Raw genomic sequence first — 288,358 nt, 5'->3', positions numbered from 1 at the left:
TGTGCAATCTTCCCAGACCAGGGCTCAAACTCGTGTCTCCTGCATTGGCAGGCAGATTCTTAACCACTATGCCACCAGGGGAGTCCCAAGGTATATTATTAAAAACAATGATTTGCAGATTGGGACACAAAACCATAACCATATGTTGGTTTACAAGCCACATTTATAATGAAGTAACCAAAAAAGTATACAATGGAATACAAGTAAAAATTCTATCAGGGAGGGGGGAAGATGGCAGAGTAAAAGGACATGCGTTCACTCCCTCTTGCGAGAGCACTGGAATCACACCTAACTGCCAAAGAATCATCAACAGGAAGACACAGGAACTCACCAAAAAAGATACCCCACATCAAAAGACAAAGGAGAAGCCATGATGAGATGGTACGAGGGGCGCAATCACAAAAAAATCAAATCCCATAACTGCTGGGTGGGTAACTCACACACTGGAGAACACTTATACCACAGAAGTACACCCACTGGAGTGAAGATTCTGAGCCCCATGTCAGGTTTCCCAACCTGGGCGTCCAGCAATGGGAGGAGAAATTCCTAGAGAAACAGACTTTGAAGGCTAGCGGGATTTGATTGTAGGACTTTGACAGGACTGGGGGAGACAGAGACTCCACTCTTGGAGGTCACACACAAAGTAGTTTGTGCATCAAGACCCAGGAGAAGGAGCAGTGACCCCATAGGAGACTGAACCAGAGCTACCTGCTAGTGTTGGAGGGTCTCCTGCAGAGGCAGGGGGTGGATGTGGTTCACCATGGGGACAAGGACAGTGGAAGCAGAAGTTCTGTGAAGTACTCCTTGGCATGAGTCCTCCCAGAGTCCACCATTAGCCCCACCAAAGAGCCAGGTAGTCTCCAGTGTTGGGTCACTTCAGGCCAAACAACTATCAGCAGACAAGCGGATTAAAGTTTTACTGAGCTCTGCCCACCAGAGCAAAACACAGCTCTACCACCCACCAGTGCCTCCCACCAGGAAACTTGCACAAACCTCTTAGATAGCTTCATCCACCAGAGGGCAGACAGCAGAGGCAAGAAGAACTACAATTCTGCAGCCGTGGAAGGAAAACCACATTCACAGAAAGATACACAAAATGAAAAGGCAGAGGACTTTTTACCAGAAAAAGGAACAAGATAAAACCCCAGAAAAACAACTAAATGAAGTGGAGATAGGCAACATTCCAGAAAAAGAATTCAGAATAATGATAGTGAAGATGATCCAGGACCTTGGAAAAAGAATAGAGGCAAAGATTGAGAAGATGCAAGAAATGTTTACAAAGACCTAGTAGAATTAAAGAACAAACACCTAGAAAAATTAAAGAACAAACAAACAGAGATGCACAATACAATAACTGAAATGAAATATACACTAGGAAGAATCAATAGCAGAATAACTGAGGCAAAAGAATGGATAAGTGACCTGGAAGACAGAATGGTGGAATTCACTTCTGTGGAACAGAATAAAGAAAAAAGAATGAAAAGAAATGAAGACAGCCTAAGAGACCTCTGTGACAACATTAAACGCAACAACATTCTCATTATAGGGGTCCCAGAAGGAGAAGAGAGAGAGAAAGGACCTGGGAAAATATGTGAAGAGATTATAGTCGAAAAATTCCCTAACTCGGGAAAGGAGATAGCCATCCAAGTCCAGGAAGCACAGAGAGTCCCAGGCAAGATAAACGCAAGGAGAAACAGGCAAGACACATAGTAATCAAATTGACAAAAATTAAAGACAAAGAAAAACTATTGAAAGCAACAAGGGAAAAACAAAAAATAACATACAAGGGAACTCCCATAAGGTTAACAGCTGATTTCTCAGAAGAAACTCTACAAGCCAGAAGGGAGTGGCACCATATATTTAAAGTAATGAAAAGGAAGAACCTACAAACAAGGTTACTCAACCCAGCAAGGATCTCATTCAGATTCGATGGAGAAATCAAAAGCTTTACAGACAAGCAAAAGCTAAGAGAATTCAGCACCACCAAACCAACTCTACAACAAATGCTAAAGGAACTTCTCTAAGTGGGAAACACAAAAGAAGAAAAAGACCTACAAAAAACAAAACCATAACAATTAAGAAAATGGTAATAGGAACATACATATCAATAATTACCTTAAACATGAATGGATTAAATGCTCCAACCAAAAGAAACAGGCTTGCTAAATTAATACAAAAACAAGACCCATCTATATGCTGTCTACAAGAGACCCACTTCAGACCTGGGGACACATAGAGATTGAAAGTGAGGGGATGGAAAAAGATATTCCATGCAAATGGAAATCAAAAGAAAGTTGGAGTAGTAATACTCATATCAGATAAAACAGACTTTAAAATAAAGAATGTTACAAGAGACAAGGAAGGACACTGCATAATGATCAAGGGATCAATCCAAGAAGAAGATATAACAATTATAAATATATATGCACCCAACATAGGAGCACCTCAATACATAAGGCAACTGCTAACAGCTATAAAAGAGGAAATCAACAGTAACACAGTAATAGTGCAGGACTTTAACACCTCTCTTACACCAATGGACAGATCATCCAAACAGAAAATTAATAAGGAAACACAAGCTTTAAATGACACAATAGACCAGAAAGATTTAATTGATATTTATAGAACATTCCATCCAAAAACAGCAGATTGCACTTTCTTCTCAAGTGCACACAGAACATTCTCCAGGGTAGATCATATCTTGGGTCACAAATCAAGCCTCAGTAAATTTATGAAAATTGAAATCATATTAAACATCTTTTCTGACCACAATGCTATGAGATTAGAAATCAATTACAGGGAAAAAAACGTAAAAAACACAAACACGTGGAGGCTAAAAATACATTACTAAATAGCCAAGAGATCACTGAAGAAACCAAAGAGGAAATAAAAAAATACCTAGAAAGAAATTACAAGAAAAACACAATGATCCAAAACCTATGGGATGCAGCATAAGCCGTTATAAGAGGGAAGTTTATAGCAATACAAGCCTACCTCAAGAAACAAGAAAAATCTCAAATAAGCAATGTAACCTTACACCTAAAGAAACTAGAGAAAGAAGAACAAACACAACCGAAAGTTAGTAGAAGGAAAGAAATCATAAAGATCAGAGCAGAAATAAATGAAATAGAAACAAAGAAAACAATAGCAAACATCAATAAAACTAAAAGCTGGTTCTTTGAGAAGATAAACGAAATTGATAAACCATTAAGCAGACTCATCGAGAAAAAGAGAGGACTCAAATTAATAAAATTAGAAATGAAAAAGGAGAAGTTACAACAGACACCACAGAAATACAAAGTATCCGAAGAGACTACTATAAGCAACTCTATGCCAATAAAATGGACAACCTGGAAGAAATGGACAAATTCTTAGAAAGGTATAACCTTCCAAGACTGAACCAGGAAGAAATAGAATATGTGAACAGACAAATCACAAGTAATGAAATTGAAACTGTGATTTAAAATCTTCCAACAAACAAAAGTCCAGGACCAGATGGCTTCACAGGTGAATTCTATCAAACATTTAGAGAATAGCTAACACCCATCCTTCTAAAACTCTTCCAAAAACTTGCAGAGGAAGGAATACTTCCAAATTCATTCTACAAGGCTACCACCACCCTGATACCAAAAGCAGACAGAGATACTACAAAAAAAGAAAATTACAGGCCAATATCACTGATGAACATGGATGCAAAAATCCTCAACAAAATACTAACAAACAGAATCCAACAACACATTAAAAGGATCATACACCATGATCAAGTGGGATTTACCCCAGGGATGCAAGGATTCTTCAATATACACAAATCAATGTGATACACCATATTAACAAACTGAAGAAGAAAAACCATACAATCATCTTAATAGATGCAGAAAAAGCTTTTGACAAAATTCAACACCAATTTATGATATAAACTCTACAGAAAGTGGGCATAGAGGGAACTTACCTCAACATAATAAAGGCCATATATGACAAACCACAGCACACATCATTCTCAGTGGTGAAAAACTGAAAGCATTTCCTCTAAGATCAGGAAGAAGACAAGTACGTCCACTCTCACCACTATTAATCAACATAATTTTGGAAGTCCTGGCCATGGCAATCAGAGAAGAAAAAGAAATAAAAGGAACACAAATTGGAAAAGAAGAAGTAAAACTGTCACTGTTTGCAGATGATGTGATACTATACATAGAGAATCCTAAAGATGCCACCAGAAAACTACTAGGGCTAATCAATGAATTTGGTAAGGTTTGCAGGATACAAAATTAATGCACAGAAATTTCTCGCATTCCTATACACTAGTGATGAAAAATCTGAAAGAGAAATTAAGGGAACACTCCCATTTACTACTGCAAAAAAAAGAATAAAATATCTAGGAAAGGGCTTCCCTGGTGGCGCAGTGGTTGACAGTCCACTTGCCGATGCAGGGGACATGGGTTCGTGCCCTGGTCCGGGAAGATCCCACATTCCACGGAGTGCTGGGCCCGTGAGCCATGGCCGCTGAGTCTGCGCATCTGGAGCCTGTGCTCTGCAATGGGAGAGGCCACAACAGTGAGAGGCCCATGTACCGCAAAAAAAAAAAAAACAAACAAACTAGGAATAAACCTACCTAGGGAGACAAAAGACTTGTATGCAGAAAACTATAAGACTGATGAAAGAAATTAAAGATAATACCAAGAGATGTAGAGATATACTGTGCTCTTGGATTGGAAGAATCAATATTGTGAAAATGATTATACTACCCAAAGCAATCTACCAATTGCTTTCCCTATGAAATTACGAATGGCATTTTTTACAGAACTAGAACAAAAAATCTTAAAAGTTGTATGGAGACAGAAAAGACCCCGAATAGCCAAAGCAGTCTTGAGGGAAAAAAACGGAGCTGGAGGAATAAGACTCCCTGACTTCAGACTATACTACAAAGCTACAGTAATCAAGACAGTATGGTACTGGCACAAAAACAGAAATACAGATCAATGGAACAGGATAGAAAGCTGAGAGATAAACACTCGTACCTATGGTCAACTAATCTATGTCAAAGGAGGCAAGGATATACAGTGGAGAAAAGACAGTCTCTTCAATAAATGATTCTGGGAAAACTAGACAGCTACATTTAAAAGAATGAAATTAGAACACTATCTAACACCATACACAAAAATAAAATGGATTAGAGACCTAAATGTAAGACTGGACACTATAAAACTCTTAGAGGAAAACATAGGAAGAGCACTCTTTGACATAAATCACAGAAAGATCTTTTTTGATCCACCTCCTAGAGTAATGGGAATAAAAACAAAAATAAACAAATGGGACCTAATGAAACTTAAAACCTTTTGCAAAGCAAAGGAAACTACACACAAGACGAAAAGACAACCTTCAGAATGGGAGAATATATTTGCAAACGAATCAACAGACAAAGGATTAAACTCCAAAATATATAAACAGCTCATGCAGCTCAATATTAAAAAACCAAACAAGCCAGTGAAAAAATGGGCAGAAGACCTAAACAGACATTTCTCCAAAGAAGACATACAGATGGCCAAGAAGCACATGAAAAACTGCTCAACATCAGTAATTTTTAGAGAAATGCAAATCAAAACTACAATGAGGTATCACCTCACACCAGTAAGAATTGGCATCATCTACAAAATCTACAAACAACAAATGCTGGAGAGAGTGTGGAGAAAAGGGAACCCTCTTGCACTGTTGGTGGGAATGTAAATTGATATAGCCACTATGGAGAACAGTATGGAGGTCCCTTAAAAAAACTAAAAATAGAATTATCATATGACCCAGCAATCCCACTACTGGGCATATACCAAGAGAAAACCATAATTCAAAAAGACACATGCACCCCAATGTTCATTGCAACACTATTTAAAATAGCTAGGTCATGGAAGCAACCTAAATACCCATTGATAGATGAATAGATAAAGAAGATGTGGTACATATATTCAATGGAATATTACTCAGCCTTAAAAAGGAACGAAATTGGGTCATTTGTAGAGACGTGGATGAATCTAGAGACTGTTAAACAGAGTGAAGTATGTCAGAAAGAGAAAAACAAATACCGCATATTAATGCACATATGTGGAGCCTAGAAAAATGGTACAGACAAACCCGGTTGCAGGGCAGAAATTGAGACACAGATGTAGAGAACAAACGTATGGACACCAAGGGGGGAAAGCGACAGGGGCAGGGGGATGGTGTGCTGAATTGAGAGATTGGGATTGACATATATACACTAATATGTATAAAATGGATAACTAATAAGAACCTGCTGTATAAAAAAATAAATTAAATAAAATTCAAAAATTAAAATAAATTCTATCATGGAAATACCAAAAAAGAAAGCAAGGTAGTAAATTGACATCAACAGGTAAAATTCAATGTGGTCTTGTTACATTGATAAAATTCACAATTTTACAATTATGCATTAAAATATTTGAAATAAAAATTGTTTGCAATCTTAAGAGGAAGTAAATAAAAGGTAATCATTATAGAGATTTAACTCACTCTCAGTATTAACCTATCAATGAGGACTAGCAATAAATAGCACTCTAGAGGATCTGAATACCATACTTAATAAAAATGATTTATGAATTAAAAATCAAAACCTATCCTCTAGAAGCATAGAATATGTGATTATAATCAGCACCCAAGGGATACTGGAAACATACACTATTTACTAGACTAAAAAACAAAATCAAATCCCCAAAAAAACACAGTATGGGGCTTCCATGGTGGCTCAGTGGTTAAGAATCCGTCTGCCAATGCAGGGAACATGGGTTCTAGCCCTGGTCAAGGAAGATCCCACATGCTGCAGAGCAATAAGCACGTGCACCACAACTACTGAGCCCACACGCTACAGCTACTGAAGTCTGTGCATCTAGAGCCTGTGCTCTGCAACAAGAGAAGCCACCGCAATGAGAAACCCATGCATCACAATGAAGAGCAGCTCCCTGCTCGCCACAGCTAGAGAAAGCCCATGTGTATCAACGAAGACCCAACGCAGCCAAAAAAATAAATAAATAAAATAAAGTAACATAAATAAATTAAAAAAAAACACAGTATGTTTGCAGAAGCAGAAAACATCCAGGCCACTTTCTCTGAGCATATTGCAGTAAAAGCTATAGGCGAAAATTAAAAGTTTAAATTAAAAAAATAAAAATTAACTCCTTGGAAAAAAATTTTAAATCACCCTCCTAAATAACATTTAAGGGAAAGAAGAAAGAAAAATCAAACCACAACTGTTTAGAAAATAAAAATATACATCAAAATTTGTGCAATAGGACCAAAACTGTATTCAGAGGAAAATTCATGTCTTTTAAAGTTTTCAAAGTTAGTAAGAAATAATGAAAATACATTAACTAGCATAATTCAAGAAGTTGAGAAAATAGCAATGAGGTAAAACTAGGGAACATAAATAAAAGAAATCAATCAGTTACAGGTATCAACTAATAAATTAGGATACTAAATATACTTTTTATTTATATTTATATTAATTTTTAAAGAAAGATCAAACTTTGCCACTATTGAATAATATTTATCATGACAGTATCATAACTTTTCAGGGATTCTGTCAGGAATGATACAACATAAACTCACCTAGATTATCTGATTATCATACTTGTGACTTTGTTGAAGCCATAGAAACTTTTTATTAAAAAATAAATAAATCATGAACATTTATTAAGCAAACTTTTTAAAAATTATTTATTTATTTATTTTGGGCTGTATTGGGTCTTCATTGCTGCATGCAGGCTTTCTCTAGCTGCAGCGAGCAAGGGCTACTCTTCAATGTGATGCTCCGGATTCTCATTGCTGTGGCTTCTCTTGCAGAGCATGGGCTCTAGGCACATGGGCTTCAGTAGTTGTGGCACTTGGGCCCAGTAGTTGTGGTGTATGGGTTTAGTTGCTCCGCGGCATGTGGGATCTTCCTGGACCAGGGATAGAACCCATGTCCCCTGCATTGGCAGGCAGATTCTTAACCACTGTGCCACTAGGGAAGTCCAACAAACTTAAAAAACAAATTATTTGGAAAGATTGATACAATGGACAAGTGTCTAGCAAGTGTATCATTAGGAGTGATCATATCCAAGATTTTAGGGATTAAAGGGTTTAAAGAACTTTGGGGAATTAGAAAAGAATTCACACATTGAGAGAAGAATTAAGAAAAGTTTGATGGGAATAGCATGTTCAACAAATCACACAAAAGAACAGGGAGGGGTCATTCAATAAATCATATTAGGATAACTGATTAGTAATTGGGGAGGAAGATACTTAATTTCTTCTTTCACATAATTCACCAAAAATCAATTTACAGTATATTATATGCTTTCTCTAAGGCTGATTTTTTTCAGCTTTTTTAACGAAAAGTTGTTTTTTTTTTTTTGTGGTACACGGGCCTCTCACTGTTGTGGCCTCTCCCGTTGTGGGGCACAGGCTCCGGACGCTCAGGCTCAGCGGCCATGGCTCATGGGCCCAGCCGCTCCGCGGCACGTGGGATCTTCCCGGACTGGGGCACGAACCCATGTCCCCTGCATCGGCAGGCGGACTCTCAACCACTGCGCCACCAGGGAAGCCCCTAACGAAAATTTTTAATTGTGGAAAAATACACATAATATAAAATTAACCATCTTTACCATTTTAAAGTGTATAGTTTATTAGTACTAAATACATTCACATTTTTGTGTATCTAATCTCCAAGACTCTTTCATTTTGGAAAACCTATACTCATTTAACATGTCCCCATTCCCTCCTCCCCTCTACCCCTGGCAACCAGCATTCTACTTTTTCTCTTGATGAATTTGATGACTGTAGGTACCTTAAAAAAGTGTAAGTATATGGTATCTGCCTTTTTGTGATTGGATTACTTCACTTAGCATAATATCCTCAAGATTTATGTATGGTGTAGCATGGGCCAGAATTATCTTGATTTTTAAGGCTGAATAATATTCCATTGTATGTATATAACATATTTTCCTTATTCATTCATCCACCCATGGATACTCGAGTTGCTTCTACATTTTGGCGATTACAAACAATGCTGCCATGGGAATTCCCTGGCAGTCCAGTGGTTAGGACTCCATGCTTTCACTGTTGTGGGCCTCGGTTCTATCCCTGGTTGGTGAAATAAGATCCTACAAGCCACTCAGTGCAGCAAAAAAAAAAAAAAAAACCCAGAAAACAAACAAAACAAATAATGCTGCCTTGAACATGGGTGTGATATCTCTTCAAGATCCTGCTTTCAATTCTTTTGGTTATATACCCAGAAGTGGAATTGCTGGATCCCATAGTAATTCTATTTTTAATTTTTGAGGGGAACTGCCATAATATTTTTCATTGTGGCTGCACCATTTTACATTTCCACCAGCAATGCAAAAGGGTTCAAATTTCTCCACATCCTCACCAACACTTGTTATTATCTGTTTATGTTTTTGTTTAAATTATAGCCATCCTAACGGATGTGAAGTAGTACCTCATCATGTTTTGATTTTCATTTCCCTAATGACTAGTGATGTTAAGCATCTTTTCATGTGCTTTAATAGCTGTTTGGAGAAATGTCTATTCAAGTCCTTTGCCCATTTTCAAACAGAATTTTTTGTTGCTGAGTTGTATGAGTTCCCTATATATTCTGGATATTAATCCTTATCAGATATGTGGTTTGCAAACATTTTTCCCATTCTGTGGGTTGCCTTTTCCTTCTGTTGATTGTGTCTTTTGATGCACAAAAATTTTTAACTTTGATGGAGTCCAAATTTTTCTATTTTTTCTTGTGTTGCCTGTGCCTTTGGTGTCATATCCAAGAAAACATTGCTGAATCCAATGTCATGAAGCTTTTCCCCTATGTTTTCTATGAAGAGTTTTATAGTTTTAGCTCTTACATTTAGGTCTTTCATCCATTTTGAGTTGATTTTTGTATATGGTGTGTGGACTTAAAAAATTATTCACAACCTAAAAGTTGAGAGTTTTGTTTAATTCAGTGGGAATTTTTAGGACTTCAAGCCTGGGAGGCAGCATCTCAAGTAACCCTGAGAAAAATACTCCGAGAAGGCTGGGAGGGAGCCAGGTTATATAGACGTTTTGCAACAAAGGGCAAGTAGTCAAGAACATCAAAAGATTATTGTTAATTAAAGAAAACCAGATATCCCAAGTTAAGGAATTTAGCTCTTTTCTATGTATGGGAATATACTCTATGACATAAATCACAGCAAGATCCTTTTTGACCCACCTCCTAGAGAAATGGAAATAAAAACAAAAATAAACAAATGGGACCTAATGAAACTTAAAAGCTTTTGCACATCAAAAGAAACCATAAACAAGACCAAAAGACAACCCTCAGAATGGGAGAAAATATTTGCAAATGAAGCAACTGACAAGGGATTAATCTCCAAGATTTACAAGCAGCTCATGCAGCTCAATAACAAAAAAACAAACAACCCAACACCAAAATGGGCAGAAGACCTAATAGACATTTCTCCAAAGAAGATATACAGATTGCCAACAAACACATGAAAGAATACTCAACATCATTAATCATTAGAGAAATGCAAATCAAAATTACAATGAGATATCATCTCACACCGGTCAGAATGGCCATCATCAAAAAATCTAGAAACAATAAATGCTGGAGAGGTTGTGGAGAAAATGGAACACTCTTGCACTGTTGGTGGGAATGTAAATTGATACAGCCACTATGGAGAACAGTATGGAGTTTCCTTAAAAAACTACAAATAGAACTACCATATGACCCAGCAATCCCACTACTGGGCATATACCCTGAGAGAACCATAATTCAAAAAGAGTCATGTACCAAAATGTTCATTGCAGCTCTATTTACAGTTGCCAGGACATGGAAGTAACCTAAGTGTCCATTAACAGATGAATGGATAAAGAAGATGTGGCACATATATACAATGGAATATTACTCAGCCTTAAAAAGAAACGAAATTGAGCTATTTGTAATGAGGTGGATGGACCTAGAGTCTGTCATACAGAGTGAAGTAAGTCAGAAAGAGAAAAACAAATACCGTATGCTAACACATATATATGGAATCTAAGAAAAAAAAATGGTCATGAAGAACCTAGGGGTAAGACGGGAATAAAGACTCAGACCTACTAGAGAATGGACTTGAGGATATAGGGAGGGGGAAGGGGAAGCTGTGACAAAGTGAGAGTGTAGCATGGACATATATACACTACCAAATGTAAAATAGATAGCTAGTGGGAAGCAGCCGCATAGCACAGGGAGATCAGCTCCGTGGTTTGTGACCACCTAGAAGGGTGGGATGGGAGGGTGGGAAGGAGGGAGACACAAGAAGGAAGAGATATGGGAACTTATGTATATGTATAACTGATTCACTTTGTTATAAAGCAGAAACTAGCAGACCATTGTAAAGCAATTATACTCCAATAACGATGTTAAATAAATAAATAAATAAAAATAAAATTTAATTGTCTTAAAAAAAAACAAAAAAAACACAGGAGTCTGGGCTCACTGAACTCATTCTTTTGATATGCACCTCAGCTATCTGGGACCAATATCCTGAATTTTCACATCCTGAGTTTCCTCAGGGCTCACGTTGGAGGGCTGCAACTACTGATGACTGTGACATCCTTTGATTACTGATACATTAGGAAATATTCCATTTCTCAAGGGTTAGGTAAGGGTCCAACTTCATTTTTCTTTTTTTTTTTTTTGCATTTGTATATCCAGGTTTCCCAACAACCACTTACTGAAAAGACTGTCATTTCCCCCATTGAACAGTCTTGGCACCCTTGTCAAAAATCATTTGACCATATATGGGTGGCTATTGGCACAAGACCTCAGTTTCCTCAGACACTGCAGCTGACTTCCTCCAGGGTGAATGATACAAGGTGACACAGCCAAGCTGTAGAAGCCATCCGCCATCATTTCTGCAATGTCTTATTCATTACACAGGTCACTAACTGCAGCCCCACAACCCCATTCAAGGTGGGAGGGGACTGCACAGGGGCTGGAGGCGGGGATCACTGGGGACCACCTTGGAGACTGAATACCATACCACATAGATAAAAATATGAGCTAACATGACTGTAGTGCTTATTTTGAGCAAGGCAGTGTCCTAACACATTAATACATTTAATTCTCCCTATAGCCCTATTAGGTAAATATTGTTATTTTACATATGAGAAAACTGAGGCACAAAGAAGTTCAGTTAATGGCCCCAGACTCCACAGCTAGCAGGGATGGAGGCAGAACTTGAATTCAGATGACCTGGTGCCAGAGTATTCCTGTCACACAGGATACACCACTGCCTCAGTGGGCATTGAATTGGAGAGCAGTAAAACAATGAGGATTAAATCAAAAGGGTGAGAAAGAAGATAAGGGAAACAAAAATAGTGCAGGGGGGAAAAAAGCAGGGGCTCGGGGAGAGAAAACCAGTGAAAAGAAAGGGAGAAAGTAGATAAGTAAAATGGTGATGGTTCAAAATGGAAATTATAGAAGGCAAGCAGAAAAAGCAGAATAAGACTATAGCTTAAAATTCTGCAAAGAAAGATTAAGAGTTTTGGAAAGAACAATCAAGGGAGAAGCACAAAGCTGAAACGAATGGAAAGGTTTACAAAGCTATCAAACGAACTGAAACAAAACCCATGCATAAAAAGATAATCAGTGAGAAGGTTAAAAAGGATATAGTAGAGGGTACAAAATCTTGCTTGAGGCAGCTGAGAGACTGGAAGAGGGTTTTTAGGACACTTGAAGCTCCTCCCCTGTCCGAAAACAGACAGGAAAGCCTCAGGCACCCTCCGCATCTGCAGCCTCCCTGTCTGTGGCTCGCACGCAGTCCACTAGGCTGGGCCCCTCACTGCCACCTCAGGAGGCTTAAGGCAGAGTTTTCTAGAACATTACTTCTCAAAGTGGGGTCTTTGAACCAGCAATATCTCATCACCAGAGTTTGATTGGAATGCAGAGTCTTATGCCCACTGACTCAGCAATTTACAACTGAGATACAGCAAAAGTTAACATTTTAACAAATTTGCTTCAGATCTACCATTTTTCCTTAATAAAATATTAGAGATATCAATTCCTCTGTTGATGGATATTTAGGTTGCTTCTATGTCCTGGCTATTGTAAATAGTGCTGCAATGAACATTGGGGTGCATGTATCTTTTGGAATTATGGTTTTCTCAGGGTATATGCCCAGGATTGGGATTGCTGGTAGTTCTATTTTGAGTTTTTTAAGGAGCCTCCATACTGTTCTCCATAGTGGCTGTATCAATTTACATTCCCACCAACAGTGTAAGAAGGTTCCCTTTTCTCTGCACCCTCTCCAGTATTTATTGTTTGTAGATTTTTTGATGATGGCCATTTTGACCCATGTGAGGTGGTACCTCACTGTAGTTTTGATCTGCATTTCTCTAATAATTAGTGATGTTGAGCATCTTTTCGTGTGCCTCTTGGCCATCTGTATATCTTCTTTGGAGAAAAGTCTGTTTTGGTCTTCTGCCCATTTTTGGATTGGGTTGTTTGTTTTTTTGATATTGAGCTGTGTGAGCAGTTTGTATATTTTGGAGATTAACCCCTTGTCAGTTGTTTCATTTGCAAATATTTTCTCCCACTCAGAGGGTTGGCAAAGCAGAAATAGAGACACAGACGTAGAGAACAAATGTATGGACACCAAGTGGGGTATGGGGTGGACTGGGAGATTGGGATTGACATATGTATACTACTATTTATGAAGTAGATGGCTGGTGAGTGCCAACTGTATAGCACAGGGAAAAAAATAAAGAGGGTACAGTATGTTTGCAGGACTTAACCTTAAAAATGCATTCCAGGGCTTCCCTGGTGGCGCAGTGGTTGAGAGTCCGCCTGCCGATGGAGGTGACACGGGTTCGTGCCCCGGTCCAGGAAGATCCCACATGCCACAGAGTGGCTAGGCCTATGAGCCATGGCCACTGAGCCTGCGTGTCCGGAGCCTGTGCTCTGCAACGGGAGAGGCCACAACAGTGAGAGGCCCACGTACTGCAAAAAAAAAAAAAAAAAAATGCATTCCAATATATCAATACGTTAGGTGCAGACAAATACTGTTTGATTCCACTTATAGGAGGTACCTAGAATAGTCAAATTCATAGAGTCAGAAAGTACATTGGTAGATTCCAGGGGCCAAAAGGGGGCAGTGGGGGGAGTGGGGAGGTGGAACAGGGAGTTAGTGTTTAAAGGGGACAGAGTTTCAGCTTAGGAAGGTGAAAAATTTGGGAGATGGATGATGGTGAGAGTTGCACAACAACATGAATGTACTTAGTGCCACTGAACTGTACAGTTAAATATAGTTAAAATAGTATGTTTTATATTATGTGACATTTACCACAATAAAAAATATTTTTTAAAAATTAGAGGTATAGTTTCTTCCCACATCCACTCCCTCTCTCCCTTAGTTCTCTTTCCTTCCCTTGAGATAGCTGCTAATATGAAGTTGGTATGTTTTCTTTCCTGAAGTTTATTTACACCTTTATTGTAAATGATAGAATAAACACAGAATTTTGTGTGCATTTCATTTTACATAAATATTATCATACCCTATGTACCTTTCTGCAACTTGCCTCTTTAACTCAGCACTGAGTCTTTTTGTTTTTTTACCCATACCCCCTACTGCGGAAGCACAGACTCTTAACCACTGGACCACCAGGGAAGTCCAGCATTGAGTCTTTTTTTTTTTAATTTAATTTTATTTTTTTATTAGTTTCTGCTTTATAACAAAGTGAATCATTCATACATATACATCTGTTCCCACATGCAGCATTGAATCTTAAATGTTTGTTTGGTTTAACATATAGAGGCTGAGTTCACTCATTTTAATAGCTGTATAGTATTCCTTTGGTTTAATATTGTGAAATGTATTTATTAGTTCTTCTCTTGAGTAACAGTTGGGCTGTTTCCAATTTTTTGCTATTACAAAAAACAAAACCAGAAAAGAAATGCTGAAATGAACATTTGCTTATCTATATGCACACGTGAGAGTTTCACAAATGCAAACACCTAGAAGAGGGTTTTCTGGGTTGCCCCGTATCTATACCTTTATATTTACTGGATATTGCCAAATTTCTTTCCAAAGTGATTGAGCCAACTTACTCCTGCCAACCAAGTGCAAGTTTTTCTACATTCAAACCCTCACCCTCACTTGATTGTGTTGGTGTTTTAGACACTGTGAGCTGGCTAACCAAATACCCTGGTCTAATCCCTTTTGCCTGGAATACCTCTGTTATAGATATTGGAAAACTAAATATATTCCCTTCTCCCTTTCCTCTGGGGAGGCCATGAAACATAGTTCTGTACACTGTATCTCTTATGTTTTATTAAAGAAAAAAGTAAGTAAAATTTGCAAAATATCAACATTTGTTAAGAATTGATTGTAGGCACATAAGTCTTGAGTTATATCATTCCCTGTTTTTTTCTGTTGTGTGAAGCAAAAGTTGACTGGAAGAATTTTAAAGTTTTTCCTTTTCTGGCAAAGAGGATGGGTTCATTAGCTTTGCTCTCTCTTCCCTGATTCTGTCTTTAAAACTGGGTGAAATCCCTGAAGGCACACCAGCTACCTTGAAATCAGGTAGCTGAGCTACTGAACTGATGTCCAGAGTTGCTTACCTCCAGACTTCTTGTTATGTGAGAAAAAGAATCTCCCATTTGTCAGTCACTGCTACAGTCTCCTTCCGTATCTGCAGGAGGAATTGGTTCCAAGATCCCCTTGGATAACAAAATCTGCGGATTTCAAGTCCCTTGTATATAGTGGTGTGGTGCTCACAGCCCTCTGCATCAGCTGGTTCTGCATTCGCAGATTCAACCAATCATTCCATCTGCAGCCAAGTGTCCTTAGGTCTTCTTTTATTTGCAGTCTCATGCATTCCTGATAAATATAGCCAGGCTTGCTAATTTTTGCCAGTCTGTAGGATGTAAATAGCATTTCATCATGTTTTAAGATGCATTTCCCTGCTTATGGAAGAAGTTGAGCTTCTTTCTATATGTTTCATGTGTTTATTGGTCATAGAAATCATCCTTTGCCCATTTTCCTTTTGGGTTGTTTGTCCTTTCCTCATTAATTGTAGGTTTAAAAAAATATTTTGGATACCAATCCTTTCTCAATTATATGCATTACAAATACCATCTTCCAATCTGTAGCTTTTCTTTTATTTCCCCCAGCTTTATTGAGAAATAATTGACATTCATCACTGTATAAGTTTAAAGGGTACAGCATGATGGCTTGATTTACATACATTGTGAAATGATTATCACAATAAGCTCAGCTAGCATCCATCATTGTAGCTTTTCTTTTTCACTTTGTTTATGGCTTTCCATGACATGTGTCTGTAAAAAAGTCTTAAATTTCAATGTAGTGTAATTTGACAGTATTGAATCTTGTTAAGAATTCTTGGGTCTTCCCTGGTGGTCCAGTGGCTAAGACTCCGTGCTCCCAATGTAGGGGGCCCGGGTTCGATCCCTAATCAGGGAACTAGATCCCACATGCCACAGCTAAAAGATCTTGCTTGCTGCAACTAAAGATCCTGTATGCCACAACCTCACAGGCCGCAACGAAGTTCTTGCACGCTGCAGCTCAGACCTGGCTCAGACAAATAAATAAATAGATTAAAAAAAAAAAAAAAGGACTTCCCCAGTGGCCCAGTGGTTAAGAATCCACCTGCCAGTGCAGGGGACATGGATTCGAGCTCTGGTCTGGGAAGATCCCACATGCCGCAGAGCAACTAAGCCCTGGCACCACAACTACTGAACCCGCGTGCCACAACTATTGAAGCCCGCACACCTAGAGCCCATGCTCTGCAACAAGAGAAGCCACTGAAATGAGAAGCCCGTGCACCACAACAAAGAGTAGCCCCCACTCGCCACAAGTAGAGAAAGCCTGCGCGCAGCAACGAAGACCCAATGTAGCCAAAAATAAAAATAAATTTTTAAAAAAAGAATTCTTCCCTATCCAGAAGGCATAAACATACTCTTCCAATATATTCTTCTGAAAGTTTTACTTTTAATATTTAATTTTAATTAATTAAATAATTAATTTTAATATTTAAGCCTTTAACCCACTTGGAATTTATTTTGAGTGTGGAATAAGCTAGGGATCAGGTTGGTGTTTTTTTCTACCTGCATAACCAATTGTCCCAGTCACATTTATTGCAAAGTCCACTCCTTTTCCTGCACATTTGTAACTACATCACTCTTATGTATTATGGTGGGTAAACCCTAATATGATCCCCAATGATCCTGCCTCTCAGTACTCAGGTTCTTATGTAGTCCTCTCCCCTTGAGTGTGAGCTGGACATAGTGACTCATTTTGAAAAAACGGAATACACATCAGTGAGGGTATGTCACTTTTGAGATTAGATTATTATAAGGTGTGGCTTCCATCTTGAGTTTTCTTTCTCCACTCATTCTGGGGGAAGTCAACTGCCATGTTGTGTGAGAAGCCCTCTCTATGGATTGACCCATATAGTGAAGAAGAGGAGCCTCTTGTGTTAATGAGCTTGGAAGTGGATTTTCTTCCCTTCATAAAACTGCAACTCTGGCCAAAAACTTGCCTACAACCACATGAGAGACCCTGAGCCAGAACTACTGTGCCACTCCTGGACTCCTAATCCTGAGAAAGTGCGTGATAAAAAATGTTTGTTGTTTTAAGCTGCTAAAATATGGGATAACTTGTTATACCGCATTACCTAACTGATACACATACCAATTCCATATATGTGAAATTCTTCAGGATTTTCCCTAAAGACAATTATATTATCTGCAGATAATGGCAGGTTTTTTTGTTTGTTTGTTATTTGTTTTCTTTCCAATACTTTCACTTTTCATCTTTTTCTTTTTCAATCTTTCTTTATTGTGAACAAATGTACTGACAGAGGCCATCCTTGTTTCTATCTTTAAAGGTAATACTTCTAACATTTCATCACTGAGCATGAGGTGTTTTGTTTTAGTTTTTTTTGTTTGTTTTGTTTTTGTTTTTTTCAGTAAAATTCTTAACAACAAAAGACAGGTTAAAGTAATTAAGTAATTCTCTTCTGTTTCTAGTGTGCTGAGTGTGGCCCCTTCCATATCTTAGAGCTTCAGGGTGCCTAGGTCCACATTCAAATACCAGAATCAGCCTCTCTCAGCCTGAGGCCTCTACTGATCCCCCCCAAAACTTAAGAAGGCTGCTCTGCCCCAGTGAAGAGAAGCCTAGACTTGCTGTGGAATCACAGCTCCAGGAGCAGTACTCAAGCAATGACTTTCTCTTAGGAATTGGACTTCAAATCCCCTAGCTCCCTCACCCCTCTGGTGGGGTCATTGTGAGGGTCTGCTTTTGCGGAACCCAAAAGAAGACTGTTTTCATAAAATGGTTGTTGAATTTATCATCTGGGATTTTTTTTTTCTGAATCTATTGAGATGATTTTTGTTTCTTGATCTGTAGCTGGGTAAATTATATTGCTATTCTCTACTGGCTAAATGACATCCTTTTCTTCCTGAGATATTTCCTACATTGCTGCATTTTGGATAGCTAGTGGTTTATTTATAATTGTTATATCTGTAAAGTTAAACTGAACTATCAATTTCACTGTCCTTTCTGATTTGGTGTCAGGGTTACACTAGCAGTGGTCAATGACTAACCTCATACAAATTGTTGAATCTTGTTTCTGAGTTTGGGTAAGATGGAGGTTTTCTGTTCCTTGAAGGTGACAAAAGTGCCTACGAGGACATCTAGGCTTGGTGAAGTATTTTTGTGCCTAGAATTTTTTATTTGGATTCAATTTCTTTAATGTATAAATCTATTCAAGTTTTCTATTCCTTGAATAATTTTTGGTAAATGATATTTTTCCAGAATTGTCCACTATATCTCATTTTTCAGATGCATAGTTTAACATACAGAGCTCAGAGTTTTAGGAGAGCTGCTCATCTCTCCTCCCTTGCAGGGCTGGGCAGACACAGAAAGGTGGCAAAGAAAAAAGATATTTTTGTTCATCTCTGAGATGAGCCTCAAAAAGACATGTAGGAGGAGCTGTTAATTTCTCAGACACTCCTAGTTATATTCGTTAAAGACTTTTCATTGTAATTTTTAAAAAACTCACTAACACATTCTGAGTGTGTAGGGGATAGGGTGAACAAGGGCCCATAGGCTAGGCAGAGGCACCAAAGGTGACTTTAGGTGAAGGTGAGCACCAACTGGGCAGAGAGGAGGTTTTCTTGGCAGGATGATAAGGCAAAATGTTTACTTGGCACAGAGGCCACAGCCACATGATGGAGACCTGGAGGACAAATCAAGGAGGTAGAACTTTATCCCATAGTTACCTGGTCTCCCACCTTTTGCCAAATGCACCATTTTGAAGAGAACTGCAGGGTAAGAGAGGAGTGACACAGACTTTTTCTTAGTACTTTTTTTTTTTGGCTGCATTGGGTCTCCGTTGCTGCAGATGGGCTTTCTCTAGTTGTGGCAAGCAGGGGTTACTCTTCGTTGCAGTGCACGGGCCTCTCATTTTGGTGGCCTCTCCTGTTGTGGAGCACAGGCTCCAGGCATGCGGGCTTCAGCAGTTGCGGCACGCGGGCTCCAGAGCTCAGGCTCAGTAGTTGTGGTGCACGGGCCCAGTTGCTCCGTGGCATGTGGGATCTTCCCCGACCGGGGATCGAACCCGTGTCCCCTGCATTAGCAGGTGCATTCTTTTTTTTTTTTTTTTTTTTTTTTTGCTGTACGCAGGCCTCTCACTGTTGTGGCCCCCTCCCGTTGCAGAGCACAGGCTCCAGACGCGCAGGCCCAGCAGCCACGGCCCACGGGCCCAGCCACTCCGCGGCATGCCGGATCCTCCCGGACCGGGGCACAAACCCATGTCCCCTGCATTGGCAGGTGGACTTCCAACCACTGCGCCACCAAGGAAGCCCAGCAGGTGGATTCTTAACCACTGCGCCACCAGGGTAGCCCTACATATGTGTTTCTGTAGAGTTGCAGTCAAGAAGTCCTTCTTAGTACTTTTAAGCCCTATCTTAACATAACTTGGTGGTGAAAGGGAGATAAGGATAAAGAGATAAGGTAGAGGCTGGATCGGTAGAGGTAGCACCCCCAGAGCAGCTAAGTCTTAGGTGTGACCAGGGTGGGAAAAGCCTGTAATCAAGTGGGAGAATTTGACCTGGGTGTTGGGAGGAAAGGGTGTGAATGTAACCTTGGGACAAGAATGCACAAGGGGTTTGGGAAATCCAGTGCTTTGCAGCTGTGTGACCTCGGGCAAGTTACTTAACTCCCAAAGCCTTGGAATACCAGAATAAGGTCTCTGACTTTCAACTGAGTTCCATGCAATTTTAAATTCATGTGGTTTGGCCACAGGGATCTGAGGATCAGTGGAGTGGGTGGAAACTTCAGGGCATATTTCCCAAGGCCGAGTCTTCAACCTTAGTAGCACCCGTATTCTATCTCATTTGTGCACCGGAGATCAGAGCAATAGTGTTGTTTGGGAAACCAAAAGATTCTGTGGTTTAAAAATTAAAATAGTAAAGAGGAACTCATGGATATTCAACAACCACTGGGATTTTTAAAATGATGAAACATAGTGTTCTAGAAAAATAAATGCACAATGATATGCAAAATGGATTAGAGAAGGGAGAAATTAGAACCTTGGTTCTCAAGGAGTGGTCTGTGGAACAGGAACATCAGCATCACCTGAAAGCTTGTAAAAAAGGCAGGATCTTGTGCCCTGACTCAGAAAAACTGAATCAGAATTTACATTGACTTTAGATGATTTAGAAATACTTCAAGCCTCTGTTAATGCAGGCCCAAACCAGGGGCTTCAGATTTAGTGACCTGCTAGGACTGAAACCATGTAACTCAGATTGGGACTTGAACCCACATGCTGGGACTCGAACCCAGCCAAAACCCACATTGGGACTTGAACCCACGGCCTTTTAACTGAGATCACACACCTGCTTTCAGGACTTAATGAAGCTCAGATTATTGATGTCACAGAAAGAATTCAGTGAGAGATAAAGTGATAGGTAAGAAGTGGATTTATTTAGAGAGAAACACATTCCACAGAATGTGGGCCATCTCAGAAGGTGAAAGGTCTTGGGAGAAACACACTCCACAGAAAGAGTGTGGGCCATCTGAGAAGGCAAGAGCGGTCCCAGGGTATGGGGTTGTCAGTTTTTATAGGGGTGGGTAATTTCATAGGCTAATGAGTGGGAGGGGTATTCCAGCTATTTCGGGAAGTTGCGAGGATTTCCAGGAATTGAGGCACCACCCACTTTTTGACCTTTATGGTTGGCCTTGGAACTATCATGGTACCTGTGGGTATATCATTTAGCTTGGTGATGTGTTACAATGAACATATACTGAGCCTCCAGGTGTAGTGGAAGTCGACTTGTCTGCCATCTTGGACTTATTTGGTTCTACTCAGTTTATGTCATGTCCTTGGTCTATGTCATTCTTTCAAAGGTTGTGCCCTGCCCCATTCCCTCTGTTTCAGGACCAGGGAGGTCCAATAAATGAATGAGGAGCCCACTGTGCGAGACTCATGAATGGCAGAGAGACCTCACTCCTCACCCCCACGGGGGAAGGACCCTCAGATCCAGCCTCGAAGATGGTGGTCATACCAAAACAGAGGTATTGCTAGGAATTTTGATTTTTCAAGAGAAGCATGAAATCTAGATTCCAATGTTTAATCTCCTGACTTTTTAATCTTGACAACCAATTTTTTAAATTGTGCCTAATTTTGAGGAAAAAAACTGAAAAGAGAAGAATAAAACAAACTTGTTTTCTTTTAAGCCAGGGTTGGGGGGTGGCAAACCAAGCAGGGTATGAAACAGTGTATATAGTATACTATGTGTCTTGGTTTGGGTTTCCCCCAAGGTAAACTCTGAGACCAGGATTTGAGTGCAAGTAGTTCATTTGGGAAGTGAGCTTGAGGGGAGTGAAGAAGTGAAACAAGGAAGGGGAAGCAGCCTATAATGAGTGGCTTATTCAACAAATTACTGCTATGGGAAACTGGAGTCCAATGCTGCTGAGAAGCTCTTGGAACCAGCGTAGAACTTGCACCCCCAGTTATCCCACCAGAATGATAGGTGGCGAGTTGGCATGTTAAGATACCACTTCCTGAGCTTCTTGGATGGAGTTGTTCCTGGGTAGGAGTAATTCCCCCCTACACACGGCCTGCTGTTAGTACTTAAAATAGTCTTCCCAGCTTCCGTCAAGCCTTCAGGCACAAAACTACACTCTTGGTAAGTGAGTGTGTAGGAGCACACTGAAAAGAGAAGGTCCAAAGGATGCAGCAGAGTACTGACAGCATCTGCTATGCAGCTGTTTGTGTGAGGAAGTTCTTTTTACTTACCTGTGGCCCAAATGTGTATGGATATGAAAATACCAGAAAACAATAAGAATGGTTGCTGCTGGGGAGGATAATTGGAGAGAAGGGAAAGGGATGTCAGGGAGGCTTTCATCATGGATCATTTTACCTTTTGAATTTTTTTTTTTTTTTTGTGGTACACGGGCCTCTCACTGTTCCCCCCCACCCCACCCCCCGCGCTCCAGTTGCGGAGCACAGGCTCTGGACACGCAGGCTCAGCAGCCATGGCTCACGGGCCCAGCCGCTCCTCAGCATGTAGGATCTTCCCAGACCGGGGCACGAACCCGTGTGCCCTGCATCGGCAGGCGGACTCTCAACCACTGCACCACCAGGGAAGCCCCCTATCTTTTGAATTTTGAACCTGGTGAATGTATTACTTATTTTTAATCAGCACAATTAAAGCATAGAGTTTTAAAAGTGTCCTGCAAGAAGAGAAAATAATAAAAATAGATTACAAAATGACTTGCATGTGGCATCTGAATTCAGGATAAAGGAGGTAGCTGGTGGGTGAGGAGAAGTAGAGCACACTTAAAGGAAAGACAGGTGTTCAGAGGGGCTGAAGTGATGGGTGTGTACAGTGACTAGGCAGCTCAGATTTCTGATTCCATGCTACTTTATATATTTTAGCATATTAAATTTTGTGTAGCACTTAACTAAATGGGATTTAAGACTTTTATCTTTACCAGGCCATGCATTCTACTTCTTGGTACAAACAATAGGGTCACCAAACCATGAGATGGGTTTTGAAGGCAGCCAAACACAGTCACCAACATTCTTCCTAAAGTGTGTAAGCGTTGACTGTTATGGATCATCTTTTCCTTTTTTTTTTGGCCACACAGCCTGGCTTGCGGGATCTTAGTTCCCTGACTAGGGATTGAACCTGGGCCCAGCAGTGAAAGAGCTGAGTCCTTACCACTGGACTGCCAGGAGAATCCCAATCATCTCTTCTTTAATATCAAATGGAGTCTCCAGGAGTCCTGTTTAAAAAGTAACTGCCCTCCATGAATAGCCAACACAATGTTGAAAAAGAACAAAGTTGAAGGACTTATACTTGCTGATTTCAAAAATTACTACAAAGCTACAGTAATCAAAACAGTGTGATACTGGCATAAAGATAGATATATAGATCAACAGAATAGAATAGAAACCCCAGAAATAAATCCTCGAGTCTATGGTCAATTGATTTTTGTTACAGATGTCAAGACAATTTAATGGAGAAAGGATAGTGTTTTCAACAGATGGTGTTGAGAAAACTGTATTTCCACATGCAAAAGAATAAAAGTTGGACCCCTACCTTACAACCATATACAAAAAAATTACTCAAGATGGCTCAAAGACCTAAACATGAGAGCTAAAACTATAAAACACTTAGAAGAAAACACAAGGAAAATCTTTATGAAATTGGTGTTTATAGCGGCGTTATTTACAATAGCCAAAAAATGGAAGCAACCCAAGGTGTCTGTTGATGGACATCATGGACAAAATGATATTTTATCAAAAAAAAAAGATTTCCCTACATCATCAATAATGGGACAAAACAACAATGTTTCCAGATGTCATGCACTGAGAAGGATACAACGTCACATTTGTGATTCTTGCCAAAAATGTTTAACCCAAATCTAATCATGAGGGAAATCAGCAAATCCAAATTAAGGAGCATTCTGCAAGATAAGTGACCCAAACTCTTCAAACACATCTACATCATGAAAGACAAAAAAAAAAAAAAAAAAAAGCAAAGAGGAACTTCCCTGGTGCTCCAGTGATTAAGACTCCGCCTACCAATGCAAGGGACACGGGTTTGATCCCTGGTCTGGAAGATCCCACATGCCACAGAGCAACTAAGCCCGTGTGATGCAACTACTAAGCCAATGTGCCACAACTACTGAAGCCCACGTGCTCTAGGGCCTGAGTGCCACAACTACTGAGCCCAAGTGCTGTAACTACTGAAGCCCATGCACCTAGAGCCTGTGCTCCGCAAGAGATGGCACTGCAATGAGAAACCCACGCACTGCAATGAAGAGTAGGCCCTGCTCCCGCAACTAGAGAAAGCCCACACACAGCAACGAAGACCCAGCGCAGCCAAAAAAATAAACAAACAAACAAACAAATAAATAAAAGTAAAGAAACTCCTGCAGATTAAAAGATTAAAGAGGCATGACAGCTAAATGCAACATGGGATCCTTAATTGGATTTAGGACCAAAAAGAAAAATATATACAAAGGACATTACTGGGACAATTAGGGAAATTTTAATATAGACTGAATATTAGAGATCAGTACAATAACAATGTTAAATTTCCTGAGAGTGATATTGTGGTTGTGTAGAATGTTTTTGTTCGTAGGAAATTTATGGTGAAGTGTTTAGAGGTGAAATGCCATGATGTCTGCAGTAACTCCCAAATGTTTCAGCCAGGGGAAAAAATGAGAGAATAGGTACAATTGGAGAATCTAGGTGAAGGATTTATGAGTATTTATTATATCTTTCTTGTGACTTTTCCTGAGGGTTTGAAAATTTCAAAATACAAATTCGTGGATTAAAAACAAAATAAAAATAAAATTTGGGGTTAAAAAGGAGCTGTGCTCATAGGTGCAAACTATTGTGGATTTACAAATGTGCCCAGAGGGCAGGCACCTCACCTCTGGGTTTTCTAGCAGAGGTGAGCAGAAAGGCCAGACTTATCTGCTGCTGCGGTGGAGTCAGCAGGTAGTGAGTCAGAAGCCAAAGATGTGGCACTGAGATGGGCTGTGCCCGTGGAGCGATGGGCAAGGATGTAGAGTCAAGGAAAGAGGTACAAATGTATGATTCCCAGTCCTGATGCTTGGCTGGGCTTCCCTGCTCAAAAACATCTCTGCCACCCCTATTGCAGTGCCTAACAGAGACATTACCTTACTCTCCCAATAAACTCATATTAATTCATTAAACAAGTAGGTGCTGAGCATCTACTCCTGGGGTATAAAAACGGACAAGACTGATGTGGTCCCTCTACCTCACAGAGCCCAGAGTCCAGTCTTGAGGACAGTTGGGGAAATGGTGTGACAAGTGATTTGGAAAGGCCCCATAACCTGAGCTGGTGAGCTGGGCAGCGGAAAAGGCTCCCCAGGGGAAAGTAACCAGCAAGTTGGGGAGTAAGACAAGTTAGCTGAGGGTTACAGGAGATGAGGTTGTTAAAAATGAAGAGAGGGCTTCTCTGGTGGCACAGTGGTTAAGAATCCGCCTGCCAGTGCAGGAGACACAGGTTTGAGCCCTGGTCCAGGAAGATCCCACATGTCGAGGAGCAACTAAGCCTGAGTGCCACAACTACAGAGCCTGTGTTCTAGAGCCCGTGAGCCACAACTACTGAGTCCATGTGCCACAACTACTGAAGCTCACGTGCCTAGAGCCGGTGCTCCGCAACAGGAGAAGGCACGCAATGAGAAGCCTGCACACCGCAACAAATAGTAGCCCTCACTCACCGCAACTAGAGAAAGCCCGTGCACAGCAACAAAGACACAACACAGCCAAAAATAAATAAATAAATAAATTTTTTTAAAAATGAAGAGAGGGCTTCCCTGGTGGCACAGTGGCTGGGAGTCCACCTGCCAAAGCAGGGGACACGAGTTCGTGCCCCGGTCCGGGAAGATACCACATGCCACGGAGTGGCTGGGCCCGTGAGCCATGGCCGCTGAGCCTGCGTGTCTGAAGCCTGTTCTCCGCAATGGGAGAGGCCACAACAGTAAGAGGCCCGTGTAATGCAAAAAAAAAAAGAAGAGAAAGAGAAGTGGGAGGCATCAATTTAAGTGTGCTTTCTTCAAGGGACAGAATTCAGACAGATTTCTTTGAATCCTAGCTCTTCACCTTAAACACTGTGCAGCATTGAGCAAGTTACTGAACCTTTCTGGGCTCTGATATCTCAGAGTGAAAACAGAAAAAATAATGCCTCCCTGCAGTGTGAGGGTGAGAAAAATATGGTGCAAGGAGCACCTGGTATCTGTTAGATACACATAAATATTAATGTGGCACTCTCTTCTCCACCATCTTATGTGCGGTTGAATTTGCTCCTCGCCATGTCTTCTAACGAGACTTTCAGGATGAAGTGATTCCTGGCCAAGAAACAAAAGCAGTATTGTCCCATTCCCCAACGTATTAGAATGAAAACTGATAATAGAACAGTTAAAATTTGGAGAGAAGACATTGGAGCAGAACCAAGCTGGGTCTATAAGCAGCCCCACACATGAGGAGGCAAACATATTTATGCTTTGTCAAAGTCACTTACATCTTACCATATCACCCTGAGAACATCACTATTTGAACAGCTGGATGTATTTTATTGGGAAAATGATTTTTCTCTTTGTGTCAGTGTTTCTACACTAGTGCTTTGGCTTGGTAATAAATATGTAAGACCTTTTGTTGGAAGAAAAAAATGTCAATGTGAACTTCAGTTTCACAATTTTGCCTGAGGCCAGCTCTTTTTTTTAATAATTTTTTTAATTAGTTTCTGCTTTATAACAAAGTGAATCAGTCATACATATACATCTGTTCCCACATCCCTTCCCTCATGCATCTCCCTCCCTCCCACCCTCCCCATCCCACCCCTCCAGGCGGTCACAAAGCACCGAGTTGATCTCCCTGTCTGAGGCCAGCTCTTGCAATACATGTACATGTATGTGAAAAACTCAGATAACCAGTGTCCAGAATATATGAAGAACTTTTTTTTAAACCATGATGAAATGCTATTTATTACCATTTAAAACCTCTTACTAATTGTCTATATAGGCACAAAGCACAAATTTCCATATCTTAAGTTACCAGTTGGTCATTTTATTTATTTATTTAACATCTTTATTGGAGTATAATTGCTTTACAATGTTGTGTTAGTTTCTACTGCGTAACAAAGTGAATCAGCTATATGAATACATATATCCCCATATCCCCTCCCTCTTGTGTCTCCCTTCCACCCTCCCTCTTGTGTCTCCCTCCCACCCTCCCTATCCCCCCCCCAGGTGGTCACAAAGCACCTAGCTGACCTCCCTGTGCCATGCAGCTGCTTCCCACTAGCTCTCTATTTTACACTTGGCAGTGTATATAAGTCAGTGCTACTCTCTCACTTCGTCCCAGCTTACCCCTGCCCACCACATCCTCAAGTTCATTCTCTATATCTACGTCTTTATTCCTGCCCTGCCACTAGGTTCATCAGTTCCTTTTTTTTTATTTTTCAGATTCCATATATATGTGTTAGCACACAGTATTGGTTTTTTTCTTTTTGACTTACTTCACTCTGTATGACAGACTCTAAGTCCATCCACCTCACTACAAATAACTCAATTTAATTTCTTTTTATGCCTGAGTAATATTCCATTGTGTATATATACCACATCTTCTTTATCCATTCATCTGTCGATGGACATTTAGGTAGCTTCCATGTCCTGGCTATGGTAAATAGTGCTGCAATGAACATTGTGGTGCATGACTCTTTTTGAATTATGGTTTTCTCAGGGTATATACCCAGCAGTGGGATTGCTGGTCATATGGTAGTTCTAATTTTAGTTTTTTAAGGAACTTCCATACTGTTCTCCATAATGGCTGTATCAATTTACATTCCCACCAACAGTGCAAGAGGGTTCCCTTTTCTCCACACCCTCTCCAGCATTTATTGTTTGTAGATTTTTGATGATGGCCATTCTGACTGGTGTGAGGTGAAACCTCATTGTAGTTTTTTGTTTTGTTTTGTTTTGTTTTGCAGTATGCGGGCCTCTCACTGCTGTGCCCTCTCCCGCTGCGGAGCATAGGCTCCAGACGCGCAGGCCCAGTGGCCATGGCTCACGGGCCCAGCTGCTCCGTGGCACGTGGGATCCTCCCAGACCGGGGCACGAACCTGCGCCCCCTGCATCACCAGGCAGACTCTCAACCACTGCGCCACCAGGGAAGCGCCTCACTGTAGTTTTGATTTGCATTTCTCTAATGATTAGTGATGTTGACCATCCTTTCATGTATTTGTTGGCAATCTGTATATCTTCTTTGGAGAAATGTCTATTTAGATCTTCTGCCTATTTATGGATTGGGTTGTTTGTTTATTTATTTTTTAATTTTTATTTTATTTATTTAAATAAATAAATAAATAAATTTATTTTTGGCTGCTTTGGGTCTTTGTTGCTGCACGCAGGCTTTCTCTAGTTATGGCGAACAGGGGCTACTCTTTGTTGCAGTCGCGGGCTTCTCATTGTGGTGGCTTCTCTTCTTGTGGAGCATGGGCTGTAGGTGCATGTGCTTCAGTAGTTGTGGCACGCGGACTCAGTGGTTGTGGCCCACGGTCTTAGTTGCTTAGTTGCTCCGCAGCATATGGGATCTTCCTGGAACAGGGCTAGAAGCCGTGGCCCCTACATTGGCAGGTGGATTCTTAGCCATTGGGCCACCAGGGAAGTCCCTGTTTGTTTATTTAATATTGAGCTGTATGAGATGTTTATAATATTTTGGAGATTAATCTTTGTCCGTTGATTCGTTTGCAAATATTTTCTCCCATTCTGAGTTGTATTTTCATCTTGTTTGTAGTTTCCTTTGCTTTGCGAAAGCTTTTAAGTTTCACTAGGTCCCATTTGTTTATTTTTATTTCCATTTCTCTAGGAGGTGGGTCAAAAAGGATCTTGCTGTGATTTATGTCGAAGAGTGTTCTTCCTATGATTTCCTCTAAGAGTTTTATAGTGTCTGGCCTTACATTTAGGTCTTTAATGCATTTTGAGTTTATTTTTGTGTATCGTGTCAGGAAGTGTTCTAATTTCATTCTTTCACAGGTAGCTGTCCATGTTTTCCCAGCACCACTTATTGAAGAGGCTGTCTTTTCTCCATTTTATATTCTTGTCTCCTTTATCTAAGGTAAGGTAACCATATGTGTGTGGGTTTATCTCTGGGCTTTCTATCCTGTTTCATTGATCTATATTTCTGTTTTTGTTCCAGTATCATACTGTCTTGATTACTGTAGCTTTGTAGTGTAGTCTGAAGTCAGGGAGTCTGATTCTTCCACCTCCGTTTTTTGTTCTTAAGATTGCTTTGGCTATTCGGGGTCTCTTGTGTTTCCATACAAATTGTGTGATTTTTCTTTCTAGTTCTGTGAAAAATGCCAATGGTAGTTTGATAGGGATTGCATTGAATCTGTAGATTGCTTTGGGTAGTATTGTCATTTTCACAATGTTGATTCTTCCTGTCCAAGAACATGGTATATCTCTCCATCTGTTTGTATCATCTTTAATTTCTTTCATCAGTGTCTTATAGTTTTCTGCATACAGGTCTTTTGCCTGCTTAGGTAGGTTTATTGCTAGGTATTTTATTCTTTTTGTTGCAGTGGTAACTGTGAGTGTTCCTTCAATTTCTCTTTCAGATTTTTCATCATTAGTGTATAGGAATGCAAGAGATTTCTGTGCATTAATTTTGTATCCTGCTACTTTACCAAATTCATTGATTAGCTCTAGTAGTTTTCTGGTAGCATCCTTAGGATTCTCTATGTATAGTATCATGTCATCTGCAAACAGTGCCGCTTACCTTTTCTGATTTGGATTCCTTTTATTTCTTTTTCTTCTCTGATTGCTGTGGCTAAAACTTCCAAAACTATGTTGAATAATAGTAGTGAGAGTGGGCATTCTTGTCTTGCTCCTGATTTTCGAGGAAATGATTTCAGTTTTTCACCATTGAGAACAATGTTGACTGTGGGCTTGTCATATATGGCCTTTATTATGTTGAGGTAAGTTCCCTCTATGCCTACTTTCTGGAGAGTTTTTATCATAAATGGTGTTGAATTTTGTTGAAAGCTTTTTCTGCATCTATTGAGATGATCATACGTTTTTTATCCTTCAGTTTGTTAATATGGTGTATCACATTGATTAATTTGTGTATATTGAGGAATCCTTGCATTCCTGGGATAAACCCCATTTTATCATGGTGTATGATCCTTTTAATGTGCTGTTGGATTCTGTTTGCTAGTATTTTGTTGAGGATTTTTGCATCTATGTTCATCAGTGATATTGGTCTGTAATTTTCTTTTTTTGTGACATCTTTGTCTGGTTTTGGTATCAGGGTGATGGTGGCCTCATAGAATGAGTTTGGGAGTGTTCCTCCCTCTGTTATATTTTGGAAGAGTTTGAGAAGGATATGTGTTAGCTCTTCTCTAAATGTTTGATAGAATTCACTTGTGAAGCCATCTGGTCCTGGGCTTTTGTTTGTTGGAAATTTTTTGTTTCTTTTTTTTTTTTTTGGCTGTATTGTGCCTTCTTGCTGTTCGTGGGCTTTCTCTAGTTGCGGCGAGTGGGGGCTACTCTTCATTGCAGTGCATGGTCTTCTCATTGTGGTGGCTTCACTTGTTGCAGAGCACAGGCTGTAGGTGCACAGGCTTCAGCAGTTGTGGCTCGTGGGCTCAATAGTTGTGGCTCGCAGTCTCTAGAGCACAGGCTCAGTAGTTATGACACATGGGCTTAGTTGCTCCACAGCATATGGCATCCTCCCAGACCAGGGATCGAACCAGTGTCCCCTGCATTGGCAGGCAGGTTCTTAACCACTGCACTACCAGGGAAGTCCCTGTTGGAAGATTTTTAAAGCACAGTTTCAATTTCAGTGCTTGTGATTGGCCTGTTTATATTTTCTATATCTTCCTGGTTCAGTCTTGGAAGGTTGTGCTTTTCTAAGAATTTGTCCATTTCTTCCAGGTTGTCCACTTTATTGGCATATAGTTGCTTGTAGTAATCCCTCATGATTCTTTGCATTTCTGCAGGGTCAGTTGTTACTTCTCCTTTTTCTTTTCTAATTCTGTTGAGTTGAGTGTTCTCTTTCTTTCTTGATGAGTCTGGCTAGTGGTTTATTGATTTTGTTTATCTTCTCAAAGAAACAGCTTCTAGTTTTATTGATCTTTGCTATTGTTTCTTTCATTTCTTTTTCATTTATTTCTCATCTGATCTTTATGATTTCTTTCCTTCTGCTAACTTTGGGGCTTTTTTTGTTCTTCTTTCTCTAATTGCTTTAAGTGTAAAGTTAGGTTGTTTTTTTTAGATTTTTCTGGTTTTTTGAGGTAGGATTTTATTGCTGTAAACTTCCCTCTTAGAAGTGTTTTTCTGCATCCCATAGGTTTTGGGTCCTCGTGTTTTCATTGTTATTTGTTTCTAGGTATTTTTAAATTTCGTCTTTGATTTCCTCAGTGATCTCTTGGTTATTTAGTAGTGTATTGTTGACCCTTCATGTGTTTGTATTTTTTACAGTTTTTTTTCCTGTAATTGATATCTAGTCTCATAATGATGTGGTTGGAAAAGATACTGATATGATTTCAATTTTCTTAAATTTACCAAGGCTTGATTTGTGACCAAAGATATGATCTATCCTGGAAAATGTTTCATGAGCACTTGAGACAAATTGTGTTTTGTTTTGGATAGAATGTCATATAAATATCAATTAAATCTATGTGGTCTATTGTGCCATTTAAAGCTTGTGTTTCCTTATTTATTTTCATTTTGGATGATGTGTCCATTCGTGAAAGTGGGGTGTTAAAGTCCCCTACTATTATATTTTTTAATTAAAAAAATTATTAGTTGATTTATTTATTTTTGTCTGCATCGGGTCTCCGTTGCTGCATGTGGGCTTTCTCTAGTTGCCGCGAGCAGGGGTTACTCTTTGTTGAGGTGTACGGGTTTCTCACTGTGGCTTTTCTTTGACGTGGACCATGGGTTCTAGGCATGTGGGTTTCAGTAGTGTGGCATGTGGGCTCAGTAGTTGTGGCTCGCGGGCTCTAGAGCGCAGGCTCAGTAGTTGTGACACATGGGCTTAGTTGCTTCACGGTATGTGGGATCTTCCTAGACCAGGGCTCGAACCCATGTCCCCTGCATTGGCAAGCTGATTCTTAACCACTGCACCACCAGGGAAGTCCCCTCCTACTATTACTGTGTTACTGTCAATTTCCCCTTTAATAGCTGCTAGCATTTGCCTTATGTATTGAGGTTCTCCTATGTTGGGTGCATAAATATTTACAATTGTTATATCTTCTTCTTGGATTGATCCCTTGATCATTATGTAGCATCCTTCTTTGTCTCTTGTAATGATCTTTATTTTAGAGTCTATTTTGTCTGATATGAGAATTGCTACTCCAGCTTTCTTTTGATTTCCATTTGCATGGAATATCTTTTTTCATCCCCTCACTTTCAGTCTGTAGTGGGTCTCTTGTAAACAGCATATATACAGGTCTTGTTTTTATATCCATTCAGCCAGTCTGTGTCTTTTGGTTGGAGCATTTATTCCATTTACATTTAAGGTAATTATCTATATGTATGTTCCTACTATCATTTTCTTAATTGTTTTGGGTTTGTTTTTGTAGGTCTTTTCCTTCTCTTGTATTTCCTGCCTTGAGAAGTTCCTTTAGCGTTTGTTGTAAAGCTGGTTTGGTGGTGCTGAATTCTCTTAGCTTTTGCTTGTCTGTAAAGGTTTTAATTTCTCCGTCGAATCTGAATGAGATCCTTGCTGGGCAGAGTAATCTTGGTTGTAGGTTTTTCCCTTTCATCACTTTAAATATGTCCTGCCACTCCCTTCTGGCTTGCAGAGTTTCTGCTGAAAGATCACTATTAATGTTATTGGGATTCCCTTGTATGTTTTTTGTTGCTTTTCCCTTGCTGTTTTTAATATTTTTTCTTTGTATTTAATTTTTGATAGTTTGATTAATATGCGTCTTGGTGTTTCTCCTTGGATTTGTCTTCTATGGGACTCTGCACTTCCTGGACTTGAATGACTATTTCCTTTCCCATGTTAGGGAAGTTTTCAACTATAATCTCTTCAAATATTTTCTCAGTCCCTTTCTTTTTCTCTTCTTCTTCTGGGACCCCTATAATTTGAATGTTGGTGTGTTTAATGTTGTCCCAGAGGTCTCTGAGACCGTCCTCAATTCTTTTCATTCTTTCTTCTTTCTTCTGCTTTATGGTAGTTATTTCCACTATTTTATCTTCCAGGTCACTTATCTGTTCTTCTGCCTCAGTTATTCTGCTATTGATTCCTTCTAGAGAATTTTTCATTTCATTTATTGTGTTGTTCATCATTGTTTGTTTGCTCTTTAGTTCTTCTAGGTCCTTGTTAAACATTTCTTGTATTTTCTCCATTCTATTTCTGAGCTTTTGGATCATCTTTACTATCATTACTCTGAATTCTTTTTCAGGTAGACTGCCTATTTCCTCTTCATTTGTTTGGTCTGGTGGGTTTTTACCTGGCTCCTTCATCAACTGCATATTTCTGTGTCTTCTCAATTTGCTTAACTTACTGTGTTTGGGGTCTACTTTTCACAGGCTGCAGGTTCATAGTTCCCATTGTTTTTAGTGTCTGCCCCCAGTGGATAATGTTGGCTCAGTGGGTTGTGTAGGCTTCCTGGTGGTGGGGACTGGTGTCTGTGTTCTGGTGGGTGAGGCTGGATCTTGTCTTTCTGGTGGGTAGGGTTGATTCATTGTCTATTCAGGTATTCCAGGGATGCAGAGTACCTCAAGTTGATTGTGAGGCTGCTGGGAGAAATTTCCCTTTCTCTTCTTTGTTCGCACAGCTCCTGAGGTTCAGCTTTGGTTTTGGCCCCACTTCTGCATGTAGATTGCCCTTAGGCTTCTGTTCTAGCCCAGACAGGACAGGGTTAAAGCAGCGGCTTCTTAGGTGGCTTTGGCTCACTCAGGCCAGGGGGAGGGAGGGGTACGGAATGCAGGGCTCGCCTGTGGTGGCAGAGGCTAGCATGATGTTGCAACAGCCTGAGGTGCACCATGTGTTCTCCCAGGGAAGTTGTTCCTGGATCATGGGACCCTGGCAGTGGTGGGCTGCACAGGTCCCCAGGAGGGGAGGTGTGGATAGTGATCTCTGCTTACACACAGGCTTCTTGGTGGCTGCAGCAGTAGCCTTAGCATTTCTTGCCCTCCTCTGGTGTCTGAGCTGATAGCCGTGGCTCGTGCCCATCTCTGGAGCTTGTTTAGGCGGTGCTCTGCCTTCTGTGGGCAGACAAGGAAGGAATCCCCTCTCCTCGTGCACCCTGAAAGAATGGTCTTTTGCCTCTTATGCAGTTCCAGACCTTTCCCCAGACTCCCTCCCAGCTAGCTGTGGTGCTCTAGCCCCCTTCAGGTTGAGTTCATGCAGCCAACCCCAGTCCTCTCCCTGGGATCCGACCTCTGAAGCCTGAGCCTCAGTCCCCAGCCCCCATCCACCCTGGCGGGTGAGCAGACAAGCCTCTCAGGCTGGTGAGTGCTGATCAGCACCGATCCTCTGTGCAGGAATCTCTCCACTGTGCCCTCTGCAGCCCTGTTGCTGCGCTCTCCTCTGTGGCTCCAAATCTTCCCCGCCCCCCCATGCCCCCCAACCCAGCCCCCGTCTCCACCAGTGAAGGGGCTTCCTAGTGTGTGGAAACTTTTCCTTCTTCACAGCTCCCTCCCAGAGGTGCATGTCCTGTCCCTATTCTTTTGTCTCTGTTTTTTCTTTTTTCTTTTGCCCTACCCAAGTACGTGAGGGTTTTCTTGCCTTTTGGGAAGTCTGAGGTCTTCTGCCAGCGTTCAGTAGGTGTTCTGTAGGAGTTGTTCCACAAGTAGATGTATTTTTGATGTATTTGTGGAGAGGAAGGTGATCTCTTCTCCACGTCTTACACCTCTGTCATCTTGAAGGTCCCCCCTCCTGTTGGTCATTTTATATTAAAAAAAATACCTTTATTGAGTGTGCAATTTAAAATTGAGTGTATTTTACAGAGTGTGTGCATTCATGAGCACAATCAAGATTTGATCATTTTCATCACTCCGATTAGCAACCATTCTCCATTTCGCTCCAATTCCCCCAGCCCTAGGCTACCACTAATCTACTTCTGTCTTTATGGATTTGCCTATTTTGGACATTTTGTATAAGTGGAATCATACAATATGTGGTCTTTTGTGACTTGCTTCTTTCACTTAGCATGTTTACAATGTTCATCAATATTGTGGAAGAACTCAGAAATTAATAATAAGAGACAAATAATTTTTAAAAACGGGCAAAAGTCTTGAACATTTCCCAAAAGAATATATTTCAATGGCCAATAAGCACATGACAATATGCTGTTCATCACTGTCATCAAGAAAACATAAGTTAAAATTACCTCAAGATACCTCTTTACACATACCAGAATGGTTAAAAATTTTAAAATTGACAATACCTAGTATTAGAGGGTACGGGCAGCAACTGAAACCCTCATACACTTCTGGCAGGAGTGTAAAATGGTTCAATCACTTTAGAAATCTGACTGGCAGTTTCTAGTATAGTAAAATGTACATCTACCCCATAACCAGCAATTCCACTCTTGGTATTTATCCACACGAATGGAAGATATATTTATCTGTAAAACAGCTTGTACATGAGTGTTCATAGTAGTCTTAGTCATAAGAGCCAAAAATTAGAAAAATAATTCCAAATATCCATTAACAGTATCTTCATACTGAAATAGGAGGGAAGAGGGCAGGGCACAACCTTTGAAAGAATGACATAGCCCGAGGACATGACATAGACTGAGTAGAACCAAATAGGTCCAAGATGGCAGACAAGTCGACTTCCACTAGACCTAGAGCCTCAGTATATGCTTATCGAAACACATCGGCAAGCTAAATGACACACCCACAGGTGCCATGACAGTTTCAAGGCCAACCATAAGGATCAAAAAGTGGGCCATCTCAGAAGGCAAAAGCGGCCCCAGGGTATGGGGTTGTCAGTTTTTATAGGGGTGGGTAATTTCATAGGCTAATGAGTGGGAGGAGTATTCCAACTATTTCGAGAAGGGGCAGGGATTTCCAGGAATTGGGCCACCGCCCACTTTTTTCTACATCATAGAAACAGGTAAAAAGTTGGTTGCCAAGGGCTGGGGGATGGGGGTGGGAATTCATGTTTAATGGGTAGAGTTTCAGTTTTGCAAGAAGAAAAGGTCCTAGAGATCTGTTGTATATGTAAATATACTTAACACTGCTGAACTGTACACTTAAAAATGATAAAGATGGTGTTATTTTTTACCACAATTAAAAAAAGTAGTCACAGAATGACTCCCCAAACCACACTGAGAACTGGAATGCCAAAAGCCCTACTGCCCATGCCACAGTCAGGATGTTGCAAGTGAGGAAGCTGCTCCCACATCCAGAATCCTAACCCCTGTGCCATGTTCACACCAGCAAGTCAGACTTCTCTGAGTGTTGCCTCTCCTTCATATGATTCAGCTTTCATCCATAAGCTCACATGAGCATTTTGATGGGTGGAAGTTTTGATGGGTGGGAGTTTTAGCTTTCTCAGTACAGGAAAATATGTTGGAAAACCAATCCCAGTAGCAACTATGACTGTCCATCAACCTCTCCCTAGTCATGTGCCAAAGTCACATTTTCAGGTATTCCCAATTCAAAGGTAAATCCTGAATAGTCTATCTAAGTCAGTGGTTTTCAAACATTATAATTACATGGAGGGTTTGTTAAAACGTTGATTGCTGGGCTGCACCTCCAGAATTTATGAGTTAGAAAGTCTGGGATGGAACCCAAGGAATTGTCTTTTAAAAAAATTCCCAGTTGATGCTGGTGGCTTAAGTATTACCCTTTGAGAACCATCTCTAAGCCACTGTTTCCTAACTTTTTTCACACCCTGCCCCATCTAGATAAACTAATGTTGCTGCTTAGGAGGTGACAGGCTTCAGGTCCACTCAACCTACCTGGGGGCTTTGGGAACCAATATCTTGACCTACGTGTAAACCACTCAAAGCACAAGCATACCTTGCCAGTGATTGCTTCAGGGTGGGCACATAGACACCTTTCTGATCAGCTGAGCTGAGACATGAAGTTCTAATGATGGCCACTGGAAAAGAGTTCCTTGCTCTTAAAAAGCTGCATAGGCAAAATAGTCCCTCTTCTTCAGTTGGGCATTACTGTGAATGCATGCTACACCTGGAACCATGTTGCAACCATGAGGAGAGCTAAGCTGATATGTTAAAGAGATGGGATGGAAAGATGGAAAGAATTTGGGTCCTCGAAGATGTCATTAAGCTACTAATTAAACCTAAACCCATCCTTACCTCTGGGCTTCTTGTTAGCAGAGAGAATACATTTTCCTTACGCACTTATATTCTTTATTCCTTACACATAAATAGGACTCAGCATTCTTTGCTATTTTCAGCCAAAGGTAATCTAATTTATATGCATTTCAAACTGCTTTTGGCTTAGATTTCATGAACACTTTTTCCTGTCATTTGATATTTTTCTACATCATCAAACAAAATGGTTGCATAACACTTGTGTTGAAATGTATTTAACAATCCCTCTTGAGAATTCCCTGGTGGTCCAGTGGTTAGGACTCCACTTTTCCACTGCAGGGGGCATGGGTTTGACCCCTGGTAGGGGAACTAAGATCCCTCATGCTGTGCGGCTCAGCAAAAAAAAAAAAAAAAAAAAAAAAAAAAATCCCTCTTATTAGATATTTAGATTTCCCATTTTTTATTATTACAAATCATGCTATGATAGACATCCATGTCCGTAAGTCTTTGCACACATTCATAATTATTTCCATAGGATAAACTTCTATGGGTAGACTTGTAAGATTAAAAGGTAAGCACTTTTTAAAGTCTTACAATATATATTACTAAGGTTTCCAGAAAGGTTGTACTAATTTAACTCCCACCAAGAGTGTGGGAAAGTTTTCATTTCTTCATATCTTCACCAACACTGGGTATTATACAGTCTCCTGTGCTGGAGGAGCCCCCTCAGGCTCATCTCTGGGGCTTCACTCCTCTCCAACTGCACTCTCTCCTCCTAGATGATCCTATTGGATCCATTGGCTTTATTTATTTTTAAAAATATTTTATTTATTTATTTATTTTATTTGGTCGTGCCAGGTCTTAGTTGTGGCTGGCATGCTCTTAGTTATGGCAGGCGGGCTCCTTAGTTGAGGCTTGCCGGCTCCTTAGTTGAGGCTTGCTGGCTCCTTAGCTGTGGCATGTGATCTCTTACTTGCGGCATGCATGTGGGATCTAGTTCCCTGACCAGGGATCGAACCCAGGCCCCCTGCATTGGGAGCACAGAGTCTTAACCACTGCACCACCAGCGAAGTCCCTCCATTGGCTTTAAATATTACATAGCACTGATGACTCCCAAGTGTGTAACTCCAGCCCAGTCCTCCTCCCTGAACCCATGTAAATGAATCTGGATGAAGCTATCCAATTGTTCCCTCTTGAGATGTCACAGATAGAAGTCTCCCAGACTGTCCTTCATCCCAACCCTCCTCCATTCTTCCCATTTATGGAGTGGCCCCTCACCTACCTGGCTTCCCAAGCTCCAAACCCAAAAGCCTTCCTTGATTTCTCCCTTTCCTTTATGCTCCATATATATAGCCTGCTAACAATCCCTGTCATTTTATCTTCCAAGGATATTTTGAATTGGCCTCCTTATCTCCATTTCTACTGCTCTCACCCCAGGCCAAGCCACCATCTTCCATCTGAACTACTGTAACTCCTCCCTGTTCTGTTTGCTTTACCCTTGACTCCTCCAATACATTATCCACATGGCAACAGAGTGATCATCTTAAAACAGAAATGAGATCATGTTATTCCCCTGCTCGTACCCTCTAATGACTTCCTATTATACTTAGAAACCCTGTTCCATCTGGGCCCCTCATGACCTCTTCCTCAATCTCATTTCATCACATTCTCCCTCCTACCTTCCATGTCCCAGTCACACCAACTGCTTTTCAATTTCTCAAACATGACATGCTCTTTCCTGTCTCAGGACATTTATACTTGCTATTCCTCTTTCTAGAATGGTCTTTTCCCAGCTCTGCATAACTGGCTTCCTTGAGTCTTGGCAATAATGTCCCCTCTTTAGTCCTTCTTTACCACTTTACCTAAGATGACCCCCCAAACTGGATTACAGTCAGCCCCTTTTATTGTTCCTTTTTAGCACTTACCACAGACACAAATATTATTTACTTGCTGGTTGCCATTTCATGTCTTAGAACACAAGTCTACTGGGTGCCAGAAGCCGAGCCAGACATTGGGTATAAAATTATTTCTCTTTTGACCTTCCATACTTACCAGTATCTAGGCTCACTGGGGCAGGTGAGGTGAGTTTTGTCAATGATGTCTAGCCCAGTGCCTGCCAGGTAACATGTGACCAGTGAAGAGTGGCTATACTAACTTATATCAGATGTAAGTGGTGCAGCCAACAATCTGGGCACAAAGGACCCGAATTCCAAGTGACCTTATATAACTGGAGACGTTATCAAAAACAAAGAGAATGAAATTTAATATGGATGGAGTGTAAACATAGCCCATGGAAAGAATGAGTGTGTGATATTATGGCTCAAAACAAATTGTGGGCTCAGTTCTACAGCTAGACTAGGCCTCTTATACTAATAGGTATTTTGTATTTGTAAAGGGCTATGAAAAACATTTGCAGAAAACATGTTCACAGTAATTATATCATTTAATCCTTATACCCACTTAGGTGGTAGATAGAGTAGACAGAATTGTCTTGAGTTTGCATAATAGGTCACCTACGTGTAGCTTGGTTAAATGGTTTCCCCAAGGTCATTCAGCAAGGCAGAGATGGGGCAGGGACCCTGTGCCTTTTCTCTAAGGCTGCAGGAATAGTATGTCACATTTATCCCAGGACTAAATAATATTCCAAATTAAACCTTCACATCCTACAGTATATATACACACACCCCTGTTTCCTAAAGTGCACATTCCTGGAGACAATAACTTGTATCAGTTCACCTTCTTGGGCCTGACCTTTTGCCCCAGAACCCACTCTAGACTGGGGCTTCATTGCCACTTTCTTTTGGAGATAGACCATGTTATTTAAAATGGGGAATACCCAATTTATTGGATATAAATCTGTTAACTGGATTTTTTTCTAAGTCTAGTTGTTACATTTACTTAATAAAGACTTTTTGTAGTATACATACAGAAAAATGCACGTATCACAGTGTGCAGCTTAATGAAATCTCACAAAGTGAATATGCTCATATGCCTAGCACCCAGATCAAAGCAAAGAACGTGGCCAGCTCCTTGGAAGACCCTATGGTCTTCTCTTCAATCATTACCCTCAACAGGGCAACAGCATCCTGAATTCCAACAGCTTGGATTAGTTTTGCTTCTTTTCTACTTTATATAATTACTGATGGAGTTTTATTCTTTTTCCATTTTTTCCCCAAAGACTAAGTATCTCCATGAGGGTCTAGGTTCAAATGACTCCCTTATTGAATAAAGTTCTATTTTATTTTTACCCAGCATTTGAGGCCTTTTGTGTTTTACCTCTAATTTGTGTTTCTCTCTTAGCTTCCAGTTCTCCAGGAACCTAGGAGTTAATCCTGAGTCTTTCTCTCCCTTCACATCTCACCTTCCATCAGTGGCCAGACCCCATTGGTTCAGTCCAACCTCTGAGATCATTAAGTACTTACTGAGCATCTACTGTGTGGCAGGCACTATTTTAGCTGCATGCAGAGTTATATAGATCAAGATCTCTGTCCTGGAGGAACTGACAGTTAGTGAGGGAGGGAAGTGAGACAGAAAAACAAATCATTTCAATATAAGTCCATTCTAAATACTAGGAAGTACCCCAGGCTACACTTACACCAGCTGAGGGGCTCAAGAGAGGTTTCTAGGAGAGGCCAAGGTGAGACTTAAAGGATGAGCAAGAATGATCCAGAAGAAAGAGTAAGATGTCCAAGCAGAAGGAACAGCTAAGCCCCTGAAGGGCTTTTGAGGGGAAAACAGAAACAGACACAACCACACTCCCCCCACCCCCACCCCTAGTGTTTGAAGCAAGCAGGAGGAAAAGGAATCTGAGAAGGAGACAGAAAAAAAATGGTCAGAGATGTAGAAGAACAAGTAGGAAATGCAGCCACAAAGCCAAGGAAAGAGAGCTTTTCATGAGGGAACATAGCACTAGCTATGCCAAACGCCTCCAGAAAGTTCTAGTAACATGTGTACAGAAAAGATGCCTTGGATTGTGCAGTTTGGAGGAAATGGCTAATCTACCTGGGCAGTTTCAGAGGAAAATAGTGACAGAACCAGATTGCCAGAAGGTGAAGAGAGGAGGGATGTCAGGATGAGGAGACAGGAACTGGAGGCAGCTCTTTCCAGAAGCTGAGCTGAGAGGGAGAGAGAGGTACATGAACTGGGAAGGAGGCAGGTTTTAGAAAGGAGTGGTCAGTGCCGGAATGCAGGGCAGGAGGACAGCTGAGGGAGGGAGGCCTCAGAGGGCTCTTTAGTCCAGAGGCTGGGAAGAGGGGCCCCCCAGGGCACATCGGGTTGTGGATAAGAAGAGGGAACACACTGCTCATGAATGGTCTCCTGGGAGGAGGAAGCAAGTAGGGGGTATGGACAGATAGGGAATTTGAGGTTGATGGGGGTGGGGATGGGTAAGAAAGTTCACCTGGGAGGGACTTATAAAGGGTGGTCTTTGTCCTTTTGTATCTGACTTCTTTCACTTAGCCTAATGTCTTCAAGAATCATCCTGGTTGTAGCACATATTAGAATTCCATTCCTTTTTAAGGTCAAAAAATATTCTATGTATAGATATACCATAAGATGGCATCTTCACCACCAGGCTGACCACCAAGAGAGACAGCTGTGGGTACCAGCAGTCAGGTAACAGTGTCCTCAAGGTACAAGGAGAGGCTGGGAGTGCAGGTGAGAAATCTGCAAGGAGTCAGAAGATTAGAGGCTAAGGCTGCCTTGGCAGGAGGGCTGGGCTTGGTGGAGAGAATACCAGCGTCTTTGTGGCTGACAGGGCTGGGCTTCAGCTGCGCTGGGTGTAGGGGTGAGAGGGGCTGAGGAGGGAGGGATCTGAGGTCAGGAGGGGCTGCTGAGCAAAGGGGGACATGGAGGAGGCTGAAGGGGCAGGGGACATGTCTTCTTGAGCTTCCTCAGCCATAAATCCCTGTGCTCTCCAGTGTGTTTGTGTCAGGTAAATTCCCTGAACTTGTATTCTGGGTTAAGGGTGCATGCATTTGAACAGATATTTTAACAGATATATGTGCATTTAAACAGACAGATACCTCTAAATCCTATTCCAGAAAGGGCAGACCAATTTAGACTCCCTCCCACAGATTTTGAGAGGATTCATTTCCCTTTGCCATAACCAACCTTGGATGTCATTAATCTTTGTCAATCTGATAGGTGGAAAATGATGCAATGATGACTAAATTTTTGTTCCTTTTTGGGGAATAGAGGCCCCAGTCCTCAGAGAGGGACTGGGTTGTGTTCTGTAGTGATCAACCACTAAGCACACGTCCCTCCAGGCCTCAGGCTAGCTCTTTCCTGCCTGCTCACCACCTGGATGCTGGTATTCTTGGTTTGCTGACCTCAGTTCCAGACTCCAGAGAGATATTGGAAATAAATATTGTAAAGATAGCCCCGAGCTACAATTACCTCTCAAAAATAAAACAGCCTGGAAATGACAGAAATTTCAATCAAATTATCCAGGTCACAAAATGTTCTTGATAAATTCTGCTGATTTAGTTGAGAGAATGGAGGGGGGGAGGAAAAAACCCTGCTTGTACCAACTCTAATAGGAAAGGAAAATGAATAGGAAATAAAAGGAAATGAATAGGAAAATATTCATGTATTTTTTGAATTCATAGTTAATTGATGATAAAAATAATTATATATAAATATGGATGTATTCAAGCACTAAAAAAGCATTTTAATCCTCACAAAAACCCTGGCAATGTTGAAGTCAGGGTCAGCCTCTGACATCAACTCCAGTCTGCCAGCAGTAAAAAGTAGTACTTTGTACAGCAAAAAAGAAAAGCAGCTGGAGATGACAGAGATGGGTCTTGAATGCTGTCCTGTTTATATTCTGTTTCTTTTTACTCGGTTTTTCTGTAGACCAGGAAGCCCTGAAGAATTTCTAGGAGGGGTTTGAGGTGGTTAGTTCTGTGCTTTGAGATGATTACAAGGATGGCTTTGGGAGATAACTCTTGAGGCCAAGAGGCCAGAGAGAAGCTTTTTCAACAGTCTGAGGAAGAACAAGTGAGGGTTTGGGATGGTGGACACAGAGAAGAGAATTCCAGACACACTTCCCCACTCCAGCTGACCATAGGTGACAGTCAAAGTCAAGCAGTCAAAGTTGATTTCAAAGTTTCTGGTGGCAAAATGAGAAACCCCAGATAGAAGCAAGTTTGTGAGAGGAGGATAACGAGTTCAGCGGTGGAGGTGCCATATTTAAAATTCCTGGGGACTTCCCTGGTGAGAAAACTCCACGGGCCGGGTTAGATCCCTGGTTGGGGAACTAGATCCCGCATGCCACAACTAAGAGTTTGCATGCTGCTACTAAGAAGTCTGCATGCCACAATGAAGGTCCCGCGTGCCTCAACGAAAACCCGGCGCAGCCAAAATAAATAAATAAATAAATAAATAAATAACTATTAAAAAGAAAAATTCTAAAAAAAAAATTCCTGGATAATATCAAGGAGAGGTGATCTGGAGGACAATTGGAAATGTGTGCCTAGAAGTTCAGAAAGATGTCTGTCTGGTCTGGAGAGAGATTTGGGAGTCATGAGGAGATGGCTGATCTTTGGAGAAGGACAGGGCAGGGGAAAAGATGGAGAGAAAGGAGATATTAAGGAAAACAAACATTTTTAGAGGTGAGCATAGGTAACTCTTACATCACTGAGAGGGAAGTGGGGGGGGTAGGAAAAATTGCAAGACCCAGTGGTATTATTGCTAGAGAAGAGTTTTGAGAAAGAGGGAGAAGTCAATGGAATGTTACAGAGCCATCAAGGAAGAAAAGGACTGCAAACAGGCAACTGGATTTGGCAACTCTAAGGTCACTGGTGACATCAAAGAAAGCAGAGAGTGACAGCACCTGAGGAGTGATGGGGAGGACAGGAAGGAAGACAGGCAGGAAGGTGGGAGAGGCCAGGACAGAGGAAGTTTTTTTAGGATAGAGAAAAATCTGTAAGTGAGGGAGAGGGAGACCCTGAGGATGCAACAGTTAGCTCTCCCATTTCTGTGCTCAGGCTTTCTCTAGTTGCGGCGAGCAGGGTCTACTCTTCCTTGCGGTGCTCAGGTTTCTCACTGCGTTGGCTTCTCTTGTTGCAGAGCACAGGCTCTAGGCGTGCAGGCTTCTGTAGTTGTGGCTCGCGGGCTCTAGAGCACAGACTCAGTAGTTGTGGCTCACGGGCTTGGCTGCTCCCTGGCATGTGGGATCTTCCCGGACCAGGGTTCCAACCCGTGTCCCCTGCATTGGCAGGTGGATTCTTAACCACTGCACCACCAGGGAAGTCCCGTTAACTCCCCTTCTTTTATCTGAGATCTCTCATCCCTGGCTGAATAAAACACTTAGTACCTCCTTCTCGGCTCCACACCAACACCCCCACCCCCCTGCCACTCCCTCCCAGCCAAAAAAAAGGTTGGCTGGAAAAGGCTCTCTCTGGTATAGGAGGATGGTAGAGATGTTAGATGGACAGGGCAGTGTGAATTTTTCTCTAGGTGCTGGTCACAGAATTTTTGTCCCTTATTTTCTCCGTCTTCAATGTGGATCAAAACACCTGGTCTTCCAGGGTGTATTGAATTTTACAAGCCAACTCTTGTATTTTAAAAATACAAGTTATTAGAGAAGTAAATAGGATGACATTATTGATTCTCAAAGACTTGGACCACATCTCTCTATTTTTTTTTTTTTTTTTTTTGCGGTACGCGGGCCTCTCACTGCTGTGGCCTCTCCCGTTGCGGAGCACAGGCTCCGGATGCGCAGGCTCAGCGGCCATGGCTCACGGGCCCAGCCGCTCCGCGGCATATGGGATCCTCCCAGACCGGGGCACGAACCCGTATCCCCTGCATCGGCAGGCGGACTCTCAACCACTGCGCCACCAGGGAGGCCCACATCTCTCTATTTTATAAAATTCCCACAGTTGATGGTCACTCCCCCGCCCCCCCATCGATATCTGTGATATCTATAACATCGAGTCCCCCAAACTGTGTAAAACAGGCAGAAAACTCTGATGATAAAATCTGCTCCTCCCCATGTAAGGTCAGACACCGTCCACAGTTCTTTAGCCCTCTCGAGTTGCTTGCGGCACTAGTCGGTTATTACTCGGTTGTAATAGCAACTAGACTGCGGCCTCAAGATGGAAGGTGCTATGAGAGTGCTAATTATTAGGTTTTTGTTTGTTCTTTTGTTTGGCCATGTGTTCAGATACTCTTCAGTAGTGGCTCGCAAAGGGTGAACCCCAGAGAACAGCATTATCATCACCTGGGAACTTGCCAGAAATGCAAAATCTGGAGCCTTACTCCACACCTCTGGCCTCAGAAGCCCTGGGGGGGTGGGGCCCAGCCACGTGCATCTTGAGGCAGTTAAGGTGAAGTTGCGACGCGCTAAGGATTGAGGGCCACGGATTTACCTGAGGCCTTTCCGCTCAGCCGCCCTTACCCAGCGGCATCACCTGGGGGCTTTTTAGAAATGCAGAATCTCGGGCTGCACCCTCACCCACGGAATCGAAACCTGCACTTAAACACGACCCCCAAGGGAGTCTGAGAAGCCTCGGTCTATATTACCGTTTTTGTATAATGTAATGAGGATCTCTTCCCCAGTAAGTTAAAAAACCTGACAGCCTAACTGGAGAAACGGTGAAAGTGCCTTGACATCCAAACCATTGAGCCCAAGGCGCCGCAGATTGCTTATCTTCATTGAGAAATGACAGGGCTCGGTGTCAGGCTGGGTAGAAAGGGGGTACAAGGAGGAGGAGACTCCGGGCGAGCACTCCGTGTTCCAGGTGGGTCCCCAGAAGCAGGTGTGACTGGAAGGCAGGAGAAGGGGGGCGATTTCCACGCAGGGGGGCGGGAAATAAAATGAACGTGGCGGACGCAGAGGACGACGAGGTGGGGGGCGCCTGGGAGGCCAAGCGGCTCGCTTAGCTTGGCAGGCGCTGAAGGGGAGCCCCTCCCTTGGGGGAGGCCAGAGGGCGGGGGTCGGGCACAGAGAGGGAGGTGGGTCCGGGCCGGCGCGGGGGCGGGCGGCTCTGCGGCTCCCCGCCCCTGGCCCGCCCCTCCGCGGCGCCATTTTGCAGGCGGCTGTTGCGGGACCGTAGACTGCGGCGGTTACTGCGGAGCCGAGGCGCGGCGGCAGGACGGGAGCCCGGCGATCTGCAGCCAGGTGAGAGCCGGGCCGCCGCGCCCCCCGCCCGGCCCACAGGCCGCACCTGCCGGGCCTGGCCGCGAGGGGCCCGCCGCGCCCACGAGGCCGGCCAGGCACGGCCCCCGCGCGCTGTCAGCGGCGCGGCCTGCGCCCCCACACCCCGGCCCGTTTCCGGGGTCCCCCGGCCACCCTGACCGCGGGGCCCTGCGATGCCCGGCGACCCGCAGCCCCGCCGGACCCCCGGGCGCTCACCCCTGCCTGCGGCCGGAGCCGCCGTGCGCTCGGGCCCTCAGGCCGCGCCGCGGGGAGGCGAGTGGGGTACCCCCGGGACCCGGTCGCCGCCGCCGCCTCCTCCCCGGCCCTCGGCCCGCGCGGCCTGGGGTCGCTCTCCGGTCGGCCCTCCGCAGGCGGTGCGCGCGGGCATCTCCGTGCCCCCAGTAATGCAGGGCCATCAAGAGGGGCAGCGGAGGGGGGTGCATTTTACATTTTTGCCTTCTTTCTCCCCTACAATGGCTGCGCCGAGTAATTTTAGGAGCTCTCGCTCCGACCCCAGGACCTTTCTGTCTGGCCAGTTCCCCGGGGGTCGCCGTCCGCCTTGTTGCCACCTTGCTGGAAAGAGAAATGGTCATTTTCGAGTGTGACTAGTTTATGGGCGCAGAATTTTCTCCTTCCTGTGACTCTAGATGTCCCTTTGATGGGCAGCTGATAGGGATTCGGCCTGCAGGCTGGGGGTTTTAAGCATGACTGATGGGAAATTCATGATTGTCAATCCAAAGGGTAGGTGAGGGCAACTGCGGGTGGAAGAAAGTCACTTATAAAGGATTTCTGGGTCTGAGGCATTAGCAGTTGCTGACTACTTTTAGTCGTGCAGTGATGGGAGAGAGGAGGGGGAAGATGCTGTCCCTGCTGATATTTGGACGTCTGTGTGCAGAGAAGGCTGGGCAGTGTGAGGACGTGCACAGTCTGATTTGAGCTGTCATTAATTGGCATGTGATCTCCCTCACCCAGTTTCTTCCTCTCTGAAGCCAGAGGTTAGAATCACGGATGGTTGGAACATTTAATTTTTATATTTTTGCATTTGAATGCTGTTGGATTGGGGCCTCGCCCTTCCAAGTTGTCTAGACCTGCCTTTTCACCTTTGCATATGACTTGGCCCACTTGGCCCCTGAAGGTGAGTCTGGTGAGATTTATAAAAAGGGCCTTTTGGCTCAGAAATTCTGAATTCTCTACAGGGTCATGGACTCTATCAGGGTCACTTGTGAACCTATCACTACTGGTCTCTTTTCACTCATCCAAAATTTAATAGCTTTGGGGCACCTGCCTTTTAGAAGCCCAGCAGTGGGTGTGCACAGTGTAAGCCCTCATGACACACCTGTTAGTTAAAAGGGGGTGAGTAGATGTGTCCAGCTGACAACCTGTTTCACCTGGCAGCCTGAACATGAGCTATCTGCTTTCTAGACTATATCGTTGCCAAAATGGTGACCAGCTTCTTTTCTTGAATACCAGGGCATTTCTCTTTCGGTTTCTTTGCTTGGAGTGGGGAGTGATTTTTTTTTTTTTTTAAAGAAACTAGGTGTTTCAATAACTTTTCGTAGTAGTTCCCTCCCGCTCCCAAAGATGGTTGTGTGGCAGTTGTGTTTTCTGACTGTGGCACAGTCAAGCCGAGTTTTAATGTCTGTTAGGATGTTTCAAAAATGCTTATGAAAGTACCTGTGTAGAATATTGGATGGGGTTTTGCTAGGTTTCATGCCACACTGCCTATCTGGTTTGTGTAGCAAAGGCTAGTGGATTTATAATATCATTGCAGAAATGAGTTAGATGTACATCAGCTAATTTGGTGACAAGTGCTGTTAATCCAAATATTATTGACTAAAACCCAATCTTTTGCCTTCAAGTAGCCTAAGGTCTAGTGTGTTGGATACTGGAAATCCTGAGTTGGTTATTGCCACCATCTTCAGTGTCTCCAGAGACAAACCTGGGATCCATTTGGTTACTCATTTCTGGCATCACTGGTGACTTAAGGGTTTTTCCCATTATGGTTAAGGGAATTAAAAGTCAGCAGTCATAATTTGCAATTATATAGTGCTTTGTACTTGTAAATGAAAGCTTTTTAAAAACTTTATTTAATCGTCTTATGCTGTTTTATTTATTTATTTATTTATTTATTTATGGCTGTGTTGGGTCTTAGTTGCTGCGCGTGGGCTTTCTCTAGTTGCGGCGAGCGGGGGCTACTCTTTGTCGCCGTGCTCGTGCTTCTCATTGGGGTGACTTCTCTTGTTTTGGAGCACAGGCTCTAGGCGCGCGGGCTTCAGTAGTTGTGGCTCACAGGCTCTCGAGCGCAGGCTCAGTAGTTGTGGCCCACGGGTTTAGTTGCTCTGCGGCATGTAGGATCTTCCCGGACCAGGTCTCGAACCCATGTCCCCTGAATTAGCAGGCGGATTCTTAACCACTGCACCACCAGGGAAGTCCCTCATGCTATTTTAACTTAAACATTTTGCAGTCCTTCCCTGACCTGTTTCCAGGCCTTGCCTAAAAAACTCCCAACACGCTAGTCTGTTCCCAGTGCCAGGTAACCTCATTAATTCATTTTCATTCCCTGCTGTTTTTCTAGTTATTCTCTCCTCAGAGGGCCTGAGTCTGGGCTTTCTTTCTTTCTTTTGCTGGGGAGCACTCCTGCTTCAGGTTGAGCTGTGAGCTACTACTAAGCGGTTTAAACTGGTCCTTTGTGCTCCTTATGGCACTCTCTTCATTTTCTCCCTGGCTTTGCTATTTCTGGCCTGTTGTTTTGTCACCGGTTCTAGATTGTCGTCTCTCTAAGAATTGAGGTCTGCTTGCAACTTATGCTTTTCACAGGCCTCCCCACATTTAATACATGTATTGACTGCCGACTGTGTGCCAGGTAACGATCTTGGTGCTCTAGATGCTGCATAGAGATTTCTTCCCCACACAGAGCTCACACTCTAGTGTGGAGGCAGACATTGAGACTTTGTGCTCTGAAGAAGAATCTGGCAGGATTGGGGGTATTAAGTGTTGCCGAGCGAGCTGAAATTGTAGGAAATGTAGAACGGGAAGCTCTGAGTCATCTTTGAGTGAAGATGTGAAGGAAGTGAGTCATATGGATATCTGGGGGAAGAGCATTCCCGTGGAGGAAACTGCAGATGCAAAGGCCCTGAGGCAGGAGAAAGAGAGAATGACTGAGGTCAGAAAGACAATGGGAGTTGAATCATTTGAGGCTGCGTGGCACCTAGGAAGGCCTGTAGATTTTACTTTGAGGCGGGGTAGGAGCCATTGGAGAGTTTTGAATAGAGGACGGATAGAGACATGCTGGTTGTTGATGTGTGAGAATAGAATGAAGTCAGGGTGAGTAGGGTAGGGCTGCAGGGCAGGCAGCTAGTACAGGGCTGAAGATGGTGATTGAGTGGAGGTGGGTGCCGGTGGGGTGGTGGTGAGAAGTGTCGGATTGTCAGGTGGGACTGAGGAGATTGCTTATGGACCATCTGTGGGGGGTGAGAGAGAGAGTTGAGGGCAATGGCAGGGTTTCTGGCCTAAGCACCTAGAAGGAAAGTGGCTGCCCCAGGAGCCACATGCTGCATGATATGTTAAGTTGCCGCGCCAACCTGATGCAACTAAATGCAGTGGTAAGGAGAGGGTGGATGTTTTGGGGGAGGTCTTCTTCCATGGAAATGTAACTCTTCTTACCTCAGGCAGGTAAGTCCCTCACCTCAGGTCTAGGTGGCCTCTAAGACCCTCCTTGAAAATTTACCCCAGGAAGGAAAGTTCCATCTACTCGTTTTTTCATAACCATCTCTTGCATTACTTCATTTTTTTTTTGTTGTTGTTGTTATGCAGGCCTAAAATCTATAAAGGTAGCACAAAAAGCAAAAATTCGGATTCATCAAAAATGGCCTCTGACAAGTCCCTACATCTTAGGAAGTGTGGTAGACATGATTTGCATATACACTATATACAGAAATATCTAAGTATTCAAGTGTAATGGGTACAGTAGTGTATACTGCATAGGCTCATGGAGGATCATACTTAGGACTTCAATCAAGTAGTCTCACTGCCTGTGAACTTTTCAGCAACTTAAGAGTGCAGCTCACAGCCTCTTCCTGTTGGCCATGGTCTTGACTCCAGTTTTTCCTTCATCATTGTTTCTCTGTAGCCTTGATGAGTTCTTCAGTTTCCTCCTTCAGTGAGGGGGTCAGGGTTGCACTGGGCCTCATGTTGCCTGGTTGCCACAAACCATGGCTTTTTATGGTCTGTGGTCCAGAAAGCCTTCTTTATTCACGGGTTCTTTCCACAGGTTTTTCCCAAAGCAGCTGATCTTTCAGTCTCCTTGTGTCAGTTGCCCTGGAGCATCTCAGTGAGTGCCTGGTGGAGGTTCACCCATCTGGGTGGCCACCTCTCTCTCATTTATGTGCATGTGACTCTTACTGAGTTGAATCTTCCCATCTTCTAAGTTGAACTCAAGAGCAGTTTAAAACTCTTCTCTCCAGGAGCCTCTGTAAGCAGTAGAGGGGACCCAAGAAAGACTAGACAGTGAGCCCCATGTGATAGGGCCAGTGCAGTAAGGATGGTGCCAGTGGTTATTGGCTATGTGCTGAACACTTGAGGTCACTATTGTTGGTTTCAGCAGCTGGCAGCCAACGTGATTCTGGTCTGCATCTTATCAGTGAAGGAACTGGAGCTTGATAAACTTTTCTAACTTAACTCTTGGGTCTTGAATTCTGCTCTTAATGCTCCGATAAACCTTGGGACCCTCAATGATAGAATGCTATTCCCAAGTCTTGCCTGAAGGTCTGTGTTTCTTAGCTCCTGTTGGCATAGAAGAGGGCAGGGAAACTAGTGTCAGTTGGTCAACAGGTGCTTTGCCTAGCACTTCCTGTGTTTACTAATGGCATTTAATCACAGCAGCCCTATGGTAATAGGTATTACTATTCCCATGTTACATCTGAGGATGCTGAAGTTGGTGGTGGGCAGCTCCTTGCCCAAGGTCATAGTAGCTGAGTCAGAATTTGACCCAGGGCTGGTCTGATTGCCATGCTCCATTGGGTGGGTGTGGGGGAGGGGGAGGTGGGGATGGCATGAGTAAAAGTGGAGAGGCTTGGGAGAGGGGTTGAATGTGTCAGGATGGTTGGAGGGAGGCTGAGGATGAGGTAGGTGGAAAGGGTGTACAGAGCTTAAAGGTCCTTTTGATACTATATTATGGAGCTTGAATTTTGTCTGGAAGACCACCAAGAAATTCCCAGAAGGGGAGTGACTTGTAGAGATGTGCATTGTAGGAAACTCTGGGGCAGTGTGGAGGGTACATGCTGAGGCTGAAGGAGAACAGATTGTCCTCGCTTTCTTCTGCCTCCTCTTATCCATCCTGTTGTTCATTCCAGGCTCAGTGTTTTCTTCTCTGCACCCCAGCTTGGGTCCTTTGTTCCTTCCTTTCCCTCATTTATTCCTGTAGGATCCTCCCACAACCCCCTACCCCAACACATGCACATTTCTTTTATACAGGCTTCCTCTGAGGTGGCTTCGCTTTGTTCAAGTGAAGACATACATGACCCAGCGTTAATTAAACCTGCATTAACTTTGCCATTCTGGACCAAGGCTTCATTACAGAGGTCTTGATGTAATGACTCTGTGGATGGTCTTCTCCCCCGCTTCTGATGAAAAGCACTGCTTGAAATGCTGTTTCTCACAATTCCGCTGTAGTTGGGATTTCAGTCTGCAATTCGGTGTGGCTTTCTTGTCCCCTCTGCAGTGCTGGCTTAAATTCTTTGCTATCTCCAAAGGCGTATCACCTGGTTGGGGGTACAACCTCTTCCTTGTCTAACATGATAGATCTTAAACTTGAGAGTTTCTCATTCAGAAGGTCTGGGATGGGGCCTGGTCTGCATTTCTAACCAGTTCCCAGATGATGAGGATGCTGCTGATTGGGGAACCACCAGCACCTGTTTTTGTAAATCAGGTTTCACTGGGACATAGTCATGCCCATTCAAGAGACCATATGACCTGCAAGCCTAAAATATTTGCTATCTGGCTCTTGTAGAAAGTTTGCTTATCCCTGCTTCATAGTAATACTTATGTGGTCACTGCTGAAAAGTTTGAGTTCAGGACTTCCCTTGTGGTCTAGTGGTTAAGACTCTACACTGCCAATGCAGGGGGCATGGGTTCCATCCCTGGTCGGGGAACTAAGATCCCACATGCTGTGTGGTGCAGCCAAAAGCCAAAAAACTTTGAGTTCATATTTTATTATCAAGAGCTCTTCCTTTTTCTTTCTTTTTAAAAAAAATATTTATTTATTTATTTTGGCTGCGTGAGCTCTTGAGGCACGTGGACTCTTAGTTGCGGCATGCAGATTCCTTAGTTGTGGCACACGAACTCTTAGTTGCTGCATGCATGCAGGATCTAGTTCCCCGACCAGGGATCGAACCCCAGCCCCCTTTGCATTGGGAGTGCGGAGTCTTACCCACTGGACCGCCAGGGAAGTCCCTCAGAAGCTCTTTCTATATTAAGACATTGCTTCACAAATTATTCCACAGAAGTATGGTATGGGGGAATATATGCATATTTTGAAGTGTTAGGGAGTATAAAAAGCATGACACTTTTAAGTCTTTTTATCTAAAATTAATGTAAAGTTTATATTCTATTCCAGAAACATCAGTGCTTGGTTTAACATGAAACACTTTTCCTCCCTAATCTTTGAGTAAAGTTGATGCTGCTAGACGTGTTACATTTGATCCTGCTTTCACTTTGTTTGAGAAATATGCTATTAAGATTTGCATTTTTTAAACAAATGCCAGAGAGGGTGTGGAGAAAAGGGAACCCTCCTACACTGTTGGTGGGAATGTAAGTTGGTGCAGCCACTATGGAAAACAGTATGGAGGTTCCTCAGAAAACTAAAAATAGAATTACTATACGATCCAGCAATCCCATTCCTGGGCATATATCTTGATAAAACTATAATTCAAAAAGATACAGGGACTTCCCTGGTGGTCCAGTGGTTAAGAATCTGCCTTGCAATGCAGGGGACACGGGTTCGATCCCTGGTCAGGGAACTAAGATCCATATACTGCGGGACAGCTATGCCCGCGCTCCACAGCTATGCCCATGCTCCGCAACTACTGAGCCCACGTGCTCTGGAGCCCGTGTGCCACAACTAGAGAGCCCGCGTGCCACAACTAGAGAGCCGGTGTGCCGCAACTAGAGAGCCGGTGTGCCGCAACTACTGAGCCTGCATGTTCTGGAGCCCCTGCACCACAACTAGAAAGAAGCCCATGCACTGCAACAAAAGACCCCACGTGCTGCAGTGAAGATCCCATGTGCTGCAACTAAGACCCAACATGAATAAACAAATAAGTAAAGAAATAATTTTTAAAATTAAAAAAAAAAGATACATGTACTCCTGTGTTCATAGCAGCACTGTTCACAGTAGCAAAGACATGGAAGGAACCTAAATGTCCATCGACAGATGAATGGATAAAGAAGATGTGGTACATATATACAATGGAATACTACTCAGCCGTAAAAAGAACAAAATAATGCCATTTGCATCAACATGGATGCACCTAGAGATTATCATGCTAAGTGAAGTAAGTCAGAAAGAGAAAGACATTTATCACTTGTATGTGGAATCTAAAATATGGCACAAATGAACTTATCTATGAAACAGAAACAGTCTCATAGACATAGAGAACAGACTTATGGTTGCCAAGGGGGAGGAGGGGGTAGAGGAGGAATGGAGTGGGAGTTTGGGGTTAGTAAATGCAAACTATTACATATAGAATGGATAAAAAACTAGGTTCTACTGTACAGCACAGGGAACTATATTCAATATCCTGGGATAAACCGTAATGGAAAAGAATATAAAGAATGTGTATATGTGTATAACTGAGTCACTTTGCTGTACAGCAGAAATTAACACAACATTGTAAATCAACTATACTTCAATAAAAATAAATTTAAAAATATTTGCATTTTTTGGTCATAAGTTGGGAATATATGCTCTGTGCTTTGAATTCAAATCTGTCAGTTGTTTATCTTTCCCATGCCTTCTCTATCCCAAGATTTTATAAATATGCACGTATATTTTCTCTTAGTTCTTTTTTTAATATTCAGCTATAATTAGTATTTGTATTAGAGTATGGTATGAAGTAAGAATTTTTTTTCTCTACATTAATTCCAACACCATTTATTCATTAATTCATTCTTTTTTTATTAACTTGTTAACCATAATCATATGCTGAATCCTTATATCTGTCATGGGACTTATTGTGTTATTCCATTTATCTATGTATTCCTTAGCCATGACCTTGCTATTTTCATCATAATAATCACTTTATAGTAGGCTTTACTATGTAATAGTGCCTACGCTCAATTTTTTTCCCAGTATGTTTCAGTTTAGGGTTTCAAAATAGCTTTTAATGGGCAGTTTCATTGAATGTATGTTAATTTGGGGAGACTTTTCATCTTTATAATATTGAATTGTTCTGTCCATAAACAAATCTTTTGATTCATACAGATCTTTCATAGGTCTCATTTTTAGATTCTTCCTAATGTATGGTCTACAGATCACTTATTGATTGCTCTTTATTTTGAAATACTTGCTATTTAGAATAAGGTGATTTTCCTCCTTCTCCCTTACATATACACTATTTCCTAATTGGTATAAAGCAAGTATACTGCATGCAGTCTATATCTCTTCTAACTGACCTCCTATGTTGTTCAGCTTAGTTAATGCTAGACAAAATCTGTACACTTAACAAAATAAAAAGTTATTTCTTGCTCACATTTTTCTAGGTGGTTCTCCCCTAACTGGTGAGTTGGGGATTTAGACTCCTTCCATCTTATAACACAATTGACTTCAAAATCTGGCCTCTAAGTTTGCCAGACTTTGGCAAATTTTGTGTATGAAAGATTTTTTTTATGGGTCAAGCTTGGAGTTAGTAGTATTTTCTTCCACAGTCTCTTGGCCCTATCCTAGATGAAAGGGAGCTGGGAAACAGAGTCATTTTGTGTGTCAACAAGGAAAATGAAATAGCACTGTGCCTGGTGTACTACCTAACCAAACTCTGTTATTCTTTTCAGTTGATTCTCTTTAGTTTCTTAGATAGGCAGTCATAATAGCTGCAAACCATCATTTTTTTTTTCTTCTTAAATACTTACTTTTCTTAATATAAACTGCAGAGTACTTACAGAACAGGTTTAAATGTGGTAGTGGTCCTTCTTATTTTCAATATTTATTGGAATGCATTATTGTATATAATCTTTAATCATAGTAAAGTGTCCTATTTTCAATGTCTTTTTCACTAAATTACAATATACATAGTGTTTTGAATGAACAAAGTTTGTCACCTTGACGTTGACCCTGGAATTTTATGTACCATAAAAAAAATTCTTGGTAGAGTCTGTCCCTGTTTTTGTGGTAATTCTCCAAATTCAGTTTCCATGCTGATTTAAGGATGACCTCAAATTTCTTGCTGGAAGGAATTATACAAGTTATGTCTTTCCTTCAGGTTCAGATATTCTGTGCTGTTTGCATCTTTTGTGTCAGGGATTCTGACCCTCAGTCTTTGAAAATGTTCTCTCCCTCAGAGAAGTTTTGTGGGTTCTTGTTTCTCATTATTTTTTCATCCCTGTGAAGATAAACAATATACTAGCAATATCTATTTTTCCCTTTCTGTTCTCCTTTTTGTACCTGCTTTTTGACACCCAGTGTAAGCTGGGGCCCTGCATTTCCAGCAGGGATCCTGAACATCCTAGGAGCAGGAGGCTCCTCTGAACCCACGCAGAAGTCCTGGTAGGTAAATGGGGTAGGGAATCTTTTATTACTTCACTAGATCAATAAAAACAGACATGGGGTCCAATTCACTTTTTCTTTTTTTTTTTTAATTAATTTATATTTTGGCTGTGTTAGGTCTTTGCTGCTGCGTGCAGGCTTTCTGTAGTTGTGGAGAGCGGGGGCTACTCTTCGTTGTGGTGCGTGGGCTTCTCATTGTGGTGGCTTCTCTTGTTGCAGAGCCTGGGTTCTAGGTGCGTGGGCTTCAGTAGTTGTGGCACGCGGGCTTGGTAACTGTGGCTCTTGGGCTCTAGAGTGGAGGCTCAGTAGTTGTGGCGCATGGGCTTAGTTGCGCCGCAGCATGTGGGATCTTCCCAGACCAGGCCTTGAACCCGTGTCCCCTGCATTGGCAGGTGGATTCTTAACCATTGTGCCACCAGGGAAGTCCCCAGTTCACTTTTTCTAATGTTTAGTTCATTGCCTAGGGTGATGCTCCACAGTGGTTTCAATTTTCTTTCAATTTGTTTTTGACTCTGAGATCTTGTACTTATTGTTTTGTTTCTTTTTTGGCGGGGTGGGGGCACACCAAGCGGCTTGTGGGATCCTTGTTCGCCGACCAGGCATCGAACCTGAGCCCGCCTGCATTTGAAGCGCAGAGTCTTAACTACTGGACCGCTAAGGAAGTCCCTTGTTTTGTTTCTTGAATAGGTGTCAGTCAACTCCTAAAATATATTTTCTAGACTTTGTTTTGACTGACTCATTTTTCATCAACATATATATGTCTGTGTGTGTGTATCTCAAAAACAAGTGTCACAAAAACATTATATGCTGTGTATTCTGATATTTTCTATTTCTATTTCACTAACTAAAAAAATTAGTTGTGTCACCCAAAGCAATTTTGTGATCTGGTCATGAAATATAAGGCTTGGAAGTAAGGCCTTTGAGTTAGTACGCATAAATAACCTTTTTATTGTATGGTAAAGGAACCATATGAGGTTCTGTGGGAATGACAGGGAAGGGGCACTTGACCGGATAGCCTTAAAAAAAAAGCATTATTGAGATATAATTCACACACCATAAAGTCTACCATTTAAAAGGTATGCTTCAGTTGTTTTTAGATTTGTGTAACTATCACCACTATCTAATTTCAGAACATTTTTTTTCACCCCAAAGAGAAACCCCATACCTATTAGCAGTCATTCCCCTTTCTTCCCTCCCCCTACCAGGCCTTGGCAACCACTAATCTGTACTCTATTTCTGTGAATTTGCCTTATCTGGACATTTCATATAAATGGAATCGTGCAATATGTGGTCTTTTGTGATTGGCTTTTTACTTAGCATAATGCTTTTATGGTTTATCCACCTTGTCGCAAGAATCAGTGCCACATTTTGTTTATCCATTAATGAGTTGATGGACATTTGGGATGTTTCTAGATTTCAGCTATTATGTATAATGCTGCTGTGTACATTCATGTACATGTTTTTGTGTGATCATGTTTTTAATTTTCTTTGGTAAATATCAAGGAGTGGAATTACTGGATTTTATGGTAATTCTGTGTTTAAAATTTTGAGGAACTGCCAAACTTTTGCAAAGTGGGTGCATCAGCAATTTATGATGGTTCCAATTTCTCCACATGCATTATTGTCTGTCTTTGGGTATAGCCATCTCAGTGGGTGTGAAGTGTGTCTTGTGGTTTTTATTTGCATTTTCCTAATGGTGTGGAGCATCTTTTCATGTGCTTGTTGGCCCATTGTATGTCTTCTTTGGAGAAATGTCTATCAAATCCTTTACCCATTTGTAAATTGGGTTGTCTTTTTATTGTTGAGTTGTAAACTTTCTTAATACATTTGACATATGAGTCCCTTATCTGATATATACTTTACAAATAACTTTTACCACTTTATGTGTTTTTACTTTCTTGCTGGTGTCCTTTGAAACTTTGAGTTTTAAATTAAACTTTCTGAAATTTTAATTAAAAACTTCTGGTTTTTAATTTTGTTAAAGTCCCATTTCTCTTCTTTTGTTGCTTGTACTTTTGTTGTCATATCTAAGAAGATTTACCCCTGTGTTTTCTTTGAAGAGTTTTATAGTTTATCTCATAGATTTGGGTCTTTGATCCTGTTTGAATATGGCATGAGGTAGGGGTCCAACTTCATTCCTTTATGTGTGGATTTCCAGTCATCTCAGCAACATTTTTTGAAAAGGCTATTCTTTCCCCCATTGAATTGTCCTGGCACCCTTGTCAAAAATCACCTGACAAATGTTAAAATTTATTTCTGAATTCTCAATTTTATTCTGTTGATTTATATGTTTATCTGTATACTGGTACTATACTGTCTGAATTACCACAGCTTTGTATTAAGTTTTGAAATTGGAAAGCGTGAGTCCTCCATTTTGTTCTTTTTCTAGATTGTTTTGGCTATTCTGTGTCCTTTGCATTTCCATTTGAATTTTAGGATCAGTTTGTCAATTTTTGCCAAAAAGGCAGATGGAATTTTTGATAGTGATTACACTGAATCTGTAGATCAATCTGGGTAGTATTGTCAAGAATTATATATGTATTTTTAAACATCTTTATTGGAGTATAATTGCTTTACAATGGTGTGTTAGTTTCTGCTTTATAACGAAGTGAATCAGTTATACGTATACATATATCCCCATATCTCTTCCCTCTTGCGTCTCCCTCCCTCCCAGCCTCCCTATCCCACCCCTCTAGGTGGTCACAAAGCACCTAGCTGATCTCCCTGTGCTATGCGGCTGCTTCCCACTAGCTATCTATGTTGCGTTCGGTAGTGTATATATGTCCGTGCCCCTCTCTCACTTTGTCCCAGCTTACACTTCCCCTTCCCCATATCCTCAAGTCCATTCTCTAGTAGGTCTGTGTCTCTATTCCCCTCTTGCCCCTAGGTTCTTCATGACCATTTCTTTTTTTTTAGATTCCATATATATGTGTTAGCAAGAATTATATATTTTTAATTGAAAAATTTCTTGAGAATATACGTATCTGCACTAGGATACATTCTGATATTTTCTTCTAGTCTGTTCCATTCTTTTATTTATTTTTTAATTAAAAAAGTTGCTGGCCCCAGCCCACTGCATTGATTTCTCTGCTCACTCTGGTGAGTCATTATCTGATGTTTGAAAAACATGCTTCAAGTCAGTGGTCCTTAACCTTGACAGCAAATTGGAATCAACTAGGGTGCAGTTGATCAGAATACAGCATAAGCATAGAGGTTTTAAAAAATCTCCCAGGTGATTCCGGTGTGCAGCCAGGTTTTGAAAACCCTTGCTATAAATGAACTAAAATGCAGATATTTACCGCTTTTAAAGACTTTGCATAGTTGACTAAACATACTGTGAGATCCTCATGTGTGGAGCATTAGGTCACTTTGGTGAAGAATGTATTAGAGAGGTCTATGCACTTTCTCTTAATTTAGTATGATCACTGATGTTATTCTCCCAAGAAATGATTTTGCTTTTGACTTCCTCCCAGGTATGTGTAGTTGTCCCTAGTCTGTACAGAGAGCAAGGATAGAGTGGAGTCCCTGGAGAGTGTCTGTTATTTCTCAGGAATTTTAGTGTTCTTTTTCTTATCGCTCTAGGAAATGGGGTGATTTGAGAAGAATATGCAGGAAATTCACAGTGATTTTAGGGATTATGGAGAACACAGAAGCTGTTGGTTAGAATCGCTCTTAAAGTATATGAAGCAATTGGTCAGAATTAAGATAAGAATTACTGGAAAAAGATCTGGAAGTGGGACTGGTGTCCTGTCTTAGAGATATTAAGGAATATTAGGATTGTGGTGAAAACTCATACACAAAATAGTTTCGTTTACTCATTGATGATCCTTTTTTTCTGATTTATTTGAAAGTAAAATGTCTGTGTGTATATGCATGCATACATATATGTTTATTTGTGTGTGTTTCAAAATAGAGATCATACAGCGGCTTTTTTTGTTTTTTTGTTTTTTGCTGTGGTGAACATAATACAGTGGTGAACAGCCTTGTACGGAAATCTATATGCATCTTTCTGATTTTTCTTCAGACTACATTTTTGGAGGGGATATCATTTACATTTTTAAGGCTTTGATACATATGTAACATACATGCCAGATACTTCTGCATCCAGGTTAGGGAATTACTGTTATTATTTAAACTTAAAAAAATTTTTTTAAACAATTTGGCTGAAGGATAGAACCATGTTTCTTTTGCTTTTCTTTGATAACTAGTGAGTTTGAACACTTTTTAATGAGGTTTTTTTGCCATTTGTATTTTGTTTGGCTTACTCATTTCTTTCACCAATTTTTCTAGTCTTGTGTTCATCTTTTTCCTGGTGATTTATAGCAGTCCTCTTTTTTTAATTTATTTACTTTATTTATTTTTGGCTGCGTTGGGTCTTCGTTGCTGCGTGTGGGCTTTCTCTAGTTGCAGCGAGTGGGGGCTACTCTTTGTTGCAGTATGCAGGCTTCTCATTACTGTGGCTTCTCTTGTTGCGGAGCATGGGCTCTAGGCACATGGGCTTCAGTAGTTGTGGCTCGTGGGCTCAGTAGTCATGAGCTCTAGAGTGCAGGCTCAGTAGCTGTGGCACAGGAGCTTAGTTGCTCCACGGCATGTGGGATCTTCCTGGACGAGGGCTCGAACCTGTGTCCCCTGCATTGGCAAGTGGATTCTTAACCACTGTGCCACCAGGGAAGCCCAGCAGTTCTTTTCATATCCAGGATATTAGCACTTTAATAAATGCTACAGATATTTTGCCCATTTTGCCTTATAATTTTATTTTATGATGTATTCAAGACATACATTTTTTTTTTTTTTTTTTTTTTTTTTTGCGGTACACAGGCCTCTCACTGTTGTGGCCTCTCCCGTTGCGGAGCACAGGCTCCAGACGCGCAGGCTCAGTGGCCATGGCTCATGGGCCTAGCCGCTCTGCAGCATGTGGGATCTTCCCGGACCGGGGCACGAACCCGTGTCCCCTGCATTTGCAGGTGGACTCTCAACCACTGTGCCACCAGGGAAGCCCAAGACATACATTTTTTATTTGTAGTTCATTTTTCTTGGGGTTTAGTTTTCAAAATAAAAATCTAATCTTTTTTCAAAGGAAATATTTTTCTTAAAGATGAATAATCAGAACATGATTTTGTTTAAAATATTTTTTAGATTTCAAATTTGCTTGTCTGTTAAAATATGCTTGGGATAATCAGCTGAATTAAAAAATAAAATTTGAACTTGAAGATTTTTCAACATCTTGGTCCCAATAAATGGGAACTTTAAGTGGTATGGTCTGAAAGTTGGGTGCTCTTATTCTAAGCAGCCAGAAAGTGAGGCTAGGTGTCATTTATAAACTTTCCACTCAAGTTTTAAATTTCGGTACTTTTGGTGTTTAGTGCTTGTCCCTTTGGGCACATATGATGTCTATTTTGGGTTGATGGAGCTCTTGTGCCTTAATTCCTTACTTTTGCTCCAGTACTATTAAAAAATAAAATTTGAGACTTTTGCATCATACTTTGATAATAGCCTTATGTGACTCTGATGATATCCTTTAGGCTTTTTTCAAAAAACGGGCTTCCCCTTGTATTCCAGGTCTCTAGAAACACTCATCCTAACTCCATTTTAGGGCTAACTCCTCGAGGTTGTGGGCGGGGAACTTAATGTAGCAGCGGCATGGAGTAGGCACGAAGAGCCCTTTGCCATCCTGGCACTGTTTTCCTCTCCGTAGCTTCTCAGGAGAAATGAGTCTGGTCTGGGTTCTGGTTATCTTGCTGCCTCTACTGGGTGTGAGTCTCTGCTGTGGGATTTCTAAACCCTTTGTGTTCATTCTCCCACCCTCCTTTGTTGAGCACCATCTTTGGGCAGAGTGCTGGGTCAGGCACTGGGGCACAGTTCGGGAAAAGCAGCCTGTCTGGGACTCTGGCATGACCATCTCCAGGTCTTCTCTGGTTTTGAGTTCAAAATTTAGACTCCCAGCCTTTTAATCTGATCATTATCTAATTGTGATCACTCCTAGACATTTTGGAAAGGTTTTAAGAGGTTGTTTTTTTTTTTTAATTGAGGTATAGTTGATTTACAGTGTTGTGCCAATCTCCGCTGTACAGCAAAGTGACTCAGTTTTACACATACAGACATTCTTTTTTTATATTATTTTCCATTATGATTTATCCCAGGAGATTGGATATAGTTCTCTGTGCCATACAGGGAACCTTGTTGATTATCCGTTCTAAATGTAATAGTTTGCATTTACCAACCCCAAATTCCCAATCTTTCCCTCTCTCCCTCCCCCTTGACAACCACAAGTCTGATCTCTATGTCTGTGAGTCTGTTTCTGTTTTGTAGGTAGGTTCATTTGTGCCATATTTTAGATTCCACATATAAGTGATATCATATGGTATTTGTCTTTCTCTTTCTGACTTACTTCACTTAGTATGATAATCTCTACTTGCATCCAAGGAGTTTTTGGGTTAGTGTACATAAAACAGGCTTTTCAGCTTGATTGAGCTGGGCAGTGCTCATTCACACACTGAGGCACAGTCTCCTAGGGAAAATGGAACCATTTGTGTTAGCCGAGTTTGAGTTACTATCACCACTGATCGTTGCCATTGGCTTGTGATATTAACTTGGTTATTTTGACAAGAATATAAATCAGGTAGATTGGCAAGACCCCCCATCTTTCTTGAACTAAGTTTTTATTATCCCATTTGTAATATGGGATTAAATAAGTGAAGGAAGGCATCTTACTTTTTTCGAAAGACAGTTGCAACTTAAGCATGTGGGCAAAAATTTTTAGTGACTTTTTTGCATATGTATTTATGAATTTTAAACTTTTTTTCTAATCACAAATATAATACACATTCATAAGTAATGTATAAAACAAAAAGGCATAAAGAAATGACATCACCTGGAATCTGACACCCAGGGAGGATCACTGTTAATGTTTAGGCAAGTGTCTATACTGCCTGGCTTTTCAAATAAGTGTAGTTTTTATATAAAAATGATGTTCTGCCTTTTTTCCCCCCACTTAGTAGCAGTTCATGACTATTTCCCCATGTTGTCAGATAGTGTACTATAGAATGGCTTTGTAGTATTTTATCATAAAGTACTTTACTGTCATAATTTACTTAGACTTGTTCTACAACTAAAGTTAATATAATTATACTCATCTAGTTATTTTCTAGAACAGTGATTTTATTAGATATGCATTTTTTAGAGATGGATGTTACATATATTAAAATGATTTTGAGCAAAAACATCTGGCTGAAAATAATGGTGACTGTTTCTCTGATCTTGGAATGGAAAGGGGCTTTCTAAGCATGAAAGTGATAGAAGAAATTGCAAAAAGATACTAGATTTGACTTAAGAGAAATTAATTTTAAAAATCCTTCATTTCAGGTGGTATAAACAAAATGGAAAAAGCAGTCTTTTGCTCTTTCTGGGGATAATTTTGCAACCCAACAAAGAGTTAATATGCTTAACTTATAAGGAGCTCTTACAGATGAATAAGAAAAAAAACAAACCTATTGAAAAAAATGGGCAAAAGGCACAGTTCATAAGAGAACTGTAGTCATATGGATCAAAGAAATCAGGATTAAAACCAGATGTCATTCTTTGCATGTCATATTTGCAAAAGTTAAAAAAAAAATCTAGGAATGGCAAGTGAGGTTAACATACAGTTTTCTTCTCTTGTGCTTTCTTTGTTAGCTTGTCAGTTTTTCCAGAAGAAATTGGGAAGGTTACCAATTTCCCATTTCTTACCAGGAAGATTAGGAAATAACTGGCCTGTGAATTTGTCTGAGTCTGGCATCTTTCTTTTTTTTTTTTTTCAATAAATTTATTTATTTTTATTGGCTGCGTTGGGTCTTCATTGCTGTGCACGGGCTTTCTCTAGTTGCGGCGAGCGGGGGCTACTCTTTGTAGTGGTGTGCGGGCTTCTCATTGCGGTGGCTTCCCTTTGTTGCCGAGCACAGGCTTTAGGCACGTGGGCTGCAGTAGTTGTGGCATGCAGGCTCAGTAGTTGTGGCACGCAGGCTCTAGAGTGCAGGCCCAGTAGTTGTGGCACACGGTCTCAGTTGCTCTGCGGCATGTGGGATCTTCCCGGACCAGGGCTTGAACCCGTGTCCCCTGCATTGGCAGGTGGATTCCCAACCACTGCGCCACCAGGCAAGTCCCTCGCACCTTTCTTGTGAATAATTCTTTGCTTTCGTACTTTTCTCTATTTGTTTGTTGTTACTTATTCAGGATTTCAAAAAACAGTTTTCCTAAAAAAATTGCTCATTTCATCTAGATTTTCAGGTACATACACATGTGCTTCTTTTATAAGTCCTTTAAAATATACAAACTAAATGTAAAAGCATGAAGAGTATATAGTATTTTTGTGTTTGTCCTTGCTTTCAGAAGATATTCTTTGTTATATTCAGCAAGTATCATTATAATTTTAATTGAAGAGGTTTTGTTTTTGTTTGTTAAATCAGGAGTAGGTGTTTTGTCAGCCTGTTTGGCATCTACTGAATTGATATAATGATTTAGCTGCTCAACGTTTCTGGGCTGTGAATGGTATTGGCCCTGGGGTTATCTCTTTCCTGCTTCTGAAGTGTTAACATCCCTTTTTAAGGAAATGGTAAAATGCAAAAATGACAATTCTATATTATTCCTACCACATTTTTTTGGTGACTTTTTTTTCTCTAGGAAATCAAAGTCTGGAAACCCCAGCATGTAGCACTTTTGCACACCCCAATTAAGAAACAAGAGAGGACTTCCCTGGTGGCTCAGTGGTTAAGAATCTGCCTGCCAATGCAGGGGACACCGGTTCGAGCCCTGGTCTGGGAAGATCCCACATGCTGTGGAGCAACTAAGCCTGTGCACCACAACTACTGAGCCTGCGCTCTAGAGCCTGTGAGCCACAACTACTGAGCCCACGTTCCACAACTACTGAAGCCCATGCGCCTAGAGCCTGTGCTCTGCAACAAAAGAAGCCACCGCAATGAGAAGCCCGCGCACCGCAATGAGGAGTAGCCCCCGCTCACCACAACTAGAGAAAGGCCACTTGCAGCAATGAAGACCCAATGCAGCCAAAAAATAAATAAATTAATTAATTTATTAAAAAAAAAAAAAAAGAAGAGAAGCACTGTGAACAGTTTCCTGTGAGTGCGGAGTGGCCTTTTTTGGGGGAATGTCGGGTGGCACGTCATTGTTCTCCCTCCACGTGACGTTTCCTCTGAAATGCTCTCAAGGGCCTGGGCTATGATGTCAGCCGGGTAGCCTTGTGTGCAAAGGGCAGGTTTTCATGTTTCCAGAATACAGTGGAGCCTATGAAGGGGAGAGGTGTTACAGGGCCACATGACAGAAGTTCAAGGATGCTCACTTGATAACTCAGTCTTGTTTTTGTTGAGTGGCTCCTCCTGCTTAATTCCTTTCTCAAGATTCCTTTCTTCAAAGTATGTTTGCATTTCCTCAATATTACTGAAAGAACCTCTGACCCAATTCTGTGTTTTGGTCTACGCTACGTTCAGTAGCGTAGAAAGTGAGTTTTTCCAAACAGTCATCTTACCAATCAGCTTAAAAAAATACTTTCCAAAAGTAAGTATTCATAGAGTCATAGTACTTTCACTTTCAAAATTTTTTCTGTGATTTGTCTAAATGATATTTTGTTAATTGCAACTTTGCCATCATGGAACCTTTTTTTAAAACAATATTTTTTAGCTTTTTACATGATTTATAAAAGAAGCATGTGCATGTTGGAAAATAATTCTGTCAGAATTGGATAAAGCAAATTTTGAAAGTCATATAGACTCTTACGCCCCCTACACTCAAGGCAGCTTGATGTTTAGCCATCCCAACCCATTCCTGTGTCCACAAATATGTTCTATGTAATTATACTTTTAATAAAAGTCAGATTATACTATACATGTTGTGCAACTTGCATTTTTCAAAGTACAAAGTATATAATTCGTTTCAGTAAAAATAAGATATTCTTTTAAAGCTTTTCTTGTTACTTTTTTCCATGTTCTTTCCACTATTCCTCTTCTTAACTAATCTTCACTGATGGATACCTCCCTTTTGACTCTGTAAATTTTTAATAAACATAACTTAAAATTGATTTATGGTTATGAAGATTTTATTTTGGAAAGTAAATTACCCCCCCCCTTTTTTGGCAGGAGAAAACCATAATTTCTCTATTCATATTCTAATCATTTAAAATGACTAGTATTTTTTGTCCCAAACAGCAAAAGACCAATGTTTAGTTGCTGAAATTAAAAAAAAAAAAAAATACAGGGTCACTGGAGGCTCGTTGAATCCTGGAACGGGTATAACTGATGGCATTTGTGTGCTTATTTACTTAGAGTCATCTGTGAGTGGCAATGCTAAGTTGCCCTAGAACAAACAGTGAAGTTGAAAGATTCACAGCCTAAATATTTTCCAAGGAAGAACTTGTTGGTATCTGGCTAAACTATAGTCATCTCATACGTTTTTCTTTATAATGGAGGGTCAGGCTCATAACTGGTGTTGCACTGACTGTTCCAGAGACGCTGCCTGAGTCAGGCTATGGGTTTTTATTGTGAAATGCATGCATAGGTACAAGCATGTATAAAACACGTTCATTTAATAAACGATAAGATGAATATCTGTCTACCAAGCTTAAAAAAACAGAACGTGACCCAGCTTTTTTGGAAGCACACCCCACCCCCCAACGTATTGATGCATTTTTAAGAAGCTTTAAAAGAAAGTGATTTTTGAGTAATTAAGTCTTCTGTTTTCCCACAAATACAGTACCTGCAGTTTATTCTAGTGGTGGCATTGAAGGCAATGTAGAGTCATAATGAAAGGTGAGGGTTCTGCTGTCACAGTCCTGATGGGCTCTGTCCCCTGTCTTGTCACGTCTCCTATAAGCTCCAGGACCTTGACCAGGAGACCTCACCCCTTCTGGGTTTTCTTACTTATAAAGTGTGGGCCCAGTTTTTCCCAAGGGTTGTTGTGAAGATGGAATTTCACACATACGATATATAGTACAATGCCTGGCACATAGTGAGAACTAAAATCTTTAAAAAGTTTTAAAAAATTGAGGCCCTGTGCTAGGGAATATGGAATTAAAACAATTATCAAGAAAGCCCACTGAGTAACAAAATTGACTTCTTCTGGTGCTCTAAATACTGTCTTTCAAAATATTTTGTGCAAATGGAGAGTTAATTTTTAAGGGACTGAAAAATTTGTAATCCTGCCCAGGGATGCATTAGGGCCTTGGAGATATTCCTTTAGAGGGAAGAAGTAATAGAGCGAGTTCTAGGATTGAGCATGGCCCATTGAAAAGTAGACTGCATAAACCTCCTGCCAGGTTTATTATTACTTTTTATTTTGATTTACCATTTGTTTTTCTCTGGCTAGGTCTTAACTCCACTAACTGGGACTCCACGTGCTGTTTTGAGCTTGGGCTTCGGCAGCACAAGGAAATGTAGCTCAGCAGCTTGTAATGGAAAGAGTAACGACAGGTCTGCATCTGAAACACGATCTTTCTTGTTCTGCATTTTGTGACAGAGTTGTGCTGATGGTACTTTTGTGCTTGACTTTGCCCTTTGCACGCGTCAGCAAAGGTCTAAATGCAATCCTGGGAATAATTGGTAGGTTAATGCTAATGATAAGGTAATACTTTTTAAGGCCAAATTCCACATAAGTAGATTAAACTAGAAAACAAACAGGCATGGTCTTGCCACTTATACTAATTACAAGGTAGGAGGTAAATATTTTCATTTTCATTTACTTGCTTTTGGCTTTTTTTAAATCCACTAACATTTGAGTGCCTGTTGCTGTTGGGGTTCTTGGTCAGGGTAACAGGTGTGAAGCCTGGGGGTAAAGAAATTGAAGACCTGTTCCCTCGCTCTTATTCAGGTATTCAGCAATTTAAGTAGTGAGACTAAGCACAAATACATTACTAAGGAACATTCCTTTTTTTCTCTCCTTTCCTTCTACCATCTCCCTCATCCTATTGATGGGCATTTTGGTTATTTAAAAATTTTTGCTATTATAAATAATAATGTAGTGAAATTTCTTGTACATACTTTGGAGAGACTACCCATAAGTAAATTTCTAGCCGTAAAATTTTGGGGCACAGTGATAAGATTTTCCAGTTTTTAAAATTTTGATAGATATTGGCAAATTGAGGATTGAGAAGCTGCAAGAATTTATATTCCTACTGATAAACATTCTCTCATTTTGTCTTGTCAAGACGAAATTTATTCAGTATGGTGAATGTCAAATACTACATCAATGATATTTTTGTCTGTTGAATTTTAATTTACATACAGTGAAATAAATTCACTAGGTGTACAGTTATAAGAACTTTCAAAAATGCTTAGAGGGAATCATTCCTTTTTAAAACATATTTTTTATTTTCTAATAGAAGCTATGCTTGCTATTTTAAAAAATAAATAAAACTTGGGAAATTACAAAAATTAGGAAGAAGAAAATATCCTTGATCCTCTACTTAATGACATCACTGTGAATATTTTTGTGTATTTCTTTCATTTTTTTTGTTTTCTGTGGGTATTTTTTTTCCTTAAGCCATCATCATTAAATTGTATGTTTTGCATTCTTAAAAGTAATAATGGCTAAAGATAAGGGAGGTGAGGGGAAGGCAGCTGTGTTTGGGGATATCTGCAAAATAAATGGTCTCCCAATCCCAGAGTTTCAGTTACCATTTTTATATTTCAATTCACAAATCTCTTTCTCTGCTCTGTTCTTTCATAGAACTTCTCTCAATTTCTGGTGGTCTTTGTTGGACACTTGTCAGATGTACGTGCCACCACCAGCTCAAATTCAACATGTCCAAACTTCATTCATTACTTGCCTGTCAAATCCATTTACTTATTTCTGAAGGGGGAACATTCTTGTTCTCCCAGAGGTCATCTTTGACACCAAGTCTTAGATTTTTCTTTTTTTTAGAAATCACTCCCACTATCCATCCCTTTTTCTCCTTGTTGTTTCCATCATCCCACTTGCCAAGATCTGTATAGTTGGATTAACGCAGTAGCTTCTTAATCTCCTATCTTGAGTATCCAGCGGTGGACTCTTGCTACTCTTATCACCTGTCCAGAAGCTCATGTGTCCTAAGGTTGTGTTGCATTCACATTGGACTCTGGAGACTCCGAAGACCCTGTGAGGGGTTTCCTTCCTTCATCTCCTGCAGTGTGCCCTGGTTAGCCTGTTTTCATGCCTGCCTCTGGACTGACTCCATGGTGGCCTCCTGCTCAGGACTCTCCATCTTTCAAGGCTGGTGCCAAGTCCCAGTTCCCAAACGTCATTTCTGACAGTTTCAAGCCCTGTTGAATTCCTGCTTTTCTGAGCTCTCATGCACTGTTTGATAATTAGGCAGTGTTTCTTTAATTCACTAGTTGTTCCAGTCTGTCCAGGTATATTGCTTCACATGTACTCCCATTTCCATTTCAGTGATTAGATAGTTGTGGCAGTTCAGGAAGCTAGCCAAACAGTTGGTTTATTCCATTTTCTTTGAGACTATCAGTACAGATGCTAAAATACTGACCTCTTACTAAACTGAGAAAAAGAGAAGGCTTGATAGTACCTTTCATCATTGTTAACAGGAGCATATAGGGACTTCCCTGGTGGGCCAGTGGATAAGACTCCGTGCTCCCAGTGCAGGGGGTCCGAGTTCGATCCGTGGTCAGGGAACTAGATCCCGTATGCTGCAACAAGAACCTGTATGCCACAACTAAAAGAGCCCACACGCGACAACGAAGAGGCCACATGTGACAACAAAGATCCTGTGTGCTGCTACTAAGACCCTGAGCAGCCAAATAAATAAGTAAATAAATATTTTTTTTAAAAAAAGAGCATACAGGTGAGAGTTCACTGCCTGGGCGTTCATAGCTGAGAGCAACAGCTCTGCCCAACCCATGGAGCCTACAGACTGGGTGCTGATTCAGGCGCATTTTAGAAGTTGATTGAACTGCCACAGACATGGAGGGACTTGGATATAAACTGGATCAAAAACTGAGCAGGGAAAGGAAATTTCTATTTTATTGGAGGCTGATTTCTGAGAGGCCTCACTGTGTCTGGTAGTTCTGGTGTTTTTGGTTTACAGATTCTTCATGCCGTTGACGTCAGTGTCCTACTTTCTCGTTACTAAACATGTTATATGAAAATGCTGTGTTGTTTATAGTTTGATCAGTAGCAACAAGAGAAATATTTACCAGAGAAATTGGGTAGTTTTGCAAAACTATATAAACACTGATGATGATTACAGAGCTTGCATAAGAAGGTAAGGAAGGAAGATTGTAATGGTTATATGAAAGAGATTCAAAGCATATTAAAACAACTCTGGCCTTTTCAGTTGGATATATTTTAACATCAACATGTTAGTGTTGGATTAAGACCAACTGTCTATAAATTGTCTAAGTTGTTTGCTGACTTTCTGTTTGGTATGGAAAAACCTCATCAATAAATTTGTCCCATTCCCTCTGATGATAATTTGTTTTAAATACAGGTATTTTGTTTTAGGGTTGCCATGTAAAACCAGAACCTGCAATTTAGTAATTATAAAGTCCTTTTGGATTTGAGTAGTGTTTACCCTTGGATGGACCCTGCGTTTTATTTAGATTTCTTATGCTGGTTCTGAGCTTCTCAAAAAGAGCCTCTGACTCCCCTTTTGGCCTTTAAGCTTGTGCTTGTTACCACGTGGATTTCTGCTTTGACCTTTTTCACATCTGACTCCCTCCCTCCTCCCAGTGCTGTGAGTGAGAAATTAGGTTATGGCACTTGTTCCCCTCCATCATAGTGCAGGCTGCAAAGTTGATTACGTAGGATATGATATAGGGTTTGCTTTGATATTTGGACTAAGATATATGGCCATGCCTTTGTTGTGTATATGTGTATTTGTAAAAAGATGTCAGAACACACTCTTTGAATGGAGTCTGATTGCCATGGTTATCTACTATGAAATAGCATTTACTTTTTTTTCCTGATATCCATTTTCTTAGACTGGTGCTGTCCAATACAATTACAGTGGGAGTTACATATGTAATTTTCTAGTAGCTATGGTGAATAAAGTTAAAAACAGGTAGAATTTATTTTAGTAATACATTTTATAACCTAATGTATAAAAAACATTATTACTTCATGTAATCAATATAAAAATTAATGAGATTTTACTTTTTTTTTCATGGTAACTCTTTGAAGTCTGGTGTGTATTTTACATATCTCAGTTGGACTGACCACGTTTCAAATGCTCAGTAGTCATATGGGGCTGGTGACATTGGGTGGCACAGCTCAAGACCACATTGCTTTATCTACTGAGTTGTCAAGTTGTAAGCTTTTGGATTCTGGGGTATTTCATAATGTAAGCCACTTCAATTTAAGGACTGCCGAATAAAATATACTCATAGTTGAGTGATGTTTCTATCACCCCTTTCTCATTTTTTTCCTGTCAAATGGAGAGGTTTCCTATTGCCTGAAAAATGTTTCTGAACCAATTTCACAATTAGATTGATTGATAGGCAGTATTTCTAGATGTTAATCCATTTATTCCCTCGCTTGAGAAGTAGAAAAAAAATTCTTAACACAGCATTTAAAATTTATATATATATATATATATATATATATATATATATATATATATGTGTGTAATTTTTTTTAAAGTAAGAAGTACAGTACTATTGTTAGATAAAAATGGGCTTTGGAAGAGTTGAAATCAGAGAATAAAAGGATATGAGGAAATACAGGAAAATCAGGAACCTCTGAACCCAGTAGGTTTGCAGCACATTAAGAACGCCTACCTTCTTAACTACACCTTTGGTTCCCTTAGTTACTCAGGTGCTCTCAGCAAATAACAGAAATGAGGAACTTAGGCATTTTGTTACAGGGAGACCCATCTGTCCCCTGCTGTTTGGGGAGCGAGCACATTGACTACATCAGTTGGGTGTGCTTCTTCAGCACTGGTTTTGAGTGCCTTAGCTTCTTTTTTCTAGTTTGTGTTGTGTTCATATTTATTTCAGTATTGACCTTATGCAGTGATTTAAGGTTTAAAAAATTTGAAAGTGATACATATACATTCTAGAAAAATAAGAGGAAAAAAATCAGTTTTAATCCTGTCATTTGGAGAATCTGTTTTTCCTTATGTTTGTGTGTGTGTGTGTGTGCGCATGTGTGTGCTTAAGTGTGTGTGGCTACAACTTTAATAGGATTGTCATGTATGTTTTGTAACCTGCCTTTTCCTCTACTCAGTGACACAGTCAACACATTTCCATGTCAGTGAAATGTTATTACCAATTTTTTAATCCCCATAATATATTATTATAAGAATTAACCCACGATTTAGCCAACCAGTTTTCTATTTTTAGACATTAATAATTTACCTTCCAGTTTTGGATTATTCTAAGTACTATTTAGTGAACATTCTCATTTTGAAAAATTTGAGCCTATTTTAATTATTTTGTTATAATAAATTCTTTAAGAATAGAATTGTTGCGTCAAAGGTTAGGTGTATTTTTATTTTTATTTTTATTTATTTATTTTTATTTATTTATTTTTTTGCGTTACATGGGCCTCTCACTGTTGTGGCCTCTCCCGTTGCGGAGCACAGGCTCCGGACGCACAGGCTCAACAGCCATGGCTCACGGGCCCAGCTGCTCCGCGGCATGTGGGATCTTCCCAGACCGGGGCACGAACCCGTGTCCCCTGCATCGGCAGGCGGACTCTCAACCACTGCGCCACCAGGGAAGCCCTAGGTGTATTTTTAGACTTTCGATTAATGTTGTTAAATGGCCATCTAGAAATGTTAAAGCCAATAATTACTCCCACTAGCAGTATATCCAAAGTGCTTTCCTGCTTAAGGGACATTAAAAATTATTTAGTAATTTTATGATTTGCTGAGTGACTTATAAGTAATACATTTTATTTATGCTCTTTTGGATTTCTCACATTTTTCACAAGAAAGCTTACACATGATTATATTCCCATCAGCGATATAGTGAGAATCACATTAAAATAAAAAAGGAATCTTGATGTGTTAGGAATTCTTACATCCAAGTGGAGTGCTTTTAAGTGTGTGTGGCTAAGGTGTCCTAAATCCAATTCATCAGAGAACCTGCCTTCCTGACCTGGTGGCTCTGGATAAATTTTGGAGTATACCCTTCTCTCTCTGAAATCTTTTATTTTGCTAGTCCAAACTTAGGAACCAGGTAGATTCAGGAAAATGTGGATTCCTCACTGCATGAACTCAAGAAGAGCATAAATTTGGATAAAGAAGGATACTTGGTATGAATTGTGTCATTGTTTCGGAGGGAACAGTGAAGGAAGGTGAGCAGTTTGACTTGGATTTTGAGGGGTCTGTAAGGGATTTACTGAGGAATTGATCATTTAAACAGAGATCTGAAGTATGAATAGGAATTCTCCAGATGTTATAGCATTCCAGGTAGTGAGAATAGCAGGCTGTGTTCTCCAGCCTTGATGCCTGTCAGTTTTGAAGTTCACATCAGTCTGTGATACCATATCCTCTCTTTTCTTTTTGCCATCATCTACCAGCTTCTTGGCCATTTATGTGCCTTGGATGTTGGCTCCTGGCTTGCTATGTTTCTTTCCACTGTGTCTTCTAACATGGTCTCTAAGTTGTTGGCTTATCCAGCCTTCAAACCTCACCCTCCCTTTACATTATCTTTTCCAGGGAGTTTTGCATCCAGTTCACTTCAGCTTTGTTGGGCCTTGTTATCTCCCAGATGATACTTTGGGAACCTTGAGCTTGGAGAATCTCCCCTCTGCACACATCCTGTCCTTCCTAGCTCTCATTTGTTCTCCTCCAGCGGTCCTTCTTCCTTGGGCACTTCGGTGTTCTCTGGCTTCCTCTTGCCTTCCCAACCCTTCTTACCTGCTGTGGACTCCAGGGAGTGTCGTGACTGTCATCTCACCAACACCTTGGTTTTCTCATTCTCTGAACTGGCCCCATAACTTTCCAACCTTCGTCAGTGGCACAGTCCTACTTGTTTAATTTTTCTGTCTTTTTTTGTTAATTGCACTCTGCTGGAGAGAAATCGGATAACAAGGTGACTTTCTCCTTTACGTATTTATAAGTTTTGGGCTCAGCTAGATCCTTGACTTCTTTTTTCCTTTGTCAGTAATTTTACTCATTCCTTTCCCATATCTCATCCTTGGCCTCCTTCTCCACCATGACCTCCACTTTTTAGTTCATTAAGAAAATAAGTCATCAGATAAGTGCTCCCTCAACTTCCTGTCTCATTGAGTATTGAGTAATAGTGACTATCTCTATACATCTCTACCCACTTTATTCCACAGAGGACATGAGGCAGTCACTACAGACAGTCTGTGTGGACCTGTTGTTACAGATTCTGAAAGTTTTCCGCCCAGGATTACAGGAAAACTGCTTATTGCTCCTTATTGGTATACTTAGAACTTCTGATCTTCAGTTTATGGAGAGATGTTTGTGTTTTCACAGAAAATAGGATTTTAGAAGTGACACAGCCCTTGGAGAGGGGTGGATTAAATCACCTCCCAAGGTGACAGAGCTCATTCGTGGCACAGTCTGGGCTGGAATCTCCATTAGTAGCCTTTCCTTATCCAAAATAAAAATACTTTAGTTTTTTTTCCCCCCTTGGAGGGGGGTCGTATTGGAGGTGAAGAGTACATCAGATTTATTTGTACTTAAAAAAGGTAGTGGAGGGCTTCCCTGGTGGCGCAGTGGTTGAGAGTCCGCCTGCCGATGCAGGGGACACGGGTTCATGCCCCGGTCTGGGAAGATCCCACATGCCGCGGAGTGGCTGGGCCCGTGAGCCACCGCCGCTGAGCCTGCGTGTCCGGAGCCTGTGCTCCGCAACAGGAGAGGCCACAACAGTGAGAGGCCCACATACCTCAAAAAAAAAAAAAAAAAGGTAGTGGATATACATGGAACAAAATTCAGAAAGTACATGAAGACAGATATGGAAAGTAAGTCTCCCTTCTGTCTGCTCCCAGTTTCCCTCTCTGGAGGCAACTGCTTTTACCAGTTTTTGCATGTGTTTTGTGTGTACTTCTGGAGTTTCTTGGTTAGAATTTTGTTTTTAATTGGGAAATGTCAAATATAAAGAAATTGAAAGAATGAACCCTCATATGTCAGATACCCAGATCTAATAAGTCTAAACACATTGTCTTTGCTTTAGGGTTTTTTTTTTTAATAAGAAAATAAAACATTTTAACTGTCCTTTTTGTATCTTTTGCTAATATCATCTCCCTCTCTCTCTCCTAGAGGTAAGTTTGCAGTCCACATTTTTACTTTTGTATTATATGTTTCCGTATCCATAAGCCCACATACAATATTGACTGATTTAAAACCCATAATAAAAGATCTCATGTGGTATGTGTTCTGCAGCCTACTTGCTCATTCAGGTATGTTTTCAAGCCATGTTGGTCCAAGTGGCTAGAGTTCACTTGTTTTAACTGCTCTGTTTTATTCCACTGTTTAAACATACCAGAACTTATTTTTATATTCTCCTATTGATGTGTTGGTTGTATACTGTTAAAATGGGGTGGAGTATGCTGAGAAGTGGCAATGCTGAATCATAGGGCACACACATCTTCAACCTGCTGGATGTAACCAAATTGTTCTCCCAAGTATTTGAACCAATTTACGTTTCTGGCAACAGTGGGAAAATTCCTGTTTATCCACAGCCTTTCCAACACTTGGTATTATTAAACTCTTTTATTCCTGCATTATCTGATAGGTGTGAAATGATACCACATTTTAATAGGCATATTCCATGGTTTGTTTATCCATTCACTAGTTAAAGGTGAATGTTGTTTCCAGGTTTGGGCTATTGTAAACCACTGTAAACATTTATGTACAGATTTTTGTTTGAGCCAAAGTTGTCATTTCTCTGGGTAGATACCCAGGAGTATATTGCTGGGTCTTAGAGTAAGTGTATGTTTTAACTTTATAAGAAATGGCCAAACTGTTTTCTAAAGTGGTTTGCCATTGTAACAAACCCATCATGAGTGTATGAGAGTTCCATTTGCTCTGTGTCCTTATTAGCATTTGGTATTATCTTAGCAGTTTCTTTTTGTTTTAGCCATTCTAATAGGAATGTCTTTTTTTTAACCCAAAGAATTAAATTTTAAAATGGATTATATTTTTAAATGATTTAAAATAATTGATATTTGCCTTTCTTGGTCTTACATGTTCTTTTTTTCCCCCTTTAATTCAAAATCAGCATTGTGTTAGGGTAACCAAATAATGATAAAGAGATGGTATAGTGCAGCCTAACATTTGCAGGCTGCTGCTAGAAAGCTTGGTAAATGTATTTTTTTGCTGCTCTCAGCAAAGTTCATATGGTTATGGAATCTTTGATTTACTGGTTGGGCTTTTTTAAAATTTGGTTTTATTTCTGGAAAATGTGTATTAAAACTTTATAGTGAAGAGTTTTGAGTCCCCATTTTAATGACATCATCCACCTACTTATGTAGACTGCCCCCCTCCCAGCTTTGAATAAGATTCAATTTGAGGATGCTTGTTTCATTACTGAAAGCAAACATGCAAAAACCACAGATATGGGCCAACACCCTTATTTTACAGAGCAAGACATCTGAGGCCCACTGGATAATGACTTTCCTGCACTTACACCATCGTGCATGGTCTGCACAACCATGGGCTTCTGGATTTTCAGTGAGTTCTGTTTTCCCACTACCCCTTGTATTTGACTTCAAGATACCAACCAGAACACACTGTAATGTGAATCTTTAGTTTGAAGGATGTAGTCTTCACAGTGGATTTACTTTCAGCATTGAATACACTTACTTTTACTTTTATTGCTGAATTCTGGCATGTGCTGTCAGCACATATTCCGAGTTGTGCTTTGAGATTATGAATGAAAGGCCAGCCTTTAAGTGTCTGCCGGAGAAGCCAACTTAATGTCTTTGATAGTCAAGGGGAACAGTGAATTTATTCACCTCACACAAATGTGTATCCTTTATTATGATCCTTCCATTTGGTTCCTCTGAAGGAAAATAAAATTCAACCAGGTTTGAAATATGTACTGATTTATTTCCTGTTGAAAATTTAGTAACTGGGTTTATTCCAAATGTGTTGTCTTGCCAGATTTTCTTTCTACGTGTGTGGGGTTTTTTTTTTTTTTTGGAGGGGGGTAATAGTTTTGGCTGTTCTATTATACCCAAATATGAAATAGCTTCTTTTTCACATAATGTGGCTCCTTTTTTTTTCTTATAGTTTCACCATTCCTAGAGTATTGATTCATTTACATGGCTCAAGATGTTTCCTTCAGCCAGTGGGAAGAGGGAAAGGAGAGAGTATGTTTACTCCAACTCACATCCCATTGGCCAAAACATAGTCACACGGCCACATCTAGCTGCAAGGGAGGCTGGGAAATGTTGCCTGAATTTAGTTGGTTGTGTGCTCAACTTAAAATCAAGGCTTTTTATTAGTTTAGTTATTAATTGAATGACAGAGGACTCACACCTGGCGGTCTCTGACAATTAAGTAGAGAATTTGCCACGTGAATGAAAACAATACATAGAAATAAGTTGGATATGAAGTTAAAATATTTCAGTTCTGTCTACTTTTCTGTGTGAAATTTTACAAAATATTTTAAAAATAGTTTTATATTTTATAATTTCTTATCTTAATGAAGTGCCATTTAAATATTGTAACACTAGAGGGTGCTGTTAATATATTTGCTTTTAGTGTTTACAGAATTCCTTCCCCACCTCCCCCCAGGTTATCTTATTACAGGATCAGAGTAGTTTCGTCCAGTTGCTAACTCTAAATCTCCTTTGTTCTTTTACTCAGTTTTACAACAGTAGGGACACTGAAATGTCAGTATGTAACATTTATTTGGAAAGGCAGAAATAATAATCACCAAATGTGTAAGGTTTTAAAAAAATAGTTTAAATTTGTTCTTAAAGGGAAAAGATAAATCAGAGATTACATTAATCATATTAGATATTTTCAAATACATAATTATTTCTGAAGAAATAACATTTTTTTCAGTATTTGGCCAAGTTTAGCCTTTTGGTTGTTCTGCCTAATTTTTGGTCCTAAATTTACTAACCTTATATAGGTGCCAAGTATTGAACTACTGCTAATTTTGCCTCCTAATACATTGGGAGGGACAAAATTAAGACTTAAAACTTTTCCACAAAGTAAAAACAATTATAATCCCACTTTACAGAGGTTACCGGTATAAGCAGCTTGGTGCATCACCTTTTGCTTTCTTAGCACACTTGCACGTGCATGTATACAGTACTTTTTTTTTTTTTTTTTGTGGTACGCGGACCTCTCACTGTTGTGGCCTCTCCCGTTGCGGAGCACAGGCTCTGGACACGCAGGCTCAGCAGCCATGGCTCACGGGCCCAGCCTCTCCGTGGCCTGTGGGATCTTCCCGGACCAGAGCACGAACCCGTGTCCCCTGCATCGGCAGGCAGACTCTCACCCGCTGCGCCACCAGGGAAGCTCTGTATATAGTACTTTAAAAGAGGGTCATCATATGAGTTAATGCTAGTGCATAGGATGTTTTTTTCTGTGTTCATTTGTAAATGGCTACCGTTCTGAAGTATCTTATTCTAGTGCCCCCCACACCCCACCAACTCATTTTCTTTGTAGACAGATCCATTACCTGTGAATAATTCTTTTGTCTTCCCTTTTCTATTATTTGAACTTTAAAAATCTTTTTCTTACTGTATTATTTAGAACTTCCAGAACAGTCTTCTGTAATGGAGGCCATCACACTCCCTTCTGTTTTTGGCTTTAATATGCCCTTTCTGGGTTTTTCAGAGTAAGTATCTCATTGGCTTTTGGCATGAGATAGGGATTCTTTTTGAGGACATTTTTCTTCTGTATTGGAATGCATGAAGAATTTCATTCAAAAATTGATTTTGAGTTTTATCAAATGCCTTTTTGGTTTCTGGTTTTCTTTTTGGATCTTAATGGTTTTTCTTCCTTCTGCCTGTTGATATGAGTTGTAATACTAGCTTTTTTCCTTTTCTTGTGTTTTGTCAAGTTTGGAATCAGGGTTATGCTTAGGTTTCTAAAATGATTGACAACCTTTTCATCCTTTTCCAGTGCTTTGGAGCTGTCTAAGTAGCATAAGGAGTAACTTAATGTTTGGAGACGCTTGCCTGGGAAACCACCTGGGCCCAGTGTGTTTTTGAATGGAAAGTCTGTATCTGCCTTGGCCTTAAGAGGCTTAAGAGCCCTCTTGGATGTATTTATCAAATTTATCAGTTCTGTTGCTTATCTCCTAGCTAATTTTTCCTCTTCCTCTCTTTAATTTTTTTTTAAGTTTCTTTAGAGTATTTTGTTGCTTATTCTTTTTTTGTAAGGGTATTTTTAACAGTCTCAATTTCACCTTTGACCTAATGGTTATTTGGGAGAAAGGCTAAAAGTTTTGAAGTTGTTAAACTTTCTTTGTTGATAATTATTTTTTATGTATTTTGACATTATGATCGGGCACTGAGAAGTGTTCCTTTTTTGTGGGGGCTGAAATTTTCATTTGGTATGGTGGTCAGTTTCCACTAATGATCTTTAGCTGTTGAAAATAAAGCTCTACTTTTTATGTCATGAAAAGTTTGATACTTATTATGTTAACCTTATTCATTATATTAGTCAGATTCTCTAATTGATGCAAAATAAAATTAACATGGAGATCAAGCCTGTGCTCATTACCCCTCCACCCTCTTGCCCCCTATCTTCTTGGAGGCAGATAGGTATGTTTATAGTGTCGGTCATTCTTCTGTATTGCTAACCATTATGGATCTTATTTCAGTGAAATAATGTTCAGAACATAAAAATTAACATATGAATTTTATAATACAGCAATGTAAAATGACCCTCTTTTTCCCTTTTTAATACTTTCTGGCATGAATTCCATTGTGTCTGACATTTAAAAATAACGATAAAGCAGCATTAATGTTGCTTTATTTTTGTTTCATTTTTAAGGTCTATCTTAGGCATTTATTTATTAATAAATTTATTTATTTATTTTTGGCTGTGTTGGGTCTTTGTTACTATGCGCAGGCTTTCTCTAGTTGTGGCGAGAGGGGGCCTACTCTTCGTTGCGGTGCGCGGGCTTCTCATTGCGGTACGCAGGCTTCTCATTGAGGTGGCTTCTCTTGTTGTGGAGCACAGGCTCTAGGTGTACAGGCTTCCATAGTTGTGGCACATGGGCTCAGTAGTTGTGCCTCGCAGGCTCTAGAGCGCAGGCTCTGTAGTTTTGGCACACGGGCTTAGTTGCTCCCCGGCATATGGGATCTTCCTGGACGAGGGCTCGAACCTGTGTCCCCTGCATTGGCAGGTGGATTCTTAACCACTGTGCTACCAAGGAAATCCAGGCATTTAGTTTTTGACAAACCTGGGAATATTTTTAATGGAATGAATTTAACTAATTTACAGGTTTAGTTTTAGTCTATAGTCTGTTTCAAATTCTAATAGTAGTTTCTCTAAAAAAAAAAAAAACAACTTCCTTCAGTTGTCATAGCTAAAATCTAATGGTATTTTCCCGTTCCTGTCTGTTTGGGAGAAGGGCTTTCAGCATCTTCTCATTTCCTGCGTTCAGTCTTTAACCTACTCTTGTTCAATCTGCTTTGCTTTTAATTATGTTTTTAACATTGCATAGCATATACTTAGGGAATAATTTGATATATGCAGTCAATTTTATAACTGGGTTTATGTCCTGATCTTGATGGTTTTGGCTGGTATACATTGTTAGCAACCCTGTTTATTAGTGACCACTCTGAATTTTACCTCTTATGTGGCTGGAATATAGCCTCAGGCTTTGCTTTTTTTCTTTCTCAGCCCATGCATATCTGAAATTGCAGTTTTTGGCTTTAACACATGAAGGGCAACTTGTTTGATTATAAAATTCTTGGGGAAACCCTTTTCTCCAGTTCTCTGTAGATCTACACTTTCTATTGACTTCTGGTGTTTAATACTGCCTTGGAAAATCCTGGGGCTAATCTTAAGTATTGCTACTGTTCAAGTAAACCAAACATTTTCTCCATCTCCCTGGGTGTTTCTATGACTTTTTCATCCTGTAGTTAAAATATTTTGCCAGGATATGTTCAAGTTAAGTTTCTTCTCTAATTTTGAATGACTCTGGTGTGCCCATTTCTATACTCAGATTTTTCTTAATCTCAGAATTAGTTGTGTTTTTTTCTATGTCTGTTGTATCTTTAAGTCTGTTTCACTGTTCTTTTTTAAAAAAGTTTTATTGAGATGTAAATCACATACCTTAAAGTTCTCCCATTTAAAATGTACAGTTCAATGGCTTCTAGTAAATCATACTTGTGCCACCATCACCACAATCAAATTTTAGAAATTTTCTTCATCCCATAAAGAAATCCCAAACCTGTTAACGGTCACTCTCCATTCCTGTCCCGCCATTTCTACCCCATCCCCAGGCAACCACTAATCTTTCTGTCTCTATAGATTTGCCTATTCTGGACATTTCGTATAAAATGGAATCCTACAGCATGACTGGCTTCTTTGTTTTTTAAGTCCATTTAATAAGCACTGGATTGTTCATGTCTTGGCTTTGCTCTTTGCTTTTTTCCCTCCATGGTACTCATCTCTGAACTGTTGTTGCCTTTCTGGACTTTTCCTTGTCTAGGAGTTTCTCAAGCTTGTCCTCCACCTTTCAGTTTTCTGCTGTTTTCTGCAGTTTCACTTCTCTTTAATGCTTCTAAGCTAATTTTGTGCTTTTTGTTTCCTCTCAATTCTTCCCCACCCCAGTTGTTGTCTCTTGTTCTTAGTCCATTTTCTTCATATAATTGTCCGATCCTGTTTCCTTTATTGATATACAACTGTCTTTGTTTTTTATTCTTTTCTCCTTTTTTCCAAATTGAAATTTTCTTTTGGTTTCTACAGTAGAACCTTTTTGAAGTTTGAGTCTTCACAGAACATCCTGATTATAGTTCTTGTATTCAGGATACAGAAACTGGAGTATTTTTCCCATAGGCCACACACTGGGTTAGCTCACCTTGGAGCAAGGGACTACCTGGGTATGTTGACCTGATGGGGTTGGGTGTGTCACGTGTGACCTGTGTTCTGGGCACTTGTGGTTGTGAATCTCTTGCCCCTGAACAGTTGAAGTGCTTGCCTTTCAACCATCTCCCCTAGTCAAGTGGCATCTTCCTCTTATGCTCACTGCTGATTTCCTTAAGATTATTCATGAATAAGTAACACTTAGAGCTACTTTTCTCTCCAGGAGTTGTCCTTGTTCTTCTTCTGCCTTTATCTCAGGGATCCCATCTTCCAAGATGCATCTTCTGCCTGGCTGTTTCTCATCTGAGTTTCATGGTTTTCTGTCTGGATTTGGGAAGTGCAGTGGTGTTGGGGAGATGGGGGCAAGTATTTGCCCTCTCACAGCAGAGGTGAGGTGACCATTGCCCAGGTTTTGGTAGGCCCTTGCCTGGAGTCAGGACTGGAAGGGACAAAGTCTGACTGCAGGTGCGGCTTCTTCCTTCTCACTGGTACCAGATTGTCAGTGTATGTCTGCCTTTTTCTGTCTTCATGGCACTTTCACTGTCCAGTGGGGCCTCTGCAGCCGGGAGTGTACACCAGGTGCCACATCCAGCGGGGCTCCAGCAGTTAGCTCTCAATGTTATGGTTATTGTTGGCTCTGCCTGTAATCTAATGAAGAAATCATACCTTAATATCTTTTTTTTTTTTTGCTGTACGCGGGCCTCTCACCGCTGTGGCTTCTCCCGCTGCGGAGCACAGGCTCCAGACGTTCAGGCTCAGCGGCCATGGCTCACCGGCCCAGCTGCTCCGCGGCATATGGGATCCTCCCCGACCAGAGCACGAACCAGTGTCCCCTGCATCTGCAGGCGGACTCCCCAGACCAATTTTTTTTTTTTTTTTTGCGGTACGCGGGCCTCTCACTGTTGTGGCCTCTCCCGTTGCGGAGCGCAAGCTCCGGACGTGCAGGCTCAGCGGCGGTGGCTCACGGGCCCAGCCACTCCGCGGCATGTGGGATCTTCCCGGACTGGGGCACGAACCCGTGTCCCCTGCATCGGCAGGCGGACTCTCAACCACTGCGCCACCAGGGAAGCCCCCCAGATCTATTTTTAATCTCTGAAAGTCTTTGAGCTTTGAAAATAGTTGTCTTTGGGCCCCTGATTGGGGAAATGAAAAATTACCAGGGAGTAAAATTAATCTCCCTTTTCACTGAGCTGAAAGCAGTGTGGGTGGACCTGTACATCTGAACGGAAGGATTTGGAAAGATAGGTTTTAATTTTCCTTATTTCTGTGGGTTTGAGAAATGTAATCCCAGCAGCTGCTTGGTTTCCACAATAGAATATCCAGCCTGCCGCATAGAAACCTGCTACAGATTGATGGTAAACAAACCATACTAGAGGCCTGCAGTAACCGTTTGTAACCAGGGGGTGGCTATTGTGTAGTACAAAGCAGATAGCATTTCTGACTAGGTGGTGGTGTTATACAATTTTGGTGAGCCTGTGTAGGTTATAAAAGCCAAAATTCCTTCAGCACCTGAAGAGTCTCATGCTGGGCATCAGAAGGATCCCAGCCTCACACAGATCCCAGCACAGAATTGGTGGGTAGGGCACTGAATATAAAATATTGTGGGGGATATGGTAAGATTTTGCTCTTCAGGTAAGACCATTTCTTGGTACAAAAGCTTTGCTTTGGGGAATTAGTGTCTGGATCTGTATGTGCCTATATCTGTGCATCTGGGTTCATGGGTGTCTGTTTCCATGCACATGCATCTGTGACTATGTGTGCTCCTGTCTATGAGACTGTGTCTGGTTTTTGTTTTTTTTTCCTGCGAATATATGGCTGTGTGTGTATGTCTGTGTAGGTGGGTGAGGAGCCTATGGCTCAGGTTTCCTGAGCTGGGTTACCAGAAAATCTCCACAGTCTTTCTTGGTGCTGTCAGACATTATTTGAATATTAATAACATTAAGATTTATGCAGCTCTTAGAAGGCGATGCCCTTCATTAAATATGTGAGAGTGCAGCTGATTTGCAGCAATTAAAATGTTAGATTCAGTGTTTTTCAGGTGCTCATTTACCTTATTTTCTGAGTGAGGTCCAGTCCTGGGACTTCCAAGACCCTCTGTGCTCTCTTATGTTTTCTTTTATACAGAATTTTAGGGGTTTGAGGAAAAGTAAGTACACAGGCAACAAGGAACATAGATTAAACAAACCTCAGAGAGAGCTGGAGCCTCTTTTATAGCTGAATACACCTATTTTTACTCCTTTTAAGGTTTTGGGGTTGTAGAAATGTCAAGGTTTGACACCAAAAAAAGCAATACATCTGTGCCATAGGATTCTAATTAATTGTAGTCTCTGTATTGAATGGATGTGGGTTTTTTTTTTAATGTATTAGGAGGAACATGCTCCTCTGCAGAAAAAAAATATATATATATAACATACTCACAGGCATGGGATGTTTATTAAAGGTCTGGAAAAAGGCTCCCATTTAATGAAGGTCAGGGAAAATTTATTTCAATCACTGTGTACTTGGTTTTAGTCTAGAGAAGAATTATAGTGTCCCAGCCCCAGGTAATTGCAGTGCAGTGTAGTCAAACCCACTATTTAGCCATCAGTTAATCCATCAGGGTAGGTGAGATTTCAGAGTGCCCCTTTCCTTATCTTGGGAGAGTCTGTAGAGAGGAGGAGACAGAACTCTTAGTAAACTGGAATAGGGGGCAGGAGGGCTTGGAGGGGAGAAAAAAAATATTGCAGAAGAGATTTGCAAATAAGATTTCTTCCTGACTATAGGAAGAGAGCAGGTGGTTGAGAGAACTAAGTAACCGTGCCAAAGTCCAGCAAAACAGAGCAGGTATAATGGGTAGTCAGGAAATTAAGGAAAGGTGGGGCTTGACCTCTCTGTGCAGGTGAGAGAAGGAAATTTGGTTTTGGCAGCTGGGGCACAGGAAAGGTGAGAACATTCCAAAGAGGAATGGTGTGATCTGAAGGGTAGTTCAGGGAGAGAGCTGATTAGTCCATTTAAGCTTGAGGCATGAAAATGCTTCTCCCAGCACATAGGCAGTGCCTTCTCTTCTCCAGCGGTGGTAGCAGTGGCAACAGTAACTAGAGGTGACAGATGAGTCATCTGTGTGCTAGAAAGGGAGGATGAAGCAGGAGCTGGGGTGGTACTGAGGTGGCACAGGGTTAGCAGGGCAGAGCCATCCCCTGGAGGTTACTTAAGCACCCAAGTCTGTTGTTGTACTGGAAAGGTGGGGGGAGACATCAAATGACAAAGGTTACTTGGAGGAGTGGAAGAGGAGAAAAGTGTCTTTCTTTTTATTCCCTGACAGTAACTGGCTTTCCTCAGCTTCCTCCAAAATGACCTTCAGACATAACATCTCAGGCCTTTTCTGACTGTTCATCTTTAGAGCCTTGTTCTGTTAGTCAGTCTGTAAGGGAATAGGAGCAGTTTTCATGCTCTCAGTGATTGCTTTGTCTGTCACTTGCCCTTGGCTTTTGTCCAAGGGTATATCACCTTCTCTGTGCCTCAGTTTTAAACTGTGGGGATAGTAACAACCCCTCCTAGAATTTTTATACAGTTAAGTGATATCATGTTTGTATCTTGGATATAATAGCTAGTCAATTTTGCACATGTTTTATCTTGTCATTAAAATTCCATATAAAATTAGCTTTTCAGTGGCCCCTGTACATTAAAAATAGTATTAATACATTAAAAATAGTGTTTCCATAAAAATACATCATTTGTACAAAAAGTGATATGTTAAATCACACAGTGGAAATAAATGCAATAAAATCCATCTTGATTCTGCTTGAGTTTTCTCAAATATCTGTTTATATTTTAATTCTAGCCCAGAGACTATACCTTTTGCTCCACTACCTCTCCCTCACCCTCTCTCTTATCCCAGCCACACGGTTTCCTTGAGTGAAACTGGAGGGCAGGGATTAGGTTTTGTTTTGGTTGTATGGCTAACTGGCCCATGGAAGAATTCTCTTTTCTTCATATATTTGAATGCCTTTTATGTGATGAACACTGTGTCCCTGCCCCATCCCTGCCTGGTTGGGAAGCTGGACCAACAAGCTGTGTGCTACTGAAACATGGAAGTAGAGGGACAGCTAACCCAAGAATGCTTCCTATAGGAGACTTTTTTTTTTTTTTTTTGTGGTACGCGGGCCTCTCACCGCCGCAGTCTCTCCCTCTGTGGAGCACAGGCTCCGGACTCGCAGGCCCAGCGGCCATGGCTCACGGGCCCAGCCGCTCCCCGGCACGTGGGATCCTCTCGGACCGGGGCACGAACCCGTGTCCCCTGCATCGGCAGGTGGACACTCAACCACTGCGCCACCAGGAAAGCCCAGGAGGAGACTTTTTGAGCTAAGACCTGGGAACTCTGCAGGTCAACATGGTTCATATGGATAGTACCTGGGGCAGGAGAGGCACAGTGAGGATGATGAGTGTTAAGGTCTTGTCATAATTTTGAATAAAATTTGGGTAAGAGATTTCTGTTGGATGGTACTAGCCACAGCATCTGATACCTACGACCTACAACATTAGGTCAGAAAAACAGAGATCACTGGTGACTTTGTATTTTAAAGCCACCAAACTAACAAAACATCAGCTGCTTTGACCTTTTACTGTAAACTTGACTCCATCTTTCCCCTAATTGAGCAGTCAATGAGTCATTGTTTTCTCCTCTAGATAGCACCACCACCAATGTTCATGGCTCAGGCTGTGTTTAAACTGACATCAGCAAAACAACCTGTCTTGGGCTGTATCTAAGCTTCTTTAGGATTTAGAGTCTATTTGGGACTAGAGCTTATTCTGTACCAAGGGTTTCCCAGGCCAAGTCTCTGGAAGAGACTGAAGGTGTCTTCTGCAGGCAGAACATATTCTTTAACATCTTCCATCATTTTATCAGTTAGGTATGTCATCTTATGCTCCAAAACTATTTGCTTTCAATTAGGAATGATCTTCCCTGCTCACCTCACCCCACGGATGTTCCAGGAACATTTGCCGTGTCTATCCAGTGGCTCTGCATCCTCTCTGGCCCACTGTTGAGGACCCTGACTATATTTTTAGGTGATTCCTAAGTATTTGAGCAGCATTCATCCTGGGGCCCTTTCCCTTCCACTTTGCCTGTAGGATTGTGCCATGGGCGCCTCATAGGCCCAGGGGCTCCTGAGGTTCTCAGCAGGTGGTTTCTGAGATAAAACCTGACAACCAACCCTGATTCCCCTTCAGAAATCCGGTTTTATCTAACTTTTTAAAAGTCCCTTCTTCTTAAGGGAACAAATTGACAAACCAAGACAATGACAGAAGCTTACACAGCTCATTGGGGTGCAACAGAGCCTGTCTTGATTGCAGTCACTGAGGTGGTTTGGTTTAGGGCTCTGATAGATTTTAAAGAAAGGCCACTCTGAGGCCATGATTCTGGGTGCTCTCTCCATCCTTGTGGCAAGGGGATGTTATGATATTTTGTTAATCAGTGTCATCATCTTGTACCACTTTGGCACATTATTTCTGTAAAAGTTCAGCAAATAACCTGATTTAAATTGGGCGCTTGAAATACGCCTTTTGTGTCACTGGGCAGAACTTTAGTTTATATCAGTGACTTTTAGGCTCTTTTTGACTGACCCACAGTTTTTACCTTGAAACTCTGGGTTACCCTTACCTTGTGAGATGTGCTCTGAATTTTCTTTATTCTGATAAATTTCATTGTTCTGCAAATTCTGGTTGAGATCCAGTTGGTTTCATGGCCCACTAGTGGGTGGTGACTTGCAGTTTGAAGAATAAGAGCAAGGGTTCTAAGAGTGTTTTGGAAAAGGCTGTAGTATGATTTTCCCCCCCCCCAGTTACACCATAACTGTAATCACAAGGTCAAATGATAACCACTTCTTACAGGTTCATTTCATTACTGTTTAAATGGAATAATGATAGCTAGCCAGGGTCAATGTCAGAATTCTGAACCCCCTAAAGCAAGACTGTATGTTAGGCAATGATTTAAGTCATTATATTTATAGGAAGTTTGATCACGTACAAGTTGAGGATATTTGTTCCAGTAATCTTTCTTTTGGCTTGAATTAAAAGCATTTAGGTCAAATGTTAACACTTAACAGAATTTAATGGAGCAGCCACAGTTCAACTGTAATCCCCTAATGATCGGATTTAAGCAGAGAGCTACAAATTGACTTTTAAAATGTGCTTTATCATTGAACCTGGCCAGCTCTGAAAGTTCTTGTTTGTATCTTGGGAAGAACCAGACTACCACTTGGCAAGTTGAGGTTTTGAGTTTCCTTATCCCAGAGTTTTCTTTCGTGGTCATATACTCTCACCTGTCTAGATAGATTTCTGCAAGTGGGGAAAATAGCTTTATCCCACCCCAGGTTGCCCATCCAGAGGTGTTGACCTGAGGACCACTAGCGTCAGAACATTTGTGCATTTGTTAAAAATGTAAGTCCCAGATTTCGATGCAGGTCTGTGGAATCAGAATTTGGGGGAGGAGACATTTTTTAAAGCTGGTGGGATTATGGGAGTTAAAAATTTTTTTCTTCAAAAATCAACTTTACTGAGCCATAGTTTACATACAGTAAATAAATATACATACAAATGGAGCCACCAGAATCATAGCTAAGTTATGGAACATTTCTGTCACTCCATAGGTTCCTTACTCTGCCTCTGGAGTCCCTCCTTCCCATCTTTGCTGTTGTAGGTCACCACTAACTGTTTCCTGCCACCGAAGATTAGTTTTGTCTATAGGGATTCAGGCAGCATGTCTTGTGTCTGGCTTCTTTCACTCAACGTTGTGTCTGTGCAATTTCTCCATGTTATTAGGTGTATCAGTAGTTGCTTCCTTTTAATTGCTTAGTATCCCTTTGTATGGACCCACCATGTTTTGTTTATCCATTTGCCTGTTGATGGATGTTTCTGTGTCTTGAGTTTGGGACTGTTATAATAAAAACAGCTTTGAATATTTTTCTGCCACTATATGTGTGGAAGAAATCTGCATGTTGAATAAGATTCCCAGTTAAGTCTTAGGTACATGAACCATTGATTCTTATTCTCTCTATTCCTTTTTAAATTTTTTAATTTACTTGGTTGTGCTGGGTCTTAGTTGTGGCTCACGGGCTCCTTAGTTGTGGCATGCATGTGGGATCTAGTTCCCTGACCAGGGATTGAACCCAGGTCCCCTACATTGGGAGCACGGAGTCTTAACCACTGTGCCACCAGGGAAGTCCTTCTCTATTCTTTTTTTTCTTATTCTTTATCATTTTGGAGAACTGTAGGTTTTTGTATCCAGATCAAATGATGGATTTGCTTTGCAGTTATATTTTCAATGTAGTATTCATTCAGTGCCGTCTATTTGGGGTAAATGTGGATCTCATCAGCATTTGTTGAGTTCTGTTTTGTGAACTGGAATATAAAGATGAAGTGTACACAGGGGGATTCTATCCTTCAGAGGACTCTTAGTGATTAATTCATTCAGCCATAGAGTGTTTTGTATGTTGTGTACTAGGGACTACTAGGTGCTGATGCTGGGAAGACACGTTTTCTTAGCATTTGGTTGTGCTTCCAAGAAACACAAAAGATGTTGGTATTATATTCCAGGAGCAGTTTGGCCTTTAAATCCACTGTCTGGGTAGTACCATCATACTTTCAAGTCAGGTGGCCATGGTAAGCCACAGTTGAAAGAGTTGACGCTGACAGGGGAAAAATGGTCAGATAAAAAAATTCAATGCAAAAGAAATGATCACTGGGGCTTCCCTGGTGGTGCAGAGGTTAAGAATCCGCCTGCCAATGCAGGGGACACGGGTTCGATCCCTGGTCCGGGAAGATCCCGCATGCCGCAGAGCAGCTAAGCCCATGTGCCACAACTATGGAGCCTGCGGCGCTCTGGAGCCCGCGAGCCACAACTGCTGAAGCCCGTGTGCCACAACTGCTGAGGCCTGTGTGCCTAGAGCCCGTGCTCTGCAATGGGAGAGGCCACTACAATGGGAGGCCTGCACATCACAACAAAGAGTAGCCCCTGCTCTTAGCAGCTAGAGAAAACCCGCGTGCAGCAGCAAAGACCCAATGCAGCCAAAAATTAAATAAGTGAATAAATAAATAAGTTTATTTTAAAAAAAGAGAAAGAAATGATCTCTGGCTGAATAGCTGATGAAATAAACACTGATTAAGAATTGTTATTCTGCATTTGTGCATGATTGTCGGTGGCTAGAGAGCTGGTGGCTCAATCTTTAGGGAACTGAAAGATTTGTTAAAGATCTGAATATTTTCCTTTTCTATTTGCTCATAGCAGAATTTCCCAAATTGCTATTTTCCCACCCTGTGAGGCTTACATTTATTGAGGTTGATTTATTATTTTTTGAATCTTCAGTGATTTCTTCCTTGCTCTAAGGTAGGGAGTTTTAACTCTGGCTGCAGGAGAGTTTTATAAAATCTAAATGCTCAGGCTATACAGTCCAATTCAGTAGACTTTCTGGGTGGGTAGAGAGTATTTTTAAAGTTCTTAGGTGGTTCCAACGTAGAGTCAAAGTTGAGGATCACTTCTTGGGGCAGCCTTGGCTATTGATACGCCTCTTTCATTGTTAGTTCCCTCCTTGCTAAGTATAATTTACAAAGCCTTGGCTTTTCTCCATTCTCTGACAACAAAAATTACTTTACAACTTTAAACATGAGAAGTTTACTCCACACCACTTTGCAATTATAGAGTTGTGTCCTGATCTCTCAACAGAAAGGACTGAATGGCTTTGTATCCCCTTGTTAAGGGGAACTGATCACTTGTCTGGATTTGATCTGGGTGCTGATGTGGCTCTTGGGGGAGAAAGAGCATAGCGTTCATTGTTGGGTAAATAACTTCAGGAAAAATAGAGGAATAAAAGGAAAAGGATAAGTCCTTTGCTGTCCCACCAGTCAACATTTTGGTTAACATTTTGGTGTGTATATGTGTGTGGCACACTTATCCATACACAGTGGGTTATTGCTGTACATAGTCCTTTTTTCATTGTATAAATTTCCTTTAATTCTTTTCACTGCATTATTTTAGAAAATTGATATCTTTTATTATTATTATTTATTATTACTGAGATCTACCCTCTTAACAAACTTTTTTTTTTTTTTTTTTTTTTGCGGTACGCAGGCCTCTCACTGTTGGGGCCTCTCCCGTTGCGGAGCACAGGCTCCGGATGCGCAGGCTCAGCAGCCACGGCTCACGGGCCCAGCTGCTCCGCAGCATGTGGGATCTTCCCGGACCGGGGCACGAACCCGTGTCCTGAACCCGTGTCCCCTGCATCGGCAGGCGGACTCTCAGCCACTGTGCCACCAGGGAAGCCCTTAACAAACTTTTAAGTGAACAATACAGTATTATTAACTATAGGCATGATGTTGTACAGCAGATCTCTAGAACTTACTCATCTTGCTTAATAAACTTTATACCTGCTGAAAAGCAACTCCCCACTTCCCCCTCCCTGCCAGCCTCTGGCAACCACCATTCTACTTTCTGCTTCTATGAGTGACTGTTCCAGATACCTCACATAAGTGGAATCATGTCGTGTTTGTCCTTCTGTGACTGGCTTATTTCCTTTAGTATAATATTATACTTTAGAAAAAAAAACACCTGTTTCCTTATATAACATAGGGCAAACATTTTCCCACGTCAATAAATATTTCTGTGCCATCTTTTTTTAAAAATTATTTATTTATTTATTTATTTATTTATTTATTTATTTTTGGCTGCGCCGGGTCTTTGTTGCTGTACGTGGGCTTTCTCTTATTGCTGCGAGTGGGGGCTACTCTTTGTTACGGTGCACGGGCTTCTCCTTCTGGTGGCTTCTCTTGTTGTGGAGCACGGGCTCTAGGGTGCGCCGGCTCAGTACTTGTGGCTCACGGGCTTAGTTGCTCCACGGCACGTGGGACCTTCCCGGACCAGGGCTCAAACCCGTGTCCCCTGCATTGGCAGGCGGATTCTTAATCACTGCACCACCAGGGAAATCCGTGTGCCATCTTTTTAATGGCTGCAATGGCATTCCTTTGTATGAACATACCGTAGTTTTACCATTCAATTCCCTAGTGTTGGATATTAGATTTTTCTTCATTTTTGGTCTTATTAACAATGTTAACATGCACAATTTTGTAGCTAAATCTTTATATGTCCTAATTATTACCTTAAAATACATTCCTAGAAGTAGCATTTCCTCAGGACATATTAGAAGTGAATATGAATATTTATAATTCTTGATACATATAACCAAATTACCTTCTTATTAGCAAATTTATATTTCATTAGGAGTGTTCGTCTATTTCTCTAACACTGTACAATAAGGGTATTATAAGTAACTGATGTAGGTTAAAAAAAGTATACCTCATTTTAATGTACTTTTGATTTTAAACAAGGATCAAACATTTATTTTTCTATTTGTTTTTGTGGGAGACTGAGGATTAGAAGCTCATATGTCTTGCCCATTTTTATAGTAAGGATTTTTGTTTTCTGTTTATTGGTTTGCAAGAGCTCTTCAGATAGTAAAGATATCAACACATTATCTTACCTGTATTATATTTTGCCTTTTGATTTTGTTGGATTTTTGTCCATAGAGAAATCTAAAAAAATTTATATTGTAAAAATCTATCAGCCTCCATCTCTTTTTCATCTTTAATGATATACTAAAAAAGGAGTCCCCTACCCTAACATTATATAGTCATTTAGTGGCTTTATTACTTTTCTGGATTTTATTAATAGTGAACCAGTTGTCTTGGCATGTTGTATTGAAAAATCCATACTTTGTTTTAAGATTTAAATGCTTCCCACATCATATATTTGTCACTTTGTGGGTTTTCTGTTGTGTGACCTATTTGTCTCTTTTTATACCTAAGTTGAACTCCTCTGTTTACTACAACTTTAGGGTCCCTTTCTGATAGAACATGTTCTTCCTATTCTTTTTTCAAATATTTGTAGCTACTTTTGCTTATTCTTCCACAGGAATTTTAGCAAGCCCCCTTTTCTCCCCCTTTAAGGTATTAATTGATTTTTATTAAATTTATATACTTTATGTTTGTAGGAGAATGTATACCCTTATAGTAGCTCTCTTGTCCAAGAATATTGTCTGTTTTTCTGGTTATTTTATGGCCCTTAATAATAGTTTATAGCTTTATTTGTAAAGGTCATGCTCATTTTTGTTAAATTTATTCAGTATTTAATGCTGTTATTACCATTCTAAACAGGATTCCTTCATCCTCTTACCTTTGGAGTAAGCAGACTTTTCTGTAAATATCTTAGGTTTCGTGGGCCAGATGGCCTCTGTCATACGTTCTTCTTCCTTGGTGTTGTTCACAACCTTTTAAAAATGTAAAAATCATTCATAGCTGGGGACCACACCAAACCAGGCCAGGCAATGGTTTGCTAACTTCTGATCTAGATGCTTATTGCTGGCAACTGGGAAATGTTAGAATCAGTCAGCACTGAAGGAGCCTTGCTCATGTGTTTGTGTCTAGCCATCTATGCAAAGATTCTCTACAGTTTTCATATCTCTTAATATGGCTATGATTCACTCTTTTCCTTCCAAATATTTCCCCTCATCTTTCTCTGTCAGTTGAATGATAGCAGTGATGTCGACAACCTGGCTTGTCCTTGACATTAATGTATCTGTTGTATCACAGATAAGTTTGATATTGGCTGTTACTTTCCTTTTCCAAGATTAAGAAAGAGTATTAAGCAAGAATGGCTGTTACATTATATGAAGTACCCTTATTATTATATTTTTAAGCATCATTTATTCGTTCTACATATTTTGGGGAGCCTTTAATACAGGTGCCAAGTTAGGCACTGGGGATAATGCCTCTTGTTCTGCACCTGTCTGGCTGAGCAGGTAGACATTATCTTGTTGTATCATAACCATCTTTATGGTTCCCAGACGCCATGATGAGGTGTGGTGATCAGAGGCAGAACTGATGGGAGTTACCCCAAGGGAAAGAGGCGAGATGAACGGTGCCTATTTTGGAGGGACAGCATGTGCAACGGCCTGAGGGCTAGAGGAGAACCCAACACCTTCAAGGAACTGAAAGATGGAAACTACAGCACAGCGAGGGCAAATTTCACCATAGGCTTCACAGTGGACCTGCAGCCTTGTTAAGGAATTTGGGTGTCATTCTCTGGCTAATTAGGATACCATCAAAGGGTATGGTAGTTTCTGTAGCATGGCCGTGCCCGCTGCAGTAGAGCTATCAAGATGGAACAAGAAAATGAGACGAGGCTGTTGTGCTGTTGAGATGATGGCTCATGCTATGGAGTGGCCAGAAGTGCGCAGATTCGGGGGTTCCTGGTCTGAGGGGAGCAGGCTTTAGCCCTGGAGAAGGAGCTTGGCCATTTCTGCCCCTCGGACCTCCCTCAGAAATCACAAGGAGGACAGAAAGTATCCTGAAGACAATGTTTAAGGCCAGCTGGCCTGGACCTTATTCACTCAGGGAGGTTGGCTGTAAACTGAGGATAGTTTTATGTCTTGTTTGTACAGACATTGTTAGGACAGGAATACTGATTTAAGTTTGAATCCTGCTGCTGCACTGCTTATAGCTGTGTCTTTGGCAAGTTACTTAACTTATGTGAAGCTCAGTTTCCACTTTTGTGGAGTTAGTGTGCCTATCAAGTAATACTATGCTTACTAGGGAGAAATAATTGCCATTTATATAATGAGATGTAAGAGATGTGTCTGGCATACATAGGTGCTTAGCTGGAAAACTGCTGTCGTTATTATTGTTTTCGTTATTTATGAATCTGATCTTTTATCCCCCAGCGCCTCCTTCCCCCTTGTCATGTGGTCAGGGGCAAGATAGCAGTGGCTTTGCTTATTCTCTTTCTTTTGCAAGGAGTAGGAAGTGGCGTCACTGGGCACTGTGGGAGGACACACTTTCCCTGGTGTCAGGTTCCCTGGGAGATTTTGCCTTTTGTTTTACCACAAATTCTAACACAGACCCTAAACTCCACCTTTTTAAATCTTTTGCTGTGTTTGCCTTTGGGCCTTGGCATTTTCCCACACAAAAGTTCAGGTCTGTGCATAAAACACTCTGATCTCAGGTTGATGCGTGATTTCTGGCCTTCAGGCTGTCTTCATCAGTCTTGAGTACTTGGCTGTTGAATACTCTGTCATTTTGGACCTTAAAAGGATACGTTTTTGTTTTCAGCGTTCACTATCTTCTCCCTTTCTTCCTCTTCTTCTTCCCTCCATTTGTCCACCCTTCCCAGGCTTTGCAGCCCTCTGCCCCAAAGCCTTTCTCAAAACTTCCTGCCCTGTACTTTCTTTGGCCCCAAAACCTTTCATGCTCATTTGGGTCTGTATCTTCAGGAGTCTCTGAAGGCTGCTGTTCGGTAAGAGACAGGCAAAGGGAGTGGATGGGCCCCCTCAGTATAGCTTGTGAGGGTCGGTTAAACATTTGGTAGGGAAATGGAGTACAGAGTACTTGATGAAAAGTGGTCTTGTCAGGATGGAATTGGTCCCCCTCTGTTCCTGGTGATGGGGAGCAGTGGGGAGGGTTGGCTACTGCAATAGATGTACACATCTGAAACAAACATGAAGATAAAATTAACCTAGTAGAATAACTGTAGTCTACATTAAAGTCCTGTCATTTTCCCTAAAGTTAACGTGGGTCTGCTGGCATCCTAATGGCAGTGGGGCTGGATGTATAGCAAAGACCTTATTGGTCCCTCTGAATGTGACTGTAAGGCAAGTGGTCTTGTAAAGATCTAACAATTTCACCATCCTCTTTGCTTTTCCTGTCTTCTGGAAAACATAAGCTCTTGGTCAAGGTAAAAATGTCAGGGCTACTTCAGGCAGATTTTATATTTAGGTATGTTTGCTGTCACACTGTATCTTTTTTTTTTTTCAGATCTTGGGAAGCTGATGGATGGCAGTGGCTAAATCACAATGTAGAAGATTGATGGATTTGATTCCATAAAAATAAAAACAGTTTTAAAAGATAATTCACAAAATTCATGAGTAGACAGAAAGCTGGGATAAGATATTTGCATCAAATATAACAAAAAATTGCTGTCTGTCATGTGTATGTTTAGCAGCACTCCTGGCCTCCACTTACTAGACACTAGCAGCTCTCCCCCGAGTTGTGACGACCAAAAATGCCTCCAGACATTGCCAAATGTCCCCTGGAGGAAAAAAATCACTCCTCGTTGAGAGCTGCTACTTTAAAGAGACATGTATATAATGTGAACAAGAATGCAAAATGTGCATGAACATTTAAACCAAAAGAGCCACCTCAAAAAATTTTGGTGTGTGCACCTAGCTCGATTCTATAGAGGCAACTTGATATTCTGGCAACTATTTCTTTTACTTTTTCCTTTTTGCCCTCTAACTATTGAATTTTCAAATTTTGTTAATTCTTTCTCTTTTTTTATTTGTTTCTATCTCAGTTTTTCCCCTGGCTCATCTAAAGTATTCGTTGAATGAAGTGTCCATAAGAGAATTCCTTGAACAGAAGTTTTCCTACTTGTCTTTCCAAACTTCTTGTAGGTTTGCCTTCACATTTGCAGGACAGCTTGTCTGGGTTATTCATTCCTTGTGGGAAATTAATTGGTGCTAAGGTCTAACATTGTTCTAATCTGAGTGCCAGTGAACGTTTTCTGTCCCTTCTCACCTGTACATGCTTGTGGTATTTTTTTCTTTATCTTAGGGAATTCCCTGGCAGTCCCGTGGCTAAGACTGTGCGCGTTCACTGCCAAGGGTGCAGGTTAAATTCCTGGTCAGGGAACTAAGATCCCGCAAGCTGTGCTGCATGCCCCCCCCCCCAAAAAAAAGTAGAAACACCTAGGCATGTTTGATTGTACGTGTGCCAATCCTGGAAGGGATCTTTTGTGCCCTCTCTCTTTTTTTAAAATAAATAAATTTATTTATTTATTTTTGGCTGTGTTGGGTCTTTGTTGCTGCGTGCGGGGGCTACTCCTCGCTGCGGTGCGCGGGCTTCTCATTGTGGTGGTTTCTCCCATTGGGAGCATGGGCTCTAGGTGCATGGGCCTCAGCAGCTGTGGCATGCGGGCTTCAGTAGTTGTGGCTCATGGACTCCAGAGCGCAGGCTCGGTAGCTGTGGCTCATGGGTTTAGTTGCTCCGTGGCATGTGGGATCTTCCCGGACCAGGACTTGAACCTGTGTCCCAGGCATTGGCAGGCGGACTCCCAACCACTGCATCACCAGGGAAGTCCCTGTGCCCTCTCTTTTTTTAAGCCAAATTCTCCAAATGCTTTTTAATCTTTTGGTGGATCTCTTTTATTGTTCAAGTCATACTTCTGTTGTTTGAAATTGAGTTTTTAATATTTTCTGCTTCAGTGAAACTTAGCTGCGTGGGATTGTTTCAGTAGCTTCCTGCCTTTGACTTTTACTTGGATTTTCTCATAGTTTGGAGTGTTGTCCAGATTCTCTAAGATTCTCCGAGCATGTCAGATCCACCTTGGGTCTTGATTCTCCTCCCCCTTTCTTATCTCTTGCCACTTTACTTCCCCAACCCCCTTTTTGGGGGTTGGATTACTTTTTTAGGTTTATGTTGTCATTTGATTTGATATTGAATGTTTCGGTTCTGTTTTTTGTATGGCATTCTAGCCCATTGAAGCTCACCTTGCCACCTTCCTGGAATTCTGTATGGCCATTTAATCCTAGGTTGGTTTTGTCTCCTCTTTTTTGTGCTTTTCAGTGTCTTCCCAGCCTTTAATTGGGCACCTGTAGGAAATTCAGAATTATTTTAATATCCATACAATCGTAGTAAATTGGCTATAACTGAACTGTCTAGTATGATTGCCACCAGCCACAAGTGGCTATTTAAACTTAAATTTGATACAGTTTAAAGGTTCAGTTTCTCTATTGCACTAGTCACATTTCAAGTGCTCAGTAACCAGTGACTAGTGATGATTGTATTGGACAAGGCAGATGTAGAACATTTCCATCATTGCAGAAAGTTTTATTGGATAGTGCTGGGCTATAAGATAGATACCATAGTGCATGTCCAAAAAATCCCTCTGCTATTTTTTCTCCCTAGTATTCTAATATTTTTGGTGGTTCAGTTTGGTGGTCCCCCCCACTCCAAAAGGTGATTCAGAACCTGAGTGACTATAAATGATGGTGGATGGGGACTTGAAAAGTGTAATAAGTTTTTTTGGTGTTTGGATATAATTTGTACTTCGACTTTTCCCATGCAGGAAACACAGTGTCCATGTGTCCTGTGCTGTTTGTGTGCTTGATGTGATTTGGCTGCTTTCTCTTTTTCTAGGTGTGCTGAGAGATGGCACTTGTGGGGCTCATCTCTGCCTGAGAATCAGCACTGGAAGAGCTGACTCTGATCCTGGGCTCCTTGTGTGAACAGGCCTTAACTTCCAGCCACTTCAGTCCAAAGGCCAAGCTACGTGTTTTCTCTTAATGATGGGTATTGGTAAGAACACTACATCCAAATCCATGGAGGCTGGAAGTTCAACTGAAGGCAAATATGAAGATGAAGCGAAGCACCCGGCTTTCTTTACTCTTCCGGTAACAGCATTTCCTATCTTCCTTTCTTCTTAAGTCACTCTAAAGTAGTTTCTGCTTGACTAGGATTAGCTTTTTTTTTTTTTTTTTAACCCAAAGAAAGTTTAGTATTAGTTTCCTTTTTTGTTTTGTTTTGTTTTGTTTTATATAGCAGGTTCTTATTAGTCATCAGTTTTATACACATCAGTATATACATGTCAATCCCAATCGACCAATTCAGCACATCATCCCCACCCCACCGCAGCTTTCCCCCCTTGGTGTACATACGTTTGTTCTCTACATTTGTGTCTCAACTTCTGCCCTGCAAACTGGCTCATCTGTACCATTTTTCTGGGTTCCACATACCTGTGTTAATATACGATATTTGTTTTTCTCTTTCTGACTTACTTCACTCTGTATGACAGTCTCTAGATCCATCCACGTCTCAACAAATGACTCAATTTCGTTCCTTTTTATGGCTGAGTAATATTCCATTGTATATATGTACCACAACTTCTTTATCCATTCGTCTGTCCATGGGCATTTAGGTTGCTTCCATGACCTGGCTATTGTAGATAGTGCTGCAATGAACATTTGGGTGCATGTGTCTTTTTGAATTATGGTTTTCCCTGGGTATATGCCCAGGAGTGGGATTGCTGGATCATATGCTAATTCTATTTTTAGTTTTTTAAGGAACCTCCATACTGTTCTCCATAGTGGCTGTATCAATTTACATTCCCACCAACAGTGCAAGAGTGTTCCCTTTGCTCCACACCCTCTCCAGCATTTGTTGTCTGTAGATTTTCTGATGATGCCAATTCTGACTGGTGTGAGGTGATACCTCATTGTAGTTTTGATTTGCATTTCTCTAATAATTAGTGATGTTGAGCAGCTTTTCATGTGCTTCTTGGCTATCTGTATGTCTTCTTGGGAGAAATGTCTATTTAGGTCTTCTGGCCATTTTTGGATTGGGTTGTTTGTTTCTTTAATATTGAGCTGCATGAGCTGTTTATATATTTTGGAGATTAATCCTTTGTCTGTTGATTCATTTGCAAATATTTTCTCCCATTCTGAGGCTTGTCTTTTTGTCTTGTTTGTGGTTTCCTTTGCTTTGCAAAAGCTTTTAAGTTTCATTAGGTCCCATTTGTTATTTTTGTTTTTATTTCCATTACTCTAGGAGGTGGATCATAAAAGATCTTGCTGTGATTTATGTCAAAGAGTGTTCTTCCTATGTTTTCCTCTAAGAGTTTTATAGTGTCCGGTCTTACATTTAGGTCTTGAATCCATTTTGAGTTTATTTTTGTGTATGGTGTTAGAGAGTGTTCTAATTTCATTCTTTGACATGTAGCTGTCCAGTTTCCCAGCACCACTTATTGAAGAGACTGTCTTTTCTCCATTGTTTATCTTTGCCTCCTTTGTCATAGATTCGTTGACCATAGGTGCGTGGGTTTATCTCTGGGCTTTCTATCTTGTTCCATTGATCTGTGTTTCTGTTTTTGTGCCAGTACCATATTGTCTTGATTACTGTAGCTTTGTAGTATAGTCTGAAGTCAGGGAGTCTGATTCCTCCAGCTCCGTTTTTTTCCCTCAAGACTGCTTTGGCTATTCAGGCTCTTTTTTGCCTCCATACAAAATTTAAGGTTATTTGTTCTAGTTCTGAAAAAATGCCACTGGTAATTTGATAGGGATTGCATTGAATCTGTAGATTGCTTTGGGTAGTATAGTCATTTTCACAATATTGATTCTTCCAATCCAAGAACATGGTGTATCTCTCCATCTGTTGGTATTATCTTTAATTTCTTTCATCAGTGTCTTATAGTTTTCTGCATGCAGGTCTTTTGTCTCCCTAGGTAGGTTTATTCCTAGGTATTTTATTCTTCTTGTTGCAATGGTAAATGTGAGTGTTTCCTCAATTTCTCTTTCAGATTTTTCAAAATTAGTGTATAGGAATGCAAGAGATTTCTGTGCATTAATTTTGTATCCTGCAACTTTACCAAATTCATTGATTAGCTCTAGTAGTTTTCTGGCGGCATTTTTAGGATTCTCTATATATAGTATCATGTCATCTGCAAACAGTGACAGTTTTACTTCTTCTTTTCCAGTTTGTATTCCTTTTATTTCTTTTTCTTCTCTGATTGCCGTGGCTGGGACTTCCAAAACTATGTTGAATAATAGTGGTGAGAGTGGACATCCTTGTCTCCTTCCTGATCTTAGAGGAAATGCTTTCAGTTTTTCACCATTGAGAATGATGTTTGCCATGGGTTTTTCATATATGGCCTTTATTATGTTGAGGTAGGTTCCCTCTATGCCCACTTTCTGGAGAGTTTTTATCATAAATGGTGTTGAATTTTGTCAAAAGATTTTTCTGCCTCTATTGAGATGATCTTATGGTTTTTATTCTTCAATTTGTTAATATGGTGTATCACATTGATAGACTTGTGTATATTGAAGTATCCTTGCATTCCTGGGATAAATCCCACTTGATCATGGTGTATGATCCTTTTAATGTGTTGTTGAATTCTGTTTACTAGTATTTTGTTGAGGATTTTTGCATCTATGTTCATCAGTGATATTAGTCTGTAATTTTTTTTGTAGTATCTTTGTCTGGTTTGGGTATCAGGGTGATGGTGGCCTCATAGAATGAGTTCGTGAGTGTTCCTTCCTCTGCAGTTTTTTGGAAGAGTTTTAGAAGGATGGGTGTTAGCTCTTCTCTAAATGTTTGGTAGAATTCACCTCTGAAGCCATCTGGTCCTGGAATTTTTTTGTTGGAAGATTTTTAATCACAGTTTCAATTTCATTACTTGTGATTGGTCTGTTCATATTTTCTATTTCTTCCTGGTTCAGTCTTGGAAGGTTATACCTTTCTAAGAATTTGTCCATTTCTTCCAGGGTGTCCATTTTATTGGCATAGAGTTGGTTGTAGTCGTCTCTTATTATGCTTTGTATTTCTGCGGTGTCTGTTGTAACTTCTCCTTTTTCATTTCTAATTTTATTGATTTGAGTCTTCTCCCTCTTTTTCTTGATGAGCTTGGCTAATGGTTTATCAATTTTGTTGATCTTCTCAAAGAACCAGCTTTTAGTTTTATTGATGTTTGCTATTGTTTTCTCTGTTTCTATTTCATTTATTTCTGCTCTGATCTTTATGATTTCTTTCCTTCTGCTAACTTTGGATTTTGTTTGTTCTTCTTTCTCTAGTTCATTTAGGTGTAAGGTTAGATTGTTTATTTGAGATTTTTCTTGTTTCTTGAGGTAGGCTTGTATAGCTATAAACTTCCCTGTTAGAACTGCTTTTGGTGCATCCCATAGGTTTTGGATCATCATGTTTTTATTGTCATTTGTTTCTAGGTATTTTTTGATTTCCTCTTTGATTTCTTCAGTGATCTCTTGGTTATTTAATAACGTATTGTTTAGCCTCCATGTGTTTGTGCTTTTTATGTTTTTTTCCCTGTAATTGATTTCTAATCTCATAGTGTTGTGTTCAGAAAAGATGCTTGATATGATTTCAATTTTCTTAAATTTACTGAGGCTTGATTTGTGACCCAGGATGTGATGTATCCTGGAGAATGTTCCATGCGCACTTGAGAAGAAAGTGTAATCTGCTGTTTTTGGATGGAATGTCCTATAAATATTAATTAAATCTATCTGGTCTTTTGTGTCATTTAAAGCTGGTGTTTCCTTATTAATTTTCTGTTTGGATGATCTGTCCATTGGTGGAAGTGAGGTGTTAAAGTTCCCCACTATTACTGTGTTACTGTTGATTTCCTCTTTTATAGCTGTTAGCAGTTGCCTTATGTGTTGAGGTGCTGCTATGTTGGGTGCATATAAATTTATAATTGTTGTATCTTCTCCTTGGATTGACCCCTTGATCATTATATAGTGACCTTCCTTGTCTCTTGTAAAATTCTTTATTTTAAAGTCTGTTTTATCTGATATGAGTATTGCTACTCCAGCTTTCTTTTGCTTTCCATTTGCATTGAATATCTTTTTCCATCGCCTCACTTTCAGTCTGTAAGCGTCCCTAGGTCTGAAGTGGGTCTTTTGTAGACAGCATATAGATGGGTCTTGTTTTTGTATCCATTCAGCAAGCCTGTTTCTTTTGGTTGGAGCATTTAATCACGTTTATGATAATTATCAATATGTATGTTCCTATGACCATTTTCTTAATTGTTTTGGGTTTGTTTTTGTAGGTGCTTTTCTTCTCTTGTGTTTCCCACTTAGAGAAGTTCCTTTAGCATTTGTTGTAGAGCTGGTTTGGTGGTGCTGAATTCTCTTAGCTTTTGCTTGTCTGTAAAGCTTTTGATTTCTCCATCGAATCTGAATGAGATCCTTGCCGGGTAGAGTAATCTTGGTTGTAGGTTCTTCCCTTTCATCACTTTAAGTATATCATGCCACTCCCTTCTGGCTTGTAGAGTTTGTGCTGAGAAATCAGCTGTTAACCTTATGGGAGTTCCCTTGTATGTTATTTGTCATTTTTCCCTTGCTGCTTTTTTTTTTTTTTTTTCTTTTTGGCGGTATGCGGGCCTCTCACTGTTGTGGCCTCTCCCGTTGCGGAGCACAGGCTCCGGATGCGCAGGCCCAGCGGCCATGGCTCACGGGCCCAGCCGCTCCGCGGCATATGGGATCCTCCCAGACCGGGGCACGAACCCGTATCCCCTGCATCGGCAGGCGGACTCTCAACCACTGCGCCACCAGGGAGGCCCTTCCCTTGCTGCTTTTAATAATTTTTCTTTGTCTTTAATTTTTGCCAATTTGATTACTATGTGTCTCGGTGTGTTTCTCCTTGGGTTTATCCTGTATGGGACTCGCTGAGCTTCCTGGACTTGGGTGGCTATTTCCTTTCCCATGTCAGGGAAGTTTTCGTCTATAATCTCTTCAGATATTTTCTCTGGTCCTTTCTCTCTCTCTTCTCCTTCTGGGACCCTTACAATGTGAATATTGTTGCATTTAATGTTGTCCCAGAGCTCTCTTAGGCTGTCTTTATTTCTTTTCATTCTTTTTTCTTTATTCTGTTCTGCAGCAGTGAATTCCTCCATTCTGTCTTCCAGGTCACTTATCCGTTCTTCTGCCTCAGTTATTCTGCCCTTTATTCCTTCTAGTGTAGTTTTCATTTCAGTTATTGTATGTTCATCTCTGTGTGTTTGTTCTTTAGTTCTTCTAGGTCTTTGTTAAATATTTCTTGCATCTTCTCAATCTTTTCCTCCATTCTTTTTCCAAGGTCCTGGATCATCTTCACTATCATTATTCTGAATTCTTTTTCTGGAAGGTTGCCTATCTCCACTTCATTTAGTTGTTTTTCTGGGGTTTTATCTTGTTCCTTCATCTGGTACATAGCCCTCTGCCTTTTCATGTTGTCTATCTTTCTGTGAATGTGGTTTTTGTTCCACAGGCTGCAGGATGGTAGTTCTTCTTGCTTCTGCTCTCTGCCCTCTGGTGGATGAGGCTATCTAAGAAGTTTGTGTAAGTTTCCTGGTGGGAGGGACTGGTGGTGGGTAGAGCTGACTGTTGCTCTGGTGGGCAGAGCTCAGTCTAGGATTAGCTTTAATACTCCTGTTTTCAGCGAAGGTTAAGGCATTTGAAAACCAAATGCGTGTCACGGGAGAGAGGCTTTGGGAACCCTGTTGGCTGACAGTGGTTTTGGCTCTGCCTAGAGTCACCTGATGGGATTAACTCAAAGAAGGAAGCATGCCTTGCTGTGAATATTGTAAAACTGGCCCAGTGCTTACTGTGTACTGGAGGATGTTGAAGGCTTAATTTTATCTCCACAAATGTGTTTTTGTGGAATAACCTGTGACCCAACTTCAGACTTGTATTTCAGGGTCGAAGAATGAATGAATGACATTCATTATTTGGAACCCAAGTGTCCATGACTTGTATTATGGCAGTAGCATCCAAGATAGAGGTATTTTACCTGGACAAGTTATATCAGTCAGAGAAGGTTGATTACACACATTCATTATATTCAGTGCTAATATTTTTTCAGATGTAGGATTATGACTTGATGTGTATAAAGTTACCTAAAGTGTTGGTTTAAAAAAGAAAAAAGCTCTTTAGAGGGAACTTGCTTCAGGTGTTTTTCCCTTAATATAGGAAATTAGGTTAATGTCAAGAATACCATTCTAGGATTCCTTAAAACATGGTCCTAGAATTTGCCTCACTGAAGCATTACCCAGTAAGAAAGATGTAAACATGGCATCTTTAAGTACATTGGTTGCCCTGATTTACAGTTATATTTTGAATTTTACTCTGAATTCAGAGAGATGTTCCACTGATTTTACAACTGGTGTTACTTGTTTTCCTTCTTTCTGTAAAGTGAAATTTTGAAACTAGATTTTCTGTTATACTGAAGACTTAAGGTCGACACAGATTATCTAGAGGAAGAGATAAGTCAGGTTTCCAAGTTTAAATTAGAGCATCTTTGAAAAGTGAAAAGGAAAGTTCATGTCTGAGTATTGACTTGTCTCTCCTGCAGCATTTGCCCAGCAGACCATTCACCCTCACCCTTCTCCACTTGAGAGACAAAAACTTGAGTACACCTTAGCCACCCACTTGCCTTGTCATTATGGCCTAGAGTTTTAGGCTTATTTTAGCATTCAGATTGTGATATTGCACAGTTAGCAGTTAAATTCACCAACATATGTTATCAGTTTTCATGTTCACTGTTGTTTCTTGTAGCACTCTTCTTCCCTCTTTGTTCACTTTTCTTTTAAACTACACCAAGGGACTGTGAATGGTCACTGCCTTTGTCTTTGCACATCTGAAAATAACTGTATTTTGCACTCAATTCTTGAATGGACTTCTATTAATTATACACTAGAGCCTCCCATTCTGTCTCCATTTCTCTTTAACTGCTTTCTCATGGTTTTTATATCTTTTTCTAGTGCTTCCTTTGGGCTGGATTCCCTAGTGTTATTTTACAATTTATTAATTCTTTGTGTACAGTCATGTGTTTATGTTGAAGTTTTATTGCAGTGATTATTTTCTTATTTCTAAAATTACTATTTGGTTTATATCTGCCTATTTTTGTTCTAAATTTCTTGTATGTATGTATTTGTTTTAAAATGTTTGTACATTTAAATTATTGAGGACCCTAATGTACTAACGTATTTTTCCAATTGTTCTACTTTCATCTGGTGTGAAATCCTTGTTTCTTTTGATTTTCTTCTCTCTCTCTGCCACTCCCCGCTTTTTTCTCTATAGTTTTGCCTTTTCCTTTCCTGGATCCAGTCCAGAACCTGGTCTTACGGTGGAGGTCTTCCTGTCTTCCCCCAGTGGTACAGACCATAACATGAAGGAGTGAGGAGACCCACTGGCCCCTGAGCACTGAACCTGGTTCTGGTCCTCCCCTTGTGTGGAGACCCTTAAGTCCCTGTTTTCCCATGGGAGCTGCCTGACTGAGGTCCTCCAGGCTCAGAGTCTCGTGGGTCCCAGTGTCCGCCCATTCATTGCTTTATGTTTCTTGTATTCTAAAAGGCTTGTCTGTTTTTAGCCTTGGGGCTTTCTCAACTCCATTGTTATTTAGGGGTGGGGTTGGGAAGGAGTATTCCTCAAAGCATTAATTTCCAGATCCATCTTCACGAGGATTATAAGTACATGGGAGCTGGGAATGTGGATATAATATGTAGTTAGACATAAATATAATGTGAATATAAAGTTAATTTAACACTAGAGCAGTTTCATATAGGGATATTATGGAATTTTTACTCTAGTCTTGGGCTATAAAAGTAGGCATTAAAAAGGGAGAAGAAAAAGAGGAGTAATAGAGTTGGAATCATGGGATTGAGCTAGTGGGAGGAGAACGAAATATCAAGGGGATAAGCTGTTAAGGTCAGCACATGAATCATCAGGATGATTTAGAACAGAGATGCCAAGAAGTGTGTTAACGTGGGCTCCCTCGAGCTTATGAGAAAATGGAAGGTGAAATAAAAGAAGGAAAACAGATGAAAACAAAAGCCTATCCAAAAATTTTTATAAAGAAGTAGTTCATTTGTTGGAATTTGGGTTTGTAGAAAGTTTTGTTAGAAAGTATTTTCTAATACAATAAAAAGAGGAACAGTAGTGCCTATATTTAATCACTAGTGAAATTGTTACCCTAAGAAAACTTAGAAAATAAGATAGAAGACCATTTTGAATGATTTGCTTGTTGATAAGACAGAGGTAGGAGGCTAGGTTAGAGCTGGTCCCTTTTCGCTGCCCAACTGGTAGAATTATTTTGGTTGCTGCCTCTCTGCTCTTAGGAAGTGTGTCTGTCTCTTGTTGTTCCTCATTCAGGGACCACAGGTCTACACACTAATTTCATAGACTCTGATAGCCTTAGAGGTGAAAGTGGCTTTAGAACTTTCCAAGTGGTTCTTTGGGAAGGTGAGATGTAGGGATTTGCCCAAAGCATCTAGCTCACATGATGTGTTAATTAAGTAAAGTTTATATCAGTTGGATCACATAGGCTCTTGTCCCCAAGGAGTTCACAGCCAGTGAGCAAGGCAGGAGCTGCACATTAGCAGCACTAACAGCAGGTACAGGGCATTGATCTTCTGAGTTTCACAGATGTTCTTGGGGACGGTCTTCGAAATAAAGAGTTGGGAGTGGTGGTGATTTAACTGCTGTAGCTGATGCGCCAGTGGGACAGTGGTGAAAAATGAGGCTCAGTCTTGTTTCTTCCAGCTACTTGTCCATGTGAGCATCTGACTGACTTCATGGTTCTGGTTGTGTTTTTGTTTTCTTTTCCCTATAATGTGGCCCCTCAGTGCATTTGAGAAATGGTATTTTGGATTATAGGGTTGGTCCTCCTAAGAGAATCTCTAGGGTAGTTTCAAATGTAGGTGATTTTTTGGCTGACTTTAAAACACATCTCCCATGGAAAATATGATTGCATTAGACAAAGAGAGGTGTGGGTAAGAGGCAGGAGGTGTTGAGGTGGGGAGAGGACCCTGGCTGTGTTGGGCCCTGGACGCAGGGGCAGCTGAAATGGACCTTGAAGTGAAAGGAGGCAATGTTGGAACATGTTGGGATAGTGCAGAGGAAGGGATCAGCCTGAGCCAAGTCAGGGATAGAAGAGGAAAGGTGTGGAGGAATGGTGTTAGAACTATTAGGCTGGAAGCCTAGATTCCAGGTGGTTCCTGAATGATTTGCTAAGAGGTTTGGAAGTTTCTAGTCTATCAATAAAAAGCTCTCCAAGAGTTTTGACCAGGGGAATAACCCAAAAGGTTGTGCTTTAGAACAAACTGGAGTAGGGCACGATTAGACGAAGAAAGAAAAGTGTTGTTTTAGTCACCTCTGGCTGCTATAACAATTTACCATAGACTGGGTGACTTAAGCCACAAACATTTATTTCTCACAGTTTTGGAGTCAGGGAAGAACAAGATCAAGGTACCAGCAGATTTGATTCTTGGTGAGGGCTCTCTTCTTGGCTTGTAGATAGCTGCCTTCTCACTGGATCCTGACAAGGCTGAGAGAAGAAGCTCTGGTGTCTCTTTTCCCTCTTATCAGAATACTAAGTCTATTATGAGGGTTCTACCCTTATGATCTTATTACCTTCCAAAGGCCCTTCCTTCTAATCATGTTGGGAGTTAAGGCTTCAACATATGAATCTGGGCAGGGGGACAAAATATTCAGTCCATAACAGGTATCTGTTGCAATAATCATTTAGCAAGTATTTATTGAACACATTCTGTATAAGAGTTGGCCCATATCTATGCATAAAACCTTACAACTTACTCTTTTCCCTCAAGTAGTGAGTGAGCCAGAGCAGTGAGTAGACAATTCCAGCACAGTAGAGTGAGCACTGCAGTAGGCATTCCTATAGCGTGCAACAGGAGCCCACTGGAAGGCCTCCAGACTCTTTTTGGGATGACTCATTGGGGTGAGGACAGGTTAGGACAGGGAGAGTCAGGGAGGCCTGAGAGATAGCAAAGTCTTAGGCATGGGTAAGTGCAGTAGGAGTGGAGGTGAGGCTGACAGAAGAGATGCCAAGGAGATTTTGAGGGCTGAGAGTTAAGGGTGATATTAAGATTTATATAAAGGAAACTGGTTGTGTGATGGTACCCTTGCAGAAAATAAGGAGTCCAGGGAAAATCATAGGTTTGAAGGATGGGGAAGATGGAAGATAATGGGTTTCATTTGAGAAATTGTGGATTTGAAATGGTGATGAAACTCCTAGATCCTCTAGGAATTGGGGGTGTGGAACCTGGAGCAGAGAGAGAGCAGGAATGCAATAATAATAATAATAATAATAATAATAATAATAATAAATTTTAAAAAAGACTTGGGGCTAAGATGGCTGGTGGCTGAATCTGAAGAGGTAGATATTGCTGCCAGGGAGAGAGCTGAAATAGGAAGAAAGGAGAGTTGAGGACCTCACTGCTGGAGATGCCCACATGTGGGTGTCTCAAAGCATTGACACCAGGGCATCACTGCCTGCTAGGGCCTTACTTCTTCCTGGCTTTCCAAAACATAAACACTGAAGAGTGACCAATAGGGCAGCTCTGTATTCGTTTTTTTCTCTAGATCTGTGCTGCCCCTAGGTTTTCTAGCTCTTGTGCTACCAGCTACTAGCCACATCTGGCTGTTTAAATGTAAGTTAATTAAAATTAAATAAAATCTAAAATCCAGTTCCTCAGTTGCACTAGTCAGCTTTTCTAAAAACTTGCTGGTAAGGGCCTTCCTAGACTCTAAAATGCAGGCTCTTATTTCCTTGTTTGCTTTGGAGTCTGAAGCTGGGCCTCAGGTTGGCTGTTAAGATATTTAGAGACTGGTGTGCTGGAGTGCAGGGACGTGGGGCAGTGGGAACCAAAGCTGGCTGTTCCTCAGAACCAGGTTTGGGGAAGGTCTCTCGAGTGGGTTGCTGGTGGGGTGTGTGTTCAGGGTCTCACTTGGGCAGCCTGTGTTAGATAACTGCTTCCTCAAATGTTACAAGTTCTGATTTTTAAAAAACTCCTATGGGAGGAAATCACAATGTCTTTAAACAAAATAAAAGAAAGACCCCATGAAAATAAAGAGAAAAAGAATAAGTCCATAAATAGAGGAAGAATAATGAATAGATCACATTAAGAACAAGAGACATGCAAAGCCCCAAGGTGGATAGAAATTAGATCATATGATCAATGTTGATATTAAATAGAAGGATAGCAAAAGATCTTCTCCTTATCCCATGGGAATCTTGTTAGGCAAGTTTGTGTGCTTTTAAAGGCAGCTAGGAAATGTGTAAGGGGTGAACGCAGCCTGGCAAGAAATTAGAACCAGAAAAACAAAGAGTCTCGAAGAACTGCCATACCCTAAGGACACCAGCCGGGGAAGCACAGCCAGGACAAAGTCATGTGCTGCCTCTGCAGTCCTCCTGTGTTGGTAGCTCCTGTATCTTCTGAACCTGGAAGGGCATCCAGGGAAAACCAAGTAAATAGCTTAAACTTACTGTTGGCAAAGGCCCACCTATAATACAGTCTGATGTTTCCACCACCCAGTTCTGGGCTGGGCGAAGTGCGTAGGGTGTCTTAAGTTTTTATTTTCTCTCCTTCTAATAGGCTCTGTGAGAATATTTGAGTCTCCTCTCTTGGGTGCCAAGAGTGGATCATTCAGTCTGGAGATATTATGGACAGAGGAGTAACTTTATTAGGTTCAGTTTTATCAAAGAATGGGAGAAATACTCATCAGTGTTCATACAAATCCACTATTTGTTTCAGATTTCCCTAGTGTATTTTCTTCAGAGCCATATAATGTTAGGAACCCATAATGCCCCCAACATGGTGGGTACCACACAAACCTGGTAATAAGCTACTTACAGCCCAGTTGGGGTGTGAAGTAATAGAAAATATATAAGTTGGTCTTTGCCCCTGGTTCCTGGCACAGAACCCCTGTGTAATTTCTGAACTCCTGAACTCCTTGTAATTTCCTAAGTGAAAAGAACACTAGGAGCATCATGTTCTAACAAGATGACTCTGTGTGGGCTTCTGGATGGTGACTGGTCACCAAAAAGACCAAACCATGATTTGAAGCTTGGCATTTTCAGCCTCATATCTCATCCTCTAGAGAGGGAGAGGGGCTAGAAATGGAGTTAATGATTGATCATGCCTACTTGAGGAAGCCTCCACACAAGCCAATAGTAGAGGGTTTGGAGAACTCCTAGGTTGGTGAAAACATTCACACCAGGAGGGTGATGCACCACAGCTCCACAGGGACAGAAGCTCCTGTGCTCAGGCCCCTCCTAGACCTCACTCTCTGTATCTCTTCATCTGGCTGTTCATCTGTATCCTTTATTATATCCTTTAATAAACTGGTAAAACATAAGTGTTTCCCTGAGTTCTGTGAGCTCTAGAAAATTAATCAAACCTGGGGAGGGGGTTGTGGGAACCTCCAATTTGTAGACAAATTGGACAGAAGTTGTGGGTAAGGCTGGGGTTACTACTTGAGATTGGTATCAGAAGTAGCAGGGGCACTAGTCATGTGGGACTGAGCCCTTAACCTGTGGGCTCTGACACTCCATCTAGGTAGACAGTATCAGAGTTGAGTTAAATTGTATTGGGTTGGCCAAAAGGTTCATTCGTTTTTTTCCATAAGATGGCTCTAGTAGCACTTAGTTGTCTTTAACTTCATTCCAAACTATTTTGTTAGATTATGTTGTGACAGCTGTCATATCAGCGTGCATTTAAAAAAAGACATCAAAATTGGTGAATTTTTGTGTAGCCATTTTAATATTGAAGATGGAAGAAAAAAAGCAACATTTTTGGCATATTATGCTTTATTATTTCAAGGAAGGTAAAAACTCAACAGAAATGAAAAAAAAAAGGATTTTTGCAGTGTATGGAGGAGGTGCTGTGACTGATCGAATGTGTCAAAAGTAGGTTGTGCAGTTTCATGCTGGAGATTTCTTGCTAGATGATACTCCATGATTGGGTAGATTAGTTGAAGTTGATAGTGATCAAATCGAGATATTAATTGAGAAGAGTCAATGTTATATACCACACGGGAGATAGCCGACATACTCAAAATATCCAAATCAAGTGCTGAAAATCATTTGCACCAGCTTGGCTATGTGAATTGCTTTGATGTGTGGGTTCCACGTAAGTTAAGTGGAAAAAACCTTCTTGACCATATTTCTGCATGCAATTCTCTACTGAAACGTAATGAAAACGTTCCGTTTTAAAAACAAATTGTGGGGCTTCCCTGGTAGTGCAGTGGTTGAGAGTCTGCCTGCCGATGCAGGGGACGCGGGTTCGTTCCCCGGTCCGGGAGGATCCCACATGCCGCGGAGCGGCTGGGCCCGTGAGCCATGGCTTCTGAGCCTGAGCGTCTGGAGCCTGTGCTCCGCAATGGGAGAGGCCACAACGGTGAGAGGCCCGCGTACCGCAAAAAAAAAAAATAAATAAATAAAATAAAATAAAATAAAAACAAATTGTGATGGGCAATGAAAAGTGGATATTGTACAGTAATGTGGAATGGAAGAGATCGTGGGGCAAGCGAAATGAACCACCACCAACCACACCAGAGGCCAGTCTTCATCCAAAGAAGGTGATGTGTATATGGTGGGATTGGAAGGGAGTCCACTATTATGAGCTCCTTCCGGAAAACCAAACAATTAATTCCAACAAGTGCTGTTCCCAATTAAACCAACTGAAAGCAGCACTCGACAAAAAGCGTCCGGAATTAGTCAACAGAAAATGCATAATCTTCCATCAGGATAACGCAAGACTGCATGTTTCTTTGACAACCAGGCAAAAACTATTACAGCTTGGCTGGAAAGTTCTGATTCATCCACCATATTCACCAGACATTGCACCTTTGGATTTCCATTTATTTAGATCTTTACAAAATTCTCTTAATGGAAAAAATTTCAATTCCCTGGAAGACTGTAAAAGGCACCTGGAACAGTACTTTGCTCAAAAAGATAAAAAGTTTTGGGAGAATGGAATTATGAAGTTGCCTGAAAAGTGGCAGAAGGTAGTGGGGCAAAAGTTTGAATACATTGTTTAATAAAGTTCTTAGTGAAAATGAAAGATGTATCTTTCATTTTTACTTAAAAACCAAAAGCACTTTTTGGCCAACCCAATAGAACACCTAGCTGGTGTCACTGAGAATTGCTTGCTGTGGAGAAAAATCCCTACACATTTGGTAGCAGGAGTGTCAGAAGTGAAGTATTCTGTGTGAGTAGTAAAGGAGATACACAGGAAAGAAAGATGCAGGAGGTAGACCAAACTGGGTTTTTCTAATATAGCAGGAGGTATGGCAGGTTGACAAACAAACCATAGTGTTAGGGTTTGAATTCAGTAAGGGTGCTGTGAGCGTGCCCACGAGGGACCCCTGCCCAGCCACAGAGGAGATGACATCAGAGTCCTGAAAATGTCTGGGTGTAGCAGGTCCAGGGGAGGGTGAACGCGGGCCTTTTGGCTGGGGGAACAGTGGAACCATGCCCACTCTGGGCACAAGTTCAGTGTAAACAGTACAGCGGAGTTGGGTTGGGCAATGGGGGTGCTCATGAACGGTTGTAGCAAAATCAGTTGCATTCAAGTTTTAGGGTAGAGAATTCCTGCTGTGGGCGCTGGAAGTGGAAGGGTCTGGAGATTGGAAGGAGAGTTAGGGTATTAGAGCAGTTCAAGTGGGAACTGATCGTGACCTGATCTGGGAGAGTAGGAAGGAAAGGAATTCTTTCCTTCCCAGACGCTCCATGTGAGGCTCTGGGAACACGGGTTCCTACTGCCGTGAAATTGATCTCCTGGTGGTGGTGAGAGGAGACAAAAAATAAACAACTAAGCAGAAGGATCATGTAGTGGCTGGTGACAAATTCTGTGAAGAAAATAAATCAAGGGAGGGGGATAGTGAGGAATAGAACATAAAGTCAGATAAGGGTGATTCAGGACTTGCAGACTATTGATTAATTTATCCCTTAAAAAATGCACTCAGTATTTCCCTCAGGTTCAGGGGTCTAGGGAACAGCAGTGAATTAAACAGCAAAAAACCCTGACCTCACAGAGCTTTCCTTCTGGCAGGGGAGACAGGTAATGTACACAAAAAATAAGTCAAATGTGTAGGTGTTAGATATTGATAAGTACCAAGGAAAAAATAAAACCAGGAAGAGGGATAGAAACTGCTAGGGGTGGTGTGTTGAACTTTCAGGTGGCCAGGAAAGGCTGCACTAGAAGATGGCATTTGAGTAAAGGCCTGAAGGAGTTGAGGGAAGCCCGTCATGGTCGTGTGAGCAGCAAGTGCAAAGGCACTGAGGCAAGAGGCACTTGGTATATCTGAGGAACCCTGAGTAGGTGGTGCTGCTGGACAGAGGGTAGGGCGGGGTCCACAGACTGTGTAGGCCTCATTGGCCCTGGTAAAGATTTTGGCTTTTCTTGAGCTAGATGAAAAGCTGTTGGTGGCCTTTGAGCGGAGGTGTGACATGCTCTGCCTAGTTTTAAAGGATCCCTGTGGCTGCTGAATGGGCAGCCAACTGAAGGAGGGGAGCAGAGGAGCATTCAGGAGGTGACTGCCATAGAGCAGGTGAGCTGACAAGGCTCCAGCCAGGGTGCCAGCGGTGTGGGGGTGGTGACCAGTGGTCAGGCACTGGAGGAGAGCTGACCTGGATGCTGCTGGACTAGACGACGGTAGGGGCAAGAGAGAGAAGGCAAGGATGGTTTCAGGTTTCCCCTGAGCATCTTGGAGATGAACTGGCCAAGTACTGACATGGAGCAAGGCAGAGGGAGTTGTCATGAGTTTGGTGTTGGCCGTGGAGACACTGGATAGAAAGCTGGTAAGGGAAGCAGTGTGGGCTGGAGCTATTCACTGGAGGTTAGCAGTGTGGAGCTGGTATTTAAAGCCAAGGAATTAGATGGCATCTCCTGGGGGTAGATGCCCCTAAGAGAGAAAGAGGGTCTGAGGGCCCTGCACTGAGGAGATGCAGTGTTTGGAGGTATGGAGGCTGAGGAGGGCCAGCAAGAGGGACAGGTAAGGAGTGGTGGCTGAGGTGGGAGGGAGACCTCAAGAGAGGTCATTGTTTGAGCAGGAGAATGGCATCCTTCTTGCGTGTGTTTGCAGTCAGTGAGGAAAGCGCTGTGAAAGCCAGGTGGATGAGCAGTAAGGATGGATTACTCGATTTAGCCAGGTGAGCACCAAAGAGGACAGTGAGGGCTTGCAGTGATGTGCCATGGTCCCTAGGTAGGGTGAGGAGGGAATTAAGACTGATGCAGGGGCTCTGGGGCTCAAGATGTTGAAAAGGCATTTGGGTAAAGGGTTTGGCAGTCCCGCTGAGGTCAAGAAACTGGGAATTGGGGTCCTTGGGGGCATCTAAGAGGAAAGATAGGTGGATGAGGAAAAGGCAGCTTTGAAAGGTGCTGAAGAGGTAGATGTGACCAGATTTGGTGCTGGGTTGGATGTGGGTACAACAGGAAGTCGGGAATGACCTGAAGGGGTTGGGGTAGGGCACCTAGGTGTATGGTGGCACCCATCCGTGAAAAAAGAGACACACAAACAGAACACAGGGTACTTTTTTTGTTTGTTTTTAAGTTGTTTTGGGGAAGTAATGAACTGATAGAGCAGAATCTTTAATTCTGTATTCTTTCATGATGCTTTGTATTCATTTACAGTCAGGAAAGTCGTGATTCCTTTGCATCTGAGATCTTTTCCCTTTTGTCTTCTAGCAGCCAGGAAGCAGGTCTTCCTTCTTTTGCTGAGAATGACCATCTGAAATCAGATCTGAACATGATTTATATTGACATCTTCTAGCACAGAAAACAGCTTTCTGATTCATACTTAGGAAGAGGATTGTAAAGAGATCTCTCTCTCTCTCTCTCTCTCTCTCTCACACACACACACACACACACACGCACGCACGCACGCACACGCACACACGCACACACACACACAGGCATTATAACATTTGGGTTTGCTGGGCAGTCCTGGTTTATGCGTGTTGTCCATACTTCTTGTTACAGTTCCCCTTTATGCTCACAAGAGTCCTGGTTTGGCTGATATATGGTCAGCTTAATTACAAACAAATGTAAGCATATGAATAGCTGAAAACATTTTTGGCTCTTGAGAAACTTTTCAAAAAGTCATATGTTTTATTAGACATACACAAAAAAGCCCTTCTCTGATTATAAAAGTAATCCATGCTCACATTAGGAAATTTAGAAAATACAGTAAAGTATTTAGAAGATAAAGGTTATTTTTGCATTGGATGGTTATGGAATTGATCAGAAAACAATTGGTTCCCCTCCCTCCCCCATTTTGTATTACTACAGATGGGTTTTCTTCTTCCTGTAAATTTACACGTGTGCCAGATTGGAAGGAAGTCAGAGAAAGAGGCCTGGTCCAGGCATAAGAAAGTATATGAAGAACCACTAACCCAGGAGGGAGAGGTTTGGGTGGCACCAAGGTGGGGGAAGGGTGGCCAACAGCTTTATAAAGAAGAGGTGAGACGTCCTCCTGGAAGAGATCTGAGACCCCAGGGCAGTGGCCTGATGGGTGTGCTATAGGGGGTGGTGAGCAGCTCAGAGCTGTGCCCACGTAAGGATGCAGCCAGGGAGACAGATGGTCCTCTCCTTCCTTTCCTTTTTCCTGTCAGGTCTCTCTACTTCCTCTCCTTTCCTTCCCTCTCCTTTCTTCCCTTTCTTTCCCTTCACTTCTCTTGTCTTTTCTTCTTGTAAGAGAAGTGACTTTGGCAGACATGGGGAGGGGTGGGTGAAGAAACCATATAATGGTGTTAGTTCAGAAACATGCAGGACAGGGAGAGACCAAAGAAAGAGGCAGACTCTCCAGATTGGTAGGTGGCAGGTTTAACAAGCAAGGGAACTTACAGGCAAGGCTTGTCTTGGGTGGCCTCAAGAGGAGTAGATCTCCACACCTCCCCTCCAGAATCTTAAAGTTTATACAGAGGCCTCAACAGGGTTCAGTCATGTATCCCATCCAGATGGCCCCTGTTGGATGTGCTCTCTCAAAGCTGTGTCCTTGGAACAGCTCGCACTCTGGGAAGTGGGCAGAATGTACATTCCAAGGACGGGGGTGGGGAGCCTCCAGTTGCCGAGGTCCAGCTCTAGGGTCAACTGGTGGTCACGTCCTCTTGATGACCTCATCTTTGATTCCCCTGGGCCCCTGACTCTGCGATGGCAGATTTGAACATGCTCATTCTCAGCAGTGAAAAGAAGGCACAAGATTTTTTTTTGGTGTAAATAGTCCTTTTAAAAAGAGTGAATAAGGAAGCCTGGAACATGTCCTTGTTCATATGACTTTAATACCAGGTGCTGTGGAGTTCCTTCTTGTACATTTCCTAAATAGAGAGTTCAGAGTTGTTAGATCTTAAAATTGAAAGTTTTAGTTGGATGATAATAATAGTTGTTTTGGAAAAGTTTCTCTTAATAATTAGAAATTGGAATTGAGATTGTGTCGTTCTAAGAAGAGGATGAAAAGAGAGTGTATTTCCTGGAGCCTGCCCAGAGAATTGGTTTAATTCCCCTCTTTCTGTAAGATAAGAGCTTGAATCTACTGCATAATGGCCATGATTTAGGGGAGGGAATGTTGATAGGTCAAAGTTTAACAGCCAAAATGAGCAGGCTTTTCTATTTAAAAATGTATGTGTGGGAAAATTTTTTTGTTTTAGAAAGGGGATATGCCAATATATGCTTTAAAATAAAAATACTGAAAATATAGGATGCAAATGAAGGCTTTATGTATGTTAAGAGATTCTTTTCCTTACCTCTTCCTTCCTTCTAGAGTTTTTGATATTTTAAAAACTAAATTTTCTGCTCTGGTTTTGAGTTTCAGATAGTTTCTTATATTGCAGCTTTTCATTTGAATGGAGTTTTGGTGGTTTTAAATGAAATGAGAGATGTTAGTAATACAAAATGCCCCTCTAATAATTGGGACACCTACAGTTTGGCATGAACTATCTTAAAGTAAGAGTTGCTGCCGTCACCTCCTAGAGCAGGTTTACAAAGTTGATTGGCATTGTGGCTGATTATCTCTTACTTGTGTTGTGTGAGGCCAGATCCATAGAATTTGGGCCTTGAAGGACATCTTGTCCCATCTGCTCTTATTCAATGCTTGCTTTGTGCTCCAAGCTATACCAGACGTGAGGAGAATGCAACAGACATAGTAGCCTAAGCTTCCTGTCTTCCCTGCGCTGTAAGGCCACCATCAGCACCATCCCTGCTGCCACTGCTTGCTTTGGGTCCTCATTATTTCTTGCCAGGATCACCAGGACAGCCTCCCTGCCTCCTAGTCTGTTTCCTTTCCCACCCCTCATTGTCATTCCTGCCTGTCTTTTGCATTTCCTAGACTAGTTAAGAGTTCTTTTTCTTCTGGGTGTTTACACCTGCTGAACACCCCCAGCTTTGAATTCTCCATTCCTTCATTACCTGTATTCACCCAAGCTAGGTAGGCAGTCTCCTGAGCTTTAATGATAACAGGTAAGATATTTCAGATTGATTTCTTTACCACAATCTAAGCCCAAAATTCTGTTGGAGAAAAAGCTTATTTCCTGTTAGGATTTAATAAAGTAGTTGAGGAGGAAAATAGGCTGTGGGAAGTTGCATGGTAGTAATTACCTGGTCATTCCCCCTCCCCCTTTTACATTTTACATGTTTTAAAGTATCTGTATTTCTCCCCAGGCTTGTTGTCACAATGAAATGGAAGTAGTAAGAAAACCAACGTGTTCTTTCACTGTACCTTTTTTCTAGCTTGTATATGTTTATTTTCTGTCAGTTTTGTTATTTGTATAACTTAATTCATTTAGAAAAGAAATATGTTCACTGCAGAAAATTTAGAAAACATAAAACAGTGTGATGAGGAAGAAACCAAATCAGTTAAAGTCCCATCAGCCAGAAAAACAACATGCTAATATTTTGGTGTATTTCTTTCCAGAGACTTGAAACAAATATTTGGGTATTCTATAAAATTCCCTCTCTCTCTCTCTCTCTCTCTCTCTCTCTCACTCACTCTCTGTCTCTCTCTCTCTCTCACACACACACACACACACAAACGCACAAACACACACAGATACAATCTGCTTTATAAAACCCTTTAACTTCATATTATATCCTGGCTTATCAGTGTCATTGAAATACATAATTTGTAGTGGTGACATGATAGCAAATCGTGGACCTAACTTATAACTTCATTGGGACCTTGGGTTGTTTCTAATTCTTTGCTGTTAGAAATGACAGACTAGTGTATGTTAACCTTATTGTAGCAGTTTATACTCTTAGCAGCTATGTGAGAGAACCCCACCCACCCCCCTACCCCACCACTGTGCACACAGGCCAATGCTAGATGTTAGATTTAAAAATCAACAAGTCGATAAGTGAAATCTAATTGCTTTAGTTTTGAATTTTAATGAGATGGAAAACTTTTCTTCCATGTTCCTGGCCATTTATATTTTTTGTGAATGTCTCTCTTCTTCACCTCTCCCCTTTTATCTCTGTTGAGCTGTAGTGATGATCCGAAATACCTCAGCTGTCAGAGTGGCACACAAGGCTATTAGAAGTTACAGTTGCAGAGAAAATTCCTAGATCACATAGCAGTTTGAGGGAGAACCTGTAGCACTGCTGGCCAGAGCTGTGCCTGCCGTCAACCAATAGCCCCAGGGTAGGAGGGGGAGATCACATTTGGTTCCATCTATGGAGCAGCAGCTTGGTGTGTGGAAAGATGTGGCTTTGGGGCCTTAACTGTAGTAAGTCTCAGTTTACCCCTTGATACCCGTGAGAAACCGTGCGTTCACTCATCCTTGAAGCCACAGCCACCTGGGACGTTTGAAAAGTAAATGAGATTACACATAGCAGCATCAGATCACATACACAGTATGCAGTGAATACATGTTTGTTCCACTCCCCTTCTCCACTTCTGCTGTGCCTCTTAAACCACAGAACCCAGGCAGATGGGAGGATCAGAAGGGAGACTCAAGCCATTGACTGTTTTACAAACGTTAACTGGCTTTGGGAAACAATCCTTCTCTGATAGCCTTCTTCAAAGGCCTGCACAAGTATGTGGACCATGGAAGGGTGGGCACCTGCAGAGTGATTATCTAGATATTATTTAAAGCCTCGGCCAGAATCCTGAAGGAAAGAGCTTGAGGTCTGGAGTAAGGTCTGCGTTGCAAATGTGACTGAGACCCCGAGGGAATTACTTAAATTCTCTAGGTATCAGTTTCCTAAAATGGGAATGCAAATAGCATCTCAGAGTTGTCTCAGAGTTTTCACAGGGATAAAATGAGAAAATATATGAAAACTTATTAACATGGTACCTGGCATTTGTGAAATGTGCAATAAATAAGAGAATAAGGAGAAACTAGTGGTTAGTTTAGCTAAAATGACAAAATACTTTGACAGAGTCTTTCCACCAAAACATTGGAAGTTGCACTAAGATGGGGGAGAATCTTTTTTGCCCCATTCCATCTCCTTTTGAAGGCTCATCCTTGTGGCCATATTCTAGAAACCAGGAAAGAAAGAGATCCAGATGGAAGGAGTCCTGCTCTCATGTTGGAACCAGTGGTGAGGGTCAGGAAAAGGTTCCACATTAATACATGGTTGTGAAGCAGGGTGTGTAATTCTCCTGTCATCGTGTGTGTATGCGCAAATGGGCTGGTACTTTTGCAGACCGTCTGTAACCAGCTTTAAACTGTGCTTAATAAGGTGCCCTGGATCTCTTTCCCAGAAAGTTCAAGTGGATTTGCCCCGTCCTCGTTAACAACAACATGGTGTTTATCTTAGAAGATGTACCATAATTTTAATTGGTCCTGAAAGGAAGTTCTAGTTTTAAATTAGTATTTATTTTTTATTTTTATTTGTTTATTTATTTATTTATTTATTTTTGGGGTACGCGGGCCTCTCACTGCTGTGGCCTCTCCCGTTGCAGAGCACAGGCTCCGGACGCACAGGCTCAGCGGCCATGGCCCACGGGCCCAGCCGCTCCGCGGCATGTGGGATCCTCCTGGACCAGGGCATGGACCCGTGTCCCCTGCATCGGCAGGCGGACTCCCAACCACTGCGCCACCAGGGAAGCCCCTAGTATTTATTTTTTAAACATTAGGTGATTTATTTATATAATTCAGAATTTAAGAGTTCAAAGGGTATTGAGTGAAAAGCCCCTTGCTTGGTCTTGCATGCACCAATTCTCCCTACACACTACCTTTCAAGAAATAGTTTGTGAATATGTAAGCAAATCTCCTTTTACACACGTGTGTGCATCTAAATATGTCTATAGCTCTGCTCTTGCTTTAGCCACTTATATGTCATGGATGATGTTCTGTATGTACCTACGTCAGAATATAAAGCACATCCTCATTCTTTTGGTAACTCCAGAGCATTCTGTGGTATGGATGTATCGTAATTTATTTAACTATTTCTAGATAGACATCTAGATTGTTTCTAATATTTTGTTATTACAATTTGCACTGCAGTGAATAACCATGCGTATGACAGTTCACTCAGATGTAATAGAAGGATAACTTTCTAAGAGTGGGATTGTTGAGGCCGAGGGTGTGTGCCTTGGTAATTTGAGGGGTACAACTAAGTGACCTCTGTTGAGGTCATTTCATCTCCATTTGCAGGGTGAGTGCCTGTTTTCCTTCAGGCTTGCCAGTGGAACGTGGGTCAGACTGGGCCTTTGGCCAGTTTAATAGATGAAAAAGTTTAGTTTTAATTTGCATCTCATGAGTGAGGTTGAACATCTTTTCAAATACTCAGGAGCCATTTATATTTCCTTATTTTCCTGTTGGAATGTTCACCTTTTTCTTGCTGGTTTGTAGCCCTTACATATTTGCATGTCAGAGAATTTAGCTTTGTTATCTATAAAGTGTTAGCTCCTGGAAAGAATGGAAGACAATGGCCCCCTTTTGGGTGGTGTGCCGTAACCTGCTGGGTGCCCTTGGGATTTTTACTGGAGTCAGTTTGATGATGGGGGGTGGGGGGCGTCCAAGGGACATACCTCGTTAAGCTCTTGCAAACATTGCCTTGAAGATATCTGGTGAAGTGCCCAGCCCAGTGCTCGGCATGAATTTGTGCCCAGCAACATTAGCTTTCACCGTCACTGCGGCTGTGAGATGTGTGTGGGAGCAGGAGGAGCACAGACAACGTTCGCAGTACGAGCCAGTGATGGCACATCAACCCATCCAGCCCTTTCGGGTAGGGGCTGGCTTTAGAGAGAGGTGAGGTACCTTCTACTCCTCTTGAAGGACAAGTCATGCTGGGGGGGCAGGTGGGACACACCTGGAACCCTGAGGGATTCTCTGGCTGCTGTGGCCCCAGGAGCTTTCTGGAGAAGGCTGAAGAAATTCAGAGCTGCCCAAAGAAGACCTGGGCTGGGCTGGGCAGTGCAAGGGAAGGAGGCTGTGCTTGTAGGGTTGGCTGGGCTTTTGGCTGCAGTATTGGTTGCTTCTGATGGTTTTGCTTGCACGTAGCCACTGGGTGTGTCACAGGGAGCTGCTGTATTTGGAGAAGCAATGGAAATAAGATTAGGGGCTTTGCTGCCTCTGCCAACTTTAGGGTCAGTATCATTAAATTAGATTTACCAGCTAGATCTTTTGGGGTGTCATAACCTAAGATTGACAAGCTCCAGAGGTTTAGCATATGTTGTATTATACTCACTTTGATTTATTTTTCATGGCAGTTAATCTTGAAGTTTCAAATAATTTGAAGGTAGGTGGGAGATTTTTATGTTCATTAAAAGGAGGCTTGGGTTAAAGGCTGTGAAGCAGTAGTCTTGATATCATCCTTATTTAAAACACATTTTAATTGTAGTATAGATACACGTATCAGAGGAAATAATGGTGTGTGTAGGGGGGTAAGAATAAGGTGTGTTACCTCCATACCACATTGCTTGCGGGATCTTAGTTTCCCAACCAGAGATCGAACCCAAGGCCCGGGCAGTGAGACCGTCGAGTCTTAACCACTGCACCGCCAGGGAATTCCCACCTTTTTATTAAAAGAATAGAAAGCAGTTAATTTGGGGACCTTTATTACCTCTCTGAAAGTGATTGTTTTAGTAGAAAATGGCTCACTTGACTACCAGACACATGACAGTCAGTGGTGGGTAAATTTCACCAGATCTGCAATAGGTGATAAATTGAGCTCTGAACGTTCTGATCAGAGGTACTGGGTTTCCCTGGTACCTGCATCCTTTACCTTCTGTATGAGTAACACAGGCTCATCCAGCTGTCAGTTTAAATTGGCATTGCTGTCATAATGATGCTCAGTGTGGGACTCCTGTCACTCCTGCTTCCTATACAATTTGACCGTCTCAGGATTACTGTTCAGAAACAAATACTTTAACGTTATTGTCTTAGTGGAAATAAAACACATAAGCAAGAAAGACATATTTACTGAGCAGTAGACACATACCCCCACCAAAGGCAGCATAGCCTTTTTTTTGTTGGAGACAAAACCAACTGGACAAATTTAGGCAGAGAGAACCTGCTTTCCTAAACTGATTGAGTGATTGTATAATATTAATTTAGGTGAAAAAAATTTAAAGCCACAAGTTTGATTTCAAATAGTTCTGGGGGGAGAAAGGACATGGTTCCTGAAAAATTTTTAAATAGTCTGCTGATATATATATATTTTAAAGAAAAACATGATCAGTTCCCTGAGATGAAAGATACCAAGATTTCCCTCTGTTATCTGTGATGCTATTAATAACACAAAAGAAAATCCATTTTTATTAAGTTTAAAAAGCTTTCCAAGACATGTTTTATTTCCCAGTTGAAATAATATTTAGAGGTTCAAAAGTATGGAGCTTTCATAATATCAGCAACATTTTAATCTCTTTCTCTTAAAAAAAAAAAACTCTGTGTTTCCTGAAGAACTGATTTGATTTTTAAAATTAAATTCCATGTTTTTAAGAAAATGGACCATTAGAGTGGCTAATTTAATACGCCAAAGGGAAAATATTAGTGAAACAACTAGTGTTTTACTTTCAGTGATGTTTAGTCACTCCCTGCACATAGACACAGGAGACACAGCAGGTCAGTGGTCCCTTTCTTCTATAGCCTTGGCCTCCCTCTGGTGCTGAATTCCCCTTTCCCTTGAGTGAAAACCTGTTTCATCTCCCATTTGCTCCAGAACCTCCTACCTTCTAGGTTTGTTGTCATCCTCAGTTGGAGCGCTGTTGGAGCAGGGGCCTGGGAAGAAGGGGCGCATTTTCCTCTCATAGGGGTGAGGATGGCTTGGAGAGAGGCAGTGGCTCAGCTCTGGAACATGAGACTTCCAGGATGGAAGGTGGGCTCTGAGGTCCCCAGGGATGGCTTTACTTGTGGAAATATGTTAGAAATCGTAGGTCAATAATATTTACAGTTGAATAAACTTCCCACACTGGCCTGGGAAAGTAAGCTTCTTTATGGGATGATTTCTATGGATCAAACATATTTTGAATTGACTTACAAACTTCTGTTGTACCAGTTTGTCACTCTGTCTCTCCCTACACAAATCTCTTTGGGACCAGCACCTCCATCCACCGGCCACCTGGGTCAGTGAACTGGACAGCAGCCCAGATGCTTTACCCCTCTGCCCCCAAAATCCAGTCCAGGCCTGGGATGTTGCCCGTCGTACTGTGGTGGTGCCTCCGCCTGCACTCGCCCTGCAGAGCTGCGGTGCTGTGGTGCTACGGCTCCTGTCTGGGCAGTCCCCAGGCAGTATTAAGGCCATGTCCTAGCTCTCTCTTGAACCAGACTACCTTTCCCAGAGCACTGTTAAATCCTTGGCTCAGGCCACTGTCCCTTCTTGTCCGGCAGTTGCCTCATAAAGGGTCTGCCTGCCTCTGTTCCCGTCATCATCCCCTTTACTTCACCCCACCCTTCCACTCTCCCGCTGCAGTCAGCATGTCATCCAAAGCCAGATGTGGCACACTGGATCATAAGTCAGGGGAGGAGTGAGAGTTGCTAACTCCTGCCAGAATCTACTCTTTGGTGACACATATACAGATTAAAAAAAATATATTGAGGTGAAATTCACACAACAAAATTAATAGTTTAAAAGGGAACAATTCAGTGACATTTAACACAATCACAGTATTGTGCAACCATCACCTCTGCCTAGTTCCAAAACATTTTCATCACCCCAAAAGAAAACCCCATACCCATGAAGCAGTTTTGTTCTCTGCGGCAACCATTGATGAATGTAGATGGTTAGTTTTAGCTGGGATAGGACTTTAAATCAGACCTGGGTTTTTCGGATGACTAAGTAACTAAATGTTGTTTTAAGACGGTTCATCCTGAGTGTGTGTACCTCTTGGCTTCTAAGTGGGTTGAGTGCTGCTGTGATATGACTTGGAGCATGGTTGTGATAGTGGGTTAGAGTTTTATGTTGTAGACTTGAACTTGGCTAGGAGCATGTATCCTGCTGGCAGCTAGTTCTATAGGCAAACAAATGCCACAAACTCAGTCGGCTGTGTAAAAAGCTATAGCATGACTTAGAGAGAGTTTTAAAAGCGACTCTTTATTTGAAATAAAAATATTTTATCCTGTAAGAATTATGTACTAGTTAATTGAGATTTTTGGAATACTTTAAAACTAGCCTTAGACTTGGGTTATATAATCTATATGACCTTGAATAAGAAATTAAAATGTTCTTTGGCCTGATTTCCTCAAGTGCAAAAATAGGTGGATTGAAATCTCTCTGGACTGCCTTAGTTAGTCCAAACCATGCTGCTTGAATCTTTAGTCTTTTTAATTTCTTCCCTGTTACAAAAATAAATTGTCCTCATTAGAGAAAATTATCAAAATATATAAAGGGAGAAAGAGGGTGAAAATGGCCCCACTGATTAAAGACAGTCACTGTTACTGTTTTGGTGTACTGGTGTATGTCTTTTTTTTTTTTTTTTTTTTAATATCTATCTATCTAATCTGCGCCAAGTCTTAGTTGCAGCACTCTGGATCTTAGTTGTGGCATGCGAACTCCTAGTTGTGGCATGCATGCAGAATCTAGTTCCCTGACCAGGGGTCGAACACAGGCCCACTGCATTGGGAGCACGGAGTCTTACCCATTGGACCACCATGGAAGTCCCTGGTGTACATCTTTTTATTAGCCATTTTAAAAAGCAGTATCAACTAACACACAAATATACTGATTATAAAAGATCCACATGCTAAAGAAGGGTTGGGAATGAAAAATGAAAGCTGCCAATCATTACTCCTTGCACCTAGGGCAACCTTCATAGTAGTTTGTGACTTTTCTGGATCCTTAACCAAACATTTGGACAGGTAGAGAGGATATTAAATTTTGATTTTATTTAGCATAGTTGGGATAATTCTAGGCTTACTGTTTTGTGGCTTTTTAAAAAAAACAGTATTTCTTGGACTTGTTTCCTTGTCAGTACATCAGTTTTATTCTTAAAAAAAATTTTTTTTTATTAAATGGGTCAATCTACATAAAGTGCCCATGTTTAAAAAAATTTATTTATTTTTGGCTGTGTTGTGTCTTCGTTGCTGCACGCAGGCTTTCTCTAGTTGAGGAGAGTGGGGGCTGCTCTTCATTGCGGCGCCCGAGCTTCTCATTGTGGTGACTTCTCTTGTTGCGGAGCACGGGCTCTAGGCTCACGGGCTTCAGTAGTTGTGGCTCACGGGCTTAGTTGCTCCGCAACATGTGAGGGATTGAACCCGTGTCCCCTGCATTGGCAGGAGGATTCTTAACCACTGCGCCACCAGGGAAGCCCAGTTTTATTCTTTTAAATGGCTGAATATTGGGAATTCCCTGGTGGTCCAGTGGGTAGGAGTCGGCACTTTCATTGCCATGGGTCCAGATTTGATCCCTGGTCGGGGAACCTGCAAGCCATGTGGCAGGGCCAAAAAATTAAAAACTTAAAAAAAAAAAAGGCTGAATATTATTCTTGAAACGGATATATGATAATTTATCGACGTCTCTCTTTTTGATAAACATTTAAGGTTTTCTGAGTGTTCAGCATTGTAAATAATGCTGCAGTCATCAACCTTGACCATAGATATTGCATAGATATTTCTGGAGGATAAGTTTCCGTGAGTGTAATTGCTGGCTCCAAGAAAATGCCTGTTTCGAATCCCAGTGCTAAGTTCCCCACCACAAAGGTCATTCCACCAAGAACATAATCTCCCTACACCCTGGTCAACACCAGATTCTTAAAATTTCCCCCTAATTTATGTTAAAAAATGAAATTATATTTTGTCACTTCTATAATTTTACGTAAGGTTGAACAGCTTTTTGTGTGTCTCATTGAATATTTTAATTTTTTTTTTCCCTGTGGATCATAGACTCCTATCCTTTGGGTTATTTGTATTACGGATTTGCAGGTGTTCTTTTTGAATTACTAATACCGATCATTGTTATGTGTTGCACCGTGTTTTCTCTTACACCATCACTCATCTTTTACTTCTCCTTAGTGTATTTTATAACACCAGAATTTAAACTTTTTGTGTGGTTTTTCTTTTTTTTCCTCTGTATTTAAAAAATGTAGTTGTGTTGTTATTCATACATATAATTACATTCAGTATTATTTTTTTCAAGATAGATTCTTAAAAATGGAATCATTAGGCTAAAGACTAAAAATATTTTAAGGTTCTTGCAGTCAGCCAGGACCTAAGGAGACTGTGCTCTATCTCACCAAGGGTAGGCATAAAGAGGGGTCGTGACCTGCTGGGTGCCCAGGTGTTTTCTTTTGATTCTCAGGATAACTTCTAGTCCATACCTTTAGGGCCCAGAAACTCAACTTTGTTGGCGTAGACAGCCCCTGCCCATCCACATCCCTCCAATGCCACAAGGAAAGGCACACACCAGTGGGCTAGTTTATTTAACTGCAGTGAGAAATATAAGTTAGTAAGTTAGGGTAACAGCAGTGCGTGAATTGCTCTAACTGGCACATTTCTTCCCTGTAGGAACATGGAAGTAAGTTGTTATCAGGCGTTACCTGGGAAGGGATCTTAACCAAGGCAGCTCAGAATGCCTCTCACCCGCTCAGAAACTGCAGCTTTGTCCTCTCAGCCAAGCCTCCCTTGTCCATGGAGGCTGTTGAGGGTCCTACTCCTTGTAGTTCCTTTGGGTGTTGCATTTCTGGTCTCCTTCAACTGACCCCCATTCATGCAGCCTCTCTCTGTAGGACACATGGTACATCTCTCCATCAAAAACACGTGTGATCACTGGTGCAGCGCGCATTTGTCAGGAGTTTCATTTAAGAAAACTTAAAACTTGGCTAATCTGATAAGTGAAAATGCAGTTTTTTTCTTTGGGGGAAAATGTTTTCATACAACAGAGTGTACAGGGTGAAAACAACCTCTAAATGAAGTGTTTCCCTTCAGGTGGTGATCAATGGAGGTGCCACGTCCAGCGGTGAACAGGACAATGAAGACACCGAGCTCATGGCAATATACACGACAGAAAATGGCATCGCAGAAAAGGTACCCCTTGCATCAGCCCCAGCCACTCACCCACCACTGCTGTCCCAGATCCCCTACAAGAAAGCGGATATCCATCTGGAGTTTTGTCTCTACCCTCCTGAGTGTGTGTGTGTGTGTGTGTGTGTGTTCTCTTTACAATGGAAATAGAAGGAGTGATGAGGAATAGAAGTTACTAATTTTTAATTGTTTTAATGGCAACATTAAAGTGAAAACCATGTAGAGGTCTTTATCTAGATATTTTTAAAACCTCAGCCAGGATGCCAGAGGGAAGTGTTAGGTCTGGGTGCTAATATGACTCAGACCCTGAGGGGGTCTAAAGCTTTCTGGGCATTAGTTGCCTCATCTCTAAAATGGGTATAAAAATATTAGCATCTGTCTTAAAATTGTTGTGAGTATTAAATGAAGTAATATATATAAAGTTATTAGCATTGTGCCTGGTACATACCGTGTGTACAGTAAATAGGAGACACCAGTAGATAGGTTATGTAGACTGTGAAAGTGCCTTGGACAAAGATCTTTGAAAATCACTCTGAAGTGGGAGAATCTTTTTTCCCACCTCATCCCCTCTGCTTGACAGGTCAGTCTATGTGACCGTAGAATGTGTGACCATGTTCATAGAGGCCAGGAGAGAGCTGCCTGGAGAGGGTCCACATGCCTTGATTTCTTTTTCTCTTTGTATCTTCCACTGTGCCTAACACATATGAAAAGTATGATAACATGGCATTTCCAGACTGCATTGCAGCCCTAAGACTTCTCAATTTCATTTGAGTTTCACTTGACAGACTTTTAAAACAGATTTTATTTTTACTATCATCAACTTATATAATGATGCATTATATTCTAGAACCACTGTACTGCACTGTAAACAGTGTATACTGTGTATTCTAGTAACAGACCACTAGAAGTTGATATATACAATTATAATACCCAGCTTGGGTATTAGTGCAGTAAGTTTACAGTGTAATCATGAAAATGATAAAGAACAAAAGAAATTATATTGAAATTCTTAAATAATCAGATTTTTGTGTTTGTGATTTCTTTCTTTTTCTCTTTCTCCCTTTTTCTTTTTCTTTCTTTTCCAGTTTTGGAGATGGAAATTTCATTTTTGGCTATCTTGACCAATATGGCTGTTATTTGGTCAAGCTATTCTAAGTTTTGTGGAAGCTAGATTCATGCTGATATGTTGAAATTCCTGCAGTGTTGGTTTCCAAGTTGCTCCTCAGAGCACAGATTGGAGCAGCCATGGTTGTGGCTGTGGTCTGCAGCAGAGACTCATTCCACAGAGCAGGATCTGGGAGGGGCCCACTGCCTGTCTGGCTTGGGTCTCAACATCCAAGAGGCACATCTTATAGCAAAGTGCTTCTGTTTTTACAGACTTGTTGGGCTGCATCCAATCCTCAGTTATTTGGGCCTTAATCAGAGAGTCACCAGAATTTCTAGGCTGTAGGCTGTCATGAGTTTGGATGTTCATTATCCAGGAGTTGATGGCTGTCTTTTAATATACGATATTTGTTTTTCTCTTTCTGACTTACTTCACTCTGTATGACAGTCTCTAGGTCCATCCATGTCTCTACAAATGACCCAATTTCATTCCTTTTTATGGCTGAGTAATATTCCTTTGTATATATGTAGTTTATACTGTGATGGCTGTCTTTTGAAATGAATAGTAGGGAGCATTAATTCTTCAGGTTTTTAAACATCTGTAGCTGTACCTTTCACTGATCTGTTGGCAGGAAAAATGTCTAGTACACTAAAGTTAGCACATTTCTGCTAGACATTTATTGTTTGGGTGAACATTTTTTTCATCATCTAAACTTTTATAGGTGTGTATTTCCTTGAATACTAGTGAAATAGAATATCTTCCTATTTTACTGGTCTTTTTTTTCCTTTTCTTATGAAATGATAAGGATAATGAGAGTTATCGTGTGTTGAATAGTGCTAAGGATCCAGACCCTTGGCTGAATGCTTTAAGCAACCTGTCACATTTAGTCCTCATAGCAACCCTGTTAGAAAGGTGCTGTCACTATCCCTGTTTTAAAGGTGAAGAAAATGAAATGTTTAGGTCCTTTGCTGTCTTAAATTTGTGTAAAGAAAACTTCACACCAGAGGATGCTGCCCTCTGGGATCTTGCTTTTCAGATGGCATTGAAAGGCTCTCTAACACCTGACTGTGAAATAAGAATGGACCATTCAAGAAGAGACAAGAGAACTGAGAGCCAAGAGAGCCTGTCCTTTGCGTTCCCCATATTCACAGGGTTTCTTAATTCATTGTAATGTATTCACTTATTTTATTAAAAACTTGACTTTTCTGATGTCCATTAAAACTCTTGAAGTTCTTATGATAAATGCTGGCTAGTATGGTATTAGGTATAAGATACTCATCTTGGAATTTGCTTAAAGGGATTTTTTTTCCTGAAAGGATGAGAAGGGTAATGCCTCAAATCATCAATCATGAGTCCATAGGATGGACCTCAGTATCATTGGGACTCTTAGATTAGGGATGTTGAAGGACTTGAACTTCATAATGAGGGTATTTTTTGAGCATACTTGTTTAACATAAACAGTTCAAAATTGTATTAAACAGTTTAAAATGTGCTGTCTCCATTCTTGGTCTACCCCACATAACTGGCAGCTGGCAGTCTGGTGTGTATATTCCACATTCTTTTCCACTCACGCCTACACACATATCCGAGAGTGTTGTACCATGGACAGTGAGCTACTGCTAGTCCCCACCCCACCTACATAATGTATACCTCACCAGGTTAGTAAATGTATATGGAATTTTTTTATTTTTTAAATTAATTTTAATATCTTGAATAGATAATCTCATGGTTTTAAAAATCATTCTCTCTATATACACCTATTATTTCTGAACTGTTTGAAAGTAAGTTACAGACATAATGCTCCTTTATTCCTAAATAACTTCAGTGTATATTTCCTAAAAACAAAAACATTAGGATATTCACATTGATACAATTATTATTATCATTAGTTGATTTCATTAATTTCAATTTTAAAATGAAGCTTAATAATTTTCATTTGAATTTCCTCAGTTCCAGTAATGTCCCTTACAACTAAATAATAAGGAGTTAAATAGATAAAGCTTAGTTCCAGGATCCAAATCAATATCACTTACTGCATCTAATTGTTAATGTGTATCTTTTAATTAATTAATTTATTTATTTATTTATTTATTTTTGGCTGCGTTGGGTCTTCGTTGCTGCATGCAGTCTTTCTCTAGTTGTGGTGAGCAGGGGCTACTCTTTGTTGTGGTGTGCGGGCTTCTCATTGCAGTGGTTTCTCTTGCGGAGCACGGGCTCTTAGGTGCACGGGCTTCAGTAGTTGTGGCATGTGGGCTCAGTAGTTGTGGCATGCAGGCTCAGTAGTTGTGGTGCACGGGGTTAGCTGCTCCGTGGCATGTGGGATCTTCCTGGACCAGGGCTCGAACCTGTGTCCCCTGCATTGGCAGGCGGATTCTTAACCACTGCACCACCAGAGAAGTCCCATTAATGTGTATATTTAGTCTCCTTTGATCTGGAACAGTTCCATAGTGTTGTTTGTCTTTCATTACCTTGACATTTCTGAATAGTATGGGCCAATTTACTTTGTAGTATGTCTCTCAATTTGGTTGTCATAGTATAATTTTATCTTGTATTTTTCATTAGTGAGGTTGCATCTCTTTTTCACATGCTTAAGAGCCACTTGTATATCCTTTTCTGTGTACTTTCTTTCATATCTTTTATGCAGTTTTAAGTGTTGGTTCTTGGTCTTTTTACTGATTTCTAGGAGAGCATTGCCCTTTTTGATAGGAGTTACAGATGTCACCATTTTGCTTATGATTTTTGCCATGTAGAGCTGATAAAAAATTATGTAGTTAAATTAGTCAATCTTTTATGGATTCTGGATTTTGAGCCATGGTTAGAAAGGCCTTTTTTTATTTTAAATTTAGAAGAGAATTCTCTTCTTGTTTTCTGCTAGTACTTTCATGGTTATTTATGTTTAATAAATACTTGATCTATTTGGAATTACTCTGAAGATATGGCTCCAGCTTTGTTTCCCAGATGGCTACCCAGTACCCCGACCCCATTTATTGAATAATCTCATCTTTTCCTCAACTGATACGAAATATTTTTGGCATATACCAAATCCCCAATGTAATTAGGCCTATTTCAGGGCTTTATTTTCTGTTTAGATGTTCTGTCTATTCAGGCACCAGTACCATATTTTTATTGTAGGCTAATGGTGTTTTATATCTTTTAGGGCTAGTTTCTCCATGTTGCTCTTTTTTAGAATTTTTCTAATCATATTTATGAGCTGTAGAATCAGCTTGTCTAATCACCCTCATCATCCCCCAACAACCCCAAAAATACCTATTGGTGTTTTTATTGGGATTGCATAGATTTAGTAATTCGCTTAGAGAAAATTGGCCTCTATATGATGCTTAGTCTTTATGTTTAAGACTGATAAGTCTTTCTGTTTGTTCTGTTCTTCTTTTGTATCTTTTAGGAGGGGTTTTGAAGTTTTCTTCATTTATGTCTTTCATATTTTGCAAGTTTATTGATAGTTAGTTTATCTTTCTAATGTCTTTTGGTAATCAAACTTGTTTGTCCATTATATCTACAAACCTTGTAACTGTTGATGACTGTGTATTGGTTTTATATTCCATTACTTTACTGAATATCTTGTTTTCATTTGATTACTCAGATTTTCTAAGTATACATTCATGTCATTTGCAAATAGTGATAAGTTTACCTTGCCTTATCTAATTTTTATTCTTGTAATTTTACTTTCTTATCTAGGATAAGAAAACGAACTTTCTTTACTAGACGTATCTAGCATTGGCTAGTACCTTCAGTAAAAGTAATGGGGGTGATAGTGGACATCCTTGACTTCGGTAGTTATAGTTTCTCTATTATGATAGTGGTTTTGGCCTAAATAGATACATTTCACTCTGTGAAGGAAATCTCCTTATTCTTAATCTATTGAATCTTTCAAAATCAAGTGTAACTTTTGAATTTTGAGCAGATGCTTTCTGTGTGTTATAGAGATGATCATTTGATTTTCCTCCTAATATCTCTCAATATGATCTATTGAGAGATAGTTCAACAACAACTGAGGCTGTCAGTGTTGAACCATCAATGCATTCTTGATGTGTATGATCACAATATATTATTATTTTTTAATGTGTTGCTGGATTTTGTTAATAAATATTTCTTTAGGATTTGAGCATTAATATTCATGAGTGGGGTTGATCTGAAGTTTTTTTTGGGGAGGGTAGTGTCATCTTTGGGAGTTTTTTTTTTTTTTTTTTTGCGGTACGCGGGCCTCTCACTGTTGTGGCCTCTCCCACTGCGGAGCACAGGCTCCGGACGCGCAGGCTCAGCGGCCCTGGCTCATGGGCCCAGCCGCTCCGCGGCATGTGGGATCCCCCCGGACCGGGGCACGAACCCGTGTCCCCTGCATCGGCAGGCGGACTCTCAACCATTGCGCCACCAGGGAAGCCCTGGGAGGTTTAGATATTGGTATTATATTTACTTCACAAAAGATTTTGGGGAGGGACTTCCCTGGCAGTCCAGTGGTTAACACTTTGCACTTCCACTGCAGGGGGCGCGGGTTCAATCCCTGGTCAGGGTAGTAAGATCCCACATGCCACACGGCTTGGCAAAAAAAAAAAAAAAAAAAGATTTTGGGGAGTGTTCTTTTCCTTAAAAAAACATGGGAATTTGTGTCTGTTTATGAAACATAAATATTACATGTAATATGTTGAGTGTGTGTGTATTTAAAAGTTTGTTAGCATTCCCTATAAAATCGTCTGAGTCTAGTATTTTTTTTGACATACCTTTGAGAATTTCTATTTCTTCTTTAGGAATCAGTCAGTTTGGGACTTATGTTATTCTGGAGTCAGTTTTGGTAAAGTATTTTTTTCTAAATATCTGACTCATTCTAATTTTCAAGTTATATACATAGAACTGAGCAAAATGGATTTTTATGTTTTTTAATTCCTTCTGTGATTATTTCCACTTTTTTTCTGATATTTTATGCTTGTCCTTTCTCCTTCCACATTGCTCCATTTTTATTTCCCTGGATTAGCTAGTTGGCTTTTTTTTTAATTTAAAAGAACTAAATTTTAGATTTACTTAGTGCAAATGCTTTTCTGTTTTCTAATGTATACGTTTTTTATTCCTTTATTGGTTTTCCTGTTATTTTCTATTATTTTTTGAGGTATATGCTTAGTTTGTCTTTTTGTTTTAAGTGCAAAGACTATGAATTTTCCACTAAGCACTGCTTTAGCTATATCCAGTGGATTTTCATATTTAATTCTAATAAATTTTCTATTTTCTAAATAGTTTGCTATTTTAGATCGTATTTCTTCCCCTTTGCCCTTTAAGGGGGCATTTAAAAGTTTCCAGAGAGAGGAGGGTCTTTCTTTTTTTTTTTTTTTTTGGCTGAGTCGAGTCTTCGTTGCAGCATGTGGGATCTTTTGTTGTGGCATGCAGGCTCCTCATGGCAGTGCGCAGGCTTCTCTCTAGTTGTGACGTGCAGGCTCCAGAGCGCGTGGGCTCAGTAGTTGCGGCATATGGGCTTAGTTGCCCTGTGGCATGTGGGATCTTAGTTCCTGCACCAGGGTTGAACTGGCATCCCCTGCATTGCAAGGCCGATTCTTAACCACTGGACCATCAGGGAAGTCCCTGGAGGAGGGTTTTTGATTGTCTGTTTTTTTAATTTCCAGTTTTATTGTATTGTGATCAGAAAATGTTATTTGTATTATTTTTTGGAATGTATTGAAATGTTCCTTATGGTTGAATTTTTGCAAATATTTTTTGTGAATTTTTGTGTTCTAGATAATTGAAGAGAGTTAAATATTTAGGTTATATTTTATTAGTTATTACATCTTTTCTTTTGCCTGCCATTTGGTCTGCCAAAAATTGAGAGATTAATTTCCCATTATTGGTATTTTTTAGATTTCTCATATTATTTCTGAGATATTTTGCTTTATAATTATTGACTCTCTTATTTGTACATAGATATTTATAACATGTTTATGGTGAATTGTACCTTTTATCATTTAAAACATACTCATATTTGTCTTGGTTATTGCTCTTTAGCTAGAATACTACCTTGTTTGAAGATAATTAAGACTTTATTTGCATTTTTCTTTAGCTTTGCTCATTCTTAGGTGTATCTCTTATATACAGCATAGAATTGAGTTTTGCTTTGAGAAGGTCTTCAAATCTTGTTCTTTCAGTAGTTGAGTTTAGCCTATTTACATTTAGTGATAATGACAAGTATCTATTTTATTTGTTTTATTTGTGTGTAGTTGTGATATTTAAAAACTTCTGTACTTTATTCTAGTGGGCACCTATGTAATCATAATTATAGAACAATATACTTAACCCTTTATTTCATGGTCTTCTAGTTTCCTACCATGAACAGTAACAAAATTAGTGTTTTTCCTTCCTTCCTTTTGCTCCTTCTCTCCTCTACTATCTGATTTTGGTCAGAAATACTCCTTTTGTCCATCATTATAATTGATTTGTTAGCTTCAAGTATCATCCTTTGACTTCCAGCTATATTAGATGACAATTAATTTACTCTACTGCTTGCCTTTTTCCTTTTCACTCTCACATTTTGTTAATTATAATGACTATCTTTTTGGTGCATGTGACAGTTATATATTCTGGCAATCTAATCCCTATTTTTAGTTTTATTTTTTTTTGGAATTTTTGAATTTTATTTTATTTATTTTTTGTACAGCAGGTTCTTATTAGTTCATTTTATACATCTAATCCCTATTTTTAGTTTTATTTCTACAGTTAATTTGAGACAACCCTTCTGCTGGTTTCCCTAATAATTGCTGGGTTGACCCAAGTTCATCCTCTAGGCCCTTGATATTCAAAGTGTCGTCCATGCACCAACATCGTTGACATCATTACCTACATGTTAGAAATGTAGAATCTCTGCCCCAACCAAGACCTACTGAATCAGAATTTGCATTTTCATACAATTCATATGTGATTTGATATGTTCACTGAAGTTAGAGAAGTAACACTATAATAGTAGTTTCCAAGAGAAGAGCTGGATCATGGGAATAGCTTTGGATGAGAATTTATCTATAGCATTTAGCCTTGAAGGAGAGTTCGGCTGGATGTAAAATCCTTGGGACATTGTTTGGATCCTGACTCAAATAAATCAGCTGTAACAAAGTTTTGATGCAATATGAAAAGATTTTTAAAAGCATTGGGTATTAGGTGATATGAAGAAATTGTTAATTTGATTAGTATGTAATGGTATTTTGCTTCGTTTTAAAAGTCTTTATCTGCTGAAGAGACATACATATGTGTTTATGGGCAAATTTATGTATTTTGAGGATTCAGTTTAAAATAATCCATCCCCTTACCCCAGTAAAGTTGGAATGGTATGGGGAGTAGATTGAACAAGAACACAGGGCTAATAAATCTTGAAGCTGGAGCTGGGGATAGATATAGGGCAGACATTTCATTTTCCTTCTACCTTTGTATATGTTTGAAAAATTCTATAATACAAAGTTAAGAAAATAATTGAATCATATCTTATAGTTTGCTGTTTTCCCATTTTCTGATGTTGAATGTGGCTATGAAGAACTCAGGCTGGTTTTTTTTTTTTAAGTCAGTATCTTGATCTTTTTGCCTGTCCTATGGATTCTTTATTTATCTTTGATAATCAGTAACTTTAATGACTATCATATGATAATAATCATATCATAAGTTTTGATGCTGACCTACGTCAGTTTTTCCTGGCACTTTCAATATTCAGCTTCAAGGCTCCTGTTACTTCAGGAATGTTGTCTTGAATTATATCTTTATTTTTTGTTCCAGTCTCTTCTTTTGGTTTCCTTATTTGGGGGCTCCAATTATGCATATTTTGGATCTCCTTTGTCTGCCTTCTTTATCACTTCTCTCTAATCTTTTTTTCTCTTACATTTTTTTCATGTTGTCTCTTCCCTCTTGTGCTCCTACCACTTTCATTTTTCTATTTTTCCCCCTTCTGTCCAGATTCTTTCAACTCACGTTTTATTTCCCTTTGTTCTTAAATTTTTTTAATACAGTTGTTTTATTGAGTTTTCAAAATATCTGAATCCTTTTTCACTAATTTATTGAGTACTTAGTGCATCTTTCTAATTTGTAGGCATATCCTTTAGTTCTTGGAAATTTTCTTATTTCTTTGATTCCTATATTCTGTTTTTTTCCATAAAAATTGTTATTATTTCTTGTCTTTTTTTTTTTTAAACAACCTTTTTATTATGCTCAAAGATTTGGGATGGGGCATCACGAGGCTGGTTGCTTCTGTCATGCTGGCATGACTTTTTTTCCTCCCCCTCCCCTAAATATTTATTTATTTTTATTTATTTATTTTATTTTTGGCCTCATCAGGTCTTAGTTGCGGCATGTAGGATCTTTCGTTGTGGCACATGGACTCTTCATTGCAGTGTGCGGGCTTCTCTCCAGTTGTGGTGTGTGGGTTTTCTCTCTCTAGTTGTGGTACACAGGCTCCAGAGTGCATGGGCTCTGTAGTTGTGGCGTGCAGGCTCCAGAGTGCATGGGCTCTGTAGTTGTGGTATGCGGGCTTGGTTGCCCTGCTGCATGTGGGATCTTAGTTCCCCGACTAGGGATTGAACCCACGTTCCCTGCATTGGAAGGCAGATTCTTTACCACTGGACCACCGGGGAAGTCCCCGTATTTGTCTTTTTGTTATTTTGAGCACATATATTTGACTTTCAACCCTTTTGTTGTATTTTGTTTTCCTATTTTGTCTTTAGTTTCTAAGATCTCTTTTCCTTTTTTTTTTTTTGTTTTTATTTGCTGATTAAAGCTTTTAAAATGGCAATGTTCTTCTCCCAGGTTCAAAATATTTTTATTTTTGTGAAGACACAGGTTTCCTCCCCCCCACCCCCAATATGTTTTCTTTCTACTACATGGACCCTATTTCCTCTGTTTATTTGGCTCTTAGTTTTGGAGGAATGTGAGGCAATAAAAAATATGACTGGGTCATTGTGTGTAGATGAAGTTTGTCTACTGGTGGGCCTTTCCACTGAATAGGGAAAGCTGTCTTGTCACTGTAGGGTCTATAGATGGCAGTGTCTTGTCTCTGAGGCTGATCATTTCCTCTAGAAAGAAATCCTCTAGTCTCCTCCTGTGGGTATATAACCTGGCTTCTGGCATTTGGAAGCAGATGAGGATCCCGCTGTTCATGCTTGCATTTAACCCCACGTAGCATTCTTCAGTCTGAGGTGTTTCTGATTTGTATTCTTCAAACAATACATTTTTGTGTCTTGTAGGATGAAGATAGCAGTAGGCAACAGGGTGTCTGGTCGGTTTGCAGAGTTAAATCCCATCTTCTTTCCATCCCTACTCTGTCTTGTGCCTCCAAGCATAGAACCTTTCTGGGCTTCTGTTGGTCAACTAACTTGCTTCTTTATACCTTCCCTCTCCAGGCACCAATGTTTTAGGTTCCTTTCCTCTCCTAAATGGGTCACAGCTCATACAAATGCTTTGCATATTCCAAAATATGTTATTCTCATTTCTCTTTCTACTGTTTTCTTTGTCCTTGTAGATTTGTGTCATATTTATTCTTTCTCAGTGTTTTACTAGAACTCAAAAACTGATTATTGAAAAGACCAGTGACATTGATCTTTGGTGGACCTGATTAAGGTAGAAGGTGAGAAAGCACTAATGCATATTAGCAATGTGAAAGGAAATATAAGAAATGCGTATAAGAGAATATTAACTACAACTTTATGATAATCAGTTTGAAACCCTATAGCAGGGTTGGCAAGCTACATCCTGCAAACCAAATCTGGCCCAACACTTGTTTCTGTAAATAAAGTTTTATTGGAACACAGCTATAACTCATTTGTTTACATATTGTCTAATGTTCTTTTGCACTATAATAGCAGAGTTGAGTATTTGTGACAGAACCATATGGCCCACAAGGCCTAAAATATTTACTACATAGCCCTTTATTGAAAGAGTTTGCTGACTCCTGCTGTAGAGGAAATTATTTCCTAGAGAAAAAGACTACAAGTGACTTAAAAGTGCTAGACTAGATAAATAGCCATAGGAGAGATTGGAAAGGTTATTAACGATCTTTTAAGAAGTCTCCAACAAGAGAACTGAATTCTGAGTTCACTAATCTTTGAAGAACAGGTAATTTCCTTTTTCTTTAGATTATCTTAGACCATAGAATAATATGGAAAAGCCTATTCAAGATGACATCATCAAATTATTAATGTAGTCATCTTTTAAAGAAACCTTGCTGTTGGAGCTTTTTGTTTTGCAGTTTTAAGAGAGTTCATATTGTTCATGCAGTGATAACAGAATGTGGTACCATGGTCCACAGTGACCAAACACACTCCTTCTGTCTCTGGGAAGGGTGGTGCAGCATTTTTCTGACAGGGTTCACTGATCCCCTTGACCACACAATTCCCTACTTTTTCTTAATACCATTTGTGGACATTTTACATTAGTTCCATTTCTGAGTTGTAGAACCACCCTCATTACTAAGAAAAATTGTGTGTGTACAGTATATATATATGTTTGTATACACATCTTAATCTTAGCCTTCAAGGCCTGAAAGAGGACAGATGCAGTCTTTTCATTTCTGTTCATCTGTTTTATAGTTAAAACTAGTCATTTTGGAATCATTAGAATAATAATGCATATAACATTATTGTAACAGATTGTATTAATCTAGTAATTGTAGTGTTACTATACTCTGTTTTCAGACATTTCTTTTTGTTACTTTGAGAGCAGTAACATTCCTCACCTGTAGGTAATATGATAGTGTTGAATTGTCCTTTTTATAGTGAGTCCAGTATCCGTAGTTGCATCATATCAGCAAATGGTCAGCTTAGTTTAGGGATTTCCAAGACTGATTCGGGAGTCCCAAATCAGGTTCAGTGATTTGCTAGGAGGACTCAGAATTCAGAAAAGCTATTACACTCCTGGTTACAACTTATTTGAGAGAAAGGGTTCAGATTAAGATCAATGGAAAAAAACATGTAGGGCAAGGTCTAGGAGACACAGAGCAAGCTTTCGGTTGTCCTCTTCCTCGTGGAGTCATGTGAGCAGTGCTTAATTTCCCCTGAAACAAAGTGTGACAACACTGAAGGAGTGTTGCCAGACCCTCTGGAGTCAAACTGATACCATGTGGCCCAAGACCCCATCATCAGTTGCATTGTTAGCATAATCTATGAAGGGCAGCTCAAGGCTTCATTCAGGTAAACAGATACACTCTTAAGAGACAGGATATTCCAAGAGCACAGAGGTTATCTTCCAGGTGGCAGGCAAGGGCCAAACTTCTCTTTGAAATGTGCAGGGTTTGGCCAACCCAGACCTGTTGAGTTAATCCTTTACTGTACATCACCACATATCAAGTTCTTCACCATGTGTACTTTCTCTACCACCGCTACAAACAGATTTTAAGCGACACATATAATATGTTTAAACCCATTTAGTAATGCAGATCTGCCAGTATCCATTGTTTGAATGGAAGAAAAAGTTCTTTCCGAAAGGTCATATTCAATTCACATTTGGATTAGATAAGATGTCAATTTACATCAGATATTTACCTTTAGGCTTTAGAAGGTAAGGCTGAATTGTGTCACTTCTTTCGTTCAAGAGTATTTGGCCCCCAAATCCCTGTGCATGAAAAATGGAGTGATAAACATAAGGAGTCAGCATCTTTCTGTGGATCAAATCCATTGGACAGAGGGTACAAATTGGGCTAGATGTGGCCAAGGATCAGAATGTTATCATCTTTATCTTTTTTGTGACACATCTTTTAATTTTATTTCCTCTTAGGCACTTTATGTTATTAAAAAAAATGCACATCTTGGATTCCAAGAAATGGTTTGTAGGGTTTTAGAAACTAGAGCAGTATTGAGGGTATATGGGGGAACCCCCGAGTTTTCAGTTTGGCTCAGATACTGGATGAGTTCAGAAGTGATGCTGAAGCTGAAGCTGACTGGAAATGTCTAGACTATAACCTAGTGTCTGGTCTTTGTAAAGATTCTGGCTTATAAAGGATGCAAGGCTTAACATTTTAAAAAATCTTTAGTAATGGTGAGGGGAAAAGAAAAGAAAAAAAGTCCCCTAAAGTATAAATACATTTTTAGTCTGTTTTTTTTTAAACAAAATTTGAATCATCATATCTCTATACCTTTGCTCTCTTCACTCACCGTTATGTCTGAGCAGCAGTGTTTTTAAAAGAAGGGTGTTTAGGTACAGAAGTCTTTTTCCTTGCAGGGATGGAATGGGGTAGGAGGGACAGATTAGTGCTCTCTGTTGGAAAGTGGTTAGCGTTTTGTAACATTGCTTCATTAGGGTTACCACCCAAGGACAGCTCATGCCAAGGATTACTTTGTGGTCTCAACCTTGGGAGCATCCCTCTCCATGCAGTGGGTGCCCAGTCTTGGGGAGAAGCTCTGAGCAAGTTGGGTGCTCTTGGGTGTGAGTTGATGGAAGGAATGCTGAAGCCCCAAATCCTGAGGGCAGATTGTCCCACCAAGTGAGTGTGCTTGACACTGTGTCAGAGGTGACCAAGGCTTAATTTTACAGGAGAGCAACAGACACTTTATAAAGTTGTTTTTCAGTAACAGTAGCCTGTGCTGAGTTAACTTTAGTCCTTGCTTTCATTAAACAACTTGTTTTCTCCCTCTCGTTCACAGAGCTCTCTTGCTGAGACCTTGGATAGCACGGGCAGTCTTGACCCCCAGAGATCGGACATGATTTACACCATAGAAGATGTTCCTCCCTGGTACCTGTGCATATTTCTGGGGTTGCAGGTAACATGATTCCTTTGGAATATAACCACCAGCAGATGCTTGAATTGTCTGTCTGGATTATTTAAAATTCAATTTTTATTTTTTATTTATTGACAACTTTAATATAAATTACTCTTTTAAGAATGATGAATGGGAATTGTTAACATGAACTTCATAACAGTGAAAGGAAGAAAACAGGAGGAGTAGGTTAATCATGGAATGAAAGAAGGAAAATGTTCAGGGAATAAGCAAGAGAAATGACATGGAAGTAAGGAAAAAAGATCATAGATGTGTGGAAAGGGGAGAATAGAGGGAAGATAAAGGTAGAAGTGGGCTTCCCTGGTGGCGCAGTGGTTGAGAGTCCGCCTACCGATGCAGGGGACACGGGTTTGTGCCCCGGTCCGGGAAGATCCCATGTGCCGCGGAGCGACTGGGCCAGTGGGCCATGGCCGCTGAGCCTGCACGTCTGGAGCCTGTGCTCCACAACGGGAGAGGCCACAGCAGTGAGAGGCCCGCGTACCGCAAAAAAAAAAAAGAAGGTAAAAGAATAGAGAAAAGAAGGGCTAGTGTTCATCTCTTATTCCTAGTTAACCAACCACAGTCACCGTCAGTTCTGCCATGAAATATGGGTGACACTGAGAAGAGCTGTGTTGGTCAGGGCATAAATGTGGAGGCTTCAATCTTATTTTTAAAGGAAGGCAGACTTCGCCTTGGTGGTGTCTGCTTTGTCTGCTGCAATATCCAGTGGGAGCAGAGCAGGGAAGCTGCCGGGGAGGGGTGGGGGGATGGGGCAAGAGGTGACACAAGCTGATGCAGGACTCCTGAATCTTTGATACCCACTCCCCCACCACCACCACTCCCTTTTCCCACTTACGATTGAAGTGGGGCTTTAGGAGAAAGGGGATGACATGGGAAGGCTCTTTGTCCAGACACATACCCCTGGACTGTGTTTGCCTTGGTTTTGAGGTTTCACTTTCCATTCTTTAAGTTTGAATGATCAGTTCATGCTGAGAAAATCAGTCCCGTTATCCAGAGAGGTTTATTCACTTGGAGGTGAGCTGTACCTGCTGAGAGCTGATGCTTTGGTCCAGTTTCCAGGCCCCTTCCCTTACATATCAAAGCACTTGGTAACCTGGACAGAAAGGCATCTAATAAAGAAGACATAACCAAAGGAGCTGACTGGTCCTGGCAAATAATTTCCCTAGGGCTGAGTATCTGGAATCAGATTCAAGAAACTTGTTTTTTGAAATGTTTATATTATAGATGTTTCTAGAAGTAGTCTTCCCTGATCAGATAGGATTGGGAAACCCTGTGTGCATCATGCCCTTCTTGACAGTGCACAGCACTCTTAAACTTGTGAGCAGCTCTGGGAAGTCCTGAATGAGAATGTTCTCTTCCCCTCACCAGACACCTATTAGTGTTACACAGTTGGGCTTTATGGGCTGCAGGCAGCACATTTTGGCAAACATAAGCAGAGATGGGGAACTATTTGGAAGAAATGTAGGAAGTTTGCAGAACAGAAGTAGGAACTGAACAGGCAGGCATCTGGGAGGAAGGGAAGTGAGCAGTGAGGGCTGGAATGTCCTGCCAGGGCCACAAGGAATGGGGGAGGGGCCCTAAAGGAAGAGTGGTATGGGCTCTTTCTGGAGGATTCCCACAGCTACTGTGTGACCCTAGCCCTTCCCTGATTGCTGTTAAACAATGCCAGACCATAGAATAAGATGGAAAACGCCTTGTGCAATGAAGCTTGCAACTTTAATCTTGAAGCTTGTAACTTTAATCCCCAGACCTAAAAGAATTAAAAAAAAAAAATGGACGAGTTATCTCAAGAACATAGATGTAAAATTCTACATAAAATATTGGCATATCAAATCCCAGAAGAAAAATCTAGCATGACTAACTAGAATGGTTCAGTGCCACACGGTTCATGTTAACAGATTAGAGGAGAAAGATCTATGGTTTTAGCAATTGATGCTGAAAAGCATTTTGTTTTGTTTTTTGTTTTTTGTTTTTTTGCGGTACTCGGGCCTCTCACTGTTGTGGCCTCTCCCATTGCGGAGCACAGGCTCCGGACGTGCAAGCTCAGCAGCCATGGCTCACAGCGGCCTAGCCGCTCCACGGCATGTGGGATCTTCCCGGACCAGAGCACGAACCCGTGTCCCCTGCATCGGCAGGTGGACTCTCAACCACTGCACCACCAGGGAAGCCCTGAAAAGCATTTTAAAAAAGCAAATATTCCCAGTAAGAATTATATAAATAAAACACTACCAGCGTTTGTATTGAGTACTTCCTTTGTGCTGGTCTGGATTCATGCAAGTAATAATTAATAATACAAGTTAGTGATAAGACAAGAAAATGTAATGGAAAGGAGAATGCAAAAAACAGAGATGATTTGGCATATGATAAGAGTGTGTACCTAAAAAAACAAATTCTTCATGTGTGTAACTTTCTAAAAACAACAGGGGGGTGGGCAAAGTTAGGGTAAAATCAGAAAAAATACAAAGAAGGGTTTATTCTTTTCCCCTCTGTCTCCCTGTCACCCGTAGCATTACCTGACGTGCTTCAGCGGCACCATCGCAGTGCCCTTTCTACTGGCCGATGCCATGTGTGTGGGATATGACCAGTGGGCCACCAGCCAGCTCATCGGGACCATTTTCTTCTGCGTGGGAATCACAACTTTGCTGCAGACAACTTTTGGATGCAGGTGAGATTGGGGCACTAAATTGGGGATGCTGAAGCACCCATGAGGCATTAAGCACTGCCATTCACCTAGGGCTGCTTGGAAGGACTGACTGGAGTATAGGGAGGTGTGTCCTATGGCATTTGCCCTGCCTCCCCCCAACGCTACTGTGTTTCTTCTCTAGGTGGGTGGCACCGCTTCCCACCTAGTTGTGCAGGCTGGAAACAGACTCACTCTCAGCTCCTTCCATCCCACCAGCTGGCAGGGCAAGTTTTCTCTCCAGTACCCCCTCCCTGCCCCCATTCCTGAAGTTCAGGCCTAGACTGTTCTACTAGGTTCCTAGTTGGTTTCCCTGCCTCCAGGGCTACTCTCCTCTGCCCTGCTCTGTGTGCCATTCCAGTGCCGTCTTTCAGTGTTTGCATCTTCCTGGGTGTTACCAGGCTACAGCCCTACTCCCTGTTTAAAAAAACAGATGTGCCCACCCTGTAGACTTCTCCCTTGTTCTCTGTCCCACCACCCTTCCAGCCATGTCCCTGTGCCCTGCAGTCCCCTTCCCTGCACTCACCCAGGGGTGAGTTCCTCCCCAAGCCCACCCTGCTGTCTTGCCATCCTGTGCTTGTGCTTCGCTGCAGCCTTCCAGTCCTGGATTACCCCTCTCCTCTCTGTGAAGCATCCCTGACTTCCCAAAGCCTCCTTTCTCTCTGAATTCCCGCACATGCACCTTGTGTATGTTCTTCTAATGTGGCTCTTATTCCACTTTGTCCTTTTTTGTTTGTGTCTTTTCTTGCTGATTCGTGTTTCCTTCCTTGATGCCAGAACTGCACTTTGCATCCCCAGTCCCCAGCTTAAATGGGTATGGAGCTGGCATAGGTAGGAAAAGAGCTGTCCTGTCTTACCTCCTCCTGCAGGCTTGCTTTGTCCCCTCCTGTCCCCTTCTTCCACCCTCTTCACATGCAGCCTTTTCCTTTACCCTAGGGTGCTGCTCAAGGGGTGGAGCCTGTGGGGACAGGACTGTCCTCAGGGGAAGGACAGCAGAGTAAACGTGTGAGTTCTGTCTCTCACTCCATTACAGACAGTCTGCCTTCCCTGCTAGGGAAATGGGAGCAAAGGCAGAGGGAAAAGAAGGCAGCTTGGGAATCATGGACTGTATTCCAGTGAGTCAGAATCCTCAGGGTGACCTTTACTTGAGGGGGGGTGGAGCAGGAGAATATGGGAAGAACAGTGTTAGGGCATCCTGGTTGGCGGCATAAGCAATGTCCTCAGGAGGGATACGGCAGTTCCCTAGAAGTTCTGCTGATGGAAGGAAGGCTGTGAGGGCTGGCTAGCTCTTGGGGTTCTCAAAACCCCAGCCCCTGCAGGACTGCCTGCAGCCACCATGCTGAGCAGATCCCTTACCTCAGAAGGGAGGGTCTTCTTAGGGGACCCCTGAGGGAAAGTCAGGGTGTTATTGACCTCTTAGGGGAAGGAGATGTGTTCAGGCATTCCAAAGAGGACTTGATTCATTTTCTTAGAGCCCAGGTAGTTAAATTTGGCTGGCAGCATCTTTCATTCTTTTGATACAGCATTCAAGGTTCTGTATTTCAAAGCCAGAAAGGATTAGAAAGCTTTTATTGACCAACTCAAGTGTACACAGGACACTGGTTCTCTGGGGAAATATTCTTTTTCTAAACATCTAGCTCATCAGGGAACTTGTAGCACAAACCATCTGGAAATTTGGGCAGTGCCTCTAGTTGAGAATTGTTGGTTGACTTGAAGAAGGAATGAAAGACGTGTTTACTGTGGTACAGCAGGTACCAGGTGCAGCTCTGCCTTGGTCTCATATCAGGGAGGCTAATCCTGACTGACAGTTGAGCCTGGCTGTGCTGGGCACAGTTGCCTAATGGTGACATAGTAGGGAGAGTTTGGGGTAACTTTTGGTGTGTGCTTTCAGTTATGGGAGGGCACCCGTTCAGGACCCTCTTGCCCATCGTTGGGGCACAAGAGACCTAAACAGAGCAGCCTGGGTCAGTGCAGTTTACCCCCTCCCCTCCCCCTGAAGGAGCACAGTGGAAGGAGGGGAAGGTGGGGAAAGAGGAGTCAGTTAACTTTTGCTCTATTCCCTTCTTCGTGCTACAGCACCTTTTTCTTACCTGGGATCCTTGCCTCCAGCTCCCATCTAGTAGGGAAACAGTGAGAAGGCACTCAGCACCGTGGTTTCCAGCTCCACAAAGCCTCAAGCTGTTGTTGATACATTCTTTTTAGTTTTATCCAGCATATATTTGAGGGCCTGCTGTGTGAAGGTGAACCCAGGTGATGAGGTGGGTGAGAGGCATTTCCTTCCCTGCCTGGTTGGTCACCACCTCTGGGGTTTGTTTGCTGTATCTGTTTATTCATGTGTCCCATCTCCCCCATCCTCTGCATCTCCCTGTCCTTCACCCTTTTCTGTTAAAACTCTTAACTCCTCTTTACCCATCTTCCCTTCCTTCCACGGTGCCCAAAGAGGCAGGGCTACCCCTTCTAGCTGAATCACCTCTCACACCCTTGCCCCTGGGTTTCCTGTGGGTTTCGTAAAAGAAGAGCAGAGATCTCAAGAGTGGCCAAATATCCCACTCCTCTAGTATTTCCAGCAGACCAAAGTTGGCACTCAGACCTCAGTAGAGTGGGGACCCACCTCTGGTACTTAGACGCCCAGTACTTACTCAGGACGGGGGCAGGGTTGAGCATCCCTGGGCCTATTCCAGGGGACCCACCAAAGCCAGAGCAGCAACATTGCCAGTGTTGGTTAAAATCAAGTCGTTGAATATTGTAATGATAAACTGTAATCCCATGGGCAGTCAGAATCTACAGTTTCCAGTAAAGCATTAGCTTATGCCACATGGCAAATGATGGTTTCTTCCCCATTCGCACACGGGGGAGTGAAATGAGTGAGTATGAGAAGTTAGAGGGACCTATGCAGCGTTATGACTCTGGACAGAAGACCTCTCCAGCTCCCAGTTTCCTTTTGTGAAAATGACAGGAGGCTCTTCCTAAGGTGTCCTGTGGATGACACTTGCCATCACTGTGTTTTTGTAGATTATTACAAGCTCTTCCTAAAATACATTTGGGAAGTTACAGAGTATGGATAATGTGAAAAGCCTTTTTAATTCTGCTGCTTGCTAACATAGACCCTCATCGTGGACTGTGAATTATCATCTTAACAGACTTGTGCATTTACTTCCTGATCACAACAGGATCAAACAAACAGATAAAGCAGTTGGGGCAGAGGAAATATCAAGGTGGGACACTGGGAAAGAAAGGCTGATGTGCCAAGAGTGGGGTTTATTCCCAGTATCACAGCCATAGGATTGCAGATGCCCTGTACGTGTTTGTTGGTGTTTGTTTGCAGTTCACACTCATTTCCTTAGGCAGAGAGCTGCAGAAGGAAAATCATGTTCAGCTTTCATGATTTCTAGGACAGATTTTCAGACTTTTCCAACTCTCAGTGGTTTGCCATGTGTGTCTGAGTTCTGTCCGTTTCTTTGTGTGTTTGCCTAACACCTGTTGAGCACCCAGTACCTCTTTGCACTGGATGTAGTGGGTACATGGGACCTAGAGACCAGCCATGGTCCATGCCTCTGAGGGGTGGGGCCTGTATTGTGAAGAAGCTAAGACCATGATTGCAGGTCTAGAACAGAGGAAGGAAGTATAAGCATTCCCATCCTCTGGGCTGTGGCCAGGTCATCCCTGCTCCGTGTTTCACATGGGCACTCTGGTGAAGAGTGGCATGCTGTTCCTGGAAAGTTGTTTCATTCCATAAAAATAACCAAAATTGATATGGAAAAAGTGAGGGTGAAACAGATGCGTGCCTTTGCAAACCTGAACACAAGCTCAGAATGCCGGCTTTAAGATGCTGTGTTGTAAATACTCCTTTGGGGGGGCATATTTTCCATGGGCTGAGCTGGCTGAGGACACAGAAAATGTGTCTGATGCAACGTGTGCTGCAGACCCTCCTTCCTTCACTACACATCTCCCCTGGCATGAAGATGCTTTCCTTTCCTCCAGAGATCATGACTTGTTTTGAAATGGAGGTCATATGTCTCTGCCCCAGTTGTGTGACTTCTGTGGCTTTAGTGCTTCCCGAGGCCTCCACCTGTTGGGGGTGGGCAGTTTCTGTGACAGCTGCTTCTTCCATCACCTTCGTCCCATCCAGCCTTTTCCTTCTTCCTTCTTTCCTTTGACTTTTATCCCCTGCAATTTGCTTTCAACGAGGTCTTTATTGTCGAGTGCCCTTGGTTGAGGTTTCAGACTGCTGAAATCAAACCTCATTCTGGTTGATTTCAATCCAACCTACCCCTTGGGCTCTTTCCAGGAATTAGTAAAAAGCCTTTAAAATTCCAAGAGCAGGGGCAGGGTTCAGAGTCCCCTAACTCAGATGTTAGCCAGCCAGCAGCAGCTATGCCTCCCTGGCTTTGGGGAGGATTCAGTTCATGCATAACCTAGGCTGCCATTGTCTTTTCCATCAGAGACCAAGCCTTGATAGCAGCTCTGAGCTTCCCAGAGCCCTTGTCCTCGGGTGTTATGCATAGCTGGGGGTGAAGGAGGGCCCTCTGGGATGGACCCTGCCCCCTTGCACGCCATGCTGACCTCCAGCTTTCCCTGAGGTGTGCAGGTGCTGTGTTTGGGGACCACATCCAGCCTTTTGTTCCAGGTGCCTCTTGGAGGCCTTTCTCTCAGCTCTCCAGCAAAAGAAAAAATTGCAGGTGGAGTGGCTCCTTTCTTGAGAGCCTCTCCTGGCCATAACAGGCCTGCTGTAGACACACAGAATATTCCTTTGCTGAGAAAAGGTAGGGTTTTGGCTAAGAGAGTCATTGTAGCTGGTGCAGCAGCCTGGTCTCTAACAGAGTTGTCTGCCCTGAGGAGAGAGCTACCCTGTCTTCCATCTCCTTTGGTTCTGGGGCCTGTACAATATAGGGGGCGGCTCCAGGATACTTTAAGGTCTCAAGTCTGAGGCTTTGAACTCTTAACTGTTGATAAAATTTAGAAGAATGGAGAGATGCAGTGCTTGGATTGGGGTAGGGGAGACTGGGATTTTCCCCCACATTCTTTTCCTGTATATGTGTGTGGGGGTGTATGTGCAGTTTTTTGAATTACTTGAGAATTTCAGGCAGCATGATGATGGCTCACCCCCAGATACTCTCCTAGGAATGAGGGTCTCCTGTGTAACCATTTACCACACCTGAGAAAGCTGAGTTATATCATCTAATATGCAGACTATATTTAATTTCCCTAATTGTCCCTAAAATATCTTTTACGGCTATTCCCTCCACCTCTCCGAACCAGGATCCAATCAAGTTCGTGTGGTGCATTTGTTTGTTGTGTTTCTTTGGTCTAGTAATAAACAGTCCCTACATTTTTCTTCCACATCATCCTCTTCTTAAAGAGTCCAGGCCAATTGTCTCGTTGAGCATCCCGTGGTCTGAATATGTCCGATTGTGTCCTTGTGGTGATATTTGATGTGTTCCACAATCCCCCTATTTGTTGTAAACTGGGAGATGGGGCCAAAGGCATAGTTGATTCAGGGTGAACATTAAAATTACTGTGTAGATGATAGTGAGCCTGTCATGTTAAGCAGGCTCTTAATAGCAAGTTGTAGGTTTTTCCTGCCCCCATGTAAAAAAAAAATTACTGTTTATTTAACTTAAAGAATTATAGGTAGTACATTAAAAACATGGGGGCCAGTGAGAACCTGGAGGTAGTGACCTTGGAGGAAGGTTTGCCCTCACCAGCTGTGTCGAGGGGCTCTGGCTTCAGAGGTGGCGTCACTCCCATTCTACTGTTTACCAGCTGTGTGGCTTTGGGCAAGTTACCTAGTCTCAAAGTCCCCTTTGCTCCTCCATAAAATGCTAATAATAATAAAATTGTTAGTGAGCATCAAATAAGATAATGCCTGGCACTCGCCCACACTTGCCTGTTGGTGCTCATTATTTTAGTGGACCCACTGGAAGGGTGGGTGTAGGTGAGGCAGATGGGGGTGCAGTGGGCAAGGCTGGTGTGCCAAATGGAGCAGCTTGTCCTTGATGACATGGCAGGGGTTGGGTGTGCTCCTTGGCCACACGGCCATAGGTGAACTCCTTCAACTCTAGCTTTTCTGGGTGGTCTCCCCCTTCAGTGAACATGCTGTTTCTCTGTTTGCTAATATTTCTGATGCTCCAGGAGACTAGGAGACTGACTAAGTCCTCTTAGTATACGTGGGGTTAATGAATTCAGTTCCCCACAATCTTTTTTCTTTGGCTGTCACATCTCACTTGCCCCGTATGTCCCCACTTGTTCTAAAATGCTCATCTTCTTCCTCATGGCCCACTGATTCTCCCCTTTATCATTCCTTTTCAGGCAGGTGACTGCCTGGCAAAAGCTGTACAGGGGTAGAGCAGCACTACACAGGAGCAGAGGATAGAGCTTCTTGTCAAATACCCAGAGGGAAACTCTTCTTTTTTTTTAAATTTTGTGTTGTTTGTAACTATTTGACCTCACTCTAGTATTCTAAGGACCAGGTTATCATCCTCCCCCATTTCTCCTCCCAGAAAGACACTTTATAGACATAATTTTTTAAGTCATATCTATTGAGGGGTAATTGACATACAGTAAAAAATTTCCCTTTTTCACTTGCATAGTTAGATGAGTTTTTACCCATGTGTACAGTCACTTAATCACCACCACAACCAACAGAATTGCCACACCCCAAAGAATTCCCTTATGCTTCTCTGTGACTGGCTAGATCTTTAAGTAATAAAACAAACTTTTGACCTGAAATGGTTGATACTGTCATGCTTGAAAAGGTTATCAAAATTGTACCCAGCCAACCCTCCTAAATTCCTGTGCTCTGTCTGGACGAAGCCTTCTGCTGGGAGGTGGGAGAGGAACCAGTCGGCTGCTTCCTACTGAGGTTCCCAAGGAGTGTGTCTAATTGGAAGTGTTGACTGAGATAGTTCATATAATTTTGATAGTTACATATAAGACCAGAATATCATGGACTTGAAGATAAAGGTTAGATTTGCCTTTAGTTAAGAGTTTTCTTTGAATCAACTCAAAATGGATTAGAGATCCAAACATAAGAAACACGATACTATATAACCATTAGAATAAAACAAGGGCGAATTCCTTTATAACTAGAAGTTGGGAAAAACTTTTAAACTAGGACTCAAACTCCAGAAACAATAAAAGGATGATAAATTTGATGACATTAAATGTTTTAAAATTTTTAAGCTTTGCATTGTAAAAATACACCATAAACAAACAAAAATGACAAACTGGAGAAAATATTCATAATATAGATAAGTTCTAATATCTCTAATATAGAAAGAACTCTGAAAAATCAAAATTAAAAATTACCAAAAATGGTATAGAAAAAAAGGACAGAAGACACGAATAGCTCTATAAAAAGCTATATAATGGCCCTTCACCATAAGAAAGGATCAAATTGACTTTATAATAAGAGAAATACAAACTAAAGCTACCCTGAGATATCATTTGTCTCCTTTGTCAGATTGACAAAAAATGATTTTAACAAGCCACTCTGATGGCAAAGCTGTGGGAGAACAGGCATTGTTACACATTGCTGTCAGGAGTGAAAATAATTCAGTCCCTGTGAAGAGGAATGTTACGAATCTAGAGTACATATGCATTTATCATTTGATCCAGCAACCTACTTCTAGAAATTTACCCTGGAGATATACTCCCACAAATGCAAAATAAATACAAAAAGTTTTTTTTTATTGCTGTGTAATTTGTAATGGGAAAATAGTTAACACAACTTAAATGCCCATCTGTAGGAGACTATCATACATCACACAATGAATTACTATGCAACCCTGAGAAAGAATAAGAAAGATTTCCATGAACTGGTGTACAGTAAGTTCCAGGATATATTGAAAAAACAAGTTGCAAAAGAGTGTGTATATGTTTGAAGAAACAAGAATAAGTTAGAAATTAATAAAAATGGTTAATGATCGATAAGTCAGATTTGGGGGTTGGAGGGGATAGGAGTGACATTTTCCTGGTATATCTCTATATGGTTTGATTTTTTTTAACCGTAAAATGTTCAACATATCCAAAACATAAAATCTAAAAGGATGAAGAAGCACAAACCCTAAAATTGAATACAAACAGAAACAAGTGAACCTAACTTTATGTCAAATTGCTGGCCACATGGAGAAAAGAATTAATTCACAGACTTTAGAACATAGTACTTTGCACACTCTGAATGGGATATATTCTAAGAAAAAAAAAATACAGAGAAATCTTAAACTTAGTAGTCTTGGGGCTTCCCTGGTGGCGCAGTGGTTGAGAGTCCGCCTGCCGATGCAGGGGACACAGGTTCGTGCCCCGGTCCGGGGGGATCCCACATGCCGCGGAGCAGCTAGACCCATGAGCCATGGCCGCTGGGCCTGTGCGTCCGGAGCCTGTGCTCCACAACGGGAGAGGCCACAACAGTGAGAGGCCTGCGTATCGCAAAAGAAAAAGAAAAAAAAACCCAAAAAACTTAGTAGTCTTGTTAGTAGTGACATTGGTATAATTCTGGAACTGTGCTGCTTTGGGCAAGTTCGAGACAATTTAATTACTAAAAGGAATAGTCATGGAAGTATATTATTAAACTGAATAAAAAATGAATCCATGTGTCTATGGTGATATTCAAAAAAAAGAGGGAGATAAAAATTGGACAAAAAGGGAGCCAAGAACAATTCCTAGAGGAAGTGGTATTTTCTCTGTGCCTTCAATGTTGAATAGAAATGGAGCATTAGAAATGAATTGATGACATAAGAGATGAGCAAAACCTCAGAGGCAAGATCGTAGACCGCTTGCCTGGAGTGCAGGCGTGTAAAGTGGCCGGTGAGAGACTAGACTGGGGAATGGGTTCAGGTCACCTGGACACCGAGGAGGAAATGAGGCACCTCCAGCAGGGTTTTGAACACAGTAAGAACTTGTCTGGTGCTGGTTAGGTTCTTTTGCTGTCCTGGGGCTAGAGCCTGACGTGGGAATGTGTCACTACAAAGGTGACTGTGTGCTCAGGGATTTTTTCTTAATGACATCCAGCAACACTATTAACTTTAAAAACTTCCATCTGCAAAAATCCATTTTGGGGGTATCTTCACATATTTAAGATACACTTTCCCTGTAGTTAAGGTTGGCAAAATTTCTTCCATAGAGTGATAAGCAGTGAATGTTTTAGGCTCTGTGTTCTCTGTTTTAACTATTCATCTCTACCATTGAAGCATAAAAGCAGGCACAGACAACTCGTGAATGAGTGAGGGTGGCTGTGTCCCAGTGAAACTCTACTCAATGAAAACAGGTAGTTTGCCAGATTTATTTCACTGGCCGGTTTGCTAACCTCTTATGTAAAGAAAAGCACAGTTTAATTTGTTTCCTTTCCAGTCATAAGTAGAGAATAAAATAGCAGACAGTCCTGTCTGCTTGCAGAGCCCAGGAATCTGAGGTTTAGGTGATTGTGTGAGTGAAGAGCCCCAGGAATTGACCGGCTTCATGCTGGGGAAGTGCCTGAAAAGCCACTTTATCAGACGAGAATATCAAGTGCTTTATCATCTTCAGATCTCTTTTTTGGAAAATAGGCTTTGTTGCTTTTGATTTAGGGGAGCTCTTGTTTAATGAAATAGTGTGCTCTCGCTGCAACTTTCCCTAAGAATATTTCAGTCAAGCCACTGATTTATGCTGCCAGTTATGGAGACCACACTTCACTGCTGGGATACTTACTGTAAGGCTGCTGCTTGTCTTTCATCCAGAACTGCTTGTGGCAGGCAGTGTGCATAGCTGCAGAGTGAACACATAAGCTGGCATGTGCATCTTTTACCAGGTCATCTTGGGAGACTTTGTCTGGGGCAGCACATGTGAGAATTTTCTGTTAGCACCCACTTTCAAAGGAACCCAGGGGCCTGGTTGTGTGAAAGTGAGTGGGCTCCTTTGCAGCAGTGCTCTCAAGGCCTTTGGTCATGGTGAAAGCCATAAAATGCACGCCCTGAAAGGTGCCCAGGCAACAGTCAGGTTCAAACTGAGGCTCATGTCACCGGGAATGGAGCCCAGAGCCAGTCTTCACTTTCCCACATCTAGTGAGTCACCAATGCAGGGTTGATTGCAGTGGTCCTAAGGATGAGATTTCTAAATGCAATCCATATTACATTGCTTGAAATATGAAATGATAGTAAAACAGATGCTATTTGGACCATTTGAAGTAGCATCCATTCCCGATTAGATGCTGACCTCCCTTTACCCTTTCAGTACATTTCTGAAAAATCGTGCTTAAGGAATTTGTGTAAATCAAGCAGCGTTTTCCCTTTGCTATACATTCCCACTTCAGGGGACCTTCACTTCCACTTTGATGGTACTATGCGCCAGGCCCCTCCAACAGGTAATTATTAATGGATGGTTGTGGAGGGCATGCCCATGGGAGTGGCCACTAGCATTGCATCTGGTTTGTACTGTGCAGCCTGCCTCTGTGTCTTAAAGCCAGCATCTCTCAATTGATTTCATTGCAGGATTAAAATGGCCAGGAGAACAATAGAATCTTAACCCTCATATAGCTCAGAATAGTGTGTACCAGCTCTGGACTTGTAAAGCGGCTACGTGTCCTTCAGCCAGAGCCACTGTTTCTCAGTCCAGTTACTGTATCACTCAGGGCAGAGTATGCTGTCAGCTCAGAGGAGAGCATGCTGGGTTCCTATCCTGCTGGCCAGGACACTGATTCAAGGCTGCTTAGGAGTATTTAAGAATGATCTGGACGTCTAGGAGTTCCTAACCCTGCTAACCAAAGGCTAGTTTCATATTTTACCCCCAAAGTAATGTTAAAGATAGTGATTGAGTTCCCATGTTAGCCCATTATACATCTCTAATAATAAATGACAAAATCTTTTGAATTTGAGTAGTACCAGTGCTCATAAAGTCAATATGAAGTATCTAAAATGTGACTGAATGATGGCATCTGAGGATCTCTGCATTTAGTTTGACGTTGGAGGCAGGAAATTTAAGAGTCTGCAAGCTTCCTGGGTCCTTTAAAAATAAGGGTTCGAGCATTTTTGAGTATTTTTTATGATTAAGCAGAATATTATATCTACTGTTGATTTGTAACTTACAGTTTTCCTTTTCCTCAATAGATAGATAGCTCACATGATTTTAATGCTTATCCTCAGTGATTTAGGGCAGTTTTTGACTTACAAAATGGAACGACAGGGGGAGATAGATTTCTTCCATGATAACCAATAAGAATTTGAAAAGGAGGAGGAAGAAGAGGAGGAGGATGGTAAAATAGAAGATGTACACTGATGTTTAGTAAGGAGCTCACAAGCTCAGCAGGACAGAGACATCCAAATGCCCGCATCCCCCACCCCCAAGGGGAAAGGTGGTGATGGCAGGGGCTGGTGTTGGGGTGCTGCCACTGACCACAGAGCTCCCCCGGGGCCCACCCTGGGGCAGCAGGCGGGGAGGACGGAGAAGCCAGCATCCCTGGCTGTGTGGCCGAGGACATCTTTGCAGACTGGGGCTCTTTCTTCCAGGTGTGCTGCATTTACTCATGTGCTGTTTGTCTATGGAAAAGACTGTTAAGCTGACAAATAGTGAACTACCTCGGTAGTTCCTGATGCCGTGATCATGGTTTTGGTCTCGTTTCTTTTAGGTTACCCCTGTTTCAGGCCAGTGCTTTTGCATTTCTGGCCCCTGCTCGAGCCATCCTGTCTTTAGATAAATGGAAATGTAACACCACAGGTAATTGCAGTTATTTCCACATATGTCATTGGGGTCCTTTAACGCAGGTGATAGAAGGGAGGCCTGGGCGTGCTGCCCCCAGCAGTGTTAAATCCTTTCTGGAATCAGGCACAGAACACACAACCAACAAACAGCTTAGAACGTTCCAATCTGTGGATCGTGTTTCTGTCTCTCTCTATCCACTTGTTCATCCCTAACCCCAAAGCAAGTAAGGACCAGAAAAGGACCTCATTTCTCTGTGCTAATGAAATTGATAAATATGGGGAAAGAATAGAAAAATATGTGTGCTATTTTTCTGCCTCTTTCTTTCAGTGGATTTTTTGAACCACCAGTTAAACACTCTCTTTGCTGCAATAGCATCCCTTCTCTGAAACATCTCTGCTTTTTAAGGATCTGACTGCTTTGGTTTTCTGCAAATGACTTTCATTCCCCCTCCCATCCTCCTCATAGTGATTGCAAAGATCCTTAAATAACCCAGTAAGGTCAGGAAGAGATCAGATAGGGGATTTGAGGAAATCACATAGACCTGTTGTACTCTCAAAACATTGTTAAATTTTTAGGTTCTAGGAGCAAAGTTTTCTAGCCCTCCTTTCCTTCCTTGCTCCTAGGAGTTACTTTGTGACCACTGATTTGATTTTGGAACAGGAAAAGGGCCTCTGTTTTATCTAGGTTTTTAAAACCTCAATCAGGCAACCTTGCTATTGGGCATGTCAAAGAGCTGCTTGCAAAGGTTGGTCTTTGTATTAGGCTGGGACTAGCAATGTATATCACTAGTTCAGTCAGCTTTTGAGAAGCTGGGAGCTCTTGTTGATGAATAAATTTGGTTAAATTAGCAATGGGGGAATCCACCTTTCAGTATGATATGCCATAGTGTTGTAACTTGAATTTTAGGGATGAGTATTTATACAAATATACTTAGAACAGGGAGGAAATTCTTCTTAAAAAGAGTGAAATGAATATGTCCCGTGAAACATCAGTGTCACTCCAAGAAAAATTTTGTCTCTGTTTTTGTTTTTAAGATGTTTCGGTTGCCAATGGAACAACGGAGCTGTTACATACAGAACACATCTGGTATCCTCGGATACGCGAGGTAAAAGATAAACATTGTCTGCTTATGGCTTCTTTGTGTTTCTACTCATTTTCGGTGTTGGTCGTGACCAATAAATTGCAGTTGCTCTTTTTCTGTTTCAGGTACTGACATGTACATTTCTGTTGTTAAAGTAAATTTAGATGGCATCACTGTAAAATAAAGCATGCAGAAATGCTTTGTGCGACCAGACAGTATTGTTCCTTACCCTCTTTTCCATCCTCCTTTCTCCTCCTCTCCTCCTGTGTACCCACAGACCTGTCCGCTTACACCCTCCAGCATAACAGCTCCCTTTGGAAGGAGCCACAGAGTCGATAGGTTGCAAAACTATTTATTCTGGCCTCAGTGTTTGCCTGTATTGGTGGAAGGAATTAAAGACACTTGTCTGCTTCATTGCACTTGAATAGAACAGGGAGCAGGAGTCCTTAGATATGAAGAACAGCTGACAGTTTATCCAGATTTTCCAAAACCTATAAGATCATTCACCATTAGTTCAGAATTAACACAGATATGGCCATTCTGCACAGTAGAAACATTCCTTTAGAATTTTTGTCAATAGCACTATCTTCTGAATGTCCTACGGGACTCATTTTTTAAAGTCAAGAATCTTTGTACTGCATTGTTCCTCTGAGGCTGGTTATGAATGTTGTGTCTTAAATGAGAATCATAAATTATGTCTGTCTCAATCAGTGGAATAGGCAAGCTGACTTTGTGTCCAGTGCCCATTTCTGTAATACTCTTACATTAGTCAGGTTATACTTAAGTTTGCTAGATCTCAGTAACCCTCACTGGTTTCTTTTGGGGTTTGCCAGGAATTTTCCAGCTATGTTATGCCTGTTATATAATAACTTAGTGCCTTACAGAATTATCAGTTGTCGTTGCAGGTGACATTTAGAGTGTGTGATGTATAAGCAGCTTGCTCTTATGTCTGTGTCCTCTCTTGCTCCAGATCCAGGGAGCCATCATCATGTCCTCATTGATAGAAGTGGTTATCGGCCTCCTAGGCCTGCCTGGGGCTCTGCTGAAATACATCGGGCCCCTGACCATCACACCCACGGTGGCCCTCATTGGCCTCTCTGGTTTCCAGGCGGCAGGAGAGAGAGCAGGGAAGCACTGGGGCATCGCCATGCTGTAAGTGTTCCAAGACCACTCAAAAGTGAACAGTAGAAATCTCCCCTCTTACCAACACTGAGGGACAGCCTCTTTGAATGTTTTGAACATTTATATGAACTTTAGGAGACACTTAAATTAAGATTAGTCTGGTAGTTTAAACTTTATTTGCTTCATGCCAGGGAATTATTGAAGTAACATGCAGCCAAGGTATTCCAAAGACAGATTTGGCAGTGATGTGTAGAGGGAGGGTTGTAAGGTTTTAAACTTTGGGATGGGAGTAAGATGGTGACACCATTAGCTCTTGACTTTTGAGGTCATGCCAAGTCTCATACACATGAGTTGGAATACCAAGAAGCTGAATCCTTTAGATGAGACTCAAAAATACTTCCAGACTGGCAGGAGACAGAGATGCTGCAGGAGGTGTGTTGGCATCAAAGGTGATGTGGCTCCTCAGTCAGATAGCTCTGCACACCTGTCAGGAAGCTGTTACTCCTTCCAGAGTCCTGCTAGTCAGTGCCAGTCCTTTTGCACAGTACTTGAAGTTGATTAAAGAAGTCACATACCCCTTTTTAAGTAATGTCAGTAAAGACATCCAGGACTTTATAAGATTGATTATTAGAGCCACAGAATTCTATATACCACAGATAGAACCCACATTCTCTGTGTGTGTCTGTAGAACATATGTAAGAGTTGACCATATCATAGGGAAATGGTTCCAAGACTCTAGAATTTTACCGATCAGTAAAATTGCTTTAAAAATTTAATAACAACACAAGAAAATAGAAATACAATACAGTTGTTTTTGTTTTGCTTTGTAAAATGTTCCGTAATTATTAAAAAACAAGCAGTACTTGTTGAGCCTGTGCATCAGTGTTACATACCACTGGTTGTATATATTATAAATTAAGGTAGGTACCAGTGTTATCCCTGTTTAACAGCTACAGAAATTGAGGGACAAAGATGCAGAATTAGTTGCCTAGGGTCACACAGCTAGTAAGTGGCCACGATGGTTTTCAAAACCCAAATAGTCTGACTAGAACTTAACCCATAACACTTAATTCTCCCTCTCTGTGTTAGAACATGGTTTACAAATAAAGTGAATCCTTTCATAATTGTAATCCATGTATCATTATAAATTAAGGTATAGGAAAATATCCAGTGTTGCTCTTAATTTTCTCATTTCACCAAAGGTTGTCAATATTTCCATACCAGGATGGGTGAGTAGAAGGCATGTAAGAATGTTCACTCAGTGAAATGCAGTAAGTTCCAAAAAGGAGAAATTGTATTTACCGTCAGGCAGTAAACTTTAGGAACCAATAATAAAACAGTGAACAAAACCCCCAAACGACTTACAAGCAAAAGAACACCATTGTAAAGGCTCTTGGTGCTGCAGCCAGGAGTCAGTGCTGTGCCTCTGAGGTGGGAGAGCCAACTTCAGGACACTGGTCCACAAGAGACCTCCCAGCTCCACATAATATCAAACGGCGAAAATCTCCCAGAGATCTCCATCTCAACACCGACACCCAGCTTCTCTCAAAGACCAGCAAGCTACAGTGCTGTACACCCTATGCCAAACAACTAGCAAGACAGGAACACAACCCCACCCATTAGCAGAGAGGCTGCCTAAAATCATAAGTCCACAGACACCCCAAAACACACCACCAGACGTGGATCTGCCCACCAGAAAGACAAGATCCAGCCTCATCCACCAGAATACAGGCACTAGTCCCCTCCACCAGGAAGCCTACACAACCCACTGAACCAAGCTTAGCCACTGGGGACAGACACCAAAAACAACGGGAACTACGAACCTGCAGCCTGCAAAAAGGAGACCCCAAACACAGTAAGATAAGCAAAATGAGAAGACAGAAAAACACACAGCAGGAGAAGGAGCAAGATAAAAACCCACCAGACCTAACAAATGAAGAGGAAATAGGCAGTCTGCCTGAAAAAGAATTCAGAATAATGATAGTAAAGATGATCCAAAATCTTGGAAATAGAATAGAGAAAATGCAAAAAACATTTAACAAGGACCTAGAAGAACTAAAGATGAAACAGGCAACGATGAACAACACATTAAATGAATTTAAAAATACTCTAGGGGCTTCCCTGGTGGCGCAGTGGTTGGGAGTCTGCCTGCCGAAGCAGGCGACACGGGTTCGTGTCCCGGTCCGGGAGGATCCCACGTGCCGCGGAGCAGCTGGGCCCGTGGGCCATGGCTGCTGAGCCTACGCATCCAGAGCCTGCACGTCCGGAGCCTGTGCTCCGCGACATGAGAGGCCACAACACTGAGAGGCCTGCGTACTGCAAAAAAAAAAAAAAAAAACTCTAGATGGGATCAATAGCAGAATAACTGAGGCAGAAGAACGGATAAGTGACATGGAAGATAAAATACTGGAAATAACTACTGGTGAGCAGAATAAAGAGAAAAGAATGAAAAGAACTGAGGACAGTCTCAGAGACCTCTAGGACAACATTAAATGCACCAACATTCGAATTATAGGGGTTCCAGAAGAAGAAGAGAAAAAGAAAGGGACTGAGAAGATATTTGAAGAGATTATAGTTGAAAACTTCCCTAATATGGGAAAGGAAATAGTTAATCAAGTCCAGGAGGCACAGAGAGTTCCATTCACAATAAATCCAAGAAGAAATATGCCAAGACACATATTAATCAAACTATCAAAAATTAAATACAAAGAAAACATTAAAAGCAGCAAGGGAAAAACAACAAATAACATACAAGGGAATCCCCATAAGGTAAACAGCTGAGCTTTCAGCAGAAACTCTGCAAGCCAGAAGGGACTGGCAGGACATACTTAAAGTGACGAAGGAGAAAAACCTGCAACCAAGATTACTCTACCCAGCAAGGATCTCATTCAGATTTGATGGAGAAATTAAAGCCTTTACAGACAAGCAAAAGCTGAGAGAGTTCAGCACCACCAAACCAGCTTTACAACAAATGCTAAAGCAACTTCTCTAGGCAAGAAACACAACAGAAGGAAAAGACCTACAATAACGAACCCAAACCAATTAAGAAAATGGGAATAGGAACATACATATCGATAATTACCTTAAATGTAAATGGACTAAATGCTCCCACCAAAAGACACAGATTGGCTGAATGGATACAAAAACAAGACCCATATATATGCTGTCTACAAGAGACCCACTTCAGACCTAGAGACACATACAGACTGAAAGAAAGGGGATGGAAAAAGATATTCCATGCAAATGGAAGTCAAAAGAAAGCTGGAGTAGCAATTCTCATATCAGACAAAATAGACTTGAAAATAAAGACTATTAGAAGAGACAAAGAAGGACACTACATAATGATCAAGGGATCGATCCAAGAAGAAGATATAACAATTGTAAATATTTATGTACCCAACATAGGAGCACCTCAATACATAAGGCAAATACTAACAGCCATAAAAGGGGAAATCGACAGTAACACGTTCTTAGTAGGGGACTTTAACACCCCACTTTCACCAATGGACAGATCATCCAAAATGAAAATAAATAAGGAAACACAAGCTTCAATGATACATTAAACAAGATGGACTTAATTGATATTTATAGGACATTCCATCCAAAAACAACAGAATACACATTTTTCTCAAGTGCTCATGGAACATTCTCCAGGATAGATCATATCTTGGGTCACAAATCAAGCCTTGGTAAATTTAAGAAAATTGAAATTGTATCAGGTATCTTTTCTGACCACAACGCTATGAGACTAGATATCAATTACAGGAAAAGATCTGTAAAAAATACAAACACATGGAGGCTAAACAATACACTACTTAATAACAAAGTGATCACTGAAGAAATCAAAGAGGAAATCAAAAAATACCTAGAAACAAATGACAATGGAGACATGACGACCCAAAACCTATGTGATGCAGCAAAAGCAGTTCTAAGAGGGAAGTTTATAGGAATACAATCCCACCTTAAGAAACAGGAAACATCTCGCATAAACAGCCTGACCTTGCTCCTAAAGCAATTAGAGAAAGAAGAACAAAAAAACCCAAAGTTAGCAGAAGGAAAGAAATCATAAAAATCAGATCAGAAATAAATGAAAAAGAAATGAAACGATAGCAAAGATCAATAAAACTAAAAGCTGGTTCTTTGAGAAGATAAACAAAATTGATAAACCATTAGCCAGACTCATCAAGAAAAAAAGGGAGAAGACTCAAATCAATAGAATTAGACATGAAAAAGGAGAAGTAACAACTGACACTGCAGAAATACAAAAGATCATGAGAGATTACTACAAGCAACTCTATGCCAATAAAATGGACAACCTGGAAGAAATGGACAAATTCTTAGAAATGCACAACGTGCCAAGACTGAATCAGGAAGAAATAGAAAATATGAACAGATCAATCACAAGCACTGAAATTGAAACTGTGATAAAAAATCTTCCAACAAACAAAAGCCCAGGACCAGATGGCTTCACAGGCGAATTCTATCAAGCATTTAGAGAAGAGCTAACACCTATCCTTCTCAAACTCTTCCAAAATATAGCAGAGGGAGGAACACTCCCAAACTCATTCTACGAGGCCACCATCACCTTGATACCAAAACCAGACAAGGATGTCACAAAGAAAGAAAACTACAGGCCAATATCACTGATGAACATAGATGTTTTGATCCTCAACAAAATACTAGCAAACAGAATCCAACAGCACATTAAAAGGATCATACACCATGATCAAGCGGGGTTTATTCCAGGAATGCAAGGATTCTTCAATATACGCAAATCAATCAACGTGATACCCATATTAACAAATTGAAGAAGAAAAGCCATATGATCATCTCAATAGATGCAGAGAAAGCTTTCGACAAAATTCAACACCCATTTATGATAAAAAAAAAAAAACCTGCAGAAAGTAGGCATAGAGAGAACTTTCCTCAACATAATAAAGGCCATATATGACAAACCCACAGCCAACATCATCCTCAATGGTGGAAAACTGAAAGCATTTCCACTAAGATGAGGAACAAGACAAGGTTGCCCACTCTCACCACTCTTATTCAACATAGTTTTGCAAGTTTTAGCCACAGCAATCAGAGAAGAAAAGGAAATAAAAGGCATCCAAATTGGAAAAGAAGAAGTAAAGCTGTCACTGTTTGCAGATGACATGATACTGTACATAGAGAATCCTAAAGATGATACCAGAAAACTACTATAGCTTATCAATGAATTTGGTAAAGTAGCAGGATACAAAATTAAAGCAAAGAAATCTCTGGCATTCCTATATACTAATGATGAAAAATCTGAAAGTGAAATCAAGAAAACACTCCCATTTACCATTGCAACAGAAAGAATAAAATATCTAGGAATAAACCTACCTAAGGAGGCAAAAGACCTGTATGCAGAAAATTATAAGACACTGATGAAAGAAATTAAAGATGATACAAATAGATGGAGAGATATACCATGTTCTTGGATTGGAAGAATCAACATTGTGAAAATGACTCTACTACCCAAAGCAATCTACAGATTCAATGCAATCCCTATCAAACTACCAATGGCATTTTTCACAGAACTAGAACAGAAAATTTCACAATTTGTATGGAAACACAAAAGACCCCGAATAGGGCTTCCCTGGTGGCGCAGTGGTTGAGAGTCTGCCTGCTAATGCAGGGGACACGGGTTCGAGCCCTGGGCTGGGAGGATCCCACATGCCGCGGAGCGGCTAGGCCCGTGGGCCACAACGACTGAGCCTGCGCGTCTGGAGCCTGTGCTCCGCGACAAGAGAGGCCGCGACGGTAAGAGGCCCGCGCACTGCGATGAAGAGTGGCCCCCGCTTGCCGCAACTAGAGAAAGCCCTAGCACAGAAACGAAGACCCAACACAGCAAAAATAAATAAATTAATTAATTTATAAAAAAAAAAAAGAAAAAGACCCCGAATAGCCAAAGGAATCTTGAGAAAGAAAAACGGAGCTGGAGGAATCAGGCTCCCTGACTTCAGACGATACTACAAAGCTACAGTAGTCAAGCCAGTATGGTACTGGCACAAAAACAGAAAGATAGATCAATGGAACAGGATAGAAAGCCCAGACATAAACCCACGCACATATGGTCACCTTATCTTTGATAAAGGAGGCAGGAATGTACAGTGGAGAAAGCACAGCCTCTTCAATAAGTGGTGCTGGGAAAACTGGACAGGGACATGTAAAAGTATGAGATTAGATCACTCCCTAACACCATATACAAAAATAAGCTCAAAATGGATTAAAGACCTAAATGTAAGGCCAGACACTATCAAACTCTTAGAGGAAAACATAGAACACTCTATGACATAAATCACAGCAAGATCCTTTTTGACCCACCTCCTAGAGAAATGGAAATAAAAACAAAGATAAACAAATGGGACCTAATGAAACTTCAAAGCTTTTGCACAGCAAAGGAAACCATAAACAAGACCAAAAGACAACCCTCAGAATGGGAGAAAATATTTGCAAATGAAGCAACTGAGAAAGGATTAATCTCCAAAATTTACAAGCAGCTCAATAACAAAAAACAAACAACCCAATCCAAAAATGGGCAGAAGACCTAAATAGACATTTCTCCAAAGAAGATATACAGACTGCCAACAAACACATGAAAGAATGCTCAACATCATTAATCATTAGAGAAATGCAAATCAAAACTACAATGAGATATCATCTCACACCAGTCAGAATGGCCATCATCAAAAAATCTACAAACAATAAATGCTGGAGAGGGTGTGGAGCAAAGAGAACACTCTTGCACTGCTGGTGGGAATGTGAATTGGTACAGCCACTATGGAGAACAGTATGGAGGTTCCTTAAAAAACTACAAATAGAACTACCATATGACCCAGCAATCCCACTACTAGGCATATACCCTGAGAAAACCATAATTCAAAAAGAGTCATGTACCAAAATGTTCATTGCAGCTCTATTTACAATAGCCCAGAGATGGAAACAACCTAAGTGTCCATGATCAGATGAATGGATAAAGAAGATGTGGCACATATATACAATGGAATATTACTCAGCCATAAAAAGAAATGAAATTGAGCTATTTGTAATGAGGTGGATAGACCTAGAGTCTGTCATACAGAGTGAAGCAAGTCAGAAAGAGAAAGACAAATGCCGTATGCTATCACATATATATGGAATTTAAGAAAAAAAAATGTCATGAAGAACCTAGGGGTAAAACAGGAATAAAGACACAGACCTACTAGAGAATGGACTTGAGGATATGGGGAGGGGGAAGGGTAAGCTGTGACAAAGCGAGAGAGAGCCTTGGACATGTATACACTACCAAACGTAAAATAGATAGCTAGTGGGAAGCAGCCGCATAGCACAGGGAGGTCAGCTCCCTGCTTTGTGACCGCCTGGAGGGGTGGGATGGGGAGGGTGGGAGGGAGGGAGGGAGACGCAAGAGGGAAGGGATATGGGAAGGGGTGTGTATGTATAACTGATTCACTTTGTTATAAAGCAGAAGCTGATATACCATTGTGAAGCAATTATACACCAATAAAGTTGTAAAAAAAAACACCATTGTAAATAACTCAGAGAGGAACTCAAAACTTCACAAGTGCTGACAATTTAGCAAATGATGACGATGACAGCACTGGTCACACAGAGCAGTCATTGTTCTCCAGATAAGTCTAATAAAAATAAAGTACATGAAGAGCTTATCTCCAGAAACTAGAAAAACGTGATAAAAAATGAACACAGTGAAAGCAGGGAAAGAATTAGTAAAGATACAAAAAACATGAAACAAATAGAAGTGATACATCCCAAAGGTGGTTCTTTGGAGAATGGCAAACATATACTATAGATAGGCTTCTGGCAGGGCTAATTAAGGTGAGAAAGGAATGCACGCACAAAGAGAGGGATAAAACTGCAGCTCCAGGGAGGATGTGTTGAATCTGTGTTCCTGCCCCGAAACTTAAAAAAATAATAATAATAAAATAGGTGGTTTCCCAGCTGTTTCATTTGATAAATAATCAAAGTTGACTCCTTCTCCCCCTGACATCTGGATGTTAGGGCTCCTCAGAACTTGGTCCTGGGCCTCCTCCTGTCCACATGCTCTTCCCCTAGGACATCTCATCCAGTCCGTGGCATCAACAGACATGCATTATGCTGGTGGCTTCCACAGGAACCTGAGCCCAGGCCTCTGAACTCAGACTTAGAGATCGAACTCCTGACTTGCCCTCTCCATTTGCTGTTACACAAGACATTTCAAACTTCAAAGGAAGAAAGCTCCAAACTTTTCATTCCCACCTTGCCCCCAAACCAGTCCCTTCTGTCGTCCTCTCAATGGCACAGCCACACACCCAGGTGCTTAAGCCAGAAGCCCTGCAGTCATCCTTCTTTCTTCACTTTTCCTCATTCCCCACGTACAGCCCATCATTCTGTCCTACCTCCAGAATAAACAAATCCCCAGTCTATCCTCTGGACTGTCATTGCCACCACTCCCAGCCATCACTTCCAAACTGGTCTCCAGCTCCTTTTTTGTTCCCTTCCTGTCCATTCTCAGTCCTGTAAAATGCTTGGCCATTATCTCTTCAAGGCCTCCTCTTCTGTCTCCTCTTTCTGCTGGAATTCTAGAAGCTTTTAGGTCTTGTCATCAGGATGTCTGAAACCTCACATGCTGCCCCTTGGTGGTCTGTTTACATCTCGGGCTTGGCACTCTGAGCCTCTTCTCTTTGGAATCTCAGGTGTTCATGGAAAATGATCTTGAATTACTTCAAAGATGCCCTCCTCCCCTCCATCCCTGCTTGTCTCTCTCTTTCTGGAACTTCTAGAATGTTGGTCCTCCCAAAGTCATCCTCTTAACTTTCCTCTCCTGTCTTCCATTTCTTCGTCTTTTTTCTCTATTCATAGGAATTTTCCTCAGCTTTATGACTCCTTCCATCGAGGTTTTTATTTCTGCTCTCCTGTTTTTTAGTTTCCAGAGCTCTTCTTTTGTGCTTGGGATATCAGCTGTATGAGGGCAGGGCCTTAGCTCTATGCTAGTCACCATGGCACCGCCAGCACCTGGTTCACCATCTGTCCCAGGGCAGGCATTCAGTGAGAACATTGTGAATAAGTGAAGTGGGAGGGTCTGGAGGTATGAACACACCCTTGACCATGGGAAGAAAAGTCAAAGATGTTGTGGAAGGACTTTCATTCCTAAAGGATGTGCTCCATTGGTTAGGCGGTGAGTGTATTACATCTTCAAGGAACAGAGAATTCCTGCACTGTTTAAACTGTTCCTGGAGCTTTGAGAAAGAAGGGAAACTTCACAGTTCTATCCTAATGGCAAATCCTGACAGAGCTAATGCAAAAGGGAGATCCTGGACCAACTTCTTCCTTCCTGGGGTTGTGTAAAACCCTGAGCAAATATATTCAGGTAGTAGCATCTAAAGCTCAGCATTTTTGTCTACTGTAAGGCTCCGTACAATCTCTAAGATGCGAATGTATAGAAAACTTTCAGAAAAGAGCCTTAGTATACAGCTCTGCACATACTTAATTTTTGAAGTGCTACATCTATAAACATAATCTGAAAAGAATGTTCCTTGGAACATGGTTTGGGAAAACGCCACTCTAGATAGTATAATAAAAGGGCAATGTATTTATCATTTCAGGAACTCAAGGATGATTAAATATTAGAAAATTTATTAATAAAATTCATTATAGGTCTCTGGTGGGTTTTATTATTAAAAATCATGGTGACAAATTTTTAAAAATTGATCAAGTTCAACCTATGTCCCTACTGCAAACTGTTAGCAGTGATAAATAAGATTTTTAAATGCCCCATACATTAATGGTGAAAGACTTAAATTAGGCCTGCCTATTGAAATCAGAAACTGAGATAAGCATGTTTATTATCAGTATCATTTAGAGTTGTTCTGGATGTGTAGCCAATGCATAAGACAAGAAAATAAAATAATATGGATCAATACAGAGAAAGTCAGGGAGAAGGGAATGATGACTTGCCCTTAACAATAATTAAAACACATTCCAGAATTTAATAACAATACTGTGACCTGAGACAGGGTGGACATTGGTAGAGCAGAATAGGAAGGCTAGAAACATAACCAATAAAAACACTAATATTTAATATATGATGGCAGGTCATATTCGAAATCAGTGAGGAATGGGAGAACTGTGTAGTAAGATAATTATTTGGAAAAAAAGCTAGATTTCTGGTTTATATCAGAAATACATTTCAATTACATATAGAAAATAAAACCATGAAAATGCTACAAGGAAACCTACATAAGTGTTTAATCATAAAAAACAGGTTAGATAAAGCAGATATGGAAAGAGAAAGATTGATTTTACTGCTGATGAATTTAAAACTCACATCAAAAACTAATGAAACTAAATTTTAAATTAATCTGGGGAAATATTTATAACAAACACCACATGAAAGGCTGATGTTCCCAATTCATAGAGTTTCACCAATTAATTTAAAGGAGAGAGAGTCCTGGTGGAGTAATGAATGAAGGGTATGGTACGAACAACCACTTAACAGAAAAAAAGAAATACAAATAAACCAATTAGTGTTTACAAAGGGTTGCCCTCCCTGGTTATTAAATTGCATATTCACATGGAACGCTTTAGCAGTGGGGGTATTGGTGGTGGGTCAACATGGGCTCCTGAGTCAGCCAATAGATGTGGCATTTAGAGACAGACTCTCAGGGAAGAGGAAATGTGGTGAACCAGTACCTGCCGTTTCTAACACGATGCATTAAGTCCCGTGTTTATCCTGAGAATATTTATTTTCTGTTTACTTTTCTTGTGGATAACTTAGAACCTATTCAAAAGTAGAATAGTGTAATAAGTTGCCATGTACCATCACCAAATGTTCAAGAAAAGTCTCATTTTGTCTGTACCCCCAAATTCATTGAAATTCTAGGATTTTGAGGTTTAATAATAATTAAACAGAGACATGTAAAGTAAAGTAATGGCCCCTCCCACACACCCCCATCCCTCTAAAAAATCTTCTCATGAATAACTAACAAAAATGTAGTATTTATCCTTCCATATTTTATATATTATTGATGCAGAAATACAAACATGTACATATATACAGCTTTACCATTACTTTATAATTTGTTTTTCATCCCAATAATTTGTCGGGGTCACCTTTCCAAGACAATGTGTTTAGGTCTTTTTCATTTTTTGTACAACTGCACAATGTTAAGTAGTATGAAATAGTCTATATTAAACCATTCCCCAGTTGATACTCAAGCACGTTGTTTAAAATATTTGCTGTTGCAAACAATGCTGAAATACCTATTCTCATGTATAAAGAATGAACATTAAAATAAATGATGATACAGTTTTGTAAATTGATGAAATTAGTAGGGATTTAAAAGTATAAGACCCTGTGTTGCAGTGAGTAGCAAATGGACACTTTTTAAAAAAATTTATTTCATTGAAGTATAGTTGATTTACAATGTTGTGTTAATTTCTACTGTACAGCAAAGTGATTGAGTTATACGTATATATACACATTCTTTTTCATCATGGTTTATCACAGGGTATTGAATATTGTTCCCTGTGCTATACAGTAGGACCTTGTTTTTTTATTTTTTTGTTTCTTTGTTTGGTTTTGGTGTTTTTTTTGGCTGCACCACGCGGCATACAGAATCTTAGTTTCCCAACCAGGGGTCAAACCCGTGCCCCCTGCAGTGGAAGCATGAAGTCTTAACCATTGGACCACCAGGGAAGTCCCAGGATCTTCTTGTTTATCCATTCTATATACAATAGTTTGCATCTGCTAATGCAAACTCCCAAACTCCCAGTCCATCCCTCCCCTCCCCGCTCCCCCTTCGCAACCGCAAGTCTATTTTCTATGTCTGTGAGTCTGTTCTATTTTATAGATAAATTCATTTGTGTCATATTTTAGATTCCACATATAAGTGATATCATATGGTATTTGTCTTTCTCCTTCTGACTTACTTCACTTAGTATGATAATCTCTAGGTCCATCCATGTTGCTGCGTATGGCATTATTTCATTCTTTTTTATGGCTAAGTAGTATTCCATTGCATATATATACCACATCTTTTTTTTTTAAGTGTAGGTGGTTTTTTTAAATTGAAGTATAGTTGATTTACAATATCGTGTTAGTTTCTGTACCACATCTTCTTAATCCATTTATCTATCTATGAATATTTAAGTTATTTCCATGTCTTGGCTATTGTAAATAGTGCTGCAGTGAACATTGGGGTGCATGTATCTTTTTGAATTAGTTTTCTCCAGATATATCCCCAAGAGTGGGATTGCAGGATCATATGGCAACTCTGTTTTTAGTTTTTTGAGGAACCTCCATAGTGGCTGCACCAATTTGCATTCCCACCAGCAGTGCAGGAGGGCTCCCTTTTCTCCACACCCTCTCCAGCATTCGTTTTGTATAGACCTTATAATGATGGCCATTCTTTTTTTTAAATAATTAATTAATTAATTAATTAATTATTTTTGTCTGCATTGGGTCTTCGTTGCTACGCGTGGGCTTTCTCTAGTTGTGGTGAGCAGGGGCTTCTCTTGTTGCGGAGCATGGGCTCTAGGCGCTCAGACTTCAGTAGTTGCAGCACACGGACTCAGTAGTTGTGGCACATGGGCTTAGTTGTTCCATGGCATGTGGGACCTTCCCAGACCAGGGCTCAAACCCATGTCCCCTGCATTGGCAGGCAGATTCTTAACCACTGCGAATGATGGCCATTCTGACCGGTGTGAGGTGACACCTCATCGTAGTTTTGATTTGTAGTTTTGATTTGCATTTCTCTAATAATTAGTGATGTTGAGCATCTTTTCATGTGCCTGTTGGCCATCTGTGTGTCTTCTTTGGAGAAATGTCTATTTAGGTCTTCTGCCCATTTTTTGATTGGGTTGTTTGGTTTTTTGTTATTGAGTTGTATGAGCTGTTTGTATATTTTGGAAATTAAACCCTTGTTGGTCACATCAGCAGATAGACATTGGTCTCTGTGTGGGATTGTAAATTCACCCATCCTTTCTGTATGTATTTAACAGTTTGTATCAAACACTTTTTTTTTTTTTTTGCGGTACGCGAGCCTCTCACTGTCATGGCCTCTCCCGTTGCGGAGCACAGGCTCTGGACGCGCAGGCTCAGCGGCCATGGCTCATGGGCCCAGCCACTCCTCGGCATGCGGGATCTTCCCAGACCAGGGCTCGAACCCGTGTCCCCTGCATCAGCAGGCAGACTCTCAACCACTGCGCCGCCAGGGAAGCCCTCAAACACTTTTTAATAAGGTGTTCACTGTTTGACAGATCTGTTCTAGTCCTAGGAACTTGTTATAAGGAGACATTCAGACTGGTGCCAGGGAAGGATGATTCATTGCAGTTGTTTCTGTTGCTCCCAATGTCGTACCTTAGGGGACATGTTTAAACAAGACGTGGTACATCCACTAGATGGAATACTAAGCAGCCACTAAGGTGCTGATGCAGGTTGCCATCTCTTGAGGTCAGGGCGTTAACTGAGGCTGCAAGCTAGTTGGGAAGCAGCATGTAAAGTATGATTCGAGTTTGGGCCAAATGATGACCTGTTTGTGCTCTAGAGGCAAGGATGACATCAGCTAGTCCTGTCTCCCTCTCTAATCCCAGTGCCTGGGACCCGATGACATGCTCTAAAACAGGGGTCCCCAACCCCCAGGCCGCAGACCGGTACTGGTCTGCAGTCTGTTAAGTACCGGGCCACACAGCAGGAGGTAAGTGGCGGGCGAGTGAGCGAAGCTTCACCTGCCGCTCCCCATTGCTCACATTACCACCTGAACCATCTACCTCCCACCCCACCCCCGTCTGTGGAAAAATTGTCTTCCACAAAACTGGTCCCCGGTGCCAAAAAGGTTGGGGACTGCTGCTCTAAAAAGCCCTGGGAATTGATAGACCAGAATGCTGCATGCTTATCGCCCAATGTGAGATGATGAGCAGTCTTCAAGATTTTGTCTCTTTTTGCTTATCTGCCTTTTATAATTTGTCTACATCTTAGTATGCATTGCTTGCATAATATAGGTAAGTTTAAAAGAAAGGTAGACAAACAAGCAAAATGTAACATGAGATGGAAGACACCTGATGTGGTGGACAGGAACCCTGGCCTGAGGATCCGGGCTCAGATCCTGTCCCTTATGTACTAGGCCAAGTCTTACGAACTCAGACACATCACCCACCACTGAGCCTCTGCTTCTGCCTCTCTGCAGTGGGGCTGCCTGCCCTACCTGTCCCACAGGTGTATTTGAGGATAAAAATAGAAGAGTAATGTTCACCTGCCCAGTTCATTTACTCAATTTCAGTTGCCATATTTGAGCCTGAGATCTGGGTGACCTTCCTTGGATTCTGTTATGTGTTTCCTTTCCATTTTTAAACGTGCTTTGAAAAGTGAACACCATAATGCAGGTGTAACTGTCAGGTGGGATGTTGCCTGCAATAATGATAACAGTAATAATAGATACCAGGCTTTTTTGGATCTTAGTATATACTTTGGAAGAAAACCAATAACTTTTTTAAGACATGAAAATTTTACGTTGGTCTAAGTTTAAAATACACCTGTTTTAGTAGCCCTCATTATCATATTGGTTTTTGTTAAACTTCACCTTCCTGGGGGAGTTGGAATAACTTGGGCACCATTTATGTTTTCATCCTTGAACTGGTACTGGTCTGATGACTTTGTGGTGGTACCAGGTCAGCAAAGTGCCTGCATAGGTGGGGAGATGGTAGAGTGGCGGCCGACTGCAGTCAACACCTCAGGTGGAATGTGACCATGAAGCTGCAGTTGACCAGCTCTTAATGAAACTGATAATTCCATCTCAGCAATTAGAATTGTGCCGAGGAACAATTAATTAAGCTTAACTTTCACTGAGAATCAACTCTTCCTGCCAACTCTACCTCAGGTTGTAAGGGAAAGAATGAGTCCCTATGGGTGATGAGACATATTGTTGTACGCCTTCATCATTTCAGCAGTGGGAAGCCATCCCACACCTGCCACACATGGGGCACCAGATGGATGAGGTTGTGTTGGGTCCTGCTGCAAGGGGCGGTCACCAGCCGACCTGCCTCCTGCAGCATTCAGTGTACCTGGGTCAAGAGTGTGGGACTCGGTAGAGAGAAACTTTTGAGTCAACCCAGGCATCCCTGCCCTCACAAACAGTGTGGCAAGGTAGTTCAGAACCCAGGCTGTAGAGCTTGACCTCTGGCCCACATAGCTGCATGATCTTGGACTGCTGGCTTTGTTTCTCTGTAAAGTGGATGGTTATAGAAGCCGCTGTAGAAGGCTAGGATGATGGGCAGGAAGACCTATGTGTAATGTCTGACACAGAAACCTCTCAGGAATATTATTATTAATATTGAATTCTACTGTATATAGCTTTCTTAAATATTGAAGTTTTACTTTTTTCTTTTTAAAAGTAATTTATGTTCCTTACAAGTAAATCAGAAAATACAGAAAAGTGGGGAAAAAAAGGTCACAAATCACATTGCCACCTGAAGCCAATCCTTGTGAGCATTGTGAATCCTGTCCTTCTTACCTGTTTGTATGCACGCATGTGTGTGTACATGCATTCTTGTGTGGTAGCTGCTTTTTAGTTAATTTATAGTTGTAATTATACTGTGCAGTATGTTGTATCTGGCATCTTGTCTTGTTCCCTTACATGGTGTGAGATTTTCCTATCAGTGTGTACATTCTTTGGGTTTTCTTATCCTATTAAGGAATATTTAGTGAAAGCATTTACATGGCAATTTCATTTCCATATCTAGAAATGTTAAGATCCAAAAATCATTTCCAAAAAATATGATTTCCCAAATAATAGAGGACTAGCAGCTTTTAGAGAAATGAGTTGAGCACATGTGGTCAATTTTGCCATTGAAGCTTTGAGTATTATTTTTAACACAGACATAACAGCCTTTAACCTAGATCATTTTCTTTCTCTCCTCAGGACAATTTTCCTAGTATTACTGTTTTCTCAATATGCCAGAAATGTTAAATTTCCTCTCCCAATTTACAAATCCAAGAAAGGATGGACTGCATACAAGTTACAGCTTTTCAAAATGTTCCCTGTGAGTAGTCACCTTTTTTTTTTTTTTTTTTGGCAATATTGCCTTTGGTTCATATGTAAAATGTTTATATGAGAAGAGGGGTTTTAAGCAGGTCGTCCTGGGGGGACCATGTCTGTGTGATGATATCAGGGTACTAATGACCACCCAAATCACCACAGACCTAAAATTTAAAAGCAGTGGAAGTTTCCAATGCTGGAGCCCTTTTAGCAGTATGTGAGAGGACATTGATTGTCCTTGGAATTGAGGGAGGTCTGACTCCATGTGGCCTTTTCAGGCCCATTGTCCATTATTCTTATTTTACTAGCCAGATTCGGGCTAAATAACTTTACTGCATAAAATTGCTCTCTCTAAATGTGATTCCATTCAAGGAATAGGTTCTAAGCAGATCCCTTATGTGTTTTTTCTGCAAAGTACTGATGATGATGGGCTCTCGGGGGTATGATATTCCGACTGCAGGAAGGCGTCTTTTGCCAACAACCATCACTTCTGTTGGCCTGACAGAGCTTTTTCCTTTGACCACTTCAGATCATCCTGGCCATCCTTGTGTCCTGGCTGCTCTGCTTCATCTTCACAGTAACAGATGTCTTCCCTCCTGATAGCATGAAGTACGGCTTCTATGCTCGAACTGATGCCAGGCAGGGTGTGCTTCTGGTAGCCCCGTGGTTTAAGGTCCCATACCCATGTAAGTATTCTGGTGGCCAAGAGGGGTCAGGAGCCCACAAGGGCCCAACCTAGAGGAGTTGGAAGTTGTCAGGAGGCTCTGCAACACGGAAGGCCTTCTTTGTCCCAGAGCATGCCCTGAAAGTCTTACCATTCTGACCCTTAGAGGATTAGACAGCAGAAAAGGGAGACAGGAGGCTTTGTCCCCAGAGGGCCATAATTAACACACAGAGACTAACCAGCTCCCTTCTCAGGTATACTGGTTGTTTCTTTTGGTTCCACTAGGGCAAAATCCCAGACATAAAGGGGTCTCTTGCCAGATTTGAGCTCTGGTGGCCAGGATTTGAGGGCAGCTGCTTAGAAAGGCAAGTACAGAGCTGCACAGTACCCAAGCCACTGAAATGAACAGACTTGAGTGGGAGGGGCCTGAAGATTAGCAGACGGCTCAAGCATGATGGACTTTGTATAATCTTTTAATGGGTAGCTATAATTTTTTTTTAATTTGGTCACAGCTGTCAGGTAAACTAATATTCATTCACAAATGGATGGATGATGGATCTTAAGTTATAATTTCAGTGTTGGGTAACTCTTGGCCAGGTGGCAGGGATGTACAATCCCCATCTGTGAGGTATCACTTGGATTCATGTGTAGCATTTTCTAGACCCTAGCCCCGAAAGTGATTGGTGTGAACCCAGTGATGATCACATGCTTGTTGTTGTATTGTGAAGAGTCTGTTCCTGGCATTTAAGGTTTTTATTAGAATGGAAACCTGAACTTAGTTGGGTTGTACCAATTTATGCCCCTGTCCAGCAGTCACATTTTCATATTTTATGACAAGGAGGAAAAACCAAGGATATTAAGACTGGGTTAGAGATAACTGTTCTAAGGATTTCCCTGGAGGTCCAGTGGCTGGGACTCTTGTGCTTCCACTGCAGGGGGCACGGGTTCAGTTCCTGGTCAGGGAACTAAGATCCCACGTAGCGCGACATGGCCGAAAAAAAAGAAAAGATAACTGTTCTAAGCATGTTAAATGATAAGGATGCTGGCAGTTGTTCCTTCTGGTCTTGACACATTTACAAACACTGTAAAAAGCTTAGTCTTTCTAAATTCTCGTCAGATTATATGGTATAAGTATGTATTTATGTATACACAAATTCGTCCCCCCTATTCCCCCCCAGTACATGGTTCATAAACATACATGTAATTTGAGATAAAGTGAGTTTAAAAGTCGATTGGTGAGGGAGTCAGGAGGAGGCATGGGTGGGCAGGTAGGAGGAAGCCCCCACGGCACATGTGGGGTGGTCCTCGTTGCCTGTGCATGCGGCTCCCAAGATGAGCACAAATAGAAACACAGAGTGGGGGTGTCCAGGAGAAGCAGCTGTGCATGTGTTGAGAGACCAGAGAGATTTTGCTCAGGTACCATGGGGCCCATGCATAAGGAGGCATAACTAAGTTGGACAGGGCCTTAATGTCATGACTGCAGAGAGTGCTGTCTGGCTCCTCTTGACAACAGCCCTTGACTGCCACCAGCTTCTCTATTGCCAGAGCTCCCCGAGATAAAGAGCTACTTCCAGAGCCAGAGGATGTAGTCTTATGTACTCTCTAATGATTTGGCTTAATCCAGAGACAAGTTTTCATATATCTAGAGCAGTGGTTCTTAGTCTTTAATATGCTAAGAATTACCTGGATTGGTTGTTAAAATACAGATTTCTGGTCCAAAATGTCAACAGTGCTGAGTTGAGAAACCCTGCTATAAAGTAACAAAATAAATTAAAGCTTCTAGATAAGAGGAAAGATGAAATAACAGACTTAAATAGAAGGCTGGAAGCCAGCAGGTTTAAAATTTAAATAAATAAATAATCTGAAGGAAAAGGGATCAAAAATTAAGATTACAAATTTTAAATGTTGAAGTAAATGGAATAAAGATTTTAAAAATAAGGACTTCAGGCAAAGCGGAAAAAATAAGAAAGCAGTAAAAAAGTAAAAAGACAGAAAATAAAAGGCAATTTCTGAAAAATAATAAATGGCAAAATAAAACAAGAATCCAACCCCCAAAATCAAGATACTAAAATGAAACCACAGTGCTACATCAGCAAAGGTAACCATATAAAAGGTTATTTAGAAAACACAAAATGTTGCTTGATAAAGAAATCATCTGCATGTGAAGAATCCATTCCAAACCAATCCAGAGATGAGATGTTGACCAAGCCGGTTGCTGGTGGGTCTGCATCTTGAACCCCTGACCACAGGCTGCCTCTGCACCCCCTGGTCAGCTCCCACAGGGTAAAGTGAGCTCCAGGCAGGAAAAATTCTGTCTACACACCTACTCCAGGCATATTCTGCACATCTGACTTTATGTGTCATCTTTTTCTTCGCAAACTTGTGGTTGCTCCCATTACCTATGAGACAGAGGCAAACCCCTCCAGGGGGCTGGTCAAGGCCTTCCAAACCTCCCTGCCCCGTGCTGCACACCCCGCTCTGCTGAGCACTAGCCTATTCCTGCCCGGCTGTGTCCATCCACTGATGCTCAGGCTGCTGCCTACCCAGAACGCCCTCTCCACCTGTCTCCTGCTCTCCAGGCCCTTCTTGGATAGGGACTGTGCTAATTCCTCACTTCCTAACTGGTACTCATTGTGACCTGGTTTGGGTTGCCTTCATTTGAAGTCTAATCATTGCACTGGTTCCAAGATGTTTTAGTGTTCTGATCCCTCAGTACACTGTTGGCCCCTGCACAAGAGAACATTTTATACATGTCTTTTTTCACTGTCCTTTCTATTTAGTAGCTCTGTTATAACTAACGGTTCAGGGAAAGAAGGTCTAGGTACTTTACAAAGAAGTCTATTCGTTCTAACAGTGAAGGTTCCTCATGCTATTTTTATTAAATAAGGTCAATGGTTTTCGGTATCCAAATAGATATACTTTTAAAGAAAAAAAAAAAACCCGTACTAAAAATTAAATCTGGATAGGATACTCAAAATGAAGCTACCTGGGGACTTTGCTTTGCTTTCTCAAAAGAAACTCTTTAATTTTCCGTAACATGGTTTACTTAAAAAAAACAAAAGTGCTGGAATTATACTAGAGAAGGGTTGTCTATACTTTGTGCCATGCTTTACTGTTGGGATTTAAATTTAGCTGGTGATTTTTCATTTGACGCCACCCCCTGGGCAGGAGCACTATTTTGTATCATGCTTTGCACAGCAGGGCTAAAAATCCTCTTCATACAAATTCCTATGCCAACAAAGCAGGCTGTGTTGAACTGTAATTTAACAGACACTGAGTGTGGCTTTGAAGCAGGAAGAGTAGCACCCACCTCTTCCAGCCAAACAATTTCTTCTTTTAAGTAAAGCAGACCAATCCTGGTTATGGCTGTCTTCATCCAACTCAGAAACTATTCCCAGGCATCTAGTGCACTGATGACTTAGGTGTAAAAATAAACAAATAGTTTCCATGAGCTTCAAAAATCTGAGTGGATCTTGTAGAGTCCTCTAACATACTGAATGACTCAGTGTCCTGAAAACTTTTGCCTGCCTCTCTAAGGAAGTTCATGAGACTTTCATGCTTGTTTTCCTTCCTTAGTTCAATGGGGACTGCCCACCATCTCTGCGGCTGGTGTCATCGGCATGCTCAGTGCGGTCGTTGCCAGTATTATCGAGTCTATCGGGGACTACTACGCCTGTGCAAGGCTGTCCTGTGCCCCACCGCCCCCCATCCATGCAATAAACAGGTGCGTTCCTGAGAAAAAACGAGCTCTTCATCGGGCCCAGCGCCTCATACTTTGCTCATTGGTTTGGATAACCAAGAGTTTCAACATGAAGTAGCCAAGCACCAGGGCTCTTTATTGGCTGTTTGTTTTGGTTAAGTCACTGCCCCCATTTTGCCCTGATTTTCCTCATCCATAATATGGAGCAGAATTCCCACCCTTCTTCCTCATGGTAACAATTGTGTAAGACATTCTCTGTGAGATCACTGCAGACCTTAAACTCGCCAAAACAAGTACCAGATACCGCCACTGTTCTTTGCTTGGTTTGGGTCATGGATGTATTGCCCCCTTTGATTTCTTGTTTTCCCAGCAGTTCTAGTCACAGTTACAATTCATATAGAGAGAGACAAGAGCAGGAATAAATCAAGTCTGTAGAATCTAGAGGTTTATGAGCTGTGGAGTTTATATTCTCAGCACATCTGGTCTTTAGTTTCTGGATGCTGGGGGCAAATTGGGCCCTATGGAAGCTGCAGAGAAGAGAAAACAGCCCAGATCATTCCGCCTTGCCCAGCCAGCTGCCGCCCTTCCAGAAGGGATTGTGTGTGATGAGATCCAAAGGGCTGGTGTCTTAGCATCTCTTGCATTGGTTCTGTTGGGGTTTAGAGTCCTGGTTTTTCTGTTTTTCTCTAATGGAGTTATTGCATATGAGTAAATTATTTATATACTGATTCTTTTAAAAGTTCTAATGTTTACAAAATTACAAAGCATTTCCTTTCTGATAAAACTATATTAGTAATAGGAAAGGAATCAAATCAATGGATGACCCATGTTTGTCTTAGATTCCAACAAATGACTTTATATTTCTGGCTAAAATCTTTTAATTTGGAATAATTTTTAAACATCTGTGTCTGATGTGTGGTTCAGAGATGTGCTTCTCAAAGTTGAATGAGCATGGAGAATCCTGTTAAAATGCAGGTCTTCAGATCTGGGGTGGGGCCTGAGAGTCTGCATTGCTAACCCCTCCTGGGGAGTGTGGAGGCTACAGGTCTGTGGACCCTGCCTTTGGGTCACAACCATTTAGAGTGTATTTCAGCGTATTTCTCCCATGGAATGAATGTTTTTCTTTCCCCCATTCCTTTACGTTTTAGGGGCATTTTCGTGGAGGGTCTCTCCTGTGTTCTCGATGGCATATTTGGTACTGGGAATGGCTCTACTTCATCCAGTCCCAACATTGGAGTTTTGGGAATTACTAAGGTACAAATATTTTTCTAATTAAATGGTTGGGCCTCTAAATGTTGATCCATTTCATTGATTGGTCTGGCCACTGTGAGTTCCAAAAGGATGGCCTCCAATTCCGAGATCATCTTCTTCCCCATCTCTTATTTTTTCATTGATGGGTTTTGGAATGCTGATAGAGGTCTCTTTCGCCTTGACTGACCTGGGTAGGCAGGCACTCCGGTGCTATTCCTTCATACATTCCACAAATTTTTATTAAGCACCGACCATTTGCCAGGCTACTGTTCTAGGCACTTGGGATACATCAGTGAATAAAAAAGAGAAATATCCCCATCATCTGTGGAGTTTAGATTCTAGCAGAGGAAGACAAGCAATAAATAGTAAGCATAAGTATGACAGAAATATGGGGCAGGGTGGGGGATCAGGAGGGTAAGTGTTAAATCGGGTAGTCAGGCTAAGCCTCGTTGAGAAGATGACTTTGAGCAAAGACCTGATGGAGCTGAGGGAGGGAACTGTGCAGGTACCTGGGGAGGGGCATTCATTCCAGTAGTGCAACCACCAGTGCAAAGCCGCTGCAGATCAGCAAGGAGGCCAGTGGGGCAGGAAGCAGAGAGGGAAGTGGGAGTGGGCCTGGTAAGAGCAGATAAGGTTCTTGGGGTAGCTGAGGGCCAGGTCCTGCAGCCCTACAGGCTGCCAGGGGCTGAGTGGAAGTGGGGGCCGCAGGGTGTGACTCCATCTGATTTTTTTTTTTTAAAGAATCACTATGGTTGCTATGATGAAAGTAGAACATGGTGGGCGGGAGAGAGGGTAGAAGCAGGAGACCAGTTAGGAGATGGCACTAGTTCTAGATGAGAAATTATATTACTCATTACAAATAAATCAGTCTTACAGTAACACAGTTTTCAAACTGCAGCAGCATCATTCTTCTCTTTCAGATGAAATTGGTTGTGGAGTTAGTGGCAGAACAAGCCACAGCGAGTCACTCAGGTTGAAGCAGTGCCTGGGTCTGAAGTCCTCCCCACTTGTCTCTCCTCCCCACCCCACTCCAAGCACAGACACCACAATCCAGCTTCAGTAAAAAGGAGGCTACTTCTTGGCCTTTCAAATTTACTAGCAAATAAATTTTATATCCCAGTTGCTTTGGGCCAAAGCTTGCTGTTTGCCCAGGGTGTTGAGGAATGCAGCTCGGCCCTGGCCATTGTATGTTGCGCAGCTAGACACCGTTAGAACTGGTTCACCATCTAGGGTGGCCTGCATGAATCAGAGGTCTTCCTCCTGAACTTGAGAACTTGGGGGTGGGCTGGAGCCTTCTAGAACTGTTTGACCTCTTTACAATTAGAAATCCTCCTCCATCCCTCTGCAAGATTATATAACCAGATAAAAAGAAACCAAATACTTAGTTTGATTAATTGTAACTGCAAATCCAAGTGAAAGGGAGCAGGGCATGCATTGTGCAAGCCTGACATGCTGGTTGGTTTCCTGTAAGTTGGCCAGGCCATCACAGAGCTCAGCCTCAGGTGTGCTGGTGGCCCCACCTGCTGCCTGTTGTTCCTGGCACATGACATGTGAGGGCTGCCTGATGGGCACTTCCTCCAGGATGCCTGGGTCCTATTGCTGCCCATGGTGAGAGCAGATGCTGAGCACACAGAGCTAAGGGAAGGGTCAAATGGGCACCAAATGGGGCATAAGCCACTCTTTAGCCAGTTTGCTGCCATGAACCTGTAGACATATAACTAATCCAAAATAACAGAGTAGTAAAATTATCATAGATGGAGGGACTCTTGGGGAAACAGTTTAACAAGCCAGCTCCCTTTCTGCACCTTTTTAAAACACATCATCACATAATTTAACCAAGGTCACTGTAGGGAGTAAGTAGTGCTGTCATTAAGGTTTCTTCTAAAACTTGACTGAGACAGTTTGGGGAATAATTATCTTTATTATAATTTCGATGGTGCTAGCTTATTCTGAAAAGGCACCCTGCCCGCATTTTTTAATTGAGCCAATTGATCTTACCTCTGAATCCCTTTGGACCCACTTACCCTAGGCAAAGGCCTTATCCATTTGAGAGCAATATCAGCCCTGGAATTGGTTTCCATTGCCCTGACTCACAGGGGGGTATAATTGAGCCATCTACACAGATGCCTTGGGGTGGGGAAGTAGGACTTGCACCAGAAACTTCTCTGTGGCCTGAGCCATGTGGCTGATGGAAGATTCCTGCCCAGGAAAAGGGAAGCACAAGGTTATAGGCAGTATTCTGCCTCTTGTCCAGCTGAAGGACTTGGGACAGTCATTTTTCTGATTAGAACTCAGATCTGAAATCGGACAATTCTAGATCTAGATCTGTGTTGTCTAATATGGTAGTCAGTAGCCACATGTGGCTGGTGGCCACAGGAAAGCACAGATACAGAATGTTTCCATCACTGTATGAAATTCTTCCAGACACCACTGTCTGGACCACTGTATCAGACTTCCAGAACAAATAGAAAGAGGGTGATCTGTGGCTCTTCCGGAGACTCTACCTCCATTTCCTGGCAACTCCACTGTTCGCTATCCTTTATCCAGTTATGGTGTTCCATGTACAGACATGGACATTCTAACTATTTGATGAGAGTTGAGGCTGCCTACACCATTGTGTGTTCTGAAGTTCTGAGGGTTGGATGGGTTGGATTCCATGTGCAGGACTTCTCTGCTGAGTGTGTTCCAGTGTCTGTCCCACAGAGAAGGGCAGCATGACATGGTAGGGAGGTGGCTGCTTTGGATCCAGCCCTGGCTCCATCACATTCTACTAAAGTGACCACGGGCAAGTTACATCACCTCTCTGAGTTTCTATACCCTTGTCTATAAAGATAGCTTGCAAGGTTTTGGAATTAATAACTTGATGTAAAGCACTTAACATGTGGTTAAATAAGCAAAATAGAGATACTGTTATATGATATTTAGCCCTAAGTTTATTTCTAGGAAGAGTAAACACCATCTTCCTTGGCTGAACTATCTCTTTGATGGTATCCAGAGGGAGGTCATTTCTCCTCTGCAGCATACCACCCTGTTGAACACTTTGGAAGGTCAGAAATGCAGTGTCGATTTTTCAGTGGCCCTAGGCAAAGCAACAGTTCAGGAAGGAGATCAGAAGGGAGTCTGGGAGGTGATTCCAGGGAGTGGAGAAAGGAGATGTGAAGGCTCCATGTAAGCACCAGCAGGGCAGGGATTTTAGGGCTGTGTCTCTGGTGTTTGGAACAGAAATGTATAATAGGCACTCAGTTAATGTTTGTTGAACAGAAGAATGGCTAACTTGCTGCTTTTTTTGGACAGCATCTAAGGCAGATCAGCCTTCCTTGCATGGTTTTCATAAAAGATTTATTGTTTCAGGCATCCCTAGGGCCAGCTCAGCCCTCCCGCCTGCACACCTAACAGGGCTGACCCTGCTGGGAGGTGGATCCCTCTGTCTGGTTGCTCTTTCTCTTACTCATGCCTCAAGACCATCTCCAGGGAACCCTCCCCAACTTTTCAGAGTTTTCTCTTCCCACTGGAGTCCCACGCAACATAACAATTGCAGCAGTACAATTATTTGATCATAAGCTTGTGTCTTATCTTTGTATCCATCACTGCCCCCCATCCCAGTTTCCCAAGTGCTGGTCACATAGTAGGTCCTTGAAAATGCTGAAAAACAAGCTATTTGTAAATGAAAGCCTTCCTAATCATGTATTACAGCCAAGCATAAGTCATTTTTGCTCCGTTTGCCAGTGTGCATGACCTTTTCACTGCTCCCCTGCATATAGTGGTGGTATAATGGGAGGAACTGTAAATTGGAGTAATGGACGCTAGGCTCCAGTGTCAGCTGTGACTGATTCTAGCTGGATAGCTCAGTAAAAGATTCAATTCTTATTCTGAACTTGACCCTTGGGCACATTGAGAAGCTGTCGGAAGGTCCATCCCAGCATCATCCAGGAGAACAGTGCAGTAGTGGAAATGTTCTGTACCCTGCACTATCCCCTGTGGGAGCCCCCAGCCACACATGCCTACTGAGCATTTGAAATGTGGCTAGTACAACTGATGGACTGACTTTTACATTTCATTTCATTTCATTTTAGTTACTTAAAATTTAAGTAGCCATCTTCTATTCACTGTAAATCATACATAAAGCCCTGTGGACACTATTCCATTTCTGGAACCTCTTTTATCCAGTTTATGTCCTCAGGATGATTTCCTGGGAGAGGCAGCACAGAGTAGGGGCCAACAGTGCAGGATTCTTGAGCCCAGTGCTAGCTCCATCTCTCACTACCTGGGTGACAGTGGACTAGATGAACGCTTCTAGAAGGCAGAGATCAAGCTTAACCAATAAAGTTGGGACCACATGGGAAGTGCTTTACATGGTGCTGCAGAAGTCCAGAGTTGGGGGAGCCAAGCCTTGGAATCAAAGAAGGCTTTGCAGAAGAGGTAGCATTGGGGTAGTATTTTGAAGGATGTGTCTGAGAACTGGCCAGAAGGGGGATGAGAACCCGAAGACTTAGGCAGGGGACTGACCTCCCAAATCACGATGTTAAAGAGGTCACTCCATCATAGTGGAGAGGACAGGTGAGCAGAGGAAAGGCCAGAGGCAGCAAGTTCAGGTGGGAGGCTGTCAAATAACCTAATGCTTCCCAGGTGCTGTTCAGACATGCATCTCATTTAATCCTCAAAGCAGAAGCACACGGTTCATTGTTACAGAGATGAGGATCCTGCCACCCAGAGAGGCTAATGCCTGTCTCATAGTTAGAGGTGGAGCAGAGACAGGAGCCAGGCAGCTCCTGCACTCTTTGGTCTCCAGGCCGTGCCACCTCTAATGAGTAATACACCAGGAGGAAAAGTAGTTCCAGAAATGTTTGGGGGTTTTGTCTGATTTGCCAGAACCCAGAAGAGAAGCAGGGGCCAAGTGTAGTTTTTGCATTTGAGACACTAGAAGATCATCCTGGCCAGTGACTGTGGGCATTAGAAACCCAGGACCAGAGCGCAGGAGCAGGTGCACACTGAGGTGACATTGCCCAGGGCTCGGAGATGCAAAGGCTGAGCCCCAGGATCCCCGTAGTAAAGGAGAGCAGAACAGTCAGCTTCTGGCAAGAACCGGATGGGATGGGAACAAGGAAAGGTGGTGGTAATCTTTTTACTCTAGCTGTGTTTATAGTAATATTTATGTGTTTAGAGTATTGAAATCAATCCTTATTGTGAAATGAGACTGAACCCTCTTAACTAAAAGTTTTAAGAGTAATCCAGATTTTGTCTGTGGGTTTTGTCACATTTTCCCACGGGGCCTGAGTAGTTGTGTGTGCTGCTGGAGGGCCTCGAGGTGAATGCCTGTCTCTGCCCTCTGTGTGTCCCACAGGTTGGCAGTCGTCGGGTGATACAGTACGGTGCAGCACTCATGCTGGCATTGGGCATGATTGGAAAGTTCAGTGCCCTCTTCGCCTCGCTCCCGGATCCTGTGCTTGGCGCCCTCTTCTGTACTCTCTTTGGTAAAATTCCATTTCCTTGATAGCCGGCTTCCTTCTCAGGCTCCTTTTCTTTCTTCACATTTGCTAAGGAATCCCTTCAGTGAGATTGAAGGTAACGATAAATTTCTTTTTTAAAATACAAAAGGATATACCTTAAAAACATATAAACACATATCACTTTCTGAGTTGAATTGATGTTAAAGGTAGAATAATTGAGCTAGGAAAAATCAAATTAAATTTTATTCCCTCTAGTTGCCATTTCTAATTGATTTAAACTCAAACTATCTTCCCCTCTGGGCCATTTAAAACTGACCATTTTTGGGCTTCCCTGGTGGCACAGTGGTTGAGAGTCCTCCTGCCGATGTAGGGAACATGGGTTCGTGCCCCGGTCCGGGAGGATCCCACATGCCGCGGAGCAGCTGGGCCCGTGAGCCATGGCCGCTGGGCATGCACGTCCGGAGCCTGTGCTCCACAACAGGGGAGGCCACAACAGTGAGAGGCCCGCGTACTGCAAAAAAAAAAAAAAAAAAAAAACTGACCATTTTTACGATGGGACTCTATTTGATCTCTGTGCCATTCAGCTGTAGTAATCAGGGACTTGATATTTGGGTGCATTTCCCAATGTAATTTAAATTGTTTGAATCAAGTTTTTGAGGGAGAACCAATGTCCTTAGTTTTCTGCCTGGTCTAAAAAAATCATAGTGTGATGTTTATGCCCCTTATTTAAGCCCAAATAGTGCCTAGGTCGAGGGTCATTTGGATCAGAGACCCAGGTGGTCACATTTGGGTCCCTGTCCTGTCACTACGCAGGTCTACCAACCTGTTTCTGATGGGACCGAGAAAGGACATTGTAGGGAGTCTGTCTTCGACAGTTTATCTGTCATCCATGCCATAGGTGAGATAATGGAACTTGTGATCTCATGTTTTTCTCTCTAGGAATGATCACAGCTGTTGGACTCTCTAACCTGCAGTTCATTGATTTAAATTCTTCCCGGAACCTCTTTGTGCTTGGATTTTCAATCTTCTTTGGGCTTGTCCTTCCAAGTTACCTCAGACAGAACCCTCTCGTCACAGGTAGGGAAAACAGGCCTTGAATCTTGTGGGGAAGTTGGAACCACAGCCAGCAGTTCACAAACAGCTCATCACCAGTTGGAGAGAACTTTGGAACTTCAGGAATCATTTTGATGAATGTTCATCTATGTTTTTCATTTAAATCCCACTTGGCTAAAGCTTATCTGGAAGCCCTTTGCACTCCTAACCACCTGTTTTCCATAGCAGGTGAACCATTTTACATTCCCACCAGGTATGTGGGACACAGTGATTTCTATTTCTCCATATTCTCACCAAACACATGTTATTTTTCTGTTGGGGAGCATTATATTTTTAAATACAGAAAGTGTGTGAACTTCTGTCTTAATATATCTCATTCATGTGATAACATCTTTAGAAATAAAGTTGCTCCTAATTAAAAGAAGCTAAGCACTAATTAGTAACCCAGAATTCTGAAGCCCTTCGTTTGATTGCTGACCCCACAAATATTTTTGTCTTGTTATTCACTTTGTAAAATTTTCAGCCTTACAATAGCCATCTTTTATATTGATTTTTTTTTAATCTGCAAACAACACCCCCCTCCACCCCCAAAGTCTTCATAGTTCATTACAGGTTGAACTTCACTCTATTAGATTTATCATCTGTGAACCATTGTTAGGAATTTTCCTTATGGAGATAACTTTTGATTATTGTTGAAAGCATTCATAGTAGTTTAACATGTTACTGGCAAAAATTTATCTACACATGCATAGCAGAAATTTACACTTTCATGCACTGTATTGACGGACTGGCAATTAGTGTCCACCCCAGTGTTCCTTTCTAAGTCAAGGGCAGGCCTATTCTGGCTGGCAGTGACCAGTTGCTATGTCATTTTCAGGGATAACAGGAATCGATCAAGTGTTGAATGTTCTTCTCACAACTGCTATGTTTGTAGGAGGCTGTGTGGCTTTTATTTTGGATAACACCATCCCAGGTATGTGGTATATATCAAACATGCTTATTACATATGTGACTTACTTTTTTTTGCCAAATAAATATGGGAAGCAGGAAGAGTGAATCAGTTCAAAGCAATCACTGGTTAAAACTGTCTTTTCTAAAGTGGTTAAGAGGACACTTCCAGCCACCTTTCATGAATCACTTTTTTGCTAATAAACTTAGTTTTTTTTCTTTCCTTCTTGCTGAATTACATTTAAGGAAAAGCAGATGAGCTCCTTGCATATGGTGAAGTGGCAGCGGGATGCCTTAAGCATGCTCCAGCTGCCTGCCCCTCTGCTCAACCTTGCCTGGAGCTCTGCAGTTTGGCTTTCGTTGACTTGTTCACACGCTCCTGAGCCAGCTGCTACCAGTGGGCAGCACTTCTTCTCCTTGTGGAGCCTGTCCTTTAAATGAGTCATTGCAGAGGCAGGCCACTGCCAGGACCAGTGCCTGAGAGATGTATGGAGGCAGCTCTCTCCAACACCCATAGCCCTTGTTTCACAGCTGGTGCATTCTATGCCAAGTGCTGGGTGATGGACTAGGATGTGATGTCAGCCCTGCCCTGTGGCCTTCCCAGCTTCCTAGAGGAGGCTGCTTTGTATCGTTGTAAAGGAGGCTGCCATGGATGCACTGGTAGATTCATCTGCTGTCAAGGAAGGATGATGTTTATTCTTGAGCTTGAAGGTTTTATTGAGATTTTGCCCGTAACCTACCTCCAAAAAGCCTCAATCAAGAAGAGGTTACTAGGGGCATGAGGGGTGAACACATCTGGCAGAAGGAATCACACACATGAATAGGTGGAAGGTGTTAGATTTGTGGGAGGCCAGTAACATCCTCTTTCTCTCCTAAGTCAGCACTAAGTGAGAGAGAGACAAAGGAGTCAGGCAGATGGAAACTAAAGTCAGTTTTATTACTGAAATGCCCATGGGAGGGCATAGCGTATGTGTGAGAGGTTCCTAAGCCCTGCACCATAGAGTCAAGCTCAACACCCAGGCTCAGGCAGAGAAGTACATTGTTAGGGCTCCCATGTAGCTAAAAGCAGGTGCCAGTGCTCCTCTCTGCACTGGAAAGATTTTTGTAAAGGAGTCCAGGAGCTGCTGAACCCTGTAGGTCCAGATCTTTCTCCCTGACTCATCTGTCAGGGTACAGAATTGCCAGGAGTGTTATGCCAGTGGCAGTTCATCCTCACAGGAGCACAACAAGTGGGGAATATGTGACAAATGCACCACCCCCCACCCACTGAAATGGAGCAAAACAGTATGAAAAGTGATATGTCTGGATGAGTGGTGGGTGGGTGTGCAGTGACCAAGTGGTGAAGGCATTGTGATATGTAATAATGACTCTGGGCCCCATTTTGCAAGATCAGATCGGCGTTTTAGAGAGAAGTGGTTGTTTTGAGGGATTAGTGATTCTTAGATTTCTGGACTGGGCATCAACTCCTCCTCAAGTGTTCTTCCTGCCATCCCGTTCCTTTCAATTTATGAGCCAGCAGCAGTGGAGAATCTCAGCTCTTGGTAGAACTATGTAACTAAACATTCTGTTGTTCTGTTTTTGTTCTGTTGTGTGTGCGTGTTCCACAGGTACTCCAGAGGAAAGGGGAATCAGGAAATGGAAGAAGGGCGTGGGCAAAGGGAGCAAGTCTCTTGATGGCATGGAATCCTACGACTTGCCATTTGGCATGAACATTATTAAAAAATACAGATGTTTCAGCTACTTACCCATCAGCCCAACCTTTGCAGGCTACACATGGAAAGGCCTCAGGAAGAGCACTAACAGCCGGAGTTCAGATGAAGACTCACAGGCCACAGTATAGCCGTAGCTTGCCCTGTGGCCCAGCCGCAGTGAGGCATGAACCTGTAGTTCCTTGCTGAGTAACAAGCAGTAACATATATGTTTGTAGATCTGCATTTACATTGTCCACCCCGGAGCTAAGACAGATTACAAGTAGCTTTTTTGTTGTGGGCTGTGATCCTGTCTAATATGGTGTCTCACCTATCTTTTTATTTAAGCCCCTGACCCTTTGCCCTTGAGAGCATCCATTGCTGGCCATGGTCATTGAATTTGAAGTTCCTGTCCTCCTGTGGGAGTGGATGCTTGAAGCCCACAGCGATTCCTTGTTTTCAGTCCCCTTCTAACACCCTGTGCTAGCTTTCTTACAGGCCACCTCCAGGGTCCAGGGGCTTTCTGTGCTTGGAAGCACCAGGACCTTCACCTGCAAAGACCTCCTCTGGTCAAGGGGCACCAGTATCCTTGCACTGTCAAGTGAGATTCTGTGTTCCCTGATACTCCTGTAGGAGGTGGCTGCTGGCCAGTTGAAAACAGTGACATGCTTACCCTATGCCCAAATCCGTGCATGGGTAAAGTTTGTACAAATATAATTAGAATGGAAATTGGGGGATTGGACGGGAAGGGAAGGTACCTTGAAATCAGTATCTGATTCTCAACTACACTTTCTTGGTGCCACCCCGGCCCAAGCTGGGCCGGCACATCTCATATTGGCCTCTTTTTTTTTTTACTAGTAGCTGAGACACTCTAGCTGGCATTTATCATTCCTGGCTGGTGTGACGGGTATAGAGTGCCCATGAGGGCACCAAGCAGGTGTTTATGGGGGTCTTGGTTCTGCTGACATGTGGATGTCAGTTATTGTTGTGTGTATCTATTATTACAAGATTTTATTCCTATTTAACGTTATTGACTATAGATTTTTGAAATCAGTGTTTTTCCATGTGACCCTCTTACCTTACATCCCTATTACTTGTCCCTCACCTCCTATCCCCCATTAAGAAAGGAACCAGCGTTTGTAAAGCTGTAGACACCATCAGGGAAGCTTGTTTTCCTGGCTCTTAAAGGCCAGTAACCATTATTGTGGTTGTGTTTTGTATTGCTTGATACCATGGAAGTGTAAATACATAATGCTTAATCTATTTATCAAAACTGACTACTGGACCAGAGCCCAGAAACCATGGGTTAAGTTATACGTGAATTTGTTTTGTGAAGAAGGGAAGCTGGGGCAGGTGACAAACAGCCGCCATGTTGAATGGTGCGGCCTCCTGGTAAATTAATCACTGCAGTTCTGTTGCCATTCATATCTGGCAGTTAAGGCTTAAGGAGACTTTCTGTGAGTTGCCATGTTGAACGTCCACTGGATTTTGATTTTGCAGAGGAGAAGACTAGATCCCCTGGCCAAATGCTGCCTTTCCTGTTTAAGTTATTGCTGCAGGTAGTAAGAAGAGCAGCTGGCAGGCCCCCTCTGTTGAATTCTAATTAATAATATTAAATTGTTTCTGACAAAAATGACTTTTATTGAATTTGGCTTGAAATTTGCAATCAAAGGAAAATCCTGAGTGACCTCGTTTCTTGAGGTAGTGCTTCTTAAGTATTTACCTGGTTGTTTACCAGGCAGTGAACACATGGCTCTTGGCAGCCTTGTGTCCACATGGTGAACTTCCTGCCCCCGCAGCTGGCTCAGCTCACCACACTGGGATGTCTTTGGCAGCATTGTTGTGTCACTACAGCCTCCTTGACTCCTGTAAAGTTTGGGACTTTAAGGCCTATTCTGGCAAGAACACTTCAGAGCCACTGCATTGTTTTGCCAAGACCTTATTGCAGATTAAGTAAAGAACTTAGATTCTAAATTTAAATTTGTATGGTATGTTTTTTTGAAGTGTATTTGGTGCATATTTACTTTAGAAGCACACTGGTTAAATGATTTTCATCCGTTTGACTTGGTAAGCCCTCGAGGCTGACAGCCCTAGTTGTCCCCTTAGTTGCTTAGTTCCTTCTATTTGTATTTTGCTCAACATCTCCAATTTCTCTCCTCTGAACAATGAGGGAAATTGTAAAACATCCCAGAGACTGCAGTATTCTAGCTCTCTAGATGAGCAGAAGGACCAAATATCCAAATGAAAGCCTCTGAACCATTGGTAATTCAGGAACAAGTTCCTTTCAGCTTAACTTGACCCAGGAATCTTCCCTCCCAGTGGGTAACACTCAGGGCATGTGCTTCAGATGTCTAGGAATCCTCTCCCTTCTGAAAACTCTCCTGGGCTGGACTTATTGAGAGGTTTCAGATCTGCTGGTCTGGGGGGGATATTTTCCGTAAGCCTTCAAATGTGCAAAGAAGCCCTGTGCCCACACCTCCTATTGGAAAAAGAGGGTTTTTGCCCTTCTTGTTCCATTGGGGCCAACTTAGATTCTCTGTCCAAGGTGGGGGAAGAGGACAGGAGATTAGGAAGTGTCCTCTGGCTAGCAGATATGCTACAGAATGAGTCTGTAGTTGAAAGAAAAATATATTCATCTGCTTCTTGTGTTTAAGCACACACCTGAAGGGGAGGTTTTGGGGGACACAGTGGCCATGTATGGTCTGTGCCTGTGCACCTCCCACTTCCATTGCTGGGTCCACATACCCACTATGCTTTGGCCAATAGAATGTTTTAGGATATTTTGGATGTGAATGTCCTTGGGCAGGGCATTCACCCTCCAATTCCCACATGAACACCTACCCACCGTTTCCACATTTACATTGGTGATCCTGATGTGGAAAGTAGAAACTTATAAATAGGACAGTAGATGCTACAGTATCACTGTGGCGGCAAGGGCAAACCCACCACTGGATTTGATAAAATATCTAAATGGTTCACAATGGGAAGTGGCTCCAGTCTTTGTAGGCAATTTTCATTCTCATTCTCACTAGGGAAGTAAACATAGATTCATTGATACAGAATCTTTCTTAAGATGATTTCAAATGTTAGATTGTAGTAAGTTTCTTGTGATTGATCAAGGCAAGGGAAGTGGCTTAACCATGGGTCCTGATGGTTTCCCGTTTTCATGGTAACAAATTCACACACAGGATTTGCTTCATACTGTAGAATACTGACTTTCATGATGACAACCTGGTTTATGCATGAATATTACAGTATTTCCATATAGTAAAATAACATTTCTACCCAGGATAATAGTCACAGTTTTCCAGGGAGGGAATGATAATTTTCATGACAATGTCATGTGATGATAGAATTTCTCCATTGATGAATCTTTCGTATGTGTGTATACTTTATTTACCCATGCATATACTTTATGACCATGAGCTAAGTTGTTATTTCTTTAATTCATGTCTCTGCTGAAATATTGGTACTAGCAACTTAGACTTGAAGTTGGCAACTATAATCTTCCATAATATCGATGCCACAAGAGTGGTCAGGCCAGATAGGAGACAAACAAGGCGCTGTGGCGGAAGCCTCATCAGAACCTGTGTGGCGCCAAGAAAGGCAGCATCCTGCACACTCACCCCCACGGTTTGGGGTGGATGCTCAGCTGCAGGCAGCAGGCCTGGCGTGACTGTTGCTGCCCCCTGGTGTGCTCACCCAGCTGTGCCCCCTGGACACCGTGGCAGCCTGAGCTCTCACAGGGCCCACTTCTCCAGGGAGCCACTGTTGGCTTTAGGGAAACACCTGGGGCCTCACATGCCATGCGTGTTGTGCTCTGTCCCCTTATGATTTTGACACAGAGAATAGGATCTCCCCCCACCCTCCACCCCTCCCGCAGTCACAACTGGAGTAGTGCAAGAAGACTGCCCGTTTTTGCCCACGTTCAGCATCTGCCCATGGACCTGTGAAGCACGTTAGCGCAGAGGATCCCTTTTCAGCAGCCTCCACACATTCCTGTCCCTTTAGTCTGTTCTGGACTGTGCCTCGTCTTCACTCTACACTAGTAACGTCCAGCCTCCTTAGAATTGCTCTGTGTGTTTCCCAACACTTAGGACACCCTTCCCAGTGGTGCCGTCTTACTGACAGTCAAGTTAATACCCTTTTTGTTCGCTCGTAACAACCTTTGTTTGACATGTTAATAAATTTCTGACTATTCTTAAAACAGTGGGGATGCCTATATTTTCCTTAAGTTTTTGTGACTGACTTTGGCTATATACCTTTCTGGGATTTTGTTTGTTTTTTATTTTGCATACTGAGGGTATTTGGGGTGGGGTTGTTTTTTGAGATGTCTAATTCTTTTATGGAGTTTTTAAAAAGAATTTTCATATTGTTTTTCTAACATGGCTTCATTAAACGTTTAAGTATTTTAAAAATATGTAATATTTGGACCAGATGTTGTGAATAATAGTAGAGATAAAGCTATTTTATTCTGTATTTTTAAAACTGTTCCGTACAAATAAAAGCTCTCCTGGACACAGTTCAGCTGTTCATGTACCTTCTTTGGCTGGTCTTTAAAGAAACCTGTCATTATTTAAAAGTCATCACTTAGGGAAGGGAACTCAACTAGTAAAAATCTTAGTTCAACAAGTTCACCTTTGTTAGATACATCGAAGACTCAAAGGAGGAATTGGCCCCCACAGCTAGAGAACCACGATGGGCTCCTTGGGAGGATGCCCAAGGGGGAAGGGAGACCTTGGTTAGAGGATGCACTCATGCCGGACTTTGGCGTGAAATTATGAGTCTCTTAGTAAGTTAGTGACGTCTGGAGGCTGGAGACATTTTAGGGACCAGAAAGGCTGTCGTGTCCACACAGTGGAATCGAAGTCTCCAGAGCAGTCTTGGCCCCTTCAGGCCGACTGTTTAGGCTGGGACAGGAAATGCTGAGGTGTGGGTGCCAGAAAAAGCTCAGAGCCAAGCCTGAGAGCAGCTGGTGACAGCTCATTCAATCAGAGGCGTGGCTCCTGGTGGGGTATGAAGACAATTCCAGAAGTGTTTAATTGGTGTGTTTCTTAATTTAGAACAAACTCAGAACTCCTCCATCCCCATCTCTATCCCTGGTTTGTCTCTGGCAGTTTCAGCCATAGTGACCACCACAGCCACTCCCATAGGGTGTTCAACCTGCTGCTTCCTGTTCCCAGTATCCTGACCTATGAGCCACTGATAGGCATCCAGTTACAAGGTGATAATGTCTTACCTTACACTATATACATGCGGAGAATATATGTGAGGTATTTAAAAAAGAATACCCATGTTCTCACCCCCAGTTGGGACAATAGCACATTTCAGTACTAAAGGCCCTGCCACTCCCGACCCCATGGGCCTCTCTCCTGGTACATCCCCATTTGGGTTTATCCTTTTCTTGCTTTTCTTCACAATTTTGCCATATATATGCATCCCTAAACAATTTACTGTTTAGTTTTAGTTTTGTGTGTTTTGGGACATTATGTAAAAGGTGTATGTATTGTCACATTTTACTCATTGTGAGATTCTTTCATGTTGGTACATAACTGATGTAGTTCATTCATCTTCACTGCTGGATAGTAAAACTTAAGAGTGACAAAGACAAAAATAATTCTGAAAGCTTCCAGAGAGAATGAGCAAAAACAAAGCCCTTTAAAGCTGGGAACCCATGGACACCAGATTTTCCAAGAGCAGCCCTGTTTGTGGAGTTACATTTTTAAGGACTGAAGAAAAAACTTTGAACTTAGAATTTTATGTCTAGCCACTCAAAGGCCCCCATTTAAGTACTTTGGATGAAGTACTTAAATATGAGGAAAAACAAACCTAGGAAGTACTGTACGAGATAACTGAGGGAAAGGTGAGCAGTAAAGATCTGGGTAAACTTGCGTCTTGGCCCTTTATGGATGCTCTCAGAAAACCATAGACTGAGTGGCTTAGAAACAAAAACACTTCTTAACAGTTTTGGAGGCTAGAAATCTTGGCATGGCAGATTCGGTATCTGGTGAGGACCTGATTCGGAGATAGCCATCTTCTCTCTGTGTCTTTACGTGGTGGAATGGGCAAAAAGATCAAGCTCTTTGAGGCTCTTTTATGAGGGCACTACTCCCATTCGAGAGGGCTTCAACCTCATGACCTAATCACCTCCCAAAGGCCCCACCTCCTAATACCAACACACTGGGGATTAGGTTTAAACAGATGATTTGGGTGGACACAAACAGTCTATAACACCTGGTCATTAAAATGTAGTGAAGAGGGCTTCCCTGGTGGCGCAGTGGTTGAGAGTCCACCTGCCGATGCAGGGGACGCGGGTTCGTGCCCCGGTCTGGGAGGATCCCACATGCCGCGGAGCGGCTGGGCCCGTGAGCCATGGCCGCTGAGCCTGCGCGTCCGGAGCCTGTGCTCCGCAACGGGAGAGGCCACAACAGTGAGAGGCCCGCGTACCACAAAAAAAAAAAAAAAAAAAAAAAAAAAATGTAGTGAAGGGCTTCCCTGGTGGCGCAGTGGTTGAGAGTCCGCCTGCCGATGCAGGGGACACGGGTTCGTGCCCCGGTCTGGGAAGATCCCACATGCCGCAGAGCGGCTAGGCCCGTGAGCCATGGCTGCTGAGCCTGTGCATCCGGAGCCTGTGCTCTGCAAGGGGAGAGGCCACAACAGTGAGAGGCCCGCCTACCGCAAAAAAAAAAAAAAAAAAAAAAAATGTATTGAAGGCCAAAGGAAAGAAAAAATACCCATAATGTTCTCAAATTATAATTCCAGGCCATATCAACTTGGTGATGGGAGAAGAGAGGAGACTTACAGAGATAAGAGAAACAAGCCCAAATGTACCAACTATAACAAGCCCAACTGTAAATGGACTAAACTTGCCAATTAAAAGATAGTTTGTTAGGCCAGATAACAGAACAAAATCCTGATAATATGTTGTTTACAGCACTGGGCTCAAAAGTGTGGCTGTGATTGTTGAAGGCTGAAGCAACTTATGTTCAGAAGCTGATAGTGGCTTAGAAACTATAAAAGTTTCTAAGCAATTTGACAATCATTTTATGTGTGTTGAATCTAATACTAAAATATCTGGCTTGTAGTTTGCATGTCTTTAATTCTAGAAATTTATTTTTTGGTATATTTTACAAAAGTCTTAACCTATAATGGATTGGGAAAAACAAAAAGCAATTGCTCCTTCACCACAGATATGTTTAGAAGCACTGTTTACACGAGACTGGTTTACATAAGGATGTGCAAAATTGCAAGTAAAAGAATGGGGGAAAAATCACATGGGGCAAATACTAACCATCTATTATATTATTTTCAGACAAATCCTAAGACAAAAAAAAAAAATTGTTAAGGATAGGGAGGTTCTGGGAGTTCCCTGGTGGTTAGGACTCAGTGCTTTCACTGCCATGTGCCCGGGTTCAAGCCCTGGTCGGGGAAGTAAGATCCTGCAAGCTGCACAGCATAACCAAAAGGGGAAAAAAAAAAGGATAGGAAGGTTTAATTTACAAAGAGGAGTCAATATTAAGCACATGCACCTAATCAGATAGCCTCAAAATTTATGCAGTATAAATGGATAGAACTACAGGAAGAAATTGTTAAGTCCACCTGCCAGTGGGAGGTTCCAATACTTGCCTTTGATAGGTCAGGCAGACAAAAGCTAAGCAAGGTTAAGTGACCAAAGGGCATTTTTAGAATTCTGCATCCAACAATTAGAGAGTACACATTCGTCACAAGCACTCAAGGATGTTTCTAAAAGCTGTTCGTGTTCTAGGCACTAAAGCAAGCCTCAAATTTTTTTCAAAAATAGATATCATATGGAACATGTTCCATAACTATACACAATGTTAGAAGTTAATAAATTTAAAAATCTCTGTATTTGGATGTATAAAATATTGCTAAATAACTTGTTGGTTAGAGAAGAAACCAATAATGGACATGTTCTTTAATGAAGTTTATTGCTTGTCCCCTGTTGGTTCTGTTCGTGCATTCTTCTGGAATTCTGATTTTATGTTCACACTGCATCTCCCACGTCTCTCTAAGTTTCATATAGTTTCACTCGTACTATCTTTTTCCATTTCCTCTAAGTTCTGGGAGAATTTCCTGTGCAATGATCTAAGTCACTGACTTGATTTTCTGGAATACCCAACCTCTTGCTCATGTTTCTAGCGCAATTTTTGAGCAATTTGTTTTAGTAACTTTCAAACATGCACAAAAGTAGGGAGAATAGCATAATAGCCCCCCATGTGCCCATCATCCAGCTTAATGGGTATCAACTGCTGGCCACTCTTGTTTCATCTCCATCCCTCAACTTTCCCTTCCCTATTGTTTTGATCAAATCCTAGACATTTCACTTCATTTATAAACATTTCAGTAGTTACCCCTAAAAGATAGATTTTTTTAAAATTTCCTTCCTATTTATTTATTGGTTTATTTTGGCTGCATCGGATCTTAGTTGCAGCACACAGGTTCTTCGTTGTGGTATGCAGGCTCTTCACTTCAGTGCTCAGGCTTCTCTCTAGTTGTGGCACGTGGACTCCAGAGCGCCTGGGCTCTGTAGTTGCAGCACGCAGGCCCTCTCATTGTGGTGTGCAGGCTTAGTTGCCCCACGGTATGTGGGATCTTAGTTCCCCAACCAGGAATCGAACCTGCGTCCTCTGCATTAGAAGGTAGATTCTTAACCCCTGGAACACCAGGGAAGTCCCTAAAAGATAGTTTTTTAAAAACCAAACAATTATCTTTAAAAATTAGCGGGGTTTATTTAATATGATAAATTTTTAGTCAGTGTTCAAATTTCCAGTTGTCTCATAAATACTAGAGACAAGATCCACATAATGTCCACACGTTGCCATTGATATTGATTGATACATCTCTCTTGCTCTCGCACTCTTTCTTTCTCTCTTCCTTCCTTGAAGTTTATTTTGTTGAGCAATTTATTTGTCCTGTAGTTTCCTACAGGAGGTGCTGAGTGCATTCCCCCCAAACATATTCCTTTGCCTGGGGTGGGGGAAGCACTACTTTATAAGTGATGTGTGTCCTTCCATCAGGCAGCATGTGGTCTCTCCTTTTGTGATGTTTACAGCCATGAAATCTCAATTCCCAGATCCAGTAGTTTATTAGGGGGCATTCCTTTTTAAATTTGGGCTTTGTAATTGTATTTTAAATTAAAACACAATCTTCCATGATGCGATCTTTTCATAGATGCAATAATCTCTCAAGTCCACTGAAAATGTATCTTAGGAACTTGGCTTAAAAGTTTTCTCCCATGTCATGTTTGTTTCATTGGGAAATGTTTCTTTCAGAATAGACACTTTTTTTTTTTTTTTTTTTGCAGTACGCGGGCCTCTCACTGTTGTGGTCTCTCCCGTTGCGGAGCACAGGCTCCGGACGGGCAGGCTCAGCGGCCATGACTCACGGGCCCAGCCGCTCCGCGGCATGTAGGATCTTCCCAGACCGGGGCACGAACCCGTGTCGCCTGCATCCGCAGGCGAACTCTCAATCACTGCGCCACCAGGGAAGCCCAGAACCTTTTTTTGACTATTGAACCTTTTCATGTGCTTGGTGATTTTCTTTTTTCCTGACTGTTTATACTAAATAATAAGATTTCTGTTTTTTCGACAATAGGACTTACGGTGGATTTGGTTAGTTACTTTTCCCCCAAAGCCCATGAGTTGAAATTAAAATCCTTTAGGCCTTTTGAGTTGGCCTCTCCTTGGACTTTTCTTCAGTTTGGTTCCATCTGCATCCATTTACCAGACTCTTGTTTATTCAGCAATAAAGATATCTCATATTCCAATTTTATTACAAATACCTTTATATTTATGTGAATGTGTGCTTAAAAGAAATGAAAATATACTCCAAAACTTTTGATCATTATCTTTGGGAAGTGGGGTTACCAGTTACATTTATTCCTTTTTTTCTATCTTTTTATTTCTGTATTTTCTAACTATTTTAAGTACAAATTACTTATATAAATGCTTTTTTCAAAGAGGATGAAAATTGTATTACAATTTTTAATTGAAGTATAGTTGATGTACAATATTGTATGTTAAAGGTGTACAGTATAGTGATTCACAATTTTTAAAGGTTATACTCCATTTACAGTTATTATAAGTATTGCCTATATTCTCTATTATACAATTTATCCTTGTAGCTTAGTTTATACCTAATAGTTTGTACCTCTTAACCCCCTAACCCTATTTTGCCCTTCCCCCCTTCCATCTCCCCACTGGTTAACCACTAGTTTGTTCTCTATATCTGTGAGTCTGCTTTTTTGTTATATTCACTAGTTTGTTGTATTTTTTAGATTCCACATATCATATAGTATTTGTCTATCTCTATCTGACTTATTTCACTTAGCATAAGACCATCCAATTCCCTTTTATGGCTGAGTAGTGAAAATTGGATTATAACTGTATTCAGCAATATTGGAGTTTAAGAAATGGGAAAGTCCCTGTACTCCTCTAATACTAATATAAAACATTGCACTTCCTCAAATTGTACTTAACGTTAAAATAACAGTTGTAGCTTTGCTCAGTGGCAGTATCGTAGCCAATGAGGTTTATCCGAGGCACGATTGTTGCTAATTAAAATAACAGTTGTACCTTTTGCAAGGAGCCCGCGAGGGGGGTTGGCGCGCGCTAAACGGGAGAAGCACTGGTTTGAGAAAAGCATGGGTCGCAAGTACACATTGGGACCCTGCCATTAATGGAGGGGAAAAGCGGGGAGACGCCAGCAGATTCCATCCTGTAAGCTGGTAGGAAGCCTGAAGGCTTGATGGGATTCCAGTGTGATAGGAGGCAAGGACATGCTTCAGGACCCCGGAGGAAGATGGCGGAAGAGTAAGACGCGGAGATCACCTTCCTCCCCACAGATACATCAGAAATTCATCTACACGTGGAACAACTCCTACAGAACACCTACTGAACGCTGACAGAAGACCTCAGACCCCCCAAAAGGCAAGAAGCTCCCCACATACCTGGGTAGGGCAAAAGAAAAAAAGAATAAACAGAGACAATAGGATAGGGACGGGACCTGCACCAGTGGGAGGGAGCCGTGAAGGGGGGAAGGTTTCTACACACTACAAGCCCCTTCGCGGGCGGAGACTGCAGGTGGCGGAGGGGGAAAGCTTCGGAGTAGCGGAGGAGAGCACAGCAACAGGGGTGCGGAGGGCAAAGCGGAGAGATTCTGGCACAGAGGACCGGTGCCCTCAGGCACACACCAGCCCGAGAGGCTTGTCTGCTCGGCCGCCGTGGCGGGCGGGGCTGGGAGCTGAGGCTCGGGTATCGGCTTTCAGTCGGAGCGCAGGGAGAGGACTGGGGCTGGCGGCAGGAAGAGAGCCTGAAGGAGTTAGTGCACCACGGCTAGCCCGGAGGGAGTCCGGGGAAAGGGTCTGGAGCTGCTGAAGAGGCAAGAGACTTTTTTCCCTTTTGTTTCCTGGTGCGCGAGGAGAGGGCATTAAGAGGGCTGCTTGGGGAAGCGCCGGTGACAGGCACGAGCCGCGGGTAAGGCACGGACCTCGGAGACGGGCGTGGGCCGCCGCCGCCGCCGCCGCCGCCGCCGCCGCGGGGCCTGTGTGCGAGCGCGGGTCACTGTCCGCCCCGCCTTCCGGGGGGCCTGTGCACCCCGCCACTGCTGGGGTCCCCGAGACCCGGGGACGGCTTTCCCGGGAAAGCGCACGGAGCGCCACGGGCTGCTGCAACGTCACGCCGGCCTCTGCCGCCGCAGGCCCGCCCCACACTGCGCGCCCCTCCCTCCCCTCTGCCTGAGTGAGCCAGAGCCCCCGAATCAGCGGCTCCTTTAAACCCGTCCTGTCTGAGCGAAGAACGGACGCCCTCCGGCGACCTACGCACAGAGGCGGGGCCAGGTCCAAGGCTGAGACCCGGGAGCTGTGAGAGCAGAGGCAGGGAAATTCTGTGCAGCCTCGGAGGCAGCGGATTAAAGCTCCACGGTCCATTTGATGTGCCCTGCGTCTGTGGAGTGCATGAATGGACAGCGAATCATCCCAAATTGAGGAAGTGGACTTTGAGGACAAGATTTAAGACTTTCCCCCCTTTTCCTCTTTTTACAACGAATTATTCCAAATTAAGGAGGTGGACTTAGAGAGCAAGATTTCAGACTTCTCGCCCTTTTCCTCTTTTTACAACGAATTATCCCAAATTGAGGAGGTGGACTTGGAGAGCAAGATTTTTGATTTTTCCCCCTGCTCTCTTTTTGTGAATGTGTATGTGTAATCTTCTGTGTAAGATTCTCTCTGTATAGCTTTGCTTCCACCATATGTCTCAGGGTTCTATCGGTCCGGTTTTTTTTTTTTTTTTCAATAATTACTTTCTAATTTTAATAACGCTACTATATTTCATACTTTATTCTATTTTACTTTACCTGCTCTTTCTTTTTTTCCTACTCTCCCTTCCTCCCTCCCTCCCTCCGCTCCTCCTTTCCTTCTTTCTTTTTCTTTCCTCCCTCCCACCCTTCTTCTTTCCACTTTCTTTTTCTTTCCTTCCTCCCTCCCTCCTGTCTTTCTTCCTTTCCTTTCTCCCTCCCTCCCTCCTTTCTTTCCATCCTTCCTCCCTCCCTCCCTCCCTCCTTTCTTTCTTCCTTCCTTCCTTCCTTCCTTTCTTCCCTTCTTCCTTTCTTTCCCTCTCTCTTTCTTTCTTCTACTAATTCTTTCTTTCTACTTTTTCTCCCTGTTACTCTGAGCCGGGTGGATGAAAGGCTCTTGGTGCTGCAGCCAGGAGCCAGTGCTGTGCCTCTGAAGTGGGAGAGCCAACTTCAGGACACGGGTCCACAACAGACCTCCCAGCTCCACATAATATCAAGCAGCGAAAATCTCCCAGAGATCTCCATCCCAACACCAGCACCCAGCTTCAGTCAACGACCAGCAAGCTACAGTGCAGGTCACCCTATGCCAAGCAACTAGCAAGGCAGGAACACAACCCCACCCATTAGCAGAGAGGCTACCTAAAAACATAATAAGGCCATAGGCACCCCAAAACACACCACCAGACGTGGACCTGTCCACCAGAAAGACAAGATCGAGCCTCAACCACCAGAGCACAGGAATTAGTCCCCCCCACCAGGAAGCCTACCCAACCTACTGAAACAACCTTAGCCACTGGGGTCAGACACCAAAAACAACGGGAACTACGAATCTGCAGCCGGCAAAAAGGAGACCCCAAACACAGTAACATAAGCAAAATGAGAAGGCAGAAAAACACACAGCAGGTGAAGGAGCAAGATAAACACCTACCAGACCTAACAAATGAAGAGGTAATAGGCAGTCTACCTGAAAAAGAATTCAGAATAATGATAGTAAAGCTGATCCAAGATTCTATTTCCATGATCCATAATCTTGGAAATAGAATAGACAACATGCAAGAAACAGTTAACAAGGACCTAGAAGAACTAAAGATGAATCAAGCATCGATTAAAAACACAATAAATGAAATGAAAAATACTCTAGATGGGATCAATAGCAGAATAACTGAGGCAGAAGAACGGATAAGTGAGGTGGAAGATAAAATAGTGGAAATAACTGATGCAGAGCAAAATAAAGAAAAAAGAATGAAAAGAACAGAGGAGAGTCTCAGAGATCTCTGGGACAACATTAAACGCACCAACATTCGAATTATAGGGGTTCCAGAAGAAGAAGAGAAAAAGAAAGGGACTGAGAAAATATTTGAAGAGATTGTAGTTGAAAACTTCCCTAATTTGGGAAAGGAAATAGTTAATCAAGTCCAGGAGGCACAGAGAGTCCCATACAGAATAAATCCAAGGAGAAATACACCAAGACACATATTAATCAAACTGTCAAAAATTAAACACAAAGAAATCATATTAAAAGCAGCAAGGCAAAAACAACAAATAACACACAAGGGAATCCCCATAAGGTTAACAGCTGATCTCTCAGCAGAAACCCTACAAGCCAGAAGGGAGTGGCAGGACATAATTAAAGTGATGAAGGAGAGAAACCTGCAACCTAGATTACTCTACCCAGCAAGGATCTCATTCAGATTTGATGGAGAAATTAAAACCTTTACAGACAAGCAAAAGCTGAGAGAGTTCAGCACCACCAAACCAGCTTTACAACAAATGCTAAAGGAACTTCTCTAGGCAAGAAACACAACAGAAGGAATATACCTACAATAACGAACCCAAAGCAATTAAGGAAATGGGAATAGGAACATACATATCAATAATTACCTTAAATGTAAATGGACTAAATGCTCCCACCAAAAGACACAGAGTGGCTGAATGGATACAAAAACAAGACCCATATATATGCTGTCTACAAGAGACCCACTTCAGACCTAGAGACACATACAGATTGAAAGTAAAGGGATGGAAAAAGATATTCCATGCAAATGGAAATCAAAAGAAAGCTGGAGTAGCAATTCTTATATCAGACAAAATAGACTTTAAAATAAAGACTATTAGAAGAGACAAGGAAGGACACTACATAACGATAAAGGGATCGATCCAAGAAGAAGATATAACAATTGTAAATATTTATGCACCCAACATAGGAGCACCTCAATACATAAGGCAAATACTAACAGCCATAAAAGGGGAAATCGACAGTAACACACTCATAGTAGGGGACTTTAACACCCCACTTTCACCAATGGACAGATCATCCAAAATGAAAATAAATAAGGAAACACAAGCTTTAAATGATACATTAAACGAGATGGACTTAGTTGATATTTATAGGACATTCCATCCAAAAACAACAGAATACACATTTTTCTCAAGTGCTCATGGAACATTCTCCAGGATAGATCATATCTTGGGTCACAAATCAAGCCTCGGTAATTTTAAGAAAATTGAAATTGTATCAAGTATCTTCTCCGACCACAATGCTATGAGACTAGACATCAATTACAGGAAAAGATGTGTAAAAAATACAAACACATGGAGGCTAAACAATACACTACTCAATAACGAAGTGATCACTGAAGAAATCAAAGAGGAAATTAAAAAATACCTAGAAACAAATGACAATGGAGACACGACGACCCAAAACCTATGGGATGCAGCAAAAGCAGTTCTAAGGGGGAAGTTTATAGCAATACAATCCCACCTTAAGAAACAGGAAGCATTTCGAGTAAACAACCTGACCCTGCACCTAAAGCAATTAGAGAAAGAAGAACAAAAATACCCCAAAGCTAGCAGAAGGAAAGAAATCATAAAGATCAGATCAGAAATAAATGAAAAAGAAATGAAGGAAACGATAGCAAAGATCAACCAAACTAAAAGCTGGTTCTTTGAGAAGATAAACAAAATTGACAAACCATTAGCCAGACTCATCAAGAAAAAAAGGGAGAAGACTCAAATCAATAGAATTAGAAATGAAAAAGGAGAAGTAACAACTGACACTGCAGAAATACAAAAGATTATGAGAGATTACTATAAGCAACTCTATTCCAATAAAATGGACAACCTGGAAGAAATGGACACATTCTTAGAAATGCACAACCTGCCAAGACTGACTCAGGAAGAAATAGAAAATATGAATAGACCAATCACAAGCACTGAAATTGAAACTGTGATTAAAAATCTTCCATCAAACAAAAGCCCAGGACCAGATGGCTTCACAGGTGAATTCTATCAAACATTTAGAGAAGAGCTAACACCTATCCTTCTCAAACTCTTCCAAAATATAGCAGAGGGAGGAACACTCCCAAACTCATTCTACGAGGCCGACATCACCTTGATACCAAAACCAGGCAAGGATGTCACAAAGAAAGAAAACTACAGGCCAATATCACTGATGAACATAGATGCAAAAATCCTCAACAAAATACTAGCAAACAGAATCCAAGAGCACATTAAAAGGATCATACACCATGATCAAGTGGGGTTTATCCCAGGAATGCAAGGATTCTTCAATATACGCAAATCAATCAATGTAATACACCATATTAACAAGTTGAAGGAGAAAAACCATATGATCATCTCAATAGATGCAGAGAAAGCTTTCGACAAAATTCAACACCCATTTATGATAAAAACCCTGCAGAAAGTAGGTATAGAGGGATCTTTCCTCAACATAATAAAGGCCATATATGACAAACCCACAGCCAACATTGTCCTCAATGGTGAAAAACTGAAACCATTTCCACTAAGATCAGGAACAAGACAAGGCTGCCCACTCTCACCACTCTTATTCAACATAGTTTTGGAAGTTTTAGCCACAGCAATCAGAGAAGAAAAGGAAATAAAAGGAATCCAAATTGGAAAAGAAGAAGTAAAGCTGTCGCTGTTTGCAGATGACATGATACTATACATAGAGAATCCTAAAGATGCTACCGAAAAACTACTAGAGCTAATCAATGAATTTGGTAAAGTAGCAGGATATAAAATTAATGTACAGAAATCTCTGGCATTCCTATACACTAATGATGAAAAATCTGAAAATGAAATCAAGAAAACACTCCCATTTACCATCGCAACAAAAAGAATAAAATATCTAGGAATAAACCTACCTAAGGAGACAAAAGACCTGTATGCAGAAAACTATAAGACACTGATGAAAGAAATTAAAGATGATACAAATAGATGGAGAGATATACCATGCTCCTGGATTGGAAGAATCAATATTGTGAAAATGACTCTACTACCCAAAGCAATCTACAGATTCAATGCAATCCCTATCAAACTACCAATGGCATTTTTCACAGAACTAGAACAAAAAATTTCAAAATTTGTTTGGAAAAACAAAAGGCCCCGAATAGCTAAAGCAATCTTGAGAACGAAAAACGGAGCTGGAGGAATCAGGCTCCCTGACTTCAGACTATACTACAAAGCTACAGTAATTAAGACAGTCTGGTACTGGCATAAAAACAGAAAGATAGATCAGTGGATCAGGATAGAAAGCCCAGAGATAAACCCACGCACATATGGCCAACTTATCTTTGATAAAGGAGGCAGGAATGTACAGTGGAGAAAGGACAGCCTCTTCAATAAGTGGTGCTGGGAAAACTGGACAGGGACATGTAAAAGTTTGAGATTAGATCATTCCCTAGCACCATACACAAAAATAAGCTCAAAATGGATTAAAGACTTAAATGTAAGGCCAGAAACTATCAAACTCTTAGAGGAAAACATAGGTAGAACACTCTATGACATAAATCACAGCAAGATCCTTTTGGACCCACCTCCTAGAGAAATGGAAATAAAAACAAAGATAAACAAATGGGACCTAATGAAACTTCAAAGCTTTTGCACAGCAAAGGAAACCATAAAGAAGACCAAAAGACAACCCTCAGAATGGGAGAAAATATTTGCAAATGAAGCAACTGACAAAGGATTAATCTCCAAAATTTATAAACAGCTCATGCAGCTCAATAGCAAAAAAACAGACAACCCAATCCAAAAATGGGCAGAAGACTTAAATAGGCATTTCTCCAAAGAAGATATACAGACTGCCAACAAACACATGAAAGAATGCTCAACATCATTAATCATTAGAGAAATGCAAATCAAAACTACAATGAGATATCATCTCACACCAGTCAGAATGGCCATCATCAAGGAATCTAGAAACAATAAATGCTGGAGAGGGTGTGGAGAAAAGGGAACACTCTTGCACTGCTGGTGGGAATGTGAATTGGTACAGCCACTATGGAGAACGGTATGGAGGTTCCTTAAAAAACTACAAATAGAACTACCATATGACCCAGCAATCCCACTACTGGGCATATACCCTGAGAAAACCATAATTCCAAAAGAGACATGTACCAAAATGTTCATTGCAGCTCTATTCACAATAGCCCGGAGCTGGAAACAACCTAAGTGTCCATCATCGGATGAATGGATAAAGAAGATGTGGCACATATATACAATGGAATATTACTCAGCCATAAAAAGAAACGAAACTGAGCTATTTGTAATGAGGTGGATAGACCTAGAGTCTGTCATACAGAGTGAAGTTAGTCAGAAAGAGAAAGACAAATACCGTATGCTAACACATATATACGGAATTTAAAAAAAAAATGTCATGAAGAACCTAGGGGCAAAACGAGAATAAAGACACAGACCTACTTGAGAATGGACTTGAGGATATGGGGAGGGGGAAGGGTAAGCTGTGACAAAGCGAAAGAGAGGCATGGACATATATACACTACCAAACGTAAGGTAGATAGATAGTGGGAAGCAGCCGCAGAGCACAGGGAGATCAGCTCGGTGCTTTGTGACCGCCTGGAGGGGTGGGATGGGAAGGGTGGGAGGGAGGGAGATGCATGAGGGAAGGGATGTGGGAACAGATGTATATGTATGACTGATTCACTTTGTTATAAAGCAGAAACTAATTAAAAAAAAAAAAAAAGAAAAAAAAAAAAATAACAGTTGTAGCCAAATATATCTCAGTAAAAATATGAAAGTGCTGAAGCTAATACACCTTTTGTCCTGTATAGGAAGGTTTTGCCTAATAAATGACATGGCTTGTTGGATGAAATCTTCCAGAACATTCCATCCTTGGGAGGAAAAATAACCACGGTGAGGAATGACTCTCAGATGGTGAGATTTAGGCATCTGCCACTGAGTAGTGCCCAGAAGTCTATAGTGACCACCCCCTCATCACTCCCTTCCCCGCAACACACACACCAAGGCAGCCCTTGCCTGAATTGGGCCAGTGCTATCTCCAGACACATGCTTGGCCTAAGGGGCAAGAAAACTTCTCTTCCCTTGCTGTCCCAACCTTCCAACCTATGAAGACGCTGACCCTCAAACTTCCAATTTGTATCACCTATGAAGCAACTGTCTTTGGAGATGCACAGGTAGCAGAGAGCCTCTTATAAATGTACCTGTATGTGTGTGCATGTGTAATATATATATGCACACATACATATCATTTATTTGTTATGTTTTACCTCTTAGGCAGCAAGTGATCCATTGTGACCTTGGGAAAATTGTTGGAATGAGCTTGAAGCAGGATGAATGACCCTCAGAGAGGTCCTCCTAGGAATGAGCTGCTTGCCCAACAGAAAACTGTGAGAAAAATAAAAATATTTCACCTCAAGTAGCATCCTAACCATTTTTATTGTGGTTCAGTGATAAGATGATGAGCTTTGCAGGTAGACAGATCCACACTCAAATTTTGGAAAGCCCTCTTCCCACTGTAGCAGGGACCACTAAGTTTCCCCCAGGATCTATTCTCCCATTTTTCCGTGGTCATGGAATTTCAGAAAGGCACAAGACTATACTTCCTAGCCTTGCTTGTAAGGCTGAGTGTGATCATGTGACCAGACTCTAGCCAGTGAGCTGTAAACAAGGCTGAAAGGGGCAACCTCAGGGTTATGTTCTTAAAGGGTAGATGTTTACCCTCATCTCCTCTCCTTCCCATTACTAAAAAGCAGAAGCGGTGGCCAACTGACTTGGTCCATTCACACAAGGACAACACATGAGAGGGCAGGAGAATATGAAAGAAGGAGCCTAAACTGATGAGAGAGAGCAGCCCAAACATTGACATGAACAAGAAATACACTTGTTTAAACCATTATTATTTGGGCCTCTGTTGTAGCAGCCAAAAACTACATCCTAACTATTAGAGATTTTGTAGATCAAAAACAATCTAAAATTATAGGACACCTATCATATCATTCCATTTGCATGAAATGTCCAGAACAGGCAAATCTAAAGAGACAGAAAGTAGATTAGGGGCTGGGGGAACTGGGGAGTGACCGCTAATGGGTACAGGGTTTTTTTGAGAGTGACGAAATGTTTTAAAATTTATTCTGATCATAGTTGTACAGCTCTATGAATATGCTAAAAAAATGTTGGATTACATACCTTAAATGGGTGAATTGTATGTCAATTATATCTCAAGACTGTTATATTTAAAAAAGAGTGATAATGGAGGTGGTGTTTCAGTTCGGGAAGATGAAAAGGTTCTGGAGGTGGATGGAACAATATGAATGTACTTAATGCCACTGAAGTGTACACTTAAAAATGGTTACAACGGTAAAGATTACGTTTATTTTACCACAATAAAAAAAGAGAGCAGGAAAAGACAATCTAGAATTAGACTAGCAATTCATAAGTTTCAACCTAACAACTGACCAGCTATATAGGCTTTAGCATGTTCCTTAAACTCTGGTCCTCTGTTTTCTTCTCTTTAAAATGGAAGTAATACTCATCCAGAGTATTAGAAAGGACTATAGGAGTTAAGATATAGAGCCTCAACAAGCTAGGTTTCATTCCTCCTCAATTTCTCTCCTGGCCTTGCAGGCACACGCAGATATTTTTATAGAGCTGTAATCATATTGTAGGTGCTTTAACTGGAAGCATTGACCAGGCCAGAGCTGAGACTTGGGCGTGTCAGTCAGTAGAGTCGTGGGCTCCATCCTTAGTTCCTCTGTTCTCTAGAACAGCCAAATTCTTAAGTGGCCCAGAATTTTCAAAGAGCTTCACAGATATCCAGACACATTCCCTGCATTTGACTACCTCTGAGGACTTTTGTGGGAGGTAACCTCAACTCCCTCTACCTATGGGACTCAGATGTCTGCTTGCATGTGAAGTGGATAGGATGGGGCGGCTTGTGGGGCACTGGGCTATGTTCCAAGCCAGATGTTCAGGGAGGAACAAAGAAGGAGAGAAAAAGAAACCCATTATTACTTCAGGGTTTTTTTTTCTTTATTGATGTTTTAAAGCTATCAAAGTAATACATGCTTATTGTGACAAGTGGAGCAATGCAATCAATGCAAAGAAGTGAAAAGTGAAAACTATCCCCCCCCATCATGCAGTAACCATTGTTACCCCCTGTGTATCCTTTCACATATTCTTCTTGTTAAACAAACTCATACAATCATAAATACATGTATACTGTACAAGGATTGTGCTTGCCTATTTGGCTTTTTAAAAAAATTTTATATTGGAGTATAGTTGATTTACAATGCTGTGTTAGTTTCAATGCCTATTTGGGTTTGTTTGTTTGTTTGTTTTTGTTTTTGTTTTGCGTTACGTGGGCCTCTCACTGTTGTGGCCTCTCCCGTTGTGGAGCACAGGCTCCGGACGCACAGGCTCAGCGGCCATGGCTCACGGGCCCAGCCGCTCCGCGACATGTGGGATCTTCCCAGACCGGAGCACGAACCCGTGTCCCCTGCATCGGCAGGCGGACTCTCAACCACTGCGCCACCAGGGAAGCCCTGCCTATTTGTTTTTATTGAAATAGGATAGTGGCATACTATACTCTACAACTGGCTTTTTTCACTTTAAAATATAGTATCAGAATTCCTACAGATGGGACCATACAGATCTATCTTTTCTTTTTTCCTGATATTTTATGCATTGAGATACAATTTAACATAAACAAGATCTTCTACACACCAATTTCTTTCTAGTGCAGACTTCTTTCCATCTTTTCTGTTTGCTGCTTCTCTTCCATTCTCCTCTTCCTCTGCCTGTCCTTCGGCACTGCTCTACTCACGCATGTTAGCGACCATTCATACATTTCTCTGTATTCATATACCCATGTAAATATCTATCTCTATCTACCTATTCACACACGCATGCATCAACCCCACATACTCATTCATGTTTTGTCATTCTTTTCTCTACAAAAAAAAATGGATCATCTTATACAAAATTTTCTGTGTCTTGCATTGTTGTCTCAACAATGTCTTGCAGAAATCCCTAAGTCAGCTGACATCACTCCAATTCATTTTTTCCTAATGGTTTCATAATATTCCTAGCTGAGGATTCACTGTAGTTTATTCAAAGTTGAGGGATATTGGGATTTTCAATTTTTAGTAATCACACATAACTACAATAATCATTTTTGTACCTAGGTTTTAACAAATGATAAAATACATTCCCAGGAGTGAGATTGCTGGGCTAAAGAGTGTGTTTTAAATTTTAAGGGATGTAGCCAGATTGCTTTCCAAAAACTATAATAATTCTATTTCCAATAACATAGTATGTGCATACCTTACTCTCTTTCTCATCCATGCATCTCTGCCAGAAATGATATTATTTTTCTTTTAATTTTTCTCAGTCTAATAAATATAACGATATCTCATTGTACTTTAACTTGCATTTCCTTGACCAGTAATGTGTTTGAGTAACTTTTTTATATTTCTCAGCCATATCAATATGCCCTTCTATGAACTCTTTGTTCATATTATCTGCTCATTTTTCTTTTAGGTTGTTTATCTTTTATTTTTTGAGAGTTCTTTTTGTATTATGTATAGTTAACTCTTTATCTGTATTGCAATTTTTTTTTTCAAATTTATTTGTCTTACTGTTTCTTGGCAAGAAATATTAGAAATAAAGTCAATAGACAAATAAATTTGGGAAAAAGAATTTGCAATACAGATAGAAAGTTAAATATCCATAATTCATAAAGAGCTCTTATTGATATTTATATAGTTAACTATATCTATCTGCATCTCCAGAGCAAAGTGTGGTTCCTGTTTTGGTTATGATAATCTCCCCACCCCTAGGTTGCATGTGTAGTCTAAGATTTCACTCTTGATATTTTTTTTTATATTCCTATACCAGTCTTTATTTGCTTTCTTAAAATTGTTGTGTCACCAATAAAGACATGTAAGTAGCTAGACTCTTAGTACACCTACCAAAAAAAGATGAAATTATTCAAAACATATTAAAGAGACATGTTCTTGTCAGAGTTCTTTATGGGCCACTTCCAAGATATATGCAGAAGTTTCCCCATCAACTTTATAAGGAATCTGGTGGAAGTTGGGTTTCATAGAATCAACACCTCATAGCTCTGGCAGAAGAGAGGAAAGTAACCATTTTGAAATATGCTGAAAGTGTTCTCCATAACAGGCCTACTTTCCAGCAAAACAGACTTCTCAAGACCCTTAGTTTCCTGGTGGAAAGGCATCTCCCTGATTCCACCTTCTTCTAGCCTTCCTTTTTCACCACCACACCATCAGGGCTCAACAATGGAGGAAAGCTGTCACTCTTGATTTTTATTATTTAATTTTTCATATTTAAATGTTTAACACTTCTGGAAATTTTTTAAACATCTTTATTGGAGTATAATTGCTTTACAATGTCGTGTTAGTTTCTGCTGTATAACAAACTGAATCAGCTATACGTATACATATATGGCCATATCCCCTCCCTCTTGAGCCTCCCTCCCACTCTCCCTATCCCACCCCACTAGCTATCTATTTTACATTTGGTAGTGTATATATGTCAATGCTACTCTCTCACTTTGTCACAGCTTTCCTTCCCCACCTGCCCCCCATGTCTTCATGTCCATTCTCTACGTCTGCCTCTTTATTCCTGTCCTGCCCCTACATTCTTCAGAACCACATTTTTTTTTAGATTCCATATATAGGTGTTAGCATACGGTATTTGTTTTTCCCTTTCTGACTTACTTCACTCTGTATGACAGACTCTAGGTCCATCCACCTCACTCCAAATAACTCAGTTTCATTTCATTTTATGGCTGAGTAATATTCCATTGTATATATGTGCCTCATCTTCTTTATCCATTCATCTGTTGATGGACACTTAGATTGCTTCCATGTCCTGGCTATTGTAAATAGAGCTGCAATGAACATTTTGGTACATGACTCTTTTTGAATTATGGTTTTCTCAGGGTATATGCCCAGTAGTGGGATTGCTGGGTCGTATGGTAGTTCTATTTTTAGTCTTTTAAGGAACCTCCATATTGTTTTCCATAGAGGCTGTATCAATTTACATTCCCACCAACAGTATGAGGGCTCCCTTTTCTCCACACCCTCTCCAGCATTTATGGTTTGTAGATTTTTTGATGATGGCCATTCTGACCGGTGTGAGATGGTATCGCATTGTAGTTTTGATTTGCATTTCTCTAGTGATTAATGATGTTGAGCATTCTTTCATGTGTTTGTTGGCAATCTGTATATCTTCTTTGGAGAAATGTCTATTTAGGTCTTCTACGCATTTTTGGATTGGGTTTCTTGTTTTTTTGATATTGAGCTGCATGAGCTGCTTGTAAATTTTGGAGATTAATCCTTTGTCAATTGCTTCATTTGCAAATATTTTCTCCCACTCTGAGGGTTGTCTTTTGGTCTTGTTTATGGTTTCCATTGCTGTGCAAAAGCTTTGAAGTTTCATTAGGTCCCATTTGTTTATTTTTTTTTCTTTCCATTTCCCTAGGAGGTGGGTCAAAAAGGATCTTGCTGTGATTTATGTCATAGAGTGTTCTGCCTATGTTTTCCTCTAAGAGTTTGAGAGTTTCTGGACTTACATTTAGGTCTTTAATCCATTTTGAGTTTATTTTTGTGTATGGTGTTAGGGAGTGTTCTAATCTCATACTTTTACATGGACCTGTCCAGTTTTTCCAAAACCACTTAATGAAGGGGCTGCCTTTTCTCCACTGTATACTTTTGCTTCCTTTATCAAAGATAAGGTGACCATATGTGCATGGGTTTATCTCTGGGCTTTCTGTCCTGTTCCATTGACCTATATTTCTGTTTTTGTGCCAATACCATGCTGTCTTGATTACTATAGCTTTGTAGTATAGTCTGAAGTCAGGGAGCCTGATTCCTCCAGCTCCATTTTTCGTTCTCAAGATTGATTTGGCCATTTGGGGACTTTCGTGTTTCCATACAAATTGTGAAATTTCTTGTTCTAGTTCTGTGAAAAATGCCAGTGGTAGTTTGATAGGAATTGCACCGAATCTGTAGGTTGCTTTGGGTAGTATACTAACTTTCACAATGTTGATGCTTCCAGTCCAAGAACATGGTATATCTCTCCATCTGTTTGTATCATCTTTAATTTCTTTCATCAGTGTCTTATAATTTTCTGCATTCAGGTCTTTTGTGTCCTTAGGTAGGTTTATTCCTAGGTATTATCTTTTTGTTGCAATAGTAAATGGGAGTGTTTCCTTAATATCTCTTTCAGGTTTTCCATCATTAGTGTATAGGAATACAAGAAATTTCTGTGCATTAATTTTATATCCTGCTACTTTACCAAATTCATTGATTAGCTCTAGTAGTTTTCTGGTAGTATCTTTAGGATTCTCTATGTATAGTATCATGTCACCTGCAAACAGTGACAATATTACTTCTTCTTTTCCGATTTATATTCCTTTTATTTCTTTTTCTTCTCTGATTGCTGTGGCTAAAACTTCCAAAACTATGTTGAATAACAGTGGTGAGAGTGGGAAACCTTGTCTTTTTCCTGATCTTAGAGGAAATGGTTTCATTTTTTCACCATTGAGAATGATGTTGACTGTAGGTTTGTCATATATGGCCTGTATTATGTTGAGGTTGGTTCCCTCTATGCCCACTTTCTAGAGAGGTTTTATCATAAATTGTTGTTGAATTTTGTCGAAAGCTTTTTCTGCATCTATTGAGATGACCATATGGTTTTTCTCCTTCAATTTGTTAATGTGGTGTATCACATTGATTGATTTGCATATATTGAAGAATCCTTGCATTCCTGGCTTGAACCCCACTTGATCATGGTGCATGATCCTTTTAATGTGCTGTTGGATTCTGTTTGCTAGTATTTTGTTGAGGATTTTTGCATCTATGTTCATCAGAGATATTGGCCTGTAGTTTTCTTTTTTTGTGACATCTTTGTCTGGTTTTGGTATCAGGGTGATGGTGGCCTCGTAGAATGAGTTTGAGAGTGTTCCTCCCTCTGCTGTATTTTGGAAGGGTTTGAGAAGCATAGGTGTTAGCTCTTTTCTAAATGTTTGATAGAATTCGCCTGTGAAGCCATCTGGTCCTGGGGTTTTGTTTGTTGGAAGATTTTTTCTTTTTCTTTTTTTTCTTTTTTGCGGTACACGGGACTCTCACTGTTGTGGCCTCTCCCATTGTGGAGCACAGGCTCCGGACGTGCAGGCTCAGTGGCCATGGCTCACGGGCCCAGCCGCTCTGCACATGGGATATTCCCAGACCGGGGCACTAACCCGTGTCCCCTGCATCGGCAGACGGACTCTCAACCACTGCACCACCAGGGAAGCCCTGTTGGAAGGTTTTTAATCACAGTTTCAATTTCAGTGCTTGTGACTGGTCTGTTTATATTTACTATTTCTTCCTGGTTCAGACTTAGAAGGTTGGGCTTTTCTAAGAATTTATCCATTTCTTCCAGGTTGTCCATTTTACTGGCATATAGTTACTTGTAGTAATCTCTTATGATCCTTTGTATTTCGCAATGTCAGTTGTTATTTCTCCTTTTTCATTTCTAATTCTATTGATTTTAGTTTTCTCCCTTTTTTTCTTGATGAGTCTGGCTAATGGTTTATCAATTTTGTTTATCTTCTCAAAGAATGAGCTTTTAGTTTTATTGATCTTTACTGTCATTTCCTTCATTTCTTTTTCATTTATTTCTGATCTGATCTTTGATTTCTTCCCGTCTGCTAACTGTGGGGGCTTTTTTGTTCTTCTTTCTCTAATTGCTTTAGGTGTAAGGTTATGTTCTTTATTTGAGATGTTTGTTGTTTCTTGAGGTAGGATTGTATTGCTATAAACTTCCCTCTTAGAACTGCTTTTGCTGCATCCAATACATTTTGGGTCGTCGTGTTTTCACTGTCATTTGTTTCTAGGTATTTTTTGATTTCCTCTTTGATTTCTTCAGTGATATCTTGGTTATTTAGTAGTGTATTGTTTAGCCTCCATGTGTATTTTTACAGATTATTTTCTGTCATTGATATCTAGTCTCATAGCGTTGTGATCAGAAAACATACTTAATATGATTTCAATTTTCTTGAATTTACCAAGGCTTGATTTGTGACCCAAGATATGATCTATCCAGGAGAATGTTCCATGATCACTTGAGAAGAAAGTTTATACTGTTGTTTTTGGATGGAATGTCCTATAAATATCAATATCAATTAAATATCAATTAAATCTATCTGGTCTATTGTGTCATTTAAAGCTTGTGTTTCCTTATTTATTTTAATTTTGGATGATCCATCCATTCGTGAAAGTGGGGTGTTACTGTCTATTTCCCATTTTATAGCTGTTAACCTTTGTCTTATGTATTGAGGTGCTCCTATGTTGGGTGCATAAATATTTACAATTGTTATATCTTCTTGATCACTTGATCATTATGTAGTGTCCTTCTTCATCTCTTGTAATAGTCTTTATTTTAAAGTCTATTTTGTCTGATATGAGTATATGAGAAAGCTGCTACTCCAGCTTTCTTTTGATTTCCATTTGCATTAATATCTTTTTCCATCCCCACACTTTCAGTCTGTATGTGTCCCTAGGTCTGAAGTGGGTCTTTTGTAGATAGCGTATATATGGGTCTTTTTTTGTATCCATTCAGCCAGTCTATGTCTTTTGGTTGGAGCATTTAATCTATTTACATTTAAGGTAATTATCAATATGTTTGTTCCTATTACCATTTTATTAATTGTTTTGATTTTTATTTTGTAGGTGTTTTCCTTCTTTTGTGTTTCCTGCCTAGAGGATTTCCTTTAGCATTTGCTGTAAAGTAGGTTTGGTGGTGCTGAATTCTCTTAGATTTTGCTTGTCTGTAAAGGTTTTAATTTCTCTGTCAAATCTGAATGAGATCCTTTCTTGGTAGAGTAATCTTGGTTATAGGTTTTTCCCTTTCATCACTTTAAATATGTCCTGCCACTTCCTTCTGGCTTGCAGAGTTTTTGCTGAAAGATCAGCTGTTAACCTTCTGGGGATTCCCTTGTATGTTATTTGGTGTTTTTCCCTTGCTGCTTTTAATATTTTTTTCTTTGTATTTAATTTTTTTTTTTTTTTAAGAAGATGTTGGGGGTAGGAGTTTATTTATTTTTGCCGTGTTGGGTCTTCGTTTCTGTGCGAGGGCTTTCTCTAGTTGTGGCAAGCGGGGGCCACTCTTCATCGCGGTGCATGGGCCTCTCACTATCGCAGCCTCTCTTGTTGCAGAGTACAGGCTCCAGACGCGCAGGCTCAGTAGTTGTGGCTCACGGGCCTAGTTGCTCCGTGGCATGTGGGATCCTCCCAGACCAGGGCTCGAACCTGTGTCCCCTGCATTAGCAGGCAGATTCTCAACCACTGTGCCACCAGGGAAGCCCCTGTATTTAATTTTTGATAGTTTGATTAATATGTGTCTTGGCATGTTTCCCCTTGGGTTTATCCTGTATGGGACCCTCTGCACTTCCTGGACTTGATTCACTATTTCCTTTCCCATATTAGGGAAGTTTTCAACTATCTCTTCAAATATTTTCTCAGACCCTTTCTTTTTCTCTTCTTCTTCTGGGACCCCTGTAATTCGAATGTTAGTGCATTTATTGTCCCTGAGGTATCTGAGACTGTCCTCAATTATTTTCATTCTTTTTTCTTTATTCTGCTCTGTGGTAGTTATTTCCACTATTTTATCTTCCAGGTTATTTATTCGTTCTTCTGCCTCAGTTATTCTGCTATTGATTCCTTCTAGAGAATTTTTCATTTCATTTATTGTGTTGTTCATCATTGTTTGTTTGCTCTTTAGTTCTTCTAGGTCCTTGTTAAACATTTCTTTTATTTTCTCCATTCTATTTCTGAGACTTTGGATCATCTTTACTACCATTACTCTGAATTCTTTTTCAGGTAGACTGCCTATTTCCTCTTTATTTGTTTGGTCTGGTGGGTTTTTACCTTGCTCCTTCATCTGTTGTGTTTTTCTCTGTCTTCTCATTTTGCTTAACTTACTATGTTTGGGGTCTCCTTTTAGCAGACTGCAGGTTTGTAGTTCCTGTTGTTTTTGGTGTGTGCCTCCAGTAGGTGAGTTTGGTTCAGTGGGTTGTGTAGGCTTCCTGGTGGAGGGGACTGGTTCCTGTGTTCTGGTGGGTGGGGCTGGATCTTGTCTTTCTCGTGGGCAGGACTGCGAACGGTGGTGTGTTTTAGGGTGTTTGTGAACTTATTATGATTTTAGACACCCTCTCTTCTAATGGGTGGGTTTGTGTGCCTGTCTTGCTCGTTGTTTGGCATAAGGTGTCCAGCACTGTAGCTTGTTGGTCGTTGAGTGGAGCTGGGTCTTAGCGTTGAAATGGAGATCTTTGGGAGAGCTTTCACCATTTGATATTATGTGGGGCCGGAAGGTCTCTGGTGGACCAATGTCCTGAACTCAGCTCTCCCACCAAATAAAGACATGAGATGCTCCTGACACCTGGCAGGAGCATCAAGACCCTGTCAGCCACATGGCTCAGAAGAAAAGGGAGAAAAAGAAAGAAAGAAAAATAAATAAATAAATAAAAGTTATTAAAATAAAAAATTAAAAAATATTATTAAAAATAAAAGATAAAAAAGTAATAAAAAAGAGACAGCAAAAAAGAAGAGCGCAACCAAACCAATCAACAAATCCACCAATGATTACAAGCACAAAAAAACATACTAAAATAACAAAAAACAACAGCAAAAAAACCAGTCAGAACCTAGGACAAATGGTAAAAGCAAAGCTATACAGACAAAATCACACAAAGAAGAAGCATACACATACACATTCCCAAAAAGAGAAAAAGGAAAATAAAAGGAAAAAATATATATATGTATATAAAGGAAGAAAGCAAACCCCAAGTCTACAGTTGCTCCTAAAGTCCACCACCTAAATTTTGGGATGATTCATTGTCTATTCAGGTATTCCACAGATGCAAGGTACATCAGGTAGATTGTGGAGATTTAATCCGCTGCTCCTGAGGCTGCTGGGAGAAGTTTCCCTTTCTCTTCTGTGTTTACACAGCTCCTGGCTTTCAACATTGGATTGGCCCCGCCTCTGCATGTAGGTCACCTGAAGGCATCTGTTCCCGCCCAGACAGGACTAGGTTAAAGGAGCAGCTGATTAGGGGGCTCTGGCTCACTCAGGCCAGGGGGAGGGAGGGGTACAGAATGTGGGGTGAGCCTTTGGCAGCAGAGGCTGGTGTGACGTTGCAACAGCCTGAGGTGCCCCGTGTGTTCTCCCAGGGCAGTTGTCTCTGGATCACGGGACCCTGGCAGTGGCGATATGCACAAGCTCCCGGGAGGGGAGGTGTGGATAGTGACCTGTGCTTGCACATGGACTTCATGGTGGCTGAAGCAGCAGCGTTAGCTTTTCATGCCCGTCTCTGGTGTCCGTACTGATATCTTCAGCTCATGCCCATCTCTGGAGCTTGTTTAGGTGGTGCTCTGCATCCCCTCTCCTCACACACCACAAAACAATGGTCTCTTGCCTCTTAGGCAGGTCCAGACCTTTTCCCGGACTCCCTCCCAGCTAGCTGTGGCACACTAGCCCCCTTCAGGTTGTGTTCATGCAGCCAACCCCAGTCCTCTCCCTGGGATCTGACCTCCGAAGCCCGAGCCACAGCTCCCACACCCCACCCACCCTGGCGTGTGAGCAGACAAGCCTCTCAGGCTGGTGAGTACTGATCGGCACCGATCCTCTGTGTGGGAATCTCTCCACTGTGCCCTCTGCACCCCTGTTGCTGCGCTCTCCTCTGTGGCTCTGAAGCCTCCCCACCCACCGCCCAACCCCCGCCTCCACCAGTGAAGGGCTTCCTAGTGTGTGGAAACTTTTCCTCCTTCACAGCTCCCTCCCAGAGGTTCAGGTCCCGTCCCTATTCTTTTGTCTCTGTTTTTCCTTTTGCCCTACCCAGGTATATGGGGAGTTTCTTGACTTTTGGGAAGTCTGAGTTCTTCTCCCAGCGTTCAGTAGGTGTTCTGTAGGAGTTGTGCCACATGTAGATGTATTTTTGATGTATTTGTGGGGAGGAAGATGATCTCCACGTCTTACTCCTCTGCCATCTTGAATATCCTTCCTGGAATTTATTTTTATGATTGTTTATTCCACTAATTTATCTATCTCTTCTATTACATTGATAAGGCAAATCCATGCCTATTGTTCTTTTCCTTATATTTACTGGGTTTTTTCAGGCTTTTATTTTCCAAAAAAATAAAAACTATATTGTTTCATCACTACCAGCAGGAGTGGCCTGCATGGGATGGTGGGTACGCTGGGCTCAGGGTATGTGTGGGGCTGTGAGGAGATGATGATTGGGAAGCTGGAAATAAAGAGGGTGGGTTTGGAGGCCAGGCCCAAGGGCTCCTCAGATTTGCTTCTGGGAATGGGTAGCCATGATAAAGGAGTCATGGCAAGCCATGGCCATGCTACCAAGAAGATTAAGAAATTCTTGGAAACCTAGCTGCCTACCACAGTTGAGGTCCCATTTCTGCATCATGTGGTCAAGGACACTGAGGTCCTTTTGGCTCTTTGTGAAGGCAGCCATTTCTATATTTATGAAGCTTAGGAAATTTCTCTGGAACAATCTGCAGTTGTTCCCATCCTTTCCAGCATACTTTTGGAAAACAGTAATCAGGATTCAATGCACCACTGTCTCTATAAGGCTGGAGATTTTTGGCTTGCCGGAGTTGAACTGGAGGCTGTGGCACAGAGAGTGCTAGGTAGACTTCAGGCATTTATTTATTCTGTGCTAACATTGTGTTAATCACAGTTTATCCAATCCCTAGAAGCCCTGTTAAGATTCTAACTAGAATTACATTATATTTATTTATTACTTCCCAATAAAATATGTGATATGTCCTTTTGCTTGTTTAGAATCATGTTTTTAAGACTTCTAAAAAGATTTTAAAGTTTTCTTCACATAGATCTTATGTTTCTCATTAGATTTATTAATCAGAACTTAATAGTTTTTTGCTATTATACATGGAATATTTATTCAATATCTATTTCTCTGTGTGTATTGTACAGATCAGTTATTTATTTTTATATATTTATTTTATATCTAGCTAGCTCACTAAATTCTTTTCTTAATCATTTTAGTTCTCTTTTATTAGTCAGATTTTATTTTTTTTTAATTTATTAATTTAATTTATTTATTTTTGGTTGTGTTAGGTCTTCGTTGCTGCATGTGGGCTTTCTCCAGTTGCAGTGTGCAGGGGCTACTCTTCATTGCAGTGCACGGGCTTCTCATTGCAGTGGCTTCTCCTTTTGTGGAGCACAGGCTCCAGGCGCACGGGCTTCAGCAGTTGTGGCTTGTGGGCTCTAGAGTGCAGGCTCAGTAATTGTGGCATACAGGCTTAGCTCTTCCGCGGCATGTGGGATCTTCCCGGACTAGGGCTCGAACCTGTGTCCCCTGCATTAGCAGGTGGATTCTCAACCACTGTGCCACCAGGGAAGCCCTTCTTTTCTTTTTTTCTGGTCATACTGCATTTACTAGAGTTCCAAGATGGTACTGAATAATAATGATGTAGTTGCTGATTTAGGTTAAGTGTTTGTCCATTTAGGATATTTGCCACTTAATCTTAGTAAATAGTCTTTATTATATATTTAAATAGTTTCCAATTTTATTTAGCATTTTAATTAAGAGTGGCTGCTGATCTTTATCAAATGGATTTTCACCAATTAATTATTTATTACATGGTCTTGTCCTTTAATTTATTGTAAGGAATTACATTGCCAGGGTTCCTTATTTTGAACCAGATTTGCATTCCTGAAATGCAGCACACACTGTCACAGTGTCACACTCCAGGTACATAGCTGGATTCTACTTGCTAACAATCATTAAGATTTTTACAGCCGTATTCACAAGGGCAATTAATTACAGTTTTTTAATGTTTGTACTGTAATATCTGAGTTGAGTGTTCAGGTTATTGTGGCTTCATAAAAGAAATTAGGAAGCTTTCAACCACTTGTCCATGATCTAAAATAATTTAAATAACACTGAAGATTTTCTTTCTTTAGAGGTAAATAAACATGGCTGTGAATCCACCTAGTTCTGGTGCCTTTTTGTTTCAGTGGTAGAGCTTTAATCACTACTCTTTTATATTATAATTAATTTTTCTAATCAAATTTCTACTTTGGGGGGTCAATTTTGCTAGAAAATTGTTTTCTCTAAGTTTCAAATGTATTTATATAGTGTTGGGTAAATATTCTTTGATAATTTTTATTTTACACTTTTCTGTATCTCCTTTCTTCATTAATCAAACTTTCTTTATTAATTTCCTCTTCCTATTTTTTTTGCTTTAATTTTTTGCCTTTTTCTAATTTTTAAAAACTGATCACTATATTCCTTTATCTTTCTAATTTAATAATGAAATTTCAAGGCTACACAGTGTATATTTATTTCCCTTTGAATACAGTTTTTTGCTGCTAATAGGTTGTGATATGAATTGTTCTCTTCTTCATTGATTTCTAGATAGTTTCTAATTCCTATATTAATTTCCTTGGATATCTAGAAATCTATTTCTTAATTACCAAGTAGTAAAGTTTTTGGTTACTTAATTATTTCTAATTTTATTGAATTATAATTAGAAAATGTAGTCAAACACATGATCAGTCTTTACAAATGAGTCATGGATATATAAGAATTATCTATTCTTTACTCAAAAGATTTAAGTATGTTGATTGTATTATACAATTACTCTATCACCTTCAATTTACATTTATTAGACATGTCAAAATAAAAAAGAATTGTTTAAATCTCTACAATAATTTTTAAATGGAATTCTCCTCACATTTCTAGTAATTTTTGTTCTATATCTTTAGTTTCCACGTTGTTTGGTGCTTACCTGTTTATAGCTGTTATATCTTCTTTAGAAAGTGTGACTTTTATCATGATGATCTTCCTTATTCTATTTAGTGCCTTTAATTTTAAATTTCATGTTGTTCAATATCAAAATTACCAGACTCTGGGGACTTCCCTGGTGATGCAGTGGTTAAGAATCCCCCTGCCAATGCAGGGGACATGAGTTCCATCCCTGGTCTGGAAAGATCCCACATGCCACAGAGCAACTAAGCCCATGCACCACAACTACTGTGCCTATGCTCTAGAGCCCGTGAGCCACAACTATTGAGCCTGTGTGCTGCAACTACTGAAGCACGTGTCTAGAGCCCGTGCTCCACAACAAGAGAGCCACTGCAATGAGAAGCCTGCACGTTGCAAGGAAGAGTAGCCCCAGCTCACCACAACTAGAGAGAGACCACATGCAGTAGCGAAGACCCAACACAGACAAAAAAAATTACCACACTTTTATTAGTCACTAATAAATACAAGGAAGAGGGGTATTTGTGTCTACTTGGTATCTCTTGCCCATCTCTTTATTGTTAGTCATTCTTTATCATTATATTTCAACTGTATTTTTATATAGCATATAGCCACATTTTACATTTTAACTCTTTCTGACATTTCTGTCCTTCTTGGGATAATTCATTCTATTTGAACTTATTGTATTAGCTGATATTCTTAATTTTATTCGTTCTTCATTTTGTTTATTACGTACTTTTTTGTATCTATTTTACCTTTAAAAAGTTTGTTAATTGAATAAAATTGTGTTAATTTCAACATTCCTTCCCCTTCCATGCCCAGTTAGGTAGTGGATCTCATTAAACTTTCCCCAGATTTTATAATTAAACAAATATAATCCTGTTATGAAAACAAGACACCAATCATTCCTTTCATTACTCCCATCCTCTCTCTTCAATAAGTTGAGACAAACATAATACTCTCATTTCCCCCTTCCCAGATTAGACATTTAGAAAGCTTTTACTTTTGAAATCCTACCTGTCACTTTGTAACTCCTAATACTCTTCATTCCAGTTGATTACTTGTATTCTTGCAGTATGTCTCTGCTATCTGTAATTCCTTCCTGAGTATTTGTACTACACAATTTCATACAGTATATTATTTTGTTAGATTTAACAGTGTGCATTTTGAAAGGTCCATTGCTCAGCACTGTTTCCTCTTTTTTGCACCATCTCTCAACTTGAAATCTCAGTTCTGAGTCATTTGTTTTTGGACAGAGTCCATTCTTGAAAGTTTTCCTAAGGTGCAGTACATTCTGATGCCTCTCATATCCACAAGTATCTTTCTTTTACCCTCACATGTCAGTGATATTTATGTTGAATAGCTGTTTCTTGGGTTGCTGGATTTATTGTTTTTTTTATCATTATGTTATTCCACTGTTTATTAGCTACCTGTGTTTCAGATCAAAAGTGTGATGCCATTTTGATTATTTTTCCTGTGTAAATTCTTTCTTTCAAATCTTGACATTGGCCATCCTTCAATTCATTTACTGAATATTTTAATTTAAAAATCACATATTTATAACTGTGATTAGATAGTAAGATGCCCATATTTTTTAAAGAATTAACTTTAAAATACTTTCATGAAGTAAAAAATTGGATTGATAAAGTGTTAAATTGTGGTTAGACAAGAGCAAGTGCATATTAGAGATGCATACTAAAGTACGTAGGGGTGACAGAACATGGGTATGGAACTGGCTTTAAAATAGTAGAGAAGAAAAGAAGATAAATGAAGCATATGTGGCAAAATCTTTATGTGCTGAATCTGTATGATGAGCATGTGGGGATTCATGGTACTTTCTACTTTGTGTATGTAAATATTCATAATAAAGCTCAATAATATTTTACTTCCAGAGAATCTTTTTGTGCTGCTCTTAAATCTTTCTAGGTGCTCTAAATAATTTTTTTCTCACATTGGGGTCTGACAGCTGACTGAGCAAAGTCAAGGATGTGTGAAATAGGGGAGCAGATGTAGGGAGTGACAAGCACTTCACTGTTGTTAGAGCATAAAGTATGAGCCAGAGAGAAGTAAGTCATGAAATTGGAGCCTTAGGCAAGGACTAATAAATGGGCAGCTTTGTAGGCTGTAGGAGATATGTTGCTGCCCCAACATCATCTCTATCACTGAGCCCACTTGAGTTCACCTACAGCTGCAGAGGAAGGTATTTTCCAGCACAATGACAGCTTCCTACCACCTTAAGCATCTGTACATCTTGTTTTTTCTCCGCTTAAAACTTGGAAATCATGAGAGTTCGCTCAACTGAAAGCAGGTGTACACAGAAGTGGTGGATTCAGGGATTTAGCCTCAACCAATGCAGGACTGGTATAGGTGGGAAATGCCCTAGACTTCCACTATCCGATGGGATAAGCCTAAGGCATAGTCCACACAGTTTCTCAGACAAATTGTAAAATTTAGCTCCTATTACCCACAGGGGTAGCCTGCTTATTATTGCACCTTTAATTGGCCTTTCTCTCTCCCTTGATCCACTTAGCTACTCCTTCACTGGTGCTTCCTAGGATTACCTCCCAAAGAAACCACCTGCATCAAAATACTTTTCTCAGGGTGTGGTGATTTCAGAATTCTTTGACACTCCTACCTTAAAAGGTAGAGCTAGGAAGGACATGGTCTTATATTAACATGGGCTACAGTTCATTTTTCTCACACACAGTGACAGCTAGCAGCATCCAAAGTGATGACATGATGACTTAGAGATGTGATAATGAGAAACACGGACGGCATTTTCTTCAGGTTTTCTAGTTAACACATCAAAAGTGTATATGTGTACATGAAAAAAAAAAAACCGTTCAAAGAGGTAATCAGGAGACCTTCAAGATGGCAGAAGAGTGAGACGTGGAGATCATCTTCCTCCCCACAAATACATCTACATGTGTAACAACTCCTACAGAACACTTACTGAATGCTGGCAGAAGACCACAGACTTACAAAAAGGCAAGAAAATCCCCACGTACCTGGGTAGGGCAAAAGAAAAAAGAAAAAAAAAAAAAGACAAAAGAATAAGGACAGGACCTTCCCCTCTGGGAGGGAGCTGTGAAGGAAGAAAAGTTTCCACACACTAGGAAGCCCCTTCACTGGTGGAGACGGGAGGTGAGTGGGTGGGGAGCTTCGGAGCCACAGAGGAGAGCGCAGCAACAGGGGTGCAGAGGGCAAAGCAGAGAGATTCCTGCACAGAGGATCGGTGCCGACCAGCACTCACCAGCCTGAAATGCTTGTCTGCTTACCTCTTGGGGCGGGTGGGGGCTGGGAGCTGAGGCTCGGGCTTTGGAGGTCAGATCCCAGGGAGAGGACTGGGGTTTGTTGCGTGAACACAGCCTGAAGGGGGTTAGTGTGCCACAGCTAGCCGGGAGGGAGTCCGGGAAAAAGTCTGGACCTAAGAGGCAAGAGAGGCAAGAGACCATTGTTTTGGAATGCGCAAAGAGAGGGGATTCCGTCCTTGTCTTCCCACAGAAGGCAGAGCACCACCTAAACGAGCTCCAGAGATGGGCGCAAGCCACAGCTATCATCTCAGACCTGAGAGGCGAGCATGGACTGCTACTGCTGCTGTGGCTGCCACCAAAGATCCTGTATGCAAGCACAGGTCACTACCCACACCCTCCCGGGAGCCTGTGCAGCCTGCCACTGCCAGCGTCCTGAGACACAAGGACAACTTCCCTGGGAGAACACATGGCACGCCTCAGGCTGTTGCAATGTCATGCCGGCCACTGCTGCCCCAGGTATGCCCCACATTCCAATTGTGACTACGGTACCTCTCCCTCTCCCTGGTCTGCGAGAGAGCCCTAATCAGCTGCTGCTTTAACCCCCTCCTGTCTGGGGGGGGGAACTGACTCCTGAGGGCTGCCTACACATAGAGGTGGGGACAAAACCAAACCTGAACCCCAGGAGCAGTGCAAACAAAGAAGAGAAAGGGAAATCTCTCCATGCAGCTTCAGGAGCAGCAGATTAAATCCCCAAAACCACCTTGGTAAACCCTGCCTGTGTGGAATACCTGAATAGACAACAAGTGTTCCCAAAATTGAGGCAGTGGACTTTGTGGGCAACTGTGGACTTGGGGTTTGCTTTCTGAGTTTGATTTGTTTTTGGTTTTATGTTTATCTTAGTTTAGTTTTTACTGATTGTTTTTATGTGTGGGTTTGTTTATTGATTTGGTTTCTCTCTTCCTTTTTTTTTTCTCTCTTTTAGTGAGGGTGTGTGTATATGTTTCTTTCTGTGATTGTGTCTGTTTAGTTTTGCTTTTGCCATTTATCTTGGGGTCCTGTCTGTTTGTTTTTCTTTTTGTGAGTGTGTGTGTGTATGTTTCTTTGTGTGATTTTGTCTGTTTAGTTTTGCATTTACCATTTGTTTTGGGATTCTGTTGGGTTTTCTTTTCTTCCTCTTCTTCTGAGCCATGAGACTGACAGGGTCTTGGTACTCCAGCCGGGTGTAGGGCCTGAGCCTCCAAGGTGGGAGAGCTGAGTCCAGGACGTTGGACCACCAGAGACCTCCCAGCCCCATGTAATATTAATCAGTGAGAACTCTCCCAGAGATCTCCATCTCAAGCCTAAGACCCAGCTCCACCCAATGGCCAGCAAACTCCAGTGCTGGATGCCCCATGTGGAACAATTAGCAAAACAGGAACACAAACCCACTCATTAGCAGAGAGGTTGCCTAAAGTCATACTAAGTTCACAGACACCACAAAACACACCACCAAACGTGGCCCTGCCCACCAGAACACAGGCAACTGTCCCCACCACCAGGAAGCCTACACAATCCACTGAACCAAACTTACCCTCTGGGGGCAGACACCAAAAACAATGGGAATTACAAAACTGCAGCCTGTGAAAAGCAGACTCCAAACACAATAAGTTAAACAAAATGAGAAGACAGAGAAATATGCAGCAGATGAAGGAGCATGGTAAAAACCCACCAGACCAAACAGATAAAGAGGAAATAGGCAGTCTACCTAAAAAAGAATTCAGAGTAATGATAGTAAAGATGATTTAAATCTCTGAAATAGAATGGAGAAAATAAAAGAAATGTTTAACAAGGACCTAGAAGAACTAAAGAGCAAACAAACAATGATGAACAACACAATAAATGAAATGAATAGTTCTCTAGAAGGAATCAATAGCAAAATAACTGAGGCAGAAAAACGGATAAGTGACCTGGAAGATAGAATAGTGGAAATAACTGCTGCAGAGCAGAATAAAGAAAAAAGAATCAAAATCATTGAGGACAGTCTCGTAATCCTCTGGGACAACATTAAACACACCAACATTCAAATTATAGGGGTCCCAGAAGAAGAAGAGAAAAAGAAACTGTCTGAGAAAATATTTGAAGAGAAAGGGAAAGGAAAGGTGAATCAAGTCCAGGAAGCACAGAGAGTCTCATACAGGATAAACCCAAGGAGAAACATGCCAAGAGACATATTAATCAAACTATCAAAAATTAAATACAAGGAAAAACTATTAAAAGCAGCAAGAGAAAAGCAACAAATAACATACAAGGGAATGCCCATAAGGTTAACAGCTGATCCTTCAGCAGAAACTCTGTAAGCCAGAAGGAAGTGGCAGGACGTATTTAAAGTGATGAAAGGGAAAAACCTACAACCAAGATTACTCTACCCAGCAAGGATCTCATTCAGATTCAACAGAGGAATTAAAACCTTGACAGACAAGCAAAAGCTAAGAGAATTCACCACCACAAAATCTGCTTTACAACAAATGCTAAAGGAACTTCTTTAGGCGGGAAACAAAAGAGAAGGAAAAAACCTACAAAAACAAAATCAAAGCAATTAAGAGAATGGTAACAGGAGCATGCATATAGGTAATTACCTTAAATGTAAATGGATTAAATGCTCCAACCAAAAGACACAGACTTGCTGAATGGATACAAAAACAAGACCTGTATATATGCTACCTACAAGAGACCCAGTTCAGACCTAGGGACACATACAGACTGAAAGTGCAGGGATGGAAAAAGATGTTTCATGCAAAGGGAAATCAAAAGTAAGCTGGAGTAGCAATACTCATATCAGACAAAATAGACTTTAAAATAAAGACTATTACAAGAGACAAAGAAGGATACTACATAATGATCAAGGGATCAATCCAAGAAGAAGATATAACAATTGTAAATATTTATGCACCCATCATAGGAGCACCTCAATACATAAGGCAAATGCTAAGAGCCATAAAAGGGGAAATCAACAGTAATACAGTAATAGTGGAGGACTTTAACACTCCACTTTCACAAATGGACAGATCATCCAAAATTAAAATAAATAAGCAAACACAAGCTTTAATGACACATTAGAGCAGATCAACTAAATTGATATTCATAGGACATTCCATCCCAAAACAACAGAATACACTTTCTTCTCAAGTGCACATGGAACATTCTCCAGGATACATCATATCTTGGGTCACTAATCAAGTCTTGGTAAATTCAAGAAAATCGAAATCATATTAAGTATGCTTTCTGACCACAATGCTATGAGACTAGATATCAATTACAGTAAAAAAAAAAACCTGTAAAATATATAAACACATGGAGTCTAAATAATATGCTACTAAATAACCAAGAGATCACTGAAGAAATCAAAGAGGAAATCAAAAAATACCTGGAAACAATTGACAATTAAAACATGATGACCCAAAACCTATGGGATGCAGCAAAAGCAGTTCTAAAAGGGAAGTTTATAGCAATACAATCCTACTTCAAAAAGAAGAACTATCTCAAATAAATGGCCTAAATTTACACCTAAAGCAATCAGAGGAAGAACAAAAAAACCACCAAAGTTAGCAGAAGGAAAGAAATCATAAAGATTAGATCAGAAAAAAATGAAAAAGAAATGAGGGAAATGATAGCAAAGATCAATAAAACTAAAAGCTGCTTCTTTGAGAAGATAAACAAAATTGATAAAACATTAGCCAGACTCATCAAAAAAAAAAAAAAGAGAGAAGACTCAAATCAATAGAATTAGAAATGAGAAAGGAGACGTAACAACTGACATTGCAGAAATGCAAAGGATCATGAGAGACTGTCTGAAAGCAACTATGTGGTAATAAAATGGACAACCTGGAAGAAATGGACAAATTCTTAGAAAAGTACAACCTGCCAAGACTGAACCAGGAAGAAATAGAAAATATGAACAGACAAATCACAAGCACTGAAGTTGAAATTGTGATTAAAAATCTTCCAACAAACAAAAGCCCAGGACCAGATGGCTTCACAGGCGAATTCTATCAAACATTTAGAGAAGAGCTAACACCTATGCTTCTCAAACTCTTCCAAAATACAGCAGAGGGAGGAACACTCTCAAACTCATTCTACGAGGCCACCATCACCCTGATACCAAAACCAGACAAAGATGTCACAAAAAAAGAAAACTACAGGCCAATATCTCTGATGAACATAGATGCAAAAATCCTCAACAAAATACTAGCAAACAGAATCCAACAGCACATTAAAAGGAACATGCACCATGATCAAGTGGGGTTCAAGCCAGGAATGCAAGGATTCTTCAATATATGCAAATCAATCAATGTGATACATCATATTAACAAATTGAAGGAGAAAAACCATATGGTCATCTCAATAGATGCAGAAAAAGCTTTAAACAAAATTCAACAACAATTTATGATAAAACCTCTCTAGAAAGTGGGCATAGAGGGAACCAACCTCAACATAATACAGGCCATATATGACAAACCTACAGTCAACATCATTCTCAATGGTGAAAAAATGAAACCATTTCCTCTAAGATCAGGAACAAGACAAGGGTGCCCACTCTTACCACTATTATTCAACATAGTTTTGGTAGTTTTAGCCACAGCAATCAGAGAAGAAAAAGAAATAAAAGAAATCCAAATCAGAAAAGAAGATGTAAAACTGTCACTGTTGCAGGTGACATGATACTATACATAGAGAATCCTAAAGATGCTACCAGAAAACTACTAGAGCTAATCTATGAATTTGTTCAAGTAGCAGGATACAAAATTAATGCACACAAATATCTTGCATTCCTATACACTAACAACAAAAAATCTGAAAGAGAAATTAAGGAGACCCTCCCATTTACCACTGCAGCAAAAATAATAAAATACCTAGGAATAAACCTACCTAAGGAGACAAAAGACCTGTATACAGAAAACTATAAGACACTGATGAAAGAAATCAAAGATGATTCAAACAGATGGAGAGATACACCATGTTCTTGGATTGGAAGAACCAACATTGTGAAAATGATTATACTACCCAAAGAAATCTACAGATTCAATGCAATCCCTATCAAATGACCAATGGTATTTTTCAGAGAACTAGAACAAAAAATTTCACAATTTGCATGGAAACACAAAAGACCCCGAATAGCCAAAGCAATACTGAGAAAGAAAAACGGAGCTGGAGGAATCAGGCTCCCAGACTTCAGACTATACTACAGTCACCAAGACAGTATGGTACTGGCACAAAAACAGAAATATAGATCAATGGAACAGGATAGAAAGCCCAGAGATAAACCCACACATGTATGGTCACCTTATCTTTGAAAAGGAGGCAAGAATATTCAATGGAGAAAAGACAGCCTCTTCAATTAGTGTTGTTGGGAAAACTGGAGAGCTACATGTAAAAGAATGAAATTAGGACACTTCCTAACACCATACACAAAAATAAACTCAAAATGGATTAAAGACCTAAATGTAAGTCCAGACACTATCAAACTCTTAGAGGAAAACATAGGCAGAACACTCTATGACAAATCACAGCAAGGTCCTTTTTGACCCACCTCCTAGAGTAATGGAAGTAAAACCAAAAATAAACAAATGGGACCTAATGAAACTTCAAAGCTTTTGCACAGCAAAGGAAACCATAAACAAGACCAAAAGACAACCCTCAGAATGGGAGAAAATATTTGCAAACAAAGCAAGTGACAAAGGATTAATCTCCAAAATATACAAGCAGCTCATGGAGCTCAATATCAAAAAAACAAACAACCCAATCCAAAAATGGGCAGAAGACCTAAGTAGACATTTCTCCAAAGAAGATATACAGATTGCCAACAAACACATGAAAGGATGCTCTATATCACTAATCACTGGAGAAATGCAAATTAAAACCACAATGAGGTAGCACCTCACACCGGTCAGAATGGCCATCATCAAGAAATGTACAAACAATAAATGTTGGAGAGGGTGTGGAGAAAAGGGAACCCTCTGGCACTGTTGGTGGGAATGTAAATTGATAAAGCCACTATGGAGAACAGTATGGAAGTTTCTTAAAAAACTAAAAGTAGAACTACCATATGACCCAGCAATCCCACTACTGGGCATATTCCCTGAGAAACCCATAATTCAAAAAGAGACATGTACCACAATGTTCAATGCAGCACAATTTACAATTGCCAGGGCATGGAAGCAACCTAAGTGTCCATCAACAGATGAATGGATAAAGAAGATGTGGCACATATATACAATGGAATATTACTCAGCCATAAAATGAAACAAAACTGAGTTATTTGGAGTGAGGTGGATGGACCTAGAGTCTGTCATACAGAGTGAAGTAAGTCAGAAAGAGAAAAACAGGGCTTCCCTGGTGGCGCAGTGGTTGGGGGTCTGCCTGCCGATGCAGGGGACGCGGGTTCGTGCCCCGGTCCGGGAGGATCCCACGTGCCGTGGAGCGGCTGGGCCCGTGAGCCATGGCTGCCGCGCCTGCGCGTCTGGAGCCTGTGCTCTGCAACGGGAGAGGCCACAACAGTGAGAGGCCCACGTACCACACACACAAAAAAAAAAAAAAAAAAAAAAGAAAAGAAAGAGAAAAACAAATACCGTATGCTAACATCTATATATGGAATCTAAAAAAAAAAAAGTGGTTCTGAAGAACGTAGGGGCAGGACTGGAATAAAGAGACAGACGTAGAGAATGGACCTGAGGACACAGGGTGCAGGTGGGGAAGGGAAACTGTGACAAAGTGAGAGAGTAACATTGACATATATACACTACCAAATGTAAAATAGATAGCTAGTGGGAAGCAGCTGCATAGCACAGGAAGATCAGCTCAGTGCTCTGTGACCTCCTAGAAGAGTGGGATAGGGAGGGTGGGAGGGAGGCTCAAGAGGGTGGGGATATGGGGATATATGTATACATATAGTTGATTCACTTTGTTATACAGCAGAAACTAACACGACATTGTAAAGCAATTATACTCCTATAAAGATGTAAGAAAAATAATAGGTAATCAGGCAGAAAGTAGAGCTAATTTCCCTCCTCTTGAGTGTGGGTGGATTTCATGACTTATTCTTAAACAATGCAATAGTAATGACGGTGTGTGTTTTTGAGGCTAGGTCATTAAAAACATTACAACTTCCACCTTTTTCTCTTGGATCATTCACTCTGGGGGAAGCTAGCCACCATGTTGTGAGGACACTCTAGCAGCCTTATCAAGAGTTCCATGTTGGGCTTCCCTGGTGGCGCAGTGGTTGAGAGTCCGCCTGCTGATGCAGGGGATGCGGGTTCGTGCCCCGGTCTGGGAGGATCCCACATGCCGTGGAGCGGCTGGGCCCGTGAGCCATGGCCGCTGAGCCTGTGTGTCCGGAGCCTGTGCTCCGCAACGGGAGAGGCCACAGCAGTGAGAGGCCCGCTTACTGCAAAAAAAAAAAAAAAAGGTCCATGTTGTGAGGCAGAACTAAGGTCTCCTGACAACAGCCATGCCTGTGAGCCTTCTTAGAAATGGATTCTCCAGCCTCAGTCCAGCCTTCAGATGACTGCAGCCCCTAGTGATATTTAACTATAGTTCTGTGAAAGACCCACAGCCAAACCAGTTTATCTAAGCCACCCCCAAATCACTGACCCACAGTAACTGTATGAAATAAGCATCATTTATTGCTATTTTATGGTCATTTGTTATGTAGCAGTAGTTAATTAATACACAGAGTTGGCTCTTTGGTGAAGCCAAATAAAGACATAGGAGGCTTCAGGACGTAATTTTATAGGTGTGGGAAGTTACAAAAGGATTTTAAGGGAGAAGCTTGTACCTCCAACTAGCAGACCCCATCTTGGGACTATTCTCTCTTCAGAATGCCCACTCTCACCATGGCCATGGCTTGTATCAACATCCAAGGTTGCACACGCAATTTGAATATATGCAAAAATGAAACATTTTGTCTATGAGTGACTGTTCTTTTCTTTTCTTAAATATTTATTTATTTATTTTGGGCTGCATTGGGTCTTTGTTGCTGTGCGTAGGCTTTCTCTAGTTGCAGCAAGTAAGGGCTACTCTTTGTTGCAGTGCATGGGCTTCTCATTGTGGTGGCTTCTCTTGTTGCAGACCATGGGTTCTAGTCACGCAGGCTTCAGCACTTGTGGTTCATGGGCTCTAGAGTGCAGACTCAGTAGCTGTGGCACACAGGTCTAGTTTCTCCACGGCATATGGGATCTTCCTGGACCAGCGCTGGAACCCATGTCCCCTGCATTGGCAGGTGGATTCTTAACCACTGCGCCACCAGGGAAGCCCAACTGCTCTTTTCTTGACTCTGAGAAACCATTAAAATTTTCCATCAGTCCTCTCCAGTACAGGCATCCCTGTAGGTGACTTTTCGGTCCTGCTTAGGATCTGTTCAGCACAGCTCCTCTGCAGGCTCCCACACTCTGAGGTGCCCCCAGCTTCCACGGGGTGCAGGGCCACAGCACAGTGCCTGGGGGGTCCATGTCCTTGTCTGAGCATGTGCTCAGACTTCTGGCTACTCTTCCTGCAGAGCTGATGATATCCAGGTTGTCTTTTGTCTCTGAAAAGGGCCTCTGAACCTGCCACAGGTACAACCATTTCCATATACCTTAGGCTGGGCTCCTTCACTTCCCCACTCTCCACTCTTGTCTAAGCAACTTGCACTTGAATCTATGCCTTGGGGTCTGCGTTTGAGGGAAGCCAAAGTCTCACAGCTATCACTGAACTTCACAGGTGCCTCTGCCTAGAGGTGGGAAAAGGGGGAGGTTGTATAGTACTCTGAAGTTTCTACAAATAATTTTCTCAAAACAAACAAGCAAACTAGAACAAAATTCCTCTTTCCTGCTAAATGCAGAGTTTATATCTTCCTTTCAGCTTCTTTGAACCTGAGAGGGAATTGTCATCTCACATGGCAGTATGGTGCCCCTTGAACTTAGTCACATGAGATCTGAGGGAGCCGGGTTGGGGAAATGAGGACAGATCTCGCATGGTGTCTCAGGTTATGGCCACAAGCAAATACTTCACAAAGCCCTCTGGTGGGTTTGATAAGCTGATGACTGGCCATTCTAAACCTTTACCCAGACCTTGTCTCCAAGTTCCAGCCCCTAAAGCCAACTGCTTACTTGACACCACCATGGGTACCTCTCAAACTGGTCTGTCCATGAAAGTCACCTCTCCTCCAGCCCCGCTGCACTCACTCATGATTCCTCCTACTCTGGCATGTCCCATATCCAATCTTTCACCAAACCCCACTGGTCCTGCCTTGCAACCATCCCCTGAATCTATCTTCTTCTCTGCATATCCACTGTTACCTCTGGTCACACTGATTAGTGTTACCTGGTATTGCCACTGGTAGAACTGAAAAGTTGTTATATCACTTTTCTCAATTATTCACCCACCCCGAGTTCGCACCCTTTGATATGTGACTCTAGTTCCTCCCACTAGAGGTGGAGTGTACTTCTCATGCCTTGGCTTTGGGCTTGGCCATGTGACTTACTTTGGCCAGTGGAACGTGACAAAGACTTGAAGTGTGATTGTGTAGTGGGGCTTGCTCTCCTGTGCCTCAGCCATCACCAGGAGAGGAACATGCTCTGGTTAACCCACTGGTCTCTGGAAGATGAGAGAATGTAGAACAGAGAGTCAGTCCTTTAGCATGAAGTAGAGCTGTCCCAACAAATGACAAATGCAGCTCTGAGGCTAGCGTACCAGCTTCTGCAGGTCACCCACAGATTGTGAAAGACAAATACAGCTTCCGGTTTGTCCTCACATATTCTGGTACAACTTTTGGGGTTCCCATTTGTCCTTCCTGTCCTCCACTTTGCGTCCAGCTTTTCTTTTCAGCCTGCACTGGCTCACCTAGGTTTACCACTGAGCACAGAGGCACAGCCTTTTGTAGATTTCTTCACTTCCCTTGCTTTGTGGTTCCTGGTTTGTGACTGTTTTCTAGTCTTCCAGTGGTCTTCTTACAGATGTTACCTCACCAGCTTCTCCCATAAGGATGTAAGGGCTAATCTCTAAAATAAATCCATTATTTAAGGGCATCACATTGCAATATGAACGAAACCCCAAACTCCTCCCTGTGGCCTGCAATACAAGAGGGCGTGACTTGGCCTCTCCTGCTTCATCTTGTGCCCATCTCCCTGCACCCTCCTCCCTGCTTGCCTGGGCAATGTTTTCACCATTCCCTCAGGACAAGAGCCGACTGGCTGTATGTCGGAAGTAACATTCTCTGTCCAGTCGTTTAGCTCCTTCAAGACCCTCCTCCCACCCCTTCCCTGATGGTCTGGGTCTGGGGAGGAAGAGGTTAAGGCTGTTGGAAAGCCTGGACAGCCCTGGCCTGGTCTCCATCAGGGGCACAACAGCAAGGCCTGGGTATCCTTGCTGGACCAGGAAGTCTCCTAGCAAAGCAATTAGGTAGAGTGTGGAAGAGGATGTGCTGAATGCTGCTCTCTGTGCAACCCTGTGCATTGAGGAAGGCAGGGTGGTCCAGGGCTGGAAAGGAGCGACAGTCAATGCCTCAAAATGGTGAAAGCCCTGAAAGTTGGCTTTCCACTGCAGAGATTTGGCTGGCTCTGGGCAGAGGGTCAGCCTCTCACACAGGCCGATGGCCGGGCTGTCCTGCCCTCCCCTCCTTGGCTTTCCAGCATGTCTGTTCTCCAAGAAACCTCCCCCAGCAAGCTCCTCCTAGTCAGTGTACATCTCCATGAGAGAGGTGGCGTTGGCTCACCCTCCGGCCCTGCAGTTTGGAGAACATTCACACGTAGGGAAAAGGGAGCTGTGCTACTGAAACACCACAGGAACCAGGGATGTCTTGAATTTTGTTTCTTGGCTGCATAAGCAGAACTTAAAATACCTCTCACCTCCCACCTTCTGTTCCAGCCACACTGGACCACACACTGTTCTCTGACCTGCCCAGTCTTTTCATGGCTCTGCCTGGAATGTCCTTCTCCATGCTGGAATGTCTCCTTTTACACATGTAGTCCTGCCTTCCTAGGCACTACCGTATAACACCCGAGACTATTAAAGCAAGGGGTCTCCACCATTAGCATGCACACAGAGCACCTGGCCTTATTGTTTTTGTTTTGTTTTTAAATTTATTTATTTTATTTATCTTATTTTTGGCTGCGTTGGGTCTTCTTTGCTGCATGCGGGCTTTCTCTAGTTGTGGCGAGCGGGGGCTACTCTTCGTTGCAGTGTGCGGGCTTCTCATTGCGGTGGCTTCTCTTGTTGCGGAGCACGGGCTCTAGGTGTGCAGGCTTCAGTAGTTGTGGCATGTGGGCTCCGTAGTTATGGCTCATGGGCTGTAGAGCACAGGCTCAGTAGTTGTGGTGCACAGGATTAGTTGCTCCGCGGCATGCGGGATCTTCCCAGACCAGGGCTCGAACCCGTGTCCCCTGCATTGGCAGGCGGATTCTTAACCACTGTGCCGCCAGGGGAGCCCTCCACCTGGCCTTATTGTCAAACTTGAACATGGCCTGAGGCCTGGTTCTATATTTTTAACCAAATCCTAGATGATGTTAGTGCTGCTGGCCCACGAACCATACTTGGAGAGGCAAAGATTGAAAATATTTATCTCATTCTCTCACCTGGATTTTTTGGTCAAACACATGAAACTTTTTTAAAAGTATAACTTAATCTCTACTTTGAACTCCTAGTTGACTAATAGCAGAAAACATGTTGGTTAATTTCTGATAAACTTGGTTCTTTCAGGTTAAATTCAGCTAATTCTGAAAATTTCCTTCCTGCCTGCTCCATGCCTCTCTTTCTCCCTAGGGTTTCATCTCAGTTTTGCTGTGGTGGTGGGCTTATGGAACATCTTGGCAACTGGGGGTGGGAGGCGACATCTGAGCCTAAGTGAGTATACTGCTGGTTTGGGTGCAGCATCTTTCCATCCTGGCTCCCACAAGATGTCTGAGTTCCCTTGGGGTCCCTGGCATGGACCAGACCACTGCCTTTCTGTGGGTCCTCTTGTCCCAATTGTGAGATACTCTCCTGTCCCTCCGTTTTCTCCCATCTGGCTTGCACAGCCGTCTCCGGGGTGTGGAAAATGTTGGCTGCCTCCCACACTCCCTGTAATCCCCAGATGCTTTCTGGATCTGACTAGGTCCCTCTACTCCTGAAGATGGCTTAAGCAGCCACCATGCCATGGGTACCAGGATACTCCATGTGCCTGATGAAAAGTGGCACAGCTCCTCTCCACTTTCAGATCCCAGACTGGTCTGAAATCTGAGGGTCTTACTGTCTACCTCCATCTTTCTGGATATAAACCTAGAGGGCAGGCAGCATCTCGGACACCTCAGCAACCTCTACGAGCATCTAAATGACTTGCTTAACCAGCAGGTCACCCCACTCCCCCTCTCCCCTCCCCCCTCCCTGCATCCCATACAACTGCCTTTCCTTTTAATTTTTTGGCTAGTTAATATATGCATATGGAACAAATAATTCAAATAGTACAAAAGAGCACTCAAATTTTTATATAATTTATTTAATCTTCCTGCCTTAGGACAATATCAACTGAATCTCCACAAGTGATGATGAAATCGGTGTGCTTCCATTTTACTCCACCTCTTTTCTCTCCTTTCCTCAGTTTTGATAGGTTATTACTAGTATTACTTCTAATGCTTAATTTCTCCATGAGGGTGAATGAATGTGTTTATATGAAACAATTCTTCTTTGTGCAAGATAGTTGAGCCCTTGGCAGGTTGCTCATTATGTTTGTTCCCAGCACACTAACTGATATCAGTGCTGCTCAAGCTCAGGGACCACCAAAGACGCAGACCCTACTCTGGCTGCAAACTGCTATCTAGTGAGTACCAGACAGTTTTAATTCATTTACATCTCTATTATTTGGGCTATCTACTTTAAACATCTTTTCATTTCCTTTTTATATAAAATGAACAAATCAGGATACTTAAATTCTTACCTTCACTAGTTTTATAGTTTTTACGTCATAATGGTTTATAACATTTATGTTTTGTTTTGTAACCATAATCCTAATAGTTGAAATACAGTACTCTCACTCCAGGGACTACAAGGTGATGCTCCCAAGGCTATCAGTGCCCATCACTGTAGAGATTGCAAAGAAACAATAACCTTCTCTCTACCCTCACCCCACGACATATGCCAGCCTCAGGTTCCCCATCTGGTTTCAGGTTTTAATTGGCATTCAAACATAAAAATTAAGAAAAATTTCCTAAATTAAAAAATCAAATTTGTAGATTAAAAGGCCATACTATATTCTAAAGAAATGGATATAGGTTTGGTTTTTTTTTTTTTTTTTTGCCTTTTAAGTATTTCACTAAAATGTAAATTCCATGAGGTATAAGGACAGGGATTTTTGTCCTTTTTATTTACTGCTATGTCCCCAGTGTTTAAAATAATGTCTGGTACCTGGGAGCCCCCTGTAAACATTCAATGAGTTAATTGCTAAAGGAATAGACCAACTAATACAAACATATCCTATTAATGTTATTATATTTCAAAGATAAAGTTTCCTCTGGTTACCCAGCAGAAAGGTCATCCTATCCTCCCAGCCCCCCAAATCAGGCTGGCTACAAACTTCAGCACGGCAACATTCAAAGTGAGAAGACAATCTTGTACCTCCTATGACACCATCAAGGCTAGCAATCTGGGGGAGGATCAGCGGGTGTCACCTCCATGTCTGGACTTGGCTGAGGAGGAAGAAAACACAAGGATTCAGAGAGGGACTTGAGATACATTTTCCAGGTTCATATTCCAGCTCTGGCACCTGCTGACTGTAATCTTAGGAAAGTTACCTAGTTATCTCAGTTTCCTCATCTATAAAATGAAGATAAAAATTGTACCTCCTCCTAGGGTTAGATGAGAATTAAATGAGTTAATGCTTGTAACTTGGCAAACAAGGAGATGGGATTCATTTTTTTCATTCATCAGATATGTATTGAGTACTCATTTTTTTCATTCATCAGATATGTATTGTGGCAGATGGAGAAGGAGATGAACTGATAAATAAGACAACTTGGTTCTTGGGCTGGTTGACCCAAGAAAGTGGTCCTTGTAGATACATTTTGAAACAGTACAGTGAGAGCACTGAAGAAGTGATGGGGTAAGTGGGGCCTTCACTGAGAGGGGCGCTCAAGCCTGGCCACGAACCTGGGCTGCCAGACGTGTAAGCGCCAACAGGTGGGAGATGAACAGAAGATGTGACTCCTCAGTAGAGACTTTAAATACTTTTCCTCTCTGCTCACCCCTTCCCATTTTGAGAACACTGACCCATCTCACATCCTGGCCCTACCCTGCTGGCCACAGAGAGAGTATGTTGATGGTGGTTGCTGGATCTAAGTGCATGTAGACTTTGGGATAAAGGCAGCCATCTGGGCAGAAGTTAGAGAACGTATGTGGAGAGATGGCAATACAAGAAACAAGGAGGAAGAGAGGGAGGAAGCAGGGAGACAGAGACAGAGACAGAGAGACAGACAGAGAGACACACACAGATTGAACCCTGTAGGTCATGTTCTAGTTCATCTTGGACCTGGTTCACTTCCTTCCCATGAGTTCTGCAAGAAACTCTTGGTTCTTTGAAAACAGTCTCGGGGCTTCCCTGGTGGTGCAGTGGTTGAGAGTCCGCCTGCCGATGCAGGGGACGCGGGTTCATGCCCCGGTCCGGGAGAATCCCACATGCCGTGGAGCAGCTAGGCCCGTGAACCATGGCCGCTGAGCCTGTGCGCCCGGAGCCTGTGCTCCGCAACGGGAGAGGCCACAACAGTGAGAGGCCCGCGTACGGTCTCACTTTACCTAGGCTGGCTCAAATGGCTTCTGTTTCTTGCAACCAAATGATGTGGTGAGTTGATTTATCTAAGTCTCAATTTCTGAGCCTGCCAAGTGATGTTATTAAACTAGATGCTGCCTAATATTTTTCTTGGCTCCATTATTCTTATTTTTCTTATTTCTTATCATGCCTAGCATAGCACCTTGCATACCTTTGATGTCTAGTAAATATTTATCAATACAGTTTTGAAAGTGTATTGCTTTCCCAAAATATTGCCTTGGGAAGGGGTGGGGGGTGTATGTGGGAGGAGAGTTCCCCAGATGCATCTCTCTCACAAGCTCATAAACAATCCAGAGGTCTCCAGACTGGTGTTCACCAGTAGCCCAGTCATGTCAGCCATGGACACTTCATCCTGTTCTTTTTTTTTTTTTTCATTTTTTGTGTTTCTTTTTTTCCAGCTTTATTGAGTTATAATTGACATATAACATTTTGTAGGTTTAAGGGTGATGATTTGATGTACATATATATTATAAAAGAATTATGCCAATAAGGTTAGTTAACAAATCTATCACCTCACATAGTTACCATTTTAAAAATCCTGTTAAGTTCTTTAACAGTTAGCTACTGCTATATAACAAACTATCCCACATTTAGTGGCTTAAAATAACAACCATCTATTTATCTTATGCTTTTATTGGTTGGCTATTTGGGCTACACTCAGCTGTGCTCCCCCATGCATCAGTGGTCAACTCTAGGTTGGGTAGGGGACTTTACTGATCTTGTTTGGACTCTCCCACATGTCTGGGGCCTTGGATGGAACATCTGGACTGCCTTGGCTCTGGGCTATCCTCCAGCTGGCTAGCGCAGACTGATTCACATGGCAGAGCAATGTTCCAATAGAAAGAGTAGAAGAATGCAAGGCTTCTTGAGGCCCAGGTTCTGAAAAGGCATGGTATGACTTCTGCCGCATTCTACCGTACTGGCCAAAGCAAACTGCGATATCAACCCAGATTCAAGGTGGGGAAGTAGACTCCACCTCTTTGTGAGAGGAACTGCAAAGTGTATGCAGGGAAGGGGATAATTGTAACCATTCTGGCAGTCCATCTACCACTTTCTGGGTAATGTTGTCAACATACCAGGCCCTTGAAATAGAGAAGCTGAGTGTTGGTCCCTTAAATGTTACTTAGCAGCAGGGTCGCCAAGCATGGCTGCTTAGGCCACATAATATCCCGGAAGTTCATGAAACAGTCTTTTCCTCTAAGTTATAACTTAGAGCCTCTACTATCTTCTCAACCCCTCCCCTCACTATGTGTCCAGGGACTCAGGTTGGAGGCAGAGCTGAGAGACAATCTCTCACCTCCCTTCTTTCAACTAAAGCTTTGTTACTGGGCCGAACTTGGTTTCTTCTTTCTCTAGAATGAAAATTATCTCCAAGGGGGGCCCGTTTTCACCTCTCCAACAAATATATTTCCAGCTAGACCACTATGTTAGTGTGCCAGACATGTCCAGGTTTATTCAGGTCCCAGGGACAGACCTCACCTAGCCTTCCTTATTTCTCTATTAACTCATTGGATCTTCCTTTGCAGGTTCTCACCTCCTACATAGCAGAGGGACAAAATGGAGTATGACATAATAACTTAAACAGTCCTGCTGGTCTCGTTAGGTTAAAAACTCTCTCAAGTTCTTCCTCCCTTCCCAGCTCTCTCCACGATGGATCTTTGGGGGAGATTCTGTCTTACCTTCTCTTGTGGTGGCATTTGAGGCTGGTGACTCAGTTCTCTTGGCTCCCCTGAAGAGGGCTTGCTTTGTACCATCCCTTTGAAAGCAGCATGCTGAGGGGTGGTGGCCCCATTTATGAGCATTTGGCTGGCATATTCTGCTGATGCCTGCAGCCCGTGTACCTCATGGTTTGGGTGATCCATGCTCCTTCAGAGCTCTGTAGTGTTCCCTGTCTCCCCTAACCTTAACTCAGCCCTCACCAGTTGCTCCCTCTGAGTCCCCATCATGTTGTCCTGCCAGCCTCCAGGGTCAACTTGCCCTCTCCATGCTGGGTCCTAGAGCAGATGATTTGTGTGTCCTGTGTCGCCTCCGCTCAGCCCACTTCTCACCCTGGCTTAGCTGTGGTGGGCAGCTCCATGCACAGTAACTCGTCCCACCTCAAGTGCCAATGGCAGTGGCTCCAGCTTTTCTGCCTCAGACGTTTCCTCGAAGCCAAAGATATCCACACAACCAGGAAGTAAGAAGAGGTAAACTCTCCTGGGAATAATCCTCAACTGGTGGGGAATGAGGGTCAGTGGATAAATCCCCAGCTCCCTGACTTTCAGAGAGAACAGTTCTGAGGGGCATTTTACACAGGTGCTTAGAGGGTCCCCAGGAGAATGGAGTGCCAGTTGTATATCCTTTATTAGCTTCTCCTCCTTCCCTGTCTTCTCTTGCTTTCTGGGATCAACTCCTGAGTAAATGACCTGCACCCAAGTTCTTGTCTCATGTTCTGCTTTTGAGGGAGCTCAAACTAAGACAGGCCCTATAGAAGGGCTTTGGCTCACAATTTAGCTTCCTTCTGAGGCCTCTGGTCCTTGGGAGCAGCGGGGAACTCTGCATCAAGTCTAGGCCATGCAGGAACTGTGGGTGACCCGAGAAAAAAACCCCAGGCCCTCCCTTTATGTAACATAAGCGATCCACTAAGTTGACCTTAATGAGGCTCCCCTCCACCCCCAGGTGAGTGTCTGAGAACCGGGGAGAAAGAGGTAGGCAGCCAGTGTGGCAATCTCCTCTATTTTATCCCCAGAACTCCCTTCAGCCCATCAACGTATCTTCTCACTCTGGTCGAAGTCACAAATGAAGAAGGTGCATTTCCTACTATGTCCCCCACTTCTTCCTCCCTTCTCCCAGAATCCCCTGGGTACTTAAGGGTAGGCTTTGGGCATCCCCACTTCTCTGCATCTCCTGCTTCTTCCCAGGCATAAAGTAGAACTCTGATCTAGGTAGGCAAAGTCTGCCTCTTGAGATGTTATAGGGGGACATAAAAGAATGTGGAAAATCATTTTCTCTGACCATGCTTGATATTTTTGTCACTGTTTTGCTAAAGAGAAAAGGGAAGTTGGCTTTTTTTTTTTCTTTGGCTGCACCGCCTGGCATGTGCAATCTTTGTTCCCCAACTGGCACCCCCTGGACTGGAAGCACAGAGTCTTAACCACTGGACCGCCAGGGAACTTTGGGAAGTTGGCTTTGAGACTCAAGCTCATCAGTGACCTCTTTGCTCTTAAACTTGTGCTGTCCCAATATGGTGGCTACTAGCCACATGTCACTCTTATGCACTTGAAATGTGATTAGTGGAACTGAGTATTAAGTTTATGTAAACTTAATTAATTAAAACTTAAATTTAAAAACTGATAATTCAGTTATTGGGAAACTTTTAAGAATGTTGGAACAACTTGGATATGTGAATACACTTTTTCAAGTGAAAATTTTATAAAACCTAAATACAGATCAAGTATTTTTAAATTTCTGAAATTTTATTTCAAAATTTAACATCCAAACTGAGATGTTTTGAAGTGTAAATACACACCTGATTTTAGCCTTAGTACAAAAATAGAATGTAAAATACTTCATGAATAATTTTTTTATATTGTCTACACACTGAAATGGTAATATTTTGGTTATGTTGGGTTAAATAAAATATATTATTAAAATTAATTTCACTTTTTAAAATTATTTTTAATGTGGCTAGAAAGTTTTAAATTGCAACTGTAGCATGCATTGTATTTCTACTAGAGGATGGCTCTAGAAATACTTTTCTGCTGCTTCTTTTCCATGTGCCTCCTGGTTTAGTCCATGGGGCTAGAAGTCTACAAGAAAACATGGTTTAAGGAGGCTTTAATGTAGCAGTTTAATATTTGCAATATATTATCCCTGTTACAGAAGTATTGGCCCTACACTGCCTTGAAGGATAAAGGCATATTCTTTTCTCTCTTCTACTTTCTGTATGGGGAAATTGATGAAAAGAAAGATGTTTTCTGGTGTCTTGAACTAATCAATCAATTTATTCACCAAGATGGAGACTTGGGCCTCCCTGGTGGCGCAGTGGTTGAGAGTCCGCCTGTCGATGCAGGGGACACGTGTTCATGCCCCGGTCCGGGAAGATCCCACATGCCGCGGAGCGGCTGGGCCCGTGAGCCATGGCCGCTGAGCCTGCGCGTCCGGAGCCTGTGCCCCACAACGGGAGAGGCCACAACAGTGAGAGGCCCGCTTACTGAAAGAAAAAAAAAAAAAAAAAGATGGAGACTCTAAGTGGAGAGGAATGGATTTTGTTTTAAACAGGTCAGGGTTCCTGGCAGCCTAATTTGGACAATGGATGGTCACCTGACCTAAACTGGGCCAATGAGTTGCTGTCCTGGGAGACTGGAGTAGAGACTAAGGGATTCTAGTTCCACCTGGCTGCCTTCTTCAACAGGGAGCTCTAAGCCCCAGTGATGGAAGTGATGGCCACCCTTTGCCATGTGTCTGGGGTGCAGTGAATGCCCGTCTATGGTGAAAGAGAAAAGTTGGCTCCTCAGAGAAGACTTTCTGGGTTACTGGAAGCCTTTCAAGTTCTAGGTTTGCTTCTTACCGAGCTCTCCCTGCAGTTCTGACCCTGAGGTTGTAGGGGAATTCCCATGTCCTCATAATACATTCCCCTGAGGGTGCTCCTATTACCTGCAAAGCAAAGAAGCTTACTAATACAGAGTAGTAACTCCAAAGTTTGGGGTGGGGGAGGGGGAATTAATAATTGACCTTTCTGTTTATAGCTCCGGAAAGAACCAGAAGATAATTTTTTTTTCTTCTATAGTTGTTCAGTGGTCTCCTTGCTCTGGGGTAGCTGACACAGTTTTCACCACCAACCTTCAGCTGCATTTTGGGTTCAAAAGACTTCTGTGGCCAGTCTGGGAAGCAGGTCACCATTTATAACATTGTTTCTAAGGGAAACACATTCCACGATCCAAACAATGAATTTATAAAGAATGTTTCGCTTCCAGGAGGGATGAGCTGACCCAGCTGTACCCTGAGGGTTGTCTACCCATTAATCCTTAGTCCCCCTTCCACGCTGAAAGGCATGGGGACCGACCCTGCAGGGTTGGAGTATGTATGTTGGGGGACAGTTGCAATAAGAGGGAGGGAACAAATAAGGCGCCCCAAATCTGGGGTGCTCTAGGGCTCCGTGTATACTGAGAGGCCCTGGAGGTCCAGGGAAGGCTAAGAGGGGGAGGTGAGAGGAGGACAAAGAACCTTGGCCTCCTTCACATTTCTGTCACGTCTGCCAGCCCGCGAAGTCCAAGGGGCCTTGCTCAGCTCAAACCCTTTTTGGAATAAGCAGGTGTTAGAAAAAAACCCCATATCAAAAAATCCCATATCCTCTGCCTGGGGAATCCAGGACGCTCGACGTGGGCTCCCCGGGGCAGCGTGACTGTTCTCTGGGAGTGGCTGTCACCGCCCGGAGCAAACCAAGGGGCTCGGGCCAAGACTATATCTCTTTTGGAGAAGGCCGCGGAGAATGGGGTGAGTGAGCCAGCTCATCCTCCCCACCCCCTCACTTCTACCCCCTCCACCCCCTCACTTCTACCCCCTCCACCCCAGGCCGGAAGAGGCGCTGGCAGCCTGAGCCCGGACTCGCAGGGGATGAGCAGCCACAGCTTTGTCTGGGAGGGAGGGGAGAAGCCCCGCCCCCCCGGGGGGGAGGGAGGGCGGGAGAGGAGGGGGAAGAAGAAAGGCCAGGGAAAAGGGGTGGAGGGAGAGATGGAGAGCTGAAGAAAGAGGGGGAGGGAGGAGGTCAGATCCGATTGGGGCAGATAAAGGCAGAGGGGCGGGAGAGAGGGCGAGGAGGGGCGGAGGGGGACTGGGCGCCCGACCCCCAATCGCGCGGCTGCCGCAAGCTCTGCAGGGCTGTAAGGGAGCCGGGCCCGCCGACCGCTGACCGAGACGCTGGCTGGAGCCGTCCCCGGCCGCAACACCCCCACTTTCCAACTCCAAGGTCCCCGCAGCGCGCGAGAGGTGCAGCCGGCTACGGACGCAGGCAAGGCGCGGGGCGCGGGCCGCGGGGAGCGAGGCTCCGGGCCCGATTTGCGGGGCGCAAGGTGTGGTGCACTGGGCGGTCCTCTCTCCCCTCGCCGAAAGTTTTCCCGCAGTGTCCCCTGCCCCGTCCGAGTCAGCCCCTCAGTCCGCGTCAGCTCCTGTTCTCCTCCCTTCTTCCCCAGACACTGGGGGTTCCCGGGCGTGTGGACTCCGCAGGGGCCGCGTAGGTGCGGAACCCCAGCCTGCCCGCCTTCCGCGGGAGAAAGTTGTGGCTCTAGGCTCGTCCTCCCCCTCCGATTCCTGGGGCGTCCTTCCTTCTCTCCACGCCAAGGGCGGCGGCAGGAAGGCGCCCCCACCCTATCCCCGGGGTCCCCGGGATTCCCTGGCTAGAAGGTGCCGGGCGGGCAGGTGCAGGGATGGCAGGCCCCGACCCTAATCGGGGGGGTGTCCTTGGGGGTGTCCGATCCTAATCGGGTCCTGTTCTTCCCGGCTCAACCGACGATTCCCTGGAGGCGGGTTCCAACCTCCGGCGCCCGAGCCTCCCTTGGCCTTCAGAAGGGCGCCGGATGCGCGGGGGCCCTGGGTCCTCGTTGCACTTCCCCTTTGCCGGCTCGCAGCCCGTCTCCGGAGCTGATGCCGGAGGTCGCTGGAATCTCGGCTTTGCATCCTCTCTCGCCGGAGAGGCAAGTGCCTTGGGCCGACCCCGGCCACTTCTGCATTTCGAGTGCCTGCACTGCACTCAGTTCCTGAGCTGGGAGATCCCTGGGGACAGCAGAGAGGCACGGTGGCCTGACAGGGAGATATAGGGTTCCATCTTACCCTGGGGCACAACGTGGGTCCTGGGTTGTCCACCGCACCTCTGCGCCTCAGTGACAGGAGGAGCTGAGCTCCAGGCTTCTGAACGCTTCGATGCACTTTATTTCCAGGTGTGTGGAATCTGGATCCCTAAAACTTGTTCTCCCAGAGAACAGAGGCCATGTCTAGAACTGGCCAAATTTATAGTAAGTACTTTGCATGTGATGAATGAATGTATGAACCAATGAGCTGACAAATAACAGTTCCTGCCACAGTTGATCTTGGTACAATGGGAGGAAAGAATTAGAAACAATGATTCTTTTAAACAGCTGTGAGGCAGAGCCAGGGGCCTTCTTTCCCGAGCATCTGGTTGAGGAATTCGGGGTTGGATTTATTTTATTCACCAATCCACATTTCCTTACTTGGAAATTTTTCTGCAGGTGGTCTGAAGAATTAAAGAAACTTCTCAGTGGCTATATTGGGTAGTTTGAGGAGAGTTTTGTTTTGTTTTTTTGTTTTCAAACTTGGGTCCAAATGCAGTGTCTCAGAGAATGTGGAGTCTGCCTGTGAGGTGCCCATCTGGGATCAGAGACCCTGGAGTATGGCCATGAGTGTGGGCACCAGCTGTGCTTTCTCCTCTGAACAGGACAGCCTGATGCCTGGGAGCTGCTGCAGTCGGGTGGGCCTCAGGGGGACAGAAGAGGACCTCAAATGATGCCTGAGCTCGGAGAGGGACAGTAGCTTTGGAAAGAGAGTAGTTCTTGCCTTGGGACAAAGAGGTGGAGACAGAGCATGCAACCTGCCCAGGCACCTGGGAGTCTGGGCTGGTTCAATTCAGGATTCCCTGTGCTGAGAAAGCTGGAAGGTGAATCCTGCTCCTCCTTCAGGAGAAGGGAGAGCAGAGGTGGAGTGCAGGGGGGATAGGATAATCTTTGGAGTGCAACCTAGGCATATCCTATGTTCCTCTGGCCTAGTTGTTTATGCTGGTGAAATCTGGTTAGAATGATGAGGGATACTTTTGGAGAGCTTGGCTGAGAGAAGGCCAGGGGATCTGGGGCCCCTAGTCATACCCTCTTCCAGGGGAAGGTAGAAGATATGCCCTCTGCACCTGGCTGAGTGGGCCAGGGCCTGTGCAGTATTCTGCCCCTGCTGTACCTCCGGCTGGCAGCACCCCCGCCTTCCTGAGGGCGGTCCCACTCTGCCCCAGAGTCCACTTCTCTGCATCTCTGCATGGCTTCTGTTGTGGGTTCAGGCCCTCTCTCCAGTTTGTGTTATCCTAGGAGTTGGTCCAGGATGGTTGACAACCCTACACCTTGTTTTCAGTCCCTCAGTTCTCCTCGTCACTCTTGGATGCACTGAGACCACTCAGTTACCGAGTTTTGCTTTGATTCCTTGGTCTCTTTCCTGGAGCCAAGCTTTTTGTTTGCCTTCTGTGCGTGAGCTCCTTAGGAATGGCCAAGAGAGTTGGCTGGAGAGGTGTCCAGGACCAAGTATTCTGGCACCTATGCTAGAGTGCCAAGAGCTGGACTGCGGGCCTTGCCAGAAAGGGGTCCTGTCACCAAAGTACAAAAGAACCTTGGCCTAATTATTTCCTTCAGTCTTCTCTAGGATACTTTTGGCAGGAAGTGTCCTCACTGGGAGATGAGGTGTGGAGGTGGGACCAGATTGTCAGAGAATCCCTTGGAGAACTTGGGAGACTGGATGATCCCAAGAGCAGTCTCAGGATTTGTCCACATTCCTTTTCCTCTGCCCAGAGTGAGAAACTGGGCAGGTCTCAGTGGTGTTCGTAGAATGGAACAAGACATACAGTCTCTGTCTTCAAGCTATAGTTGCGGAGAGCTGCTACAGCTGGGTTTGTAAAACTAAGGCAGTGGTCTCCTCCTATACCTCCCCGCCCCTCCCACCACTCTTCACAATATGGTCCAGTTATGTATCCCAATGACACACTGTGCTATTTAAACACCTCCCTGCCTCTCCAGAAGAATTGTAAATAAATCTTTGAGGCTGTGTAAGCTACCACAGGCCCATGACTGAAGGCTTCATTTATTTGGCTATTTGTGGATTCCCATGGAGGATGTGGTGGGGGAGGGGATGGGGCAGGAGGCAGTGGGGGAGCAGGGCACAGTAAACAGGAACATCTTCCAGACTCCATTGGCTAGGTGGCCAGGGGGTCATTTTTTTATCATTCCTTGGATGGTAGACTCTGGAGCCTGTAATCAGAGGTTGATGCAGCTGCTCGGGGATGACAGCTTGAGGATGTAGGACTCCTGCCTAAGGCAGCTGTGACTGAAATAGAGAAGGCAACCTCCCACTGAAGAAGTGGGCAGGGAAGGGCATTTGGTTAATTCCCGTGACATGAGCAAAGTGACTTAGAATGGCTTTTTCTATTCCTTATATTGATAAAAATTAGCAAAAAGATACCTTATATTTCCTTGGACATGTTAATCCGAAGTGATTTGGCAAATAGGTTTACTTTTACCAGCATAACACTTTATCCATAGTGTTAGTTTGATTAACTGCTCCTTTCTATAGAGAAATGAAAGAACTGTTGGATTTGGAGTTTGAATGGCATTCAGAGTTTCTAGCAGCATGATATTGGGCAATGAAATAGATGCTGTCAGCATCCTTCCTGTGTTCCCTTGACCTCAACCAGTGAGTGATGGGAGAAAGTGTATAAATACTCCAACTCCCTCACCTCTCTGTTGGGGTAACTTTGAGGCATATTCCATGCTGTCTTTCAGAGTTGCCTTGTAGGACCATATCCCAGTTGCTAACAGCAATAACTGTCTCCCTTCATTGGCTGCCTTCCCTTCCCTTTTTCACTTTCCTACTCCCTTGCAACTTGCACTCTAATCCTTGTCTTTTTTTAATATACTTTTCTCTTATGTTTTTTTATAATTTTATTTATTATTTTATATTTATTTTTGGCTGCATTGGGTCTTCATTGCTGCATGCGTGCTTTCTCTAGTTGTGGTGAGCGGGGATGACTCTTCGTTGCGGTGTGCGGGCTTCTCATTGCAGTGGCTTCTCTTGTTGCGGAACACGGGCTCTAGGCACACGGGCTTTAGTAGTTGTGGCACACAGGCTCAGTAGTTGTGGCACACGGGCTTAGTTGCTCCGCGGCATGTGGGATCTTCCCGGACCAGGGATCGAACCTGTGTCCCCTGCATTGGCAGGCGGATTCTTAACCACTGTGCCACCAGGGAAGTCCTCAAATCCTTGTCTTATGGTCAACTTCTGGGGGAAACCAACCTAAGGCTTTAGTCTGTAGTTAAAAAGTCATTTTAAGTCTGAGTCTCCATAGATAATAGACTTTGCCAAGGGGGAGGGTTGGATTGGGAGTTTGGGACTAGCAGATGCAAACTATTATACATAGAATGGATAAACAACAAGGTCCTATTGTACAGCACAGGGAACTATATTCCGTATCCTGTAATATACCATAATGGAAAAAAAAAAAAGATAAACCCTGGTTCTGATCAAGTAGAACACTCCTACCACCCAGCAGGACCTACTCAGGGCTGAAAAGCTTGAGGCCACATTTCCAGCTACTTCCAATGTCACTGCGTCCAGGAATTGTTCCCTGACTGTGCCCCATGGGAGTACAGCCCCATCTTTTGCCTTCTCATCCCACATTTTGCCCATCCCTTTCTTCCTTGTTTCATTGTTCTCTATCTCTCACCTTGTAAAATTTGAGAGCAGAGTCCTTGACTGACTCACCTTGGTAGCATCCTGCAAAATGCCTGTTATATCTTGGATTCCTCTTAAATATCGTTGACTGAATAAAAAATGAGAAGAAAAAAAAATAAAGTCTCTGAGTCTCAGTTTCCCCAGCTGTATGATGGAAATGATAACTATCTCACTGTGATACGTGCTCAGACAGGGGCCTGGCACACAGCAAGCATTCAGGCAAACATTTGCTGGCTCTTTGAGTAGTACAGATGGGGCTATGATGGATTTGGGAATGGGTGTTTTGGTGGACCATAGAGAATTATAATACTTTGGAGAGAGAGGCTTGAGAGCCAGTAGGAGCCAGCTCTAGCACACACCTGGCCTTGACTGGGCTGGGATGTGATCAGTGATCTTAATTTCCGATTTTGTGCACAGGGTGAGGAGGATACGAATTGTACAAGGTGTGGGGGCTTCCCTGGCGGTCCAGTGGTTAAGACTACATGCTTCCAGTGCTTCCACTGCAGGAGGCGCGGGTTCGATTCCTGGTCAGGGAACTAAGATCCCACAAGCTGCGCTGTGCAGCCAGTTGTACTAGGTGTCAAATTCAGGGTATGTTCAACTGTGCCCTGAACTGGCTGAATCACTGTGTATGAGACACTTCTGAGGTTCAGTTAAAGATTATTGAAGTGAGTGCTCTGAGTCTTTGGGGGCCTTGGTTTCCCCATCTCCAAGGCCAGGGCTTAGATGATTCCACAGGTCCCTTCTGGCCCTTGGTCTCCTCAGGAAGAGTCTATTGCATTCTCCTTCTGCCCATACAAAACAACATTTAACAAAAGAAAACCTTTCATGTGTCTACAATTAGGTTGCCCACCATGGGGCACCCAGCACTGGGCCATCCTAAAGTTTTAGTCTTTCCTGCTGGCACAAGGGATTTCAGGAGAATTATCCCAGTAAAATTTTTGCCTTCCTTGTGTACCAGTTTCACTTAATGACGTAGGCATGATGTGTCCCCAGAGGAGGCCTGAGGAGTGGGTAAGGAGGATATGGAAAGGATATGCCCTACTTTCCTGAACCACTATGCAATGTTGTAGACACCCAAGTGGAAACCAAGAAAAGTCCATGTGGAGGAAGAGACTTCTATATGACAGAATTCAGCATTCCTAGTTGGGTTTTACTCACAATGCTGCACTGATAATCCTCCTGAGGGAGTCCCTGACTCAGCAATTCCACCCATAGGAATTCTTATCCTAAGGATATAATTGGACACATGAAGAAAAATATGTGCATAAGGGATGTCCCATGCAGCGTTTTTTATAACAGTAATAATAACAACAACGAAAATGGAGACTAAATGCCCCCAAATAGTAAAATTGTTAATCATGGTGTATTTATACATTAAAATACCATGTGACTACAAAAAATTTAGGATACAGATGTTAACATGGGAAAATCTGATACATTTCTAAAAAGTAGGTTACCAAACAATGTGCTATTTTTGTAAGATATATCACATCATCCACTTATATTTGCCTCTGGAATGATACATGGAAAAATGTTAATAGTGGTTGTCTCTGAGTGGTGGAATTTTGGAAGATTTTGATCTTAAATTTTTTACATTAAATATTTTTGATTTTTTATTATGGTAAAATATACACAATATAAAATTTACCTTTTTAACCATTTTTAAGTATACAATTCAGTGGCTGCCTTAGTCTGTTTGAGCTATACTATATAACAAATCCCACAGATTGAGTGACTTACAAACAACAGACATTTATTTCTCACAGTTCTGGAGGCTGGGAGTCGTCAGGGTGTGAGCATGGTCAGGTGAGGGTCCTCTTCCAGAATGCAGACTTCTCATTATATCCTCACATGGCAGAAGGGGCTTGGAAGCGCAGCAGGGTCTCCTTTAATCCCATTCGTGGCTCCATCCTTGTGACCTAATTACCTCCCAAAAGCCCCACCTCCTAATACCATCATAGGATTTCAACATATGAATTCGGGGAGGATACAAATATTCAGACCATAGCAGTGGCATTAAGTGCATTCACAGTGTTGTATGACCATCGCTGTTATTCATTTCCAGAACTTTTCCATCATCCCAGAGACTGTACCCGTTGAACACTAATTCCCCATTCCCTCCCTGCACCCCAGCCCCTGGTAACCTCTATTATACTTACTGTATTCATGAATTTCCCTATTCTAGGTTTCTTATAAAAGTGCAATTGCACAGTAACTGTCCTTTTGCGGATCCTAATCTTTTTGCTTATCTGTATTTTTAAAATTAAAAAAGTCTGTTTTACTTGTATAATAAAAAGGAAAGGAACAAGAACAACCTGGGAGAGAATTGTGGTGCTCGGTCTCTGGTATTGTCATTTCAAGCTGGGCCACAAGGTCCTGGCCATCCTTGCTGCCTCCACCGCCATTACCTGGGGTGGGGGTCAGCGTCTGACCTCCATCTCAGCCTGGCAGGACAAGGGTGGATGGCCAGTGGGCCTCAGAACTAATCACATTTGGGGCTTGCTGGTTGCTGGCAAATCATCTTATCCCAGGGTTTTCTGTGTGTGGTGGTGGGATTGAGAGGGTGTGCTTGGGGTTCACTGTGCCTCAAACCTAACAGCTGTCATGCAGTGAGTGGGGTCCAAACCAGGTGGAAGTAGTGTTGCTGAGACCATCTTTCTTAAAGATTGAGAAGGAGAGCCTCAGCCTTTCTATTTTAAGCATCCTTTGTGTATTCCTGACCCTGTGGCTCAACTCAACCTACTAAATACCCACCAATGGCAGCTGTGGGTATGGCTGCTGAATGCTTTGTTCACAGGCAGGGTCTGCTTGCCTGGGATGCAGGGAGGACTTTAACTGGTGGAATCCATGAGATCCTAAGAACTCTGTGGAGATGGGTAGTGGCCTCAGATAATCAGTGCCCTCTTCCTAAGGCTTCACATAGGCTCTTACAGTTGATTATACAGATATCTGGGGCAAGGATTGCTCTCTTGTGCATGTGGTGGGTTGTGTATATGACAGGATAATTGGGAACATGGTGCAGAGGGGTGGGGGCAGGGGAGGTGGTATGTATGTGTGTTTCAGTCTGGTCTAAGGTGAGAGGAGGTCAGGAAGCTTCAGTACCCAGAAACTGGATACTACCTTGTGTGGCTCTATTCAGGGGTCATGGGAGTGGGTCAAGTGGCTTTACTCTGGGATGCCTTGTTCTGTGGAAAATGTTTTAAAGTTTCTCATTAAGCAATCTCCCAGAAGAGCCTGCCCCAACCCTCCAGCGAGCTGGTGAAAGAATGTAGGTCTGGGAGGACAGATGTGCCTACTGTGTTCTCTGGAAGTTTCTTCACCTGGCTCTGCCTGTTTTCTCTCTGCCCAGCAGAAGGCTGCTCCTTTAATCTCAGACAGTGGGGGAAATATAACGATTTTATGGAAACAACCTTTGAAGGCCATTTTGAGAAGTTTGGTTTTTCGTGGTGCTGATTTTTCTTTAGGGTTAGTCACCTGGTTGCAGGACAGGCAGAGGAGGGTGTGAGTGTGGTTTTGTGGAAAACTTCCCCTCAGCCTCCTGGAACTGTTCTGGAAACCTCTGGATGAGCTGTTTCTCCTGGATCTGAGATCTGCTATGAGAGGCTGAATTTCCTCACACCTGTTGTAGGGCCTTAATGAGGTTAAAAAAGGGTGGATGTGAGATGCCCCACAGTGGCTGCCCCAGGGGAGGGCTCAGCGCACACTGACCCTTCCTCAGCTGGCCTTCCTTACTGCTTCCAAGGGCAAGGAACCTGCCTGTCTCTGGCGGTGGAGGAGGCCAGCGCTTTGGGCTTTTGGGTTTCCAATCCTGGCCCTGGGTAGCAAGGAGAGGAAACCCTAAGATCTCTGCACACAAAGCTCATAGTCTCAGCCTATAACACCAAAAAAGGGAAGAACTGCTGGGGTTCCCTTAGGAAGGGGATGTGAGGTCAGAGATGAGTTTCAGAGAAGCACTTAGTAAACAGGAAGCGTGGCCAGAAAGAAACCTGTGCTTGTAGGAAGTGGGGAACTGGAGACGGCCTCCTCACCTGCCAGGATAAGCCGGCAGTGCCTGGAGCTGATGGCGAGTGGGGGCTCAGAGCATGAGGAGTGACACAGACCTTGGGCCCTCCCTGTGGGACAGGACTCCACTTAAACCTTGCAATTATTGGGCTGGAGGGAAGCTTAATTTGCCCTTCTGAAGGCAGGTCTTTAAATACCCCATAAAATAGCCCTCGGTTTTGAGAATTGCAGGTGAAGAAATGCTTAGTCTTACGTGTCTTGTATGCCTCCACTAACTTCCCACTTTTTCCTCATGCCTAGTCAGTTACATGGAGTTTTGCACTTTGTTGAGCTTTATCCTGTGAGGGGCTATCTGGGCAGGGCCCCTCTGGCTGAAGATGACGGAGGCGCTGTTTCCCTTCCATCAGGGAGGCAGAGGTGGCCAGGACCTTCCCTGGGGCCTGTAGATACTGGAGGGTTCGCTTTCTGGGTCTTTGGGTTCTCTGAGCTGGAGTCTAAGTTCTTTGCACACGCACACACTCCCTCACACACCCACACCACACATTCATATGTGCACTTGCACGCTCTCTCCCTCACACTCATACGGACACATTTACACACACACTTTCCCGTACATATCTACATTTACTCACATCCACACCTACACATTCACACACACACTGCTGCTTCTATCTGGAGTTTTTGCTTCCTTCATGCCTTTTTTGGCCCCATTCCAACACCCTGCTCATCCCCTATGAGGCTAAGGGTCTTTGGGTTTCCTTCTAAATATCCGTCCTGAAGTCAAAAGCTTGTGGATGTTGACGGGACTTCCCTATAAACAAGTAGTTGCTCATCTGGGCCCACGAAATGATTGTTTGGCGGGGGATGACTGTTTGTTGTGACTCTCGTGGTCACTTGCCTGGCCACCTGCCCGCTGGCATGAGAGTAGGAGGCAGGCCTTCCCGGCAGGCATCCCGAGACCATTCCCTCAGATCTTCCCCAGCCACACTGAGGGACTCACGCCTGTGTGAGGAAGGCCTAAGCAAGAAGGGTCAAGGACCCAGCTGTCGGTGGAAGGAGCTGGGGCTTTGCAGACCTTGCTGCTGGCAGGAGGGCGCCCAGCTTGGCCATCTGTCCTGCTGAATCTCAGGTCCTCATCTGGCAGGTGGACCAGACAGAGACTGCCTCCTGAGATAGGAGTGAGGTTGCCTGTCAGCAGGGGCCTCATACCTGTCAGGCCCCCAGGTTTTTTCCAGAAGGAGGGGGACAGGTGGTTTTTGGGGCCCATGAGTGTAGGGGGTAGCTTGTTCTTTAGACAGAGGGTGAGATGTGTCTGGGGATTCGTGGCTCTGTAACATTGCAAATACCTGGGTCCCTGGATGGGCTCTCCATCCCGGGCTCCTGCAAGGTCTGCTTTTCCTTCAGCTTGTCTGCCAGGCCAGTCGCTGACTCACCTGCCTTCCCCAGGACTCTGAGGTGTGCTGTGGCCAGCAGCTGAAGCCAGCCTCCAGCTGCCTGTCCTACTCGGAGACCCTCATGTCCAGCCAGGGCACCATAGAAGGAGCACTGGCCTTATCATGTCAGCTCTGTGATCTGGGACAAGTCACCTGACCTCCGGGACCTTCTGTTTCCTCATCTTTAAAGTGATAAAAATAAAGCCTTCCCTGTGGGTTCTTGTAAGGAATAGGAGAAGGCTTCTAGAGTCTTGTCACCAGCAGCACCAGCATCACTTGGCAGCTTGCTAGGAATGCACATTCTCAGGCCCCACTCTAGAGGTACTGAATCAGAAATTGGGAGGAGGGGGACAGGAATCTGTATTCAATGAGCCCTCTGGGGGATTCTGATATACACTTCTCTAGAATATGGCCAGGTCAGGTGACTTTTAGCTGAAAACTCTTTCTTCCCATTCACCTCAAGAGAAGCTGTACTAAATAAGGGTTCTGCTTTGCATCAGACAGTCCTGGGTTTGAACTCTAGCTCTGCCGCTTCCTGGCTGTGTGTCTGTGGACAAGTTACTTCACTTCTTTGTGCCTCAGTTGCTTTATCTACAAAATGGGAATATTAATGTTTCTTTCTTCATGGGGATGTTTTGGGGATTAAATGAGTCGAAGCAGGTAATATTTAGCCTGTAGTAAGCTTGCATTTCTGGTAGTTGTCTATTATTCACACTTGTTGTTTTATTATTAACATAGTAATACTGTTGGGATTGTTCTGTTCCCTATTTGTGAGGGAAACAGGAGACCGGGGCCTCCTTTGACTAGTCTTCTGTTAGTTCTCTTTGCTACCTGCCTCCACGTTAAGTGCCCTCCCTCCTCAGGCAGGACAAGCCAATCTCTTCCCAAATACCTTCCCCTCCCTTTTCCCTAACCTCTAACGTCCTATTGGGGTGTGGAGGGGCAAAGCTTTGTATTCACATTCACAATGAAGCTGAGGAAGTAGAGTACATATACCCAGTACACTTGACCTTATCTCTCCCTTTGGTGCTGTTTGATGTTCTTTTCCTGAGCAGAGTGACTGAGAACCATGTGGGTGGTTCCCTGGGGGCCTGGACCCAGGGTGGGAAAGGGATGGAGGAGGCACATGGGTTTGACCAGTAAGTGGGCCTTTTATTGAAGAAAGCATGTAGATGGAAGGCAAAGTATGCTGTTTCCTTCCTAGGCAGCACGAATTTTGCCCATGTTCAGCACAGGCTCAGGTGGAATCTCTTGTAATCTCTAGATCTTGGCAGGGCCCCAGGCCGCAGCTCAAGTCTCCTTCCTTGTGTGGCGCAGTAGGGCTGGGGTTTCCTGTTTGCCACCAACACTTCTTCCTGCCCCCATACGAGGAGGCTGAAGTGCGGAGGGGTCAGCACTATCTCCTCTCCCACTGCTTGGTTACAAAGCAGAGTCCCTCAGGAGACCTGATGAGGCAGTCTTCGATACTGCCTCGGGTAGTATGAAGCCACAGATAGTATGAAGCACCGTGTCAGGTAACTGTCTTCTCCAACCCTAGAGCTCCAGATTGTCCCCAGAGGGCAGGGCAGACCAGGGTTCAGAGAAGAGGTGGGGAGAGGCCCCAAAAGGGGAAGCTGCAGGCCCCCAGCTAGTGTTTCCTTTGCATCTGGGGCGTGCAGCTGGCTCCCTGGCTTCTGTGGTGTGGTGCCCTGGTTTGGTGATGGGGCCCCTTGCATCAGCTCTGTGCCTGTACACACTGATCCTCGGGGATGCTCTGCACTGTCCCCTCTCCCCTTTGAAATATTAGTAATGGGAAGGGGGGCACTAAAGACTCAACTCAGTTTGCTTTTAGAAAATTCTGTTCCTTCCATTCTTGAAAAGCTTCGTTGAGATGCATTTGGGGGTGTCCTCAGTTTACACAGCTCTATCCCCATCAGATTTCATAGTGGTTCTCAGCCCTGGTTGTACATTGTCATGACCTGGGGAGGTTTTAAAAATGCTTGTGGCTGGACCTCCTCCCAGAGGGTCTGATGAAATTGGTCTGAGTTGCAGCCTTGACATCAGGAATTTCAAATTAACCCCCTACCCCATTCCCCCTCCAAGAGAGTCTAATGAGCACCCAGAATTAGAACCTCTGAGATGTCGTGTGTCCTGAGTTCAGCTGTTACTCCTTCCCACTTTGGTTTCAGCTGAGGCTTGCCAAGTGCATGTCCTTCTCGCTGGTTAGGAGGTGGCTCTGTGGGGTTTGCCCCCCTGGGAATGCTTCATGGACTAAGCCCTCCCCTTTCCCAGCCAGTCTCTCTCTCCTAGTTATATTTTCTTAGAGACTGGGACTACCTGGGTCCTATAAATTCGCTGTTGCTCCAGCACCCCCCATCCTACCCTGGGAGCTGAGGTGGGAGTGGGGTGGGGCCTGGCTCCTGTTATGCAATCAGAAAGACCCTTTAGGAAACAGAAAACCAACAAAACACCACAGGGGTTCTTCATCTCACTCTGGACTTTCCAGCCAGGGGTGGCCCCCCTTTCTGTTCTGTATTTGCCTGCTGGGGACTTTCCAGTTGATCAATAAGATGAGAGACACTTGGTCTCTAGGCTGGAACAGAAACTGAGTAGGGATTAGCTAGCCTCCTGGGGATGCTCTGAGACCAGATTAACTTCAGTGTGTTCTCTGGGCTCTCTGACAGAAAGCGAGTGAGGGCACAGGAGTCTGGAGGAACCAAGAGCTAAGAACAGAGGAGCTTCTGCTCTCTTTGGACAGAGCTTTGATGCCTTATCCACCTCCTCAAGCTTCCTGAGGACTTAATGTTTGCCCCCATCATCACAGGAAACTGAGCTGGTTAATTTCAAGAGCCTGGCTGGCCCCTCATTTATTCTTGGGAAGGCTGGAAACACCTGTGAGGGGGTGGGGGCGGTTCTGTGAAAAGAAAGAGGAAAGGATCCTTTGTGCAACAGCTACAGGGTAGCTACAGGGTTTTGACTGGTCCAGCACTTGGGCAAGTCTGTCCCCATTCCTGCAGCTCAGCCTTGTACCGACCGCACCTGGAGATCCTGTGCAGGCAGCTGTTTTGTCCCAGCTTGAGAGTGGGTAGAGGAAGGTGATGGAGCCAGGAGCTTCAAGCCCTAACGTGGAGCAGGTGTCGTGGCCGCTGCTGGTACCCACCCAGATCCCCTTTATCTATTTTTTAAAAAATAAATTTATTTGTTTTTGGCTGCATTGGGTTTTCGTTGCTGCATGCGGGCTTTCTCTAGTTGTGGCAAGTGGGGGCTACACTTCGTTATGTGCGCAGGCTTCTCTTATTGTGGAGCACGGGCTCTAGGCATGCGGGCTTCAGTAGTTATGGTTCGCGGACTCTAGAGCACAGGCTCAGTAGTTGTGGCTCACGGGCCTAGCTGCTCTGCAGCATGTGGGATCTTCCCGGACCAGGGCTCGAACACATGTCCCCTGCATTGGCAGGCGGATTCTTTTTTTTTTTTTAAATAAACTTATTTATTTATTTGTTTCTATTTTTGGCTGCATTGGGTCTTTGTTGCTCTGTGCAGGCTTTCCCTAGTTGCGGCAGGTGGGAGCTACTCTTCGTTGCAGTGCGTGGGCTTCTCTTGTCATGGCTACTCTTGTTGCAGAGCACAGACTCTAGGTGCACGGGCTTCAGTAGCTGTGGCTTGTGGGCTCTAGACCGCAGGCTCAGTAGTTGTGGCACACGGGCTTCCGCGGCATGTGGGATCTTCCCAGGCTAGGGATTGAACCTGTGTCCCCTGCACTGGCAGGCGGATTCTTAACCACTGTGCCACCAGGAAAGTCCCCCCTTTATCTACTGCGTGTTATGGGTGTGGACTGCTGACAGGTCTCAGTTGCTCCCTAGTCTTAAGAATTTCTCTTGCAGGATAATGCCTGGGTGCTCACCCCCTCCTTCCAGAGGTGGCTGTCAACCAGTGAGTGACTAGCGCGGGGTACAAAGGCCTGGCCTGCCTGTCTTAGGGTGGAACAATTCCGTGGAGTTGTTCACGCCCTAGAGCTCCCATGGAATCAGGCTGTGGCTGGGCTCCAGTTCCTTCCCCTGCCCAGTCCTTCTTCCCTCACTCCCTTACAGGTTTCTCCTGAAATCAATTCCTTAATAACTCATGTGCACAAGAATCCTCATTTTGACCTCTGCCTCTAGGAATTCCCTAACCCAAGACAGCAGGTTAGCTTTCTTTGGGCTGACTGTTGAATCCACTGTTTCCGCTGAAGAATTAATAATGGGAATGGGAATATTTGCAGGAGAGAGGCACAGTGTGGGAGCTGGGAGTCCAAAGAGAGAAAGCTCTAGGCCTAGGAGAGAAAGAAACACCAAATGAATGGTTTCTGTGTGGTAGTAAGTGCTGTGATGAAGGACAGGCTGAGGTTTGGGTGCCTATCCCCCCAACACTGCCCAGGGACAGCGAAGAACAGTTTGTAGGGGGAGGTAAGTTTTGGATCAGGGTCTAGGGAACATGTAAGTTTGTTTGGGTCTGAGAAGCATGGGCACACTCACAGAGCATGAAAAACAGGCGTAGAAAGTTCTTTGTAGCTGGGATGTCATCATCTTCAATAGCTTAGGAACCTTCCTTTTGTCAAGACATTCTCTTGGATCTTAGGGAAGGTTGTGCCCTCAAGTTGTCCTGGGAGCAGGCAAGAAGTAGTGGATGGGTCTTCACATGGGAAGTGCTAGGTTCTGCTGACAGGCTGCATGGCATTGCCCAGGCATTTAATGGAGCTGAGGAGAACCCAGAACATGCCAGGGCATGAAGTGGTGCCAGAAGAGAGGACTGACTGGTTAGTGGCCTCAACAGGTCTCCACTGTAACTAGGTGACTAGAAGGCTTATGTCCTGACTTGGCAAGCCCAACGGTATTCACATCTCCAGACATGTTAGCAGACATGCTTTGTAGTTAGTAGACATTCAATACACATTTTATCTTTTAAAGTTTTTCTAAAGAGAAGTTGTACTGATCTAGAAGTCTTGAGGGCTAAATGGCCATGTTCACGGGGGGTTCAGTAGGTTTAAATATGTTTTAGACTTCTAAAGAGTGACTCCACGTCAAAGATTATTTGTGTCAAATCTGCCCTTTCATTCCTGTCCCGTTCTGTCTCTCTGCTCCTTTCTCTGTATGGGAAGCAGTGAGCTGTCTCCGTTCTGTGCCTGAGATGCTGGCTGATGTGGGAAGCCCCCTCCTTCCTCTCTGTCTTGCTTTCCTCTCTTCAAAAAGATGGTGAAGATTGGTTCTATAGTCTCAAGGCAATGTGGAAGCAATGTTTGGAAATGATCCTTACAAGGCATTGTAGAGTCCAGGAGGGCTTCATAAATTCTTGATAATAACAGAGAAGGCAGAAGAATTGCAACCAGCTAGCTGAGCAAATCCCTCTCTTCGAGACTGTAGATATTGGCAGGCACCCTTGGCAGAAGTGTCCAGTTGAATGTGGATCCCAGCCCCGTCAGCCGTCTTCCTCTGACTCTTCCTTGTGTGAGAACAATACTCTGCTTAAGCAATATTGGACTGAACTCTAAATTTCCGGCCTTTTGTTTGCTCTGCTACTGTGTTTGCCCTAAAGTGTAGGTAAATGTAGCTGGCTTTTTTTCCTCTCCAGCTGGCTGGAGGTAGCCAGTGATTTGTGGTGATGGTTGGAAAGTTTATGAAGACAGATGCAGTTGTTGTCCTTGAGATAGACAAAGGAGGGGTTGGGTCCTAAAATCAGCTACCTGTATTTTCAATTCAACAATGTGGTCGGCTGTGTAAGTATTTTCCTAACATTCCCAACCCAAGAAACATAAAAGTAAGAAAAAAGGTGGGGAGAAGTCAGGCTGGAGACAAAGACTGGGCCAAGTGAGTCTATAGGTCAGATTTATAACAATGGCCTTGGTGAAGTCACTCAGTATGTAGACAGAGAGGGCTTTAGAGAATTCCCACATTTGGGCCATCAGACTACTTGATGATTTTTATCAACCTGGTAAGTAAAAAATAGTGATGAGGGAGATTGAACATCTTTATTAACTATTTGTATTTATTTTTCTGTGAACTATCTGTTCATGTGCTTTGACAAATTTTCTATTGAGTGTAGTCTTTTTCTTATTGAATTATTAAAGACTTTTACATATTAAGGAGATTAACCTTTCATAATATGTATTATAAATATTTTCCCCCAATTTGTCATTTGCCTTTTGACTCAGGATAGGGTAAAGTTTTTTTCTAAACAGAAGCTTAAAATTGTTACAGATTGGTATCCAGTTTTCTTTTTTCATCATGCCTTCTGGATTTTGGGTCAAGAAAGTTTTCCCCAGTTCAAATTTCCCTACATTTCCTTCTAGCATTTTATGTTTTTAATGTTTAATTTTTTAATTCATTTATGATTTCTTTTGGTGGAGGAGTAAAGTAGGGATTTAGATTCCCCATCTCCCCCTTTCCAAAGGCCAGTCAATTCTCCAGCAATATTTTGTTTTATTAATCTATCTTTTCCCTGCTATTTAGAAAGGTAGTGCACATTCTATGTTCCCAAATATATTTGGGTCTATTTCTGTATGTGATATTGTTTCATTAATCTGCCTGTTTTCCTAAAGTACCAAACAGTTTTAGTAACTGCAGAGAAGACTTAATTTCTCTAATTGGTATTTTCAGTAGATTTAAGAGGACGTAGTGTCAAAAGGGATTTGTCTTAGGAGCAGGACAGATTGCTTTCAGATCCAAAACAAAATTACCAAATTATAGGTTATTATGGAGGCAGTGAATGAGAGTCCTGCAGAAAATCCAATCAGTGAGTTAGAAAATTAGCTGTAGAATTCTGGGGAAAATAAGGAGGTGGAGACTGTGAGTAAAAATTATTCGAGACTTGGAGGATAACTGTAGGGATGTATGTAAGTATGTATGTATGTATGTATGTATGTATGTATGTATGTATGTATGTATAGTGCTGGAGAGAGGGGATAGAGACATTGCAGAAGAAAACCCAAGAATGGAAGGAAGAGAAGCAGTAATCAAAGCAAGTATAGGATACTTCCCTGGCTGGAGAAAGACCTGAACGTTCAGGATGAGGTCTGTCAATGGCCAGGCACTACTAATCTGATTTCTACCCCATTCAAGCTTTGGCATTGGCTCTGGCCGAGGTCCCCCATGATTCTGTGTGGTAAATTAGAGGCCCCTCTGGGTTTCCCTTCCTTGGGCTCCCACCACCAGCTCCTGGCTCTGCTGATCTTGGCCTTCTTCTCAGGGCCCCCTGTTCTCTTGGCTTCCAGGATATTGCGTCTCCTGTTTTCCCTCCTCTTATAGGGACTCATTTTTTCTCTGCCAATCCCTGACCTACTGGGTCCTTTGAATCCCCGCCCTTGGCCCCACCCCTTCAGCCCTCCCTGCTCTCTCCCTGGTAATCTTGCCACTCTCCTGACCTCCCTCCCTTCAGCCAAGCCAGGATTCCCTCCCCGGGGGCTCCACACTGTCACTCTCCTGGGCCGCAGACCTGGCTGTGCTTCTTGTCATCTGCATCACGGGGTTCCATGGCCCTGCCTCAGACTCAGCCCATGTTCCTCACACCAGTGCTTGTGACTGTGCATGGCCACCTTCATCGCTATCCTCACCAGTAGCCAGGCATCATGCTGGACTCTGCCTTTACCCCCATGTCGAATCTGGCCCTTTCCAAATCTCTTTATTGATGGATCATGACTTTTTCTCTACCTCTTTAAACTCTTTAGACTCTGTTACTCCATCCCCACTGCCTGCTTCCCTGGGACAGGCCTCTCAATTGGTCCCTCTACCTCTGTTTTCTTCCCCAATCCTTTCTCAAAGTAGACAGCAGAGTGGGATAATCGTTCCAAAATTCAACTCAGATCACACCCTTCCCTTATAACTCCCCTTGTTTTCCTATTGCCACTATAAAAAAATCATCACAGACTTGGTGGTTTGAAACAACAAAAATATACTCTCTTACATTCTGGAGGCCAGAAGTCTGACATTGGTTTCAGTGGACCAAAACTAAGGTGTCAGTAGGGCTGTGTTCCCTCTAGAGGCTGTGGGGGGAATTTCATTTGCTTGCCTTTTCTGGCTGTGTTCCTTGGCTCATGGTCCCTTTCTCCATCTTTCATCCACAGCGTAGCATCTTCAAATATTTTTCTCTGCTGAGGTTGTCTGTAGAATCTCCCTCTGCCTTTCTTATTAGGACACTTGTGATTACATTTAGGGTCCACCCAGATAATCTAGGATAGTATTCCCATTTCAAGATCCTTAATTTAATCACATCTGCAAAGTCCCTGTCACCATAAAAGGTGACATTGACAGGTTCCAGGAATTAGGACCTGGATATCTTTGGAGTCCATTATTCAGCCTACCACATCCCCCGTCGTACTTCAAAGTCCAAACTCCTCGACATGGTCAAGGTCCAGCACACACACCACCCCATCTTGGTGCATGCTCCTGCCTGGACCACTCTGCCCCTCACCTTTGCCAGCTCTATCTCATCACTGAGGTCTCAGTTTAGAGTTCACTTCCTCCAGAAAGCTCCTGGGACCCCACCCAAGTCCAGATCAGGTGCCTTTCCTGTGTGCTGCTGTGGCACCTGCCCTCCTCGATAGAATTGTCTTTCCCCTCATATCCCCTCCTGCTGGACTATGTACACTTGAAGGCAGGGCTGTGCCAGTTTACTTGCTGTTGAACTGCCATCAGTAAATGCAAAGCTTTGACACATCTTAGGCACACAATAAGTGAACATATACATTTACATACGCATAGACGAGGTGCTTTAAAAAATGGGTACTCGGGGCTTCCCTGGTGGCACAGTGGTTGAGAATCTGCCTCCTAATGCAGGGGACACGGGTTCAAGCCCTGGTCTGGGAGGATCCCACATGCCACGGAGCAACTGGGCCCGTGAGCCACAACTGCTGAGCCTGCGTGTCTGGAGCCTGTGCTCTGCAACAAGAGGGGCTGTGATAGTGAGAGGCCCGCGCACTGCGATGAAGAGTGGCCGCCGCTTGCCACAACTAGAGAAAGCCCTCGCACAGAAATGAAGATACAACACAGCAAAAATAAATAAATTAGTAAAAACTCCTACCTGCAACATCAAAAAAAAAAAATTAAAAAAAAAGGGTACTCACTAGTTATGGTAATTGTCACTTAAGAAAAAAAGAAAAACTTTCTCAGTAGTCTGACTTTCTTTCTTTTTCCTTTTTTGCAGTACATATATACTCTAAATTTTATGATTTTTTTTTCCTTTTTTGAAGAATTGAAAAATTAAAATTTAGAGAGAACAATTGTGTTCTTGGGGTACCACTTTTGGGTATACAGGTGGGGTATGAATTTTCTGAATGGAACTCAGCCCTCCACTCCCCTCCTCCCCCTTATACCCCTTCCTTAGGGAGCCTTTGTATTAGTTTCCTGTTGTTCTTGTAACAAATTACCAAAACTTAGTGGCTTAAAACAATACAAATTTATTATCTTTTGGTTCTGTAGGTCAGAGGTCTGACATGGGTCTTCCTGGACTAGAATCAAGGTTTTGGCAGGGCCTGTGTTCTTTTCTAGAGGATCTAGGGGAGAATCCATTTCCTTTTCCTTTCCAGCTTCTAGAGGCCACCCACATTCCTTGGCTCACACCCGATTCCCCCAGCTTCAAAGCCAGCAACAGTGGGTTGAATCCTTTTCACATTGTGTCACTATAACACTGATTTTCTGCCTGCTTTTTCCATTTAAAAAATTTGTGGCAAAGCACACATAAAATTTGCCATTATAACCATTTTAAGTGTACAGTTCAGCGGCATTAAGTACATTCACATTGTTGTGCAGCTATCACTGTCATCCAGCCACAGAACTGTTTTCATCTTGCAAAACTGAAACTCTATACCCATTAAATAGTAACTTGCCATTCCACCTTCCCCAGCCCCTGGCAACCACCATTCTACTTTCTTGTCTCTGTGGATTTGACCTAGGTACCTCATGTAAGTAAAATCATACAGTACTTGTCCTTTGGTGACTAGATTACTTCACTTGGCATAATGTCCTCATGGTTCATCCATGTTGTAATGTGTGACAGGGTTTCCTTCCTTTTTAAGGCTGAATAATATTACATTATATATATATGTGTGTGTGTGTATATATATATATATATATATACCCCCCACATTGTTAATCCATTCATCCACTGATGGATATTTGAGTGGCTTTCACCTTTTGGCTGCTGTGATTAATGCTGTGAAGAACATGGGTGTACAGATATCTCTTCAAGGTCCTACTTTCTGTCCTTTTGGGTATGTACCCAGAAGTAGAATTGCTAGATCATATGGCAGTTTTATTTTTAAGTTTTTGAGAAACTGCCATACTGATTTCCGCAGCGCTGCATCATTTTACAAATTCCCACCAATAGTGCACAAGTGTTTCAGTTTCTCTGCATCCTCACCAACACTTGTTGTCTCATGTCTTTTTGATGATAGCCATTCTAACAGGTGTGAGGTGATATCTCATTGTGGTTTTTTCAAAAAATTTTATTGAAGTGTAGTTGATTTATAATGTATTTAATTTCTGCTGTACAGCAAAGTGACTCAGTTATACACATATGTATTCTTTTTCATATTTTTCCATTATGGTTTATCACACGATGTTGAATATAGTTCCCTGTGCTATACAGTAGGACGTTGTTGTTTATCCATCCTGTATATAATAGTTTGCAAGATTTTCGTTTCCCTGATGATTAGTGATATTGAACATCCGCAATCTAAAACCTCCCAACAAAAAGCCCAAGACCCGATGGTTTCCTTGGTGAATTCTACCAAACACCTAAAGAAGAGTTAATACTAATCCTTCTCAAACTCTTACCAAAAAATTGAAGAAGATGGAACCCTCCCAAACTCATTTTACAATGCCAGATACCAAAGCCAGATAAGGACATTACAATAAAAAACAAAAAACAGCAACAACAAAAAAAACTGCAGGCTGAAATACTAGATGAAAGTAAATATAAAAATTCTCAACAAAATACTGGCAAACTGAATTTCAACAGTGCATTAAAAGGATCATACACCGTGATCAAGTGGGAGTTTTCTCAGAGGCTGTGGCAAGCAGAGGCAGCAGCCAGCAGTGTGGCATTTCCCTGGCCTTGGGTCAGTGTTGGGCTGCTCGAGCTGTGGATCTGGGGCAGGGACAGAGAGCCATGTGCTCCCCGCCCCTGGTACGTGGTCTGCTGAGTTCCTAAGGACACAACCTGACTTTAACCTCTGTCTTCACCTTTCAAATATAGGCCTCTCGTCTGATGAAAAGAGAAAGGAAGAATGGAGTACAGTCACCAAACTTCCCTAGTCCCATGTGGACAAGATAAATACATTTCCAAGTAAGATTTTTTGCTATGGTATTGTGTTTGCAGTGGCCAGTCCCATGTGAGTGGAAGCCACTGGCAGAGGAGCCTCCTCTGTGCATGAAGGAGCTCATGTGTGTGAGAAGGAGAAAGCAACTGAGTGTGGACTAGTGAGAGCATCACCAAGGTTGCTGCTATAGATAAAAAACATGCCCCCAGAACCTGGACATAGAGAGTGAAGTTAAGGAGGTCTTCAGGACATGGCACCCTTAGGGGTTCAAAAGAGATGATGTCCTGGAGGGCTTCCAGGAGGAGGAGTTGGTGCTGGCTGCTCACTGTCTTGTCTGTGGTATACCCCAGGGAAGTCCTGGCTGGGTTGTGTCCCTGTGCTGCTGGGGTTCTGGCTAAAATGGGCACAGGTGCCCCCTGAACAGAAGGAGACAGTTTCATTGCTTTATATGCACTAAAATCTTTTGAACTCAGATTTTTGCTGATATGGCAGGGCCTAAGCCAAAATGGACTTTTTTTTTTTTTTTTTTTTTTTGCTGTATGCGGGCCTCTCACTGTTGTGGCCTCACCCGTTGCAGAGCACAGGCTCCAGATGCGCAGGCTCAGCGGCCATGGCTCATGGGCCCAGCTGCTCCGTGGCATGTGGGATCCTCCCGGACTGGGGCACGAACCCATGTCCCCTGCATCAGCAGGCGGACTCTCAACCACTGCGCCACCAGGGAAGCCCCCCAAAATGGACTTTTTAAAATTATAAGATTGCAGATATATTTTTACATTCAGCACAGGGATTTGTACATATTTATGTTCTCTATCTTAATGAAATGTTTAATTTATTTGAGACCAAATTGTTTTAATTCCTTTAGACACACTTGGCCACACACAGACACACAGTTGTGTGAGCTATGGATCATACTTGTCTCTTCACTGATGGATTTCCCCCGGGGCTTCTACTGACCAGTACTTTAAAATCCTAGTTTCAGATCTTTGTGTTCAAAAGTATCAAACAGCTTTTGTTTTAGGTTATTTGGAGTCACATTTTTTACTAATTCACTCCAGCTTATCTAGGTTTAACTTGTCTGGAACTTCTTGGAGTTTCCAGCCAGTTTTGACCTCCTGTGTGGCCCCAAATCTCTCCATTGAATGGCTGGACTTAGAGGGACTGAACTCCCTTACCTCTTGCCTGAGTATAGGCAAAAGAACACACCTTAGCCTCCTCAAGCCCTTCCCAGGCCTCCCCTCATTCACTTTCAGATAAAACTTGATCACAGCATTTTCAGGTTTGACAGCTCTCACTCTGATCACAACGGGTGTGACATGCCCTCTCACATTTAGTAGAGCTGTGCTCCCAGGGGGGCCACTTGGAAACCAGTATTTAGAGGCCTTGTAAGGTTTTTAAAATATATTTTTATAAACTAAAAGCACCTAGAATAGATTAAAAAGATAAAAGCACCTGGAAGGGTACATTGCTAGGGTTCAGAAGCCCCCTCATGCCCACTTCTAGTCACCACTCCCAAAGGTGAATCACTATCTGAATTCTAACACCCACCTCGAATGTCATATAAATGGAATCATACAATATGTGCTCTTTTGTGTCTGGCTTCTTTCACTCAGCGTAATATCTTTGAGATTCATACATGTTATGTGTAGTTCATTCTTATTCTCATTGCTGCTCCATTGTGTGACCATAGCTGCCTTTATTCATCTGTTCCACTCTTGATGGGAGTCGGTAAATTTTTAAATGCATGATAAGGTCATGGCAATGAAGCATAAGTCAGTGGGACCCAGACCTGTCCCTTTTAACTTTCTGAAATTCTAGGAGTTTCTGAGTCTTGTGAAGGTTTGTAATGATTGTCCCCTCCTCACTCACAGCATGTGTGAGGGAGGAAAGGCTGTGGAGAGGCTGGAGAAATCCTGTCTATGGGCTTTTGAAGTGTGTTTGCCTCTATTAATCTGTGATTTATGAAGGCCTGCATATTTAGCTTAGGTTTGGGGAGTGTTGTGAGAGATGCCAACCTTTGTCAGCAGACCAGACCTGCCTTGGTTTTCTGGAGTTGCTCTTTACATCCAGTCTGTTCTAGGTAGTATTTACTCTTGACCTTGACCTTGAACTCTGGGTGTGTGTATGTGTATATGTACACATGTAGACAAACACCCAGACTGGAATGACTGAAGGCCAGCTTAGAGGTGAGAAAAAGAGGGAACAACTGCATTATAAGTGGCTTCACCTGAGATTGTGACACCTCTTGTATTTTTCCCTTAAGGAACGAACTTCTCCTGCATCTGAAGACCTACAACTTGTACTATGAAGGCCAGAATTTGCAGCTCCGACATCGTGAGGTAAGGAGTCCCAAGGAAGATCTGTGAGGCTCCTTCCCTGGTGGCCAGCCCAGTCTTTGTCTCCATGTCTCCTGGTCTGAGAGTCCCTGCCTCTCCTGCCACAGTGAGGAGCCTCTCAATGCTGATGATGTTATGGAGAGTCCCTAGAGTTCTTTGGAAGGAGACCCCAGGCCCAAATTTGTTCTAAAAAGGATGAGCTTTTCTGTTCTGGAGACATTCCTGCGGCTGTGTGGCTGGGCTAGCACCAGCCTCAAAAGAAGAACCCTCCCTTTCATGAAATGACTCTTTCAGCTAACTCTCAAGCAGCCTTCCTCCTTTTGGGCAATTCAGGAACCTCACACAGTCCTCTATGTTGACACATCTATGCCCATGTCCTATTGCTGAAGCAACCTGGACAAGTTACATAAGCTCTGGGTGGTAACTCTTGGCCCTTCCCCACAACTGCAGCAGCCTTCCTCGAGTGCCTTCTTGGAGTGTCCTTTGTTATCCATCTGTCTTTCCCCAGCCCCCATCCTGAATCTAAGCTTACTCATACTGTATCCATTTCTGTAAAGCCTGTTTCAGATAGATGGTGGAGTAACATATACTCAAGTGTTCTTGACCGATAAGAAGGTGTGTGTAATATCCTACTAAACATATTTTCAGGTTGTCAAGCCATGGGGATTTAATTCATAGAAACAAACGGATATCCAGATGGCAGAATTTCAGCTACTAAGGCAGGCTGGTTGGGAATACTATGTAGTGGCTTTTTGTATGTTCCTCAAACCACACCACTTAGGCAAAGTCCTACTTTAGGTTAAATTCTGCCCTACAATTATGTGCTATAAAGTAATGATGCCAGCCTTGGCCAGCTAGAAGGCCATATATGACCTGTACTTAAATCTTTTCTCCCTAAGATCCCCAAATGCCCTAAAGTTGCTCCACTCTTCTCCTGCCTTCTTTATTACCCCCTCCCTCTCTAAGGATGATCCTGGGGCTCAGGTTAGTTGTTCACTGAACAAGTGTCATCTTCATTCATGTGGCTTGTCCTGAAGATGTGGCCATAGCCCAGATCTCAGGTCTTGGCCCTGCTTATAAAACATGGGTTCAGAAAAGTTTTTCTGAAACTCTAGAAAGAAAACCTGAACCTTTAGGCATTGTCCTCAAACCCTCTACTAATTAGTGGCTGGATCATTAGCAAGATTTTGGTCCTGAAACAGCTTTTCTGAGGTGTGTCCTATAGGTGATTAAAAGGTTTTATGGTGATTAGTGAGATCCACTTCTTTGGGATAAAACATGCAAATGTTTTTAGAAGGGTTTCACATTTAAATTCTTATCAGTCAACAACACTTGAGTATAAAGTTGGAATTCTTGTAGGATTTATTCACCTCTTGGAGAGTTGTTATGTAGCACATTAGCTAATTATTGGCCTGGGGAGTTCTGCTGTTAAGAAATCTGATTAACACATCATCTCCCAACTCACAATCACACGATACTCTTTTTAAGGTAACAATTGATCTGGTAGAGGAGCTAGCATTCTGTTGAACAAACTTGAGGAAATGTTACTTTAAATCTCCTTCAACCAGTGGGTCAGATTAACATATAACATGTTATAGCTAAAGACACATCACTTTCCATAGTAGGGGAGGGGAAAGTAGCTAATTTAAGGTTTTAGCTCTTGCTTCTGTTAGCAGAGTTAGTCTCACATACTTTAAGAAATGTAATTGGACTTCCCTGGTGGCACAGTGGTTTAGAATCTTCCTGCCAATGCAGGGGACACAGGTTCAAGCCCTAGTCTGGGAAGATCCCATATGCTGCAGAGCAACTAACTAAGCCCGTGCGCCACAACTACTGAGCCTGTGCTCTAGAGCCCGCGAGCCACAACTACTGAGCCTGTGTGCCACATCTACTAAAGCCTACGTGCCTAGAGTCCGTGCTCCACAACAAGAGAAGCCACCGCAATGAGAAGCCCATGCGTCGCAATGAAGAGTAGCCCCCACTCGCTGCAACTAGAGAAAACCCGCACACAGGAACGAAGACCCAACGCAGCCAAAAATAAATAAAAAAAGAAAAAAAATGTAGTTAACTTTCTTTAAAGTCATTAGTATAAAAACAACAAAAAACCATTGTTATAATTTGCACATGTCTATGAATTTTGGGGCAACTTTGCCCTGACCTCTGAGGTCAGCTTCAGAGCCTCAGGGGTAGTTTACAAGTGGAGAGAGTGTCTTGGAGCTGGGGTGTGACTGTAACTTGGGTGCACCCAGCTGGACACATCAAGGATGCTGTCAGTTACCCCCAACAACATGGTTCTGGCTTCCTTGGGGCTTTTCTGGGCTCACCCTGCCAATTGTTTTGTGGCAGGAAGAAGATGAGTTCATCGTGGAGGGGCTGCTGAACATCTCCTGGGGGCTGCGCCGGCCCATTCGTCTACAAATGCAGGATGACAATGAACGCATTCGCCCTCCTCCATCCTCTTCCTCTTGGCACTCTGGCTGTAACTTAGGAGCTCAGGGGTGAGTGAAGAGAGATGGGACTGGGGGGTGACCAGGGGTATCTGGGGGTTCCATCTATTCTTAAGCAGGTAAATGCCACCTTCTTCCAGCAAGCCTTGATCCCAGCTCCTATTCCCACTACCCCCTGCCTTCGACTTGGGATGAGGAGAAAGGGGTGTATGTTGGTGTTATTGGGCTTCCATGCCTGTCACCACAGTCACTGAGTGAGAGTCAGAGTGAGGAGGGGAGATGCTGAGTCAGAGAGGAGAAGCACTAAGGCCTGGGTGAGCAGCGTGCCTTTCTTCGTGGAGACCCCTAGTCTCTGAGGGGTATCATAGTGGCCAGCCAGGCCCAGTCTGAAGATTTCCAACAGGACACCTGATGCCCCAGCATCCTCCCCACTGGGACCACTCCTCATAGAACGACCCCACCCCAGAGACATTTAGAGCTCAGAACTTCTGTCTAAAGCTCTCTGTGTCTGAGGGGAACCTGGAAGAGGAAGAAGAATGTCAGGTCCTGTCCAAGCCAGCCAAGCAAGGTCTGCTTCCTTCAGGCCACACCTGGAGTTGGGTGGTGGCGTGATGGTCTTGAGAGGTCCCCTCTCCTGGGTTCCCACTGGAAGTTCTGTGCAAGACTAAGCCTGTTCCTCCCTGTAGCCAAATGAGTAGTTCAATGCTTCTAGTAAGGCACACCCTCTTTACTGTCTTTCTGGGGCTTCAGTTTTTAGAATCAAGTGACTATCCCTTGTTCCATCCTAAAATTTGCTGATACTGAATGCCTTGGGGCCAGAGTGTGGGTGGTGTGCGCCAACCTCTCAGCCAAAACCACAGTGATGTTTTTTCTGTTTTCAGTAAGAACCAAGCCCTTTCTGTTGACCCCACTGAACATTTTGTTAAACTCCACAGCCAAATCTGTTCTTTGCTAAAGTTGAGAGAAACCTACAATGTGGCCAAAGCCTGTTACTGATCTGGTTTCTTTCCAAGGGAATTTAAGGAGGAAAATCTTTGCCTGTCCCATCAGCGCCAGGGTGTCCAGTCAAGGTTCTCTGGTTTCATCTAACTTTGCCGGTTTCATACTCTGCTTTGTTTTCAGCACTTTCACTGTATTTGGTTTCGAGGGAGCCAAACCCTTTCCACAGCACCAGCCCAGGCCCTGGGGTGTTACATTCCATTTCCTAAGTGAGATGATTTTTAAAATTCCACCTGACCATGTGGCCTTTGGCTGGCCTACTAAGGGGTCTTCCACGCTGTACACTTGTTTCTTTTCCATTCCCTATGGTATCAAGCTGGTCTTGGTTGGTTCTTGAAACCTGCAAATACTTTGAGAGAGTTTCCAGGAATGGTAAATAATGTTATCCCAGTGCCTGCTATAATAAAGTGAATGCCTGAACCACTGTGTTAAGAAGCATGCTGAGACCAGTTTCTGCTTTGGCAATAAAGAGTGCTTTGGACAAGGGAGTGGGAAGTGGCTGCTATGGGTGCCAAATGTTCACCATTCCTGAGAGGCTCTTCTCAGTTTCATTCTGGGGCTCAGAAGCCCACTGGTTATAATACAATAGGCAGTTCTTTCAGATTTTCAATTTTAAATTGTCTTCTGTTAAAGTTAGCATCCCTTGGGATTTCCCTGGTGTCCAGTGATTAGGACTCTGCATTCTCATTGCAGAGGGCCCAAGTTCAATCCCTGGTCTCAGAACTAAGATCCCACAAGCCACATGATGTGACCAAAAAAAATGATCCTATCTCTGCTGAGTCCCAGTGTTACCAAACCACACTTGGGTCTACTCATCTACACGCAGTAAAGCCAATTTACTGACACCAGGTTGTGGTGAAGGAAAGTGCTGCGTTTATTGCAGGTCCAAGCAAGGAGTCCAGGCAGTTAATGCTCAAAAGACCTGAACTCTCCGATGGCTTTCATCGGAGAGTTTTTAAAGGCAAGGTGAGGGGAGAGGGTCGCAGGGTGGTAGATGCTCTTCTGATTAATTGCTGGTGAGGTAATTGGGTGGTATTTCAGGAGTCAACATCATCTGGTTCCAAGGGGTTTGGGGTTTACCTGCTTGTGGTCAGAATGCAGTTAACTTCTTACACCTGGTGTAAGAAGATACTTTTAGTATTTGCAAAGCAACTCATGGACATGGCTCAGGATACTATCTATAGCCCTTGAGGAGGAACTAAAGGTCCTTGACTTTGTTTTTTGGCTAAACTGTTATCAATATTTTGTCTTGCTTGACTGTTTTCCTTAGTTTCTGCATTTTCTCACTTTTCTGATTAAATTTGTTCTTTGGAACTCAGGGAAGGCCTAGGAGGCTAAAGCTTTTTTACAAACTAGAGGAGGGGGGTACAGGGGTCTGTTCCTGGGAAGCCCCCACAGGGTCCTGCTTTGTTTCACCAGGGCACCTGCATTCTTCTCACCATGGGATGGTCCTAATTGGTTAAATATTATTCTCCTTTCTGGCCAAATCCTCTGTTGATTTTCGATGTTTCTCTGAGCTGCTTCCACTGTCCTATTAGGCTTTGAGGAGTTATTTCCCAGCTATCATAGCAGTACCAGGTCTCAACTCAGATTGCCTGCTTGTGACCCTTCCTCCAGCAACCCTGAGAACACTGCCATCAGCGCCACTTCCAAAGCTGCCCTGACTCTTGTAGCAGCCAACCTCTTACTTTCCATTCCTGTTAGATGGCAGAAGCAATTTCTGAGTTATTCCTCCAACAGAAGTGGGTCTGAACTAGAATCTTGTCCCTAGAAATAAATGACCATTATTAGGGTTTTCTAAATAAGCTATAGAATTTGTACGTGCTTAGAAACTCAGCACAGGTACCACACAGGTGTTCTTTGTTGTTCTCTGTCCTGGACTTCATGTTGCTGCAAATACTGGGAACAAGCATTTTCTCCCTCCAGAACTCCCCTTCCCTGCCCAGTGCTTAGCCCAGGAGCTGGACCAGCCTCGTGAGACACTCAGCACAGCCTACCATGCCCTTTGTCACCTGCTGTGTGCTGGTACCCAGCCTTGCACAGGCCAAGTGCTCCCTTTGTACGAGTGGGGTGGGATGGGACTGGGGACGTTCTTCTGCAGGGGCTGAACCTTTTGTTTGTTTTCTGCTCACCAGCACCATCCTGAAGCCCCTCACCAGGCCCAACATTCCAATCTCAGAGGTGGATGCCCTGCCTGAGAGTGATCAGACATCAAGTCCCACAGGTACATGCATGGTGGGAGGATCCTCTAGTTTGGGGCCGACTGTGTGAAGACTGATGTGATGAATGTTGTACACTGTTACTTATGTTTTGAAAACAAAATTCACATGGTTCAAGATTCAAAACTTATTAAAAAGAAAGAATTGAAAGTTTCCCATCTCATCCACCCACTGAGTTTCCCTCCCTAGAAGCAAACTGATGGCATTCTTCCCAAGATACTCTTTGCAAACACAAGGAAATACACACCAACAAAGCTTAATGGTTGGATGTCATTTCTTTTCTTCCCCTTTTTATGTAAGTGGCTGCATTTTGCACATCCCATTTCTATTAGTTTGTCTTGAGGATTGTTCCATACAAACCCATGGAGAACTTCTGCATTCTTTACAGCTCTGCAGTATTACATTGTATGAAAAAAATGACAATTTAATTGCTCCCTATTGATAAACATTTAAGTCATCTTTAGTCTTTTAGACAAACAAAAGTGTAGACAGTGTCCTTATACACGTCTCATTTCACACATTTGTCAGTGTCTGTAGGATTCTTTGAAATCGAATTTCTGGATCTGAGGCTATGTGCATTTGCAATTTTGATAGATATTTTCAGTTCGAAATTATCTTGCAAGTCCTTATATCGTGCTTATCCTGTGCAGACATTGTTCTAAGCGCTTTAAATGAATTAACTTATTTAAACCTTCACAACAATCTCGTGAGGTAGGTGCTATTGTTATCCCCATTGTATGGATGAGGAAACTGAGGCACAGAGAGTTAGTGATATATGGTGTTGGGAAGGAAGACATTTTTCTCTACCTTCTAAGTTCTTCTGGCTGGTCTAAGAATTAAATTGACATGAGACAGATTAACAGGAGAAAATCAAACAAAAGTTTAATAACATGTATACATGGGAGAGACCCAGAAAAACTGAATAACTCACCAAAATGGCTGATGCCCTCACCTTAACTACCATCTTCAGCTAAAGACAAAAGAGGATGTTGGGGGTAGTGGTTTGGGACTTCAGGGGAGGAAGGCAATTCACATGGAGATGGAAAAGCAAACGTTTGGTAAACAAATGTTTGCTGGGCCTGCAAAGACAGTGTGACACAGGGTAGACTCTGATCTCTAAGAGTTTCCCTCACCACATTTAGCCCATATTCTTTGCATATGTCTCTGGTGATAACTCTAGTCCAGTAATAATCCCGCTATCTAAATTCTTCAGGCAGTTAGGGGAAAAGGCAGAGTTTCTTCCTGAGTCTTTTTGACTGAAAAATTATTCCCAACCTAAAAGTTTAGAGTTATGTTTTATTCGGCGAATATTCTTAGGACTTCAAGCCTGGAAGGTAGCATCTCAAGTAACCCTGAGAGAACTGCTCTGAGGAGGCAAAGGGGGAGCTAAGATACATAGGAGTTTTGCAACAAAGGGCAGGTAGTTTGAATGTCAAAAGATTATTGTTAATTAAAGAAAACCAGATACCCCAAGTTAAGGAATTTAGTTCTTTTCTGTGTATGGGAAGATGCAAGAGTCTGGGCTCATTGAAATCATTACTTTGATGTGCACCTCAGCTATCTGGGGCCAGTATCCTGTGTCTTCACCTCCTGAGTTTCCTCAGGGGTCACCGTGGGGAGTGGCTGCAGTCTGATGGCTGCTAGATGGCAGGTATTCTTTTCCATCCTGAGTCCCCTTAGAGCTAACCAGCTCACCATCGCCTGTGGTTGCAATCTCTGATGACCGTGATATCCTTTGTTTACTGATATAGCAGGCTGTATTTCATTTATCAGTCTTTTGGGGCTTGATTGTTTTCAGCATGCCAGAGACATTTGGGGGTAGCAAGTTTTGCTCCCCTACAATGACAGTGGTGGAGCTGGGGTTTGAACCTAGGAGTCTGGCTCTAAAGTCTGTGCTCTGAACTTTGCCACTGTATTGCTTCTTGGTAAATTATGCATCATATGTTTTTCCCCCAGCAGGAAATACTGTTTTTATAAAATATATTTTTGAGGAAGCTGTAGGTGCTGTAGCATTGGTCAGGAAGAGGGTACTCGGTGCACACTGCCACATCCCAGGTCCAGGCAGACAGAGCTCATCTTCCCCCTCTCTCTCAGACTCCAGGGGCCTGAAGTCCCTGCAGGAAGACACCCCACAACTGATGCGCACACGCAGTGATGTTGGGGTACGTCGTCGTGGCAATGTGAGGACACCCAGCGACCAGCGGCGAATCAGACGCCACCGCTTCTCCATCAACGGCCATTTCTACAACCACAAGGTAGAGGCGATAGGGTGGCGGGGGGCAAGGGCCAGCTCCAGTGGGGGCAAGATCCCTTCCTGGGCAGCTGCCACCTCAGGGCTGCAGACTCCTGGGAAGCCACTCAGTCTTTGGGTCGTGAGTGGGCTGCAGGCTCTGCTGGCTCTGAGAGAGATAAGTGGCTCCAGATCAGGAGCCCTCCTAAATGATGGTGTTGTAGGAAAAAATGGGGTGCAAGAGGATGGTCACGTCCCAGGTCTCGGGTGAATCCTGTGGTCCCAAGGCAATGGGTCGTTAGGGAATATGAGAGCAGCCCTGGGCTGTGGGGGTGATTAGTTTTTATGGGCTGGGTAATTTCATAGGCTAATAAGTGAGAGGAGTATTCTAGCTATCTTGGAGAAGGGGTGGGGATTTCCATGAATTGGGCCACCACCCACTTTTTGGTCTTTTATGGTCGACCTCGGAACTGTCGTGGCACCTGTGGGTGTGTCATTTAGATGCTAATGTATCACAATGAGTGTATAATGAGGTGAAGGTCTACTGGAGGTCAAATCTTCTGCCATCTTGGGCCTAGTAGGTTCTAACCAGTTTTTGTGGTATCCTGTTCTTAACTGCTGTGTCATTCTTTTAATGGTTGTGCCCTGCCCCCTTTCTTCCTGGCTCAGTGGGTGAGATGCGACATGACCCCACAAACAGCCCTCATCAGAAACGCCCCCATCCACGTGTTACTCTCTTTCTGCACCATGTGCCTCCAGCTGCTATGTGGCCTGACTTCTCTGTGAGTTAAGGGCTGCCCTGAAACAGAGCTGCAGAACTCAGATCACCCACCCCACCCCAAGCTAGCTGACTCTCCTTCTTCCTGCTGCTTGGTTTGAATCTGGCCCCAGAAACAAGTGCATCATGGAAGAGTGGTCACAGACCTCCTCATGTTGAAGTCGTAGTAGAAGGGGCTTTGTGCGTGTTTTATTTGGAGGTAGTGCCTCCATTATCTGGTGCTCTTTCCCTCCTCAACGCTGCCGTTTGGCAAGCTCAGATCCCTCAAGCCTCCTGCGGTGGGGTGGGCGCGAGCTCCTGAGCTAGGCAAAGCCCAGGGCTCTTTATTGACATCAAAGCCCAATGCGTCTACGTTGTAAGGACAGAGGACTCTCAGGGAGCACAGGTTGAGTGCCACTGTCCCTGTCCCTTTACCCCAGGTAACAGGGCCAGGACACCTGGGTTTTAGTGCCCCATCCTTGTCTGTACACCCACTCAGCTGGACCCCTCTATTGACAGACGTCGGTGTTCACGCCGGCCTATGGCTCCATCACCAATGTCCGCATCAACAGCACCATGACCACTCCACAGGTCCTGAAGTTGCTGCTCAACAAATTTAAGGCAAGTTCCCTCTGCTGGCTGGCCTCAGACAGTGGCATGTGTGCCTTGGGGCCCCCAGAAGTGTAGAGGTGGGGGCTATGGAGAGTGTGTGGTAAGGGGGGCACTGGGCGGAGAGGGTTTAGGTTCTTTAGACCCCGCGACATCAGCATCACCTGGGAGCTTGTTAGAAAAGTAGGTTCTCAGGCCTCCCTCTCCCCCAGATCAGACCCACTGAAGCGGAAACTCAGAGATGAGGCCAGGGAACCTGTTCCACAAGGTTTAAAGGGATTCTGGTGCCACTGAAGCCTGAGAAGCACCAGCCCTCAGGTGCTTTATGGGCCTCCAGAGAAGGACCCTGGACCTGATGACTGGTTCAGGGCTCCATGCACATATCAACTTCTGTGCATTTGGGGAACCTACTTTGATGAGCCTTCAATAGATGTGAAAATTTTAGTGCATGAGTGTTTTTGAAGTCCTGTTGCTCTGTATGTTTTCCACAATACCCTTCTAAGTCTTTTGGAAAACAGGTATTCTTATTTCTAACAGAAGCCAGTGTGTCCTAGTGGTTTAAAGCATAGGCTCTGGGTTTGAATCTCTATCACCTGCTGGTTGGAGGAGTTGGACAAGTGACTTAAGCTCCCTGTGCTTCTGCCTCACCATCTGTAAAATGAGGTTAACAGGACCCCATTACTGGTGTCAACTGAAAAAAAATTGCACAACCTAAAAGTTGAGAGTTATGTTTTATTCAGCGAATATTCTTAGGACTTCAATCCCAGAAGGCAGCATCTCAAGTAACCCTGAGAGAACTGCTCCAAGGAGGTGAAGGGGAAGCTAGGATACATAGGAGTTTTGTCTCAAAGGGCAGGTAGTCTGAATGTCAAAAGATTATTGTTAATTAAAGAAAATCAGATATCTCAAGTTAAGGAATTTAGCGTTTTCCTACATATGGAAAGATGCAAGAGTGTGGGCTCACTGAGATCATTCCTTTGATACACACCTTAGCTACTGGGGGCCAGTATCCTGTTTTCTCACCCTGAGTTTCCTCAGGGCTCACCGTTGGGAGTGGCTGCAGTCTGATGGCTGCAAGATGGCAGGTATTCTTGGTTTCTTTCCTGAGTCCTCTCAGGGCTCACCAGCTCACCATCAGAGGTGGCTGCAATTGCTGATGACTGTGACATCCTTTGTTTACTGATATGGCAAGCAATATTTTATTTCTCACTGGGTTGTCATATTAGATGAGTTAAAACATGTAGAGTTTGTTAGAACTGTGCCTGGCATGGTGCAGTAAATGTTAGCTCTTATTACCTATTATTATTGATAATGTTTCCACCCCATTTCCTTACCACTTTTAAATGCTGTAGATAAATAGCCGTCCCCTCAAAAGAGCCTATCATTTATTTAGCTTTGCAGTGTTCAAGAAGAAGAAATGGCCACAGTTAGGATATATAAATATATGCTTTCAGCAAGTACCTTTTGCTCCTTCCTAATTCAGATTGAGAACTCAGCGGAGGAGTTTGCTTTGTATGTGGTCCATACCAGTGGTGGTAAGTATAAAGAACACAGTATACTTAAAACTTTTAATTAACTCAAAATAGCAAGTTAAAAAAAAAAATCTCTGCCTCATTTGCTTGTTGCTTGGGTTTTGGAAACTTTCAAATGTTGTTTGCCTCCAAGGCTGGTGAGCTCACTGGATGAGTCCACCGGGGAATGCCATATATGGTCAGTAAATTAACCCTAAAACCTAACTGCCTATTAAAAAAAAGAACTGGATTTTCTCAAAGCACAGAGAAAACCAGATTCTCCAATGCAGCATCTTCCAGAGGGCTTGAGGCATGGAAGTATTGTTGAGGGGTAGGGGAGCGGCAACAGTTGCTTTGAACTGTTGAATTGTTCATTTACAAATCAGTCTCCTGATTGGCTACATCTCCTGAGGTGCCTGGTCCATTTGGGCCCTTGAGTTGACAAGCATTTAAGGTGAGAAAGGCCTCAGGCAACTCAGGGCTGCTTCTGGCTGTGTGTGATTCCAGAGAAACAGAAGCTGAAGAACACTGATTACCCCCTGATTGCCCGGATCCTCCAGGGCCCATGTGAGCAGGTCTCCAAAGTGTTCCTTATGGAGAAGGACCAGGTGGAGGAAGTCACCTATGATGTGAGTCCCTTTTCAGTCAGATGTCTGTCCCAGGAGGGTGGGGGATTTGGTTGGGTAAACTACAATTGGGGTATAGCTTGGCTTTTTGGCCAAGGACCAGGCCCTGTTTTGTTGCTATTTCTCAATACCAGGTTTTCTTGAAACAGTAATGACCATGGGGCCAGGAAAATGAATGCAGAAGCTAGGTTGAGGGTGTGCCCTGTGGGAGTTAACTGGAAGAATGCTCAGGCACAAAATGATTTCCATAGAAGGAATAAATTTCTTGAGGCTTTCTGGGGTACTTAAGAGGGCTGAAAAGTTTCTGCAGACCTTTTCCAAGCAACTTCAAGAAGTTAGCAGTGATTTTATAGCTTTTGCTATAGCAACAAACTTCCCCAAGTCTTAGTCACTTACAACAGTAAACATTTACTTTCTTGCTCCGGATTCTGCAGGCTGGTAGCAGCGGTTCTGCTTTAGATTGTGGGTTCAGTTCAGGTAGACATTGCATATCTTATTCAGAGACCAAAGATCAAGAGGCAGTGGCTACCTAGGTATGCTTCTCATGGCAGATGGCTGGAATGCAAGAAACCATGTAAGCTCCTTTGAAGCCCCCACCTGGATTTAATCATCCACACACCCATTCCATTGGCCAGAGCAAGTCACATAGCTGAGCCCACCATTAACAACGTGGAGAAACATACTTCTCTCACAGAGAAGAGTTGGTAGAACAGGGTGAGGGTTCTGGGGAGGGAGGAAGAGTGGCTGCTTAACTTCAGCTCACCTGGGAGCCACCCCCACGCTTATAGCCTCTCAGGAGGCAGTTCACATTTGGCTGCCTGTTTGAGCCTTGGGGCACACATCATCATTCTGAGCCATGGTTCCTTAATTTCTCTTAGGGGAGAGCAGAGAGGTTTATTGAATATTATGTGTTCCAGTCTTCTCTGAATGCCTGACAAGAGAAAGTGCTTTTCTATGTTTGACATCACCTCTCATGGATTGGATACATGAGATGAAAAATGAGGAGTTATGAGATGAAGTTATCATGTAAATGAAGTGATCTTCATCATAGACTCTATACCAACCTTGAGAAGAATGAGGCTTGGCTCCTGCCTTTAAAGAAATCCCGGATTAGTGCAGAAATAGATTTCCCAAGGCTTTGTGCCTTATATGAGAGAGATGCCCCCAAAAATTAGAATAGTGCTGGGAGAGGTCTTGCACCCCAGACTTACTTTTTCCCCCCAGGTGGCTCAGTATATAAAGTTTGAGATGCCTGTCCTTAAAAGCTTCATTCAGAAGCTCCAAGAGGAAGAAGATCGGGAAGTAAAGAAGCTGATGCGCAAGTAAGCATAGCCCCTGGGGTGGCTGGTTGGGTTTCTCCTGAGGCCTCAGTGAGAGGAGTCTCTGTTCAAGAGCCTTGCAGGGACTGTGAGGAGCTGCTGCCTGGGCCTGGGACTGTGTTCAGGGGGCTTCTCATTGACAATGCCAGATCTCAGATCTCAGGTGGGGACTTGAAACGTCGGTGTGTTGGTCGTTCTGCTTCTCGTTCAACTTCTTATTTTGATGTGGGACATAAAATTGTTCCAAGTATTTCAGGAAGGTTGTCTCAGCAGTGGAAATTTGTCTGAGCAGAGTAACCCTAAAATCCCTTCCTCAGATCCTTTCTCCCTTTTTAACATTTCTCTTCTGGAAATTGCATTTGGGTTGAAAAGTCCAGTACTAAAACTTCATTCTGGGGAGGATTTTGTTATTTTTTTGTCATGTTTAGTCATAAAGTAGAGCTGTGTTTCATAGATATGGCAGAAAAATTGATTTTTTTGCTGCTAAAGTCAATGCTACATTTTCTGTGTTGATGATAATAACTAATATGATAGCAGTTAACATTTATTGAACACTTACTATGTGCCAAACTTTAAAAATAGTTTTGCTGTACAGTGCAAAGCCACGTTAGCCCTGCATAACAGTGCCCACTCCAGTATCTGAATTACCATAATTCAGGGAAGGGATGAAAAAACCATACTCACCACTAAGCCATGGACCTCCATGCCTGGTAGTTGCTATAGCGTCTTTGGCAAAATGCAGATACTGATATTAGATTGAACCATATGAAGTTGCCATTTTTGTATGCTCCCCCAAAATGGTAAAAGTAATGGCAATTTCATATGGTCCAGCCTAGGTGAGGATTATATGCTACTCTATGCATAGTGCCTTGAGCATAGTAAGCACTCAACAAAGGGAATCCTTATTACTGTTCTTGTTATTTCACCTTCTCATTCTTCTTCTCCAGACTTTCTAATCATAGTAAAATAATTAGTTTGGAGTGAGCCACTTCAGTCCCTTTCATCCTGTTGTGGAAATGAACACAAGTAACGAAGTGGTTCAAGAGTAGGCCAGTGAGAGAAGCAAAGTGTTGGGACACTTGGCTCACCCTGTGACCCAAGTGATGGGGGAGGGTCACGAGAAGGAGTGTGTTGCTTTCTGCTCTCCACTGAAGCTGTTCTATCCCCAGGTACACCGTGCTCCGGCTAATGATTCGGCAGAGGCTGGAAGAGATAGCCGAGACCCCAGCAACAATCTGAGCCACAGGGAGGGGATCCAGACGCCGTGGAGGGCATTGTTGACCTGAGAAGACTCACAGGAAGCTGGGCGCCTTCCATGGAAACGTTTAAATGCATACCTTTCCAGCTCCCAAGCCACCATGGAGAAGCCAGCAGACAACTCCCTGACCTTTCTTTCCCTGCTCCTTTCCTTTACTCACGAGGACTTTCCATTTTTATTATAAGAAGAACCCAAAATGTGTGTGTGCACCTGTGTGTGCACATGGTACACATCCACAAGCCTACATGATATATTCACATGCAATTCAATTCCAAGCAGCCAGCACAGGTGCTATGAGGCTGGCAGATGTTCTGCTTGTGGGCAGGAAAATCAGAGGAGTCACCGATCTGAGGGGTTTTAGGTTGAAGAAAAGATTTCTCCCCTCAAGTGCCAGGGAGCAGCCATACATGTCTGCTTGTGTTTAGAAGGGGAAGGGGGCCCAGCAAACTCACCATTTGGGGTATTTTTATGTTAATAGATACTCTCCCTGTATCCCTAGGAAGGATCTACAAGTGTGAGATCCTTGGCAGTTAACAAATTAATTAACAAACCATGCCCTTGGGGCAGTTCTGATGGAAAGAAAAAGCTAAACCATCAGTGGGGTAGATGCAATAAGCCCACAGGTTTTTACACTGGAAACTTCAGTTGTTTCAAATAACAAGGACATATGTGATGATCTGTGTGGATGCCAGTAAAGAATGGATTCTGCCTCCACTCCCACCTCCCTGGCTACCTCTAGGAGATAGGGGAGCCTGATGTTTGTCTCAGCATGCCAAGCTGATGACCCCAACTCTTTGAGGCCTCCCTGAGTTGAAAGAACTATCTTATGAAACAGGCCTCACTGGTTTGTACATGGCGCCTGGTCTTGTATGGCCGGGAAGTTTCCCTCCTTAGAGAAATGTGGAGGCTCCTTGCAGAATGACAGGTGCCTGTAAACCCAGCCCATTTTTATATCCAGTGGTCTTGCACTTGGAGCTGAGGCCTTGCGTTTGCAAAGTCAGGCTTAATACTTCACAACCACTGGATTTTTGCAAGTTGCCCTTACGTTGTGTGTGGAGATGGACTCTTAAGAATGAAGACTTGTCCTGCTTGTCGTGTGTGGGGTTAAGGGATAACTTTTGGGCTGCCCCGTGAAAGTGTGTAGATAGGATGGAGCTTCTCTCTCAGCTTCTCTGAGCAGCCACCTGGGTGATCTTTAGAGAGACTCCAATGGTAGGGGAAGGGCAGGAAGAGTCTGTCCTTCTGGGCCCCCATTGGTAAGATCGCCAGGTAGCTCAGCTCCAGTACAACTGATACTGTTTGAAGAGCGACAGATAGATGCTTGGAGCAGGTGCCTGGCTGTGGAGGTCAACCAAGCAAGGCCAGAAGCTCCTAACACTGAGCCTTGTGGTAGGGAAGCTCCCCATCTGTTCTCCACCTCCTCTCCAAAGAAGGTTTGGAGAGCTGGGCAGTTGAGGAAAGAATAGCCACTGATCCGTGCCTGCAAGGACAGTGGAGCTTTGCAGCAGAGCTGTTCCTGCCCAGGCACTCTTACCCCCTACCTGCCCCTGTGGCTCCCATGGCCTCTTTAGATGTCTCACAGCGGTAGTCTCACTGTTGACTTTCAGAAGGATGGCATGCTGCTACCTGGCATTTTGCTGAGGGTCTCTTAGCAAGCTTACCTCCTCTGTGGGGAGCGCCACCAGCCCTGTGGGGGATGGACTGGAAATCTGGAGGGGCTTAGCCGCAATCATACACCTCAGTGGGCTTCTGCAAAATGCACAGAAAAAAATGGGGGCCCGGGGAGAGGCTTCCTTTGTTACAGATGGGAAAGAGCAGTTTTGTGAATGCAAACATACTTCCTGAGTTTTGCATTTGAGAAATGACTTGGAAAACTTTTCTTCCGGTTATTTTTATTTTGAATGTTCAAAGCCTTTGTTGGCCCCAGTAATCTTCCTTGAGTGGCTAGGGAAAAAATTTTCTACAAAGCAAATTACTAATGGCTAACTTTTATTGGACAGCTGTTTTTGGTTTATCAAAGTTCTCTTTAATTTGCACTAGCAATATGATAGTGGTAAATATGGGAATGTTGCAAAATGTCAGATTTGCCAGATCACTTTCTCGGAAAGTGATACCAAGGTAGACTTGGCTTTTTAAAGATGGGGGGTTGGGGTGGAATTGAGGGGAAATCGCATCTTACATGATACATTCCACTTAGTGCAGGCCGCACTTTTCCATTTTGGCTCACCCTGTTTAGAAATCATTTCTCACGTACTAATGACCCAGTCAGGAATTTTGGAAAGGTTCTTTGAAAGAGCAGCAACTGAAATAGAGACCCTCTGCTGTGATATGGAGCTGGATTTTCTCACTGGTATCACATGGCCTTGCAGCTTTGAACTCCTGGACTGATTTGTGTGGGTTTATGTAATTGTGTGCAATGAACCTGAAATCGTGTGAAGAACAAAAAGGCCAATTTACAAGTTTTTCCCTCACTTGTGAAAAGCGGCATAGCCACATCTGAGTCTTTTTCCAGGGGCTTATGTTACAAGGTGATCAAATGAAGGAAAAACCTGAGTTTATCGTTGGGAAGGGGATCCGGTCCCCCTGATGATGATTGAATTAAGCACAAGGTCACATTCTTAGTCATCACGTTAGTGGGAATGTGAGGAGTTAAGTTGTGGGGGGAGGGGGAGTGGTTACCTTGGGGAGGGATTGAAAAGCACAAACAATAGGTTTGCCTGTGCAAACTAATAAGGAATGTGTACACTGGTCTCCAGACTTGTGGACTTTGTGAGTTGAGGTTGAGGTGGGAGGATCTTGGATTAGCCACCTACCCCTGTGACAAATGCTGAGCCCTGAGGTTGAAGTTTTGGTCTGAGACTTCAAGGAGAAATATTTTCACCCTTCCCTCCTCTCTACCAGAAAGAAAACAATACTCTCTCCTAGGGACCTCCAGATAAAGACATTTTATCATCTCTGTAGATAAGACTTTAGGGTATAAAGACCAAAAGAAACAAACTCTGTTCTCCGATGCAAACATGTCTTGGCAAGAATTCTTTTCTTTGGAGTTCGGCTGTTATTTCAGTGTTAGGAGGTTGGAAGGAGAAATGGACCAGAGAAAGGCAGGAAGCTCTCTTAAGAAGAGAGACACTCTCTTCAAAAAATAATACTATTTCAAAGCTCTGTAGCACAGAGAATGTGGTGCCATAGATACATCTCCAAGAGAAATTCCTATATGAACAAATGAATTCCAATGCCTCATGGCGACAAAACCATGATGTGAGGGCCAAGGTAGGAAGCAGAGATCTCCTTGAACACCTGTTGCAGCAGTACAAATTCTTGAGTCAAGCCTCTATGAAAATTGTTTTACACAAAGTCTTGTTGGAGGCAGATGAGATGAAGAATGATCTCCTAGAGAGGTAAAAATAAAGCCAAATGTGGCACCCCTTCTTTCAGAGGGAATTGACAGTGTTTACCCTGTCATGGGAGGTCACAGCGCCCCCTGTGTTATAGCCAGGCACGAGACATGGACAAGCTGTGAAAGGAGAGCCTCAGTTTTCCTGTGGAGTCTCCCCGGCGATTGCAGACCTGTTTCCCAGGCTGATGGTTCCTGGTGTGTTACTGCTAGTGTTTCTTAAGGGTTTTCTCACTTGATTTAGCTTTGTGAAGTATCTTTTTTCTTAATCATAACTTGCTTTTCGAGCAATGGTACATGACCTCGTTCAATGTTTGGTTCTGAAGTTATAAACTGATGTGTTTAGGTATCTTAATGTAACTTGGCAAGTCCTCAGTAGGGAGCTGTGAATTTCTGTAACATTTTGATATGTTTTAAAGCACCTGACTTAGATCTTGTTGAATAAAGCACTTTCAAAGAGAAGTCCCCGGTGGACAGGTGTGTGTGTGTCCGCTGCATTACAGGAGGGTTGGGGATGGGAAAGTGAAGGTGCATCCAGGAGACGCTTTGATTTTCTTTTCAGAGTTTATGGTTTGACTGCACTCAGACTTGGTTCTAATGTTCCAAAAAGGAAGTGAAATGAGAATATTCCCTATGAATCTTGAGTTCAGGCCCTGGTGGAGCCAAGAATTATAGAAACAGCTGGGGACAGCTATTCAGTGAGGCTGGATTTTTGTCCTAACTCTACCCTTGGCTTGTTGGGGCCAATTCACTGAACCTTTTTCTAGGACTTGGGTTTCCTCATCTGTAAAATGGCCAAGCCACTGTCAGGGTTTGGGGACCTGGGCTTGCCTCTGTTGGCGGCACAGCCCCCCCCCCAGGGGTTGCCAA

At 42.3% G+C, this 288,358-nt stretch overlaps 2 protein-coding genes across 5 annotated transcripts; both read left to right on the top strand.

Annotated features, from left to right (window-relative positions):
- Positions 1–46,338: 46,338 nt before the first annotated feature.
- Positions 46,339–193,650, top strand: SLC23A2 (solute carrier family 23 member 2). Of its 2 annotated transcripts, XM_081255496.1 has the most exons (16): positions 46,339–46,448; positions 98,393–98,646; positions 127,841–127,939; positions 141,644–141,760; positions 144,286–144,443; positions 156,055–156,143; positions 157,163–157,233; positions 158,180–158,361; positions 174,270–174,390; positions 174,916–175,072; positions 178,627–178,774; positions 179,899–180,004; positions 185,343–185,472; positions 186,388–186,525; positions 187,379–187,474; positions 189,057–193,650. In XM_081255496.1, exons 2-16 carry the CDS (start codon positions 98,539–98,541, stop codon positions 189,287–189,289), a joined length of 1,953 nt encoding a protein of 650 aa, XP_081111622.1. In that variant the 5' UTR covers positions 46,339–46,448; positions 98,393–98,538; the 3' UTR covers positions 189,290–193,650. The 2 variants fall into 2 exon arrangements, 1 of the variants encoding a protein (XP_081111622.1); XR_014017534.1 differs by lacking the exons at positions 156,055–156,143; positions 178,627–178,774; positions 179,899–180,004; ... (2 more) ...; positions 187,379–187,474; positions 189,057–193,650 and having other exon boundaries at positions 174,916–175,002.
- Positions 193,651–246,329: 52,679 nt separating this feature from the next.
- On the top strand, positions 246,330–287,944 carry RASSF2 (Ras association domain family member 2). 3 transcript variants are annotated; one of them, XM_081256103.1, is made up of 11 exons: positions 246,330–246,659; positions 267,723–267,812; positions 270,047–270,122; positions 272,466–272,617; positions 275,701–275,789; positions 277,879–278,039; positions 279,291–279,392; positions 280,864–280,915; positions 281,399–281,520; positions 282,742–282,839; positions 284,006–287,944. In XM_081256103.1, exons 2-11 carry the CDS (start codon positions 267,754–267,756, stop codon positions 284,073–284,075), a joined length of 981 nt encoding a protein of 326 aa, XP_081112229.1. In that variant the 5' UTR covers positions 246,330–246,659; positions 267,723–267,753; the 3' UTR covers positions 284,076–287,944. The 3 variants fall into 3 exon arrangements, with proteins under 3 accessions (XP_081112229.1, XP_081112230.1, XP_081112228.1); XM_081256104.1 differs by lacking the exon at positions 246,330–246,659 and adding an exon at positions 247,459–247,523; XM_081256102.1 differs by lacking the exon at positions 246,330–246,659 and adding an exon at positions 247,521–247,598.
- Positions 287,945–288,358: the final 414 nt, after the last annotated feature.

Source organism: Mesoplodon bidens (assembly GCF_964165515.1).
Source record: "Mesoplodon bidens genome assembly, chromosome: 15".
Classification (NCBI taxonomy): domain Eukaryota; kingdom Metazoa; phylum Chordata; class Mammalia; order Artiodactyla; family Ziphiidae; genus Mesoplodon; species Mesoplodon bidens.
Note: the sequence above shows the minus strand (reverse complement) of the source record. Positions and strands in the feature narration are given on the sequence as shown.

Excerpts from the sequence above, each read along its gene's own strand:
- SLC23A2 (XM_081255496.1), top strand. The coding sequence starts at position 98,539 with ATGATGGGTATTGGTAAGAACACTACATCCAAATCCATGGAGGCTGGA. Across the intron at positions 98,647-127,840 it reads CGGCTTTCTTTACTCTTCCG|GTGGTGATCAATGGAGGTGC; the intron begins GTAACAGCATTT and ends GTTTCCCTTCAG. Across the intron at positions 156,144-157,162 it reads ATGGAAATGTAACACCACAG|ATGTTTCGGTTGCCAATGGA; the intron begins GTAATTGCAGTT and ends TTTGTTTTTAAG.
- RASSF2 (XM_081256103.1), top strand. The coding sequence starts at position 267,754 with ATGGAGTACAGTCACCAAACTTCCCTAGTCCCATGTGGACAAGATAAA. Across the intron at positions 270,123-272,465 it reads TGCAGCTCCGACATCGTGAG|GAAGAAGATGAGTTCATCGT; the intron begins GTAAGGAGTCCC and ends GTTTTGTGGCAG. Across the intron at positions 272,618-275,700 it reads TGTAACTTAGGAGCTCAGGG|CACCATCCTGAAGCCCCTCA; the intron begins GTGAGTGAAGAG and ends TCTGCTCACCAG.